The sequence below is a fragment of the Heteronotia binoei genome, chromosome 16, assembly GCF_032191835.1.
Source record: "Heteronotia binoei isolate CCM8104 ecotype False Entrance Well chromosome 16, APGP_CSIRO_Hbin_v1, whole genome shotgun sequence".
Taxonomy (NCBI): Eukaryota; Metazoa; Chordata; class Lepidosauria; order Squamata; family Gekkonidae; genus Heteronotia; species Heteronotia binoei.
This window is the reverse complement of record NC_083238.1, coordinates 48,403,391-48,626,775: the sequence shown is the minus strand read 5'-3', so window position 1 is coordinate 48,626,775 and position 223,385 is coordinate 48,403,391. Positions and strand designations below refer to the sequence as shown.

General features: G+C 46.4%; 2 protein-coding genes across 2 annotated transcripts; one reads left to right on the top strand and one right to left on the bottom strand.

Moving 5' to 3' along the window:
* Positions 1–438: 438 nt before the first annotated feature.
* Positions 439–99,849, bottom strand: ALS2 (alsin Rho guanine nucleotide exchange factor ALS2). The gene is made up of 34 exons (XM_060257038.1): positions 99,736–99,849; positions 92,221–92,364; positions 90,735–90,889; positions 88,312–89,231; positions 61,631–61,985; positions 61,056–61,224; positions 60,595–60,691; positions 58,507–58,584; positions 57,250–57,432; positions 56,714–56,885; positions 54,570–54,750; positions 52,719–52,784; positions 47,581–47,743; positions 46,374–46,505; positions 45,952–46,080; positions 44,814–44,884; positions 42,557–42,623; positions 41,480–41,682; positions 39,636–39,701; positions 38,806–38,904; positions 37,477–37,641; positions 25,096–25,207; positions 24,776–24,853; positions 24,186–24,319; positions 19,490–19,657; positions 17,223–17,340; positions 14,023–14,180; positions 13,220–13,342; positions 10,654–10,830; positions 10,024–10,069; positions 4,294–4,355; positions 3,426–3,575; positions 2,000–2,113; positions 439–553 (listed from the first exon to the last, which is right to left on the bottom strand). The coding sequence occupies exons 2-34, from the start codon at positions 92,238–92,240 to the stop codon at positions 439–441; spliced, it is 5,046 nt and encodes a 1,681-aa protein (XP_060113021.1). The 5' UTR covers positions 92,241–92,364; positions 99,736–99,849.
* On the top strand, positions 99,508–182,753 carry CDK15 (cyclin dependent kinase 15). Its single transcript, XM_060257037.1, has 13 exons — positions 99,508–99,513; positions 107,033–107,182; positions 112,239–112,336; positions 113,530–113,609; positions 117,511–117,605; positions 119,295–119,357; positions 123,947–124,070; positions 127,641–127,761; positions 129,395–129,488; positions 131,998–132,061; positions 157,245–157,293; positions 161,105–161,244; positions 182,580–182,753. Exons 1-13 carry the CDS (start codon positions 99,508–99,510, stop codon positions 182,687–182,689), a joined length of 1,194 nt encoding a protein of 397 aa, XP_060113020.1. The 3' UTR covers positions 182,690–182,753.
* The last annotated feature ends 40,632 nt before the right edge of the window (positions 182,754–223,385 follow it).

The following is a 223,385-nucleotide window of genomic DNA, read 5'->3' as shown; positions in this document are numbered from 1 at the left end:
GCTGCCTATAACCTTACTTACACACAAAAAAGAAATCCTGTCACCTTCTTGAGTGAGACGTGCGGCAGGGCTACTAAAGACAACTGTTTCTTTTTCTTTTAGCTTAGGCAGTTGGATGTAGAAAGACACTGAGCGGTTTTGTAGTGCATTACAATCCTTCGGCAGCACACGAGTCGAGGGCCTCTTTGAGCGTCCGCTGGCCCGGCTTTTCATGTGAACCCCACGTGGGATGGTATTGCCAAGTTGTTTAAACATCATTGCTACTCGGGGAAGAATAGGTCAACCTTGTCACTTTGAAGAATGCGGGTTTTTTCTTGTCCAGCAAAGCTTTCCTTGCCTTTTTTTTTTTTTTTGCGCTTTGCAGTTGATCTTAGGGCTTTTCTGTCTTTTTAGAAGATCTAGGAATAACATCCACAGTGGGATAACACTTCCTCTGTTTTACGTGTCGCTCCAAGCAATAAGGATGAAGCTCTTCTCAGGAGGGTCCTCCATTGAGTTGGGGTGAAGGAATGCCTTAAGTAAGCTTTTCATGTTGAATCTGGTAATAACAAGCCTGGATGCAAATTTTAAAAAAGTATTAGCTTAAAGCATTCATTTTCTGTGAAAATATAATGCAATTTGAACTTCTTTGCTCCTTTCCTTCACACAGAGTTACCTACTCAGTAAATGTAAGAATACAGTACGTAAGAAGAATCCAGAGTTTAAGAGTTAGATAAAGTCAAGGTGCGATCTAACCTGCTATCTCTGTAGAGCAGGGTTGGGGAACATTTGGCCTGAGGGCCGTTTATGGCCCTCGAGATCACTTGGTCTGGCCCTCGGGGATTGCTGGGCTGAGCTGAGCCACGTGGTGGCCTCCCTGGGGCCTGGCTAGCTGGTGAGGATCATGGGGTCCAGCCACGTTGTACAGTGGCCTCTCCAGGGCCTGGCTGGCCGGCAGGGATTTCGGGGCCCAGCCGTGCTGCACGGCAGCCTCCCTGGGGCCTGGCCGGCTGGCCAGGATTGCTGTGTGGCCTGGAAAAGTCACTGTCACATTTCAGGTAAGTTTCCCCCTCATTTATTTCCCTTTCCTTCTATTTCTTTGTTTCCCTTAATTCCCTTTTCAGGTAAGTTTCCCCCTCATTTATTTCCCTTTCCTTCTATTTCTTTGTTTCCCTTAATTCCCTTTTCTTCTCCCCCTTCTGCTGTAGAGGCAGAAAAAGAACTGAAGGGAGGGTCATTCCAGAGGCACCAACAGGAAGCTCACAACTTTAATGCCAGTAGCTCACAAAGTAAAAAATTTCCTCACAAGACTTCAAAGCTTAGAGGGAGCGTTGACCTGGACTTTTCAGATGTTAGTCCAACCCTCTAACCACTGCAGTACGCTGGGCTCTATACAGTGAGTATTTACTCACCTCTTCCCCAAAAGGTAAATTTCTTATAGCTCATATCCAGTGACAACCTTGATAATCTCAACCAGCAGCACTTTTCTTTGGGCAGGAAATGAATGAACATATGAAGCTGTTGTATACTGAATCTGACCCTCGGTCCATCAGAGTCAGTATTGTCTGCTCAGAATGGCAGCGGCTCTCCAGGGTCTCAAGCTGAGGTTTTTCACTCCTATTTGCCTGGACCCTTTTTAGCTGGAGATGCCAGGGATTGATTGTTGAACCTGGGGCCTTCTGCTTACCAAGCAGATGCTCTACCACCGAACCACCATCCCGCCCCTATGGAGAGGCATGACAAGAACACACAAGCCCTAGTGATTCTCGGTCTGGATAGTTTGTCTGCCTTTCTTCATAATGAACACTAGCATGTCACAAACTCTAGTGCTCTGAGGCACTTTTTCAGGGTGCCATCCTGTCAGCTGTACTGACTCACTCTGTTGTAAGCCGCCTTGAGTCCCAGTGAGAAAGGCAGACTACAAATAACGTAAATAAATAAAATAACCGAGCAGTTTGGGTGAGCATCTCTGGTCAATAAAACTGCACAGACAATAAAGGACAGGGCAATTAATAGATACGGTGATTCAAGGCTTGCCTTCAAAGTGGTGAACATGATGCCTTGTTCCCCATGCTGGAGGTAGGGATCCATCAGGTCCTCAATCAAATGGACTTCAGACCCCAAATTCCTTATCCTGCCATCAAAGGGAATGCACGCTCAATTTAATCATATGCTATTTCACAAGCTCTTGACCAGAACTACCTTCCCTCAAGTGAAAAGTCACATTTCATTACATGAATTAGGGTATGCCATATACTGAGGGCTCTTCTTTAGGGACGGGCATGAACCAACCACAGACCTAAGGACTGGGGCCCAGTTTGTGGTTCATAAGCATGGTCCGTGCCATTCTACTAACAAAGACTTCTCACGAGGTTTGTAAGGTCAATGTTGGTGGAGCTTGTAAAAGCCATTTAAAGGGAACACAATCTCTTTAAATGGCTTTTGCAAAGCTGTATGGCACATGAGTGATGGCTGAGTGACGACTTAACCCACCCAGAAGTGGATGAAGTCACAGCTCGCCTTCACTGATTTATTTTTGGGTTGCAGAAACAAGAGGAGCTGGTGTTGTAAAAATAAAACTGCTTCTTTACAGTCAGTAGCATTAGAACTAGGGATGGGCACGAAAGGGTCCACAAATCTGTGATTTGTGTACAAATTGGGCTGATTCGTGGTTCATTTCCAACCTGTTTGTTTGCTCGCACCATGACTGAACTGGAAAACAAACTGCCTTTTTTTCTTGGTGGTTTGTTTGGTTCATTTTTGACGTTCATTTTTCCAGGCAATCTGGCACCAATTCAATCAATTCCTAGGCAATGCTGGGGGTGCACTTCTGGGAGCTCTAGAAACACCCATAGCAGTTGTCTATAGTTTGATTGGCAGCTCTGGCAGCTAATCACGGCGCTCCCAATCTGCTCTATGGGAGAAGACACCCTGTTCAGCTGCTTTCACTTTGCAGCACAAAAAGAGAAGTGTTAGTTGTCTCGAGAGCTGAATCTGAGCTTTCCTGGGAGCACTTGCTTTGGGGCATATTCCACAGACATTCCACATCCAATCTTTGTCAAACTTGGAAGGCAGGTGGCGGAGCACCTGCTAAAGACTCCTGGTGAATTTTACACCTCCCGAACCAAAACAACAAACACTGGGAATTCTAACAAACCAGCATGAATCACTGGTTCAGGCAATCAAACGAACCAATGTGAACCACCATTTGCCCGTTCCATGCCCATCCCTAATTAAAACCATTAATTATTTTAGATTTGCATGAAAACCCTAAAGAATTGTTCATCTCTGCTTGAATATAGCCCAGTCCAAAGCTCTGTTTGGACTGGGCTATACTGAAGCAGAGATGAACAAAGCTCTGTTTGGACTGACCCTGGGATGGGGTAGTCATAATATATTCACTAATTACAGGGTTTCTCAGTGCTTTTCAAACCAAAGTTGCCTACCGGGCACGCAGCACCACATACAGAAACACAGGAAACAGATCATCCATGGACCAAAGGAAATCTTCATGGAGTGACTCCAGGACGCTCTGCGATATCTCCTCAAAGGTCTGCTGGATCACCTTCAGCTTGTCAGCAGGTGTGAAAGTTGTGCTGTTGCGGGGAGGGGAGAGCAAAATTAAGACATTTAAGCCATTTGCAAGGAAGCCAACTCCAACAGGAAAAACAATGAAATAATCACAAAATCATCCACTGGGTGAAATGAAAGGGGGTGAGTTAGCATCCAAGAACGGAAGCGTCTTTTGAGTTTCCTCTGGAAGACTTATACTGATGGCATCAGCCTCACTTCCTGGGGGAAAGTTCTTCAGCCTGGGGCAGCAACCAAAAAGGCCCTCCCACTCATTTAGTAAATGCAAGTTACTTGAAAAAGGCCACACTCAGTGACTTGACTTGAGAGCTTGGGCAGGTTGATACAGGAGAAGGTACACGAGGACCAAGCTACTCAGGGAATTGATGTTCGAGATTAGCAAATTAAATTGAGCCTTGAAGCTCAATATAGCAGCAGAATCGGTGACCCCTGGCCTATTTCTTTCAGCAAATATATTTTTCTTTTCTAGGCTTTGTTGCAGAACTACATTATTTAACCTCACATTTTTAATCTCATGCCTGTTGGCAAATTGGAGAAATCTGCAGTTATAAAAAAAATTGTTAAAACAAGCGGGACACTGAAGAGTGAAATTCCAAGCAACTTAACAATGCTGTTTGAGTACGACTTAACACTACATGCACAATTCTCAGTTTGGCAGGCCGAGGCAGTCCTCTTAACATCTATAAGGTCTGGAAAGCAGAGAAAGAACAAGTCCAACCGTACCTTATCTGTTGTAAGCACTCCACCGCTGAAGCAAAACAGGCATTTTTTGTATTTGGCAATACCTAAATGCAAGGAAGGGAGTCTGTGTTTACTGCCAGATTACCTATAAAAGCAGGCTGAAAACAGGCCAATTTAAGAAAAAAATATATATGAAAAACTGGATTAAGATAATCAGGAATCTCCACCTCTCCACCCATGATTGTACAACTTCTGAATTAATTCCAATTTTGACATAATACCCTGGAGAGGTCAAAAGGTGGGAATTTCAATTGGTTTTGATTAGAACTGAAAGCTTTAAAATTTAAGGTGGCAGATCAGCTAAACACCACAGGTGAACAATCAGCAGGATCATGTGCAAATTATCTTTTAAAAATATTTCACTTTAGTACATTCTAAGAAGGTTTAACAAAACACAAAAAAACAGGTAGTTTCTCCTAATTACAAGTTTACATTAAATGGCAGGGGTGGAATTCTAGCAGAAGCTCCTTTGCATATTAGGCCACCTCCCCACCCCCCGATGTAGCCAATCCTCCCAGAGTTTGCAAGGCTCTTTTTTGTAAGCTATTGGAGGATTGGCTCCATCAGGGGGGTGTGGCGTAATAGGCAAAGCAGCTCCTGCTAGAATCCCACCCCTGTTAAATGGCAAGCTGTATTTTCAATATGCCCAGAAGCCACAGACACTACAGTTTTGCCGGTGAGTAAATCAAGCAAATTAAAAGCAGAGGATTAAACCAATACTATTTAAGCACTGTGTGTCCGAGTTTTAAAAATCCCTGCCAAGTGTCAAAGAAAATCTAAGAAGACTAGGGAAGGTTAAAAATGGATCATTATATATATAAAACAGAACTGAGACCTCCAAGGAAGTCCAGGAATGATATGCAGAGGCAGGCAACCTATGAAGGTCCCTCGCCTCGAAAACCCTACAGGGTTGTCATGAGTCGGCTGTGACTTGACAGCGCTTTCCACCACTGCACACTACTTGCAGTGAGCTGCTTACATGCATTCTGCTGCACAGTACTGTGACACAATGTCAGAAATACTTCTGCCAGTTCTGGGTTGCTGCATGAGATCACTGCTCACTCAGGAGGAGGAGGAGGAAGAAGAAGCATGATGATGGTGATATTGGATTTATATCCCACCCTCCATTCCAAATCTCAGAGCGGCTCACAATCTCCTTTATCTTCCTCTCCCACAACAGACACCCTGTGAGGTGGGTGGGGTGGGTGGGGCTGCGAGGGCTCTCACAGCAGCTGCCCCTTCACGGACAACTCCTGCGATAGCTATGGCTGACCCAAGGCCATTCCAGCAGGTGCAAGTGGAGGAGTGGGGAATCAAACCTGGTTCTCCCAGATAAGAGTCTGCTCACTTAACCACTACACCAAACTGGCTCTCTAAGATCACTGCTTACTGAGCTATGCAATTGCAACTGCAGCCTAAAATGTGCATGGACGTCCAGTGTTTCTGGATGCTGGCTTCCAAATGGCAAACTGGGTTATCCAGGAGAAGGGCTTGTGCGTAGTGCAGAAACTAAGCAGTGTGTGTGTTTCGGGGAGCGCTAGATAGACTGAGGTCAGAGAATTAGATTCCCTTTTAGAAATGCTTTGGGTTGAAATAGAGGGCCCAAAAGGAAATTTAACTATGGGAGTTTGTTATCGCCCACCAAATCAAAAGAGAGAGGACGATTATAATATGATGGAGGGATTAAAGATAGCGGCTAAACGTAAAAACTGTGTCGTAATAGGTGATTTTAACTACCCGCAGATTGATTGGGTCAATATGTGTTCTGGTCGAGAGAAAGAGATTGAGTTTCTTGATGCTCTCAATGACTGTGCTATGGAGCAGATGGTCTCAGAACCTACCAGGGGTGGGGCGATCCTGGATCTGGTCCTAAGTAATGCCCAAGACTTGGTGAGAGACGTAAAAGTGATTGCGCCACTTGGGAACAGTGACCATAATGTTATTGATTTCACCATTTGTATAAATAGGGAGTTGCCCAAAAAGACCGCCACAACCACATTTAACTTTAAAAGGGGTAAATTCTCTGAGATGAGGAGGCATGTGAGGAGGAAACTGAAAGGAAAGGTAAATACGGTCAAAACCCTTGGGGAAGCTTGGAGACTATTTAAAACTATAATCCTAGAAGCTCAGATAAAATACATACCACAAGTTAGGAAAGGCACAAACAGGTATAAGAAGAGGCCAGCATGGTTAACAAACAAAGTAATGGAAGCTGTAAAAGGTAAGAAGGACTCCTTTAAGCGGTGGAAAACCAGTCCAAGTGAGATTAATAAAAGGGAACACAGGCAGTGGCAAATCAAATGCAAGACTGTGATCAGGCAGGCAAAAAGGGACTATGAGGAGCATATTGCAAAAAACATAAAGACCAACAATAAAAATTTCTTCAAATATATTAGAAGTAGGAAACCAGCCAGGGAAGCAGTGGGGCCCTTGGATGACAATGGGGTAAAAGGATTACTGAAGGAGGATGGGGAAATGGCTGAGAAGCTGAACGCATTTTTTGCCTCCGTCTTCACCGTGGAAGATGAGAAGTGTTTGCCCGCCCCAGAACCACTAATATTGGAAGGGGTGTTGAAAGACCTGAGTCAGATTGAGGTGACAAAAGAGGAGGTCCTACAACTGATAGACAAATTAAAAACTAATAAGTCACCGGGTCCGGATGGCATACATCTGAGAGTTCTGAAAGAACTCAAAGTTGAACTTGTGGATCTTCTAACAAAAATCTGTAATCTTTCATTGAAATCTGCCTCCGTTCCTGAGGACTGGAAGGTAGCAAATGTCACCCCCATCTTTAAAAAGGGTTCCAGAGGAGATCCGGGAAATTACAGGCCAGTCAGTCTGACTTCAATACCGGGAAAGTTGGTAGAAACCATTATCAAGGACAGAATGAGTAGGCACATTGATGAACACGGGTTATTGAGGAAGACTCAGCATGGGTTCTGCAAGGGAGGATCTTGCCTCACTAACCTGTTACATTTCTTTGAGGGGGTGAACAAACATGTGGACAAAGGAGACCCGATAGATGTTGTTTACCTTGACTTCCAGAAAGCTTTTGATAAAGTTCCTCATCAAAGGCTCCTTAGAAAGCTTGAGAGTCATGGAGTAAAAGGACAGGTCCTCTTGTGGATCAAAAACTGGCTGAGTAATAGGAAGCAGAGAGTGAGTATAAATGGGCAGTCTTCGCAGTGGAGGACGGTAAGCAGTGGGGTGCCGCAGGGCTCGGTACTGGGTCCCATCCTCTTTAACTTGTTCATAAATGATTTAGAGTTGGGAGTGAGCAGTGAAGTGGCCAAATTTGCGGATGACACTAAATTGTTCAGGGTGGTGAGAACCAGAGAGGATTGTGAGGAACTCCAAAGGGATCTGTTGAGGCTGGGTGAGTGGGCGTCAACGTGGCAGATGCGGTTCAATGTGGCCAAGTGCAAAGTAATGCACATTGGGGCCAAGAATCCCAGCTACAAATACAAGTTGATGGGGTGTGAACTGGCAGAGACAGACCAAGAGAGAGATCTTGGGGTCATGGTAGATAATTCACTGAAAATGTCAAGACAGTGTGCGTTTGCAATAAAAAAGGCCAACGCCATGCTGGGAATTATTAGGAAGGGAATTGAAAACAAATCAGCCAGTATCATAATGCCTCTGTATAAATCGATGGTGCGGTCTCATTTGGAGTACTGTGTGCAGTTCTGGTCGCCGCACCTCAAAAAGGATATTATAGCATTGGAGAAAGTTCAGAAAAGGGCAACTAAAATGATTAAAGGGCTGGAACACCTTCCCTATGAAGAAAGGTTGAAACGCTTAGGGCTCTTTAGCTTGGAGAAACGTCGACTGAGGGGTGACATGATAGAAGTTTACAAGATAATGCATGGGATGGAGAAAGTAGAGAAAGAAGTACTTTTCTCCCTTTCTCACAATACAAGAACTCGTGGGCATTCGATGAAATTGCTGAGCAGACAGGTTAAAACGGATAAAAGGAAGTACTTCTTCACCCAAAGGGTGATTAACATGTGGAATTCACTGCCACAGGAGGTGGTGGCGTCCACAAGCATAGCCACCTTCAAGAAGGGGTTAGATAAAAATATGGAGCAGAGGTCCATCAGTGGCTATTAGCCACAGTGTGTGTGTGTGTGTGTGTGTATATATATATATATATATATATATATATATATATATATATATATATATATTTGGCCGCTGTGTGACACAGAATGTTGGACTGGATGGGCCATTGGCCTGATCTAACATGGCTTCTCTTATGTTCTTATGTTCTTAATACATGTGTTCTGGCCTCTGCCAAACTGAGGGTGTCAATGGGCCCTGCAACCCAAATGTGCCCAATTTACAGATATCAGCACTGTGCAGCTGAGCCTTCTTTCCTCATCCTGCTTAGCAGGGCTTTTTTTTGTAGCAGGAACTCCTTTGCCTATTAGGCCACACCCCTCTGATGTAGCCAATCCTCCTGGAGCTTACAGGGCTCTAATTACAGGGCCTACTATAAGCTCCAGGAGGATTGGCTACATCAGAGGGGTGTGGCCTAATAGGCAAAGGAATTTCTGCTACCCCCCAAAAAAAGCCCTGCTGCTCAGTGATAATGCCGTAGACCAGATCTGACATGGAGATGGGGCCCTCATGGCATACCTGTACTTTCCAGCTTCCATAAATCTGGGCAAGGTCCTGGGCTTTTGAGAGAGGATGTAGCCCAGGGGTGTCAAACATGTGGCCTGGGGGCTGAATCGGGCCCTCAGAGGACTCCTATCAGGCCCCTGAGCAAATGGCTGTCATCTCTTTCCTTCTCTCTTGTTTCCTTCTGCATAACTGCTTGCTTTACTAGGCTTGCTCAATTGCACAGGAGCTACAGAGCAAAGCCTGTATTTTCTCCATTGGCTGAGGCTCCTCCCTTGGGGAGGAAGGGGGGAAGGCAGAGCTCGCTTTGCCAGGCTTTCGCAATCATACAGCAGAGCTACTGAGCCAAGCCTCTCTTCCTTCTATTGGCTGAGGCTCCTCCTTCTCCTGGTCCCCTGGGGAAGGATGGAAAGAGTCAGAGCTTCCTTTGCCCAGTTCCCTGGATCTCATGGGAGAAATACAAAGAAAACACCTCTAAGATCAACAAGTGCTAATATTTTAAGCATGTTTTAAGTTTTTTAAAAAAATCTTTCATTGTGTTTGTCTGTGTCCTTTATAAAGTTTGTATCTCTGCTACTTAATCTTAAATAGGTATGGGCCGGGCCTGACATGGCCCGGCCCAACAAGATCTCACTTACGTCAGATCCAGCCCCCATAACAAATGCGTATGACACCCCTAGCCCTTAATCAGTACTCAGAATGTTAAATGTTTAAAATGAAATGGCAAATACACACGCAAAGAGAGCATCTCCTTCACCAAAAGCAACTGTTTTTCAGATTGTATGATTAGGTAAAGCACAGAAATCTAAGGCTTATTTAACAATTACAGAAATGAGATTAAAAGCAGAAGGTAATTATAAATATTACATGTTTTTGGAGCCATGAATCTGGAAATATGAACTAAGTGTCACTGGAAGAACTGTATAATGTAAAAAAATGATTGACATACGATTAAAGAAACATCTTACACACTAACAGCAACAAAAGAACAACAAATAATAACTATACCTGCCCAGCCTGTATTTAGTTCAGCTTGCTGTATCAAAGGTAACACTCATGAAAGAAACCTGTAAATGAAACGTAACATACCTTTTTATTTTCACCAACGGTGGGCACAGCTGTTGGCCAAAATTTCCTAAAAGACAACATCGTAAGTATATTTATTTAGATTTATAATTTAAATCTATAGACTGCCCTACACAGGGCTGAGAGCAGTGAACAACAGTAAAAATGTTCATACATTAATACAACAATTCCAAAGTTAATAATCTGGGTAAAACATTCTCAGATAGTGCTGAAACGTCAAAATTACAGACTGTGTCACTGTCTAGTGGGAGAGGTAGAGAGAAACAGGATGGGGAAGAGCAGGGTTTTTTTTGGTAGCAAGAACTCCTTTGTATTTTAGGCTACACACCCCTGATGTAGCCAATCCTCTAAGAGCGTACAGGGCTCTTAGTACAGGGCCTACTGTAAGCTCCAGGAGGATTGGCTACATCAGGAGGGTGTGGCCTAATAGGCAAAGGAGTTCCTGCTACCAAAAAAAAGCCCTGGGAAAGGGAAGGGAGTGCCAGATAAGAAGATATTGGATTTATATCCCACCCTATACTTTAAATCTCAGAGCGATCACAATCTCCTTTTATCCTCCCCCCGCCCACAACAGACAACTGAAGAACTGAAATATGAATCAATATTTTCAGTGACATCTCAAGGAACGCTTACATCTGTACTCCCAGAAAGCTCAACAGAGCCATGTCTGGCTGCTTGTTCAGACGCAGAACACATTCCCAATATACATCTTCTTCTCGTTCATTGTCCAAGGCGTACAGCATAAACAGCGGAGGGTAGAGCCGGGGTAACAACACTGGAAGCAGCAACCCGGAGCTGGTGACCACATAGCTTAGAAAGAGAAAAACAGAATAAAATACGCTTTAGAATTTACACTAAATGTAACAGAAACCTGGGGAAAGTCACAGGAAGACTTCGGATATAGCCGCTCATTCCTATCAACAGTGCATGCGCAAAATGGGAGGGCAGAGAACACACATGAGAAAATGGAGGACATCAGATGTTCCCTGTCTTCTGCACCTCACCCCACCAAAGAGCAAATTACTCTTAGGTCACTGAAACTGTGCACTAACTTATTCCTGAACAGTTTGAATGTTCATGAGCTTTCCATGGCATCGCATAACCTAAGATGGTAAAGAGGAGGAGGATTTCAATAAACTTGTGTATCTCTGGGCACCTGAACTCCGCTTAGAAGAAGAAGACTGCAGATTTATACCCCGCCCTTCTCTCTGAATCAGCGATTCAAAGTGGCTTACAATCTCCTATATCTTCTCCCCCTACAACAGACACCCTGTGGGTGGGTGGGGCTGAGAGGGCTCTCACAGAAGCTGTCCTTTCAAGGACAACTCCTATGAGAACTATGGCTGTCCCAGGGCCATTCCAGCAGCTGCAAGTGGAGGAGTGGGGAATCAAACCCGGTTCTCCCAGATGAGAGTCCACACACTTAACCACTACACCAAACTGGCTCTCCTATTACTTCACAATAACCCAGTGGGTGGGCAAGGGAGGCTTGCCAAGTTTCAAGGAGCTTCCAATTCAGTCTGAGATTTTTTAAATGCAAACTGACAACTGTAAAATATAATGTTTGGAGATGCAGTTTCAGTACGTCAATAATACTTTGCAAGTGATTTAAATGGAATCGGCACTGCAATGTGTGGACATATGGGCTAGAGTCTGACTTGTCCAAGTTGACTGAGTTTGTAGCAGAGCAGGGATGTTAAACCTTTAATGCTTTGCATGACCCGGGGCTCAAATCTCTCAAGGACTATTTCTCTGTCTCCCTCTGTGTGCCAACACCAGAGCTACCCTGTAAAGAATCTATGACAGAGGCAACCCTTTCCAGGGCCTTCTTGGTGGCGGCCCAGAAGCTATGGGAAAGAGCTGCTTTTAGAATGTGAGGCTATCCCATTTCCCCCCCATGTTTAGAAAGCAGTGTTAGGCTTTCTTATTTGGTTAGTTAAACAGTAATATGATTTTATTCTGGTTCTATGTTACTGGATTTTAAAAGCTGTTTTTCGTTTTGGAAGCATTTGCTATTCTTTTTACTGATGGCTTCTGATCTACGTCTCTCTCTCTCTCGGCTTGGCTTCGCGAACGAAGATTTAAGAAGGGTGCAATAGTCCACGTTTGCTGCAGGCTCGCTGGTGGCTGACAAGACCAATGTGGGACAGGCAGGTCCGGCCACAGCGGCTGCAGGGAAAATCTGCATCTACGTAAACTCCCTTGAATCTGCAGTTGTTGCAGAGAAAGATAGGCTGGAATTCTGTAAAAAACCAAAGTATACCAATTTATTTCCTGACCTACATACTTATCTCTTTTTTAAAACTTTGTGTGTGTGTGTGTGTGCGCTTGTGAGCCTGGAAGTTCTGGTTGACTTCTGTGAACCCCTAGTGGGGCTAGGATGTCTTTCAGAGAGGTATTGCCTGCCTCTGCCTCCCGCTCCTGGTATTCCAAGCAGATCTCTCTTCCAAGTACTTGCCAGGGTTGTCCCTGCTTAGCTTCCCAGATCTGATGAGATCGGGCTTGTCTGGGCTATCCACATCAGGGCCGACATGCTTCTTTTAAAAGAGTCTGAACCTGTTTAGTGAGAACCAAGCTGAATGTGGAAGACCCGGCTAACCAAAACTCATGTGCAAGACTTGGATCCTGTGATAAAGGCCAGTTATAAGCATTTAAAATAAATAAATTTGGGTTTTAAACACAGCTAAGAGCCCATCTCCCATTGGCAAATGCTGGCAAGATCAGCTCCGTAAGCAAATGCCACTAACATAGAACAGCCTCTTCTCCGATTTGCATTCCACACTGGAGAATCCAGAATAAAAATGCATCGTCCCTTTACTTGGTTTCAGGGGTGGAATTCTAGCAGGAGCTCCTTTGCATATTGGGCCACCCCCCCCCCCCGATGTAGTCAATCCTCCAAGAGCTTACAAGGCTCTTTTTTGTATGCTCTTGGAGGATTGGCTACATCAGGGGGTGTGGCCTAATATGCAAAGGAGCTCTTGCTAGAATTCTACCCCTGCTTGGTTTATTCACTCGTGTACCTAATTAAAGCACACAGGAGGTGTGTGTGGGAGGGGGGGAGAGAGGATGACCCAGTTTTGTTTCCCAAATCAGTCTCATCAAACTCTTGCTCCAAAATAGCTCATTAAAATTAGGACCCAAACAATAAGCCCATGTCTGAACTAACAAAAATATTGATTTTTTAAAAAAATCTACAGACCCCGGTTCCGGAGACTCTGGCCTCGTGTCACTTTTTCCGCTGCAGAAGGATCGCCTTCCCTTGGTCTCGGTTACCAAAGGCGGAATCGTGCTGCCCTCTTCAGGGAGGTCAGGGAAAAGGAATCTTGAAATCAAAACATGCATAACAGTGACTATACGTTCTAAAGGAAATCAACCCTGACTGTTCCTTGGAAGGTCAGATGCTGAAGCTGAAGCGCAAATACTTTGGCCACCAAATGAGAAGGGAGCACTCACTGGAGAAGACCCTGACGCTGGGAAGGATTGAAGGTAAAAAAAGAAGGAGACGGCAAAAGATGAGAGGGCTGGACAGCGTGACCGATGCAAGGAACATGAATTAGAGTGAACTTAGGAGCAGTGTTCCCTCTAAGCTGAGTTTATATGAGCTAGCTCATAGTTTTTTAGCCTCATCTCACACACTTTCGTCTCAGCTCAGGAAAAATGGCCCCAGAGCAAACTAATGTATGCAGGAGCTCACAACTTTAATGCCAGTAGCTCACGAAGTAGAATTTTTGTTCACAAGACTCCACAGCTTAGAGAGAACATTGCTTAAGAGGATTAGTGGAAGATAGAAGGGCCTGGCATGATGTGGTCGCGAAGAGTCAGACTTGATTGCGCGACTGAACAACAACAACAATAATTATACATCCAAAATCAGAGTTACAAGAATTATCGAAGGGTTGATTCCCCACCCCCTCTGCATACCGTTTAACTCCCTGCAAGGGGTGGGGGCACCACAGCAAATTTAAAACTGCTGCATTCTAATCTCCCCCCATTGCTCCTTACCTGATCAACTGAAATATGCGTTTGAGGTAGGACTTAATTTCCCTGACTGCTTCTTGTAACAGCCGCCGATTGGCTCCAACTCCTACGTAGGTCATTCGGTATACAGCTACTAGGGTCTCCACAAGTTTCCCCAAAGAATGTAAAGGGGTATCGCATGCCTGAAAAAAGATTAGGTATATTAAAGACCCGACAACTATGCAGAGAAGAGAGGCTGCGATTGCAAACTGCACATTTAAGGTTCTTAAATACTGTACATTCAACAATTATTAAGATGGCCAGATACATCCCACATGCATGTCACATAAATCAGAGCCAGCTGTTCTAAATTATTTAATTTTTTTTTAAAAAAACAGCCTGCCTTCCTCACAGGGACTCATAAGAACATAAGAGAACATAAGAGAAGCCATGTTGGATCAGGCCAACGGCCCATCCAGTCCAACACTCTGTGTCACACAGTGGCAAAAAATTTGATATATACACACACTGTGGCTAATAGCCACTGATGGACCTGTGTTCCATATTTTTATCTCAACCCCTCTTGAAGGTGGCTATACTTGTGGCCGCCACCACCTCCTGTGGCAGTGAATTCCACATGTTAATCACCCTTTGGGTGAAGAAGTACTTCCTTTTATCCGTTTTAACCTGTCTGCTCAGCAATTTCATCGAATGCCCATGAGTTCTTGTATTGTGAGAAAGGGAGAAAAGTACCTCTTTCTCTACTTTCTCCATCCCATGCATTATCTTGTAAACCTCTATCATGTCACCCCGCAGTCGATGTTTCTCCAAGCTAAAGAGTCCCAAGCGTTTCAACCTTTCTTCATAAGGACTCATGGCAGATTACGAAGAGCAAGACACGGGTGGAATTCTAGCAGGAGCTCCTTTGCATATTAGGCCACACACCCCTGATGTAGCCAATCCTCCAAGAGCTTACAAGGCTCTTTTTGTAAGCTCTCAGAGGATTGGCTACATCAGGGGTGTGTGGTCTAATATGCAAAGGAGCTCCTGCTAGAATTCCACCCCTGGTGAGACAGTACAATCAACAAAATGGGACACTCAGGAACCAGGGCATTAAGTCACAGCGGTGTTGAACATAAGGCCCAGGGGTTGAAATCAGCATGTCCAGTGCAGCCCACAAGCAACTGATGCAAGTGCTGGGGGGGCGCAATGGGCCGAGCCACTCCATTGTGGCTTCAGCACAGCAGAACAACCTGATCTGCAGTGGTCAAGCATCATGGGAGCATCTGCCCAGCGCTGCACTGCTGCCTCTCCAGTCCACCTACGTGGGTTTCCTCTGCACACCCCCCCCCCCAAGCCCACAGGGCCTCACAGTGGAGATACACTTGACTCTGAGCTTACCAGCTGCTGTCCTTCATACAGTTTCTATCTCCAGTACCTGGCATTATGTTTTATGGCATACACAGCCCACCCGACAAAGTGGCATTTATGTAAGATCCAGCCCTCAAAACAACTGCATTTGACACCTCTACATTAGGATTTTAACATCTGGAACCACCAGAAAGAACTGAAGCATAGAATAAGTATTAACACAACATAGTAAGCGGTATAGAAATCACACAGTTTGATTATATTTACCATAAGCTATACATAAGAGTAGGGACTGCATTCTCAATCTTTTATCCAAGTACGGTAAGTTTGAGAACTGTTTTGTACAATGAAATCCTATTACCTGCATTAATGACCTATATTAAGTACCCATTATAATATATTGATATTAAATTAATGTTCTAGTTCAAGGGTGGCCATACTGCAGCTTGGGAGCCACACATGGCTCTTTCACACATATTGTGTGACTCTCGGAGCCCCCACAGTCCTGTTGGCTGGCTTGGAGAAGGCATTTGTCAGCTGGTGGCTTGGAGAATGCATTTAAAGTTGCCTTCTTTAAAGGGAGAGCCAGTATGGTATAGGGATTAAGTGTGCAGACTCTTATCTGGGAGAACCGGGTTTGATTCCCCACTCCTCCACTTGCACCAGCTAGCATGGCCTTGGGTCAGCCATAGCTATGGCAGAGGTTGTCCTTGAAAGGGCAGCTGCTGTGAGAGCCCTCCCACCTCACAGGGTGTCTGTTGTGGGGGAGGAAGGTAAAGGAGATTGTGAGCCGCTCTGAGACTCTTCAGAGTGGAGGGCGGGATATAAATCCAATATCATTTTCTTCTTCTTCTTCCCACCTCCACCTCTTCCATTCCTGTCTTGAGGCTCTCAAACATATGATGTTCATGTCTCAAACATCTGACGTTTATTCTGTGTGGCTCTTACATTAAGCAAGTTTGGCTACTCCTGTTTTAATTTTAAAAAATTCTTCTAATCTTTAAGAATTTGTAGCAGGGCTGGCGAAGAAGTGGATACGGTGCTTTTACAAACCTATTGGTATTGACAACCTCAAATAGGGATACTGGCTGTTTATCTCATTACATATACTAGTCCATCTTCCACTATATTTTAATGCATTCTTTTTTTCTAATGGCAAACTAGAGTTATGTTTATATGTGTGTTACATGCTTAAATTAAACTTTTGAGAAACCTATGCCCTCATTTTAACGCAGAGCTAACATTACAACAGACTCATTTATTGAACTTCACCCAGGATACTTAATGACATAGACATCAATCTGCTTTTCCGATTTACATTACCCTTCGTTGTTGTTTCAGCCCAGTCAACACCAACTAACAAAAACCAGACCCTAATTTGTGATTCTTTTAATCTGCTAAAAAACATTTCCATGACTTTGCATACTAATTCTCTGCCCACTTTCTCTATATTTAGGACTGCATGCCATTCCATCCTATTGTCTGATGAAGTGTGCACGAAAGCTTACATTCTGAATAAAACTTCGTTGGTCTTAAAGGCGCTACTTGACTCTTGGTTTGTTCTGTTGGTAGTATGTAATAGGTAGAAGTTGAAGGATTTCAGTAAGAATACATGGAACTGCACTTAATACATTTTCAGGTTTTTACAAATTCTCCTAGAAAAGAACTTGTGTACTTCTTCCACAGGCCCATGTTTCAGTTTGACAAGAATGGTTCAGAGGAAGATATTGGCAAAGAATTCAATAATCTAATGGAAAACAACTACTTATTGTACTTTGATTCTGACTGTGAGATCAGTTCAGTCTGTGAGCAGGGCAAAACATGAATGCTTACACAACAAATAAGACAGCAGTACTCATTCACGGTCAAGATACCTTGATCAGATACTTCTTAATGTTCTCGTATTTTTCCAGGGTGAAGGTACCAACATGCTGTGGAATAAATTCCAGACTTTCCAGGGTCTGAGTGTGTGATCGACTCAGAAGTTCTGGACTGTAGGGACAGAAAGGACAGATATGTCACTGAGTATCTAGAAAAGTTTCCCAAAAAAGCAAAACAAAATGAAAAACTTGAACAAGTACAGAATATAATTACAATCATACGAGTTGGAAGGGACCTCCAGGTTCACCTAGTCCAACCTCCCTGCACAATGCAGGAAACTCACAAACACCTCCCCCTAAATTCACAGGATCTGCATTGCTGCCAGATGGCCACTTAGCCTCTGTTTAAATTGCATGTCTTAAGAACTGAAAGATTTGGAGGCGGGGAAGTACCAGTGAAACTGATTTAATTCTAAACCCTAGACATACTGACCGATTTCCCACTAAACATACGCTGCTCTCACTCTCCTCTTCTCCGCGGGACTGCTGCTGGATTTCACACAAGCTGCCCTGGACCAGCAAGTTGCCCCACCTCTCTTCAAGTTCCCTCCGCAGTGGACAGGATCCTCTGAAAACCGGTTTCTGTCTGCTGCGGAGGGAACTTGAAAAGTGGTGGGGCAACTTGCTGACTCGGGGCAGCTTGTGTGAAATCCAGCAGCAGCCCCGCAGGGAAATGGCGCGACGAGACCGGAACAAGGTGAGTGGGAAATCGGTCACTGTTTCTCGGACATCTGCAGGACCAATGTGGTGTAGTGATTAAGTGTGTCAGACTTATATCTGGGAGACCCAGGTTCGAATCCCCACTTATGCCATGGAAGCTCGCTGGGTGACCTTGGGCCAGTCACACTCTCTCAGCCTAACCTACCTCACAGGGTTGCTGTGAAGATAAAATGGAGGAGAGAAGAACTACGTAAATAGCTTTGATTCTCCCCTGGAGAGAAAGGCAGGGTACGAATGAATAAAATAAATAATAATAGTCTCAGCTGCACAGCTTCCGTTGTGCTTGCTTCCCTCTGCCAACAATTTATAGTTTCTTTTTTAAAATCTGCAGATCAAGTTCATAAAACAAGGCCCCACCTTGATTGAACAGAAATTATTTCTGTGATATCCTTTGGCACAACTTTAGAGCAGAATACAGAAACTTGGCTGACCTCTCAGTGACAGTGACAGAAAAATCATTCAAGAGTCTATGGACCTTAAGTGCCTCAGAGCAGGCGATCATACAGGGTATAAATACATATAACATAGATCCGCATACAGATGGCAGTGCAGGAGAACATGAGAAATTGACTCAACACATTTTTATTTATAAGCGCAGTACTTAGCCGAATAGGCTATTTTATTGAATCTGCCATCAAGAATGACAGAAGGCATAGCATTGCAACTAGCAAGAGAAAACGCTCTGCGATGTTGTGGAACCTCTTCATATAAATGAAAAGAACCTGCACATATTCCAGTAAACGTCCTGAAGAAACTTGTAACAACCAAAGATTTTGCAAAACCACTACTGTGTTAAAACAAATGAATTCTATGGCCTTACAAAGGCTGTGGTCACACAGACTAAATAATGCACTTTCAATCCACTTTCCTACTGGATCTTGCCAGTTCACACAGTAAAATCCAATTGGAACGTGCGCTGAAAGTGTATTGAAAGTACATTATTTAGAGTGTGTGAAAGTGCATAAAATCATTGTCCTGAATTGGATGGCCCCGGCTAGCCCAAGCTCATCAGATGGGACCACCAAGGAAGTCCAGAATTGCTACAGAGAGGCAGGCAATGGCAAACCACCTCTGAACACCTTTTGCCCTGAAAACCTTACGGGGTCTCTGTAAGTCAGCTGTGGCTTGGCAGCAAAAATAAATAAATTACTGCGCACTGATTGAAGAACTTCTACCAGTTTGGTGTAGTGGTGAAGAGCTTTATCCCACAACTGTTAACTGATTCAGCTTTTGAAACTCTGGCCAATTTGGTGTCATGGTTAAGCGTGTGGACTCTTATCTGGGAGAACCGGGTTTGATTCCCCACTCCTCCACTTGCACCTGCTAGCATGGCCTTGGGTCAACTTTAGCTCTTGCAGGAGTTGTCCTTGAAAGGGCAGCTGCTGTGAGAGCCCTCTCAGCCCCACCCACCTCACAGTGTGTCTGTTGTGGGAGGAGAAGATATCTGAGACTCAAAGCTGCTCTGAGTCTCCGATTCAAAGAGAAGGGCGGGATATAAATCTGCAGTCTTCTTCTTCAGTCCTCTACCCTGCACTACTGACCTGTCTTTGTGTTGACGCCGATTGGTTGTCAAGGCAACAGCGATGTTGTCCCAAGCTTTCCACCGATCCCCTTGGCCAGGATGCTCACAGCCTAACTGGTGCCAGCATTCTTCAAACACCGCCTTCCACTTCTCATCTGCAGGCACGGCGAGGACTCCAAGCTTCCGCCTGAGAATAGTGAGCAGTAATGGCAGCATTATTACACAACACCCTTCCTCCAGAATGCTGCGTTTAGTAAGTAATACCAGTGTTTGCTTTGCCACCGTGCCAATGCATTATCCCCCTTTACAGAGTCACAGGCTTTGGGCTCTTTCCTGTATGTTTCTCAATTCTACTTTCCCAAGGCTACAATTTCTACACAGTGCAATTGTTGGAAAGAATGAGCACAGCACATTAGCTAGTACAAGGGTGGCCAAACTCTGGCTCGGGAGCCATATGTGGCTCTTTCGCACATATTGTGTGGCTCTCAAAGTCCCCACGACCCTGTCAGCCAGTTTAGAGAAGGCATTTGTCTCTTTAAATCACTTTGCCAAGCTAAGCCAGCAGGCAGCTGGGAGAATGCATTTAAAGTTCAAGTTGCTTTCTTTCCACCTCCCCCTCTCACCCATCAATTTGTCTTCCTTCCTTCCCACATATGATGTTCAAGTCTTGCGGCTCTCAAACATCTGATGGTTATTCTATGTGGCTCTTATGTTAAGCAAGTTTGGCCTTCCCTGAGGTAGTACTAGAGTTTGGTAATGCTTAATATAAAGTAGGTTAGTCTCCCTAAATATAGATTACTAATTGGTACTGAAGATGCGGTCTACTTCTGCTACTCCCAATGAGCCATAAACGTCAATGAATCCTCTGCATGTGTGTTGGAAAGTGGCATCAAGTAACAGCTGACTTATGGTGACCCTGAAGAGCTTTCAAGGCATGAGATGACCGGAGGTGGTTTGCCGTTGGCAGCCTCTGTGTCATGATCTGACACAGCTTGGTGGGTGCAGCAGCAAAAAGGCTGCCCTAGAAGGCTGAACCAACCACAAAATGATTGCCACAGCTTAACTTCAGCCACACAGTGTGGATCCTTGTGCTGTGGTGGCAGCTGCTGCCAAAGCAACATTTCTTAAAAAAAAAAAACCCTACACAGCCAGTCAAATCTCCAACAGCCAATCAGAAGCCTTGCTGGGGAAAAGCCCCTCCTTGCCCCACCCACTTCCTGAAAAATGTGGCAGGCACTAGAAAAGAAGTTGGTGGGCACCATGGAGCCCATGGGCAACAACGTTGGAGACCCCCTCCTCTATTTATAAATTGTCGAATCCCCCACAATTGTGGGGCTCTAGGCCAGGGGTGTCAAACATGAAGCCTGGGGGCTGAATCAGGCCCCCAGAGGGCTCCTATCAGGCCCCCAAGGAACTGGTTCTTGTCTGTTTCCTTCTCCCTCTCTCTTGGTTCCTTCTGCATCTCAGTTTGCTTTTCCAGGTTTGCTCAATTGCACAGGAGCTACAGAGCAAAACCTTGATTTTCTCCATTGGTTGAGGCTTCTCACCCTCCTGGTCCCCTGGAGAGAGCGGGAAAGAGCCAGAGCTTCCTTTGCCTAGGTCCCTGGATCCCATGGGAGAAATATAAAGAAAGTACTTTTAAGACCAATGTTTTAAGTTTTTTAAAAAAAATCTTTAGTCCTGTTTGTCTGTGTCCTTTAAAAAGTTTATATCTCTGCTCCCTAATCTTAAATAGGCAAACACATGGCCCTCCCTGGCTCAACAAGGTCTCATTTATGTCAGATCCGGCCCTTATAACAAAAGAGTTCAACACCCCTGCTCTAAGCGATGTACAGAATTACAAAAACAGTAAAAACTGTAAAAGGAAGACAAGTACGGCAATTACCCCTCCTGTCAATAAGCAAGGCAGCACTTGCACCTTGGGTGTAAGAGGAACTGGAAAGGATCAAACAAATTGACACCTAAATCCAACACCATCTTTCCCACAGTCCTGAAGTTAACTTCAATGTCCTAGATCAGGGGTGTCAAACTCATTTGATATGAGGGCTGAATCTGACATGAATGAGGCCTTGTTGGGCCAGGCCACGTCAGGCCAGGCAATGTGTGTATCTATTTAAGATTAGGTAGTAGAAATATAAACTTTATAAAGGACAAAAACACAATTAAAGATTTTTTAAAAAAACATTAGCACTCTTTGGTCTTAAAGGTGCTTTCTTTGTATCTCTTCCGTGCAATCCAGGGAACTGGGCAAAGGAAGCTCTGCCTCTTTCATTCCTTCCCCAGGGCATCAGGAGGGGAGGAGCCTCAGCCAATAGAAGAAAGAGAGGCTTGGCTCTGTAGCTCTGCTGTGCGATTGTACATGCCTGGTAAAGCGGGTTGTGAATTAGAAGGAAGCAGATGACAGCCAGTTGCTTGGGGGCCTGATAGGTGCCCTCCAGGGGCCTGATTTGGCTCCCGGGCTGCATGTTTGACATCCCTGCCCTAGACAGGTTAGCTGAACCCTTTCCTAAAGGGGGAAAAAAGTCAACAGCAAAAATAAAACTAAAAAAAAAAAAGATTCTGAACTTCTGGATGCTTAACTATTGCAAGCTTCACAGGCGCCTACATGCATTTATTTATGGACCCCCTAATGGTGTGAAAAGCAGCTCCTGTGAATTTGCGTTCAGTTCAGCAGGGAAGCCTGTTCCACATCGCAGCGTGGGGAGTCAGGGATGTCAAAATGCATTACTGTAATGGTAAATGTTTTTGAGATCATAAAGAGAAGTCAGGAGGAAAAGAAAAACCCCCGTAAGGGGTTGCGTGGCCCCTAAAAATATACATCGCCTGCTAAATAATAAAACAATCACAGAGATGACTTAAATTGACAGTCGCACCACAGCTGCTCTTCAGGAGTGACAAGTCATGCACAATGCATGGGCATGACAGGCCACCTATTCCCCAACAGTTGTTCCCCCAACGATTTACAGAAGTTCTGAAAATGCTTCTCAGCTACATTTTTATTAAAGGTAAAAGTAGTCCAACTCATGGGGTGACGTCACATCACAATGTTTTCTTGGCAGACTTTTTACGGGGTGGTTTGCCATTGCCTTCCCCAGTCATCTACACTTTACCTCCAGCAAGCTGGGTACTTTTACCAACCTCAGAAGGATGGAAGGCTGAGTCAACCTTGAGCCGGCTACCTGAACCCAGCTTCCACCGGGATTGAACTCAGGTAGTGAGCACAGCTTGGGCTGCAGTACTGCGGCTTTATCACTCTGCACCACAGGGCTCGACATTTTTATTGGAAATACGCATTTCCAGTTTTGCTTATACGCAGGGGTCGCTTTGTAGAAGAATATGTGGTGGAGCTTATCCAGGGATTGTTATGCAGCTGCACCTACTATTCAATGGACAAGGTGGGGAGGAAGAGGGAGAACCCTCAGAAAGGTTCAGGAGCTGTGCTCCTGTGAGCTCCTGCTGAATCCGAGCCCTGCTTATACGAGGTTCCCCCCCAATGCGGATTCTATCTATAACAGTACAGACCTCTCCACATTTTTAGAAGTGGTGATTGATCACAACTCAAGGACAGTATTGCTGCCTTCTCACTGTTATTAGTCATGACTCCCCATACTCATGCTGTGAAGATGAAAGAAATGCGGGGCGCTGCCAAGTATGGGAGTCGTGGGACTTGCAAAAGGGCCCAAATTGCTCTGAAACCCCTCTCTCATGGGCATTGTGAAGGACTGCTGCTGGGGTACCTGGGTGCCTTTAAAGGTCTGCTGGGAGCAGCTGAAGGAAGAGAGGGAGGGGTGGCAGGTGTGGGGGATGGAAGCCAGCTACCACCAGTTCAATTTGTATGCGATTATCTCAGATGGTGTGGCCTAATATGCTAATATTAGGGAATGTGATCTAATATGCCTGGACCAAGGCATTTGCCTAGGGCAGTGGGTAGGTGTCTGTGTGTGTGTGTGCTGAATTAGCCTCTCCCCACATGATTTCAAATAGAAAAACAATTATTTGCATTAATTTTGCCGTCCTGAATCGTTCTCCCTCAGTGGAGCACTGTTTTTTAAGTTAATAATTTTGTATGGCTCAGGAATGATGTTATAAATATCCAAATGGTCCTTGGCAGAATAAAGGTTCCCCACCCCTGCAATATACCCTCCTGAGGTCTCACCTCTTCCAAAACTCCACCCTTCCCAGACTCCACCCCCAGAATCTCCTTTCAACTATGGCTGCCAGGACAGAGACTTGCAGACCTAAACAGAAAGCCTATTTGCCTAGACCGTGAACTGGCATTTAACCCGGAAGTGATGTCATCACGTCTGAGATGCCGGGGTGATGTTCTGGTATTTGAGCAAAACTCTATAGTAAATTCAGTTTCTGCCACTGAGTTTTTGCCCAAATACCAGAGTGGCACTCCAATATCCTGGATATATCACATCACTTCCAGGTCACTTGTTTGCCTATTCAGTAAACTGGCATTTAACCTGGATATGTTCTAGTATTTGGGCAAAACTCTGGTAAACTCTGCTTCTACCCCAGAGTTTTTGGACAGGATATAAATCCAGTATCTTCTTTTTCTTCTTTTTGTTCACATAGCTTTAGACACATAACTATATATGGGCAAACGAAGCAACACAGACTGTCACACCTATCAGAGTCCATGGCAGTGTTCAACTGCTTTAACAAGTTCTATGCAGAGAGACAGTAGAAGCCAACTCTTATACACTCACAGCGTTTTGGGTCGGTCCTTCTCGTGATCGTACAGACTGGGTTTGAAGTAGGTTCCGGTAATCTTTATCCCAGAGCCCCATTCTCCACTGAAGGTACCTTCAATATAGTCTCCATTTGGCAAAGCCAGTGTTCCCTTGAAGGAAGACAAAAAACAAGTAAAAACAATGAACTCGCTCACTTTATATGCTTCTATTTATTTATGTAAGAGCCCCATGGTGAAGTGGTAAAGCAGCAGTCCTGTAGTTCTAAGCTCTGCTCACGACCTGAGTTCAATCCTGGCGGAAGCTGAGTTCAGGTAACCAACTCCAGGTTGACTCAGCCTTCCATCCTTCCGAGGTGGATAAAATGAGTACCCAGTTTGCTGGGTACGGGGGGAAGTGTAGATGACTGGGGAAGGCAATGGCAAACCACCCCATAAAAAGTCTGCTGTGAAAATGTTGTGAAAGCAACACCACCCCAGAGTTGGAAACGACTGGTGCTTGCACAGGGGACTACCTTTACCTTTATTTATTTATTTCGTTAGATTTGTATCCCGCCCTCCCCTTACGGGTTCAGGGAAACAAGTATTCCCAAAATACAAAATTACAACCTTCCCATTAAGGGTCCAGTTGTCTGAAAATTCTCCTTCGTACACTGTATCGTCTTCTGAAAGCAAGACTCCAGTCCCCTACAGTAAACAGATATAACAATCAGTACAAAGCATGTTAGGAGCAACTTTCATAAAAACATTGGCTGACAGTGAAGAAAAATGGCAAAACAGTGCACATTGTTACAGCGGGCACGACCCAAAGCTCCTGAACAGTCACTATACACAGTGATGTAATTGCATTTTACTTCAACACTGTGAATAACAAAGAAAAAGAAAAATAGACAAGAGTACTGCTTTCTGACAGCCTGGATGCAGCTTACCATCATTTTATTGTTGTTAAAGGCTCCCTCATAGTACAGTCCAAACTGGGTCACCACCACGCCATTGCCTTGGCAAAGGTCATCTTGCCACATCCCCATGTATTTTTCTCCCCTGGAGAGACAGAAAGGCATTAGTGTTCAGAGGCTCACTTCTCATCTTCTCTTTGGGCCCCTCATGAGTTCAGCAACAGATTTCTGTGTGTTGTCACATGCCATTATGCAAGCCTGTTTCAACAATTAAACATATGGAACAAAGGCCTATTCGTGTCTATCAGCCACAAGGTATAGAGGGAACACTCTGTCTGGGGCACTGATACTCTTTATTCGTGGTGCTTGGGGGGCAATGGAGGGAGGGCTTCTGGAGTTCTGGCCCTGCTGGTGGACCTCCTGATGGCCGGGGCCGGATCTAGGGGGGGCAGAGGGGGTGCTTGCCCCGAGCGCTGACGCGGGGGGGGGGGGCGTCAAATTGGGTATAAAGTCCATTGTATTCTATGGGTCCATAAGAGGACATCATTTTTTAATTTTGCCCCCCCCCCCCAAAAAAAAACAACAACAACGAAACAAAACATGTAGATCTGGTCCTGTTGATGGCACCTGGGTTTTGGCCACTGTGTGACACAGAGTGCTGGACTGGATGGGCCACTGGCCTGATCCAACAAGGCTTCTCTTACTTTCTTAAGAGCTGAGGTCCACAAAGTACAGAGGGAACACTCTGTCTGGGGCAGTGATGCTCCGTATTCTTGGTGCTTTTGGAGCAACAGTGGGAGAGCTTCTGGAGTTCTGGGTTTGGCCACTGTGTGACACAGAGCGTTGGACTGGCTTGGCCATTAGCCTGATCCAACATGGCTTTTCTTATGTTCTTAATTACCAGGATCATGTTTTTAAAAGCTTTCTTCTGCACAATGACCACAAACCACTGCATGTTCTAAATGTATGTAAATAAATAATTTTCTTGATGTTGGTAGATGACTGAACATAGTCCTCCATTAATTCTGAAATTCTTATCTTCAGGGTGAAAACATTGTCAAGTCAAGTCAAAGTCAGCCATTAAGAGCGGTGACAGGCTGGGCGCTGGAGCACCCAAGGCTGGTGATCCTGGGTGACTTCAACGTCCATGCTGATGACCTGGCCTCTAGTCAGGCAACAGACCTAGTGTCATCCATGGCGACACTAGGACTCTCTCAATTTGTCACAGCCCCCACTCATCAGGCTGGACACATGTTAGACCCGATCTTTGCGGCCGGGGTTATGGTGGACGATATAACCGCTGAAGTGGTGCCATGGTTGGACCACCTCGCCCTTAGGGCTCATGTAGATATGCCACCCCAAACCTGTTTAGGCGACGAGCCTATTATGGCTCGCCCGTGGAGCCAGATGGACCCAGAATGGTTCCAAACGGCTCTACGGGACCTCTGGCCCTCTGGAGTTACGTCAGCTGAAACAAGGCCCCAGACAGCTAGAGAGGCAATGGCGACGCACCCATGACGAAGTGACTAGAACATCTTATAGTGAGTTTATGAGGTCCTATGAGACGGCAGTCAAGGCCACAAAGAAAACATACTTTGCGGCCAAGACTGCGTCTGCAAATTCGCGCCCGGCACAATTATTTAGGATAATTCGGAATTTTACTACATTGCCACAAGGCAAGCCAAATGTTAAGAAATTGGAGATAGGCTGCGAGGCTTTTGCGAAATTTTTTGCAGACAAGGTCCAGTCACTCCGCCATGACTGCCCTGCCATATAGGATACAGTGAGTGAACTCGAGGCTCCATGCGTGTCTTCCAGTTTGATCCTGGACTGCTTCGACCCACTCAGCTTGGAGGAAGTTGACAGAATCCTTGTTACTGCACGTCCAACTACTTGTGATCTGGACCCATGCCCCTCCTGGTTAATTAAGGCCTTCCGGGAGAAGCTAAGATGTCCTATACGGGACATCATAAATAGATCTCTTTCAGAGGGCTTCTTTCCAACGCCCCTGAAGGAGGCAGTGGTCCGCCCTCTCCTGAAAAAGGTTACAGCAGATCTGGCTGAATTGGCTCATTATCGGCCAGTCTCAAACTTGCCTTTTTTGGGCAAAATTATTGAGAGGGCTGTGGCATTGCAGTGGCAGGGCTTCTTGGATGACGGGCCACGGGGCGGAGACAGTGTTGGTTGCCCTCATGGATGACCTCCGGCGACCAAAGCAGCTCGGCGGTATTGCTGCTGTTAGACCTATCGGCTGCGTTCGATATGGTCGATCATCGGCTGCTGACCCGCCGCCTCGCCGACGCAGGAATTCGGGGGCTAGCCTTACAGTGGCTTTCCTCCTTCCTTGAAGGTCGGGGACAAAGGGTGGCAGTTGGAGGAGAGCTGTCCCAGAGACACCTACTTAATTGTGGGGTGCCTCAGGGGGCAGTCCTCTCTCCGATGTTGTTTAATATCTTCATGCGCCCCCTTGCCCAGATCGCCCGGAGACATGGGCTGGGTTGCCATCAGTACGCTGATGACACCCAGCTCTATCTATTGATGGGCGCCCGGACTGGCGACGCCCCTATAAATTTAGACCGGGCGTTGCAAGCCGTGGCAGGTTGGATTAAGCTGAATGGGTTGAAGCTAAACCCAGCGAAGACAGAGGTCCTTTGCGTAGGTCGCGGCGGGCTGGGAGGGGAGATCTCCCTACCAGCCTTTGACGGTGCGTCACTGATACCAGTGCGCAGGGTTAAGAGCTTGGGAGTGCTACTGGAGCCTTCCCTGGCAATGGAGGCACAGATAGCAGCCACTGCTAAATCCGCCTTCTTCCATCTTAGAAGGGCGAGGCAGTTGGCCCCCTTCCTGGAACGTAGCAACCTGGCAACAGTGATCCATGCAACGATCACCTTGAGACTAGACTACTGTAATGCCCTCTACATGGGGCTGCCGCTGTGCCGAACTCGGAAATTGCAGCTAGTGCAGAATGCGGCGGCCAGGCTGTTAGTAGGACTAACTCGGTGGGAACACGTGCAGCCTGAGCTGAGGGAGCTGCACTGGCTTCCAATCGTGTTCCGAGTTCGCTACAAGATGCTGGTTATCACCTTTAAAGCCCTATATGGCTGAGGACCTGCCTACCTTAGGGACCGCCTCTCCCCATATGTTCCCCAGAGAGCGCTGAGATCTAGCTCCCAAAATCTCCTAAAAATACCTGGACCAAGGGAGGCCAAACTGAAAGCAACGAGGGAGCAGGCCTTCTTAATAATGACTCCCCACTGGTGGAATCAGCTACCGGAGGAAGTGCGAGCCCTGCGGGACTTTAACCAGTTCCGCAGGGTTTGCAAAACTGTCCTCTTTCAACAAGCCTATAAGGTGGAACTCTGAAAATGACATCGGGCCATCTGAATATATATATATTACTGTAATGTAGCACCTTTAATTATTGTGGTTTTTAAATATTTATTTAACTGTCTTTTAACTGTATTTATGAATTGTATTTTATTATATGAACTGTATTACTATAATCATGGTATACATGTCTTGTGAGCCGCCCTGAGCCTGCCTTGGCGGGGAGGGCGGGATATAAATAAAAGCTTATTATTATTATTGGTATAAAAGTCAAGTCAGCCTTTATTGGCAAAAACACTGAATTCAGCTCCTAAAGAATCCATGGATACATTTTTCTAAATGCATGGCTTTTGGACCTTTCAGTTACTTTCTGCACTTGTTCAGAGATAACCATGTTGGTCTGTAGTAGAACAGCTAGATTTGAATCCAGTAGAACCTATGGAAAATCTCATACCCTCCCCCCTCCCAATTTGTGTTGGTCTCTATGGTACTAATGGACTCAAATCTAGCTTTTCAACTCAGAAATTTTTGTTAAAACCCTTTTAAAATTGAAGCTACAATCCTAAATTGTAAGAAACTAAATGGCAGCAATCACCCGGACACAGTCATCTTCAAAAAATGAGTTTTTACCATTCATATATTTTACCTCAGCTTTCTGACCATTCCACCCTTTAAGGTGGCTTACAATAAAAGGAGATAAAACATGCAAAAATCTATAGTATAAAAAAAAAGATGAAGAAAAAAACAGGTAACATAATTAAATCTCAAATTAGCCTTTCTATGCATAAACAAATTAATTATTCAGATGACAGAAATATTCTCTCAGATGGAGCCTTTCCCTTTCAAGTTCAGAAGAATCTGCTTGTGCCATTTGAAATCCTTGGATCTGTAGTGAAAGGCCTAAGTAGTCCCCTTGTTTTTTCCCCCCTTGCCTCTCCAAGAAAGTCCATTGAACAACAATGGCCTGCAAGTCAGGAAATGGAGCTTTTAACTTGGCACTCCAGGTGTTCAGTCTTCCCCATCATACCCAACTGAGTTCCTACCCTCCGTTTCTCTGAGAAGGAAGCTGATTTAAATGGTCCGTTCACGTCTTTGTTAGAGGAGCGGCAGGTGGGATTCCTAAACAACTCTTGGGTGACGCCACCCATACCCAATGATTAGTTCATGTGGCTGTTAGGTCTACAGCTTCAGTTTCTTCTATTTTACAGAACTCTTTTGTTGGATCCATGACTGTCAATTATGGCCTCAATTGGGGGGGAATTAACATGTTTTCTAGCCCTTTCTTGTATATTATAAGAGGACCTTTGTGCCTTTCCCACCTGCCTGAATTCGCAGAAACTTGGGACAGATTGGTTGTTGTAGATTTTCTGGGCTGTGTGGCCGTGGTCCTGGCATTGTGAGACCTGACGTTTCGCCAGCAACTGTGACTGGCATCCTCAGAGGTGTAACCCAGAAAACTGGAGTTCTCTCTGGGTCAAATTGAGAAGAAGTTGGTAGGCAGGCAATTAATATTGATTTAGGCAGGTGGGGTAGGGATTAGTTATTGTCTTGAAGGAGCTTCCTGGGCTGTGACATCCTAATGGAGGAGCTTCCATGCGGGGGTTCTTTTGTACATGGATTGGCTATAGAAATACCATCTGCAGTGCTGTTGTAAGCTGTAGGACATTTTGTGTTTTTTGGACTGGAATGGCAAACCACTTGGGACGGAAATCTTTGAATAACGAAAAAAAACAGGTTACTCACCTGTAATTGATGATCTTCGAGTGGTCATCTGTGCAGTCACACACATGGGTTTTCCCGTCAGGACGAACCCTACCTCGGAGATTTTAAAAGCTAGCCTAGGCGTTATTTTTGGCGCGCACTCCCTTTCGCTCTGGGGAGCAGGCATCCACTGCGCATGCCTGGAGCGAGAGGGAGGCGCCCCACCCACTCAGTTTCTTTCCCCGCCGCTGACACCGTAGGTGAGCGGTTATATAGGACTAGTAGCCAGCAGCGGGGATGGCTGGGCGGGCGTGTGTGACTGCACAGATGACCACTCGAAGATCATCAATTACAGGTGAGTAACCTGTTTATCTTCTTCGTGGTCTCTGTGCAGTCCCACACATGGGTGACTGATAAGCTGACCTGCAAGGTGGTGGGTGCTGGCACTAGAGTTGAAGAAAAGAATAATGCAAAGGTTAGTGCAACACAGTCAGCACATAGCAGAGTACAAGGTAAGCAAGTACTCACCAAGACGAAACCGCATCATCAGTCAAAGATAGAGCGGAGTACTGCCTGTCCGAAGGACGCATCTCGCCTAGCACGAACGTCCAAGGCGTAGTGCATGGCGAAGGTCGAAGGGGAAGACCAGGCGGCAGCAGCGCAAATGTCTTCCATGGACACACCCCTGGCAAGGGCAGATGACGTTGACAAGGCTCTTGTGGAATGAGCTCGTACAGCAGACGGGACTGGTTGCTTTGCGAGTTTGTAGCAGAGCTCTATAGCAGCAACCAACCATTTTGACAGTCTCTGTGTAGATATCTTTCTTCCCTTATTATGGCGGCCGTAGGCCACAAAAAGTCTGGAGTCCGTACGGAACGATGCTGTTCTATCTATATAGTAAGCGAGTGCTCTTCTAACATCTAGGCAGTGTAGAGCTTCTTGACCTTTGTCCGTAGGACGTTGGAAAAAGGCAGGTAAGGTTGTGACTCTGTGCAAATGAAATGCGGAAACCACCTTGGGTAAGAAGGCAGGATCTGGTCGTAACACCACCCTATCGTGGTGAAAGATGGTGTAAGGTGTGTCTGCTCTGAACGCACAAATATCACTTGCTCTCTTAGCAGAGGTGAGTGCGACTAATAGTGCCGTTTTCCATGAGAGAAGGTGAAGCGGTATCGTAGCCATAGGTTCAAAGGGCGGTTTTACCAGCTGGCTCAGCACTAGTGATAAGCTCCAGCTAGGGTACATTTGCCGCAATGGTGGGTGCAAATGTAAGATTCCTTTTAAAAAGGATTTCGCAGCAGGGTGTGAAAAAACAGTTCGACCCTGTACATGCGGGTGAAAAGCTGAGATTGCTGCAAGGTGCACCTTCAAAGATGAGTAAGTGAGGCCCTTTTCCGACAAAGACAGCGTATATGCCAAGATTTGGGGTATGGATGCAGATAGGGGTCTGAAGTTGTGCTTGGTAGCGTAGATGGAAAATCTTTTCCACTTCATGGAGTATGACTTTCTCGTGGCTGGTTTCCGCGCGTTTAAGAGAACATGTCTTACTCCTTCAGGAAAGTCTGAGAACATATCCTCCAAGCTGTTAAGCGAAGCCTGTTCGGGTCGTGATGGAGAACCCTTCCGTTCTGCTGAGACAGGAGGTTCTGTGCCAGAGGGAAGTGATGGTAAGTATTTTTCGACAGAAAAAGGAGGGTTGTGAACCATGGCTGGCGTGGCCACCATGGTGTCACTAGAATGCAATCTGTATTGTCCAGTTGAATTTTCTGTATACATCGGGTTATCAGTGGGAAGGGTGGGAAGAGGAAGTGTAGTGGACCGGTCCATGTCTGTATGAAGGCATCCCCTGCAGACTGTCGTGAGGGCGGACCTCTCATAAAAAAGAGAGCACACTGTGCATTGTCTGGTGCAGCAAACGCATCTATTAAGGGGGTTCCGAATTTCCGGAATACTGGCAGAAGATAGGACCTGTGGAGTGACCACTCGTGGTCGTTGATGAGATGTCTGCTCAGCCTGTCCGCTTGAGCATTCTGGACGCCAGGAAGATGTACTGCAGTGAGATGGATCCGGTGAGCAATACTCCAGTGCCAAAGGTGCATTGCTCTTTTGCAAAGACGGGTGGATGCAGTCCCTCCTTGCCTGTTTATATAAAACACCGTCGCCACATTGTCTGAAGCGATCTGTACATGTCGGCCTTGAAGGGACGGGAGGAACGATTTTAAAGCTCTGTGAACAGCTAGAAGCTCTAAGCAATTGATGTGGAGCGACTGTTCGTAAGGTGTCCATTGCCCTTGGACAGTGAGTGTGTCGAGATGGGCTCCCCAACCCCACCTCGAGGCGTCTGTTGTGACCACTGCTGATGGGCTTGGCCTTAAAAATGGCATTCCTGCAAGCAGGTGAGCTCGTACTGTCCACCATTCGAGCGAGGGGAGGATGTGGTTTGGAACCGTGAGGACGGTTCGTTGAGACTGGCGTTGGGGACGAAATGCACGGACGAACCAGACTTGTAGGGTTCGCATGCGTAGTCTTGCGTGTGTTAAAACTGCAGTCGTGGCTGCCATAAGTCCTAACATGCGCTGAATGTTGAAGGCCGTTTGCTTGGGTTGTTGAATTATATGTGTGGCCAGCGTCTGAATGGAGGATATCCTGTCCACCGGAAGGTATGCCATGTGGTCCTTGGTGCATAAGCGAGCCCCTATAAAATGGATGTCCTGAGTTGGGGTCAAGCTTGACTTTTGTTGATTGACCTGGAGGCCCAGTTCTGCTAAGAGCGCAAGTGTTATTGAAATGTCCTTCATCAACTGTGCCCTCGAAGCTCCCACGAGGAGCCAATCGTCTATGTATGGGTAAGTTGCAATTCCGCGTTGCCTGAGGTATGCCGCAATTACCGCCATACATTTCGTGAATGTCCGTGGTGCTGTGGAGAGTCCGAAGGGTAGGGCTCGAAACTGGTAGTGGTTGTCGCCCACGGCGAAACGCAGGAACTTTCTGTGGCATTGGTGAATTGTCAGGTGGAAGTATGCGTCCTGTAAATCTACCAGTGCCATCCAAGAGTTCCGCGGGATTAAGGGCAGAATCGATTGTAAGGTGATCATTCTGAATTTTCTGTGACGGATGAATTTGTTTAGGGCTCTTAGATCCAAAATCGGGCGCTGTCCCCCATCCCTTTTGGGAACTAGAAAGTACCGGGAATAAAATCCCGTCCGATGGTACTGGTCTGGGACAGGCTCTATAGCCGCCTTGGCTGTTAAGGTGTCGATTTCTTCCTGAAGGGAAGGGGATGGGGGGGTTGAAACAAAGTGATGTTTCGTTGGTGGTGTTTGGAACTCTATGGAGTAGCCTCTCAGAATGATGTTTAAAACCCATTTGTCCGTGGTTATTCGTTGCCAATTGTCGTGAAATGGGAGAAGTCTGGAAATGTGTTGGATTGGTAGAAAGTCAAAGAGACTGCTTTGATGAAGACGCAGCCTTTTTAGGTGGTTGTGGCCTCTGCTGTCTCTGGTTAAAGGATTGCTTCGGAGGAGGAGCCTCACGTTTCCAGTATTCAGATTGTCGAGGAGATCTGGAACGTTTGAACGACGTTGGTTTCCATGATCTGGGCTTATAGCTCTGCTGTTGTTGTTGCGCTACCCCGAGCCTTTTTGCTCGTTTGCGGCTGTCGTCAACGGTGGTAAGTATATCGTCTGTTGTGGCATTAAAGAGACCTTGGCCGTCGAAGGGGAGGTCCTCTATTTTGAACTTAATATCGGGTTGCAGCGACGAGGACCGAAGCCAAGCGTGTCTTCTTAGGGCGATTGAGGCAGCCATCGCCTTTGAAGTGCAGCCCACGGAGTGACGAATAGTATTTATCTGTTGCTTTGAAACCCTGTTGAGCTCCTGTAGCAATTTGTAGGCTTGTTTTTGGGAAGGTTCAGGCAGGGCAGAGACTAGCATATTTAGTTGGGAGGAAATATTGTGGGAATACGCGGCAAAGTATGCTAAATAATTGTTGATTTTGGCATTTGCCGTAGAAACTGAATACATTTTCCTTCCTAGGGTGTCTAATTTCCTGCCTTCCTTCTCAGGAGGTACAGGGTGGCGGGTTTGCTTAGATTTAGAGGAAGAATGAACTATCAGAGAGTTCGGGGCCGGATGGCTGAATAAAAATTTCGACTCCGTTGCTTGGATCCTGTAAAGGGATTCAATTCGTTTTGAAGTTGGAGGAATAGATGCTGGGTTGTCCCAAGCTTCTTTGATGGCTTCTAAGTGTACCGGTAACATCGGCAGAAAGGAACCAGCAGGTAAATCTGAGTGCACCAAGTCGTGTACCACGTCTGTTACCTTGGGTGCATCGGAGGTAAGGGTAACGTTAAGCGCAGAGGCCATGTTGGCAATCAAGTCCAGGTATGTCTTGGCTCCTTCGGAGGGTGACAAATCCGTGGGTTTGGCAATATCCGAGGCAGGGGATCCAGGAGGAGACATTGAGTGTATCGACTCCGAGGATTCTGCTTCGGTTTCAGCGTCTGAGTTGTCCGGTGCGGGTAGCTCCGGGTCAGGTCTGATTGGGCTTTGTTGCTTCGGATCCGGCTTCGGCCCCGGCTTGGAAGTCGAAGCGGAGGGAGTCGGAGACGTTGGATCCGATGAGTGTTTAACCCGTTGAACAGGGGTTGTCTCCTTCGATCGGTCGGTATGGTGTTCTGAACGGTACCGAGAGTGATGGTATCCGCAACATTGGTGGTAGTCCATAGATGGAGATCTCGAACGATAGTAACGTCGTCTGGGGGACATAGATGGGGACCGAGATCTCGGGTCGTAACGGTAGCGATCCCTCCCCCTGCTTGGAGATCTCTCTGGAACTCTGGTACGATGGTATCGGCTGCTGATACTAGGAGACCTGTGTTGAAACCGACGAGGTTCGGAGTAACGGCGGTGCTGTAGATACTGCTGAGTCGGATTCGACATATCAGAAAAGAATCTGGGGTCGAGATGTTTTGGATTCGACATATCAGAGAAGAATCTGGGGTCGAGATGTTTTCGGGTCCACTGCATCGGGTCCCTGACTTCTTCAGTCAGTGGCTCTTGGTTGGAATCGTGGAGAGAAGGAGATCTGGAAGGGATCGGTATAACTTCTTCCTGCTGCCGAGGTGGTGTCGGATTCAGAGGCACCAGAACGGATTCATGGGCAATGGATCCATGCGCTATTGGATCAGATTGCTTGCCGTCGGGCTGGTGGACCTTCGCGTGTTGATCCGCAGGGTTGGTCGAGTCGGAAGTCTTCTTCGACTCCTTCGGATTCTTCGGGTCGGGGTGCTTTGTCGAGTCGGTAGTTTTCCTCGAGTCCTTCGGATCCTTCGAATCGGAATGCTTATGCTTCGGGTCATGGGACTTCTTAGTATGCTTCCCGCTCTTCATTTTAGTAGGAGCGGCTGTTGATTCTGACGATTTTGCGCCGTCGCCTGTCTTAGCGGCGTCGCCGGACTTATGCTTGCTAGGGACAACGGCCATTGAAGCTGCCGACGTTGCGCCGTCCCCTTGTGGAGACAGAAGGGGAGGCGACTTACTTGTAGAAGATGATTGCGACATCTCAGGGCGAAGCGCAGACGCAATGAGGTGGCTTTGTAGTCTAGCGGCCCTATTTTTCCGCGCCTGTTTGCCGAATTGAAGGCAATGCGCACAAGTGTCCACTCTGTGAGTATCTCCCAGGCAAAACAAACAAAGCGAGTGCCCGTCTGAAGTAGGAAATTTCGCTCTGCAGCGCGAACACCTTTTAAAGGTTATTTTACTGTTCCTTCCTTCCATACGCCCGGGGGAGGGGGGGGGAAGGAGAAAGGAGGTCTGAGGTAAAAAGAAGGGTAGAGCTATTTTTTTTTTTTTTAAGGAAAAATATAGTAAGAAGAAGAATTTGAGACGGAAGAGTGATATGAAAAGAGAAAAAAGCGAAGGCTAGATGTCTGAGGTAAACGAGGAGCGCAGCGAGGTAAGACTATCCCGGGCGGCGGTTGGAAAGAAACTGAGTGGGTGGGGCGCCTCCCTCTCGCTCCAGGCATGCGCAGTGGATGCCTGCTCCCCAGAGCGAAAGGGAGTGCGCGCCAAAAATAACGCCTAGGCTAGCTTTTAAAATCTCCGAGGTAGGGTTCGTCCTGACGGGAAAACCCATGTGTGGGACTGCACAGAGACCACGAAGAAGATCCTAACCTGCTCTGCCTTCTCCTTTTTGCATCGTTCTACCTTGTTGTTGCTAAGCAACTACACAACTGTCTTGGTCTGAGCAAGGTGACTCACTCCAAGGAGAGCCGACTGACCCACAAGTGCCTGCTTACAGCATTTACATCCATCATTTCCTTCTGCTCTGCACTGGGGAACGAGTCTTGCTTCAGGCAAGGGAGGATCCACTCGGTGGACCCAAGATCTGGGAGATCACTGCAGATTAAATGAGATCTGGAGGTCTGGCGTATCTTTGCTTCTTTCATTTATAGACTGCTACGAGGCAGATCTGAGCTCAAGTTTAAACAGAACAATGAACAAACAGAAAAATCCTACTTCTGTCATCTACTAAGAGAAACCGAGTAACGAACTTCTGTTTCTGAAAACACCTGGATATTTGGGGGTGGAGCCTGGGGAAGGCAGGGTTTGAAAAGGGGATGGATCTTGGCAAGGGTGGAATTCTAGCAGGAGCTTCTTTGCATATTAGGCCACACACCCCTGATGTAGCCAATCCTCCAAGAGCTTACTAAAAAGAGCCTTGTAAGCTCTTGGAGGATTGGCTACATCAGGATTGTGTGGCCTAATATTCAAAGGAGCTCCTGCTAGAATTCTACCCCTGGCTCTCAGTCAGAAACACTGCCAAGAGCCCACCCTCCCAAGCAGCTATTTGCTCCAGGAGTACTGATTCTCTGGAGATTGGAAACCCAAAACAGGAATGGTTCTCACAAACAAAAATCTGTGCCCTGACCTGGAAAGCCCAGGCAAATTCGATCTCATCAGATCTTGGAAGCCAAGGAGGTCTGGCTGACCCTGGCAAGTACTTGGACGGGAGACCTCCAAGGAATACCAGGGCTGGGACAAAGGGGTAGGCAATAGCAAGCCGCCTCTCCAAAATGTCCAAGCCCCACTAGGGGTCAGCCATGGCTTCCTGGCACTCATGCACATACAAAAAAAATACTCACCACCGTCCCCCCTCCAAAAAACCCCACTGTGATTTCATACCGACTTCATGAGAATTAGCATTTCATTGTTTTGTGATTTCTTTTTTTATACAGCTCTGTGATATCAGCTTTCTAGAAATCTTGTTTAGCAAATTCCTTATATGATGTCAGCCAAAGAATGCACAAAAATAAAAGCTTCTAACTAGTCCCTGTCCTTGGTCATTTGGTATACTTTAGTAGAGTATTAGTGGGTGCCATTTACCTTGTGATATCATCAAATACTCCATATCCGGTCTTCTTATCCATCACCCACTGGCCAATGAACATGCTAGGAGAGGTAGATGTCAGTTTCCCACTGCGCAGGAGACCGTGGCCGTGGCGCATGTTGTCTTGAAAGCTACCTTCGTATACTTCTCCAGTGGCATAGCTGCAAGAAAGAAGGTTTCGCTTTCTATATGCTGAATCAGATTTGGAAAGGGCAGGCAATACATTATTTTCCCACTTTCTTTAAAACTCTGCTTCCATACTTCAACCTGGAGTGAAAGAAGGGCGATGTGACTACTCACAATCTACCCTTTTTTCCCCTTTAAAAGATTCCTTTCCTTCTCGCTTTCATCCCCTTTGTGAAAGAAATATGGGATAAATTTCAAAGGAAGGCATCATAATTAAAGGAAGCAGCTATACAAAAGATATGGAGACACACTGTATGCAGATATGCACAGGTAAACTCACATATCTGGCAGGAATATAAATATGAAAATACTCCTAGATTTGTATTACTGTGTGGCGGAAGGATTATGGGTGCGATACAGCACAAAATTTCCTCCTGCATTAGAGCACTCGTGCAAGAGAAACCTAAAAAAAAGGTTGTGATAGCTGCTTGCAGCCTGATCTGGATGGCCCAGGCTAGTCTGATCTCATTAGCTCTCGGAAGCTAAGCAGGGTATGGGAGACCTCCAAGGAATACCAGGTTTGTGGTGTGGAGGTGGGCAATGGCAAACCACCTCTGAACATCTCTTGTCTTAAAAACCCTTTGGGGTCACCCTAAGTCAGTTGTGATTTGATGCACTTTCCACCACCAGCTGCTTCCACTAAGTCAAGATTACTGTAAGCCCCCTTGTGTTTCCGTTTGCGCAACATCTTGTGCAAACAGTTCCTGGACATTAGCTGGGTGTTGCGCAAGATCTCCTGTGAGCGGAACTGCGCTAAGTTTATGTTTCTAGATCACTTGATCCAACCCTATGTATTTCCCCCACACTGATAGCATGCCTGTGGAGGACAATTATGAATGCCTGTAGATTCCAGTCTAGTATGAAGACTGCATGTAGACAACACATGGGGCCAAATGTAGCTTCGGAAAGATGTACATATGAAGAAACTCCCAAGCAAGCAATGGTCCTATCTAAGCATAGACTTCATGCTGTTCGTCAGATGGAGGTGTCTTCCATGGAGGAACAAAAATAGTGTGGGAAGTGGCTTTTATAGATGTTTCGGCTGCAAGGTGATGAGATAAATGATTCAAACTAACAGCTAGTCTCTCTCTGACCATACATGATAGCCTTCCAAGTTATATCTGCAATATCTATTTTACCTGTAGACTCCTTGGCCGCACATTTTGCCCTCCTTCCAGTATCCAACATAGTGGTCACTCTTGTTCAACATTTTGTTTGGTACTTTGTATTCACCGTGCCTGTCAACATGAAGAGCGCAGAGGTGAACAACTAAGAGGGAAATATAGCTCGGCAATTAATACTTTTCCCTACAGCTACATCTATAAACTTAACAAGAGCTACTGAATTCAGTGGATCTCTTTTCTCTCTCCCTTTCTCTCTCTACACAGGGGGGTGGGGATAGCACTGAAAATCCAGTACAGGTCTTACTGTTGAAAAAACAAGACTGACAGAAAATAAAATATGCCAGTGACTTTCCTAGCCAAGAAGCTGAAAAGTAGTGGGTGTACTTTTACACTGGTTGCAAGTTAATCTGTTTCTGTAAATATTTTTTGCTTGTTTCACACTGGATTCAAGGAGTTTTGTATTTCTGACAACACTCCAAAATGCCATGTATATTTTGATGTATAAATAATCAGTTCTGGAAAGACAGCAAATATCCTCAACATTCAGGCTGAAGGCAACAAAGAACTTCCATCCACTGAACAATTGTTATGAAAATATGGGAGACACAAAAAGTTAAGCATCTCATTTTATGCAGCAACCTCAAATACATTTTCCAACCTGCACAAGATTTATTTCTGGTCCCCACCAGGCTAACTGTATAAAGTGATAAGTTTGTACTGCAAAGCATCTAGAATCAACACAGATTCTTCCCTCCACACAAGTAAAGATAGATCACGTAGCACCTTGTTTAACAGTAAACAGGCCCCCCCTTCCCCCTTCAACCGGTCCTGCTCTTTGTCCTTACCCATCTTCCAGGCCATTTCGGAACATGCCAGAATACATCCTTCCATCCGGCCATTTTAAGATTCCTCTGCAATATACAGAGCACAACAGATAAGATTATTTTGTCACTTGGAGCATCGTAACTCCATTTATGTATTTTATTTTTATTTATTTTATTTTAGATCATTTATATTCCGCCCTTTCTCAAATGGGCTCAGGGTGGATAACAACATTTTAAAAACAGTAAAACAGCAATTAAAACCAATAAAAGCAAACAATACAATTTAGTGGCTCTGTTGGGCAAATCATAATATATTGAAAGTCTCAAAACATCAGATAGCATAAAATCAGTATTTCAGCAGAGGTGGTATCGCAGCATAGGGCCAGCTAATGGGATAGGTCGCCCGCTGCCTCAACCAGATACCTGGTGGAATAGCTCCGTCTTACAGGCCCTACGAAAAGCAACAATTCAGTAAGGGCCCGGATCTCTAAGGGGAGTTGATTTCACCAGGCTGGGGCCAAGGCCGAAAAGGCCCTGGCCAAGGCTAGTCAGAAGTCCTTCGGGCCAGGGATGATCAGCAGATATTGCGTGCCAGATCATAGTGTTCTCCAGGGCATATGTGGAGACTAATATATAGGACTACTGCTGCTTTCAAAAACAAACGAACAGTCGTCATTTGGCTTTCAGACTTCAGGGTTAGAGAATGCTAAATATATTTTATCCAACTGCAGTTCTGGTCGCCGCACCTCAAAAAGGATATTATAGCATTGGAGAAAGTCCAGAGAAGGGCAACTAGAATGATTAAAGGGCTGGAGCACTTCCCTATGAAGAAAGGTTGAAACGCTTGGGACTCTTTAGCTTGGAGAAACATCGACTGCGGGGTGACATGATAGAGGTTTACAAGATAATGCATGGGATGGAGAAAGTAGAGAAAGAGGTACTTTTCTCCCTTTCTCACAATACAAGAACTCATGGGCATTCGATGAAATTGCTGAGCAGACAGGTTAAAACGGATAAAAGGAAGTACTTCTTCACCCAAAGGGTGATTAACATATGGAATTCACTGCCATAGGAGGTGGTGGCGGCCACAAGTATAGCCACCTTCAAGAGGGGTTTAGATAAAAATATGGAGCACAGGTCCATCAGTGGCTATTAGCCACAGTGTGTGTGTATATATAAAAATTTTTGCCACTGAGTGACACAGAGTGTTGGACTGGATGGGCCGTTGGCCTGATCCAACATGGCTTCTCTTATGTTCTTATGTTCTAACTTTTTTTTAAAAACTTTTTATTAATTTTTCAACCAAAACCAACATTCAAAATACACACTGAACAACAAATACTTACAATGATATACGTACATTATAGTCATGGCATAATTATCATTCATATTAAGTAGAGCGCCTCTAAACCCTTTTATTGTTTTCCACTGTTACACATTTCACCCATGTTTATAGTACATTATCATTCAATAAATAACCTATAATTTGTAATTTAAAAGAATCTTCAATAATATGAAAAATTAATATACTTTTTTGGAATATATTTTTCAAAATCTTCTTCTAAATTTATATAATTAAAGAAAGGAAACAATTTCTCAATAAAGTTATTGTTCTTCTGTTGTATGTCTAATACTCTTATTTGTATAGCTAATTTATCTAGAGCTGCTACTTCCCACACTTTGGTCAACCATTGCTGTTTGTTAGGGGACACATCTCGTTTCCAATATTGGGCAATCAAGAGCTTTGCTGCCATCAACAAAAGAGTTGCTAACTTTTAAAAATGCGCTTTTGTTTACTATCTGAGGTAAGTTTAGGCAATTTCCACTTATCAGGCACATACATACAAGAATTTGGACATTTTCACCTTCCATGTGGTTTTCCAGAAAGCCATCGTCCGTCGTATGTGGCATCCTTAAGCCGAGGATCCTTGTAAAAAGTGTATTTTGCGCTGCGGGAAATGGGGGGTTCTTGCCTCTGAAGATTTCCACCGCTCACGTAAGGCGGTAAGTCAGTTGTGCCTTTTAAGGCCTGGTCCACTGCTTGACTTATTGCTTTCAACCACTTTGTCTGAAACAATTGCAGTGAAAGTATTCAAGTACTGGTCTTCTCTTTGCATTACCTTGTTCCCCGCTCTTCCCCCACCCAGTTACTGTTATCGGAAGGCTTCAAGAACAGCACCAAGTTTGCCCAATAGACCTACACAAGACTAATCATGGATGCAACTGTAATAATAAAAAAACCCCACAGGACTAATCATGGATGCAACTGTAATAATAAAAAAACCCCACAGGACTTCAAAAGTCTCAAGACCATCAAATGCAATTTTATGTTATTTGCCATGCAGAGCCACCTTTTCTTTCCATCTTTCTCACCACTTAAAAATTCCTTGAACTTTTTCAAAAGAAGGAATTTGCAGTGAAACCACTGGGGTCAACAAGCACTTGGCTATCATCTTCAGACTACAGCGATCAGTTCCCCAGGAGAAAACGGATGCTTTGGAGGGTGGAATCTATGGCCCTCTCTCCCAGACTCCACCCTCAAATCTCCAGGTCTGGCAGCCCTGGTCACCAGCCATCACTTGAAGATGAACACTTCAGTCCTTTCCTTTTCCTATGGCAGGAGACCAGGCCACACCCCCATGATGTAACCAATCCTTCAAGAGCTTACAGGGCTCTTAGTGCAGGGTGTGGCCTAATATGCAAAGGAGTTCCTGCCAAAAAAAAGCCCTGCAGGAGACTGAATATTGATATCATCCATACTACACACTTGCCCCCCCTACCAATTAGCATAATTACAGTGAAAAAGAAGCAGAGATCAGATTATGTACCCATCCCGTAACTATTAAAGAATGGCTAAGGAAAATGACTGACGTTGGCTCAGGAAAGTAATCTATGGGAAACTAACCACCTAGCTAGCTTAACAAATTAGCCTCTTTGCCTACCTTTTCCTGTGGTGTTGATGAAATAAGAATGAACTGCTCCTCAGGAGCGGTGATTCTCAAACCGTTTCTGATAGGAAAACAGAAAATAATGTTCAGAACACTGCAAGCCAGAGAAATAAACTAACTTAGTTCTGCCTATGAAACAGAGACAAAGAGAAAGAAATAAGATTTTTAAAAAACTTAACAAATAAGCATTGCTAGTACAGGCAACAAAAATATAAACTAAAACAAATTTATGGGCCTCCTACAGCACTTTCCTACCTCTCTTTCTTCTTGCACCTGGCCAAGAGAAAAAGCGCCCATTAGATCAATGTCCAAAAGTTAATTTGCTTTCTATATTCCGGACAAAAGATTTTGCTTAAAGAATGCACAGGAAACAGAAAATCAATTGTAATAAAGTGCTCACAGAAACTATCAACATATGTTCTATCCTGGCCTCACCACATAATTTAGGGTGGACTTTGCAAATAAAATGGTATTGATGAAATTTAGCTAAAGCTTGGTGCATTTTATTTTACTTGTGTTACACCCCTAAATTCTTTTTAGGTCAGTGGCACATTTAAATCCAATGAAGTTTAATTTTGCGTATAAGCTTTTGTGTGCCTGCACACTTCTTCAGGTACATCTGCCACTGGGCACAAACTCTGTTCAACTGCTTCAGACCAACACGGCTACCCACCCCAACCTGCCCCCAGATTCTGTCATTCCCATTCAGCCACTCCTCATGCTTCTGAGAATTCATCACACTTTACTCATTTATTTCCAGACATTAACTTCCTACGTGCACGAGCTGTGAACTCATGCATTCTCAGGATGCTGAGTATGATACCCAATCTCATAGCTGCGATTTTGCTTCCAATGTCTATAAGTTATCGAAACCACCTTATTTCTGCCTGTCTAGACACAAGACACTCTTGCAAGGCTATTCTTTGTAGAAGTTATACTGAACTATAGAACAACCTGCAGTGGTTCAGAGCAGTGGTGTCAAACTCATTTGTTATGTGGGCCAGATCTGACATAAATGAGACCATGTTGGGCTGGGTCATGTGTGTCATAAATTGTAATGACAGGTAGCAGAGATATTAGCACTCGTTGGCCTTCAAGGTGCTTTCTTTGTATCGCTTCTGTGCAATCCAGGGAACTGGGCAAAGGAAGCTCTGGCTCTTGACTTCCTTCCCCAGGGGACCAGGAGGAGGAAGAGCCTCAGCCAATAGAAAGGAGAGAGGACTGACTCAGAAACTCTGCTGTACAATTAAGAGATACTATCCCGTCCCCCCCTCCCCAAGGGAGGAGCCTCAGTCAATGGAGAAAACAGAGGTTTTGCTCTGTAGCTTCTGTGTGATTGAGCAAGCCTTGCAAAACAAGCTGTGATGCAGAAGAAAGCAGATGACAGCCAGTTGCTTGGGGGCCTTCTATTGGCTGAGGCTCCTCCCCCTCCTGGTCCCCTAGAGAAGGAAGGAAACAGAGCTTCCTTTGAAGCAAGCTCTCCCCCTCACCTTCCTCCCCAAAGGAGGAGCCTCAGCCAATGGAGAAAATAGAAGCTTTGCTCTGTAGCTCCGCTGCAATTGAGCAAGCCTGGCAAAGCAAGCTGTGATGTAGAAGAAAGCAGGAGAGGGAGAAGAAAACAGATGACAGCCAGTTGCTCAGGGACCTGATAGGAGCCCTGATTCGGCCTCCAGGTTGCATGCTTGACACCCCTGCTTTAAAAGTACATGAGCATCCTCAACAAATACTTCTCTTTAAGAATTGCTGCACCAACCAATAAATGTTCTGAAAGGGCTAAATATGCTGCTGATAACAGTGTCACCTCACTTGCTAGAAGTGTTAGATTTTAATGTAACAAAGTCTGAGTCCAGTGGCACCTTTAAGACCAACAAAGTTTAATTCTAGGTATAAGCCTTTGTGTGCATGCAACACTTCTTCAGACAGAATTGAACATCTCCAATTAGAATAGAAATAATTCAGCTCTAAGTGCCAAGATCAAATCAATTAAACTTTGTTGGTCTTAAAGGTGCCACTGGACTCAGACTTTGTTCTCTTGCTTCAAACCAACATGACCACCTCCAGAATATATCTAAATATGTTATTCCGGTATCATTACACTGCTGTCAAATGATATTACTCTGACATCTCAAATGATACAAAAGCATCACAGCGCTGGAACGTCAAGGGGATTAGGATTTTATTTTAAAAAGAAAAAAAGTTCCACAAAAACGCTAATAACCTGTAACTTGAAAGAGGGCCCAGAAATACTTACATATTACCAGACTCTTCAGAAACAGGCTCCACCCAGAGTGTGGACAAGGAAAAAATGTGATGAGTTGAGAACTACAAAAAAAAGACACAAAAGGAAAAACTTTGTATTATTATTATTACGTATTATACTACACCAATTTGGTGTAGTGGTGAAGTGTGTGGACTCTTATCTGGGAGAACCGGGTTTGATTCCCCACTCCTCCACCTGCAGCTGCTGGAATGGCCTTGGGTCAGCCATAGCTCTGGCAGGGGTTGTCCTTGAAAGGGCAGCTGCTGTGAGAGCCCTCTTAGCCCCACCCACCTCACAGGGTGTCTGTTGTGGGGGGAGAAGATATAGGAGATTGGAAGCCGTTCTGAGTCTCTGATTCAGAGAGAAGGGCGGGGTATAACTGCAGTTTCAGTCTTCAGATTCGCTCATAATAACCATGCTTGTTCTGCTTAAGCACCAGATTATGGACTATCACTCATCAGAATTATTCAGAGATAAGCAGGCTTCTCCTTGCCTTCTCTTTGCATCCTGGTGTGAGCTGACTTTGTGCAGGTGCAGAGCAGAAGTTGACCACCCAGTAAAATGTCTAGTATTTCATGTTATCAGCCAGACAGAACAGAAATAATTCTAGTTCAGTGCCTGAACTCTCCCTCTAAGCTAAAATGACCAAACCACCATACTTTGGTCACATTATGAGAAGACAAGTCACTGGAAAAGACAATAATACTAGGAAAAGAAGATGATATTGGATTTATATCCCGTCCTATACCCTAAATCTCAGAGCGGTTTACAATCTCCTATATCTTCTCCACCCCCACAACAGACCCCCTGTGAGGTGGGCGGGGCTGAGAGAGCTCTACCAGAAGCTGCCCTTTCAAGGACAACTCCTACGAGAGCTATGGCTGACCCTAGGCCATTCCAGCATGTGCGTGTGGAGGAGAGGGGAATCAAACCCGGTTCTCCCAGAAGACATCAGGAAGAGGAAGACCCAACATGGGGTGGGTCGACTGAATTGAGGAAGCCATAGCTTGCTTATGAGATCTGAGCAAGGCTGAACAGCAGGGCATTTGGGTGAACGTTAACTCATAGAGCCCCCCATAAGTTGAAACAACTTGACAGCACTTCACACACACGCCAAGTGAGAGCTCACCTGGGCATGGACCAGAGCATCATTAAAGAGGATGAACCAGTTCACGGAGAACCTCCCAGCATGCTGCAGAGACATTCCTCGATTGCTGCTTTCACAGATCAACCGTCGCTCCGGCTTCCTCAAGGAGTCCTACCATTAAAGTGAAAGAGATCACCACAAATTGACTCGTCAATGGCAGACCGATACAAACCTGATATCATCAGTTCAAGGGATGCGTGCAGACTGTGGCTGAACTTGTATCCGTCACGATTATGCTCCAATGGGAGAAAACTGAGCTACAAAGGCTGAAGACAATCCTTTCTGAAACTGGGAGTGCTAACAGATGATAAGCAGATGTGGAAGGGGAAGGCGACTGCTGTGTTAAAACTAATGGAAGCATGAGGTGCTGGGCTTGTGGTAAGAGTCAGCGGCTGTCAACATACTGTCATTTTCCCTGGAAAGGTTTTCCAGAAGCTCAGGGTGTATTCGGCTTCTTTTCTTTTCCTGCCAAGATGGACAGCCAGGGATTCGTAACAAGAACTGGCATCCTGAAGGCTCTGGTATTCAGGAGAAGTCTATGGAGGGAGAGAAACAAAACAAGATTGGTTCTGGAGACTTAGCTCAACATTATATTACGAGTTCATACTGCCACTGTTGGAAAAGGGAGATATTGCAAGTCCAAAGAGGTCAATCTAGTCATAGTAAACGCAACCTGGGTAGCACAAGGTGACAGGTGAAGCGTCTCAACGCGAGAAAGGTGAATTGCTTGATGGTTTGCAGTAACTGATGCCACAGAGTTCACCTAGGGTAGAGTGAGAGTCTGGGATGAGCCCAAAATGTCCCATCCAACTTCCACAGCAGAGAGAGAATTTGAAGCTGGGCCTCCTAGATCCTAGTCTGACAGTGTAACCACTATAATGCACTGGCTTTCGAGGGTACTATGAAGATGACCAGCAGGAACTCATTTGCATATCAGGCCACACCCCCTGATGCCAAGCCAGCCGGAACTGCATTCCTGGGCGTCCCTGCTCAAAAAACCCCTGATGAGCGGAGAAGAAGAAGAGAAGAAGAAAAGGAGGAGGTGGACGAGGAGGATGATATTGGATTTATATCTCGCCCTATACTCTGAATCTCACAGAGTGGTCACAATCTCCTTTACCTTCCCCCCCCACACACACACACACAACAGACACCCTGTGAGGTGGGTGGGGCTGAGAGGGCTCTCCCAGCAGCTGCCCTTTCAAGGACAACTTCTGCGAGAGCCATGGCTAACCCAAGGCCATTCCTGCAGCTGCAAGTGGAGGAGCGGGAAATCAAACCCGGTTCTCCCAGGTAAGAGTCGGTGCACTTAACCACGACACCAAACTGGCTCTCAAGGACATGCTTTGTCAGCTCTCAACCTCCAGGTGGCACCTGGAGATCACATGCCATTACAATTGATCTCCAGAGGGCCAAGATCAGTTCCCGTGGCTGCTTTGGAGAGTGAACTCTATGGCATTATACTCAGCTAAGGTCCCTTCCCTCCCCAGACTCTGCCCATCCCAGACTCCACCCTAAAATCTCCAGGTATTTCCCAGCCCGGTTCTAGAAACTGTACCCTCAAGGAACCAAAGAACATTCCAACTGAAGGCTTTGTATCCGACAACTTACCACTTCAAAACAAGTAGCGAGCTTTAGCAAAACTCTGGCATAATTCTGAAGTCTTCTGATAGGCAAGAAAAATAAAGCGTTCAGCACCTCCACCAAGGGGTGAGCTTCCTCATTTGTCTCCGACAAATCCTGAAGCAAAGCTTGGTTTTTACTTAAGAAATCCCTGTAGATAAACAGACAGGTGTGTGTTAGAAGCCTTGCTTTCAGTGCTAAAATAGATACAATTATTGTTCAGTGGAATCATAAACCGCTGGAGAGAGATGCAAATCCAATGAGGGTGAAAAATTCGTTTTCTTGTCAAGTACAAAGAGAGGAAGAATTCAGCAGGGTTTTACGCTGGCAATGGAATCACTGTGAAGAATTATTTGTGCGCTTAGTTTCTACTCTGCCCTTCGTCCAAGGAGCTCAGAGTAGCTTATATATTATTCCTAGGCTGCTTCTCGTCCAGGTATGCTTAGCTTTAAGTAGAATAACTGCATCACGTTTCTTTAGAACAGTGGTCCCTAACCTTTTTAGCACCAGAGTCTGGATTTGTGGAAGACAATTTTTCAATGGACTAGGAAAGGAGTGGGGGGGTGATGGTTTCAGGATAATACAATTGTGCACTTTATTTTTATTAGTTTGGTGTCGTGGTTAAGTGTGCAGACTCTTATTTGGGAGAACCAGGTTTGATTCCCCACTCCTCCCCTTGCAGCTGCTGGAATGGCCTTGGGTCAGTCATAGCTCTCGCAGAGCTGTCCCTGCAATGGCAGCTGCTGTGAGAGCTCTCTCAGCCCCACCCACCTCACAGGGTGTCTGTTGTGGTGGAAGAAGGTAAAGGAGATTGTGAATTGCTCTGAGATTCTAAAATTCGGAGTGGAGGGCAGGATATAAATCCAATGTCATATTATTATTATTATTACTACATTGTAATATATAATGAAATAATTATACAACTCACAGCCCGGTTGCTAACAGGCCAGGACTGGTAATGGTCCATGGCCCGGGGATTGGGGACTCCTGCTTTAGAACACTGTTTAGGCCAGGATACAGGGGTGGGTAGCTTATCTCCTCTCCTTTTGAAACAACTTCCACAAAAGGAACAGGGGGAGAAGCAATATGCCATACTTTGATAACAAAAGCATAGCTCTAGCTGGAAAACGTGCTGAAGCTACCATTAAGCCAGTGTGTTGACAGTATGAGAGCCAGTGTGGTATAGTAGTTAAGAGTGGCGGACTCTAATCTGGAGAACTGGGTTTGATTCCCCACTCCTCCTCCACATGAAGCCAGCTGGGTGACCTTGGGTTAGTCACCATTCTCTCAAGAGCTCTCTCAGCCCCACCTACCTCACAGGGTGTCTGTTGTGGGGAGAGGAAGGGAAGGTGAGCGTGAAAATCAGGGTATAAAGTGAAAAGCAAGGCATAAAAGCCAACTCTTCGTAACTACACTTATTGCCACTTACATTGCTCATAGCTGAAATTTTAAGATCTCCAGGGGTTTTTTTGGTAGAAAAAGCCCAGCAGGAACTCATTTGCATATTAGGCCACACCCCAGATGTCACCATTGTTTCACACATGACTTTTTTGTAGGGAAAATCCCAGCAGGGATTTATTTGCATATTAGGCCACACCCTCTGATCCCAAGCCAGCTGGAACTGCGTCCCTGTGCGTTCCTACTCAAAAAAAGCCCTGAAGATTTCCCAACTGAACCATACTTCAAGTTCCATCCCCAGTGAATGCTACGTTGGCCTCCATTATATATGCACACTCTCTCTTGATCGCTCATTTGCTCTCTGCCCCAGAGATTTAGCTCCTGCTCTCTCATCAGTGGTTCTTTTGGCTCCCTCATATCATGGCCAATCTCTGAAGCCGCTGGCCCATTTTGCTCTTTTTGCTGGCATTCATTTTTGCCTATATTCATTTTAAATCTATGGGACTTTATGGCATTGTTCTGTACATGCACTGGAAAGGAAACTAGAAAACTTGCAATAAATAAATCAACGTCCAAGTATATTTACTGCATTGCTAAAGGAAGTTCTAGGAAGTTCCAATTAGGAAGCCATATTGTGTCCCTCCCGCCCCCCAACGGAACTTATTAACTTTTCAGTGAGATTTTTCAAGAGGCAGCGAGTTCAAAGTAGCGGGAAATATGTTCAAAGGACATTACGCCCGAATGCAAGGTTAAACATCGAATGTACTTTCCCCCCATTCCTCTCGGTTGTGCAACGATATATGTCCCGATCAATGTATTTATAACAGTGATGAAATAAGTTTTTGTAAAAAAAAAAATCTGGAAAGGAACAAGCAAAAGGCACAGAAGACGGGGGAAATCAAAGCTTTGGGAACAAAGGAGTAGCTTACCGAACTAAACAGCAGGGCCACTCTACATGATTAACGAGGTGCTGCCTTGGCAACATCAAAGGCAGGTACCTTGCCTAGTTCCTCGACTCCTCATTTTCTAACCAGCTTGAAGGGGGGGGGGAGGATCCTCTATCAGAGAATTCCTTTCTCTCAAATGCTAAGACTAACCATCTGGATGGCTTGCATTTTTAAAGTGCTTTGAGTGCAAACTTGGGAAGGCACAAGACTGGCATCAAGGAGGATCAGAAGTGCTGAACGCCCCGAGTCCCGGCTAATATCTCAAAAAAGGGAAATGGCGCCTGACAATGAGGGATCCTGGGGAGATTCTTCTTTTCTTTTAAGCTGAATGGTTTAAAAGGAGATCCTGAGGAATAGTCAGAGAAGACCGTCTGATAGCATTAACCGCCGGCATTTGTTATCTTGCCAAAAAGATCTCATTGTATGAATTGGGCATGCTAAATATAGAACCGTTACCCACAGAAATGTTTCCTGCGGGCTTTGATATCCGGAACGAACGTTTCAGTGGTTTTCGAAATACTAATAAAGAATGCAACTAGTACCTGGTAAGAGACGAGACATAGCTTATGACCAGTTTTTTGGGTAGAAAAAGTCCAGCAGGAAATCCTTTGTATATTAGGCCACACCCCCTGATGTCGCCATTGTTTCACACAGGGCTTTGCCCAGCAGGAACTCATTTGCATACTGGGGCACACACCCCTGATGTCACCATTGTTTCACATGGGGCTTTTCTGTGGAGAAAAAGCCCAGCAGGAACTCATTTCCTTATTAGACTATACCCCCTGATGTCACAATTGTTTCACTTGGGCTTTTTGTAGAAAAAGCCCAGCAGGAACTCATTTGCATAGTAGGCCACACACCCCTGATGCCAAGTCACCAGGAACTGTGTTGCTGTGTGTTCCTGCTCAAAAAAAGACCTGCTTATGGCACTAATTACTATATACAACAGCTGATATTAGATAGTTATTATATTTGTACAATACCCGATATTACTATAATGGCTAAGTATGGATTGCTAATTGTGGCAGAACTTTAGACTTCATATTAAATTTGCTTCCTTCCATCTCTAATAGAATAAGTTTTGTCAAGTTGCAACTGCCTCCATGTTGATTCTGCATGATGAGTGTGATGAGGCGGTGGTTTGCCGTTGCCTACCTCTGCAAAGCAACCCAGATCTTCCTATGGGGGGGAGAGTCACCCATCCAAAAACTAACAATGGTTGACCTTGCTTAGCTTCTCTGCTATTCAGGCTCCTTCCATCTATACACAGGTTTCAAAATACACTATCCTTTTGTAGGAGGGCACTTTACACCTAGCAGAGCACTGACGGTCTGCAAATATATCCATCTTGCAAATCCATCTATATATTCCTTTCCTCTCAAGACCATGTTAAGGATGAAAAACAGTATTTCTAGAAAGAAAGGATGTAACTTTCCAGAAATGTTGAAACCACATGGAAATAAGAATTTTCTGGGTCAGAGGAGGGAGGGAATTGAAATATATGCAGTGCTCCTTTTCCCACTAAACTTTAACCTTTTACTGTTGTCACATGAACTGTTTATTAATTTAACACATTTCTATCTTGCTGCATCTCCTCAAGAATCAAAATGGCAAGCAAGGCAGCAAGTAGGCTGTTGAGGACACACACTGTGATAGTCCAATCAACAAAATTAAAACACAGGTTAAAAATATGCAGCTCACAAATGTCACAGATGTCTACAGCACACATAAGAATTATGCTGAGGAACTACAGTCATTATAGGATCACTGTCAGAGGAAAGAAAGATCCTGCCTATACTGACATTGAACAGCACCATAAAATGTTTTTTAAATTGGACTTCGGAGGATGGTGGAAGACAGGAGGGCCTGGCGTGACTTTGTCCATGGGGTCGCAAAGAGTCGGACTCAACTGGGCGACTGAACAACAACAAAAATATTGTCTTTAAATTGTAATTGTAGATGTCAGAATTGATTGTTAGCCGCCCTGAGTCTGCTTGCGGAGAGGGCAGGATAAAAGACTAAATAAATAAATCTTACCACTGTAATAAATCAGGGACACTTTGCTTCACATATTACGGAACTTGGTATGGTATTCAAGAGAGATATTGGTGCTGAACTAAGGCACAATCTTATCTCCATTCACCCATTCTGCCATTATACATTATCACACACCACTCATGACCAGGGCTTTTTTTGGAGTAGGAACTCCTTTGCATATTAGGTCGCACCCCTCTGATGTAGCCAATCCTCCACGAGTTTACAGTAGGCCCTGTAAGAAGAGTCCTGTAAGTTCTTGGAAGGTTGATCAGAGGTGTGTGGCCTAATATGTAAATAAGTTCCTGCTACAAAAAAACCCGCCTTGACCATGACAACAGAGAGCAGAATGCCTAGAGGCACGCACTTTTTTTTATTTTATGTGCTCCAGAGTTTACAAGAGAGATCTGGTACAGGGGTGGGTGGGGGGAGGAAAGGGAAAAGATCTGGACAGCAGAAAGGAAAACAGTGCAAAGGCATCATCTCCTTTGTTGGTAAAGTGAACATCAAAGCCGGAACATTTAAGAAGCCTGCACAGAAACAATACTCTGACTCTATCACTTCACTCAAGAAGGAACCCTGGGAAGCCTAGGAAATTGCTGGCGACTGAGTCTGTGAAAGTCAGATTTTGTTTCCTCCTCTAGGTGACACTGTGCAGTGCTAACACAAACTGCTAGGGATTTGAATTAGGAGGCTTGCAGACATGACACACCAATCACCATCAACAGTGCTGAGCTTTTAACTTACATTGCTGGTTTGGACAGAAGTGCAAATCCTCCCATCACTATGAAGTTTGTCAAGGAAGTACAATACCTAAACCAAATAAGTGGAAGAAAAAGTGAGTATAAATTGACTTTCAAATTTAAAATACCCTTGTGAACTTGCTGGGTTGGGGCTGCCAACTGCCCGGATTGTCCTGAGCAAGTGAGAATCTTAGGGAAGAGTAATGGAGGAGAGGGTAGACAAAGACTGGAATGTTTTAAATATATGGCTGCCTTATTTAGAATATATGGAGAATGGGACATTATGAAGTAAACAATGGCCATGAAATTATCATATGATTTGTGTTCATAAATGAATACAACAAATGCTAAAAAGGTAAATGTAGTCCCCTGTGCAAGCACCACGTTGTTACCGACCCATGGGATGACATCATATCATGACATTTTCTTGGGAGACTTTTTTACAGCGTGGTTTGCCACGGCCTTCCCCAGTCATCTACACTTTCTCCCCAGCAAGCTGGGTACTCATTTTACCAATCTCGGAAGGATGGAAGGCTGAGTCAACCTTGAGCTGGCTACCTGAACCCAGCTTCTGCCAGGATCGAACTCAGGTCGTGACCAGAGCTTGGACTGCAGTACTGCAGCTTGCCGTTCTGCGCCACGGGGCTCCTAGAACAAATGGTAAGATCTCTATAAAAAGCATTTATGTACAATAGACCCAGTATTGAAATGTACCTTGACTGTACTACTGTGTTTAACCTACTGCTGTTGCATTTTTATTTTCTTCTTGTTGTTATAAGCTAAACTTAAAATAAAGAGTTATTTTTAAAAGGCTAGAATGTAACCTCCATAGGAAAGGCTGTGCATATCGGAATGCCACCTACTGGAGGTTCATAGTGGGGAAAGCTGTGCCCTTTGTGGAATATTTGTTGGTTTCTCAAAAACATCTGGTTAGCTACTATAGAACTGGAATGCTGGACTAGATGGGGTGCCAAGGCCACAGAGTATCTTGGGCCAGCCCTGAATGAGTCACCATACCAAGGAAATCTGGGTTTGAGGGTCACCACACTGAAAAGGTTAGGAGCTGCTGATCAAGATGAGCTGCAGCGAAATTAACAGAAATTTCTCACTGTGAGTGCTTTGGTGGGCTGCATCTTGAAGGAAGGAGCAGCAGTACGGTTGCCAGATGACTTCCCATGCCAGCAGGGGATGGGAAGCAGCTTTCCAGGAGTGCTGCGAGTGGGGCAATGCCAGAAACGCTCTAGCATTTGGGGCAAAACTCTATGGTAACCATAAAGTTTTAACCCAAAATGCTAGAGCATTGCCACGTGACATCCCCAGCATGATGACATCACTTCCGTGTGCTGCCATCATGTCAGCGATGTTGCTGCATGAGGAAGCTGTTTGGGGGTGGGGCTTCCCCTGGTGGCCAGTTGGTTGGCAGTGGGCTGAACCCCGAAAACTGGGGGGAACCCCCACCTGGACCAAGGGTCTGGGAACCCTAAGCAGCAGTGTTAACATTCCACTTTTCCACCCAGCGGTATGTTATCATTTATTTCTGAACATTCAAAATGTGCAATCGTTTAATTTCAGCGCTAACTTCGCCACAAACACAACCAGGCGCCTTTTCCTCTGAAGTGTGACATGAGGAAGGGCCACAAAAACTAAAATGTCACCCCTTCACTTGCAAGTCTGACCTTGCCATTTTGTGGAACGTGTCGTTTGGTTCCCAGGGTTCAGAACATGAGTCAGCAATTTAGATAATCAACACAAAGCTTCAAACAGCTTTTCTTATCTCATTTTCTCCTCTGTTATAACTTCTCTTCAGCTACGCAGTAATCCTCTAGATAATACAAGATCAGCATTAGATACTTGCTCAGTGTAACTTTCCAAGAGAAGGCTTGAGTGCTTCACAATAGCCAAATTCTTTGCCTCTTTTGATCCCTGGAGAAAGCTGGTCAAGGAGGCTCCGTGTTGGCCAGTCAGGTAGCACAGCTTGCTGAACGTGCTTGCTGTTTCCTGCAGGAGCTGGATGGTCGATACGGTGCCCAAGTTGTCTGCACGGGTTAAAAAAGATCTGTCATACTAGGTAATGGTGCATAAGTATATCAGCAGGCAGGAACCCTACCGCTTCAATTGTCCACCAAGATTAATTCCCGTTTCTATCAAACCAAAGGCTAATTTTAGGCGTGATTCCAAAAACGTTGTTTAACTAATGAACAGATTTTGATTCCCCGACCAGAACATGCACTCATACATCAGACAGAAGAATAACAGTCACCACACTATAGACTAGCAGCACAAAACAGTTTAGATGCCATGCAGTATGAAGAGATACGCTGTTTGACTGGATAAAAGAGGGAGAGTAGCAAGAGATTGAGATGCATGAGGATCTTGGGGGAGAATCTGGGTGCACAAAAAAGGGGGAGGGGGAGGAGGAGAAGATATTGGATTTATATCCGGCCCTATACTCTGAATCTCAGAGTCTCGGAGCAGTCACAATCTCCCTTACCTTCCCCCCTCCCCGCCACAACAGACACCCTGTAAGGTGGGTGGGGCTGAGAGAGCTCTTACAGCAGCTGACCTTTCAAGGACAACTCCTATGAGAGCTACTGCTGACCCAAAACCATCCCAGCAAGCTGGGTAGAAAAACCCAGCCTAAAACCCCACCTCAAAACCCAAATTAGGTACCACGAAGTCTGAGCAGAAACAACGTGAAAATGAATTAAACAAAACAAATTCAATTTATTGTACAGTGCATTTAAAATACAAATTAAAAACACAGGCCTTGTATTTAGCCTCTCAGGGGCAACCAAACTTGCTTAACTTAAGAGCCACATAGAATAAACATTGGATGTTTGAGAGCCACAAGACGGAAGGAAGGAAGGAAGGAAGGAAGGAAGGAAGGAAGGAAGGAAGGAAGGAAGGAAGGAAGGAAGGAAGGAAGGAAGGAAGGAAGGAAGGAAGGAAGGAAGGAAGGAAGGAAGGAAGGAAGGAAAATAAATGGAGAGAAGCAGAAAGCAACTTTAACTTTAAATGCAATCTCCAAGCTGCTAGCTGGCTTGACTTGGAGAAGGGACTTAAACAGAGAAATGCCTTCTCCAAGACAGCTGACAGGTGGGTAGGGGCTTCAAGAGCCACATTTGGCTCCTGAGCCACAATTTGGCCACTCCTGCTCTAGATTGAAACCACCAGACTAAGCAGTCTTCAATGTACATTACAAAAAACCAAATGACTATCCAAAAATTAGTGGCATCCAAAAAGATCACAGTCGCAGTAAAGCAGCCCAGAAATGTTTTGGAACCCTGCGCTTTCTTTGGTGGTCAAAAGGACACGAATATGCATATACACCAAGAACAACTGTTGATACAATAAGCCAAAAGAGGTGCCAATTGAGCCATATTTTATTCTATGTAGCCCAATAATGCCTGACATTACTAGGATCATGGATCTTATTTCATGATTTTCCTGCTGCCAAGTAAAAATGTACGGTTCTTAATTATACCTAATCTTGGCAGTTCCTTTCCTCGTGGTGCGTATGTATCTCTCAACAAGTGACTTGACAAAAAGGAGAATTTGGGTGGCCGTGAAGAAAGCAAGTGTGTAGCAAAGGGGGTCAGTCTATTGAATGAGCAAAAGAAGTCTGGAATTCTGCTGCTGCTGGTGCTTTTATAATGCAGCAATACCCTTCGAACCCAGCAGCCTGCCTGGCAGGGAAGCTTCTGGTATATTAAGCGCTACAGAAGCAGTGTTATGTCCTGAAACAGCAGGAGCTCTAACACAGTGCTAAAGGGAGACCAAAAGGAGCTTGCAGGTTTTTCTTTATCTGAACCTCTCAGCAGCTAGAATAGAGGGGGACACCTTGTTAGAGAGGTGACTTAGAGGGGAATCCCTGGTTAGAGAGGTTTTAGTCGGTGTTAAGACAGAAAACCATAAATGGTGATCTCTTTAGACAAAAAGGAACTTATCCTTTAAAAGCTGGTCAGGTACAGAAGAAGATGCTGTGAGGAAATGCCTTACCTAACCCCAAGAGAGGTCTAAGGACTTGTGATTTGATAGCACTCAGCTTCGTGTAGAATTGCCTTTCTGTCGAGGCCAACTCGTGCAGACTGGCGATGTAGCCCATAATGTTTTTGTCCACCAACGCCAAGCAGTTCGTTCCCCCTACTGCCATGCTGCTTATATACCCTAGCTGGAAGGAAGGCAAACTTTTTTTTTTTAAAGATCTAAGGGGAAAAAATTACAGTTAACGCTAATTTACACAGGCATCTTCTTAATTACAGTAAGTCAGGCCTTTTTTTTTTTGTAGGCCACCCGCCCCTGATCACCACTGTTTTCACACAGGGCTTCTTTTTGGTAGAAAAAGCCCAGCAAGATCTCATTTGCATAATAGGACACACCCTTGATGCCAAGTCAGCCGGATCTCCATTTCTGTGTCCCCCCCCCCCCCCCAAAAAAAATCCCTAGTTCCAGGGAAGAAGGAAGTTTCCATTTCCAAACACGATTACTAGACCACTAAATTTTCAACTGCTACCAAATAGAAAAATATTCCGTACCTTACTACAGGAGAGCAATAGTGTTGGACTCTTTGAGCAGCCATTCTCAAATGACACATCACCTTCCTTCCTTTCTCCTTGACCACTATAATATAATAAAGGCTGGAAATCTTCTCCATCTACCAGAAACAGGGAATAATCTGGACCTGCTACTGTATGCCAGACGTTTTTGTCACTATTTACCTGGAAGCCGCACACACAGAGACAAATTAATCACAGAATAGGAGAAACAAATAAGAATAAGACCCTACTAGAAAGATAAAGGAGCTTATTTGACCATATAAAGAAAGGGCTTAAAGAAGATTTAGTCCGAAACAGATTTATATTGTTGCACCTTGGAAACCGAAATCAAGGTTTGTGTTTAATCAAGGCAAAAAGCCTGCTTTATATTTTAAAAAAATTAGTATATCACCATCAATTGTATAAGATTCAGCTGTCAACATATAATATATGTAACCAGGGGTCACTTTGTAGAAAAATAGGTGGTGGAGCTCATTTAGCATATTCCCCCCTAGACAAAAGCAGCCTGATGCAAGAAAGGAGAGCCCTGGGCAAGCGAGGCCTGGTTGGTCTGGCTGGTCTCCCTCGCCTGGAGCTCTCCTGGGCCGTCCCCCCCTCCAGTCAAAAGGCCAGCAAGCCACCTGCCACCCAAAAGCACATAAGAAGTGAAGAAAGGGTGGTGTGGGCTTCTCCAGGGGTTAATGAGTGCTGCTGGGGGTGTGGCAAAACCCCTGGTGGTTGGCTGGCTGCCCGCTCTCTAAATCCAGGGATTGTTATGCAGCTGCACCTATTACTCAATGGACGAGGTAGGTGGGGAGGAAGAGGGGGAACCCTCAGCAAGGTTCAGGAGCTGTGCTCCTGTGAGCTCCTGTTGAATTTGAGGCCTGTATGTAATTCTGAATAACTGCCCTACCATGCAGACTGAAAAATCTGCAAAACAAGGCCATGTTCTGTTAGGTGGGAGATTTCTGCAAGCAGTAGGAAACCCTGAGGACTGCAGAAATATCATCTCACTTGTCATTCAGGAATCTGGAAATGTTTTTAGGCCACAATCTTCCATACAGGCTGCTTAAATAAAACTGACCATTTGAATTAATGCACCCTATATACACTATTGTAACCCTTTATGCTTATTTGGCAACATCTATGATGCAAAGAAGAAATGCATGTTAATTTTTAAAAAGGCAAAGATGACTCAAGCTTTCAAATTTAGCTAAATATCATTAGCAAACAGAAAAATTACATCGTAACAAGTACCTTTGCAAGACGAGGGACTGTGGTTGGAGAGTTTAAGTGACAAAGCTGTCCAAAAGTATTGCTGCCCCATGAATAAACCTGTGTCAAAAACATGGGAAGAAGGCGGAAAAGAACAGCTACTTTATATAGCCTGTCAATCAGGGCTCTTTTGTAGCAGGAACTCCTTTGCATACTAGGTCACACCCCCTTGATGTAGCCAATTCTTCTGGAGATTACAGTAGGCCCTGCACTAAAAGCCCTGTGAGCTCTTGGAGGATTAGCTACATCAGGGGTGCATGGTGTAATATGCAAGGGAGATCCTGCTATAAAAAAAGCCCTGCTGCCAATCAATGCCATTCAACTGCTACTCATATTTTTTCTAGGTTTTACAGACACTTCTTCAGCGATGACCACTTTCTGAAGCTCAGTTTGCCACCTCTGAGCTCAAAGTCATTTCACTTATATGCTCTGCAGCGCCAAGTACAAAATGCACAGACTGCCCTTCCCGGTGGCTCAGTGGTAGAGCATCTGCTTGGTAAGCAGAAGGTCCCAGGTTCAATCCCCGGCATCTCCAACTAAAAAGGGCTCAGGCAAATAGGTGTGAAAAATCTCAGCCTGAGACCCTGGAGGGCTGCTGCCAGTCTGAGTAGACAATACTGACTTTGATGGACCCAGGGCCTGATTCAGTATAAGGCAGCTTCATATGTCCCTTCCACTAGAGCCTCAGAAGGACTTCTTGGAAGGCCTCCTGGGACTTCTAATTTTTAAGAGCATTGGTCAGCATCTTGAGCACACCCACCCGCACCTTCCCCCCCCCCCCCCCCCCGTTTCTTGGGTCTGTACATCTTTGTTGTGTTTCTCCCCCTCCCCCAATTCCTTCCTACATTTTGGTCAATGTGCCAGCCTCACTATATCTGGCTTCCCCTGCTCTAATCAGCCCCCCCTCAACCAGCCTACGCTGTTTGCTATACTAATTTGTATTATAGGCTGGGAGCTGGACCTAATTATTACCTCGATTGCCCTCCTGAGTTACACTCAGTTATAGCCTTATTTAGAAGATGATGATATTGGATTTATATCCCGCCCTCCACTCCAAAGAGTCTCAGAGCGACTCACAATTCTTTTACCTTCCCTCCCCCACAAAAGACACCCTGTAAGGTGGGTGAGGCTGGAGAGGGCTCTCACAGCAGCTGCCTATTCAAGGACAACCTATGCCAGAGCTATGGCTGACCCAAGGCCATGCTAGCAGGTGCAAGTGGAGGAGTGGGGAATCAAACCTGGTTCTAAGGTTTAGGCACTACCATATCACCATCATGTAGGTTGAGTGGTTTTTAGAAGACTGTAGATTTATACCCCGCCCTTCTCTCTGAATCAGTCTCAGAGCAGCTCACAATCTCCTTTGCCTTTCTCCCCCGCAACAGACACCCTGTAAGGTGGGTGGGGCTGAGAGAACTCATAGAAGCTGCCCTTTCAAGGACAACTCTGTGAGATCTATGGCTGACATAAGGCCATTCCAGCAGATGCAAGCAAAGGAGTGGGGAATCAAACCTGGTTCTCCCAGATAAGAGCCCACGCACTTAACCACTACACCAAACTGGCTCTAACTTAATTAGATTTTAACTTAAAATTATATTAACAGTTTTAATGTGCTTTTTGGTGCACTGTACCCCGCCCTGAGCCCGCTTGTGAAGGAAGGCAGGATAAAAATCTCATGAATGAATGAGTGACATGGGGAATCTTGGGAATTATGGGCTTCTCATTATCCTCCTTGCACATTCAGCACTTCCTTTAACCCTTACCACTTTCCATACCTGGAAACTGTCCAGGTCTTGCCCACAAGCCATCATATTCACCACTCCCTGCTTTAAAAGCAGCAGCACACTTTCGACATTTTAAGTGAAAATGATCGCATAGATGTGCATTCTTTAGTTTAAAACCAAATGCAATCATTATACTTTTTGCAAAGATGTATCCATTTGTGCCAAAAGCTGTTAAACCTGTTGCTTGGGAACTTGCTTTCAACATGACAAATCCTGTCAGAGGTCATGTCAAAGAAGATCGGGCAACGCTCTGGAAACATGAGCGGAGAGCACTATTTTATCTGCATACCTGTGACTTGGCAGTGAGCGCCATGGAATGATGTCCACCAGCAGACAGATGAATTACTTCCTTACCATCAAGACTTTTCACACATAACGGTTGGAGCCTGCGAACCCAATAAAGTGAAATCAGGTTCCTCAACACAAACGTGAAGCACACAGTGTTGCATAGCGAAATACAGATTTTAACTGCTCTAAAATATCATTAGGGACACAGAGGAGAACGTCACAACAGTGTTGACACCAAGTTGTTCTTTTGTGGGTTTTCCCCCCATTACAGATGGGCCTAACATAGTGACTGAAGCTATGAACGGAATGGTAAAAATTCTGTAAATGAACTTACTGCTTCCCACCAGTGGATTTTAGCTAACATCTCCACAACAAAAGTTAACCAGCCAGCCACGGCTCTGTAAGTAACGCTGAAGACGGTTGGGTAGGGAAAAAAACTTGGTATGGAACTGCTGTCTTCACCTTGGTAATACATCACCATGTCCTAGCTGTCCAGCTTTTCCCTTTCCCCAGCTCCACACCTCAGTTCGTAAGGATGGGAGCAGTGCGTCCGCTTCACCACTGTAGGTTGGTGTGAGTGCCACCGTCCTCATTTTAGCCCGCCCTACTTTCCTCAAGAGCCTTGGAGAAACTTTTACAAAAGGAAACAAGGGGAAAAAAACCTCTTAGAGCACACAAACAAAGAAAGCAAATGATTTCTACAGCCAAATACGATACAATTAAATTTACTGTCTGTGGCCAAAGGCTTGGAGGGCCCCCAGTCTGTCCCCTTTGCTCACCGCTACTCTGAACAAGCAGTAGCATTGCTGCTGGTCTTTTCACTTTCTCCTTTCCCCTTTCCTAACACAGCAGAGGAAAGGGGGGTGGTGGTATAGCTTGTGGAACTCAAGGCTGCTTACAACGCTTACAAATCCTGCTGTGGGCCCCACCAAACATGAAACCCTGATGGGGTTGCCAGAAGTTGGCTATAATTTGACAGCACTTTCTACCACGACCAAACATACACCTGTCCAAAGAGCCATCTCCAAACACCTTACCTTGGGAAAGCAAGCCAGGTAAGGAAAGTCTTCGACAGATTCCTTCGGACTCCTCTTCCCGAATGTCCACCAGGCTGGAGCTTTTCTTGCCGTGCATCGACTCCAGCTTCACCTGCTCCTCTCGGCTCTCCTTCAGCCCGTCTGGGCCCGGAGAACCGCTGCTAGATGGAGATGCTGCGTCACCCGGAGTCGCGCCATAGAAGTTAATTACCTTCTTCAGAGACAAGGCTTCATAGGTAGCAGCTACTCTCACACCAACTGCTGATGCACAAGAGACAACCAGGCTGTTAAGGGCAGATGTACCAGGACCAGTCGGGCCAGGTAAGCAAGCGACGAGATCCTCTTCTTGAGATTGCTAGAAATACAGTAAAAGAAACTCAAGAAGTCTCTTGGACTGGGCAACCTGCAAGCAGGGAGTTTGAAACACAAGATCAGGTGACTTTCACCACTGCTTGATTTTACGATACCATCAAAACAATACCAAAAAAGTGAGCGGTGACTCACGAAAGCTCATCCACCCCCTGCCACACGTTTTGTTAGTCTTTAAGGTGCTACTGGACTCTTGGCTCTTTTCTCCTGAAGTGAGCAGTGACTTGCTGCCACAAATTTTGCCAGTCTTTAAGTTGCTACTGGATTCTTACTCTTTTCTACTGCTACAAACAGACTAACACAGCCACTCATTTTTGCGGGAAATATCAGAGCTGGTTCCATTATGAAAGCCACCTATGAAGGGTCTATGTCATTTTACATTGTTAGAAGCACTTGATAACTTATTTGATACCTATAAGCTTGAAGATTTAAAATATAGGTCAGAGAGAGAGAGAGAGAGAGAGTTCATTTCAGGAGAATTTAGAGTGGAAAAAAAAATTACTTTGACAGGGTAGATGTTTGTTAGATGGAGATGTGCCTAGCGTGAGATCTAAAGACAGATGGACAGTAGCCAGTATGGGTGACCATCTGTGTTTGCAGCTGGTGAGAAAAGTGTCAGAGTGACCTGGAAAGCGAGATATCCATCAGAAATAAGTAATAAGTTCTCAGGCTAGAATCTATATAAGCTTCAGAAATTTCCCATAGGCTGGCTGGCCTGGATCAGAAGGTTAAGATGCACCTCTGGGTAGGTTAAGCCACAAGCTTGGTTAGAGATCTCTAACAAAGATTGGGCTGACAGAATAAACAGGTTGCTTACCTGTAACTGATGATCTTCGAGTGGTCATCTGTGCAGTCACACACATGGGTCTTGCCGCAGGCAATGAATCCATTCCTCGGAGTTCCAATAGCTCGCCTATAGCGCTTTTGGCGCGCTCCCCTCCCGCCCTGGGGAGCAGGCAGCGACAGCGCATGCCTGGAGCGGGGGGGGAGCGCCCATTCCACTCAGTTTCTTCCAGCCGCCGCTGACATAAACACAGTACAGAGTTAGATAACCATCACAGGCAGCCAGCAGCGGGGAAGGCTGGGTGGGCGTGTGTGACTGCACAGATGACCACTCGAAGATCATCAGTTACAGGTAAGCAACCTGTTTATCTTCTTCGTGGTCTCTGTGCAGTCCCACACATGGGTGACTAGCCAGCTGAGTAACCTGGAGGAGGGTGCTGGTAAAAGAAGATAGTTAGTCACATAAGAAAACAGATCATAGTCGAAGACCTAGAAGCAGAAGCCAAAAACACTCACCATACTTCAGTGGAAGATGGATCGGAGGACTGCTTGGCCGAAGGAGGCGTCCCGTCTCGCACGAACGTCCAAAGCATAATGGGAGACGAACGTGGAAGGAGAGGACCACGATGCAGCCGCACAGATGTCCTCTAGAGAGACGCCCTGTAGAAAGGCCGAAGACGTCGAGACCGCTCTAGTAGAGTGGGCCTTAAGGCCTTCGGGAGGAGGCTGTTTAGCCAGTTCGTAACACAACCTGATGGCACTAACTACCCATTTAGAAAGTCTCTGGGTAGAGATTTTGTGTCCTTTGCGTGGTTTGCCGTAGGCCACAAACAGGTTAGGGTCCTTACGGAAAGGTTGTGTGCGATCCAGATAGAAGGCTAACGCCCTTCTGACGTCCAGTGAATGCAGCGATCGCTGTCCCTGGTCGGATGGGTTGGGGAAAAACGTTGGTAGCGAAGTGGAAGTAGATAGATGAAACTTGGAGACAACTTTAGGGAGGAATGTAGGATCTGGTCGTAAGACAACCTTGTCCCTATGAAAGATGGTGTAGGGAGGGTCAAATCGGAAGGCACATAAGTCACTTGCCCGCTTACCAGAGGTAAGGGCTATTAGCAATGCTGTCTTCCAGGAAAGAAGATTGAGCTGTATTGTCGCCATGGGTTCAAAGGGTGCCTTCATGAGACAGGAAAGAACAAGGGATAAACTCCACGTTGGGACGAACGGTTTAACAGGTGGATGCAGGTGCAGCATTCCCTTAAGGAAGGATTTAGATAAGGGGTGAGAGAAGACCGTCCTGCCATCGATAGTGTCATGGAATGCAGAGATGGCGGAGAGGTGTACTTTAAGTGAAGAGTAGCAGAGGCCTGATTTCTGCAGGGATAAGAGATAATCTAGGATCAGGTTTAGAGGTGTTACTTCAGGCGTTAGGTGATAGGGTGCAACGAAGGAACAAAAGCGCTTCCATTTGCGTTGGTACGAAAGTCTGGTGGAAAGCTTCCTTGCGTTGAGAAGGATATTGGTCACTTCTGTGGAGAAGCAGGGGAGTGTATTCTCCAAGCAGTGAGGGCCAGAACCCGAGGGTTGTGATGAAGTACCTGGCCGTTCGCCTGCGATAGGAGGTCTCCCACGACCGGGAGGCGCGGTAAGTGTGTTGTGACATTTGCAGTAGTCTGGTGAACCATGGTTGCCGTGGCCACCACGGTGCGATAAGGATGCAGTCCGTGCCATCCCGTGCGACCTTTGTCAAAACTCGTGTCAGTAGGGGGGTTGGCGGAAAAATGTAGTGGAGGGGACCCCTCCAGAGATGTAGGAAGGCATCGTTGCCCTTCCTGCAGTAGAAGCGACGACATTTGGCATTGTCCCTGGAGGCAAAGACGTCCACCTTGGGAGTACCGAAGCAGGTGAAGATCCGACGAAGGTATGTCAGATTGATGGACCATTCGTGGTCGTCTATGCGTAGCCTGCTTAGTGAGTCGGCCAGCACATTCTCCACACCTGGGAGGTGGATGGCGGTCAAGTGGATGGTGTGTTTGATACACCACTCCCAGAGCAGTATGGCTATGCGGCACAGTCGAAGAGATCTGGTGCCTCCCTGCTTGTTCACATAGAAGACTGTTGCCATATTGTCGGTGGAGATCTGGATATGGCGACCCCCGATGAGAGGGAGGAAGGATTGGAGGGCTCTGTGTACCGCAATTAGTTCTAAGCAGTTTATGTGGAGGGTCCTCTCCTGAGGAGTCCAGAGACCTCTGACAGTCTTGCCTTCTAAGTGGGCTCCCCATCCCCACATGGAGGCGTCTGTTGTCACGGTAGCCGTTGGAGTAGTTGGTAGGAACGGCATGCCCTCGAGGAGGTTCTCGAGGATAGTCCACCAGGTGAGAGAAGGAAGGACTCTCTCGGGGACGGTGAGCAGGGTGCTCTGAGGTTGCACATGAGGACGGTAGGCACGTACGAACCAGAGCTGAAGTGGTCTCATTCGTAGTCTGGCGAAGAGGAGAACTGCTGTAGTAGCGGCCATCAGACCCAGAAGGCGTTGAATAGTTAGGGCCGATTGGATGGGATGTAGCTGGACCAGCCTGGCAAGGCTGATGATTGTCATAGCACGGTCTTCTGGGAGGAAGGCACGGTGTATAGAGGTGCGGAGATGGGCCCCTATGAAGTTGAGATGTTGAGTGGGGGTGAAGTGAGATTTGGTGACATTCACCCTCAGGCCTAGAGACGCCAGGAGGAGAAGGGCTGCGTGGAGATTGGCCTCGAGCTGATTTGGAGTTGGTGCAATGAGGAGCCAATCGTCTATGTAAGGGAAGACTGTGATGTTGCGGAGTCGAAGAGCAGCTGCCACCACCGCCATGCACTTTGTAAACACCCTGGGTGCTGTGGAAAGGCCGAATGGTAGGGAGACGTACTGAAAATGATGTTGGCCCATCGCAAACCGGAGATATCTGCGATGCTGAGGTCGGATAGTCACATGGAAGTAAGCGTCCTGAAGATCTAGGGAAGCCATCCAGGAATTCTTTGGAATGAGGGGCAAGATGGACTGCAGCGAGATCATTCTGAATTTCCTGTACTCGATGAATTTGTTCAGCTTCCGAAGATCTAGAATAGGACGCTTGCCTCCATCCCTCTTGGGGACCAGGAAGTATCTTGAGTAGAACCCTGTTCCCCGATGTTGGGGGGGAACAGGTTCTATGGCTTTTTTCTGGAGCAAGTCCAGAATCTCCTGATGGAGGTGATGGGATGGGGGGGTAGCGACAAAGTAGTGGTGGCGAGGTAGCGAAGCGAACTCTATTGCGTACCCCAGGCGTACGATGGTGAGTACCCAGGAGTCGGTTGTAATTGAACTCCAAGTCTTGTAGAAAGGGGAGAGACGTGTGTGGTAAGGTGACTGTATGGGGAAGTCAAAGAGACTGCTTGGTAGGGGGGGACGATTTTTTAGACTGCTGAGAGCGCTGCCTTTGCTGGAAAGAAGGCTTTTGTTGCGCAGGTCTTCTCTTCCAATATTCGGCCTGCTTAGGAGAACGCTGGCGTCTTTGGAAAGATGGTTTCCAAGGTTGTTTGCGAGTGAAGGGTTGCGTAGGTGGTTGAGATACTCCCAGGCGCTTGGCCCTTTTACGACCATCGTCAACGGAAGACAAGACCTCATCAGTGGAAGCATGAAAGAGGCCCAGGCCGTCGAAGGGAAGATCCTCTATCTTCTGCTTGATGTCGGGTTGAAGATTTGTGGATCTTAGCCAAGCATGACGACGCAAGGCAACTGAGGAAGCGAAGACGCGGGAGGAACAGGAGACCGCATGGCGAATTGAATTAATCTGTTGTTTGGAGACCCTGGAGAGCTCAGAAACCAGGGCTGATGCTGTTCTCTGAGAGGAATCAGGAAGCGAAGGTATCAGTGGTGTGAATTGGTTCGCCAGATTAAAAGTATAAGCGGCGAAATAAGCTAGATAATTGTTAAGCTTCGAGTTGGTGGAAGCAAGTGTGAAGATTTTCCGTGCCAGGGTGTCTAATTTCCTCCCTTCACGATCTGGAGGCGTGGGATGTCTGGAGGGTTTGGTCTTCATGGCAGAATGAACAATAATAGAGTTCGGAGCCGGATGTGAGGCGAGGAACTTAGCGTCGGGGGCATGGACTCGATAGAGGGAGTCCAGCCTCTTTGAAGTGGGGGGTACGGAGGCAGGTTTGTCCCAAGTCTCCTGAAGACCCTCCAAGTGCACCGGTAACATCGGAAGCAAGGAACCGGGTGGAAAGTCCGACTGCACCAAGTCATGTACCATGTCCGACACTTTGGGGGAGTCCGCCTGGAGAGGTATTTTCAGTGCCTCCGCCATCGAAGTAATTAGGTTGAGGTACGCCTTGGATGCATCCGACGGAGAGAGCCGGAGCTGTTGTGCGGGGTCGGAAGGGATAGATGGAGAGTGGTCTTCCGAATCCGAAGAGGCTGGTGACTCCCTACCCGAGGAAGATCCCGCCGTGGAGGGAGAGGGTGGATGAACGATCGGTTCCGAGATGGGAGCTGCAGGCTCCGAGGTCTTGGGAGGAGACCGAAGTCGAGAATCCGGGGCCACGGATACAGTGGCAGAAGCGGTGCGGGGTTTGGCCACGTCTCGGTACCGAGGGTGCTCCCGTTGTTGACGCGAGGAGCCAGCCTCTTGCTCAGATGATAGAAGGCGGTTAAGGAGCCTGGGTGAGTACTCGAAATGGCTTCGAGGGTCACGAAGTCGAGAAGGGCGGTCGAAGTGGAGTTGAGGTGAGTCCTCGCGTCGGGTTGGGCGTGCGTAACGAGGCCGAGGCGAACCGCCATAACGGATCCGTGGAGTAGCGGGATCACGATGGTAGTAAGAGCCGGAGTCCTGATATCTGTGATGGACGTCCCAATCGGAGTGCGAACCGGAATGGTGACGAGACCGACCTTGTCGAGGTGAGGGCGATCTGGAGAGGGGAGAGTATTCATATCGCCTTCTGGAGTAGTAGTCTTGCTGTTCAAAGTAGACAGAGGAACCGGAGTCGTGGCGGCTGCGCGGAGAGCGTGATCGGATTCGAATCCGATGGGAGGAGACTTGAGTTGCCGATTCACGGTACAGCGGAGAGAGTGCAACGTCGTGGAAGGAGTCAGGACGCAAAGATGGGCGTAGATAGGTCTGTGTCGGGTCGGTGGTGCGGTCGGGTTCGAGGATCTCAGAAGGAACCACGCTATGTACTGAAGGTGATCGAGATCGAATCGGAATCACCTCCACGGCCGTGGAGGTGTGGGGTGTAAGCCGAGGCATGTCGGTGATGACGTCAACCGGGGTCGACAATTCGGACGGCAGAAGTGGTTGAGTCGAAGTGGATGGAGCAGTCGAGGCCATGGTGTTATGGGGCTTAATGGGCGCCGAGTCCGCCGATTCGGAATGGCGAGCCGATTCGGAATGGTGAGGTTTCTTCGGCGCCGAATCCGAGTGTCGAGGCTTCTTAGGCGCCGACTCCGATTCGGAATGACGCAGCTTTTTCGAAGATTTGTGGCCGGTTTCGGCGTGCTTCGAAGGTCGTTTCCCGGACTTGTGCGTCTTTTGAGACTGAGGCGCGGCCGGGGAAGCCGAATCTCCCGCTCGAGGTGGGGGAGGCGGCGAGTCGGAGGTGGGCATAGCCCGCAAGGAGCGTTCTAAGAGGAAAGCCTGTAGTCGTGCAGCGCGGTTTTTGCGTGCCTGCTTGCCGAAGTTCGCACAATGCGGGCAAGCGTCGACTCGATGGCCTTCCCCGAGGCAGAAAAGGCAGTGACTGTGGCCGTCTGTGGTGGGGATTTTAGCCCCACAGTGCCTACACTTTTTAAAGGTAACCTTCCCTTCCATACGCCCCGGACGGTGGGGGGGGGAGGGAGGGAGGGAACGGTTGGAAAAGGAAAAGAAAAGCGCAGAAACGGAGTATATTTTTTTTTTTTTCTTTTTTTCAGGACGAAAAAAGGGGAAAGAGAAACGATACCAGATAAAGCGGAGAGTGAAGTCCAAAAAGGAGATGAGCTGAGGAGAAGACGAGCTAAGGAAGAGCGCAGCGAGGAAGGTGTTGTCCGGGCGGCGGAAAGGAAGAAACTGAGTGGAATGGGCGCTCCCCCCCCGCTCCAGGCATGCGCTGTCGCTGCCTGCTCCCCAGGGCGGGAGGGGAGCGCGCCAAAAGCGCTATAGGCGAGCTATTGGAACTCCGAGGAATGGATTCATTGCCTGCGGCAAGACCCATGTGTGGGACTGCACAGAGACCACGAAGAAGATCATAGCTGTTATGATTAAGCAAACTTAGACTTTAGCAGGTATAAAATTGTATGAGATTTGCTACTGAGAAATAGAGTCTGTAAGCCTAATTACTAAAACTGGAGTTTAAGTGAATAAGAACGTATTAAGTGTTTTAACTGAGGGTATAATATGAGTTTGCTATCTGTTTTGCTTTTTCTATATATAGCTTAAGCGTGCTGTCCTGAGAGAAAACTGAAGTACAATAAAGCTTATCTGTTTTGAAAAAGTTTTCTGGATCTCATGTATTAGATCCTGAGAGCATCAGGTTGTTTGGGGGAACAGTGGTAAGAGAAAATACTTATGAATTATATAAAAAGAAAATTCCCCAACACCCATCTGTCTAAAATAATACCAAGATGCAGGTGTGTACTGTCCATAACACTTCCAGGTCAGAGCGGAGGATTAGTTATGCAGTTAAATTGCTTGCCCTCTGTTAATGTATGCATGTTGTTCTGATAAAAAGCTGCCCACAAATACCGTAACCAGACTCACAAGTGGAAGAGCAAAAGTGTAAGACAGCTTCATTTAAGCAAAAGGATCAGATATGATCACCATCTTCAAGTACTTGAAGGGCTGTCATATACAGGATGGTGTGGAATTGTTTTCTGTGGCCCCAGAAGGTAGGACCAGAATCAATGGGTTGAAATTAAATCAAAAGAGTTTCCGGCTCAACATTAGGAAGAACTTCCTGACCGTTAGTGCGATTCCTCAGTGGAACAGACTTCCTTGGGAGGTGGTTGGCTCTCCTTCCTTGGAGGTTTTTAAACAGAGGCTAGATGGACATCTGACAGCGATGAAGATCCTGTGAATTTGGGGTAGGTATTTGTGGGTTTCCTGCATTGTGCAGGGGGTTGGACTAGATGACCCTGGAGGTCCCTTCCAACTCTATGATTCTATGATTCTCCAACATGGTGCCCAGGCCTCATTTTGGGGAGGAGCTCACAGGAGCAGAGCTCCGAAACCTCTACATTTGATTGTGCTCTTTCTTCCTTACTGGCTTCTGGGCTCCTTTGTTCAAACCACTCGTGAGATTTTTTGCTAAACTCTCAGATTTGACAAACTTTCTAATATTTCCCCCTACAAAATAATGGGAATATAACCAAAACATATAAAGCAGACCAATGGAAATCTTCATCATGCCACTGTGGTTACACAGGAGAAAGTAATTTAAAAAGTATGTGAGTAAGGTTTTTATTATGACAATTCTAATTCAAGAAGCATTTTAAGTGGTAGCCAGTTGTTATATTTTTAACCCAACAGGAGATTCTACTGAGTAATGCAATGTATTGTTCTCTGACCTATTTCTAAGTTTTTTGCTTTTATAATCCATTTTTGCTTATTTAAATAACACCTGCTACTGAATTTTAGCTTATGTAATATAGGAGGCATGTCCAACTTCGAACAGGTTGTGATCTATTTTTTCCAGACAAAAGTGCTGGTGATCTACCACCATGAAAATTAAGTTTCAACTTAGTTTTTAACCCACCAAAGTTGGGTTCCACCGCGCCCCCCCCCCCACACACACTTTACAATGCACCTTCTGTCATTTACTGGTAAGCAAAATAAGCAACAACAAAACAGAGAGACGAAGATCCAGAAAGAACTGTGAACAGTTTTTCTTAAATTTTTATTGTTATAACTTTCTTTGACTGTCTTAATAACTTTCTTTAACATTTATTGAGTAATTTGTGTTAAATGTAGGTAAAGTATTGATCCAGGCTGATCTTGCACAATCTTTAAAACTTCGCTCTTCCTAATTAGTGAGACGTCTGAGCCTGCATTTCATCCACCAGCTTTTTGAAGTTGGGTGAATATTGCGTGAGGGCCAGTCTCAGGGAATCCTGGAGATATTCATCCGTCATGTTGGAATGCTGTGCACTCTTTGTCATTTTCAGATGGGAAAACACAGATTCTCACAAATAAGTTGAACCGAAACAGGAGTGTACAGCTTCACTGCATCTTCTCAAGTTGGGAAATTTGTCTCTAGGCACTAGCTTCCAAAACGATTCTCGCTCAGCATGGGTCTTGAAAAAAATGTCATTTTAAGGGTTACTATTTCATTTTCAAGAGATACCTTGTTCAATGAGTAATTTTTACTGATAGCAGCTGCAGTTTCCTTAATGTCCATATTTGCTTTGAATGGGTATGACAAGTACTCTACAACTTTTTTAATTCTTTGGAAGACACAGAATCTTTTTTTGAATTCCTGGATAACAGAGCAGATTTCTGTCACATACGTCTCATTCTGAAAAACAAAATTTGGATATTGTCCCAGATGGTCCTGCGTATTAGGAAAATGATCAAAAGTGTTGTTTGCAAGGTCAGTCATCATTAGCTCAGATTTGCTCTTGTAGGATGAAACTGTATTCATCATCTCGCCAATGCATTTGTTTTTACCTTGTAGTTCAATGTTCATATCTCTTAGTTTGCTTGTATAGTCAGCGAGAAATGCCAGATCACATAACCACTCCTCATCTTCCAACTCTGCTTTGTCATCTCTCCCCTCCTTCAAAAACCTTCTTATTTCATTCAGTAAATCACAAAATCTTTGCAGAAATTTGTGCCTACTTAGCCACCTTACATCTGTGTGCAAAATGACTTCCACCTCCCCTTCATCAAGAGTAAGATTGAAAAGCCGTCTTTGAAGTGATCTTCCACTAACTGAATTTACAATTTTGAAAGTGATGTCCATGGCAGTCTTTGTATTGAGTATCTTGCTTGCCAAAACTTGCTGGTGAATGATGCAGTGGTAGGAAAGGAAATCTGGAAAGTCATCAAGCTGTCTACAGAGGCCTATGAAATCATTAACCTCACCTGTCATTGCTCTTGCTCCATCAGTAGTGATAGAAACAAGTTTATGCAATGGAAGATTACACTTTGTCACAAAAGAATGGAAAGAGCTGAATATTTCCTGACCGGTAGTTCTCCCTCTTAAAGAAATCATTCCAAGTAGTTCTTCTTTAACACTAAAGTCTTCAAAAACCACCTGGATAAAGACTAGTAACTGGGCTATGTCTCTTATGTCTGTAGATTCATCCAGTTAGAGAAAGCAACACAAACATCCTCCAACAATTGTTCATTTGTGTCTCCACACATCTTTTCTATTCGCAGCACGACGGTGTTTCTTGACAATTGTACATCTTGAACAGCAGCTATAATCTCTTTCTTATTCTTAAATCCTTCAAAAAGATTGTTTGCTGCTTCAAGAAAACAATCTTTTACAAATTCTCCTTCATTGAAAGATTTGCATTTCTTTGCGATCAGGTTGCTGACCTTGAAGGATGCCATGGCTGCACTGACCGAATGTGACCTTGGCTTCGCCATCAACTGCTGCTGTGCAGCCAATTTAGATTTAAATTCTTTGAGCTTCAGTTTACGAATTTCACTTTTGGCTGGAAAATCAGCATCAAACTTATTGCTATGCAGAGCCTTATAATGACGCTCCAGATCACCCTTTTTTTTGGGCAAGGATACAGCGGCGTTACAAAGTAGACAACAATACTTGTCTTTCACCATGATGAAGAAGTAGTCCATTTCCCATTCATCATGAAAGTGATAGGTTTTGCTCTTCTTTGGAACACTCATCTTCGTTATACTGGGGTGGCTGGGGTGCTAAGTTAACACTGGCTGAATCTGTCACTGTCCCAAAGTATTAAAGATCAACAGGAACTGAAGACCTCTGGATGATGTCAAAACCACACATGCAGTTCTAAAAGTAAAAATAAGAATTCATCATACTGGCACCAATAATCAAATACCACCACACCAAACAATCATAAAAAAACCCCAAACACCTGTCCAGCAAACCATGCGACCAAGTGGGGCTGGTGATCTACCTCTGACCCCTCCGCGATCTACCTGTAATATAGTTATATTAATTTTCTGAGTAATTCCTTGTATATGTAAACAATTGCTGTTTTACCCACCATGTTCTGAAATACTGCTGTATGCAATACAAATATCAATAAAATTTAAATGGGGGGGGGGAGAAACATTTTAAGGAAGATGCTGAGCTGATATAATTTAGTCCACCTTCTGGTGATGTCAGGGGTGTGTGGCATATGCAAATGAGTTGTGCTAATGAGCTCCAGCACCTCTTTTTCTACTAAATGACTGCTGGTGGTACCTATGGGAGTCCCCTGATGTCTTTCCTGACACCCACAGAGTGCTTGAAGAAAGTAGGTGTGGCCAGGTGGGGCTTTTGTCCAACAAGGCTTCTGATTGGCTTTGCAGATTTTTTTAAAAAAAAAACACTGCATTGGCAGCATCCGACACCACTCCCCAAGTCACTTTGGAACTCAAAGTAAGCTGCAGCACCGATTTTGTGGCTGGCTCTGCATTCTGCGGCATCCATTTTGTGCTCAGAATTCCAAATCTGCCCACCAGCTCGACAAGGATGAGGACCCCTGATTTAAATTAAACAAAACCCACATACCCGACTTCTCCCAATGCAACACTTCTGCTGCTATAAGTAGCTGGTGCTACCACTAGCATTCCACCCAAGCGTGGGCAAACCTCACTTTGGAGTTACACACAAAACTGACTCTTGGGTAAATATCTGCCCAGAAATCAAAGCACTGGCACTTGACTGTTTGTTTATAACTTCCGTGCCAATGAAGGGCGCACCCTGCAGTTTGAGTGCTGTGGGTCTTGCTAACCTGGATACCGCCGACTGCTGCTGACAATGGGAAGGCTTAACTTGGAACACCTGAGTCAGCTGAGGAAGATCTGAGCTCAGCATCTGCCCTTCCTCTTTTGGCAGCTTTCTGGAGCCAGAGACTCCACAAGGGCCAAAGCGCTTGCTGCTTGTGACCCTGCATGAGTCAGGCTATCAGAAGCAGCCACAGGCAGCTCGTCACATGAAGCTGCCTTATACTGAATCAGATCCTTGGTCTATCAAAGCCCATATTGTCTACTTTGACCGGCAGCAGCTTTCCAGGGTTTCGGGCTGAGGTCTTTCCCATCACCTTCCTTTTAACTGGAGATTCCAGGGACTGAACCTGGGAACTTCTGCATGCCAAGCAGAGGCTCTGTCATTGAGCCATGGCCCCTCCACTTGGTTTAAATTTGCACTGAAGCCTTTTAGCTTATGTATGTTTTGTCTACATGTGTATTGTTTGTGTATTTTGCTCCATAAGCCCCTTTGAGCAGGAGAAAATCTGTACAATTAAAAAAAAATTCTCAGAGGCAGCCCCTATTAACCGTATTAATTCAGAAGATGTCTTAGTCTTAGTGGACATCTGCCTCCACAGATGTCTTAGTGGAGGCAGGCAGTGGCAAGCCACCTCTGAATGTCTCTTGCCTTGAAAACTCTACGTAGTCACCATAACTTGCCACTTTCCTCCACCACATAGCCACTTTCCCCCACCACGTAGCCACTTTCCCCCACCACATCTTGAAGTCATTCCAAGATCTGGCCTTCTGTGGATATGCAAATGCAGACAGTAGGCCAGTCATGGTTGAGAAACAGGATCCTGCAAATCTAGAAGAATTCCCAGGTTGGCAGTAATATCTTTGATATCGGGGGAGGGGATATATCCCTAAAAATGTGGAGTCCCAGCAGCATTATTGGTTGCCATAGCAACACAAAACAGCATACAAAAATGTAGCCAGAAGCAGTAGATTCTGGAACTGCCAGCCATACAGAGAGATGAAAACCCAAGCAGGCTGAGAGAGGTGAGTTAAAGCAGCAAAGAGTAGAGAGGAGACAAGCCAAAAAGCAATGGGGTGAGGAGGAAAAGGAAATTTCCCCTCCCTATGAGTTTCCCTGTTATTAAGAAAGATTATCTTCAATCTACCATCTTCAAGTCATCAGAACTGTCAGTACCATATTCTTCAGTTTGGTGTAGTGGTTATGTGTGTGGACTCTTATCTGGGAGAACCAAGTTTGATTCCCCACTCCTCCACTTGCAGCTGCTGGAATGGCCTTGGGTCAGCCATAGCTCTTGTAGGAGTTGTCCTTGAAAGGGCAGCTTCTGGGAGAGCTCTCTCAGCCCCACCCACCTCACAGGGTGTCTGTAGTGGGGGAGGAAGTAAAGGAGATTGTAATTGATTTAGAGAGAAGGGCAGGGTATAAATCTGCAGTCTTCCTTCTTTTTCAGTGGGGACCCAAAACACAGTGTATCCATCATAATATACAACAATACAAATAAAAGGAAGGTTCCAAGTTTTGATTCTACACTACAGTACCTGTTTATTTACACTTCAACCCACTTATTCTTTAAAAGTTTAGTTTTCAAGCAAATTGACATATCTTTTTTATTAGTGAGCCAGGCACTGTATTTATTAGCTCACTTGAGACACACAAAAATGAAAGACTGATGCCGTGACAGACACACAGTCAACATTTTCAGGTTTTCAAGCAAGATTCAAAGGGAATTAGAAAAATGCATCCTGCACATTGTTTCTGCAACCCCCCCCCCCCAAGATTACAACCATCCCTGAATTAAACTAATATCGAAGTATTTCTTATAATCTCCAAGGATTCTAATTTTTAATTTATTAAAACATTTACATCCCACCTTTCCTCATGGTTCAAGGCAGCTTAAGATAATACTTAAAATATTCCCAGCTAAAATAAAAAATAAAACAATGAACCCCAAGGGTCTCCCTCTCTCTCCTCCCCCCAAAGTGGTGCCTCACAGCAAAGTTCATATTTCCTTATCCCCACATGTCGAGCTTGCTTACCTCGACTGAGGGAGAAATCATGTGCATGTTGACATTAACATCTAGTATTACTAGTCAAGTGATGTTATAAACCTCATGTTTCTAGGAAACAGAGGCAATTTCCCAACAACATTCCAGGTGGAGGGTATTACAGAAAGACTATTTCCTTGTACTTATCTTGGAGAAAGCAAGCAACGAGCAACAATTATTCTTCAAGAGCACACACTCTCCAAAAGTTTCATAACCGCACACCTAGCAGTCCCTCAGGACTCTTCATTGGGGTTTCTGTAAAGCAGTCCCTAGTTAAGGTTGTGGGGTTCCTCCTAGCCACTGATGGGGGGGAGGCTACAGGCCTGGTGCTAGGAGTTCTGCCACCCCAGGTAAGAACCCCCACCACCACCCGTGGTGCGACCTTCCTCCCCCACCCCTGGCAGGTGAAAGCAGCCTGACATGTGGACAGAGAGGGTGCTTGGTGCTGAAGGCCAGGTGCTGCTCTAGGCAGCTGCCTAGCTGGCCTACTGACTCCTACATGCTGGCCATGGGGAGTGGGTTGCACAACACTCCAGGTTGGCAAACTGTTGGGAGATTTGGTGGTATAGCATAGGGAGGGGTACTATGCCATACAATTCACTCCTCAAAGCATCCATTTTCTCCAGGGGAACTGATGCCTGAAGTCTAGAGATTATCTGTAATTACAGGCAATTCCCAGGTCCCACCTGGAAGCTGGCATCCCTATGCCCAGCACATGACCATACACCTCAACCACAGCAGGACTCAACCATAGCTAGATGGTATCAGCAAGCCAAGGACCTGGTGGGAAGGCCTTTCACGTTACATAGGACGTATGTGTACAGTACACATACGTCCTATGTAACGTGAAAGGCCTTCCCACCAGATCCTGAAAGGTACTTCTTTTCCTGAAAGAGCTTCATTGAGAAATGCTTCTCATATATTTACAGGATTGGGGATACAGGGAAAAAATCCCAAGGAGGTAAGGATGATCAGCCCAATTAAATATAGAAAAGATAGTACTGTGCCAAAAGAATAAAATTCAGTGTCTCAGTACTATACTTTCGGGGATGCAAGCTGTGTAAAGAATAGGCAATATTATTAACTGATGTGAAAAAATTGCCAAAATGCATTGGGCTTTGAAGTCCCAATAGCAAGCCAAAGTGCAAAACAAGACCTGCAGGTGATTGAACTGCACCGCCCGACCCTGAACATCATGCATGGTGCATGTGGCTTGATTGCATGTACAACTGCAGCAAGGGAAATAAAACCCCTCTAATGACACGCAAATTGCAACACACAGCAGAAGCCCCTTTGCGGTTGAGAAACAAGACAGGTTAAACCGTAATAGTTTTTCCACCCAGCAAAACTGTTTCGAACACATCATTACGGACGAGGGTCAACCTAATTTCGGCACAGCCAGAGGCCTTCACGGCACATCACAGAAATAGATATTGTAAGGAGGCTGCTCTCTCCTCATTAGAGAAAAGCAGGCTTGACGCGGTTTCTAACAGGGCGACGGGAAAGTAGGCAGAATTACACAGATTTAGTGCTGTGAGACTAATGAATTCCAAGGTTTTTGTTTAAATCAGAAAGGAGAAAAGATCAAACGTTTTCTACCCTACCAACCAGACGCACTCAATGAAAGCGGGATACCTTTTCAGATATGCATGAAAGCATAAGATCCCCTCTGTTCCCTCCGACATCCTATACCACAACACTGTAACCATAGGCAATTAGGAATCCCGTAAAGATTACAAAGTGCTTAAATCTACTGTACCCGGGGCTTTTCTTCTGGGAAAAGAGGTGCCGGAACTCTCAAGGAAATGAAGGAGAAGCACATGAACGGTTTTTGAGAATGTTGTTTCCATGAAGAGGTTCTGGAACTCCATTCCACTGCATTCCCCCAGGGGAAAGGCCCTGGTTATACCTACAGATTTCCTGCAGCATCCCTATTTTTTTAAATTAAAGGCATACAGAAAGCACTACAACACATATTCCCCTGGTGTAAGCCTGGGATCAACAAATCTAAGGGTACCTAGGAGAGCCAGTTTGGTGTAGTAGTTAAGTGCGCAGACTCTTATTTGGGAGAACTGGGTTTGATTCCCCACTCCTCCACTTGCAGCTGCTAGAATGGCCTTGGGTCAGCCACAAGTTCTCTCAGGGCTGTTTTGCTCAAGAGCAGTGCTGGGAGAGCTCTCTCAGCCCCACCTACCTCAGGGTGTCTGTTGTGCAGAGGGGAAGGGAAAGGAGATTATAAGCTGCTTTGAGACTCCTTTGGCAAGCGAAGGGCAGGGTATACATCCAATCTCTTCTCTTCTTCATTGGGTGCCTAGTATTTTCAGTCATTTGCTCTAAGAGCCTCTTGGTGATTCTCAGTAGAAGCCATGGATCAGTAGCAGAGCATCTGCTTTGCACGCAGAAGGTCCCAGGTTCAATCCCTGGTATCACAAGTTTGAAAGGATCAATTAGTAGGCGAAGTAAAAGACTTCTACCTAACAAACTGGAGGGCTGCTGCCAGTCTGAGTAGACAATACTGACCTTGATGGACCAGATGGCCGGATTCAGCATAAGGCAAATTCACATGTTCAAGTGCAAAGCTTATTTAGAAGGAAGTTTTAGTCCAATGGCACCCTTAAGAAGCGTGCATGCACACAAAAGCTTATACCCAGAATTAAACTTTGTTGGTTTTAAAGGTGCCCCTGGACTCAAAGTTCGTTCTGTTGCTTCAGACCAACATGGCTATCCATCTGAACAAAGGTTATTTAGGTGAGGGACAGAGGTTAGCTTTGGGCTGTGATGACAACAAGGATTACCCCATATTTATGTATATGTTACAACACCTTTGTTACAGCTTTTAAAAAATGACAGGAACCGGTAAAGAGTTTAGAATTAGGTTTTGTGGCAGCAATAATTAGAAAGTATGGTCATTAAAATATAAGCCCCCTTAAGGATGGGGGAGGGGGGAGTCTGGCTCCTAAATTTTTGGAGCTTCTCATAAAACCAATGAAAACCTGTCAAGTCTTGGTATGAGCCAGGGGTGGCCAAACTTGTTTAACGTAAGAGCCACATAGAATAAACATCAGATGTTTGAGAGAAGGAAGGAAGATGGGGAGAAGGGAGTGAGGGAGGGAGAGGTGGAAAGAAATCAGCTTTAACTTTAAATGCATTCTCCAAGCTGCTACCTGGCTTGGCTCAGAAGTGTGGTGGGGGCTCCAATAGTCACACAATATGTGTGAAAGAACTCCCAAGTCACAGTTTGGCCCCCTCTGGTATAAGCCATCCACCAGAACAGACCCTCAGACTGAAAATTCTGCTTGAAAACCTAAAATGATTAATGTTTAACTTAGATTTACAGACCAATCTGCCATCTCCTGGCAGAGGCGAAGCACGTATTCAGCACACACAAAATTAATCGCATACTTTTGCATAATTTTAGCAACTTTCTAAAATGTGAAACAAGGGAGGTGGAAATCTATACCAAAATTAGTGCTCATTTGCTAAGAGGAATAGTCCTCTTAGAGGTGAGGCAAATACACAATATTACATCACATATCAGGCATACACAAGATTCATCGCATACCTTTGCATAATTTTAGCAACTGTTCAAACTGTGAAACCAGGAAAAATATCTCTACCAAAATCAGTGCTCACTTGCTAAGAGGAAATGATTCCTGTTAAGAGCTGAGTGAAATGCACTTAATATTACTTCACATATCCACAGAGTTCAGGCCTGGCACTAAAACAGGTTCTAGGGGGTAAGACCAAATTAAGCTATTAGTGTGCTCTGTTGCTTTCACACTTTATAACAAAGCAACCAAACATCAAAATAACATACACTCAGATATCCCAACCTTAAAGCAACTCTGACAGTAAAGAAGAAGACTCTGTTTTTATTGAACGTTAACGAGGAGGCTGCACCATGGCTGGTGCATGGGAGTAGACCAAGTAAGCGGCCGCCTCTCTCCACACACGTGTCTGTCTTCCCCAGTGGAAAGAAGGCTCCATGGAGTGAAGATGCTGCCCAACTGGTCTTTCGTTCCCCAGGTCTATTACAGACCCGGAAATGCAAAAGTGGATGGCGCCTGCACAGTGCGTTCCTTGGAGCCTGGCAGGGATAAATTAACCCATTGTAAAAGCTGAAGAAGAGCTAATTGCAGTTTCTAAAAATTGGCTCCTGTTGAAGTTGTATGCTGCCACTCATCCTTTCTGCTCCACTTTAACAGAGCCATGGGGTGGAAGCTATAGTTCAGTGGTAGAGCATCTTTCTCACAGGCACAAGGTCTTGTCACTGGCACCTCCAACTAAAAGGACCCAGTAGAAATGGTCATGTGAAGGTCTTGTCACTGGCACTTCCAGCTAAAAGGATCAAGCAGTGTTCTCACAATTTTTATTGCCTAATCTCAAATTTAAACAAAAAATAAATTAAAAACCCTATAAATTAAAAATGTAAATAGTTTCAAGTTTCTTCATTTCTCCTACAATTCTGGTTTAAAAACCCCCCAAAAACTGGGGGGGGGGCACTAGTGGGCAGCTCGTCTAGGGCACCAAAAATCCTAGCACCGGCCCTGGGCTGCACTCGTTAGCCACCTTGGTGAAAATAGATTGCATCCATCACATAAAGCAGTGCCTGCAAAACTGAACTATTTCGGCAGGCCTTTGACACTTAAGCTGGGAGAGGACTGGCACCCTATGCTGCTGAGGAATCACGATCATTATGGGATCACTGTTAGATAAGGAAGATCCCACCTATATTGTACTGAACAGCACCATAAAACGTTTTAAAACGTTTTAATTGTACTTTATTGCTTTTAAACTGTAATCATAGATGTCTGAACTGAACTGATTGTTAGCCGCCCTGAGTCCGTTTGTGGAGAGGGCAGAAAACAAGTAGAAAGTAATAAATAAATAAATAAATAGCACATCACCTGAAGCAGTGCTTTCGTAACATATTCCAAGAAACCTGGTTCCTCATAAGCTGATCAGCAGTTCATAGAGCCGAAGATCAGGTATGAAGGAAAGGTTTCCCTAGAAGACAACTATCCCCATTGCTACTGATCTTTCCCTGCAATGTACAAGTGCAGAAGCACGTATGCTAGATTGTATTAGCTGTTCAAAGCAGGCCAACAGCAAAGTCAACAGTCCTGACCTCAAGTGAACCATGTGGAGCTTGGAGCTGAACTCTCTGGAACATGCTGTCATTTTACAGCAGGTGGGCAAAGATTCACTCGCGAGCAAGCGGATGTGAAAACTGGTCTCAGAAGGCAGGGCATTCGAAAACGAGCAAAAAGGTGTCAGGAAAAGGCACTGTTCATTTCTTTTAAAAAATGCTTTTGGTAACCAGAACTGCTGCAATGAACTCTTCAAAGAAACTTGTGGGGAGGAAGGGATTAGGACTGTTTGCCCGTCACCACAAGGGGGCAAAACTCAAAGAGAAATGTGTCTGTGTGTACCCAGCGAAGACAAGCTATGAAAACAGGTTTCCACGGGGGTGGGGGGGGGGGTGGGGTGGTCACCCACCGTTAAGAAACGTTGTGCAGTGCCCATCTTCACCCTACGGCTGAATGGTCAAAGAAAGCCGGCCACACTGTAGCCATACTGATTTCAAAATCCCATGGCTGGCACCGTCTCCACTGCTTAATGTACAAATGTCCATTTCTATGCAATAAAATAATTTCTCATGAAAAAAAAAAGAAACTTTCAATGGAAGGCACAGTTCCCGTCTGTGTACACAACTTTAGATCATAAGCCTAAGAGCAAGACAGAAGCTATTTTATTATTTTTATTAGATTTTATTACAGCTGGGCTCAAAAGCTATGCTTTTGGGAGGCCCTAAAATTACATTCCCAAGAACTGGCTTAAAATTACATTCCTAAGAATCAAGTGTGAGTTCAGCGGCACCTTTAAGACCAACAAAGTTTTATTCAAGGTATAAGCTTTTGTGTGCAAGCACACTTGTTCACATACAGTGGAACAAGATGTCTGCAACCATAACAATTAACTCTTTCATTATCTGTATGCCAATTTGCTACTACGAACAGGTCTTACCAAATGCGTTATTCCAATCTTAGCTGTGTTTATTGCTCAGTTATCTTGACTCTGATTAGCCCTTTCTGGCAACTAACCTTCCCCACTATCTATATGTAACGTTTGACGAAATCTGTTTCAATGTATTGAAGAAGTGTGCATCTACACATGCTAAAGTCTCCCAGTTCTTGTTTATACCCAGAGCTGGACTCAGACCCAGTTCTCACATCTGTTTGTTAACCCTGTTCATGGATCTTACCAATTGCTTTAATCCAATCTCGGCTATAATCCTCCAGTTACTTATGCATCTTGGCTCTAACTAGCCCTTCCTAGCAACTAACCCAGCAGTAGTCAAACTGTGGCTTGGGAGCCACATGTGGCTCTTTCACACAATATTGTGTGGCTCTCAAAGCCCCCACCGCTTGTCAGCCAGCCTGGAGAAGGCATTAGTCTCTTTAAAAGTACTATGTTTTAATGTACTACGTCTGTCTCTGTTTTAAATTGATTTATGTATCATTTTATGGATACATAAGCTGCCCTGAGCCTGCTTTGGTGGGGAGGGTGGGATAGAAGAGGAATAAATCAAACGGCCCATTGGACTTACCGTGAGGGGTCCTTCTCCTCAGAGGTTCGGAGGACATCTCTGTGGGTTATTCCTACTATTCCTTCAGGGAGGCAGGAACACTTTTTTCAACTTCCTGTTGGCGCCTTCGGAATAACCCCGCCCTCAGTTGTGGGACTCCGAAAGCAGTGTCGTCTTCCCTCTAACTAGAAGGACTATAAACACAACTAACAACTCGTTTTAACATGTAAACTGTAAACTTGAACTCCGATAATACTGAAAGTAACACAGTACAAGGGAGATAGGCTATAGAAAGAAACCTAAGCGATGAAATGAATCTGGGAGTGGCGAGATGTCCTCCGAACCTCTGAGGAGAAGGACCCCTCACGGTAAGTCCAATGGGCCGTTCTCCCTCAGAGGTTGTCGGACATCTCTGTGGGACCTATCAGAGCAGTCCCCTTTAATCGGGTGGGTCTTCATCGCTGACCTCCCCCAGAACATGCAGTAATACCTTTCTCCCAAATGCTGCATCTGCTGATGCCATGGAATGGATCTTATAATGTCTTATGAATGTAGACGGAGAGGACCAAGTAGCAGCTCTACACACCTCTTCGACTGAAGCCCTATTCAGCAGTGCCGCGTTTGTGGAGGCACTCCTAAGAGAATGTGCCGTGATTCCTCCAGGTACCTGTAACCCTGATGCCCTATATGCTTCGCTGATACAGGCCTTCAGCACTGCACTGATGGATGAATTAGACATCTTGTCTCCCACTCTTGGAGGAGAGATGTTGATGAACATGGATTCAGTTTTTCTAATTGACTCAGATCGTAGAATGAAAATCTTCAAGGCCCTGCGCACATCTAACGTATGCCAGACTACCTCCTTTGGGTGTTTGGGTTCTGGACAAAAGGTGGGTAAGTAGATTTCTTGTGAGCGGTGGAACCTAGAAGCAGCCTTAGGAATGAAGGAGGGATCCGTGCGCAGAACCACCTTTTCTTTGTGGAACACGCAAAGACCCGCCTTCACTGATAAGGCCCCCAGTTCCGAGACTCGACGTGCAGATGTGATGGCTACTAAGAAGAGAGTTTTCATTCGCACCCATTTTAAGTCCACCTCTCGAAGGGGCTCAAATGGCTTCTTGGTAAGCGCTGATAAAACGGTATGGAGCCGCCAAGACGGAAAGCGATGGACTGTCGGAGGAGATTTCGATTTTGCCCCCTGCAAAAATAATTGGATGTGTGGATGTTGAGATAGCCTATACCCTCCAACGACCGGTAAGACAGTGGACAGGGCAGCTATCTGCCTTCTCAGCGTAGCTGGTTTTAACCTGGACTCCAGGCCCTCCTGTAAAAACGCTAGTATCTCCGCAATGGAAGGGGAAAGCGAAGGAACCTTTTTCCTACGACACCATCGGACAAAGGCCTTCCAGGTGGTGTTGTATATGCGAACTGTGGAGGGCCTTCTTGATGCTAGCATAGTGTCCGTCACCTCCGGAGAGTAACCTAGATTTCTGAATGTCTCCCGCTCAATCTCCACGCGGTCAGATGAAACCACCCCGGGTCGGGGTGCCACACCGGACCCTGATGAAGCATGTCGGGAGGAACTGGAAGTGACATTGGAAGGTCTATTGATAGCTCTGTCAACATTGAGAACCACGGACGCCGTGGCCAATAGGGAGCTACCATGATGATTTCCGCCTGTAGAGCTCTCACCCTCCGCAGTACTCGAGAAACTAGAGGGACCGGAGGAAATGCATACAAGAGACCTGGAGGCCATATGGCTGTCAAGGCATCTGTCTGTTCGGCTTCTGGATGGGAGAACCTTGTGAAGTACCTTGGTAGTTGCGCATTTGTGTTTGAAGCGAAAAGATCCACCTCTGGTAGACCCCAACGCTGGCATATGAGGTCGAATATGTCTGAGCTGAGGGCCCACTCGCCCTCGCAGATTTCCTGTCTGCTTAACCAATCTGCCTGTATGTTGTCCTGGCCTCTGATGTGTTCCGCCCTTAGAGAGGCCAGATGTTTTTTTTTGCCCATGTCAGAATTCTTGATGCTTCCCGGTGCAACTGAGAAGACCTGGAGCCCCCCTGGTTGTTCAGATACGCCTTGGCTGTGATATTGTCCGTTCTGACAAGCACATGCTTCTGTAACAATTGGGTCCTGAATGCAACCAGGGCTAGACGAATGGCTCTGATTTCTAGCAGGTTGATGGGAAGCAGACTCTCGGACTGAGACCACCTGCCTTGGACTGGCTTGTCCTGAAGAGAAGCTCCCCAGCCCCCCAGGCTGGCATCTGTGAATACCTCCAGGTATGAGGGAGGATGGAACAACTTGCCCTGGCGAAGATGAGACAAGTCCGTCCACCATCGCAAACTCCTCTTGACTGACAACGGAATTATCAGATTTATGGCCTTTCTCTCCATTATCTGAAGTTGAAATGGTCGTAGGAACAGTTGAAGAGGCCTGGAATGGAATCTGGCCCATTGAATCATGTCTATGGTCGATATCAAAAGTCCCATTAGTTTGGCAAGCAACATCAGAGGTGATGATTTGCTCTGGATGACCCTGGAAGCCAAATCCTTGATGGCCCTGGCCTTGGACAGAGGTAGAAATAGCGAATTGCAAGTGGAGTCGATCATTGCGCCTAGGTGCTCCAACCTCTGACTCGGCTGAAGTGAACTCTTTTCTTTGTTCACCAGGAATCCGTGAGACTGAAGACACTGAATGGCCAGAGTTGTCCCCCGAAGGGATTTCTCCTTGCTGTTGGATCTGACCAAGAGGTCGTCCAGATAGGGGTGAATGTGAATACCCTGCTTCCTCAGCTGGGCTATTGGGTGAATTAACATTTTGGAAAAAACTCTGGGCGCTGTTGACAGGCCAAAGGGTAAGGCCCTGTATTGGAAGTGCTGATTCAGTACCACGAACCTTAGAAAACGACGATGAGAAGGGTGGATAGGGATGTGGAGATAAGCTTCGGTCAGGTCTATGGAAGTGAGGTACTCCCTGACAATAGAGAGTCCATAATGAATCTCAAGGTTTCCATTCTGAAGTGACGTACTTTGACATAGCGATTTAGAAACTTGAGATCCAAGATGGCCCTCCAGTCGCCATTCTTCTTGGGTATGGTGAAAAGGATGGAGTATACGCCTTTCCCCTTCTCCAACCCTGGGACTAGTTCGACTGCTCGAATGTCGATAAGATGCTGAATTGCTTTTGAGGTGATGAGACGTTTGTGCTTCTGCTTGGGGGAAGGTGATCTGACAAATCTGTCTGGTGGAATGCGATGAAACTCTATTGAATACCCCTCTTTTACAATTTCTAAAGACCATTGGTCTGCCTGAGAGGCCTCCCAGGCTTCTGCAAAGTGGAGTAGTCGAGCTCCCACCGGCACGTGACCGTAGTCATGCCTGCTTGGACTTGCCCTCTCTGTCAGGCTTGTCCATTTTGGAGAAGTTATTACGATTGAATTTGGAGCCGAATGAGCCTCTTTTGAAGGAATTCTTTGGTGTTTCCCAATTAAACTTCTTTGATTCAGAACGATATCTGGCCAAGGAATGTTGGGTCCGAAAGGACTGAGGGCCCCTCTTTTCATTCCTCCGAATGGATTTGGGCATGGCCTTCTTTTTATCCCTAGTCTCTACTAGGATCTTGTCCAAAGCGTCCCCGAAGAGACGATCCCCTTGAAAGGGATAGGCTGCCACTGTGGATTTAGAGAGGAAGTCAGCTTGCCAAGCCCTAAGCCACAGGAGGCGTCTAGCCACAGTAGCGGAAGCCATTGTTTTAGAGGCAAAGGTCAGTATATCTAAGGTTGCGTCAGCTGTGAATGACGCTGCCTTAAGGATGCGTGAGGCGCCCTCTAACATGCGTCTGTTGTCCTCTGGTAACATCTGGAGTAACTTACGTACCCAAACAATGGACGCCCTGGAGACCAGGGAGGCCGCGGAGGACGCCTTAACTATCATGGCCACAGATTCGTACAATCTCTTCAAGGTTGCCTCAGCTTTTTTGTCCAGGGGATCTCTAAGAGAACCCTGGCCGTCCTCTGAAACCAGTCCCGAAGACTGTAGAGCTGCTACTGGGCCGTCCACAGTTGGAGCTTGTAACAACTCATTGGTATAGGCCGGCAGTGCATATAACTTCTTTACTAAGTGAGGAAACTGCTTAAGGGAAGCTGGCTTTTCCCATTCTGCTCTAACCTGCTTTTCAAAGTATTCTGGAAAAGGGAAGACTTGTTCAGAAGCTTCCCCCCTGGGCAAGAACTCAGAATTACCACTGGTTCTTGACTTAAACTTCTTAGATTTAGCTACCTTGATTTCCTCATCAATAGGGCCCTCCTCAATTTCTAAGGCTGAAAGCGTTTTGGCTAGAAGGAACTGGTAATCTTCCTGATGGAAGAAACGACTAGCCTGTTCAGGAATTTTAACCTCTTCCTGTTCCTCCTCAGAGAAACATTCCCCCTCTTCCCTGTCTTCCTGGTCAGAGTCAGATGCCATAGTCTCGAGCTCTAAGGATTGGGAAGACTGCACTGGGGCCTTACGCGCTGCCTTAGTGGGCCAGGAGAAAGAGCGGGGAGGGTCTGCAGGAAAGGTTGATCCTTGAGGGAGAAGCCCCAGCCGGGCGCAAAAGGAGCCCATTTCCTCCTGCATAGCTCTTCTAATAAAAAGCATAGCCTCTGGATTCAGAGGGTTGCCCATTTGTACATTACCCCCGTCCTGGAAGCCTTCGATGCGCGGTTGCAGGTAGTTCCGAGTCTCCGGAGTGCCTGCTCCTGGGGGTTGGAAGGTCTGAGAGCTACGCTCCGCACTTCCAAAATGGCCGCCGCTGCTTGCTGCCGCCCCGAGGGACGTAGCCTGGGCCTTCATTACGCGCCGTTTCTTGGCGCTGGCAGCTGGCTCGTCTGCGGCCGCGTCAGGAAGGGCGCGAACAAGCCGCAAAGGCAGGTCGGCTCCTTCGACGTGAGTCGGCGCTGCTAGAAGCGCGGCGCGCGACTCTCCCTCCTCGTCCGATAGGAAACCGTCCCTACTACAGGCCATTCTAAAACGACCCAGAACAAGTTTCCTCGGTAGTCTTTGATCAGCAAAGGCAGAAGGAAAAGGAGGGATAAGTAGATATGGAAAGGAAAGGATATGGAATGGAAATTGAGAAGAAGAAACAGAGAAAAAAGGCTGAGCCTAGCCTTGTGCTGCTGCTCCCTGTAGAGGCAGGAACAAAACTGGGGGCGGGGTTATTCCGAAGGCGCCAACAGGAAGTTGAAAAAAGTGTTCCTGCCTCCCTGAAGGAATAGTAGGAATAACCCACAGAGATGTCCGACAACCTCTGAGGGAGAACAATCACTTCTCCAAGCAAAGCTAGGCGGCGGCTTGGAGAATTAATTTAAAGTCAAGCTGCTTTTGTTTTACCTCTCTCCCCTCCATCTATTTTCCTTCCTTGCAGCTCTCAAACATCTGACGTTTATTCTATATGGCTCTTATGTTAAGCAAGTTTGGCCACCTGTGAACCCACCCCTCTACCTATAATGCAGAAGATGATACTGCCCTACACTCGGAGTCTCAGAGCTGTCAGTCTCCTTTACCTCCCCCCCTCCCACAACAGACACCCTGTGAGGTGGGTGGGGCTGAGAGAGCTCTTGCAGCAGCTGCCCTTTCAAGGACAACTCCTACCAGAGCTATGGCTGACCCGAGGACATTCCAGCAGCTGCAAGTGGAGGAGAGCTATGGCTGACCCAAGGCCATTTCAGCAGCTGCAAGTGGAGAAGTGGGTTGGGTAATGGTTGAAGATGTCTTGTTTCACTGTATCTGGAAAATCTGCATGCACCCGAAAGCTTATACCCAGAATCAAACTCTGTTGGTCTTAAAGGTGCCACTGAACTCAAACTTTGCTCTGCTGCTTCAAACCAACACGGCTGCCCACCTGAATCTCTATCCCTAAGAGCTGTAAGAGCCTAAGAGAGTCACAAGACCATAAAAACAGAAGTAAGGTAAATATAATCCAACACAAGAAAGTACCTGTTCAAATTCTGCACTGATTTGCTCCTCCCCATTTTCATTTAACAAAGGATCTGAAAGACCCACTGGGTGTTGCTTCAATGCCATTTTGTCCCCTGATACAGGCTGGCCTGGGCTGGAAATGCTGCTGTCTTCCTGACCACCGTTGTTGGAGCACACGCTTGACCCATCGTACTCTGCACCCACAAGGCCACGTTCTTCCACAGGGGCTTTTTGACAGTCCTCATCTTGGCTGCCCGTTACGCTCTTCTCATCAGGCGTTTCCAGCAAAGAGGGAGAGACATGGCTTTCAGTTTGGGAGTCAGCCAGGGCCACTCCCAGGGGGCAGCAGTGGTTATCCGAGATGATGACGTGGTCTTCTTTGTCCGTCATGGTAATCAGCAGTTGGCTGCAATGATTGCATCTCTCGGGGATGGGCTTCATGTCTTGGTTGGGGAGGCACTGGACAAGAGCCAGGCTGTGGGAGGCCCCGCAAGCGATCTGAAGCACGACCCGCCCGGCCAGGTGCTCGACCTTCTGCGGCTTGGTCACCGGGAAAGCGGTGGTCATGAGTCCCAACTGGCAGCCACTGCCCCAAGCCCATATCTCCCTGCTTAGGGAGAGTGCCAGGGTATGCTCTTCCCCACATGCCAGCTGTAAGATCTTGATTGGCAACAAAGGGCTGGTTTCAGAGTCGGAAATACTGACGGGGTTCGGTTCGGGGATGGCAGCCTGACTGGCCACCGCGCACTGGCCGGAGGAATTCCCCCCCCACATGTACACCGCACCATTTTCAGTCACTGCTCCGTTGTGGAAGCTGCCGGCGGCCACGCTGACGATGCGTTGCCCGCTCAAAGCCTTTTCCAAGATGGGACAGTCGATACGGGTGTCTTCTAGCCCAGCTTTCCAGGGAAGTTTGCCAAAGCTGTAAACCTCACCACCTGAAAGGAGGGAAAAAAACACCACAATGAAATTTCATAAGAGCCAGTTTGGTGCAGTGGTTAAGTGTGTGGACTCTTATCTGGGAGAACCAGTTTGATTCCCCGCTCCTCCACTTGCACCTGCTGGAATGGCCTTGGGTCAGCCATAGCTCTCGCAGAGATGTCCTTGAAAAGGGAAGCTTCTGGGAGAGCACTCTCAGCCCCACCTACCTCACAGGGTGTTTATTATGGTGGAGGGAGGTAAAGGAGATTGTGAGCTGCTCTGAGATTCAGAGTGGAGGGCAGGATATAAATCCAAATCCTCTTCATCAAATGAACATGATCATTTCCGACCCCCTCCTTGCTAATATGAAAATGCAACACCAAAGTACAATTATTATATGACTAAGTGACTAAATACAGTAATTATCACAACTTAACAGGCAAATGTACAGTGAACTCATTTGCCCAAAAGCACGGCCCTATGCTTCAAGTCCGTTGGGGCTTCAACCTACAAGATTTTGGGGGGTTTCATCAGTGAGCTTTGACTCTCAAAAGCTTGTACCCCCAAAATCTGGTTGGTCTCTAAGGTGTTACTGGACTCGAAACTATCTGTTCTACTGCATATCAACCTAGCTAGCTTCTGGTCTTACGGATGTTTCACTAGCAGAAGCAGATCTTCCTTTTACCTAACAGTCTTGTGGAAATCCCATCCCTTCCAAATGGGCACTGCCAGAGGTTGAGAGACCCTCACAGACCGAAAGCAACACAGAGAGGAAGGAAATATGGTAAACCGCCTGTTCTTCCTGTCTGCAAAACATATGTAGTTTACAACTGCAGTAAAGAGTTTCTCAGACAAAATCCCACGCAAAACTACAGCAAAACTTTGAAGAGTTCAGACCCTATGCTGCGCATTTCGTTAAAGGGATACACAGCACCATTCTTTTATCAAGTCCGTTTTCTTAAACTCTAGAAAAACTGAAACGTTGGCTGTTGATCCAAGTCCAGGGCCTATTTACATTTCTTAAGCCTCTGTTCACCGGTTTCATTTTGTGCTCCAAGACTGACTAATGGGGCTCTGTTGTGGGAAGCCGTCATATGGGAACCCGTAGAGAAACCTTCTTAGCAGCTCCTCTTAACCTTTGCAACCCCCTACCCAGAAGCCCTTGCCTCCTGTCAGCTTGTTTATCTGCGGGCTTTAATTCTCCTGATTGTACCCATTAGGAGCTGCCTTGGACATTTGTCATGGAAAGGCAGCAGAAAAATGGCTAGAAGAACCAATGCAGAAGAACCACTCTTGGCACTGTGAAGGTGTAAAGTGCTGTCAGGTCGCACCTGACTTATGGTGGTGGTGTTCAGAAGTGGTTTGCCAGTGCCTTCCTCTGCATAGCAACCATGGAATTCCTCGGTGGTGTCCTACCCAGAAGTATTTGTGAAGGATCTCTTCTGTTAGCACTTTTCACCCACATGCAAAACCCCTCAAATAACACTAATTATGATTTAAGGATAGTAATTATTCCATACCATCTGACAGAAGGACACCATGGTTCGTTCCAAGTGCTGCCTGCACTACTGTCTTTCCACTCCAACCAGGGAGGCTTTCTGGGGTCGGACAACAACTGCCAGCCTGCCAAGTATAGACCAGGCCCCTCTCTTTCGTTCCTTCTTGCTCAGATGAGCTATTGGGGAAGCAAAAATAAATGTACATAGCTAAAGTCTTCCACACATGCATATCAGTTGCACTGCTTGTTTTCTCTCTCTCTTTCTCTCTCTCACACACACACTCATTCTTAACACTTCACTGCTCATTATCCATAGCGAATGTCAAGTAATCAATCACAAAATGCCAGCTGTGGGACCATCCAAGGCTTTGTCTGCATGATCCCCACCAATGGTCAATGCACATCTGGGAAGCATCCAATATGCTTGGGCTGCCCCTTGCCTGGCTCTTTCCCACTTCAGAGGGAGCTGGGAAAAAGCCGCCTTCTTCTTTCTTCGCAGGGTCTGTGTGAGCAGGGATGGGGCGCCCGCCCCCACGGCAAGGTGGCGCCCCAAGTGGCCGCCTACCTTGTCAACTCCCATGCGGTGGCCCTGTAAAGACCAATACCAGCACCTTGAATTGAGCCCAGAAGTCACTGTATATGGAACAAGACTGGAGTGATATGGTCCCAGTGGCTATTGGAAAAGGCTGCTGCCTAGCTGATGCAGGGGTGGAAACTAGTGAAAGAGTCAAAATTACTTTTACTGAGCAATTTTTTTTTAAAAACACGAAACCTGGTCAAATCCTGACAAAAAACCTGATGAGTTACTGAACAATTTAATTTCAGCCTATCAATAAACTGAAGTAAAACTGGGACTTCGTTAAATAAATTATTATCTGGCCTCCACAATCTCCATAGCCAGCTATCGCTCACTTTTTATTTAATTTTTAAAATAAAAATAGGGCAATGTTTTCATTATTGTACAAAATTTAAGGCAGAAACGATTCTTTAAAAAAAAATTGCATACTGCAGATAATAAAATAGCAAAACATTAAAAATCATACATAAAATAATCATTATAAAACATAATTACCATACGGTAAGACTTGTATTTGCTTTTACTTTATCTTTTTTTGCTGAAAAATAAGTTATTAACTAACTCTTGAATTTTGCAACAGTTTTTTTGCAAAGTTTTCTGCAGGGTAGTATTTCCCCCAGAATGCAGTAACGACTCCCCCCACACACATACAAATTGCATTCACACAAAAAAAGAAATACTGACTTTGCTGACCAACTTTTTAAAAAACTGACAAATTAATGATCAAGATGGAAAAAACTGACTTTTATTGATCTTACTGACCATTTCCCACTCCCGTGATGGTTGGTTTCTGCTGCTGTTTCCTATTTTATCCACTACTACGCCACTGCTTGAATCTACAAGTGCCATATGTTAACTGATATTTACAAGCTCATTATTAGCTTCAAAACAATGCAAAAACTTAAACAAACCCAACATCATACAGGCTTACCTTTTCTCCTTCGAGTCCATTAGTCAGTGCAAATACTCCATCACAAAATCATTCCTCCGAGAATGGAATGGGATAGTTTGAATCACCATTAAGTCGGAAGCAAAACACAAACCGAGCGGCTGAATCTTCTGTGGTGCAGAATCACTGTAAAATACAAGGAAACAAAAGTCATCCCAGATACCTAACTGAACAAACATCCATACAACCATGGAATGTGCAAAAACATCCAAACTATTTTCTAACAAACCAGCACACAAAAGCTCAGCAGTAAGACTTCCTCTGCCCACAGGTCCTATGGTAGGCCTCTATACTGCTAGAACAAAAGCCATTTGAAACAGAACGTGCCTACTACAATGCTTTGGGATTTTTCTAGATGGTGCCACTCCTACTATTCACTGCTAAAAGGGCTGCGGATAAAGTTGCTAAAACACCCAGAAGAGAGTTCATTCAATGTTTTCTTCACAGAGGAGAGAAAAAACATTGTTTTGATACTTAATTTTTAGATTTATACCCCGTCCCATCCTGCAAGCGGGCTCAGGGCGGCTTACAATATTAAAAAATTTACAGCAAGATTAAATAAACTACATCCAAGCTAAACAATATCATAATTACAAAATTATCTAATTAGATCAAAACTATGATCCACATCATTGGCAAAAAGTCATAAAGCTGCATATAGGCTGGTAGTATTCAGCATAACTTGAGCGCCTAGGTAGTAAGGTGCTGGGGGAGGTGATGACTTCAGGGGACACCTGCTGGCTCAATTAAAAGCCTGGCGGAAGAGCTCTGTCTTACAGGCCCCGCGAAACTTGGATAAGTCCCACAGGGCTCGGATTTCCAGTGGGAGCTCATTCCACCAGGTAGGGGCCCAGACCGAAAAGGCCCTGGCCCTCATTGAAGCCAGTTGGGCGTCCTTAGCACCAGGGATCATGAGAAGATGTTGTGCAGCTGACCTCAAGGGGGGAGGGGTTTGTATGGGGAGAGGCGGTCCCGGAGATATACTTCTGCTATAAAAACAACAGATAGGGCTGGACCTTATAATTTCCATAAATAGGAGTCTACTTGCAAAGTAGAAAATATGAACTATAGATGTGTAAAAAAAAAAAAGAGAGCAAGATCCCAGTAGCACCTTAAAGACTAACAAAATTTGTGGCGGTGTTACGAGCTTTCACGAATCACTGCTCACTTCTTTAGATCTGAAGGAGTGAGCAGTGACTCACGAAAGCTCTTCCTCTGCCACAAATTTTGTTAGTCTTGAAGGTGGCTCCTGGACTCTTCGCTCTTTTCTACTGCTACAGACAGGCTAACACAGTTATCCATCTCGATCTACAGAGAAGAAAAGACAGAGTCACAATTAGGGAGGGGTTCTGTCTCAGTGGCAGAACATCTCCTTGGCATGCTGAAGGTCCCAGTTTCAATCCCTGGCATCTCCAGTTTAAAGCATGAGGCAGGAGACCTCTGCCAGACACCCTGGGGAGTCACTGCCAGTCTGAGTTCACAATACTGACCTTGATGGGCCACCAGTCTGTTTCAGTATAAGGTAGTTTCACATGTCCTCATCACAACACAAGCAGGAGAACTATCCAAGGGCCACTGCTGGACAGCCACAGACACTACAGGAGACAACGTGGCATGCCAACAATGCATGCGTGCAAGTTTCCTTACTCATATAAGGATGCTAAGGGCAACCACAGAATGAAAAGTGACTCTTGTACTGCAATGCTCTGTGGACTTTCCGTTAATTACCATTCATTTAATCTTCTACTAAGAGCCCCGTGGCGCAAAGTGTTAAAGCTGCAGTACTGCAGTCCTAAGCTCTGCTCACGACCTGAGTTCAATCCCCGGTGGAAGCTGGGTTTTCAGGTAGCTGGCTCAAGGTTGACTCAGCCTTCTGTCCCTTCGAGGTTGGTAAAATGAGTACCCAGCTTGCTGGGGGGAAAGTGTAGATGACTAGGGAAGGCAATGGCAAACCACCCCATAAAAAGTTTGCTGTGAAAATGTTATGAAAGCAACGTCACCCCAGAATCAGAAATGACTGGTGCTTGCACAGGGGACCTTTCCTTTCCTAATCTTCTACTGTCCAAAGATCACAGGCGTTCTAGATACCTCAACAACATTATCCAGAGTTATTCTATTCCTGATGATCTCCTAGGGGCCCAAAACGACAATTCTCAACTTAGGGACTGGATATATTTTTCAGATGCATTGCTTGATTGTGCTCTAATTGTAAAATCTAAAGTAGCCCCCTGGTTTTGACCAATCAAATCTGATCATCTGAGATCCCCATACTTGGTTAATAGCTCCAGATTTAACATCAGAACATCCCATTGCAATCGCACACTCTCTTGATGTAGCCAATCCTCCGAGCTTACAAAAAAGAGCCTTGTAAGCTCTTGGAGGATTGGCTACATCAGGAGGGTGTGCCCTAATATGCAAAGGAGCTCGTGTTAGGATTCCACCCCTGGGAATAACCCATAAAGATGCTCTCCGCCTCTGAGGGAGAACAGTATTCCATTCACAATCGTCAGTCTGGAGATACCAATTCATAACAGTGTTACTCAATAATTATGAAACATGCTAAATGAAAACATTGGGCATATATAATTCAATATTTTTAGATATTTAAAAGACTGAATTGTCATTGGAGATCTGGGAAGGGGGGGAAGAGAATGAAGATACAATACAACTGCGAGGCGACAAAACTTACCTACCCACCCAAAAAAATGAAAGGAAAGGGATGTCATGGACAGATAATTGCACAGGGAGGGCTACATGAAACCTTGCTGCCCATTTTGTCCCAGCATTAAAATGTTACTATAATATAATTTAAAAATCTGCATCATAATGCAATCAACATTATGCTTAAAAATAAATTAGGTAATAAGGTGGCTTCTGAAATGATTTTTTTTTACTACTTTTGGAAAAAAATGAATTGATGCAGCCAGGATACATCCAATGGTTACAACAAAATGTTCAGGCAAATTACAGAAAAAGAAGGCCCTGGGTGTTTTCCAAAATGCAATAACCATATCTGTGTAGCACCGTTCTGACATTAAAGATAGGCACCTTCAGCAATTTCCCATACACTTGGATTTTTAAAACGACAAGCAATGAAATGTAACACAAAGGATATTTCCTTCAGCATCAGCAGCACACAAACAAAGAATTAGAACAATTTGTGCAATTTTCATAGGGCACTTGAGGACATAATAAATTTTGCAGGGATTGAGGGGGCATTACACCCATTGCCAACTAAATCCAGTCAGCCTTTGCAACGGAGAGGACAGTAAATTGTCTCAGGAAATTCCTAACCCCATTCACCAGTACAAAATAAAAGCTGTGCCAAGAGTTGGCTGATTGATCTTTTGATGGTCTTTTGAACATCAAGGCTTCAGAAGTAAATAAACGAGAAGACAAAAAGTGGCACAGCACTTAAAGCAGGTGTGGTACTTGTATAGCAACATTTTTTCCTTAAAAAGATAGAGGCTAATGATATAAGCCTAGCTGAGGTGGGAAAGGTCAAAAAACACTATGGGATATATGACTCTTATCAGAAGGCCAATCAGAAACCAGATTTCAAATCCCAAGTCCATGTTTTTTATTTTGAAGAGCAGACTGCGCAATTATAACACCTGGGTTTAATACCCTCCAATGGCCTTTTGAGACACTGTGGTCATATTGCAAGGACTTGGTTTAGAAGGATTCTATCACCCCAGCCACATGCATATAATGTGTTTATTTAAAGACTCCAACAGGGAAAAAGTCCCCAAGGCAAGTCTACAAAATATTCAGTAACAGACATTCGTGAAAACCATTTCAAAACATCGCAACGCAAACAATTTTCAGCAGCACCAACAGCCTATTTTCCCCTATGGCAACGTTAATCCAACTCAAAGGCCCTTTAGACCCATCTGGAAGAGCTTTGGGGAAACAGTTCCTGTGGGATGGGGGTGAGGCAGGATACACAAGCAGAAAGGGAAACACAAAAACAAAAAATCCCTCCCTTGGATTCCTACCATCATGGAGAAACTAGCTTGTTTTTTCAATGCTTACAACAGTAGTTTTTCCAATAACGCCAGCAATTCTCTGCCATAGAAATTATTTGCTCCAGCACTGCTGAAAAGACAATGTGTGTACCATTTATTTATTTCATTAGATTTGTATCCCGCCCTCCCCTTACGGACTCAGCTGCTAAATCAACACTCTGTAGTTCGTGAGTCAGACGTGGCCCTTTGCCATGACACCTGTGGCTGTTGTCAGCACCATTCCCAACATGACACCTGCCCCATGTTTCAGGTAAGCAAGCAAGATGCTCAGGGCTGGCCCTAGACAAGGCTAACTTCTGGTGCCCTCCCCCCCACGATAACATCACTGAGTCCCGTCCCCCCCCCCCATAACATCACAGAAGGCTGGCACCCTAGGCAATCACCTAGTTTGCCTAGCGGCAGGGCCGGCCCTGAAAACACTTACCTGGCAGGCCTTGTGGTTGGCAGGTAGTTTCCGCCTTGAAACAGGTACTGTCAGACTAAAGGGTAAGCTGCGAACTTCCCTGATGCGCAGGACTGATACTACAGCTGGAAGTAAATGTAGCTCTTTTAAGTTGATGGACACTGTGATGTCCCCCTGAATCACAGAGCAAAGCACCACCATGCTATATGGCAGGGATGTCGAACTCATTTGTTATGAGGGCCGGATCTGACATAAATGAGACCTTGTTGGGCTGGGCTATGTTGGGCCAGGCCATGTGTTTACCTATTTAAGATTATGTAGCAGAGATATAAATCTAATAAAGAACACAGACAAACACAAATATATATTTAAAAAAAAATTAAACATGCTTAAAACGTTAGCACTTGTTGGTCTTAAAGATGCTTTCTTTGTATCTCTCCCATGGGAGATATGCAGAAGGAAGCAAGATGACAGCCAGTTGCTCGGGAGCCTGATAGGAGGCCTCCGGGGGTCTGATTCGGCCCCCAAACTGCATGTTTGACACCCCTGCTATATGGCATCCATGGTGTCACGGTCTAAAGACCCGGTCCCTGTTCAGTTACGCCATTTCAGATTCTGAATTTTGTACTACTTTCTCTTCGAATGCATTCTCTCTTTGGAAACTATATCTAGTATTTATCATCTGGAAGAGTTATATATAAAATATGTAACCAAGTTGATACAATGGATATGCAGACCAATTGGGCAATCCCCTTGAATACTAATATCTAGGTTTTCAATCCAGTCAGTCAGCTGAGGAGAATTCAAAGAGCTCCATCTATACCTAGTAGTCAGCCATGTAAATTATATATTGCACAGGTGGCCAATGGTAGCTCTCCAGATGTTTTTTGCCTACAACTCCCATCAGCTCCAGCCATCGGCCGTGCTGGCTGGGGCTGATGGGAGTTGTAGGCAAAAAACATATAGAGAGCTACCATTGGCCACCCCTGATATTATATTGGCAATGGGGTATCCCCTTGGCAGTAAGTCTGGCCTCACCTCATTTTATTAAGCGGGGGCAGAGAGATATCATCCATTCTTGTTACTCTCAGTAAAATAGCAAACAGTCCTAATGGAAAAATAAGTTCCAATTTGGAAAGGCCCTCAGGCACTGCTGGTAAAGGACCTGACCACACCTGTTGATACTTTGGCAGAATTCGTCCTTGCTGGGGAAGCCTACACCACACTGCCAAATATGTTTGACCTATGTACAGTTGCCAACAGGCCTGGAGAAAAATGTCCCATCCTTTTAATAAAAGCTTAGCATGTGAAAATGGGGCAGCTGAAGCTCTTCATCACAAAGGGATAATTAACATTGTCCAGGAAATAACATCTCATTAGCCCTCTATTAAAGGGGGAGAACATTTTTTTTTCTTCAGGCAGCTAGCAATCCTAGTCTGATGAGGGGTGGGGTGGGGAGACAAAAGCGACAAGTAATATGCAATTACTACTTTGCTTTCACCTACAGCTACGGCAGAGCCATAACTGGCACTGTCAGTGCTCACAAACAAGCATGCTGCTCAAAGCATGCATATCTATCTATATCTGACAAACAAGACTACCTTTGGAAACATACACCTGCTTCATAAATCAAGCTCATATCTGCAGTCAGTTGAAGCCTCGTCTCCAGCTTGACATACAACTGTTAGGGGACAGTGAAAAGAAACCAAGCAACATTTTCACGGCGCATGTGCATTCTCCTCCAACAAGAGGAATCAAATGACAAAATCCTTGCAGGGTAGGCATTTTTGTGACAGGTTAAAGGAAAATAAAGGAAGGTGGGAGAGCCTGACCATTGGGACTTGACACACACACACACACAACATCGTAAGAATGTTGGATCAGGCCAGTGGCCCATCCAACCCAACACAACAGCCAAAAAACCCTGGTGTCATCAGGAGGTCCACTAGTGGGGTCAGGACACTAGAAGCCCCCCCCCCCACTGTTGCCCCCACAAACACCAAGAATACAGAGTATCGCTTGCCTCAGACAGAGTTCCATCTATGTCCCGGAGTGCCTTAAAGACTAACAAAATGTGTGGCAAGCTATGACCTTTCAAGAGTCGCATGCTGACTTCTTTAGATTACTGGAAAATGAAGAAGTGAGCAGCAGCGACTCACAAAAGCTCCTAAAAAGGTAAAGGTAATCCCCTGTGTAAACACCAGTCATTTCCGACTCTGGGGTGATGTTGCTTTCACAATGTTTTCACGGCAGACTTTTTACGGGGTGGTGGGCCATTGCCTTCCCCAGTCATCTACACTTTCCTCCCAGCAAGCTGGATACTCATTTTACCCTGCTACAAATTTTGTTATTCTTTCAGGCGCTCCTGGACTCTCTTGCTCTTTTCTTACTAATACAGGCGGACTGACAGATTTTGATAATGTCGCTGAGGCAATGTTCCCTCTAAACTGAAGAGTCTTGTGAGCAAAAATTCTACTTTGTGAGCTACTGGCATTCAAGTTGTGAGCTACTGCATAAATTAGTGTGCTCTGGGGTCATCCTTCCTGAGCTAAGACAAAAATGTGTGAGCTGGAAGCTAAAAATTGGTGAGCTAGCTCATGCTAACTCAGCTTAGAGGGAACACTGTTTGTGAGCTATTGGCATTCAAGCTGTGAGTGACTGCATCAATGAGTGTGCTCTAGGGCCATCCTTCCTGAGCTAAGACAAAAATGTGTGAGCTGGAGGCTAAAAATCTGTGAGCTAAATCAGCTTAGAAACACTGGTAGTAGGGCTGGCTGAGGAGACAGAGAGAGCAGCCCTCAGAGTGCCAGCCAATATGCTGACAGCAGCGATGACGACATGCAGGTGAGGCTGTTCCATGGACGAGCCGCCCCCCCTCCCCGAGAGAAGCACGTGACTGAAGTTTCACTCTCCAGTTGGGGCTCCCTACTCGCTCCCCAACACCGCGCGGGAGGGGGGGGGACAGCGGAGGAGGCGATTGGCAGTTGGGACCGTTGGAAACCCAGAGCTCGTCCCGCTCTTCTGCGCTCCCCCCTCCTCTTTTCCCAGCCCTTCCCCCAGTCTCACCTGCAGCCCCGCGCGCCCTCGCTTTAACCGCCAAGCTCCTCCGCCGGCTTCTAAGGACGCTCAAATCAGCTGATTCACATAAGGAGGAAGGAAAAAGAGGCGGGCCCTATTGGTCTATGTGGGAGGGGCTACCCCGTCAGCCTCTGGCGGTGAAGAGGCCAGGGGAAAAAACATAGGGGGGAGGGGGAATAGGGAGAGTTGAGCGAGAAGACGGGTCCTCGAGTGGGACAAACTTATGGAAAGAGCGTTGAGGAAAAGCCCAATTTCTGTCAGTGCGGCGTGGCGGGAAAACGGTCGCTTCTCAGTTCGCGACGCGACTGGCTGGTTGTTGTCAGGCAGGGTGGCGGTTAGCTGTCAAGAACCCTGCCTGCCTTGGCGGGCCTGGTTTTGGGCCTCTGCCAGAGCTCGAGTGAGCTGAGACGGCTCCCAAGCGGTTGAAGCTAAGGAAACGGATGTCACTTTGAGGATGATTTAAAAGGGCTGCAGGAAAAACAAGAAGAACCTTTAGACCAGGGCTGGCCAAACTTGCTTAACATAAGAGCCAAATAGAATAAATGTCAAATGTTTGAGAGCCGCAAGACATGAGCATGGAAGGACACAAGTTATTGAGGAAGACTCAACATTATCAAGATCTGTAAGGGAAGATCTTGCCTCACTAACCTGCTACACAAAGCAGGAGTCAAGTGCACCTTTAAGGCCAACCGGTTTTTATTTAGAACGTAAGCTTTCGTGTACTCTTAAGCACACTTCATGAAGTGTGCTTAAGAGCACACGAAAGCTTACGTTCTAAATAAAAATTGGTTGGTCTTAAAGGTGAAACTTGACTCCTGCTTTGTTCAACTGCTTCAGACCAACACGGCTGCCTGCTTGGATCCAACCTGTTACAGGTCTTTGAGGGGGGTGAACAAACGTGGACAAAGGAGACCCAATAAATGTTGTTTACCTTGACTTCCAGAAAGCTTTTGATAAAGTTCCTCATCAAAGGCTCCTAAGAGTCATGGAGTAAAAGGACAGGTCCTCTTGTGGATCAAAAACTGGCTCAAGAATAGGAAACAGAGAGTGAGTATAAATGGGCAGTCTTCACAGTGGAGGATGGTAAGCAGTGGGGTGCCGCAAGGCTCAGTACTGGGTCCCATGCTCTTTAACTTGTTCATTAATGATTTGGAGTTCGGAGTAAGCAGTGAAGTGGCCAAGTTTGCAGATGACACTAAATTGTTCAGGGTGGTGAGAACCAGAGAGGATTGTGAGGCACTCCAAAGGGATCTGTTGAGGCTGGGTGAGTGGGCGTCAACGTGGCAGATGAAGTTTAATGTGGCCAAGTGCAAAGTAATGCACATTGGGGCCAAGAATCCCAGCTACAAATACAAGTTGATGGGGTGAGAACTGGCAGAGTGATCAAGAGAGAGACCTTGGGGTTGTGGTAGATAACTCACTGAAAATGTCAAGACAATGTGCGATTGCAATAAAAAAGGCCAACGCCATGCTGGGAATTATTAGGAAGGGAACTGAAAACAAATCAGCCAGTATCATAATGCCCCTGTATAAATCGATGGTGCGGTCTCATTTGGAATACTGTGTACAATTCTGGTCACCGCACCTCAAAAAGGATATTATAGCATTGGAAAAAGTCCAGAAAAGGGCTACTAGAATGATTAAAGGTTTGGAACACTTTCCCTATGAAGAAAGGTTAAAACTCTTCAGGCTCTTTAGCTTGGAGAAACGTCGACTGCGGGGTGACATAATAGAGGTTTACAAGATTATGCATGGGATGGAGAAAGTAGAGAAAGCAGTACTTCTCTTCCTTTCTCACAATACAAAAACTCGTGGGCATTCAATGAAATTGCTGAGCAGTCGGGTTAAAATGGATAAAAGGAAGTACTTCTTCACCCAAAGGGTGATTAACATGTGGAATTCACTGCCACAGGAGGTGGCGGCGGCTACAAGCATAGACAGTTTCAAGAGGGGGTTGGATAAAAATATGGAGCAGAGGTCCATCAGTGGCTATTAGCCACAGTATATTATTGGAACTGTCCAGGGCAGTTATGCTCTGTATTCTTGGTGCTTGGGTGGGAGGCAAAGTGGAAGGGCTTCTAGCCCTACTTGTGAACCTCCTGATGGCACTTGGGTTTTTTTTTTTTTTTTTTTTGGTCACTGTGTGACACAGAGTATTGGACTGGATGGGCCATTGGCCTGATCCAACATGGCTTCTCTTATGTAGGAAGGAAGGAAAATAGATGGAGGAGGGGGAGAGGTGGAAAGAAAGCAACTTTAACTTTCAATGCATTCTCCCAGCTGCTGGCTGGAGCAGTGATTTAAAAAGAAAAATGCCTTCCTCCAGCTGGTCAGTGGGGGCTTCAAGAGCCGCACAATATATGTGAAAGAGCCACATGTGTCTCCCAAGCCACAGTTTGGCCACCCCTGCTTTAGATGGATCCATGACAGGAGGCGTTTGGGAGGATGGAAGAAAGCCGAAAGGCATACAGTACAGAGGGTTGAGGAACACATCTTTGAGATGCCAAACTCCAGGTGGAACTTGGGGATCTCCTGGAATTACAGCTCATCTCCAGATTGCACAGATCAGCTCTCCTGAGAAAATGAATGCTTTGGAGGGTCAGCACCATGGCATTGTACCTCACTGAGGCCCCTGTCCTCCCCAGGCTGCACCCCCAAGTCTCCAGGTGTTTCCTAACCAGAAACTGGCAACCAATACTCCCTCTAAGCTGTGGAGTCTTGTGAGCAAAAATTCTGCTTTGTGAGCTATTTCATTAAAGTTGGGAACTTCTGAATACATTAGTTTGCTTTAGGGCCATTTTTCCTGAGTTGACAAAAATGTGTGAGCCAGAGGCAAAAAAGATGAGCAAGCTCACACTAACTCAATTCAGAGGGAACGCTGCTGGCAACACCCGCCCCCTGCTGGTTGTCAGAAAGAACCAGCTGGCAATGCTATCTCTGCTAGAGAATAAAAAAAGAGTACCTATCAGTCCTGCCCAGAAAAAGTGTTTTCCTTTCACCTGAAAAGGTGAGCTTTCTTCAGCTCACGAAAGCTTACGCCCTGGACAATTTTGTTGGTCTTTAACGTGCTACTGGACACAGATTTACGCATGGCTACTCACCAGATACTTCCTTTTTACCTGTACCTCATAGTTGGACTTCAGAAAGGAATGTTGCTGTTACGGTGACTAAAATGGCTGTAGAAAAACAAGAAGCACCTCCAGACCATTTCATGACAGGAGCCATTTTGGTAGATGGAAGATAGCTGCAAAGTATTGTGCCGCTATAGTTCACAGAGGTCAAGCACCACATCTTGTATTCATCTCTGCTGGGGAATAAAAAAAGAGTACCTATCAATCCTAGTCTGAAGAAGGAGCTTCCTTTCACCTGAAGAAGTGAGCTTTGGCTCACGAAAGCTTATGCCCTGTACAATTTTGTTGGTGTTTAAGGTGCTGCTGGATTCAGATTGATGCAAGGCTACTCACTCAATGCTTTCCATTTACCTGTGGCTTGAGGTTGGACTTCAGTACAAAACTTAAGCCACTTTCAAAGCAATGTGATTTTCACGCCTGCCAAATGAGCAACCACCCCACAACAGAATTTTGTGATGCAGCATGATGTAGACGAATCTCAGCATTTAACACCCCCACCTCCCCCGTTGCAGTCTCCATAGCTGCCCAGAGAAAGTCATAGCAGTTTTAAACTGGCTTAAGGTTGTGATGCAGAAAACCTGGTAGGTCTTCAGTCGGTGCTCATCTTTTCCTGTCAGCAAACAGTGAAGCCCTACACGGAATTGTACCCTTCTAGGTTCATTGACTTCAATTAATCAGTAAATCTGTTTAGGATTGTGGGCAATATTTTTATGGTATCATTGCTGTCATCTAGGATTGTTCATTATTGCTCCTTGTTATTTTGTGAAGCGAGAAATCATGGAAGGTGATAATCTGAGCAGGGTTTGTTGCATCTCCCTGCACTTCGACACGCTAGGATCAAAAGTATTTCATGTGTTCATATTCCATGTACATCATGTGCAAGGGAAAACATTATAGCACAACAAAAGGCAAAATATCAGTTTGTGCTAGGGTTGCCAGCCTCCAGATGGGGGCTGAAGGTCTCCAGGAATTACAGCTGATCTCCAGGTCACATAAATCGCTTATTTATATATTTTGTATTTATTTAAAAAAATTGTTCCACTTCTGCTGGAGAAGATGGTGGACTAAATGGCATTATACCCAACTGAGGTCTCTCCCCTTCTGAAACCCCACTCTCCCAAGCTCCACCCTCAAATTTCCAGGTAACTTGAAGCTGGCAACCCTAAAAAAGAAACACACTCAAATTTTATTTTGCATGGGTATAAAATGAAATATGAAAAATGAAAACTTAATTTTGAGCTCTGTGTCAACATGATGAATTATATAAACCAATGTACATAAGTTTGCTGACACCATCACAACAGCACAATCTCTCTCTCTCTCTCTCTCTCCCTATCACAGATGGACTCACACTCTATCTGTGTCTGAAGAAATGAGCAGTGACTCACAAAAGCTCATGCCCTACCACAAATTTTGTTACTCTTTAAAGTCCTTCTGGACTCTTGATTTACATTAGCACACCCAGGGCTTTTTTGCTATAAAAAGCCCAGCAGGAACTTATTTGCATATTAAGCCCTGCCCTCTGACATCATCGTTGTTTTGCACAGGGCTTTTTTGCCAGAAAAGGCCCAGCAGGAACTCATTTGCATATTAGGCCACACCCCTGACACCAAGCCAGTTAAAACTGTGTTCCTGTGCATTCCTGCTCAAAAAAAGCCCTGAGCGCACCTAAAAAGCTGGTGTAAGCTAGTAATGAAGGACAGAGTGACTCGAGAGGAAATGGAAGGTAGGAATAAGAAAGATGACAGAAGAAGACGTATGAATATGAATGTGGGCCAAGGATTATGGAAGGTCAGGAAACAAGGTAGCAAGCAGATGATGGGGGGGGGGATCTGTGGTTTCTTTGGCATCATGTGACTGAGTTGGGGATTGCTGATCCTTGAGAACTCATGAGGACCTTAATAAATGCCTTATAAGAAGCTTTCTGTATTTGGGTAAGTTTGAAACTGGGAATGTGGAGAAAAAAAGTCATGGGACTTGGGACAGAGACCTCATCCAAGTCATATGCACATTCATGCATTTCTAGTTTCTCTGGCAAACTGAGGAAACAGTCATAACAGGGAGGGAAAAGATCTGGCAGTAGGATTGCAGGACAATATGGGAGAAGTTCTCTGTAGAAATGCCTTCAGTCCTTGGTGCAGACTTTGCTGCAAAGAGACTGAAGATTCATCACTGCAAGGCACGATTCGGCCTAACGGAGCAGAGTCTTTTGGGAAGGTAGGTAATATACTCTACCCAGACGCTGAAATCTTGTGTTCTTTTGGGATAACATCCAAATTCTCCATAGAAGATAACAGAGATTTCCAGATTAGAGTCTCAGTAGCAATATTAGTTTCCCCAAATTAGAAATATTTGTGAAAGTAAGGTATCGCTGGAATTTTCTACTCTCAACCAACTTAGTTCCATTGAAGTTTTCCCACAAGTCCTTTCAGAAGGCGTTCATACAGCAAAGCCGTTATATTTTTAGACCAGTTCACTCCTAAGGTTGCTGACGTGTTATCCATGCATTTGTTTCTTAAGGATTAATTGTTATATGCTCTGGCACTGAAGACTGACTAGGTTAAAAGCTAGTCCCCTGTGCAAGCACCAGTCATTTCTGACTCTGGTGTGACATCGCATCATGACGTTTTCACAGCAGCCTTTTTAATGGGTGGTTTGCCATTGCCTTCCTCAGTCATCTACACTTCCCCCCCCCCCCACCCCAGCAAGCTGGGTACTCATTTTACTGACCTCGGAAGGATGAGTCAATCTTGAGCTGGCTACCTGAACGCAGCTTCCGCTGAGATCAAACTCAGGTTGTGAGCAGAGAGCTTGGACTGCAATACTGCAGCTTTTACCACTCTGTACCTTGGGGCTCCTTTGAATTGATTTAAGTATTGATAACAGGAGGGCTTTTTTTGAGCAGGAATGCACAGGAACACAGTTCTGGCTGGCTTGGTGTCAGGGGGTGTGGTCTAATGAGTTCGTGCTGAAACAATGGTAATGTCAAGGAGTGTGGCCTAACATGCAAATGAGTTCCTGCTGGGCTTTCTCTACCAAAAAAGCCCTGGATAACAGCATTTAATAAATAAGAGACTTATAGAAGAAAGAATTACCAGTATCATCATGGCTAGAACATTCTTGAATAAATGAAATGTCTTGCATTGCTTCTGGAAGGTACTTGGTGTTAGTGGGCCTCTGAAGGAAGGGGCTTTCATACACTAACAGACAATTTTTAATCAAATCTTTGGCCTTTCTGTGTTATTTTTGTCAGATGAGTGGGCAGAATGATATACTTCTGAAATTCACAAACCAATGCAGTATTGTTTTGGACTCCATATTAGCAGGGACAGGGTTCCTATCCATGTGAACAGGATCCTCGGAAGTGTGAGGCCTATCATCTGCATATATGATCCTTGCCATTCCTGGCTCTTGAATCTCCCATGTGCAGGGCTGCCAACTCTGGGTTGAGAAATTCCTAAAGATTTGGGAGTGGAGCTTGAAGGGAGGGGGACCTTAGCAGGGAAAATGGTATAGAGTCTGCCCTCCAGAGCATTCATTGTAACTACAGGTCTCCAGGCTCCACCTGGAGGTTGGCCACCCTAGGGAAGAACTGGTTTGAGAGGCAGTTAATGCTTCCTTGAGATAGTATGTTGTCACCCCCACCTTGAAACAGGCTGTGGTGCATCCACTTCTAAAGAAGTCCACCCTAAACCCAAGATGTCTCAATAATTATCAACCAGTCTCAAATGTTCTCTTCTTGAGCAAGGTGATTTGACAACTTCAAGGCACCATTTTGCAGTACTTCCAGTCCTGCCTTGGGTTTTAGCCAATATGCGGGTGACATGGCCAACGTTCCCTCTAAGCTGAGAAGTCTTGTGAGCAAAAATTCCACTTTGTGAGCTACTGGCATTAAAATTGTGAGCTACTGCATAAATTAGTATGTTCTGGGGCTACCTTCCTGAGCTGACAAAAACCGTGAGCTAGCTCACACTAACTCAGCTTAAAGGGAACACTGGAAATGTCTATCTTGCAGTTCCGGCTGATTCCAGGGAAGCTGCAGAAACCCCGAATGGACATCTGGAAACAGTTAATAAACTGAAGTCTGAATTTGAAGATGAGGTTATGACAATAGATATAATTGCCCTAAATTTGGATCCTTTTCTCCCCGCCAGTTAACAGAGCCACACAGAACATCATTGCCTAAGAATTCTTCAGATCCACAATGGTTCCATACGCTCCAGATTAAAAAAGGCAGAAGCATAAAGCAACGCCGTTTCAGCACCCCCTCCCAGGATCAGGATTTTGCTGAGAGATTCCAGTGGGTAAGTGACTGTGTCCCAGTCTTTAATGTCATTTCTGGATCTGAATGCATATCTAAGCCAATCCCAAAGGCTTGGAGCAGTTGGCAGTGGACTAAAATTAGATTATATGCAGGGCTTTTGTTGTCGAAAAAGCCCAGCAGGAACTGATTTACATATTAGGCCACACCTCCTGATATCACTATTTCACACGGCTTTTGTGCAGGAAAAGCTCAGCAGAAACGTATTTGCATATTAGGCCACACCCCCTGACACCAAGCCAGCCGGAACTGCCCCCCCTGTGCGTTCCTGCTCAAAGAAAGCCCTGATTATATGAATCACAGCATTTCATAGCCAACCGTGCTGAAATAGCAATATGGTATTGTGGAGAAACAGCCAAAATGCTGCATAGAAAATTATCAAGTGTATAAATGCAAATAACAATATGACATTCAGTACTGAGAAACTGTGAGGTTATATGGTAAACACGATTTTAGTTCTATGAAGGAACTCCAAAGGATCTTTGAAGTGGGAGAATGAATGCTAGGAAGCAAATCAGATATAAACTCAGTGTTCTTAACTATCTTCTGCTTTATTGAAATACACAGAACAATTTTCAAAGACTGTGTGTCATTCATAAATGTCAGCTTCAAAGCTAACAAAGCAGTCTCACAGTTAATATATCATCATTATGAATACAGCGCTTCAATGCTAAGTCTGCATTATACAAAGTGATCAGGGTCTTTTGAGGAGAGGCATTGGATGCTATGCTGCAGATTTGGTGCCTCTACCTCGAAAAACACCCCCCTCCCCTGAGCCCCAGATACCCGCAAATCAATTCTCCATTACTATGGTATAATGGAGTGCCCAGCAGACATTTCCCTCCCCCCACCCCCGCTTTCTGATGACCCTGAAGTGGGGGGAGGGCCTCCAAATCAGGGGGTCCCCTGCCCCCAATTGGCAACCCTAGCACAGTCCCTCTCATTATCATTGCCGTACCAGTTTGACATCCAGTCAGGAGAGAAACACCTGTTTACTGGAGTAGATTATTAATATCTTCTAGAGTAGTTTATAAAGTTCTGGCCAAACTGGACATCACCCAGTTACTGAGTCATCCCTAAATGTTTTCAGTTCTTGGCAAATTCCTCTTCTTACATAACTCAACGTCTGCTTTCAATCAACGGGTATCCTGCTTAGATTGCAGTATCTCAAGACTTGTTTACCAGTTGCAGGGGAGGAAGATCCTGCTACCCAGTCGTTAATAACTGATGAAGATCTGGCTGAGTTTGTTCCTCCTCTGTCACAGGTACTTAAGACCTAGGTGCGGCCAGGAACGTGAACCAAAGTGTTCTTGGCCCAAGAGTCATAGTTCCAAGCTGCCAAGAAGAACTGTTTGCAGACCAAGAGAAGAGAGCCTGCTGTGCTTCTAGAAGGACATTGTCCCCCCTTCCAAAATCTTGTTGAGCCAGTTTGGTGTAGTAGTTAAGAGCTGTGGACTCTAATCTGGAGAACTGGGTTGGATCCCCCACTCCTCCACATGCAGCTGCTGGGTGACCTTGGGTCAGTCACAAGTTCTTTCAGAGCTGTTCTCTGAAAGAGAAGCCAGTTCGGTGTAGTGGTTAAGTGTGAGGACTCTTATCTGGGAGAACCGGGTTTGATTCCCCACTCCTCCACTTGCAGCTGCTGGAATGGCCTTGGGTCAGCCATAGCTCTCACAGGAGTTGTTCTTGAAAGGGCAGCTGCTGTGAGAGCCCTCTCAGCTCCACCCACCTCACAGGGTATCTGTTGTGGCGGAGGAAGATAAAGGAGATTGTGAGCTGCTCTAAGACTCTGAGATTCGGAGTGGAGGGCAGGATATAAATCCAATATCATCATCATCATCATCTTCTTCTTCTTCTTCTTCAGGATGTCTGTTGTGGGGAGAGGAAGGGAAATAATAAGCTGCTCTGAGACTCTGAGTGAAGGGCGGGGTATAAATTCAATATCTTCCTCTTCCTTCTTCCAGAATAACCACAGGAAAACAGTAACCATTGCATATACAGAGCCACGAAAGCCTAGGCCCCTCATGATTGGTGGAAGCAAAGATCTATCAGCACAATTCTCTCCTGCTGCTACTTGATGGTTTTTTGACTTGATGATTAAGTTCCCTGCCATTCATTAGCTTCTAACTCTCCTGTTGTCCCTCTGACCTGTGGAACTCTGAACCAGTCCACAAGGCACAGTAATAACCGATAAACAAACATGAACTAAGTGGATGAATATTGTTGATTTCCCCATCAGTGTTTGCTGTAAGAAAATAAAAAACAAGTGGGACTTTTAAATAGTGTATTAATAAACAAATGCACATTCCTACTCTCAGGGCCGGCCCTACCACTTGGCAAACTAGGCGACTGCCTAGGGTGCCAGCCTTCTGGGACCAGTGAATCGGGCACCCCCCCATGTGACTTGGTGACATTATCAGTGGGGGGGGGGCACTAGAATTTAGTCTTGCCTAGGGTGCCAGACAGTCTAGGGCCTGCCCTGCCTACTCTTCATTCAGAATGAAAAGAAAATTTTTAATTTTCTGTATAAATCTATGATGCGGCCTCATTTGGAGTACTGTGTACAATTCTGGTCACTGCACCTCAAAAAGGATATTATAGCATTGGAAAAAGTCCAGAAAAGGGCAACTAGAATGATTAAAGGTTTGGAACACTTTCCCTATGAAGAAAGGTTAAAACGCTTGGGGCTCTTTAGCTTGAAGAAACGTCGACTGCGGGGTGACATGATAGAGGTTTACAAGATTATGCATGGGATGGAGAAAGTAGAGAAAGAAGTACTTTTCTCCCTTTCTCACAATGCAAGATCTCGTGGGCATTCAATGAAATTGCTGAGCAGTCGGGTTAGAACGGATAAAAGGAAGTCTTTCTTCACCCAAAGGGTGATTAACATGTGGAATTCACTGCCACAGGAGATGGTGGCGGCTACAAGCATAGACAGCTTCAAGAGGGGATTGGATAAGCATATGGAGCAGAGGTCCATCAGTGGCTATTAGCCACAGCATATTGTTGGAACTCTCTGTCTGGGGCAGTGATGCTCTGTATTCTTGGTGCTTGGGGGTGGGGTGCAAAGTGGAAGGGCTTCTAGCCCTACTTGTGAACCTCCTGATGGCACTTGGGGTTTTTTTTGGCCACTGTGTGACACAGGGTGCTGGACTGGATGGGCCATTGGCCTGATCCAAGATGGCTTCTCTTATGTTCTTAATTTCAAGTCTACAGAAAAGAATTTGTCACATTTGGATTCCTGCCTTTCAAGGCAGTGTTCAAAAAACTTTCTAACCTCAAAAACCATTTTCTAAAAAACCATTTTTTTCTGTAAGGCGTGTCCCCTTGAGCAAGCAAAGGGCTCTCCTCAGATTAGGTATGGATTTTACTTCTAGGAGGGACATCAAACATGCTTTCTGGGATGTTCCTACCTCTGTAAAAGCCTGCTATGGCGGCTCATCTAGCTGGCTGACCTTTAATAATGGCATGTGTTAAATACTGGGTTTGTTGCATGAGGAGGCTCGTTACATAGTGATCAAGCTCTTTATTAGTGATACAGCATCTTTACAAACAACTGGCAAGCACTCAGAGCATGTGGCAATATATAGAGTTGGGTCTGGGGAAACCCAGCCCGCAGGAAGCAGGAAACATCCCGTGATTGTACCCTTTTTGGATCCTTCATTAGAATATGCATCCTCATTGGCAGATCCTAAGATCCTCTGATACTGCCTCCCGATTGACCAGTTTGAATTATGCAGCCAATCGGGATGTAGGCCTTTGGGTCTTCTCAGTCTACTGTGTTGCGCCTCAAGCTCAGGACACAACAACCAACGTGTCCAGGCATGCCTTCACCTACATAACAGCATGTCTCTAGTGAAAACACAAACAAGACTGTGACACATGTTGTTGTCCTTGAAAACCAAATACAGGAATAGCCACTTAGCTCCGAGCTTCAGTGTTGCCCACCTGTGAAATAATAGCATGAATGTAGGGCTGCCAGCTCCAGGTTGGGAAATGCCTGAAGATTTTGGGGGTGGAGCTTGAGGAGGACAGGGTTTGGGGAGGGGAGAGCATCAAAGAGCAGGGATGGCCAACGGTAGCTCTCCAGATGTTTCTTGCCTACAACTCCCAATGGCCAACGGCTGGGGCTGATGGGAGTTGTAGGCAAAAAACATCTGGAGAGCTACCGTTGGCCACCCCTGCCATAGAGAATAATGCCACATACAGTCTGCCTTCCAATGTGGCCGTTTTCTCCAGGTGAACTGATTCTTGTCGCCTGGAGATCAGTTGTAATACCAGGAAAACTCCAGCCATCACCTGGAGGTTGACAGCCCTAATTGTCTGCTTGTGACCAGTTCTTTGAGTAGCATTTTCAGGACTGGATGTTGGAATCTCAGATATGAATGTGTATTCATACAGGCAGATACTTCCAGTCAGGGCTTTTTTGGTAGAAAAAGCCCACCAGGAACTCGTTTGTATATTAGGCCACACCTCCTGATGTCACCATTGATGCACACAGGGCTTTTTTTGCTGAAAAAGCCCAGCAGGGACTCATTTCCATATTAGGCCACACCCCCTGACATCAAGCCAGCCGGAACTGCGTTCCTGTGCGTCCCTGCTCACAAAAAGCCCTGCTTCCAGTGACTGCAGCAGATAATTGTGAATAACATCCCACTCCTCCACACCCTGCCTAGAGGCTGGCATTCCTACTTCAGTCACAAAAACTAATTCCAGTTATTGATCTCAGCCCTGGAACATGTGAAGTGTATGTAAATAGGAGAGTTCCTCCAAGCGTGGATTTTCCCCTTAGTGATAAATAAAGCCAATTTGGAAGATCAGATACAAGGAAGAAAGCATGTGTCCCTTTTGCCTTTTATTTGATAAACAAATAAATGAATGGCTAAATATCTTTCAATCTGGTGTGTGTTATCTGCCTCTTCGCTTTTCTAGATGAAGTGTTTCATATAACTTCAAAAGTTACTGCTGTATAAACTGAAAAAATGATTCAATAACAAATTCCTATTTCTTTATTTTGTGTTCCTCTCAACACATGTAAGCAAAGAAGGGCCCTCCCATTTGGAAATGCTGCATCCTACCTGAATCTTGAGAAGCTGAATGAAGGTTCTCACTCTACAGTATACAAGGGGATCAGCAGGTGAAACTTTTGTACAGGAAATAATTTAGAAGATATTGGATTTATATCCTGCCCTATACTCTGAATCTCAGAGCGGTCACAATCTCCTTTACCTCCCCCCCCCTCCCCCCAAACAAACACCCTGTGAGGTAGGTGAGACTGAGAGAGCTCTTAGAACAGCTGCCCTTTCAAGGACAACTCCTACGAGAGCTATGGCTGACCCGAGGCCATTCCAGCAGCTGCAAGTGGAGGAGTGGGGAATCAAACCTGGTTCTCCCAGATAATAGTCCATGCACTTAACCACTATACCAAATTGTACTGGTTGAGCCCATGGTGGTTATTCAGTGCATCACACAGTGATTGCCACAATTAATTGAAGGCTGATTCACAGACTATACAGGAGAGCAGGTGTGATGTAGTGGTTAGAGCATCCAACTAATATCTGGGAGACCAGGTTTGAACCCCCATTCTGCCATGGAAGCTCAGTGGGTGACCTTGGACCAGTCATGATCTCCCAGCCTAACCTACCTGACAGGGAAGGTGAGGATAAAAAGGGCAAGGGGATGATGTGAGCCTGCTTTAGGTCCGCATTGGGGAGAAAGGCAGGGCATGAATGAAACAAATAAATTAAGTATTTGTGGTAGCCATGTAGGGTTGCCAATCCCCAGGTGGGGGCAGGGGACCCCCGGTTTGGAGGCCTCTCCCTGCCGCAGGGTCATCAGAAAGCGGGCGGGGGGGGAAGGAAATGTCTTCTGGCCACTCCATTATTCCCTATGGAGATCGATTCCCATAGGGTATAATGGAGAATTGATCCACAAGTATCTGGGGCTCCAGAGGGGCTGTTTTTTTTTTTTTTAGATAGAGCCACCAAAATTTCAGCATAGCATTAAGAGCCTCTCCTCAAAACACTTCCCAAGTTTCAAAACGATTGGACCAGGGGGTCCAATTCTATGCACTCCCAAAGAAGATGCCCCTACCCTTCATTATTTCCTATGGAAGGAAGGCATTTAAAAGGAGCACAATCCCTTTAAATGTGATGGTCAGAACTCCTTTTGGAGTTCAGTCCTGCTTCGCACACCCTTGCTCCTGGTTCCACCCCCAAAAGTCTCCTGGCTCCAGCTCCGAAGTCCCCAGATATTTCTTGACTTGTCAACCCTATCTAGCCTTGGCAACTTTGGATCTCACATGCATCTCATTGTCCTCTGTCCCATTAGGATTTATGGCCAGTTGGTAGCTTTGAAAGTCATCCGACTGAAGACTGAGGAAGGAATGCCTTTTACAACTATAAGAGAAGGTAAGAAATGGAAAACGGATCCAGGGCAGAGGTGGCCAAACTGCAGCTGGGGAGCTACATGTGGCTCTTTCACACTCTCAAAGCCCCCATCAGACAGCTTGAGAAGGCATTTGTCTATTTAAATGGAGAATGGCTTGGAGTGGCTTGGAGAATGCATTTAAAGTTAAAGTTGCTTTCCTTCCATGCCCCCTCCCCTCATCTATTTGCCTTCCTTCCTTCCTTCCTTCCTTCCTTCCTTCCTTCCTTCCTTCCTTCCTTCCTTCCTTCCTTCCTTCCTTCCTTCCTTCCTTCCTTCCTTCCTTCCTTCCCTCCTTCCCTCCTTCCTTCCTTCCTTCCTTCCCTCCTTCCTTCCTTCCTTCCCTCCTCCCCTCCTTCCCTCCTTCCTTCCTTCCTTCCTTCTTGTGACTCTCAAACATCTGGCATTCATTTCTTGCAGCTCTTAAACCTCCAATGATTATTCTGTGTGACTCTTACGTTGATCAAGTTTGGTCACCCCTGATCCAGAGCTTAATCTGTGCCAGGGCCTCATTGTACAAATCAGCCTTTAGTACTGGGCAGGGTTGCCAACCTCCAGGTGGGGCCTGGCAGTCTTCCAGAATTGCAACTAATCTCCAGACTATGGCAATCAATTCCCGTGGAGAAGAAGGCAGCTGGACCCTATGGCCTTATACCCTGCCCTCCCCAAGCTCCACCCCCAAAACGTAATGTATCTCCAAACTCAGAGCTGGTAATTCGGGTACTTGTCCCCAGATCCTCTAGTATGGGATGCAAACATTAACTGCTCCTGGGAACGTAGAGTGCTCTTCTCTTCCCTTTTTCTCTTTTTCTGTCTTTTTAAAAATTAAGCACCCATGCACAATCAAGATGTGCACACTGTTTTAATCGGTAACTTTTGCAATTAAAATGTTTTCCCCTTTGACTTTGGAAAAATAACAGATTAATTCACGGAGACAGATCAAGATGGGCAGCCATGTCAGTCTGTCTGTCTCAGAGGAAAAGAGCCAGAGTTCAGGAACGCCTTAAAGACTAACACAATTTGGTGATGCAGCTAGAATGTGACCAATTTCGCATTAGGGTTTGTTCCAGGTGGAGAGCCCTTTTGCCCCTGGCATTTCTCTCGGTTTTCGCACAAGCTGCCCCAGAGCTGCGAGTTGGCGCACTGCTTTTCTGCAGCAAGCAGAAACCGCTTGTAAGAGGATCTCACTTGCTGTGGAAAAGCGGTGCACCAACTCGCAGCTCTGGGGCAAAAACCGAGAGAAACCCTGGGAGCAAAGGGGCTCTCCACCGGGAACAACCCTAGTGAGAAATTGGTCTCTGAATCCATCTGTCTTTATTACTGGAGAGTAGAGTTTCATTCGGCTTCTGAATGTGTCATTTGGCTTCTGAAATCACTTATGGATCTTTGGGAAAGCCTGGGCAGATCACATTTTGTGTACTGTGCTAAAAAATGTAACACTGTGCCAGCGGTCTTAGTATAGTAAGTCAATCTGCACATGTTTGCTGGGAGGTTTATGTCATCAAGTCACAGCTGACTTACAGTGACCCCATGGGGTTTTCCAGGGCTTTTTTGTAGAAAAAGCCTGTTAGGAACTCATTTGCTTATCAGGCCACACCCCAGACATCACCATGGTTTCACAGAGGACTTTTTTGTAGAAAAAGCCCAGCAGGAATCCATTTGCATATCAGGCCACACCCTCTGACATCACCATGGTTTCACAGATGACTTTTTTGTAGAAAAAGCCCAGCAGGAATCCATTTGCATATCAGGCCACACCCTCTGACATCACCATGGTTCACAGAGGACTTTTTTTGTAGAAAAAGCCCAGCAGGAATTCATTTGCATTTTAGGCCACACCCCAGACATCACCACATAGGATTTTTTTGTCTAAAAAGCCCAGCAGAAACTCATTTACATATTAGGCCACACCCAGATGCCAAGTCAGTCAGAACTGTGTTCCGGTGTGTTCCTGCTAACCCCCCCCCCCCCGGGGTTTTCAACGCCAGAGAGTTCAGAGGTGATTTGCTATTGCCTGCCTCCACGTAGCAGCCTTGGGCTTCCATGGTGGTCTCCCATCCAAGGAATAACCAGAGCTGACCCTGCTTTGCTCCTGAGATCTGACAAAATTGGCTAGCCTGGACTGAGCAAATCAGGGCTTGCTTGAGATGTTTCAATCAGGAGGTGCTAGAAGCTGCACATCAAAGTCCTGCTGGCCAACCACTGGACCGTTGCCTGTTATTTAAAAAAAGAAATAGGTCAAGGGTAAAGCCAACTTCTGCCAAGTGGAGGAATTCCAATGGGAGATAAAACTGCTTTGAGATATGGCAGGCATCATAGAGAGAATTTCCTCCATAGACTTTGAAGAAATTAGCCTTTCTAGGAGAACTGGAACACAGCATCTGAATAGCAGAACATTCCTTTTAAGGAATGAGTAAAGCTTCCAAATCTCCATTTGAACCTTTTATTAGTTTGTTTAAAGAAACATTCTATTTTCAGCACAGTATTATGTGCATTTATAAATGTGCGATAAAGTATCTAGCATGTACAAATTTGCCTGGGGTAAAGCAGGGCTTTTTTTGAGCAGGAGCGCAGTTCTCTCTGGAGGTGTGGCCTAATATGCAAATGAGTCCCTCCTGGGCTTTTTCTACCAAAAAAGTGTAGATGACTGGGGAAGGCCATGGCAAACCACCCCATGAAAAGCCTGCCAAGAAAACATTGTGATGTGATGTCACCCGATGGGTCGGTAACGACTCGGTCCTTACACAGGGGACTACCTTTACCTTCTTATGTATACGTTTCTTGGACGTGTGCCAGCATTTACAGGTTAGTGTATGTGGACGTCATTTGCACTTGAAGATATTTGCATTTTTCACTATTTGCTGGTTTGGAGGATAGTCTAGGGTTCATATTGGGAGGGGGGGATCTCACAGAATCACAGCTGACCTCTAGATAACAAAGATCAGATCCCTGGGAGAAAGTGGCTACTTGGAGGGGAAGGGGACTCTATGTCATTATACTCCACTGAGATCCCAGCCCAGCCCTTCCTTCCCTAGGCTCCACCCCCCCCCCCCCAAATCTCCAGGAATTTCCCAAAGAGTTTGCAATCTTAGAAGATGTTTTTTTCTTCCTTCTCCTCTGCTCCTTTTCGATCGCTAGGAGAAGTCACGGTACTGGACAACAAGTCTGACATTCTCTTGAAGTCTCTGATCTATTCATTTTCTTAACTGTTATTCCCATCAGACCTTGAGATGATCCAGACAAAAGTAATATCCAAAACAGCTTGCTTAATTTATTGCTAAGGCTGGTGCTTTAGTCTGCCTTGAGGTCCCAGTGGGCTACACTAATCTTTTCCCACACTAAGGTGAAAGGAGGGTGTGTGTGTGTGTGTGCATAACAACTGCCTGCCAGGCCAGCCAACAGTCTTAAATGCCCATTGTGTCTCCCCCACACCCCCGCCATTGCATTTCAAAGTGGTCCAGGGTGAAACGGAGACTCTACCAGGACAATGAGTTTAAGAATGGGATTGGATTCTAATATAAATTAGAGTTAGTCCGTTGAGGTCTTCTTTCATGCTGGCATCCCTGTACTGATCTTTGGCCTGTCCTAGAATCTATCAGGCGACTATTCATCCTCTCCAAGGGCATGACCTGCACTTTGTAACACCAATAAGAAAAGCAGACCATGTCTGAGGGGGGAGGGATGCACTCATAATTTTAACTTCCCTGTCACTTCTGTTGGGAAGAACACAAACCTTGCTGCCTCAGCTCCAAATTCCAAGCAAATTGTTGAATTGAACAAGCTTGTCTCAACACTGCCTCAGGATCCATGGCCGTAAAGTGCTTCCTTTCACAGGGATAGCAGGCCTTGCTTGGCCTGACTCTTCTTTCTGCCCTGTTTCTTTAGCTTCCCTCCTCAGGGGCCTAAAACACGCCAACATTGTGCTGCTACACGATATCATTCAGACGAAGGAGACCCTGACATTGGTTTTTGAGTACATGGTGAGTTGCTGTCTATGCTTTGTGAACATATATGCCGATGAGGATACCATCTATATTTCTGTAATGTTATGAAGTTTCTTTTAATATCATGGCTATGTAACGAGTAAGCACATCACCATGACTAGTGCTTCTTGCTGGTTTTCCCCTTCCCAGGCTTGGAGATCATTACAACTGATCTTCAGACAATAGCCCCTGGACAAAATTGGCTGCTTTGGTGGATGTACTCTATGGCATTATACCCTAGGGTTGCCAATCCCCAGTTGGAGGCAGGTGATCTCCTGGATTGGAGGCCCTCCTCCCCACTTCAGGGTTATCAGAAAGCGCAGGGGGGGGGGGAGGGAAATGTCTGCTGGGCCCTCCATTCCCTATGGATTCCCATAGGGTATAATGGAAAATTGATCTGTGGGTATCTGAGGGGGGCTGTTTTTTGAGGTAAAAAGGGTAAAGATAATCCCCTGTGCAAGCATCAGTCGTTTTCGACTCTGGGGTGACGTTGCTTTCACAACGCTTTCATAGACTTTTTACAGAGTGGTTTGCCATTGCCTTCTCCAGTCACCTACACTTTCCCCCCAGCAAGCTGGGTACTCATTTTACCGACCTCGGAAGGATGGAAGGCTGAGTCAACCTCGAGCCGGCTACCTAAACCAGCTTTTGCTGAGATCGAACTCAGGTCGTGAGCAGAGGGCTCTGACTGCAGTACTGCAGCTTTACCACTCTGCACCACGGGGCTCTTGTTTTTTGAGGTAGAGACACCACATCTTCAGCATAGCATTTAGTGACTCTCCTCAAAATATCCCCCAAGTTGCAAAACAGGACATGTCTTTCTGTGAATAGAGACAAACACCTTTGGATTCATTTATGAACTGTTATTAAGGACTTTCTGACATATTACCTGTTCCACCTTGTGGTTGTTCCATGGATTATTGTCATAAATTATTGTCACTGCCCGGACATCATGTTCCAGTGGTCATCAGATTGCAGCCTAGCATGTCACAATGCAGCCTGTATCAGAGACAAAAAACCTGTGATGTTGCACAGCTCAAGGTTGTGCTTCCCCTGCTAGCCAATCCCAGTGTGCGGTTGCCCATATAACCCTAACTTTTAAAGTAGTGAACGCCAGCAAGTACTGCCCCTTCCCTTATTCTGACAACTGGGCCCTACTCTTTTTGTAGCCTTTTGCACTGCTGCACACACCTGGCCAGACATTTTTATTTTTTGAATGGGAAGAGGCACACGATTTGATGTTTGACTTTTCCTATAAGAAGGCTATTTGATTTTTCCTGTAAGAAGGCTATTTCCCCATCTGTTGTAAGCAGGGGTGGAATTCTAGCAGGAGCTCCTTTGCATATTAGACCACACATCCCTGATGTAGCCAATCCTCCAAGAGCTTACAAAGGCTCTTTTTTGTAAGCTCTTGGAAGACTGGCTACACTAGGGAGGTGTGAACTAATATGCAAAGGAGCTCCTGCTAGAATTCCACCCCTGCTTGTAAGCAGACAGAATATTGTATTATTTAAATTTAAAACAAACTTATTGAGAATCTCATACAGGTTCTAAAATAGCTTCAGAGAATAGCCATGTTGGATTCTTAAGTTCTAAAATGTGGTTGGAGGTACTGGTCAGATTCTGCGGAAAAGCTCTCTGAGGACTAAATTTGCTGTCTGTCTTTCTCTCTTCCAAACTGTTCAGGACACAGACTTGGCACAGTACATGTCCCGGCATCCCGGGGGAATTCATCTTCATAATGCCATGGTAAGTTCTGAGAGGGCCAAATTCTTCCTCAGCAGGGCTTTTTTTGAACAGGAACACACAGGAAGGCAGTTCCGGCTGGCTTGGTGCCAGGCAGTGTTCCCTCTAAGCTGAGTTCGCGTGAGCTAGCTTACAGATTTTTAGCTGCCAGCTCACACCTTTTTGTCTTAGCTCAGGAAGGATGGCCCCAGAGCACAGTCATTTACGCAGCAGCTCACAGCTTTAACGTCAGTAGCTCACAAAGTAGAATTTTTGCTCACAAGACCCTGCAGCTTAGAAGGAACATCCAGGGGGTGTGGCTTAATATGCAAATGAATTCCTGCTGGGTGTTTTCTACCATTAAAAAAAAAAAGTCCTGTTCTTTAGTATGCAAAGATGAGGTTTCTTAGAGCCAGAATGTTGCAGTGGGTGGAAGGTTGGACTGAGGAAACCCGGGTTCAAATTTCTGTTCAAATAGCAGCCACTAAAATCAGCTAACAGAGCGATCCTAAGGAAAGGGTCCAAACTGGAATAGGGACCAGATTCCAGTTTGGACTGGAAATCGCATTTCCTATGCTGGCGTAACTCAGTGTTACATTGGTGAAAGGGCAGTTTACGTTGGCACAGGGTGCTAGTGCCACTGCAGCGCTGAGTCCCACCAGCACAGGAGCACCAGAAGCATACACCTGCAGAGCAATGGCACAAACCCTGCCGCTGGCATAGATGTGGGTGTTCCAGGGGGCGTGGTGGCAGTTAAGTGGCTTCCAAAGTGTTTTCAGCATGGGTATGTCTCTCACCCAAGCTTACCCCGCAGGGTTGTTGGAAGATAAAATGGTAGAAACCATGTCTGAGGCTCCCTGGCAGAAGAATCCGTTTGAATTACATTGTAACAGGGCTGTTACGCATCGGCTTTACTTACCTATAAGGAGCTGTAGGCCTAGTACAAAAAATTGCAGAGAGGAAAAAATGATGCAACTCTGTAATTGTACTTTTAAAAAATAAATTAATTATCTTCTAATTGTTCCTTGTGTTTTAAAAGAATGCTGTACCTTAACCAGTAAATGGCTTCACAAAGTCAGCTGACTGTAAATGCTGCCTTCAGATATTCTTATTCCCTCTCACTCCCATGTAGCTAGTCTCTGAATCCATAGTAGGGATGCCAGCCTCCAGGTGGGACCAGGGGATCCCCTGGAATTACAGCTCATCTCCAGCCAACAGAGATCATCAGTTCCCCTGGAGAAAATGGCTGCCTTAGAGGGGGGACTCTGCCCTTCCCAGCCCCCCCCTTCAAATCTTGAGGAGTTTCCCAACCTGGAGCTGCCAACCCTGCCTGGGGAGACCTGGTAATCCTAAGCGAATCTAACTGGGGGGGAGGGAAATGGGATGGGGACTTTTTTGACTATATAGGGGAAAGCCACTCACATTGTTCTGTATTTTTTAATGATCAATGTCAGATAGTGTAGTACTTTGGATAGTTCCCATAATGATTGAATCTCTCTCAGCCCCACCAGCCTCACAGGGTGTCTGTTGTGGGGGAGGAAGGAGATTGTGACTGCTCTGAGACTCTGAGATTCAGAGCGAAGGGCAGGTATAAATCCAATTTCCTCTTCCTCCTCCTCCTCCTCTTCTTCTTCTTTGAGTTCTGGTTTTCTACATGGGGCTGGCTGCTCCACACAGCCTTTCTTTTTCCCTTCTTTTTATGGGGGAGTATTTTGTGTGAGCTCATGCCTGGTAGTCATGGCTGACTTCTGGTGACCCCTAAGTGGGTCTTGGACATTCAGAGAGCTGTCTTGCCATTGCCTCCCCCTGCATCCTGGTCCTGGTATTCCTTGGAGAGCCAGTTTGGTGTAGTGGTTAAGTGTGCGGACTCTTATCTGGGAGAACTGGGTTTGATTCCCCACTCGTCCACTTGCACCTGCTAGCATGGCCTTGGGTCAGCCATAGCCCTGACAGAGGTTGTCCTTGAAAGGGCAGCTGCTGTGAGAGCCCTCTCCAGCTCCACCCACCTCACAGGGTGTCTGTTGTGGGGGAGGAAGGTAAAGGAGATTGTGAGCCGCTCTGAGACTCTTCGGACTGGAGGGCAGGATATAAATCCAATATCTTCTTCTTCTTAGAGGTCTCCCACCCAGGTACTTGCCAGGGTCAGCCTTAGTTTAGCTTCCAAAATCTGATGAGACTGGACTTGCCTGGGCTATCCAGGTCAGGGCCCCATAGCCTTTCTGAAGAGCATGGAGGCCTTGAAGTAAGATTGTCAATCCCCAGGTCCTGGCAGGTGTTCCCCCAGTTTTGGGGGCTTCTCCCCACTCCCAAATAGCAATGTCACTATGCAATGTCCCTGATGCAGTGACATCACCCAGAAGTGACATCATCATGTCAGGGGTGTCATGAGGTGCCTCTCTGGTTTGAGGACAAACTCTATGGTTTGAAGCCGGTTTTACCATAGAGTTCTGCAGAGCAGTGCCACGTGACATCCCTGATGTGATGACATCACTTCCAGATGATGTCATTGCATTGGGGGACATGCTAGAAATTGGAATGCCCCCCAAATTCCCCCGGCCACAGAGACGAGGGGACTTGGCAACCCTACCTTAAAGACTGAGGTTTTTTCACACCTTCCTTTTGGGCTGTTTTGTCTCTAGGGAGTGAGGGCTAAGTAGAGGCTCCTCAATTGGTTTCCAACTGAGGGGGACTTTCAGCTCAGGAGCCCCCAGCTTACTCAGCATTGGGGTAACACATCAGCCGTACCAGTGGTCCCCTACGCCCCCCCACTTGGGACTTTTTGGTGACTCCTGCTGAGTTAGTGTCCTGATCACTGTTCAAGATCTCTGTGGAAGTGATCCCTGCACACCTACAATCCCGTTATTGCCTTTGCTGGGGAGTTTTGGGGGGATATATTATTATTGTTGTTGTTGTTGTTGTAAGGCTTACAATGAAAGCCACTGTAAACCATGAGGAAAAGTAGAATATAAATAGTTTAATAATAGATAAAAGTGGTGGTTGCAGATGTTTTCCTTCTGAAAGCAGCCTTCCCTTAATACCTCAAGTCTCTCTTCTTTTTTGGGGGGGGAGAGGGGGAGGGTGGCTTATGAGAGGGCTGCCTTTGAAAGGTGGAAAAAGTCACAGGAGAATTAGTGGTAGAAGTATCCCTTTGAATCTTGGTCTTCAATTCCAGTTATTTCTGCAGCAAACGTCCCCGAGGCAGTCTGTATTCCTGAGAGAACCGAGTGCCTTCCTTTTACACGTGTCAACATAATCAGGCATTGTGGGAATTTGAAAAACCTTCTCTTTGAGAATCCTCTTTTCTTTTGACCTGCAGGTAGAAAACAGTTCTGGCAAACTCAGCAAATGGATATTTGTTCTGGGTATTTTTTTTTAAAATTGATTAGTATTCGTGTCAAGAGAGTGAACTCTGCTGAATTCATGTTTTGGAAAGTGTGTATCTACCACATCCAGAGGGGCTTAGAAGATGTGCTCCCCTCAGCTGAACGGAGGAGGCGGGTGTGTATTTGGGTGTCTGTGCAGAAAGGGCACTTCAGATTCCTAAGGAGAGAAGCAAACAGGCAGAGCTGTGAGTCTAGTTAAAAGGGTTTTGGGAACACAATCTTTCTCTGTGTGTGTGTGTCTCTCTGTCTGTCTCTGTCTCTCTCAGGGGACCTGACATGGGGGAGTAGATTGGCTGTCCTTGGGCATGGCCTCTCTGCCTCCACCCATGCTGTGCCCAAAATAAAGCAAGTGCTTCAAAGACCGCATAAAGCTCCATACGCTCTACTTTGCACTAGGTCCAGTGCTAGAGCTGCTAGTTGTAGGATTGCCTCCCAGTTGGAGGCAAGGGATCCCGTGTTTTGGAGGCCCTCCCCCACTTCAGGATTATCAGAAAGTGATGGGCGGGAGAGGAAATATCTGTTGGATACTCCATTATATCCCATGAAGACCGTTTCACATAGATATAATGAAGAATTGATCTGTAGGTACCTGGGGCTATTTTTTTGAGGCAGAGGCACCAAAGTTTCAGCGTAGCATCTGGTGCCTCTCCTCCAAAAAGAAACCAAACCGCGTTTCAAAAATATTGGCGCAGGGGGTCCAGTACTATGAGGCTCAAAAGAAGGTGCCCCCTTCCTCTATTGTTTCCAATGAAGGGAAAGCAGTTTAAAGGAATGTGGTCCCTTTAAATGTGACGGAGTTCAATCGTGCTTGTCCCAACCTTGTTCCTGTCTTCCCCTCAAAGTCTCCTGGCTCCACCCCCAAAGTCCCAGATATTTCCTGAGTCGGACCTGGCATCCCTAGCTAGTTGCTGAACATATGTGAGCATCGGTTGGCTTGTTTTTTTTTTAAAAAGGCAGGGTTCTGAAATGCTTTCGAGAAGCTGTAAGCAGCCAGCTCCCAGTGGAGCCAAACTTTAAATCCTCTGACTGATTCCAATGAAAAGCAGCTCAACAATAATTTCCTTCCCTGGCCTGCCTGTTGATTGTGAGGGAGTTTAAGGATCCCTCCTCTCCCGCCTACTTCCTTTCTCATTCACATCGAAGGCGCTTTTTTCCTGACGTAGGGGTAACTTATCTATCACTAATCCCAGCCGTCTGGTTTTTCCTTCTCTCCCCTACCCCCACCCCCAGCTCTTTATGTTTCAACTGCTGAGAGCCCTGGCTTACATCCATCAACACCACATCCTTCACCGGGACCTGAAACCTCCAAACTTGCTCCTCAGTTGCCTCGGAGAGCTCAAGTTAGCCGACTTTGGTGAGTCCCAGCCGGGCTTCTGGGTGCTCATGAATGGAAAGCCGCTGGCTTAATGTGCAGTGGGGGGGAAGGAGAAGTAACATTCCTGTATAGAATAATAGAATCTTAGAGTCAGAAGGAACCTCCAGGGTCCTCTAGTCCAGTCCCCTGCACAATGCAGGAAACTCACAAATACCTCCCCCTAAATTCACAGGATCTTCATTGCTGTCAGATGGCCATCTAGACTCCGTTTAAAAACCTCAAAGGAAGGAGAGCCCATCACCTCCCTAGGAAGCCTGTTCCACTGAGGAACCACTCTAACGGTCAGGAAGTTCTTCCTAATGTTGAGCCAGAAACTCTTTTGATATAATTTCAACCCATTGGTTCTGGTCCTACCTTCCGGGGCTACAGAAAACAATTCCACACCATCCTCTAGATGACAGCTCTTCAAGTACTTGAAGATGGTGATCGTATCACCTCTAAGCCGCCTCCTCTCTAGGCTAAACATGCCCAGCTCCTTCAACCTTTCTTCATAGGAGTTGGTCTCCAAACCCCTCACCATCTTCGTCAACCTCCTCTAGACCCATTCCATCTTGTCTGTAGCCCATCTTTGGAGTTCATATTTCTTTCTGTAAGGGGATATGCAGATAATTTCATTTAAATAACTGCAGATGCAGCAGGATGAAAACAGTTTGCTTAAAATGAGAATTTCCCTCTCTGCTGAGGACATTTTTTTAGACTTCCAAGGAGCGGCGGGCTGCTTTCACAGTTCTCCCATCCTATCCTCACAACAACCCTGTGAAGCAGTTTAGGAGGAGTGAATGCAGCTGACCCAGCAAACTTTAAGCTAGTGTGAGGATCTGAACGCAGGTCTCTCCAGTCCTCTTCCATCCCTCTTGCCTCCACACCACCCAGGTTCAAAGTGAATTTAAAGGTTTAGATCATTTAATATTTAGGTCTATTGTTTATTCACTTAATTATCATCCTGTCTTTCTTCCTATTTTATCCTTGCAAGAGCCCAGTGAGGTAGGTTAGGCTGAGAGTGAGTGAACTGGCCCAAGGTCACCCAGCAAGCATCCATGGCAGAGAGGGTATTCGAACCTGGGTCCCCAGAGCCTAGTGTGATATTCTTAACTTGGAGGTAGTCCAACTGTGGCTCGGGAGCCTCGTGGCTCTTTCACACACACTGTGTGGCTCTCAAAGCCCCCACTGCCAGGTGCAGAGAAGGCATTTGTCTCTTTAAATCACTTCTTCAAGCCAAGCCAGCCAGAGTCTCGGTGAATGCATTTAAAGTTTAACGTTGCTTTCTTTCCCCCTCCCCCACTTCCTTCCTTCCTTCTCTCAAACATCCGGTGTTCATGTCTTGTGGCTCTCAAACACCTGACATTCATTCTGTGTGGCTTTTACATTAAGCAAGTTTGGCAACCCCTGCTCTAACTGCTAGCCACCCCGGCTATCAGCAAAGGTACTGAGCAGCTGTCTGGGTTAGAAATGGCAATGAAATCACGTCTGCAGTCATGACAGAAAAGAAATGTTAAAGTTTGTTGCTGAAGGTTCAGAGTCACCAATGTCCCAAGAGAGGCAGAACCATCCATATCATTCATGGATGCTCTACATGTAGCTGTCCTCGGAGACCATCCAGAAGCCATCCAGATGCTGCAGCACAGTCCCTTTAAATGTGCTGCAGTTGCCTGGAATCTCTGGATTGGTCCCTGCAGTCTTGTTCTATCTGCACTGGTTTCCAGTCTCCTTCTGGGACCAACATACTTAAAAGACCAATTCGCTTAAAATATACAACCTTCTCTCATATGAACCTTTGCTCCCACTCCAGTCATCTTCAGGGGCCCTGCTTCAGTTGTCCCCGCCGCTCGAGGCTAGATGGGCAGCAGTCCAAGAAAGGGCCTTCTCTGTGGTGGCACTTTATGAAGACTTTTTTGTTTGTTTCATTTTGCATATCCCCAATAACAGTTACTGACCGCCCCCCCCCCCCCTTGTTCTGGTTTTGCTTATTTATGTATCTTTGTTGAATTATTTTAGCATTTGAAAGTTGTTTTTAATTGTTTAAATGTTTCTGTGTGCATTCCCTTGGGGACACTGATTGGGTGGAAAGGCAGCATAAAACAATGTTTTTAAGTAAACAAATAAAGGCTACAGAAAGTGACATAGAATTGTGAGACACAGCTTTAAGGCCACAAGTATCCTTAAGGGTTAAACCAGAGCCAGTTTGGTGTAGTGGTAAAGTGCGCCATCTGGGAGAACTGGGTTTGATTCCCCATGCCTCCAGTTACACCTGCTGGAATGGCCTTGGGTCAGCCATAGCTTTCATTGGAGTTGTCCTTGAAAGGGCAGCTGCTGTAAAAAGCTCTCTCAGCCCCACCTACCTCACAGGGTGTCTGTTGTGGGGGGGGGGAGGGTAGAAAAGATTGTGACCGCTCTGAAACCGCTCTGAGATATTCAGAGTATAGGGCAGGATATAAATCCGGTATCTTCTTCTTCTTCTAAAGACACAGCTAGGCCTGACTGAGAGGAAGATGGCAGAAGAGTTACCAACAGAAACATAACTTGAACTATGCCTTACTCCATTTCTACTGTGCTCCTAAGCAGCAAAAGAAGTAGGGGGGCTCTTAGGGCCCAAACTGGATTTATCTGGTCCAGGCGCTTGCGAAGTAGAATTTCTCTCTGCGACATAAACCCTGACCGGTGAACTGATGCCAGCTTGGCAAAGTGTGTAGCTGGCTCTTTGTGATGAAATTATGCTGGATGTTGCAGTATGTGTATGTGCCAGCATGTGCCAATGTGTCACCAAGGCTGTATAAAGTATTGCCCACCCTTAAAAAGGGGGAGAGCAGCTTGGTATTGCAGACTTTGGCCAAGCTCTGCTCTCTGTTTATTGCAATAAACTTCTTTTTCTTCCTCCTCCCCTGGACTTCAACTGCATGTCCTTTAATTGAATTTAATTGTTTATTTATACCTTGCACTGCACTATCCCGCAAGTGGGCTCAGGGCGGCTTACAGAAGTAAAAACATACATCAGAATTAAAACATCATAAAACAGTTTCAGTAGTCAAAACAGCATATTCAGAAGAGACAGACACTATTTCAGGCATAAGCGGCAAACATATAACAGCACGTATGGCCAACGACGGTCAGCTCTATATAAGCACCATGGGTGTAAAATGGTGGGGGGAAATGATGACATTCAAAGGGATGCCCACCAGATCAATTACAAGCCTGGTGGAAGAGCTCCATCTTGCAAGCCCTGCAGAACTTGGACGAGTCCCGTGGGGCTCGAATCTCCAAGGGGAGCTCATTCCACCAAGTAGGGGCCTGGACTGAAAAGGCCCTGGCGCTTGTTGGAACCAGTCGGGCATCCTTAGGTCCAGGGATTGCAAGAAGATGTTGTGAGGCAGACCTCGGAGCTCGTGAGGGGGGCTCATATGGGGAGAGGCGGTCCCGTAGATATGCAGGCCCCTGGCCATAAAGGGCTTTAAAGGTGAGAACCAAGGACATTCAGATTTGCAGATATGTGCAACAGCATGAAAGTGTCATGTGCAGTTTAAGGTTACAGATTTTCCTTCCCTCCTCTGGCAGGTCTTGCTCGTGCCAAGTCCATTCCCAGTCAGACCTGCTCTGCTGAGGTGGTGACGCTGGGCTATCGGCCTCCTGACATGCTACTGGGAGCCACGGAGTATTCTTCTGAGGTGGATATCTGGTGAGAGCCCACTTTGGCCAGTGGCGGTGTCAGTATGGTGAGCAGTAGAAAGGGCTTCTCCCTTCTGGCCATCTCACCAGGATCACTGTGACGCAGGAGGGCACTGTGGGGCAGTGGCAGCAGCTCCTTTGCAGCCATGGTCTGCATTTCTTATATAACCCCTAGGGGCAGAAGCCCTGACCTGGATGGCCCAGGCTAGCCCTATCTTGCCAGATCTCAGAAGCAGGCAGAGAGCCAGTTTGGTGTAGTGGTGAAGTGCGTGGACTCTTATCTGGGAGAACCCGGTTTGATTCCCCACTCCTCCACTTGCACCTGCAAGAATGGCCTTGGGTCAGCCATAGCTCTCTTATCTGGGAGAACCGGGTTTGATTCCCCACTCCTTCACCTGCAGCTGCTGGAATGGCCTTGGGTCAGCCATAGCTCTGGCAGAGTTGTCCTTCAAAGGGCAGCTGTTATAAAAGCTCTCTCAGCCCCACCTACCTCACAGGTTGTCTGTCTTTTGGGGGGAAGGTAAAGGAGATTGTGACCACTCAGACTCTGATATTCAGAGTACAGGGCAGGATATAAATCCAATATCCTTTTCTTCTTCTAAGGAGGGTGAGCCCTGGTTAGGACTTGGATGGGAGACCACCAAGGATGTCCAGGGTTGCTATGCAGAGGCAGGCAATGGCAAACCACCTCTGCTCGTCTCTGCCCTGCCATGATGGCCCAGGCTAGCCCCATATTGTAAGATCTTGGGATCTAAGCAGGGTCGGTCTGCATTAGGACCAATGTTCCCTCTAAGCTGCAGAGTCTTGTGAGCAAAAATTCTACTTTGTGAGTGGCTGGCGTTAAAGTTGTGAGCTCCTGCATCAATGAGCGTGCTCTGGGGTCATCCTTCCTGAGTTAAGACCAAAATGTGTAAGCTGGAGGCTAAAAATCTGTGAGCGGGCTCACGCCAGCTCAGGTTAGAGGGAACACTGGTTAGGACTTGATTGGGAGACCGCCAAGGAAGTTGAAGGTTGCTATGCAGAGGCAGGCAATGGGAAACCACCTCTCCTCATCTCTGCCCTGACCTGGATGGCCCAGGATAGCCCCACCCTGTTGGAAGTTAGGCAGGGTCAGTCCTGGTTAGGACTTGGATGGGAGACCACCAAGGAAGTCCAGGGTTGCCGCACAGAGGCATGCAGTGGTAAACTACCTCTGTTCATCTCTGCCCTGACCTGGATGGCCCAGCCTAGCCCAATCTTGTTAGAAGCTAAGCAGGGTCAGCCCTTGGCTAGGGCTTGGATGGGAGAAGTCAAAGGTTGCTATGCAGGAAGTTGAAGGTTGCTATGCAGAGGCAGACGATGACAAACCACCTCTGTTCATCTCTTGCCTACATAAATATGCTGCCGCTTTTATAGCTCTTTTCTTCCAGAAGGAATTCAGGTGACCACCAGCGGTGCCATAAATATGTGGGACGCTTTTAGCCAAGTGGGCACTTGTCACATGCCATCTTCTGAGGTTTCCATACACACTTTTGTTTTCAACTGAAAATATCTATGTCTTTTTCTTCTATCTCGATCTGTATGCATTGTACATATCTTGATATTTTAATAGCTGCATTGCATGAATTAGCAAATAAAGAGAATACCCCCCTTTTCTCCTCCAGGGGTGCAGGCTGCATATTCATCGAGATGCTTCAGGGTCAGCCGCTGTTTCCAGGGGTTCGCAACAATGTTGAACAGCTGGAGAACATCTGGGAGGCAAGTATAACGATGTGTCCTGAGCGTGAAATTAAAAATCATTTGCATCTTAAAGGGGCAGCCACCCCCACACATACTTTTTTGAGTAAGTTGGGATAATGGAGGTTGGATCCAGCAGGAAAAGAGTTCGACTGAAATCCTCCAACACAATGTCTTCGGTTTAAAGTTTTATCCAACAAGCTGATCTATATTTGGCAGCTTTCCTTTAAACACGAAGATCAATCAAAGGGACCTTGCTTTGATGTCTGCCTTGTCTCATCCAAAATTTAAAACCAGTTAGATTGACAGCAGATTGAAGGAGGGACAGAGAAGTTTCAAGTCTCGTTACTCCACTTTTGGGTGGAATCGTGGCCTCCCGTGAAGAGCAACGAATATTGTTCAGCCTTGCTGGTCAGCATATGCTTCCTTGAGAACAATCCCAGGAAACGTCCTTATTCTTCTCAGCAGTCAAATCTGCGTCTCTTAATGACCCATATTTTTTCCTACTATTTTACAATATATTTATTGCTTTCTCAGCACGCTTCCAATATGCAGCAGCACCTTAAGAAACACTGATAAAAGTAAATAAACCTACAATCCATCAAGCACTTATGAAAAAGATAAAATAACAGAGCAGATTATGATACACTGAGAAGCCCCTTTGAAAACTGGGTCCCTGGCTCTGACCTGGATAGCCCAGGCAAGCCCAACCTTGTCGGATCGTGGAAGCTAAGCAGGGTCAACTGTGATTAGTACTTGGATGGGGATGGACTGTCCTTGAAATACCCAGTCAAGAGGCAGGGGCAGGCTTTATTCAGCCACCTCCCTGAATATCCTTCTGTAGGGGTCAGTCACCAGAGGTCAACATGACTTCCAGGTGCAGACACAAACAAATACAAAAGTACCAAAAGAAAGAACACTGGATCCCTCCTGTTCCTTGAAACTTTGAGGGCCAAACTACCTATAATGTGGGTGATTCATAACAATATAATTTTGCCCTAATTCTTGCTTATCTACTATCTATTCTATTTTTCATCCCACCTTTTCCACCAATGAGAGCTGGGTAATTTCCCCCTCTTTTCTTTGTCCTCAGAACGATCTTGTGAGGTAGGTTAGGCATGAGAGAGTAAGCGACTGTCCTAAGGCCATAAGGAGATTTCTGAAAATACATTGTAGGGGAGCTATTTAGTATAATGGTACACAGCATGAAATAATACTTCCCTGATCCATTCCAAACACTTGACTTACACGGATGGTGCATTTGGGAATTATTTTTAGACTCCTAAATCATTCCCAAATTCATCCCTGTAAGTCAACTGTGATTTTACATGTACTGATTAAAAAGACTTGTCTCTCTTATATCCCATTTGAGTCAGTTAGGGTTGCTAACTCCAGGTTAGGTTAAGAAAGTTCTGCGATTTGGTTTGGGAGGGACCAAAGTGGGGTATAAACTGAATAACAGTATAGAAGAAGACTGTAGATTTGTACTCCACCCTTCGCTTTGAATCAAAGTCTCAGAGCGGCTCACCATCTCCTTTATCATCCTCCCCTACAACAAACACCCTGTGAGGTGGGTGGGGCTGAGAGGGCTCTCACAGCAGCTGCCCTTTCAAGGACAACTCCTGCGAGAGCTATGGCTGACCCAAGGCCATTCCAGCAGCTGCAAGTGGAGGAGTGGGGAATCAAACCCAGTTCTCCCAGATAAGAGTCTGCGCACTTCACCACGACACCAAACTGGCTCTCTACCATCCTATCCACCCTCCTAAGCAGACCAGAGGACTAATCTCTACAGTCTGAAGCTCAGTTGTAATTCCTGGAATCTCTAGGCCCCACCTAGAGGTTGGCAACACTAGCATCCATGCAGATCCACAGGACTGCAGTAAGAGTTTGCTGCTGAATTGTAGAGTTACACAAGAGCTGCAATTCTGGTGCCCAAGAGAAAAATGTCTTGCATTCAGCCCAGTGGCAAAACCCCCAAAATCTCGCTTTGGGGTATTCCATCTTCACCGACAAGCATTTGTTTGCTCGAGGGCAGAATCCTGGGGTGGATTCAGACCTCCTCATCTTGGCACAGCGTTGTGGAGGCCCAGGACAGCTTTGAATTGTGTCCTGAATTGTTTTCAGAACACCTGTCAGAAGATCCTCCGTTTACTATCTATTCCTTTTCATCTCCTAACAGCAGGGGCTTGGATCACAGCCGCAGCAGCACACGGCTTCAGAATGCCTATCATTAGGGCTGGGCGGGGGGGGGGGGGTTGCTGCCGCAGAGAATCACTCTTCATCGCAGTCCTAGTCTCGTAGGGAGCACCTCATCGGTAAATAAGAGTGCGAGATGGTTTGGGCAGCTCCAGATCTATTGGAAACGGCACCTGTCAGAGCTGCCAGTCAAGTGGATTTCTATTCCCAGCTACCCTGATATGAAAAGCTTTCAGAGTCTCTCTCCTGAAGTAAATCAGGACCAGAATAGAATGTGCATGCATGTTTTTAGAAGCAATATTGATTTCTCTCTTTCTCTCTTGGCTCTGTACAGATACTGGGAGTCCCAACGGAGGAAACTTGGCCCGGAGTTTCGAAGCTTCGCCACTACCGGCCAGGTAAGAGCAGACAGGCTGCTACTTCAAAGTGCAGACAGTCCGGGAATACTAATTGAGACTGCTTTTTGCGAGAGTAAATCCATCATTGCTTCCTAAAGTCGACAACACTTAAAGAGCTCTTGGGTTCCCCCTCTGAAAAAGTTCTAAACTGGTTTTCCCCAGAAGGGATGTTATGTCATGCTGTTGGCCCTATAACCGTTTTTTTTTCCTCTTCCCAAGGGGAGGCAGCAACCCTGGTTTCCCAAGTTCCTGCTTCCTACTCCACTGCCTGTCCAGCTTCCTTCCTGCCACAGCCCTTCCCCTGGAGGCCTTTTTCCCATAGTTCATACCTCCAATGGATTCTGTCTCTCCCGTTCCTTTTGGGAAAGGCTAGCCTTCAGTTGGAGTGCCACACATCACACACAGCAGCAGTGTGGGACTGCACAAGGGAGGGAGGCCAGGGTACACATTGGCAGGCTGGACACATTGCCTGCCCTTCCATAGGCTGTGCAGCTGTTTTATTAGGTTCTATCCAAGCACACACAGTAGGGTCACTATCCTCCAGGCGGGACGTGAAGTTCTCCCAGAATCCTGACTGATCCCCTGGTTACAAAAATTAGTCCCCCTGGAGGACAGGGCAGCTTGGGAGGACAGATTCCATGGCATCTCATCTAGGGTTGCCAGGTCTGAACTTAGGACAAGCTGGTGGGGGACTTTACTGGGGTGTTCCGGGAGAGTGACCGCCCCAAACGCAACATGCCCACCTCACTCAGAAGTGACGTGGCCACATCAGTGATGTCAGGGGCAACGCTCTGGTTTTTGGGCAAAACTCTATGGTTTAAAGTTAATTCTACCACAGAGTTTTGCCCCAAAACCAGAGCATCACCCCCCCCCCCCATATCACTGATGTGCCCACATCATTTCAAGGTGAGGTGGGCACATCGCATTTGGGGTGGTCATTCTCCCCTGCTGGCCTGCTGGCTTGTGCCAGGGGGAGAGTGCCAGAAACCAGGGGCTCCCCTGCACACTGGAGAGACCTTTCCTCCCCTGTGTAGACTGGGTGAGAATTCTGTGTCCCGGACTGCCCTTTTTAGACACGCCTATAATGATACGGACTGCTGAGTTGCAATGAACGAAGAACCGCCATCTCTAACACCATTTAAACTGGCAGATTCAGCGCCAGAACAGCTATTACTGCCAGATATATATATAATGTAATGTAAAATTAAGTATTTTAACTGAATTAACGGGTTTTTATATGTGTAATTTTAATTGCTAATCTAATGTTTTACTATTTATGTTAATATATTACTTACTGTTAGCCGCCCTGAGCCGCTTTGCGGGGAGGGCGGGGTAGAAATAAAATTTATTATTATTATTATTATTATTATTATTATTATTATTATTATTATTATTATTATTATTATTATTATTATTATTATTATTCAAAGGGACAGTTGCGTCTTGTTTTGACATGGTGGGCAGATTGAGAAGTATCCTCTGAAAAGCAGGCTTTCTTTCCCCCTTCCCTTCCTTTCCCCTTTGTTTGATATTTTCTCTTGGGATACCTTTCAGACATATCCCCGTGTCAGAGCGGACGGGGCAGCGGGAATGACAGGCACCATTTCTCAGCCTCTCAGCAGGCCCGTTCTCTGTGAAAGCAATATAAAGTGAAATATTAAAAACCCTGAAATGCGAAATCCATCCATCTGCCCGCCAGCCAATGTGCCTTGCTTTCGCTTGGAAAGATGGAGAGGGGATAAGATCTGTCTGAAAACCAGAAGAGACAAGAAAGGACATTTGGGCGGGGTGGGGTGGGGGGACATTTTTAGTCAGAGGCTTACAGATTTAACAGAGCATAGTAACGTCTTTTCAAAGAAGTGGGTGTTTCTCTCTGCCTTGCTCCGAACAGCCTTCTTTTGGCTCCAGGGCTTGAGCACTAAACATCTCCTATTTTCACATGCTGGCCGTGATTGGCTAAACAATCGCCCTGCGCTTGCATGGTAAAGGTCTGGCATCTTCCTCGCACAATTAGCTGAGACTCATTAATCAAACTGGTGTGAAGTGAGAACGTGCTGCTTTCTCCCTGCTCACAACCCATTTCCTGCCTTCCTCCCGTTTTAAACAGAATCAGGGAGATGTGCGCTATGGTGCCAGACAGAAGAGACAGCATAACCTTTAGGGAACTCAAATCACATTTTTTTAAAAAAATCATGCAATGTGGAGATATTGCTAGCAATATTCGCTCTAAGCGGTGGAGTCTTGTGAGCAAAAATTCTACTTTGTGCCCTGCTAGCGTTACAGTTGTGAACTGCTGACAAAATTAGTTTGCTCTGGGGCCATTTTTCCTGAGCTGAGACAAAAATGTGTGAGCTGGAGGCTAAAAAAATCTGTGAGCTGGCTCACACTAACTCAGCTTAGAGGGAACAATGATTGCTAGGGGGCGAAGAAGGATTTATCACCAACTTTTATTACAATCGAACAATCAACCGACAGCAGTTTACCAGCACGATTTGCATACAAATGTAAGATTACTATACAAAGATTAAAATTCGCAACCTGATAGGTGTGATTAATTTTATGTAAAAATTATTAAATGGTTTGGGATAGCTGCTGTTTTATGGGGCGAAGCCTCAGCACAGAATTTGGCCACTTTAGAGGTGGTCTCATTGGATCGATCTGCAGGGGGGAAGATATGTGCAGAATTTATCTGGTCTTCTTGGGAAGTTAGATAGAACCAGGCCTCAGATTCAGCAGGAGCTCACAGGAGCACAGCCCCTGAACCTTTCTGAGGGTTCCTCCTCCTCCTCCCCACCTACCTTGTCCATTGAATAGTAGGCGCAGCTGCATAACAATCCCTGGATTAGGAGAGCGAGCAGCCAGCCAGCCACCAGGAGCTTTGCCACGCCCCCAGCAGCCTCATTAACCCTGGAGAAGCCCACAGCACCCTTTCTCCACTTCTTATGTGATTTTGGTGGGTGGTGGGTGGCTAACTGGTGTTTTGACTGGGGGGGCAGTCCAGGAGAACCCCAGGTGAGTGAGGCCTTCTTGGGCTGGCTGGATCTCTAGCCAGCGCAAGCAGGCCTCACTCGCCCTGGGGTCTCCTTTCTTGCATCGGGTTGCTTTCAGCTGGGTGGGGGGGTGGCATATGCTACTGAGTTACGCTAATGAGCTCCACCACCTGTTTTTCTACAGAATGACTCCTGGATAGAACATGGGTGAGGTATAGGCTTCCCAATCCCCAGGTCCCAGTGGGGGATCCCCCCGGTTTTATAGGCTTCCCCCCTCCCCCAGCCAGCTGGCTGGCGGGGGAAGCCCCGCCCCCACAGTCATTATGCACCTCCATGAACAATTCCCATAGGGAATGATGGGGAATTGATCCACGGGTGTCGGGGGCTCTGGGGCGGCTGGTTTTTGAGGTAGAGGTGCCAAATTTTCAGTATAGCATCTAGTGCCTCTCCCCAAAATACCTCCCAAGTTTCAAAAGGATTGGACCAGAGGGTCCAATTCTATGAGCCCCAAAATAAGGCGCCCCTATCCTTCATTATTTCCTATGGAAGGAAGGCATTTTAAAAGGCGCACTGTCCCTTTAAATGTGATGGCCAGAACTCCCTTGGAGTTCAATTATGCTTGTCACATCCTTGTTCTTGCTCCACATTGCTCCACCCCCAATGTCTCCTGGCTCCACCCCCAAAGTCCCCAGATATTTCTGCAATTGGACTTGGCAACCCTAGTGAGGTATGTGGAACAAATGTCCTTGTAAAAAAAGGCAGTATAACAACACATGTTTCACTGTTTCGACTGCGTTCCAGTTGGCGGGGACACAGACGCTGAGAGTAGGGAATGTGTTGCTATCTCCCTTCCAGTAGCGCTGAGGGCAGGCGATTAAAGCAGGCCAAGATGAAAGCTCTGTGGTATTGGGGGAATTCTAGAGTGTAAAGATGGTTCACCTGCATGAAATTTTGGCTGTGATTCTCTGCTGTCGGACAGAGATGTGCCAGAGCTTGATCATCTTGAAGAGCTGCATTCCAGATTCATTGTTTAAGTATTTCCTTAGCTCCCAAGAACCCCAGATGGAATATTGCTAAGGGAAAGAATCCGTAAAGCCGTTATTTATTCCCAACTGCATCTACCCAACCTGAGTGGTAGCTATCCGAAAGAATTACGGTAATGGTGGTCAGTCCAGTTGGGTTGAAGAATCGCCAGTGACCTTTGCTGGCAGAAATTACGGCTGTATTTCATTATTTCTTTTGAAAGCCACCAATATACGCTACAGCAGGGGCAATCTTGATTTTATAAAAAAGATCGTTTCAGAGATTACCTGTGCTGTTCTGCAGTAGAAGGGTCCAGTTATCACCTTAGAGATCAACATTATTTTCTGGCTATAAGCTTTTGAGGAGGTTGGCAAACCTACCAACAGCTCTATAAAGTACTGGGTTTGATGCATCAGGAGACTCGTTACATAGTGATCAAAGCTCTTTATTAGTGATACAGCATGTTGTTCAGTCGCTCAGTCGATTCTGACTCTTTGCAACCCCATGGACCAAGTCATGCCAGGCCCTCCGGTCTTCCACCATCCTCTGAAGTCTGCTCAAATTCCTGTTAGTTACATCAGTAACGCTGTCCAGCCATCTCCTCTTTTGCCGTCCCCTTCTTCTTTTGCCTTCTGTCTTTCCCAGCATCAGGGTCTTCTCCAGTGAGTGCTCCCTTCTCATTTGGGGGCCAAAGTATCTGACCTTCCAGGGAACAGTCTGGGTTGATTTCCCTTGGGACTGACTGATTTGATCTTCTTGCAGTCGAAGGGACTCTCAAGAGTGTTCTCCAGCACTACAGCTCAAAAGCATCTAATCTTCTGAGCTCAGCCTTCCTTATGGTCCAACTCTCACAGCCATACATTAGTACTGGGAATACCATCGCTTTGGGTATATGGACTTTTGTTGGCAGGGTGATGTCTTTGCTTTTTAGTACACTGCCCAGGTTCACCATACGGGGCTGTGGAGAAACGCCATCTTAGTTGGGAGGGAACATGAAACTGCTAAGCAGGCTTTGGGGCCTAGCCCTCCTTTCATTCCCCCCTCCCTTCCAGAGCCAAACCAACAACTCTAGGGGGAAAGCCTCCTAGAGCAGCAGGAAGTTCTTTTGTTCTTGGTATGTGAGTTAGGCAGGAAGAGAAGCAGTCCTCAACTGGCGCTCAAAGGAGGAGGTTGTGAGCATGGGGGCTCCTGACTGTGGGATAGGCCTACAGAGGAAAAGGAGGCCCCCAGGCAGTCAGACCAAGTAAGTCACCCTCAAGGCAGGGCAACTTTAGACCAGGGACAGTAGGATGCGTTTATAACCACCTTTTCTTTGCCATGCTGTTTGCTGTGCAGGTGCTGTGCTGTGTTAACCTTTTACATGCAACTGTTTTCGTTGTGCTTTTCTTTTCTTTTCTTTTCTTTTTCTCTTTTAAATAAATATTTTTGCTGTTTTGAATGCTGGCAGTCAAACTCTGTACCACATAGATCCCGACCGTTTAGACCACGCTGCTTTATGAAGGGGGCCCCGGGGAAGGGGGAAGGCATGCAGTTGGATAAGGTGCCAATCCTCCAGGGGTTCCCCAAAGAAGTGCTGAGGTCTCTGTGATACCCAAGTACAGGGTGGCAGAGGACCTTGAGGCCTGGCCTCATAGCTGGAGAGGGGGATTGGGAGTCCTGTTCCTCTCAATCTGAACCCCTAGACTGAGCAGGTGGTGGCAGCGAGCCCAAGTGGCCGGAGGATAAATAGCTCCCTCCAGGAGTTGGCGAATCAATAGGGAGTTGACGGGACCGGGTCTGAAGGCAGAATCGGGCCGGTTCCGTCACAGGGGCCAACTATATACAACTCAGCTTCCCACACTAGAACATCATTGGACCATTTGAACCAGCAGGGGGCTTGCTATAGGTCCAGGAAGGTGAAGTGTAGACTCCTCCCTCCCATTGTTCCAGTGTCCCCAAGCTCAGTCCTAGAGGCTCCAATGAGCCAGGCAGGAACTAGCGACCTGCATCTATCCAATGAATCACATACACAACAAGCTCACTGAATGTTGTGGGCATGAGTGGGCATTTTGTGTTGCCATTTGCTAGCGGCGTCAAAGGCACTGTTCACAAACACATTCTGTGCATATCTTGGAACGGTCGTTACACCAACTCGCACGAGTTTGTTGGGTTTTTTAAAATCACATTTCCGCGGTCACAAAATATTTGGGGTTTTTTCCCAAGCAAACCCTGTGAAAATGCTATAACACTTTTGTCCTGGGTCCTGTTCGGATGCACCGAAGGTGTGGCAGATGCCCACTTATTGTTCTTTGAACTGGATGGCTGGGAAGGTCCTGAGTGCTTGCCAGGAAAGGAAGGCTGTAAAGATGTAGTGATGCTCCGTTTAAAGGTCAGACTGGAAATAAATTAATGTGAAGCAGCAGAAGAGATTAGGAAGGCTAATCTGGTCTCTAGGATCTAATCTTCTGTTCCTAATTGCATGGGGCATTTAGAATCATAGCATCATAGAGTTGGAAGGGAGCTCCAGAGTCATCTAGTCCAACCCCCTGCACAATGCAGGAAACCCACAAACAGGAATCCAAACAAATTAGCACGTGGCTACCTTAAAAAATTGGGAATATGTGGTCCAAAGTGGATATAAGGATGTAAGAAGAGCCATGCTGAATTGATCAAAGGCCCATCAAGTCCAGGACCGATTCTCCACTTGCAGTTGCTCCGTCCCAGGCTTCTGTTTTCCCCAGCTCAAGTGATCAATTTACCGCCATTTGGTACACAGGCACATTTTGATCTGCGGCTCCCTCCAATTTCCCTCATGGCTTCCTGCTCTTGTTTTTTGGAGATCTGGAAGCCGCGAGGGGAATCAAAGGGAGACGCGGATCAAAATGAGCCTGTGCAGCAACTAGTGGAGGATTCATCGCTTGAGCTGGGGAAAGCAGAAGCTTGGGGACGGAGCAACGGCTAGTGAGTCCATGCTTCTGCTCACACAGCAGCCAACCAGAACATTATCAGGGAACATGTGGCTGCCAGTGATCTGCCACCTCTAGGATAGACTACTGTAATTTGCTGTATGTGGGCCTACACTTGTGCCTGAGCTGGAAGCTCCAACTGATCCAGAATGCAGCTACGCAGGTCTGTATAGGGACCCCCCCCCCCAAGATGGCACACATTCAAACCTGCACAAGCTGCACTAGCTTCCAGTGGAGCACCAGGTCAGGTTCAAGGTTGGGGTATTAAGCCCTTAGTGGTCAGGGACCCACATAACCTTGGGGCCATCTTTCTCTAAACATCCCCGGAAGAGCACTGCACTCTAGTAATAAGAACCTCCTGGTGGTTCCTGACCTGAGAGAGATCCGACTGTCCTCAACTAGAGCCAGGGCCTTTTTGGTCCTGGCACCCTCCAGGTGGAATTCTCTGCAGGAGCTGTTACCTGGCATGTAAGAGCAGAGATGTTCCACCAGGCATATGGTTGAGGGCAGCAATGGGACAACACTAAATCTGGCACTCTCTTACACCCCCCTTCTGTAACCCTCCCCTGATTTTTCCATTAGCTGGAAGTATATGTTGCACTGTTAGGGTTGCCAAGTCCCCCGTGGCCTCTGGCAGGGGACTGTTTTATGGTACCATAAAGTTTTCCTCCCAAATTTCTAGAGCGTCCGGGAAAATCAGAATTTCCTGGACGCTCCTAGAGTGGCAGGCGCATGATGTTGCTGGTGCGATGACATCAGTTCTAAATGATGTCATTGCACCGGCGATGTTGGGGGAGGATTCCCCCACCAGCCCAATGTGGACCGGCGGGTTGGGAACCTCCAGAGCGGGAGAACCCCCGCCTAGCCTGGGAACTTGGTAGCCCTATGCACTGTTGATATTTTTAGGGTTTTATTGCTGGTTTTTATTTAATTAAAATTAATTATTATATCTCTTTTTGTTGTAAGCTGCCCTACTAAATAAAAAATTATAGGCATTTGTACACTTAGTTGAAGACAAGACTGCACTGACCTGGGCTGTAATAAAATATGATTGCACTTGTCTACTGCTCTGTTCCGTAGTTTTCCAAAGCCACTGGTTTTAGCAGCATTGCTGATGCAGAGCTACGCTTTTTGTCCACCCCAAACAGGGCAGCCGCTACCATGGGGAGCAGCAGCACGGCTGTCTGTCACCCAGATGAAGCCTACCAGGTTCCAGTCCAGAGCTTTTCTTTGAACTGTGATCAAAGCGTCCACATACAAACTACATTTCCCCAGTGGACTCAAACAGCCAACCGTGCCATCATCCATCACGGGCCCTTCAGATGTCCTCAGGTTGTTTTGGAAGCTGATAACTGGAGCCTAAGCAGCTTCCCCACCTCCCCCTTCCACTGCAGTCTTTTGTGCCCTTGAAGTGATGCTCCTGTGAGTCAGTGCCCCCTCCCAGGAACAGGGGAGGGCATAAGTTGGGGGTCCACAGTGGGAGATGGGAATAGGCAGGGGTGGAATTCTAGCAGGAGCTCCTTTGCATATTAGGCCACACCCTCCCGATATAGCCAATCCTCCAAGAGCTTACAAAAAAAAAGCCTTGTAAGCTCATGGAGGATTGGCTACATCAGGAGGGTGTGGCCTAATATGCAAAGGAGCTCCTGCTAGAATTCCGCCCCTGGGAATAGGTATAGGCAGAAACTGATGCTGGGCCAAATGGAACAACGAATAAGGAGCCAAGTCTTTGGCAACAGCCTGAAGTCTATTGTGAGATGTGCATCAAAGGTATGGTGGCAGCTTCAAAGAGTGTACTAATTCTGTGATGTATCTTAGCATATAGTTCTGGTGAATGCTGTGGTTACCTGATGCCAGGGCTTTATTTTGTAGCAGGAACTCCTTTGCATATCAGGCCACACACCCCTGATGTAGCCAGTCCTCCAAGAGCTTACAGTCCTCCAAGAGCCCTGTACGAAGAGTCCTGCAAGCTCTTGAAAGATTGGCTACATCAGGGGTGTGGGGCCTAATATGCAAAGGAGCTCCTGTTAAAAAAAAAGCCCTGGTGGTCTCCTTCCCAAATACTGACTAGGGCTCACTTTGCTTAGCTCCCAAGACTTGACAAGATTGTGCTGGCCTGGGCTATCATACAAATACCACCCTTTGGGGGTGAGCCAGGAGTAAGGTTGTGACAAGCATAATTGAAGTCCTGGCCATCACATGAAGAAGAAGAAGAAGAAGAAGAAGAAGAAGAAGAAGAAGAAGAAGAAGAAGAAGAAGAAGAAGAAGAAGAAGAAGAAGAAGAAGAAGAAGAAGAAGAAGAAGAAGATTTATACTCCGCCCTTCTCTTTGAATCAAAGCGGCTTACAATCTCCTATATCTTCTGCCCTCACAACAGACACCCTGTGAGGTGGGTGGGGCTGAGAGGGCTCTCACAGCAGCTGCCCTTTCAAGGACAACCTCTGCCAGAGCTACGGCTGACCCAAGGCCATTCCAGCAGGTGCAAGTGGAGGAGTGGGGAATCAAACCCGGTTCTCCCAGATAAGAGTCCATGCACTTAACCACTACACCAAACTGGTGTACACCTTTTAAATGCCTTCCTGCCACTGGAAATAATGAAGGATAGGGGAACCTTATTTTGGTGCTCATAGAATTGGACCCTCTGGTCCAATCCTTTTGAAATCTAGAAGGTGTTTTGAGGAGAGGCACTGGATGCTGTGGTGAAAATTTGGAGCCTCTAACATAAAAAACAGCCCCCTCCAGATCCCCAGATACCTGAGGATCTGTTCTCCATTATTCCCTATGGCAGGGGTGGCCAACGGTAGCTCTCCAGATGTTTTTTGCCTACAACTCCCATCAGCCCCAGCCATTGGCCATGCTGGCTGGGGCTACTGGGAGTTGTAGGCAAAAAAACATCTGGAGAGCTACTGTTGGCCACCCCTGCCCTATGGGAATCGGTCTCCATATGGAACAATGGAATGCCCGGCAGACATTTCCCTCCACCCCACCCCACCTTGCTTTCCGATGACCCTGAAGCAGGGGGAGGCGCTTCAAACCGGGGGATCCCCTGCCCCCACCTGGTCTGAAAATTTTGCTCCCAGTAAAGGAATTGGAATTTAAAATCAAGTTTTTTGTGAGAGCACTGTTTATTGAACTTCTGAAGATAAGAAATTGACAAGAGGCTTAGCATACAGGGAGCTGTTGCTCATTCCTTCCCACCTGGGGATCAGCAACTCTAGTGGAAGGGTCTTGTTCCAGGGAACTCTGCAGGGGGGGGGGGCTTTCTGATTACTTAGTAAATAAATCGATAATGGCAGACTAACTTTCCTGAAAGATGGTTCGCTCACCACTCAGTATCACACCCTCCAGTACACACAGCAGCCTGCTTGTAGCCCAGGATTCGTATTCCCCATCTGAGTTGATGCCAAGACTTAGGTGAAAACGGGGTGTGTGTTAAGCACTGTCAAGTCGCTCCTGTGAATAAATGTCCTCCAAAGCATCCTATCATCCACAGCCTTGCTCAGGTCTTGCAGTCTGAGGGCCGTGGCGGCCTTGGTTGAGTTGGTCCATCCCGTGTTGGGTCTTCCTCTTTTCCTGCTGCCTTCCACTTTTCCTAGCACTGAGGTGGCCAAACTTGCTTAACATAAGGCGGTGGCTGCGGGGAGACAGCGGAAGGTGGGGGTGGGTGCAGGGAGGCAGCCGTGGGTGCAAGGAGGTGGTGGCAGCCACTGGGAGGCATTGGACGGCGGAGGCAGCCACCAGAAGGCGTTAGAAGTCAGCGGCAGGTGCAGGGAGGTGGCAGTGGCGGCCACTGGGAGGCAGTGGCAGGTGGCAGCGGCAGCCACGGGGAGGCGACGGAAGTCGACGGTGGGTGCAGGGAGGTGCAGCAGCAGCCACTGGGAAGCAGCAGAAGGCAGCGGCCGCCAGGAGAGGGGGCTCCTCATGGTGCCCCTAGGCCGAGTTGCGCCTGAGGTGGCCGCCTACATGGCCTACTCCCATGCCCCGGCTCTGCATAAGAGACACATAGAATAAATGTCAGGTATTTGAGAGGCGCAAGACATGAACACCAGGTGTTTGAGAGCCGCAAGACAGGAAGGCAGGCAGACAGGCAAATAGATGGGAGGAGGGAGAGAGAAGTGGAAAGAAAGCAACTTTAACTTTACTAAGCTGCCAGCTGGCTTGGCTTGGAGAAGTGATTTAAAGAGAGAAATGCCTTCTCCAAGGTGGCTGACAGAGCAGTGGGGGCTTCAAGAGCCGCACAATATGTGTGAAAGAGCCACATGTGACTCCCAAGCCACAGGTTGGCCACCCCTGGCCTAGCATGATTGCCTCTTGCAGTGGCTCTTGTCATCTCATAATGTAACTAAAGATAGTCTCAGTTTATTCATTTTTGTTTCTAGGGTGAGCTCAGGCTTGATTTGCTCTAGAATTTATTTATCTTTTAGGCCAGGGATGTCAAACATGCGGTCCGGGGGTCAAATCAGGCTCCCGGAGGGCTTCTATCAGCCCCCCCCCCCGAGAAACTGGCTGTCATCTGCTTCCTTTTCCCTCCTCTTGCTTCCTTCTGCATCATAGCCTGCTTTGCCAGGCTTGCTCAATCGCACAGGAGCTACAGAGCAAAGTCTCTATTTTCTCCATTGGCTGAGGCTCCTCCCTTGGAGAGGAAGGAGGAAGAAATAGCTTGCTTTGCCAGGCTCTCTCCATTGCACAGCAGAGCTACTGAGCCAAGCCTCTCTTCCTTCTGTTGGCTGAGGCTCCTCCCTCTACTGGTCCCCTGGGGAAGGATGGAAAGAATCAGAGCTTCCTTTGCCCAATTCCCTGGATCACACAGAAGAGATACAAAGAAAAATCTTTAAGTTCAACGAGTGCTAACGTTTTAAGCATGTTTTATCTTAATAGTTTAAAAAATCTTTGTGTTTGTGTCTTTTATAAAATTTATATCTCTGCTACCCGGCATTACATTTTATGACACACACAGCCTGGACCGACAAGGTCTCATTTATGTCAGTTCTGGCCCTCATAACAAATGAGTTCGACACCCCTGTTTTAGGCAGTCCACAATCTCTGTAAAGCTCTCCCCCAACACTGCCTTATCTTGATCTTGGTTGCCAGTGACACTTCCTTACATTTAAGGATCTTTTCTAGTTCCTTGAAGGCACACAGCTGCTGCAGGGAATATCCTTCGAACTGCACAGTGGGGGAGTGGGCTGCTGCCCCTCCCTCATCTCCTCAAGCCAAAATGGAAGAGATCCAAGTCTTTAAAAGGCGTCATTTCTTGTTTGGCTCTCTGTAGGCCAGGCCAGTGCCTTTTAGGCCCCTGAGAATCCTGGGCGACGCACAGGAGTTTCTCTGCAGAGAAACGAAGAGGGAAAAAGTTATTTACGGGTAGCTGGAAAACCTCAAAGAAAAAAGCACACGAAGAAGGTCCCTTAGAAGAAAACAAATGCGCAGACTCTAAAGAGGAACTTTGAAGGCATCCTTATCAGCTTGTTCCCTGGCTGATGTAAATTAAACCTCTTTTGACGGTCCCTTCTGGGTTTTTTTATTTTCTGCCAGCAGATGGAAGCAACCAACAACAAGCGCAGCCTTGCCAACAACAGAAGGCAGTTGTGTTTTTAATAAAAAAAATGTCGCATAAGATTTTGAATTTGCTTCTCGGTACTAAAGCTTCATTTAGTACCGAATGTGAATTTAATATGAATTTATTTATTTAATATGAATTTATTGTTTTATTATTGTGTTGTTCACCTTAAATGTTGTTAGCCGCCCTGAGCCTGCTTCGGCGGGGGAGGGCGGGATACAAATAAAATTTTACATTACATTACATTACATTTCAAGAGAAATCTCTGTGGAGGAGAAAGAAATGGGATTCTGGAAGGAAGGAAATGGGGAGGGGGCTGTGGCTCACTTGGCATGCAGAAGGTCGCAGGTTCAATCCCCAGCATCTCCAGTTGAAAGGATCAGGAAGAAAATTGGGAGCTGCTGATAGGGTTGCCAATCCCCGGGTGGGGGCAGTGGATCCCCTGATTTGGAGGCCCTCCTCCCACTTCAGGATCATCAGCAGGAGGTGGGGCTGCAAGACAGGAAGGAAGGACGGAAGGAAGGAAAATAGATGGGGAAAGGGAAGAGGGAGGAAGATGTTGTGGAAAGAAAGCAACTTTAAATGCATTCTCCATGCCACCAAGCTGAAGAGACAAATGCCTTCTCCAAGCCAGCTGATGGGTCCATAAGGTCTCACAATATGTGTGAAAGAGCCAGATGTGGCTCCTGAGCTGCATTTTGGCCACCACTGTACTATAGCCTCCCCTCTCTCCCCCTCCCTCTGTGTGTGTGTGTAAAAGAGAGAGAGAACACATGAGGGGTGCTGTGGTCTAGGGCAGTGGTCCCCAGCCTTTTTGGCACCAGGGACCGGTTTTGTGGAAGGCAATTTTTCCATGGACCAGGGAGGGGGAGGGGGGCGATGGTTTGGGGATGATACAATTGTGCACTTTATTTTGGTGTGGTGGTTAAGTGTGCGGACTCTTATCTGGGAGAACCGGGTTTGATTCCCCACTCTTCCACTTGCACCTGCTGGAATGGCCTTGGGTCAGCCAGAGCTCTCTTATCTGGGAGAACCGGGTTGGATTCCCCACTCCTTCACTTGCAGCTGCTGGAATGGCCTTGGGTCAGCCAGAGCTCTCTTATCTGGGAGAACCGGATTTGATTCCCCACTCCTCCACTTGCAGCTGCTGGAATGGCCTTGGGTCAGCCACAGCTCTCTCAGAGTTGTCCTTGAAAGGGCAGCTTCTGGAGAGAGCTCGCTCAGCCCCACCCACCTCATAGGGTGTCTGTTGTGGGGAAAGAAGATAAAGGAGAGTGTGAGCTGCTCTGAGATTCAGAGTCGAGGGCAGGATATAAATCCAATGTCGTCTTATTATTATTATTACTACATTGTGGTAGCTAGTTCAGGTTGACTCAGCCTTCCATTCTTCCAAGGTTGGGAAAATGAGTCCCCAGCTTGCTGGGGGGAAAGTATAGATGACTGAGGAAGGCAATGGCAAACCACCCTGTAAAAAGTCTTCCGTGAAAACGTTGTGAAAGCAACATCACCCCAGAGTCGGAAATGACTGGTGCTTGCACAGGGGACTACCTTTACCTTTTTAACATATAATGAAATAATTATACAACTCACGGCCCGGTTGCTAAGAGGTACTGGTCCATGGCCCGGGGGTTGGGGACCCCTGGTCTAGGGAGAAGTCTGATTTGATGGACACAGAGTTATCATGCACACTGGCAAGCACAGAAGGCTTTCTGTCCCTTTTAGTTAAAACAATCAGTCTTCAGTGGTTTGGCTGTGGGAAGTTCCACATCAGTTGTTGACTTGTTGGAATCCAAAGCTCTTTCCACGCAACCATTTTATTTATTGAGTCACTTCATTTGTCCTTCCCAATGTAGAGCCAACATTCCCCTCCTCTTTTCCACTGTATCCCAATCTCCTTTCTTCCATTTTACCCATCAAGGTTCCGTGGCGGAGCAGAGATCTCTCAGATGAAAGACTGACAGGCACTTTGACACACACTCAATAATGCACTTCCAATCCCCATTCAATGCCCTTTTGCCGCTGGATTTTGCTGAGTTGAAAATGGCAAAATCCACTTGCAAATAATAATAATAATACCTTTTATTTATATCCCGCCCTCCCCGCACAAGCAGGCTCAGGGCGGCTCACAACATATAAGTGCAATACAATAAAATCATACATAGCAATAAAATCATCATAAATCAATTTACAAGTTACATTAAAATTAACATTAAGGTGCTAAAATAGATCTTTCATAAGTTAGTAGGAAAAGTTCAGTAGGAAAAAACATATACAGCGACACTATCTTAACTCGGTATGGGTGAAGGCTATTTTGAAGAGGTAGGTCTTACAGGCCCTGCGGAATTGGTCTAAACATCGCAGGGCCCGTACCTCCTCCGGGAGTTGATTCCACAGCAGTGGGGCCGCAATGGAGAAGGCCCGATCCCGGGTGGTCTTTAATCTGGCCTCCCTTGGCCCAGGGATATTCAGCTGGTGCTTTCCAGCTGACCTCAGCACTCTCTGGGGCTCATATGGGGAGAGACGGTCCCTCAGGTAGGCGGGGCCTCGGCCATATAGGGCTTTAAAGGTCATGACCAGCACCTTGTAATGGACTCGGTACACCACTGGCAGCCAGTGCAGTCCGCACAGCCCTGGCTGCATGTGCTCCCATCTTGGGAGCCCCAATAGCAACCTAGCCGCTGCGTTCTGCACCAGCTGCAACTGCCGAGTTCGGCACAAGGGCAGCCCCATGTAGAGGGCGTTGCAGTAATCCAGTCTCGAGGTGACCGTAGCATGAATACCGTTGCCAGGTCCTGGCACTCCAGGAAGGGGGCCAACTGCTTTGCCCGACGAAGATGAAAAAACGCGGACTTGGCAGTGGCCGCTATCTGTGCCTCCATTGATACTGAAGGCTCCAGAAGAACCCCCAAGCTCTTGACCCTGTGGGCCGCTTTCAGCGGTACACCGTCAAGAGCTGGCAAGGGAATTTCCCTTCCCGGGGCACCGCGACCCAAGCAAAGGACCTCCGTCTTCGCTGGATTCAACTTCAGCCCACTCAGCCTGAGCCAACCAGCCACGGCCTGCAATGCAAGGTCCAGGTTTTCTGGGATGCAGTCAGGTCGGCCATCCATTAATAGATAGAGCTGGGTGTCATCTGCATATTGATGGCACCCAAGCCCAAACCTCCGAGCGATCTGGGCAAGGGGGCTCATGTAGATGTTAAACAACATCGGAAAGAGAACTGCCTCTTGTGGCACTCCACACACTAGTGGGTGCCTCCGGGACAGCTCTCCCCCAATTGCCACCCTTTGTCCCCGACCATCAAGGAAGGAGGAGAGCCACTGTAAGGCCGACCCCCTAATCCCTGCATCGGCGAGCCGGCGGGCCAGTAACCAATGGTCGACCGTGTCGAATGCAGCCGACAGGTCTAACAGCATCAGCACCGCCACTCCGCCTCGATCCAGATGCCTCTGGAGGTCATCCACCAAAGCGACCAGCACTGTCTCCATCCCATGGCCTGGATGAAAGCCGGACTGGCAGGGGTCTAAGGCGGAAGTGTCATCCAAAAAACTCTGTAGCTGTAGCGCCACTGCCCTCTCAATAACTTTACCTAAAAATGGTAATTTCGAGACCGGTCGGTAATTCGCCAATTCGGCCGGCTCTGCTGGACTTTTTCTTAGGAGGGGGCGGACCATAGCCTCTTTCAATGATGTTGGAAATTGCCCTTCTAAGAGGGATCTATTTATGATATCCCGTACAGGATATCTAAGTTCCCTCTGGCAAGATTTAATTAGCCAGGAGGGACATGGGTCAAGATCGCAAGTTGTAGGGCGCACAGTAGAGAGAATTCCGTCGATTTCCCCTAGGCTAAGTGTGTCAAAGTGGTCCAAGGTAAGATCAGAGGACAGACACGGAGCCTCGGGTTCTTGTACTGCATCTAATGTGGCGGGAAGGTCCTGACGGAGCGACGAGATTTTATCTGTAAAAAATTTCGCAAAAGCCTCACAGCCTATTTCCAATTCCCTCATATTTGGTCTGCCTTGAGGCAGAGTGGTCAAATTCTCAACTATCTTAAATAATTGTGCCGGGCGCGAATTTGCAGACGCAATCCTAGCCGCAAAGTAGTCTTTCTTTGCGGCTTTGACTGCCATCTCATAAGACTTCATAAACGTTCTGTAGGATGTTCTCGTCGCTTCGTCACGAGTATGCCGCCACCGCCTCTCTAGTCATCTGAGTCCCTGTTTCAGCTGGCGTAACTCCGAGGTGTACCACGGAGCCAGCCTATTACGGGGGCGCAGAGGACGCCGGGGAGCGATTTTGTTGATGGCCCTGGATAGCCTGTCATGCCAGGCCTCTACCAGGTTATCAAGGGAATCACTAGTGGTCACCGAAGTGGATTGAAACTGCATTATTTCACCGGTATGAAAGCACCCGATGCTGATTATACTCTGCATTGCATTCCTTCCCTCTGTGATGTAGAGCAGGGGTGGCCAACGGTAGCTCTCCAGATGTTTTTTGCCTACAATTCCCATCAGCCCCAGCCAGCATGGCCAATAGCTAAGCTGAAGGGAGTTGTAGGCAAAAAACATCTGGAGAGCTACCGTTGGCCACCCCTGATGTTTAGGATGTTATCCCCTCACTGACCACTGGCTGTCTTCCCCCTATTTTGCTGTGAACTTTTCCAAATGTGATTTGGTTCAATCTTTTTTGATTGTATAGTGGTCAAATCCTTTGGATGCCATGAGAGTGGGAAGGTGGGTACTTACCAAGGTCCTGCCCCAATGGTTGTCATTTTCTTTGCCTCAGCCCCAGTGGTTGCCAGTCTCCCCATGCTTTGCAAACTGGAGGGTTTTAAAAGAAAAGCAGAGTGGCTACAGCATTAGAACACTCTATCAAGAGCCAGTTTGGTATGGTGGTTAAGTGCATGGACTCTAATCTGGGAGAACCGGGCTGATTCCCCACTTCTCCACATGCACCTGCTGAGTGACCTTGGGTCAGCCACAGTTCTTGAAAGGGCTGCTGTCTCAAGAGCAGTTCTTGAAAGAGCTCTCTCACAGAGTGTCTCTTGTGGGGAGAGGAAGGGAAAGGAGAGTGTAAGCTGCTCTGAGACTGCGAGTGAAGGGTGGGGTATAAATCCAATATCATCATCTGCTGCTGCTTCTGCTTCTTCTAATGCCACAATCTACTATTGCCCAGCTTCCTTTTAAAAAAGTAAATCTGAAGCCCTTTTGGTTGTGAAGTTATAAGGGGAAAGATGCAAGCAGCACATTTCCTCTTTTAACTCTGTAATGAAAATGGCCAGAAACTTGCTTTTTTTTTAAAAAAAAATGAAAGCTTACAACAGGTAGATCATGTCCATTGATTATTATAATCAGGGGTGGAATTCTAGCAGGAGCTCCTTTGCATATTAGGCCACACACCCCTGATGTAATCAATCCTCCAAGAGCTTACAAGGCTCTTTTTTGTAAGCTCTTGGAGGATCGCCTACATCAGGGGTGTGTGTCCTAATATGCAAAGGAGCTCCTGCTGGAATTCCACCCCTGATTATAATGCTAAATTGCTATAGTGATCAAGCAGTTCTCAATATTTAGAAATGGTGAAGTGGGAAATGGTAACTGCAGGAGTCTTGAGGAAAGGGAAGTCCAGGGAAGGTTACTGTGTGAATGCCTCTGCATTTGTAGCAGCAGTGAAAGCTACACAGGAAATTGTTTCCGTGTGGAAGCAGGCCAGATAAAACATTTTTTGATATATGTAGGGGCTAAGCATCATTTCATGTGGCTCAGTATCTGATCCCACACATATTCCACGATCCCATAACACAAACTCATGAGTCGGGGGTGGGGGGAATTGCCATTTTAATTCTGAAATTATCTTTTCTGTTTCTCTGATATTACACCATGGGCCACACCGGGGCTTTTCATACCATGCAGCGACACACCCTTTTTGCTATTTTTAATGCAAGCACAAAGCAAATGGGAAGTTTGCTGACTTTGTATAACATTTCAATTGGTTCTAAGGTATGATCCAGTCTTTTGGTGTAGCCAGTTTGGTGTAGTGGTTAAGTGTGCAGACTCTTATCTGGGAGAACTGGGTTTGATTCCCCACTCCTCCACTTGCACCTGCTGGGATGGCCTTGGGTCAGCCATAGCTCTGGCAGAGATTGTCTTTGAAAGGGCAGCTGCTGTGAGAGCCCTCTCAACCCCACCCACCTCACAGGGTGTCAGTTGTTGGGGAGGAAGGTAAAGGAGATTGTGAGCCGCTAGCAGATTCGGAGTGGAGGGCAGGATATAAATCCAATATCTTCTTCTTCTTCCTCTTCTCCTCCTCCTCCTCCTCCTCCTCCTCCTCCTCCTCCTCCTCCTCCTCCTTTTATTATTCTATTGGACTGATTCAGCAGCAAGTGTTTTATCAATAGACTAGTTGACTCCAAAATCTGTATTTTTGGGTCCTTTTCTCATGATCTCCCCAAAGCTAGTTTTCTCTTGCAGGTTGACTGACACTCGACAGACAAAATAGCTAGGTGGCTTATTGTTCTTGGCCCAGAGAGTCGAAAGCCTCCTATCAGAGTGATCCTGTAGAACTTGTTTCGGCTTCTGCCCCCACCACCGGCAGCTTGCCAGAAATCCAAAGGGCTGTGTGCTGCTGCTCCTCGCTGAAAATTAGTTGCAATTTTATTTAATGAGATGGGTGCAGATAACCCATCCTCTTTTCCAAAAGTTGCTTGGCAGCACAAGGCAAGGCAGAGTGACTCTAGTTGTTTTAGGCCGGAGTAACGCTGCTGAGAATTATGCTATTAGTATGCTGCCTAAAAAAGAGCCCCGTGGTGCAGAGTGTTAAAGCTGCAGTACTGCAGTCGGAGCCCTCTTCTCATGACCTGAGTTCAATCCCGGTGGAAGCTGGGTTCAGGTAGCTGGCTCGAGGTTGACTCAGCCATCCTTCTGAGGTCAGTCAAATGAGTCCCCAGCTTGCTGGGGGGAAAGTGTAGAGGACTGGGGAAGGCAACGGCAAACCACCCCGTAAAAAGTCTGCCGTGAAAACGTTGTGAAAGCAACGTCACCCCAGAGTCGGAACGACTGGTGCTTGCACAGGGGACTACCTTGACCTTTATGCTGCCTGAGCCCACTTGGCAGAAGGATTTGTTTTGCGTTTAACCTCCTTTCATTTATGGCTGTGCCTGGTTTGCATTTACAGCCTGATCTGGAAGTAGGGTCGGGGTGTATGTGTGTGAACTGAAAAACTTAAGAGTGGGAGTAACAAAAAGAAAAAAGCCTGGAAATTTGTTTTTGTTTTTGTTTTATTTATGCATTTATTTAGTTATACCACACAACATCATTAAGGGTCTTTGCACCTTCTTATCTTAAGATGTTATGGATATTAGACAGGCAGCGGACTTCCTCGCCAAACACTGGTCACCTCTGAAATATCCCATCCCCAAATCTACCAGCTCCCTTCTATCACTGGAATAGTGGATTCATCAGACATATTACCCCAGGTAAAGATTGCCCCCGGCATCACTAAGAATCCCCCCCGCCACAAGCACATTTAGCATTGTACCATCCATGGAGAAGCCGGTCTGGGTTGATGTTAGTGCTGACCAACAGGTATTGTGTGTGGTTGAAGGCGAATGATTGGTGTCTCTTTCCCTCTCATGTAGTAGTGGAACTTCTTCCAAACATTGTATGCAATGGCTACGCTATGGCAATGTGTCCTGAGTGAAGAGCTACAGACATCTGACCTTCTAGGTCAGGGGTCCCCAACCCCTTAGCAACCGGGCCGTGAGTTCTATAATTATGACATTATATATTGCAATGTAATAATAAAAATAAGAAGACATTGGATTTATATCCGGCCCTCCACTCCAAATCTCAGAGTGGCTCACAATCTCCTTTCCCTTCCTCCCCCACAACATACACCCTGTGAGTTGGGTGGGGCTGAGAGAGCTTTCCCAGAAGCTGCCCTTTCAAGGACAGCTCTGCAAGAGCTACAGCTGACCTTAGGCCATTCCAGCAGCTGCAAGTGGAGGAGTGGGGAATCAAACCCCAGTTCTCCCAGATATGAGTCTGCACACTTAACCACCACACCAAAATAAAGCACATAATTGTATCATTCCAAAACCATCGCCACTGTCCCCGCCCCCCTCCGCCAGTCCATGGAAAAATTTTCTTTCACAAAACCGCTCCCTGGTGCCAAAAAGGTTGGGGACCACTGTTCTAGGTGAACTATAATATACCTAATGAGAAAGACAGCAAATTCCTAGGAGTTGGCTTCTTTTCCCCTCCCCCATTCCCCTTTCTTTTGGCCCCATTTTCCTTCGTTATGCAGAGGCCTGGCTTTCTAGGCGGGCCACAGCATATCTAATGCGAAAGAAATGGCCTCCATAGTGACGCACTAGGAATTTTCCTGTGTCTCTGTGGTCTTCACCATGGATATTAGGGAATGTTCCCAGTGCATCACCCAGTAGTGACATCACATCCTCCTCAAACTCCATCCTCAAAATCTCTCAGCATTTGCTGAGGCAGTGCTGGTGACCCTACATAAGTAATTCTGAAGCATGAAAAAAAGCAGGGTGCACATAAAACACATGTAAATAAATAACTATAATGCTCTTGCAACCCAGTAAAGAAGGACAGGTGAAGGGGAGAAGAGGTAGGAAGGAGGCCAATAAATTCCACCACACATCTCAGGCAGATCAGCCTTCGTCCATGTTCTACAACACATCTGATCCTGACAAGTGGCAACATTCTCCTTACCATTTGGCATGACCATACAGATGTTTGAGCTCTCCTACAATCAGAGACCTTGCTCTAGGGCAGTCAGCTCATATGTTTAGGCTCTCTTACTCAGGACTTTTTTTGTAGCAGGAACTCCTTTGCATACTAGGCCACACACCCCTGATGTAGCCAATCCTCCTGGAGATTACAGTAGGCCCTGTACTAAGAGCCCTGTAAGCTCTTGGAGGATTGGCCACATCAGTTGGTTTGGTCCTAATATGCAAAGGAGTCCCTGCTACAAAAACCCCCCTGCTTACCAGGTTACTAGGTTCACCCTGACCTGGAAAGCCCAGGTAAGCCCAACCTTGTCAAGTCTTGGAAGCTAAGCAGGGTCGACTCCTTGGGAGACCTCCTTGGAATACCAGAGCTGGGAGACAGGAGCAGGCTTTACTCAACCACCTCCCTGAATAGCCTCCAGGCTCCCAGTAGGGGTCAATTACCAGAGGTTGCCGTGACTTCCAGGTACATACATACACACACATTTATAAAATGCTAGATTACTAGATTCCACATACATTTCTCTTCAAATCATGGGTCAGGAATTAACAGTAGCCTTGTTCACGAGTTACAGGGAATGCACATACCATCTGTGTACAGTGTGCACTTGATTCTTTTTCTTTATACACGCACTGAGTGATTCCTGCGTTCGATGCATGCACAGCCGAATGTGTTATTGCATGCACGCCCCACGCTAGCTGCATACCTTCACCCCATTCCTAGGATTATTTGCAGAGATGTGATTTGCTGCTTCTTTTTTTTTAATCAGACATTTTTAAATTCACAGATATAATTTATCTTATCTAGCCTGTCTGGTAACTTTTATTTAAGTCACTTATCTCTAATCAGTAGTCATAGTGTCTTGCAATTTGGCAGTTACAGAAGAGCATCTTCATTTACATCAGAGAGCTCCAGGGGAATTTTGAAGCAATTGTAACAATGGTGTGTGTATGCATACACTAAGCATATTTTAAATCAGGGCATATTTCTTTTGCAAAGCTTGCATATAGACGGGGATCCCAGTAGACTGTCACCATGCGTGGGTTCATCGCTCTCTGTTTTCCTTATTTGTGGTCCGTAGCCTGACCATGTGATGTGGCTAGCGCTGAGCTTATCTGGGGCAGGTGAGCTGCCACAAACCACCTGGCTCCACCACCTGCTTCCTACGATCTCCTCTACTGGAACCACCACAGCCAGTTGCCTGGCGGAACTCTCTGCCAGAGAACATCTGCGCCCTCTGGGATTTATTACCTTTCTGTAAGGCCTGCAAGGCAGAGATGTTCCACCAGGCATTCGGATGAGGAGTAGTCTCACGCTCCACCCCCCTTCCCCCTTTTCTCCCTCCCCATATCCCCTCCAAAGGGTGGAATTCTAGCAGGAGCTCCTTTTCATATTAAGCCACACACCCCTGATGTAGCCAATCCTCCAAGAGCTTACAAAAAAAGAGCCCTGTGAGCTCTTGAAGGATTGGTTACATCAGGGGCTTGTGGCCTAATATGCAAAAGAGCTCCTGCTAGGGTTGCCAAGTCCAATTTAAGAAATATCTGGGGACTTTGGGGGCGGAGCCAGGAGAAATTAGGGGTGGAGCCAAGATCAAGGCTGTGACAAGCATAATTGAACTCCAAAGGGAGTTCTGGCCATCACATTTAAAGGGAAGGCACACCTTTTCAATGCCTTCCTTCCATAGGAAATAATGGATAGGGGCACCTTCTTTTGGGGCTCATAGAAGTGGACCCCCGGTCCAATCGTTTTGAAACTTGGGGGATATTTTGGGGAGAGGCACTAGATGCTGTACTCTAAATTTGGTGCCTCTGCCTCAAAAAACAGCCCCCCCCCGAGTCCCAGATACCTGCAGATCAATTCTCCATTATTTTCTATGGGAATAAATCTCCATAGGGAATAATAGAGTTCCAGCAGACATTTCCCTCCCCTCCGCCCGCTTTCTGTTGACCCTGAAGCGGGGGGAGGGCCTCCAAACCGGGGGATCCCCTGCCCTCACCTGGGGATTGGCAACCCTAGCTCCTGCTAAAATTCCACTCATCTCCTCCACCTAGGGGGCTTGTGGATTCCGAAAGGACTGCCATCTTGAATATAGGATGCAGGGCTCTTTTTGTAGAAAAAGCTCAGCAGAGTCTCATTTGCATATTAAGCCACACACCCCTGATACCAAGCCAGCCAGAACCTCATTCCTGTGCATTCCTGCTCAAAAGAAAGCCGTGATAGGATGTGATATTGTTTTTTTGGAGGACTTATTTTAATTATTAAATTACTTGGAATTATTAGGAAGGGAATTGAAAACAAATCAGCCAGTATCATAATGCCCCTGTATAAATCGATGGTGCAGTCTCATTTGGAATACTGTCTGCAATTCTGGTCACCACACCTCAAAAAGGATACTATAGCATTTGAAAAAGTGCAGAAAAGGGCAACGAGAATGATTAAAGGTTTGGAACACTTTCCCTATGAAGAAAGGTTAAAGTGCTTGGGGCTCTTTAGCTTGAAGAAACGTCGACTGCGGGGTGACATGATAGAGGTTTACAAGATTATGCATGGGATGGAGAAAGTAGAGAGAGAAGTACTTTTCTTCCTTTCTCACAATACAAGAACTCCTGGGCATTCAATGAAATTGCTGAGCAACTTTGCTATTCTGGCTATATATATATCCAGCTATATATATATAGCCAGAATAGCGAAGGTAATAGTCAATACAACTGGAACCAGTGTGAAGATAAGCAATATAAGATAACCCCTGGAAGCAATAAAACTTTCACGCCAAGCGTGTAAATATGCATTGTTAGTGACGTTAAACAAAAAACAGAACTAAGGAAAGCTGCACGTTCTTGAAATTTTCCCCACAAAGTCTCTCAACAGCCACAAAGAATGATAGCCTCTTCAAATGGGACTTAATGAATACGTAGGTGAAGTCTTTTAATTTCTTCGTGTTCCACTCGTGATGGTGCATGCGAAGGAGAATCATTTTACATTGCCCACCCTGCCCTGAGGATAAAACTACGAATCCCAGATTTCTCTCCCAGGCTATCTGCTTTCCAAAAGCAGTGTGTTCTTTTCTGTGGGCATTTTGTAGTGAGGTTTATGATAGTACTAACTTAAACTGAAGTTGTGCTGATAGATTATTTTCTTGTAGTTTTTATAAGCCACCTTGAGCTGCCATAGTTGGAGGGAAAAGTGGCACACAATTTTTTTATTAAAATAAAAAATGTGAGGTGGGCATTTCCATGATATTGTTAGGTACCAGCAGGTGATGAGTGGATTAAAGATTAAGAACTACTGTGTACAGAATTTGCACAATCTGTTCCAATTTGGGTTGCCAGGTCTTACCTGGCTCCCGGCAGGGGACAGTTCCTTGTTCACCGAAGATGCCTGGTGAGATGATGTCACCTGGAAGTAACATCACTGCACCAAGCACATCATGTGGGGACGCTCTAGCAACTTGGGTGAAAACTCTATGGTGCCATAGAGTTTTTACCCGAATTGCTAGAGCACCCCCCCATGTGATGTGCCTGGTGCGATGACGTTACTTCTGGGTGACATAATTGCACCGGGCACATTGGGCATGATGGAGCCCTTTGGGGGCAGGGATCCCTCCCTGGCAGCCCGCTCTGTGCCAGCAGGTTGGAGCCCCCAAAACCAGGGGAAATGCCACCCCCAGTGGGTGGCTGGGAATCCTAGTTCCAGTGGCTGAATCTGGGAGAGCTGCTTGCAATATTGAATTCAAGCAATAACTCTACAGAATCATATTATCATCAGTGGTTTGCAATATCTATCTGTCATCTGTCTGTCTGTCTGCCTGTCTCTATAGTGACAGATGCTATAGGAAGATTTGAAATTTCAAGCATATGCTTTTTGGTTGTTTCCTTGGTTTTTTCATAATCTAGCGACTGCATATTAACTTTCCAGAGAGGTTCTTCGCCAGTAGACCTCGAAGGCTCCGAATTATCTCTGAAAGGTAAACTACAATTTGACAGCATTATCAAGGTCCCCCTAGGCTTTGCTTGTTTTTCTATGCATGCTGTTACCTCTATAAATGCTTCTTTTTGAGCTTAGTCTGAATAAGGTAAAAGGTAAAGGTAGTCCCCTGTGCAAGCACCAGTTGTTTCCAACTCTGGGGTGATGTCCCATCATGACGCTTTCATGGCAGACTTTTTACGGGGTGATTTGCAATTGCCTTCCCCGGTCATCTACACTTCCCCCCCAGCAAGCTGGGGACTCATTTTACTGACCTCGGGAGGATGGAAGGCTGAGTCAACCTGGAGCCGGCTACCTGAACCAGCTTCTGCCGGGATTGAACTCAGGTTGTGAGCGGAGAGCTTGGACTGCAATACTGCAGTTTACACTCTGCTCCACGGGGCTCTTAGTCTGAAGAAGGCACACTCTAAATTGCATAGTAATATTTAATATTGCCCCCCAATACAGATGCCGAGGAAGAAGTAGCCCACATATGGCTTCATTTGTATACTAGAATCACATTTAATGAAGAGCAATCGCAGTGAATCCTGATGTCCCTAAGTTAGTAACGATATAGAACAAAGTTGATCTCAAAGGTGCCACTGGACTCAAACTTTGTTCTGCTGCTTCAGACCAACATGTCTGCCCACCTGAATCTACCTTCTAAAGATGTGGTTGCTGTCCTCTAGAGAACAACTAGATAATCCTCTGTTTGCCTGTACTGACTCATCGTCTGGTGAGCTAGAGCAAAGGTAGTGGTTAGAATCATAGAGTTGGAAGGGGCCTTCAGGGTCGTCTAGTCCAACCTCCCTGTACAATGCAGGAAATTTGGAAAGTGGGGGGAGGGAAGTGTCTGCTGGGCACTCCATTGTTCCCTATGGAGACCGGTTCCCATAGGGTATAATGGAGAATTGATCTGTGGGTATCTGGGGCTCGGGGGGGGGCTGTTGTTTGAGGTTGAGGCACCAAAATTTCAGCATAGCATCCAGTGCCTCTCCTCAAAACACCCTCCAAGTTTCAAAAGGATTTGACCAGGGGGCCCAATTCTATGAGCCCTCAAAGAAGGTGCCCTTATCCTTCATTATTTCCAATGGAGGAAAGGCATTTAAAAGGTGTGTGGTCCCCTTAAACGTGATGGCCAGAACTCCCTTTGGAGTTCAATGATGCTTGTCACAATATTGCTCCTGGCTCCACCCCCAATGTCTCCTGGCTCCACCCCCAAAGTCCCCAGATATTTCTTGAATTGGACCTGGCAACTCTAAGGATGCCCTCAGCAACCTGTGCATATAATAAGCGGATCTTGTCACCTTTTTCTCACTTCCCACCTCCGCTGAAGAAGGAACAGGCAGCCAATGGGATCCGTTCTCCACTACCCAGGCCGAGTTTGGTGTATGTTGGCCTTGGAGACGGAGAATGAACACGAAGCAGATCCTGTCATTGGGGAAGGAAATGCCAGCTGTGGTGGGCGTGTGAACAGAAACACGCCAGGCTGGCTTCTAATGGGCCACCCGACACTTTGAACAAACAAGCAGATTAAAAGCTATAAAACTCAAGAGCTGCTGTTGTTGGTTTGTTTGTTTGCTAGCAGACCCCCCCCCTTCCCCAAAAGCCCACCACTTGGCATTGGGCCCTTGTTCGCCAGACGTTGTCAAGGGAGGGGAGGGGACATACACACACACACATTTGTGACATGAAAGCTGTCTACATCAATGGCCAGCCTCAGAGGTCCAGCAGGAACGGCAAATTATGTCCGGTTTGTAGAAGGGGTACTTTCAAAACAAACCCGTGTTGCTTCAACCCTGGCGAAGTGATGAAGGATTTTTTAAAAGCACATTAAAATATGGCGGTGATAAAATGAAGACAGCATGAATTGATTTTTTTTTTCCTGGTGAAGCAAATTGGCGGGTGGCCATCTTGAGAGGGATAAGAGCTTTCACCAGCTGACTCCCTATAGCCTCCTTTTTTAAAAAATCAACCTATGGTGACTTCCCACTAATTTGATTGCTCCTGGATCAACCCTCCCAATGTTCTGTCAGCAAGCTTTGGATGCGCCTTTGTAGGGTTGCCAAGTCCAATTCAAGAAATATCTGGGGACTTTGGGGGTGGAGCCAGGAGACTTTGGGGTGGAGCCAGGGTGTGACAAGCATAATTGAACTCCAAAGGGAGTTCTGGCCATCACATTTAAAGGGACCGCACACCTTTTACATGCCTTCCTTCCACAGGAAATAATGAAGGATGGGGCTCATAGAATTGGGCCTCCCAGTCCAATCTTTTTGAAACTTTAGCGGTAGTTTGTGGAGAGGTACTGGATGCTGTACTGAAAATTTGGTGCCTCTACCTCAAAAAACAGCCCCCCCAGAGCCCCAGATACCAGCGGATCAATTCTCCATTATTTCCTATTCGAATAAGTCTCCATAGGGAATAATAGAGTTCCCAGCAGACATTTCCCTCCCCTCCCCCCGCTTTCTGATGACCCTGAAACAGGGGGAGGGCCTCCAAACCGGGGGATTCCCTGCTCCCACCTGGGGATTGCCAACTGTACACCTTTGACAAATATGAGTTTATTCTCTCTCTCAGAGGAGCATTTGTAGCAGCCCCGTAGCTAGGGGCCACAGGGGGAGGGGGCCCTTTAAATTGTGCAGGTGGCTGGTGACTGCTCCTGCCACCCCTCCTGCATAAATTAGACCCCATCGATCAGCTGATTTCTGGGCCCTATAAATGGCATTGGAGCGGCGGTGGCAGCTGCTCCTGGTTGCCCCTCCAGTGAGAGAGCCAGTTGGGTGTAGCGGTCAAGTGTGAGGACTCAAGTGTGGGTTTGATTCCCCACTCCTTCACTTGCAGCTCCTGGAATGGTCCAGGGTCAGCCATAGCTCTGGCAGAGATTGTCCTTGAAAGGGCAGCTGCTGTGAGAGCCCTCTCAGCCCCACCCACCTCACAGGGTGTCTGTTGTGGGGGGAGAAGATATAGGAGATTGTAAACCGCTCTGAGTCTCTGATTCAGAGAGAAGGGCGAGGTATAAATCTGCAATTCTTCTTCTTCTTCTCCCATGTAATTTAAATCATGCAGGAGAGAGGCAGCAGCTGGGGGGCCACCCCCCCCCCAAAAAAAAAATCTGTCAAGGGGCCAGGCCCTGTGGGCTTCTGGTTAGCTACGGACCTGATTCGGAGGGACTTGCACTTTATGTGGGTTAGGTTTTACCCACTACTGAAGAATATCAGATGGTCTTACGGACAAAACGCCTAACCTCCAGGTAGTGGGTGGAGACCTCCTGGGATTACAACTGATCTCCAGGCGACAGAGGTCAGCTCCCTGGGGAAAAAATGGCTGCTTGGAAGGGCGTTGTACCATGCTGAGGCCCCTCCCCTCCCCAAACCCTGCCCTCTGCCAGATCCCCCCCAAAAGTCTTCGGTATTTTCCAACCCAGACCTGGCAACCCTACTTTGGAGCTCAGTTGTATTTGTCCCAACCTTGCTCCTGGTTCCAAGCCAAAGTCCCCAGATATTTCCTGAATTGGACCTGACAACCAAGTTAACATTGGGGTTGACAGGCCAAATGGAAACAGAGAATGCAATGAAGAAGCTTTGCATTTCCCCCTCTCCTCAAAATTCTCTAAAGGTGGAAGGTAGCAAAATGCTAGAGACTGATTTGGACCAGTTCCCAAGGAATGAGTTTCCAAAACAACCCCATTCTGAAGAGAAATTCACTGCTTTGCATGAAGTGTGTGTTTGTGTGTTTCTCTATTTGTCTGTCTCCTAACCTTGTGGCTCCACCAAGCTCTTGTTCCAGCGTTGGTTATTTCTCTTGTATTCTAGGCTGGGATGGGAACCTGGAGTTGAAGACCTGGCAACAAGAATGTTAAAAGTTTGCCCACGGGACAGGATCTCCGCCCAGGAGGCACTCATACATCACTTCTTCAGTTCTCTGCCTTCTCAGCTATACCAGCTTTCTGACAGTATGTAGTATCTTTTTTCCCCCGTTTTAAATGCAAGGGCATCTCAACTTCCTGTAAGTTGTTTTTTATTTTTTAAGTTTTCTTTAAAAAAACAAACAAACCTAAAACCAAACAGAAAAAAAAAGAACAAGGGCGGAAAACGTAAAATCCAAGAATGAAATAAAGTTTTTTGAAAAGGATACAAACACACACAAAATAGATACAAAAATACAGCAGTGGTGGCAGATCTACATGTAGATTACCACATTTCTGTGAGCAGTTTCCAACTATCTAAAGTCCACGCAAGATTGTTGTCCATATGCCATGCATTCAAATATTGACAGAGTTCTAGGGACCTCAGTCCATTGGTTTATTGGAGATGGGCTTTTATTTTTCCAGTGTTTCCAGAGTTCCACAAGTCTTTTAGCTGCAGTAAGGGCACAGAGTAGAGTTGCCAATCCCCAGGTGGAGGCAGGGGATCCCCCGGTTTGGAGGCCCTCCCCCTGCTTCAGGGTCATCAGAAAGCAGGGGGAGGGGACGGAAATGTCTGCTGGGAACTCTATTATTCCCTATGAAGATTTATTCCCATAGAAAATAATGGAGAATTGATCCATTGGTATCTGGGGCTCTGGGAGAGCTGTTTTTTGAGGTAGAGGCACCGAATTTTCAGTACAGCATCTAGTGCCTCTCCCTGAAATATCCCCCAAGTTTCAAAATGATTGGATCAGGGGGTCCAATTCTATGAGCCCCAAAAGAAGGTGCCCCTATCCTTCATAATTTACTATGGAAAGAAGGCATTGAAAAGGTGATGGCCCTTTCAATGTGATGGCCAGAACTCCCTTTGAAGTTCAATGATGCTTGTCACAGCCTTGATCTTGGCTCCACCCCTAATGTCTCCTGGCTCCAACACCAAAGTCTCCTGGCTCCACCCCCAAAGTCCCCAGATATTGCTTAAATTGGATTTGAAAGAGGACGTTTACGTCAGGTTTTTTTTAGAACACACAGAGGACAGACACATGTTGTCTAAAAACAGGACATCTGGTGACCCTAAGATGATTTAGAAGTACATAAGAATCCTCAAAAGTCAATAAACATTCTAATACAAATTAACATGAGTAATAACTTCTTCCCAGAAAAACGGAGTGACCAGACACACTCAAAGCATATGTTTAAGGGCCACGTCCTGTGAGTTACAACACCAACAACTTCCTGTAAGTTGTTTTGTTAAAACACTTTAAAGAAAACACCATAAACACACACACACACATTCTTATAAGCTACAAACATTGGCTATTTAATTATTTCCCATCCTTGTAACGTTTTTGCCACTATAAAGCTGGGTGGGGCAGGTATTAAATCATCTCATCATTAATTTAGGAATATACTGTCAAAGTAACAGCCTATTCAACTATGCAGACGGGCACATAATATAGTCTCCATATGGGGATAGACATGAACTGGAAAGATGTGATTCATCTCAATTTTTGTTTGTGTGTGTGGCCAAACCATGAATTAAATTGAACTGAACCAGTTCATGGTTCGTGGCCCTGCAAACCCCATTAAAGAGACTGCAGTCCCCATTAAAGAGACTGCAAACCCCATTAAAAGAGACTGCAGTCCCCATTAAAGAGACTGCAAACCCCATTAAAAGAGACTGCAGTCCCCATTAAAGAGACTGCAAACCCCATTAAAAGAGACTGCAGTCCCCATTAAAGAGACTGCAAACCCCATTAAAAGAGACTGCAGTCCCCATTAAAGAGACTGCAAACACCATTAAAAGAGACTGTTTTTTATGGCCAAACCATGAATTAAATTGAACTGAACCAGTTCATGGTTCGTGGCCCTGCAAACCCCATTAAAAGGGACTGCAGCCCCTTTTAACGGGGTTTGCAGAAAGCCTGAAAAAACACCAGAGTTTGGGCTTTCTTGTGCAATCTCTTTAAACTTTAAATTTTAAACTCAGCTGTTTTGGGGGCTTTCTTAGGTCTGTTTTTCAGCCTTGCAGGCCTTTAAAGGAACCGCACAAGTAATCCTGAAACAGCCAAGTGGTGGGGAACTTGCTCCTCCCTGCTGCTCAACTGTTTTTGCAGTTTTCATGGGGAACAGAAAGCTTTCTGCTGTATCCACAAACCACCAGAAACTGCTTAAAAAGTTTGTGGAAGTTTGTGATGGTAGATCCATCACTGACTTTGGTTCATGAAGCACGAACGGTGCAAAATTCATGATGAATTTTGCTCATGGTTCAGCTTGTGCCCATCCCTACTGAAAAATCTCTCCGCAGAACTAGCTAAGGTATTAGGTCAGAAAGGCAACATTAACTTAGCTTTCAGAACACTATTATTAAGAACTCCCTTCCTCACTTACAACACATCCTTCTGCAAGGTTGGGGCTACAACAAAAAGGGTTCAACCCTGGGGAGTGAGCGCTTCTAGAGAACAGCACAGTAAGCCAGAGCTGCTGAGTGGAATGTAGTGGTTAAGAGTGCCAGGAAGTTTTTATATATGAGCAGGAACTCATTTGCATATTAGTCCACATCCCCTGATGTCACCATTGTTTTCACAGGGCTTTTTTGTAGAAAAAGCCCAGCAGGAACTCATTTGCATATTAAGCCATGCCATCTGATGTCACCATTGTTTCAAACAGAGCTTTTTGTAGAAAAAGCCCAGCAGGAACTCATTTGCGTCCACACCCCCTGATGTCACCATTGTTTTCACAGGGCTTTTTTGTTGAAAAAGCCCAGCAGGAACTCATTTGCATCCACACCCCCTGATGTAACCATTGTTTTCACAGGGCTTTTTTTGTAGAAAAAGCCCAGCAGGAACTCTTGTGCATATTAAGCCACACCCTCTGAGGTCACCATTGTTTCACACAGAGCTTTTCTGCAGAAAAAAGCCCAGCAGGCACTTTTTTTGCATATTAGGCCACACCCCCTGACACCAAGCCATCCAGATCTGTGTTCCTGTGCCTTCCTGCTCAAATGAAGCTCTGGATCCCCTAAGTCTATCCAAGTCAATGAAATTTTTCTTTTTTGCCCTCAAGTCTGCTGATTTACGGTGACTCCTCGTGGGGTTTTCAAGGCAAGAGATGTTCAGAGGTGGTTTGCCATTGCCTGCCTCTGCCTCACAACCTTGGTGTTCTTTGGCGGTCTCCCTTCCAAGTATGACCCTGCTTAGCTCCCACGATCTGACAAGATCAGGCTAGCCTGGGCTATCCAGGTCAGGGCAGAAGGAACTTAGAAGGGGTACCTCTGCTTAGGAATGAACTTTTGGGCGCAGGCACACTTAGCTCTCTGAGGAAATGTGCCTGCACACAAAAGCTCATGCCTTGAATAAACTTTTGTTGGTCTTAAAGGAGCCACCGGACTCAAAAGGTGTTCTCCTGCTTCAGACCAACACGGCTGCCCGCCTAGGACCGAACTAGTTAGTTTAACTTGAGCTGGGCATCGCCAGAATATTGATGACACCCCATCCCAAAAATCCAGACCTTTTATTAAAATAATCTGACAAATATTAGAAGCACAGAGGGCAATAACTGAGTCTCTTTGGACATTGCTTTTCTCCTCAACCAAACTCCATTAACAGGAATGAGCTCAGCTTAGCATTGGGTTGGGAAATTCCTGGAGATTTTTTGGGGGGTGGGGGGGCGGAGCCTGGGGAGGATGGAGTTTGGGGAGGGGAGAGGCGTCAGCAGAGTGCAATGCCATAGAGCCCACCCTCCAAAGCAGCCATTTTCTCTGCCATCACCGAGGACATTAGATCTGTATGGACATCTTTCAAGACCATTGAATGCCGTCTATGTATTTAGGTACTATATTGTTTAATTGTATAGAAATTAGCACCCGATTGCCATTTTAATCTAATGTTTTTATATTGTTTTTATTATGAATTGTGAGCCTCCCTGAGCCTGCTTTTGGTGGGGAGGGTGGGATATAAATCAAATAAACCTTACATCTCTAGACTTGGTGGCCTGGAGATCAATTGTACTAGCGGGAGATCTCCAGGTGCTGCCTGGAGGTGGTCACCCCTAACTCCACCTGGAGGTTAGTGACCCTAGCTCAGTTTGAGAAATATGCTTTGGAAAGGCTGTAGAGAGGCAAACCGCAGAGAAGGGATCAAAGTGGACCAGCAATACTTGACCGGGGGCAGATCCAAAGCGCTAAACACGGTTTCTGCACTAGACCTTTAATCCTGGTCCAGTCCTGCCCCCAAACTGACATTCTACGCTTGAATCATAGAAACCAACTCTTATGAGGTTACGATTCCATGATTCTAGTGTAGAAAATCAGTCTGGGGACAGGACTGGATCAGGATTAAAGGTCTAGTGCGGAACTGGCCGCTGTGTTGTGTCTGGTTTGATTGTCCGTGGGAGCCCGTGGCACACGTGGGAAGGAAAAGACTGCACGATCCGCATTCCTTCCCTGTCCAGCCAGCCACAGCACACAAGATCGACTTTGACACTTTTTAGAAAATTGAAATGATTGAATCTCGGCAGAAGCCGGAGAGGGGGGGGGAGGACGGGGGGGGGGAGACAGGGAGGGAGCTGAGGAGGAGTGGGGAGAGGGGGAGGACTCACAGCAGGAGGGGAGTTGACTTTTCTTTATACATATAGGTTTTTTCTCCATGCAGAGTTTAAATTATGCCTGATAAAAGGAGCTTCCTGGATGTTTCAGTTCTTTCAAACCCTCCCGGCTTCCTCCCAATTAAAGGAGGTTTGTCAAAGCCACAGGGCTCTGCCGCTGCCGAAGAGGCAGAGAAGCACTTCCTCCTGCGGTGACATCTCCAATCCCCAAAGGGGGAGATGAAAGTGGCCATGCCAAAAAAGACAGAGAGGAGGGAGGGAGAGCGTGGAAAAATAAAACAGGTACAGAGAGACAGAGAGGCAGGAGGAGAAAGTGGGGGAGAGGGGAGGGAAGAAGGAAAGGAAGACACCAGATTGGCACACGTCTCTGTCACTCGGCAGGAGGAGACAGGTCATTTCCATTTGAAGAATTTATTCCCCATCCCCTGGGTTAGGATATTAGCACGGTGCTTCCCCCTCTCCCCCAAATGACAGTTGATATTTCACCCCTCTGCCAACCAGTGGGGCCTCTTGCACGGGCAGGGACATCGTGTTATCATGGCAACCGACCTTCTGCAAAACAAATCAAAGCCTTTTAGGCAGAAAGGGTTCCGATTCCTGATTCAGCAAGCTCATATTCATGAATGACTCATTAAGCTTTATAAAGGGGGGGCAGGGGGGGGAAGCTGGCAAGTTTCAAATAATTCCCAGCACATCTGACTCCACTTTTGAATCATGCAAGATGTTTGGTTTCCAGTGTTGCCTGATTTAATTTGATTCAATTGTATCAGTTTACACTTCTGGGTGATCCGGCTTTGATCTGGAGGGTGCTGGCAATGAACTTTTGCTTTCTCAAGAAAAGTTCTGGAGTGTTGCCAGCTGACCTGCGACACCCCCCCCCCCATTTGTTTGCAGCCAGTCTGGACAAGCACTGCCTGCACCTTTCCCATTAAATGTCCACAACAAAAAGGGCTAGAGACTGTGGCTGATTTCCCATTAGCCTTATGCCGCTCTAATGCCCCTCTTCTCCGTGGGGCTTCACACTATCTGCCCCGGGGCTTCAATTAGCTTTGCCCTTTTCATGCAGCAAACAGAAACTGGTTTTTAAAGGAACTTGTTTGCTGCGTGAAAGAGGCAGAGCGAGTTGCAGATAGTGTGAAATCCAACAGAAGCCCCACGGAGAAGAGGAGAGTGAGAGCGGCATAAGGCTAGTGGGAAATCGGTCTTAGTGTTTGTTTAAAAAAAAGAAGCTGAAGAATCCAAGGAACTAGATCATTGCACTAGATCATTATAACATGATTGCACTGTAGGACAATAGCAGTCACCAATGCTAAATGTCTGGCTTTATTGCAAGAAGAAAAGAGAAACGACAACATTAAAAGCATTTCTTTGGGGGGGGGGATGTCTCTGCATCCACTGTGGAATGTTCATAGTGGGAAACCTTGTTTCTTATACATTGTCATGGGCTCCGATATTGCCATTATTATTAATATTAATGCTGGTTAATATTATCACTAGACCCGACCATATTAGCAAATTACCGACCGCTGACAAATCTGCCTTTTGGTGGCAAGATCATCAAGAGAGCGGTGGCAATTCAGCTGCAGAGTTTTCTGGAGGACGCTTCCATATTAGATCCATAAAGGGCTCTTTTTGTAGCAGGAACTCCTTTGCATATTAGGCCACACCTCTCTTATGTAGCCAATTCTTCAAGAGCTTACAGTAGGCCCTGTAAGAAGAGCCCTGTAAGCTCCTGGAGGATTGGCTACATAAGAGGGGTGTGGCCTAATATGCAAAGGAGTTCCTGCTACAAAAAAAGCCCTGGATCCATGCCAATCCAGCTTTTGCCCAAACCACAGAACAGAGACAGTACTGGTCGCTCTCATGGATGACCTCCAGAGTGGTACTATTGTTGTTGGACCTGTCGGCTGTGTTCAACGTGGTTGACCATCAGTTACTGACCCACCGCCTTGCTGATGCTGGGATTCAGGGGACTGCCTTACAGTGGCTTTCCTCTTTTCTACAGGGTCGGGGACAAAGGGTGGCAACAGGGGAGAAGCTGTCCCAAAGACACCCGCATATATGCGGAGTGTCACAAGGCTGTCCTCTCCCCAATGTTATTTAACATCTACATGCACCCCCTTGCCCAGATTGTCAGGAGGTATGGGCTGGGACGCCATCAATATGTGGATGATATCTTGGTGGGCAGCTGATCTGGCTGCAGCCTGAAAAATCTGGATCTGGCGTTACAAGCTGCAGCAGGATAGCTCACGCTGAGTCGACTGAAATTGAATCTGATGAAGACCGAGATCCTATACCTAAGTCATGGCTGACCAGGAGTGGAGATTCCACTCCTGGCCCTTGATGGGGCATTTCTTGCGCTGGCACCAAGGGTTAAGAGTTTGGTGTAGTGGTTAAGTGTGTGGACTCTTATCTGGGAGAACCAGGTTTGATTCCCCACTTCTCCACTTGCAGCTGCTGGAATGGCCTTGGGTCAGCCATAGCTCTGGCAGAGTTGTCCTTGAAAAGGGGTAGTTTCTGTTAGAGCTCTCTCAGCCCCACTTACCTCACAGGGTATTTGTTGTGGAGGAAGATAAAGCAGATTGTGAGCTGATCTGAGACTGATTCGGAGAGAAGGATGTGGTATAAATCTACGTTCTTCTTCTTCAGAGCTCGGGAGTGCTTCTGGATTATGGATTCCTCCTTAACAATTACTTCTGGATTCCTCCTTAACAATTACCATCTTCGGCTAATTAGGCATTTGGTCCCCTTCCTCCAATGCAGCAACTTAGCAACAGTGATCCACACTGTGGTCACTCGAGATTAGATTGCTGTAATGCCCTCTACATGGGGCTATCCTTGTCTCAAATCTAGAAGCTTCAACTGCTGCAGAATGATGCAGCCAGGCTGCTATTGGGTCTCTCCTTGCAGGAACGCATTCAACCTATAGCAACCAAATTCATTTCAAACAGCTGGTTCTTACCTTTAAAGCCCTATGTGGCCAGAGCCCTGCGGGACTGCCTTTGCCAGTTTGGTGTAGTAATTAAGTGCACCGACTCTTATCTGGGAAAACAGGGTTTGATTCCCCACTCCTCCACCTGCAGCTACTGGAATGGTCTTGGGTCAGCCATAGCTCTCTTAGGAGTTGTCCTTGAAAGGGCAACTGCTGTAAGAGCTCTCTCAGCCCCACCTACCCCACAGAGTGTCTGTTGTGAGGTGGGGGAGGTAAAGGAGATTCTGACCACTCTGAGACTCTGCGATTCAAAGTGAAGGGCAGGATATAAATCCAATATCTTATTCTTCTTCACACGCAGAGCTTTTTTTGTAGCAGGAACTCCTTTGCATATCTAGCCACACCACTCTGATATAGCCAATCTACTGGGCATTTCATTATTCCCTGTGGAGACTGATTCCCATAGGGCAGGGGTGGCCAACGGTAGCTCTCCAGATGTTTTTTGCCTACAATTCCCATCAGCCCCAGCCAGCATGGCCAATGGCTGGGGTTGATGGGAGTTGTAGGCAAAAAAAAATCTGGAGAGCTACCGTTGACCAGGGTGCCATAGGGTATAATGGGGAATTGATCTGTGAGTTTTTTGAGGTTGAGGCACCAAATTTTCAGCATAGAATCCAGTGCCTCACCTCAAAGTACCCTCCAAGTTTCAAAAAGATTGGACTGGGGGGGTCCAATTCTACGAGCCCCAAAATGGCTTAGAAAGTAGTTCCTCCATTTATCACAAAATCCCTGTGAGGTAGGCCAGGCTCTGAGTTAGTGACAAGCCCAGGATCACCCAGTGAGCTTCCATGGTAGAAGTGGTGGGGATTCAAACCCAAGTTGCGCAGAATCCTAGTCCACCATTCTTTTCACCATTACATTGCACTGGTTTTATACATGATATTGCATATATAAAAACAAAGGTGAGAGCAAGGTAATACAGAAACAAAGTACAAAAAAAAAAAAGTGGGGGACTTAACCCAAAACGAATTGAAATAAGAATCAAAAGGGTAATTACAGCAAATCTAAGGGCCAAATTATAGCAGTTATAAACACACACCATAGATATGGTCAGATATACAAGAATACATGTATTTGTTACAAATCAGATAGAAGAAGAAGAAAACTGGATTTATATCCCGCCCGATACTCTGAATTTCAGAGTCTCAGAGTGGTCACACAATCTCCTTTACCTTCCTCCCCCACAACAGACACCCTGTGAGGTAGGTGGGGCTGAGAGGACTCTCACATCAGCTGCCCTTTCAAGGACAACTCCTGCGAGAGCTATGGCTGACCCAAGGCCATTCCAGCAGTTGCAAGTGGAGGCGTGGGGAATCAAACTTGGTTCTCCCAGATAAGAGTCCGCACACTTAACTACTACACCAAACAGATATAAGTCCAAAAAGTAATCTCAAATCAGAATAAAATTACACAACAGCATAAATCATATGTGACCAAACCATACACGTTTCAAGCCAATTTGGCCTTCCTCAATGGTCAAATGTATTTATTGCACTTTGGCTCCAGATAATACAATACTAAAATTAAAATCAACTGAAGGAGTAGAAAGGAAGAAAATGGGAAAATAATATTGATTTAATACATATAAAAAAGATACAATGGTAGGATGAGTTAAAGAGAGATTCTGAGTTACTTAATTATAATAAAACTCTGTGACTCAAGGCAGAGATATGACATCGAGGCCTCATTTAAAATACCTACCGCCATGGTCATGTACTCATCTTGAACGATACTTCAATTATGTGTTTGTAAAAGTATTCACGCCTTGACAAATAGAAGGAGAAGACATGGAAGTAGTGAAGACTTCACATTTCTGGGATCCAAGATCACTGCAGATGGTGACTGTAGCCATGAAATTAAAGTTTGCTCCTTGGGAGGACAGCTATGGCAAACCTGGGCAGTATAATAAGAAGTAGAGACATCACCCTGCCAACAAAAGTCCGAATAGTCAAAGTGATGGTATTTCCAGTAGTAATGTATGGCTGTGAGAGCTGGACTGTAAGGAAGGCCGAGCACAGAAGAATAGATGCTTTTGAGCTGTGGTGCTGGAGAAGAATCTTGAGAGCCCCTTGGACTGCAAGAAGATCAAATCAGTCAGTCCTAAGGGAAATCAACCATGACTTTCCTGGAAGGTCAGATGTTGAAGCTGAAGCTCAAATACTTTGGCCACCAAATGAGAAGGGAGCACTCCCTGGAGATGATACTGAGGCTGGGAAAGACAGAAGGCAAAAGAAGAAGGGGATGGCAAAAGAGGAGATGGCTGGACTGTGTTACTGATGTAACAAACATGAATTTGAGCAGACTTCGGAGGATGGTGGAAGACAGGAGGGCCTGGCGTGATTTTGTCCATGGGGTCACAAAGAGTCGGACTCGACTGCGACTGAACAACAAAAAAGTATTGGGGGGGGGGGATTGTATTTGTGTGTGTGTGCTCCTGGAGGTTATGGTGACCTTTGGTGACTGACCCTTACTGGGAACCTGGAGGATATTCAGAGAGGTGGCTGAATAAAGCCTGCCCCTGCCCTCCGACTGCTGGTATTCCACGGATGTCTCCCATACAAGTACTTGCCAGAGTCATCCCAGCTTAGCTTCTGAGATCTGATGAGATCAGGCTTGCCTGGGCTAGCCAGATCAGGGCAAGTATTCAAAAGTATCTTGATGTACACAATATATCTATTTTAAATGTTTTAATCGATATAGAAGGATTAAAATCAACTCATCTATAAATCGGGGGGGGGGTTACCTTTGTCACTTGGTCTGCAGAAAATATATTCTCAATGTAGTCTGGAGCCCATGTTAAGGCAAGGTCATAGATACAGCAGATAATAAATGCTATACACAGTGGTATAGCTCACAGTCTCGTTCCTTTTATAAAAGTGTTTTATTCCTAAACCGCTTTGTTATAAACTGCTGTGATTATCTTTATAAAACTGATCACCTGAGCAATTCTGTATTACATAGTTTGGAAATGACTGAAGTGCAGGAGCCTTTCCAACCATCTCTGGCAATCCGTGCCGTAAGGTGGGGACCTCTGCAGAGAATGCATGAATACAGGTGGTTGCTGATTTTTTTCATTTGCAGGGCGGTAGCCCTATGGAGCAAGGTGGTAAAGCTGCAGTACTGCAGTTGAAGCCCTCTGCTTACTACCTGAGTTCGATCCCAGCGGAAACTGGTTCAGGTAGCTGGCTCCAGGTTAACTCAGCCTTCCATCCTTCTGAGGTCGGTAAAATGAGTCCCCAGCTTGCTGGGGGGAAAGTGTAGATGACTGGGGAAGGCAATGGCAAACCACCCCATAAAAAGTCTGCTGTGAAAAAAGTCTGTTGTGAAAGCAACATCACCCCAGAGTTGGAAATGACTGCTGCTTGCACAGGGGACTACCTTTTTACCCCCAAAATTCCCCGAACAAATGAAGCTATCATGGTGGAGCAAATATGAAAGTCCAAGGCCATGTAGGGCTTTGCATTTGATAGCTGGTACCTGCCACTGAAAACATCATGATGTAACATAACCACATAGGTCAGTAATGACTCGGTGCTTGCACAGGGGGCAACTTTTATGTTTTAGCTGGCATTGAACTTGTTAATTGATGGGCAGCCAATGGAGTGATGGGCCACAATTTGTATAATATACATGCTCCGGCTACTCTCCCAATAATAGCTGAGCTGTGACATTTTGTACCATGAGTTTTGGAGTTGACTTCAAGGGCAGAACCATGTGGAATGCATTGTAGTAGTCTAGTCTCAATCTTAGCATGCCATGGGTGCAGGTAGACAGATTGGCCCACAGGTGGACAGATTGGCTGCTCATCTGGGCTAAAAATGTTGAAAGAAAGAGGTATTTACTGCTGAATGAAATATATACAGATGAGAAGTGGATTCCTTATCCAGTCAGAATTCAAGCTGACCTCAACTGGTCCGTTCACTGGAGAGTTTGACTTTGATGTGAGATTTCCTTGAGTAAAGACTGGGTAAAACGAAGTACCATAAATTGTGGCTGTAAGCTACAACGGTTGATAGCTCTTGCTTAAAAATCACACAGGAAGAAACTATCTGAGATACTTTCAACTCTGCTAATGCAGCAAGATCTTTGAACTTCATTCACAGTGTTTGCCCATCTCTTCCCCTTTGGAACTATGATTGGCTATGAAACAGCAACTTATACCTGATGCTCATGAAAAAAATTAGCATGCAATGCCAAAAAGAGTCACTTGCAATAAATTATTCAAAAACAAAGATTATGCGCTTCCATAAAAAATACAAAGAAATGAAATGGATAATGGATGGAGTCTGGGTAGATCAGGTTAAAAATTTTAAATATCTGGGATTAACCTTTACATTTAACGGCAGGGCTTCCAGTCATATTCAATATACAGCATGTTCAGCACAAAAGAGCGCAAATGCTATATTGCACTTCTTTAGGAATGAGGAAGCCCATTATGTGCCGGCTGCTCTTAAACTTTATTTGAGCAAAGTTCTCCCTCAGATGATTTATGGAACGCAAATATTGTCTGTGAGTAAAATTAAAGAATTGGAGTTAGTGCAATCAAAATTTCTTAGAGCACTTTTTTATACCCCGAAAGGTACGCCAAGTTTGATATTGAGACAGGAAGCTGGTTTATCTACAGTCACATTGAATGTCTGGATTCAGAGGTGTAACTATTGGGTTAAGACTCATCTGAACCCGTTGGGGCTTATCCCTGATTTTCTGACATCAACTCCTTATCCCCAATGGTCTCATAGAGTAGTTGATAAACTGAAATCAATTGGGTTAGATCCTGAAAATTTATTAGAGGGAGTGCAGAAGTATGCAAGGAGTTTGATTTCTCAAAGATTTAAGGATATCGAAGCACAAAATGATTATTATTTATTTATTTATTATGCAGCCCTACCTTGTTATTACAAGAAACTGAAACTTGGACCAAGCCTAAGATCTGCATCTTATTTTGGATTTATAAAAAATCCTAATTATAGATGGGCATTTACTAGAGCCCGTTTCGATGCGCTCCCATCAGCAGTCCTTTTTGGTAGATATACCCGGACTCCCATGCATCAGAGGATTTGTTGAATCAGGTGGAGTCAGCTGCCCATATATTTCTTCATTGTCCTATGTATGATGAAGAGAGACAGCAGCTGCTGATACCCCTTCTCTCACATTTTAAACCATTGGCAAATTATTGTAAATATGCTGAGGAACAAGTGATGAAGTTTTTATTGGCTGACAATTATGAATCCGTCTCACGCAAGGTTGCTAGGTATTGTTATCTGGTAATTAAAAAGCGTAGATCGTACTGTAAGTTGAGTTATTAGTGAAGGATTAGTTTGGTCCGGAATTTTAGGAATTGTGGCTGTAACTGTCTATTGCCATGTTCTTATACTGTATTGTCTTATATTATTTTGTATGCTGGTCTTATGACTGTTTTTAATAAACTTTGACTTTATACCTGATGCTCATCGTGTGAGTCTTAACCCTACATATTACATTCACTGTGAAGATTGGCCTTTCCTGGGGATGTGGTAGAGAGCATCTGCTTGGCTTGCGGAAGGTCCCCGGTTCAATCTCTGGCATCTCCACTTCTCATCATAGATGATGTGAAAGCTCTCATGCTGTGTAGCAGCCAAGGGCTACATCGTTAGCCCAGCTCTGAGACTGTCTCCTGTAAGGTGCTGCAGGCTCTTCCTAGGAAAAGCAAACATTCATTTCTGACTCTTCCCTTGTATTTCTTCATGCCGTTGTGTAAATATATGCCTTCTTCTGCCTCTCAAGCATAATAACATGGCGATGTCTGCCTTCTAACTTGGCCTGATGATTGATGACCACTTGAGAAAGCTTTTTAAAAAAAATTTATGGCCCGAGGTCCTTCCCTCGGGATCCATAACACAATTCCACACAGCCCCAGTATTACTTTGATCTGCCTTCTAGTTGGTAAGGTTCTGGTGGGAGTAAATGTTGTCTTTGGGCATTTTCACATGTGAAGTTCGAATCTACTTATGCTTAATGGGAAAGTGAAGACTATTGGAGCATTTGAGTTTTGTCTAGTCATAGAAGTGTGATACTTTGTGCAGTAAATAAATTTCCCAAGAAGTATGTTGCAAAAAAGCTAAACTTACATTTATTCAAGTAGATCCATTTCACATTCTGGTTGCAGTCAAAAGAAAAGAGAGAGAAGCTTAATTTTTTTATTTATTTAAAGTTTTTATTGAGTTCTCTATTCACAAATACAGAAAATAAAAGAACACGAATGACTTCAAAGGTATCTAAGCTTTGGAGTACAATTGGAGTATCTAAACAACAATCAATACCAATCAAGAATACTCAGATTACAAGAATAATAACTCTCTGCAATATTGATTTTTTGGTAGAATATCAAAGTTAGCAAGATATTCTGTTATGATGCTTGAAATTTTTATTGATAATACTCTATATTAGGTAGAATAGAACAGCTTGGAATTCTAATAAATACAAAGAAGTTTAATTTAAAGAGTATTTTCCCTATCACAGTTGGCCAGCTTCTCTAGCACCAAGTGTGTGAGTAGACCTGAAGAGACATGTCTCCATGGAAGGCCATGGAGGAATTAAGACAGAGGCAGGGCCGGCTCGCCCACTAGGCAAACTAGGCGATTGCCTAGGGTGCTGGGAGGAGAGCGCCAAATTGGACTCCCCCCCTCCTGGTGCCCAAGACAACCGCCTAGTTTGCCTCTCTCTCCCCCGCCGCCACCACTGCTGCCAGCCACAGACAGCCCCCCCTCCCTTCCGCCGTGCTCTGCCCTCGAAGCTCGCCGCGTGCTGCTGCCAGCCCCCACCAGCCCCCTCCCTTCCGTTCCGCTGCCCTCCGCCTGCTCCCCAAAGCTTAAAAAAGGGGGGAGGAGGGACGGGGTGGGCGACGGAGCACAGCGCAGCAGAGGGAGGTCAGGAGGCAGGAGGTTGTGGCAGGGGGGCACCGGGCAGGGAGCCTGCCTGGGGCTCCATGGACCCTAGGGCCGGCACTGGACAGAGGACAAAGTGTGAGAGAGGAGGTGGGTCAGAGGGCAGCTCCCAGGTTGACAAGAAGAGGCATCTCATTCAAGGAGATAACACCTATGCACGCTTAGAGTGATGTAGCAGCCTTCCCGCAATGTCCAGACCTGCTTTGTTTCTCCCTCCAACCAGGATTACATTGGCTGGCATGCAGATGGGACTTCTTTTCTTGTGTCGTGTAGTGCATTATCAACCTTCATGTGTCAGAATATTGCAAAGACAGATGCAAGGGTGATTTGTGGCCACGGCTGCAATCAATGCTCCCTCTAAGCTGTTGACTCTTGTGAGCAAAAATTCTACTTAGTGAGCTACAGGCATTAAAGTTGTGAGCTGCTGCATACATTAGTTTGCTCTGGGGCCATTTTTTCCTGAGTGAAGACGAAAATGTGTGAGCTGGAGGCTGAAAAACTGTGAGCTAGCTCACGCTAACTCAGCTTAGATGGAACACTGGTTGCAATCTTCGGGACATTTTCCTGGACTAAGCCCCACTGAATAAAATAGGTTTGCCTTCTGAGTAGGTTTCACATTTGGGGAAGACATAAAATATGAATCCCCCCTCCCACCCCAGGGGTGGAGAATCTCATTGCAACAGCATTTGAGATTCCCTCACCTTTAGTTTGGACAAGAGAGAAATTCTGAAGATCCTAAATACTCAAGCAAAAAGAGACATTATAATGATATGTGCTTGTTCCATCTCATTGAGCATATTTACTTAATAATATTTAGCAGGCCTTGAATTCATCAGGAGCTCACAGGAGCACAGCTCCTGAACCTTTCTGAAGGTTCCCCCTTCTCCTTCCCACCTTGTCCACTGAATAGTAGGTACAGCTGCATAACAATCCCTGGTTGAGCTCCACCACCTATTTTTCAACAAAACAACCCCTGATATTTAGTATTTACAGGGGTGTAATTCTAGCAGGAGCTCCTTTGCATATTAGGCCACACATTCCTGAGGTAGCCAATCCTCCTGGAGCTTACAAAAAAGAACCTTTTAAGCTCTTGGAGGATTGGCTACATCTAGGGGTGTGGCCTAATATGCAAAGGAGCTCCTGCTAGAATTACACCCCTGAGTATTTACACCACAGTTTAGAAGTCTGGTCCCTGACCTGGAGAGCCCAGGCTAGCCTGATCTCATCAGATCTCAGAAGCTAAGCAGGGTCAGCCCTGGCTAATATTTGGATGGGAGACCTCCAAGGAATACCAGAGTCATCACATGGAGGCAGGCAATGGCTCTGGACGTCTCTTGCCTTGAAAACCCCATGAGATCACCGTAAGTCCGCTGCAACTTGATGACACTTTCTACTTCCACTTAGAAGACCAGTGTGGTGTTGCAGTTAAGAGTAGGATTTGGAAGACCAAGGTTCGAATGCCAGCTTGGAGAGCCAGTTTGGTGTAGCGGTTAAGTGTGCGGACTCTTATCTGGGAGAACCGGGTTTGATTCCCCACTCCTCCACTTGCACCTGCTAGCATGGCCTTGGGTCAGCCATAGCTCTGGCAGAGGTTGTCCTTGAAAGGGCAGCTGCTGGGAGAGCCCTCTCCAGCCCCACCCACCTCACAGGGTGACTGTTGTGGGGGAGGAAGGTAAAGGAGATTGTGAGCCGCTCAGACTCTTCGGAGTGGAGGGCGGGATATAAATCCATTATCTTCTTCTTCTTCTTCTTGTATCATGGAAGCTCGCTGGGTGACCTTGGGTCAGTCACACCCTCTCATCCTAACCTACCTCACAGTGTTGTTATGAGAATAAAATGGAAGGGTGAGGAAGGATGTAAGATGCTTTTGATCTCCGTTGGGGAGAAATGAATGAGTTAAATAAATAGGTATTTCATAGACACTTTCTCAAATAATCCTCACAATCAGGGGTCTTTTTGTAGAACAATAGGTGGTGGAGCTCATTAGCATAATTCATTAGCATATGCTGGTCCCCCTCCCCAGCCAAAAGCAACCAAATGCAAGAAAAGAGCCCTGGGCAAGTGAGGCCTGCTTGGGCTGGCTAGAGATCCAGCCAACCCAAGCAAGCCTTGTTTGCCTGAGGTTCTCTTGGACCAACCCCCCCCCCAGTCAAAAGGCTAGCAAGTCAGCCGCAACCCAAAATCACATAAGAAGTGGAGAAAAGGTGGTGCGGGCTTCTCTGGCGGTTAAGGAGGGCTGTTGGGCTGCTGGGGGTGTGGCAAAGCCCCTGGTGGCTGGCTGGCTGCCTGCTCTCCTAATCCAGGGATTGTTATGCAGCTGCACCTACTATTCAATGTACAAGGTAGGTGGGAAGGAAGAGGGGGAACCGTCAGAAAGGTTCAGGAGCTGTGCTCCTGTGAGCTCTTGCTGAATCTGAGGCCTGCTCACAAGACATAAATTTATTTATTTATTATTTAATTTATATCCCGCCCTCCCCGCCAAAGGCAGGCTCAGGGCGGTTCACAGATTAAGGGTCACACAATCAAATTAGCATAACCAACAAGATAAAACAACAAGAAGAACATAAAAACATAAGAATAGTTATTAAAACATCAGCAGGTGCCAGTACAATAGTTTCAGACAACAGTTAAAATTCTAATGGTGGTAAGTAGCTGGATGGTCTGTGTGAGATGTTCTAAGAGGTCCCAGGATTGCCATAGTGTGATGAGATAGATTCGTTGGTAATATTTATGGGCCCGTCCCATTGCTGCAGGTGTTGCCATTATGAAAATGTGTGGCGGGAGAGTGTGGCGGAAGAGTGCCATTTTGCACTGTGAAAACTCTCACAGGGCCCTGACTTCCTCCGGCAACTCATTCCACCAGCTAGGGGCAGCAACGAAAAAGGACCTAGTTCTAGTTGATTTAAGTTTAGCTTCTCTGACGATGGGGACTGTCAGCAAGTTTTGAGACCCAGACCGAAGTGCTTGCTGGGGCATATGCAGGGAAAGGCGGTCCCTAAGGAATGCAGGACCCTGGCCATATAGGGCTTTAAAGGTAATGACCAGCACCTTGAAGCGAATCCGGTACGCTATCGGTAGCCAGTGCAGCGCTTTCAGCACAGACTGAATGTGTTCCCGTAAAGGAATTCCCATTAACAGCCTGGAGGCAGCATTCTGCACTAGCTGGAGTTGCCAGATTTGGGACAAGGGCAGCCCTATGTAGAGGGCATTACAGTAATCCAGTCTCGAGGTGTCTGTAGCATGGATCACTGTTGCCAAGTCGTTGCGTTCGAGAAAGGGGACCAACTGCCTTGCCATCCGCAGATGGTAAAAAGCTGTGCTCCATCAAAGGTCAGTAAATGGACCTCTGGTCCTGGGCCACGGTGACTCAGATACAGGACCTCCATCTTCATCGGATTTAATTTCAGTCTACTCAGCTTGAGCCACCCCGCCACAGCTTGCAATGCTGTGGACAGATCTTCAGGGGTGGAGTCGGACTGGCCACCCATCAACAGGTAGAGCTGGGTGTCATCTGCATATTGGTGACAACCCAGCTCATGCCTCTGAGCCACGTGGGCAAGGGGGTGCATGTAGATGTCAAATAACATCGGGGAGGGAACTGCTTCCTGCGGCACACCACGCCAGACATAAGTGGGTATCGTCGGGATACTTCGTCCCCTAATGCCACCCTCTGTCCCTGACCCCGGAGAAAGGAGGAAAGCCACTTCAAGGCCATCCCCTGGATCCCAGCGTCAGTGTAGCAACAGGTCAGTAGCTGATGGTCAACCATGTCGAATGCTGCTGGCAGGTCTAGTAGCATCAGCACTGCCGAGCCACCTCTGTCCAGGTGCCTCTGGAGGTCATCTGTGAGGGCAACTAGAACCGTCTCCGTCCCGTGACCCGGACGAAAACTGGAATGATGTGGGTTAAGCACGGAAGCGTCATCCAGAAAACTCCGAAGCTGCACTGCCACAGCCCTTTCAATAATCTTGCCTAAGAACGGGCAAGTTAGACACCGGCCGGTAATTTGCCAATTCGGCTGGGTCCAGAGATGGCTTTTTTAGAAGGGGGAAAACCACGGCCTCCTTAAGAGGCTGGGGGAAGGTTCCTTCAAGAAGGGACCTGTTGAAAATTTCCCTTTGTTACACCAGTAATAATGCAGAGAGGGGGGCTTGCCTGCAGTCAACAAATTAATTTGCGGCAGCAGGATCTTTGAACTGGGGCTTTCAAGCTTCACAGGTAAGTTCTTAGAACAAAGTTTGTGTCCAGTTTAAGACCGACAAAGTTTAATTCAAGCTGTAAGCTTTCATGCGCATACACACTTCTTCAGATGCAACCTTGAGTCACACTTTGAATTAAAGAAGCCACTGAACTCAAACTTTGTTCTGCTGCTTCAGACCAACAGGTCTACCTACCTGAAGGGAAGTTTTGAGCCGTTCTTGTACACTAGCTAAGACCATACAAAGCACACTGGCATTTCACGCGTCTCCTTTCTTGCAGGATTGGACTGATTGAGTCTTTGGCTGCCAGGGATGCTATTGCGGGTGGTGGGGGGGGGGGGCACAGGTCATGTAGCTGCCAGGCAGGAGCCCCCCCACCACATCCACCCATCCGCAGAGTGGCCTAAAATTGACAACGAGCAGATTTCCTGAGGAACACAAAAAGTCCCCCAGTTTAAAGCTGGAGACGGGTGACAGACAGGCCTCCTCAAATGGAGGGAACTCAATTAGGCTGAGAGACAACTATCTCACGCTCTTTCCCCCAAAACGCTCCGAATGCATTGGGGGGATATGAAATCTTTAAACAAACTCTCTCTTTTCTATTGACTGTCTGGATGATGGCGTTTTTCCTTCTCGGTTCCCCCCCCCCCACTTTAAACATCCACTTTCATATTTATTTATTCCCTGCGCAAAGCAGCTGCGATAATTAGCCTGTCAGATTCGGTAAGTTAATGAGGAGTCAGTGGAGTGGAAGCTTTTGCATTTGTTAAGATTTGCCGAAGAGAGGAGCCCCTTCCAGGCCTCGGTTCTCTCTCTGTCTTTTTTGTCTCTTTCCCCCGCCCTCCGCTGAGCAGGAAGAAGAGCGCTTGCTTGGCAGCACATAGAAAGATTTTTGAATCCTTTTGATTAGCAGGCTGCATTCCCACTACTGTTATGTCAAATTATTATTTTTCTTTTCCTAGGGCTCTTGGTGTTTTTGAAAAGAGAATTTCTCGATAAGAATTCTACAAGGACTGGAGCCAGTGTTAGAGAATCCTAACTTTCCCTCTGTTCTACATTCTGCATCCCTCCCAAAGTAATGGAGGAGGAAAACTTACGGGTGGAAGTTTTTGAAGCGCATTATAGTACAAAACTAGGGAAATACTAATATAAGAGCAGAGCAAAGCAACCAGAGGAGAATTCTGACAGGGCACTGGGAACAGCATATATATATGGCTACTGTAATCAAGTTCAAGTAAAGTTTATTACAATCCGAGATCAGAATTCATCAGCAAGCATTTACATTGGTTTCATATCTAGATAACACTAAGCATAGAATGCTATTTAAAAAGGTAAAGGAAGTCCCCTGTGCAAGCACCAGTCATTTTCGACTCTGGGATGACGTCGCATCACAATGTTTTCATGGCAGACTTTTTACGGGGTGGTTTGCCATTGCCTTCCTCAGTCATCTACATTTCCTCCCCAGCAAGCTGGGTACTCATTTTACCGACCTTGGAAGGTTGGAAGGCTAAGTCAACCTTGAGCTGGCTACCTGAACCCAGCTTCTGCTGGGATCTAACTCAGGTCGTGATCAGAGAGCTTGGACTGCAGTACTGCAGCTTTACCACTCTGTGCCATGGGGTTCCTAGTATATGATGTATAGGATAGTATAGAATGCTATACTGGGTTAAAATATTAAGATTGGGTCCTACGCTTCTGTCTAATTATATGTGCCTGAGTGCAAATCTGGCTACTTTAAGGGTCATTTCATTACAACAGTCACCAAGGAGAAGAGAGATGTAAAACTGATTGTAAAATTGGAGTAATATAAATGTTCCAAATATTCTGGTAAAATCAACACAGCACTAAAACTTGCTCAATCGTTTCTACCACATCTAAATAGCCTGGGCAGCGACGTTTCTCAAAGGGGCTGCCATAATCAGAATCCTCTTTCTGTGATTGCTTCATGTGATGGGAAGTATGAGAAAGTGTTATTGAAGCTTCTCAAAACACCCTCGCATCATCAGAGCCCTGAGAGGTTAAAATCGCATCTGCCAACCAGATGGATCTGGCTAACCAGGGAAGACTAGTCAGTAGGAACAGGCACAGGAGAGCCAGGAGGAGTCAATGAAAGTGGCCAGGCAAAAGAAAAACCACAGTGGAGGTCATGAGTTGCCAGGATCACAGCTCAGCTGATGTTCCAGAGAAGTAGAAAGCCGCTTGGTCGGCCATCCTCCAGGTAGGGCCCAGAGATCTCCTGGGACTACAACCGACGAGAGAGATCAGTTCCCCTGGAGAAAATGGCTGCTGTGGAGGATGGGCTGTATGGTATTAGACCTTGCTGAATCTCTCCTGTCCCCAAGCACTGCCTCCCCAGGCTCCACCCCCAGATTTCAAGGAATTTCCAAGCTATGAGCTGGCAACCCATGAAGCAGTGCAAGGCCACAGCTGAGCAGGACAGGGAGGGACCCAGGCTGAAAAGCCTCTTCCGGAGAGCCAGTTTGGTGTAGTGGTTGATATGTTTATACAGCCATATGCTTTTCTTTCCAAGCAAGCGAAGTCATTCATGATACTGAAGAATTTCCTTCTGGCACGTTTCATGTTAGTCACCGCCTTGGTTTCCTTCTATGTCGCCGCATGCCTAATGATACCCTACCTCTGGGCTTTGTTTGTTTGTACCCCTAGCGCAATCTGTGTTCGTGGTCTCCGGTGTGAAGTTGAAACCAGAAATATGTGACCTGTTTGCTCCGTACCAGAAGGATCATCACCCTATCAGCTCTAGCAAGTTTTGGTGAAAAGGACAAATGAGCGACTTCCTTTTTCCAAGCAGAGAATGAAAAGAACGCTGCTTATGATCCACGAATAAAACAGCAGCCAAAGTCTTCGGCATTCTAGGGCGTCTGGACTTCCTCAACCAATTTCATTATTCCATTCATGGGAGCAAGTCTGACCCCCTGTGTTAAATTGACAGCGAGTTTTGACATCGCCGATTTGAGATGGTTTTAGGGCTCTCGGTCAGGTTGTTGCATGTCATTTGCAGAAAGTTCAGAGCCAGCACCAATACCTGACCCAAGGCACCTGGCCAGGGGTACTTAAAGTCTTGGGCTCACCCTCCCTGTTTCAGGGCTCGGGAAACTGATGGGTAAGTGAAGAAGCAATGGTGGAACTGCTGGGGGAAGGCTTTTTGGCAGAGCGGAGCCACCGGAGGCCTTTGGCCTAGGGTAGAATTTTACTCACCCAGAAAGACTTGCAGCATAAACCATTTTGCAGCACTGTTTACGGCACGGGACATGATTGGGTTGCAAATTCATTCAGGTCAAACACCGATTCCCCACTCACCTTGTCCCGCTCTCGTTGCTCCTTTTCTGGCAGGGCTTCTGCTGAATTTCACACAAGCTGCCCCAGCACGGTGAGTTGCCCTGCCTCTTTTCAAGTTCCCCCTGCAGCAGGCAGGATCCTCTGAAAACCAGTTTCTGCCCGCCATAGAGGGAACTTGAAAAGAGGCGGGGCAACTCACTGTGCCGGGGCAGCTTGTGCAAAATCCAGCGGAAGCCCCACCGGAAAAGGAGCAACGAGACCAGAACAAGGTGAGTAGGGAATCGGTCTTATTTATATCATTCATGTATAACTGCCTCCCCAATAGGGACCCAAAGCACCTTATGTTGTTCTCCCCTCTTCCATTTAATCCCACAGCAACCCTGTGAGAAAGGTTATGTTAGGCTGAGAGAGTGTGCCTGACCCAAGATTTGATCCAAGCTTCCCTGGCATGAGTGGGAATTCGAACCTGGGTTTCCCAGGACCTAGTCCAATATGTTAACCCAGGAGCTCATTTGCATATTAGGCCACACCCCCTGATGCCAAGCCAGCTGGGACTGAGTTTCTGTGCGATCCTGCTCCAAAAAAGCCCGGCTTTAACCACTGCACCACACTGTAGTTAAAATGGGAGGGGGACCATTTTCTATCATGGATAAAATCAGGGCTTTTTTTGAGCAGGAACACAGTTCCGGCTGGCTTGGTGTCAGGGGGTGTGGCCTAATATGCAAATAGGTTCTGGCTGGACTTTTCTACAAAAAAGCCCTGTGCAAAACAATGGTGATATCAGGAGGTGTGGCCTAATATGATAATGAGTTCATGCTGGGCTTTTTCTACCAAAAAAGCCCTGGATAAAATTGAACTTGATGATCTAGACTAGCCTTTTAATTTACTCTTACAATTTCGGTTTTATTGGTAGTTAGTAAACCTTGGATATTTAAAGTGAATTATCTGTAACAGATTTAATTCAGTGGTAGTGTAATTTAGTAAAAAGGACACCATTTCCCGCCTTAAACATCCATCTCAATGGTAAAAAAGAAAATGCTTCCAGTGTCCTGGGTGGACTGTGATCTTCTTAGAAAGCAGGAAGATTGACTGGGCAACCAAGGTGTTAAGACTTCCATCCGATTATGGACCCTTAGGATAAAACTAGACATTTATAACTTAATCAAGAGATTGCTGGACCACAGAGTGAGTGGACAAACAGAGCAGGGGTGAGGGAGATTGTAATGTAAAGAATGTCGCAATTGATCCAAGGCTTAAAGAAGGACCTGCCATTCCTGTGGTTTGTTTCCAACGTTTCCAGACAAAAGAGCTCCTGGGGGAAGGAGCGAATTAATCTAAAGATGAGCAGAGTCTCCGGGGAAGATGCCTCCTTGGATAAAGTCAACAAAAGGAATGGTTTAATATTTGTTATCGTTTCCTAGAGGGACCTTCTGCCGTTGCTAATGGGATTACCGTTATACGAGTTCCATGCCAGCAGAGCGTTAGAAACGTGCATTGTGGGCCAACGACTTAGCTACATTTGACTGACTGCTTCTGCTCCGTCCCAAACGCGTCTGCTTTCGCAAAGAAAAAAGTAGCAAGGGAGCGCGTACAAATCCAAAGGAGGGTTTTGACAGAATCGACACGGGGCTGGCGATGCCACTAGTGAGTTAGAAGTGTGTTGTTATCTCCTTGATCTCTGCATTCCTGACAGGACATCAATAGGAAATGTGCTCTTGTGATTTCTGGTGAGGGAGCAAGGGTAATATTGTGAAGATAAGAGCATCTTTTGAGTTCTTTTATAGACAGCATCAGGGTGGAATTCTAGCAGGAGCTCCTTTGCGTATTAGGCCACACACCCCTGATGTAGCCAATCCACCAAGAGCTTACAAGGCTCATTTTTGTAAGCTCTTGGAGGATTGGCTACATCAGGGGTGTGTGGCCTAATATGCAAAGGAGCTCCTGCTAGAATTCCACCCCTGGACATCAGACTCTACAAGTAGGGTTCCCAGGTGCCATCAGGACTTCCCTTGGCCACTGGTGGGGGATGGGGGGTAGGGTTGGGAAACTACTGGAGATTTGGGGGTGGAGCCTGGGGAGGACAGAGATCTCAGTGGGGTACAATGCTGTAGAGTCCATTCTCCAAAGCTGCCATTTTCTCTGGGGGGAGGGGAATGATCTTTTTATTCTGGAGATGAGCTGTAATTACGGGGGATCCCCAGGTCCCACCTGGAGGCTGGCACCTCAACGAGCATTTCTTGCTAGGATTCACCCAGGCAGAACAAGAAAAACAATGCTTGTTCTCACTCAAACCATTTTTTTTCACTCATGGGGGAAACACATCTTCAGAAAATGACACATCTGCGTCAAAGGGGAAATTGTACAGAGCGAGGTACCAAACATTACTAGCAATCAAACAAAGTTTGAGTTCAGTGGCACCTTTAAGACCAGCAAAGTTTTATTCTGGATATAAGCTCTCGTGTGCATGCAGGCTTCTGCAGATTTTATCGTATTCCAGCTGTATCTGAATAAGTGACCCCTGTCACAAATGTTGTTAGTCGGAGGTGCTCCTGGATTCTGGCTCTTTTCTACAAGTCAGGGCTTTTTTTGAGCAGGAACGCACAGGAAAGCAGTTCCGGCTGGCTTGGCATTTGGACGGGTGGCCTAATATGCAAATGAGTTCCTGCTGGGCTTTTTCTACAAAACAAGCCCGCTACAAGTGATGTATGCCATGAGAGAGATACTGTTTCCAGGTTCAGTTCTTGGTTTCGAAAATACAAAACAGCAGTGGGAAGGGTAAAGCCAGCCATTACGTAGGGCTGCTTCATGACCCACTTTCAGAGGCTTTGCAACCCACTTTTGGCTCCTGATCCACAGGTTGGGAAATGCTGGTACTTGGATACGGATAAGCCCTGTTCACAGGACAGTCAAGCACATGAATAGCACCGTATCTGGGGATTTCTCTCCTTACTGGAATCTAGTGAGGCTGACCTTATGTCAGGGACCCCCACCAATATTTATTTTATTTTACTGGCTTTTTCAGCCACTCTCCTCCAGCAAGCCGGACTCAGAGCAGCATACAACATGGTCATAAAGAAGAAGAATTGCAGATTTATACCCTGCCCTTCTCTCTAAATCAGAGACAGAGTGGCTTACAATCTCCTCTATCTTCTCCCCCCACCACAGACACCCTGTGAGGTGGGTGGGGCTGAGAGGGCTCTCACAGCAGCTGCCCTTTCAAGGACAACTCCTGCGATAGCTCTGGCTGACCCAAGGCTATTCTAGCAGCTGCATGTGGAGGAGTGGGGAATCAAACCCAGTTCTCCCAAATAAGAGTCCGCACACTTCACGCCTATACCAAACTGGCTCTCAATTAAAAACAATTAAGAACATCAATTAAGAACAATTAAGGACATCAATTAAGAACATAAGTTAAAAACAGATTAAAACCAGTAAAAACAGTAGGCTTCCCAACCCTCCCGCCCTGGCGGGGGACCCCAGGATTTCCACCCTCTTCCCCCGCTCCCCAAAAAAATGGAAGCGGGGGGAGAGGGAGGAAACGGCACCGGGGAGCGGGCGAGGCCGCCGCACCGCTGCCGCCCCCTCTCCGCCCACCGCAGTTGCTCCTCCGAGATGGGCCCAGGCTGAGCCCATCTCGGAGGAACAGCCAAGAGGCGGCAGCAGCGCAGGGGAGGGCGAGGCAGGCCAGGAGCATGGCGAGCCGCGAATTCGGGCCCTTCTAGGACCTGGACTTGCGGCTCGCCACGCCCCCGGCCCGCCTCCACCCCCCCTCCGCTTCCACCCCATCTCAGAGGAGCCCATCTCAGAGGAGCAGCCACGGCGAGCTGAGAAGAGGCGGCAGCTGCGGGGCGGCTCGCCACGCTTCCCGGCGCCGTTTTCCCCCCCTCCCCCTAGCTCTACCCCAGTGTCTCCTGGCTCCACCCCCAAAGTCTCCTGGCTCCACCCCCAAAGTTCCCAGATATTTCTGGGGTTGGACTTGGCAACCCTAAAAAACAGAATGCAGGTAGTGATGGTGCAAGAAAAACCAGTAATGCCACCAGGCCTTGAATTCAGCAGGAGCTCACAGGAGTGCAGCTCCTGAACCTTTCTGACGACTCCTCCTCCTCCCCACCTACCTTGTGCATGGAATAGTAGGTGCAGTTGCATAACAAACCCTGGATTAGGAAACCGGCAGCCAGCCAGCCACCAGGGTCTTTGCCACCCGCCCAGCAGCCCTCATTAACCCCTGGAGAAGCTCACATCACCCTTTCTCCACTTCTGATGTGATTTGTGGTGGTGGGTGACTCGCTGGCATTTTGACTGTGTGGTGGGGGGGGGCAGCCCAGGAGAGCCCCAGGCGAGTGAGGCCTGCTTGGGCTGGCTGGATCTCTAGCCAGCCCAAGCAGGCCTTGCTCACCCAAGGCTCTCCTTTCTTGCATTGGGTTGCTTTGGGCTGGGGGGGGTGGCATATGCCAATGAGTTATGCTAATGAGTTCCGCCACCTATTTTTCTATAAAATGACCCCTGCTCGTAAATAATCTCATTACAATGACATCATCAACTCACAGTTTGAGAGCTTTCCTAAAATCATTGAAGAGCTGGGCTCAAGAACGTAAGAGAAGCCGTGCTGGATCAGTTCAATGGCCGGTCCAGTCCAACCCCCGGTGTCACACAGTGGCCAAAACCCAGGAGGTCCAAAAGCAGGGCAATCACCTTCCCTTCCTCTCCCCACAGAGGCTCTTTGTGAGGGAAATGGTGCTGAGAGAGCTCTCAGAGAACTGTGAGTGGCCCAAGGAAGCTTCATCTGGAAGAGAGGGGGAATCAACCCCAGTTCTCCAGATTAGAGTCTGCCACTCGTAACCACTACACCGCACTGGGCGGGGCTCCTGATGGCCATGGTAACAGGACTTCCAGCTGGGGTTGCCAAGTCCAATTCAAGAAATATCTGGGAACTTTGGGGCTGGAGCCAAGAGACATTGGGGGTAGAGCCAGGAGCAAGGGTGTGACAAGCATAATTGGACTCCAGAGGTAGTTCCAGCCATCACATTTAAAGGGACCACAAACGTCTTAAATGCTTTCCCTCCATTGGTAATAATGAAGGATGGGGGCACCTTATTTTGGGGCTCATAGAATTGAACCCCCTGGTCCAATCTTTTTGAAACTTTGGGGTTATTTTGGGGAGAGGCACTGGATGCTATACGGCAAATTTGGTGCCTCTACCTCAAAAGACAGCCCCCCCCTAGAGCCCCAGATACTTGTGGATCAATTCTCCATTATTTCCTATGGGAATAAGTCTCCATAGGAGTTCCCAGCTGACATTTCCCTCCCCTCCTCCCCCTGCTTTCTGATGACCCTCAAGTGAGGGGAGGGCCTCCAAACCGGGGGATCCCCTGCCCCCACCTGGGGATTAAGATATTAGGAAACTTGCAGTGTGGAGTTAGGAAAAACAAGAAAAACACTGCGTAACCATATGTTGCAATGTGAGCACATGCACACTCTTTACTCAAACAATATTATAGAAGAATTCTTATAAATCTCTCAAAGCAAAATTACAGTCTGTTGTTGAAACTCAAAATCTCACCTGTTGACTTACTCTACAAAGAGGAGCAGTCGGGTCTACCTGCGTTTTTTAACAAAAGGATGAGAAAGACAGCAGAATTTGCCTGACAACATTTGAAATTTTGAGTTTCAACAACAGACTGTAACTTTGCTTTAAGAGACTTATAGGAATTCTTCTATAATATTGTTTGAGTAAAGAGTGTGTATGCGCTCACATTGCAACATATGGTTACGCAGTTTTTCTTGTTTTTCTCACCTGGGAATTGGCAACCCTACTCCCAGCTGCCAGACCCTGGCTAGTGCAGTTGTGTATACAGGTGGTACAGGAAACTGAGCACGGGTGACAGACAGGCATACATACATGATCATATGAAGCTGCCTTCTACTGAATCAGACACTCGGTCCATCAAAGTCAGTATTGTCTACTCAGATTGGCAGCGGCTCTCCAGGACCTCAAGCTGAGGTATTTCACGCCTACTTGCCTGGATCCTTTTTAGTTGGAGATGCTGGGAATTGAACCTGGGAACTTCTGCTTACCAAGCAGATGCTCTACCACTGAGCCACCATTCCTCCTTTAGCATGCGAGCAAGAGGATGCATAGTCAGGCGGGGGGCATACATAGGCCCCCAGCAGGGGTTCCCTATTTTGGGGCCTGCAATCTGTCAACATGGAAATGTCCAGTCGAGGGAGCCCTGTTGCCGAAGAGCTTCATCTTCATCATCGCCCAGTGTGATGACATCACCCAGAAGTGATATCATGCTGGAGCATTGCGTGGTGGAGGGGCACTCTAGCATTTAGGTAAAAAACTATATGGTGCCATATGGCAACCCTAGGCATACAGGTGGGGGTGGAAAGTGAGGCATGAGAAGATACATGGCAGATGGGGACCCCTGGGCACTGTCTACCCAGGCCCCCTCAAAATCAGGAGCCAGCCCTGAGTATGGTTGCCAGCTTCTACATGGCACCTTGAGGTCTCCAGCTATTACAGTTGATCTCCCAATAACCAAGATCAGTTCCCCTGGAGAAAATTGCTGCTTTGAAGGATGGACTCCATCGCATTATACCCTGGTGAGGTCTCCTTACAGCTGGAGTATTGTATAGGTAGGGTTGTCAGCCTCTGGGTAATTACAACTGATCCCCAGACTGCAAAGATGGGTTCCTGTGGAGAAAATGGCTGCTTGGGAGGGTAGTCCTCTATGGCAGGGGTCAGACATGCGGCCCAGAGGCCGAATCAGGCCCTCAGAGGACTCCTATCAGGCCCCTGAACAACTGTCTGTCATCTGCTTCCTTCTCCCTCTCTTGCTTCCTTTTGCATCACAGCTTGCTTTGCAAGGTTTACTCTGTCACACTGCAGAGCTACTGATCCAAGCCTCTCTTCCTTCTATTGGCTGAGGCTCCTCCCCCTCTGGCCCCTGGGGAAGGAAGGAACGAGCCAGAGCTTCCTTTGGCCAGCTCTCTGGATCCCATAGGACAGATATAAAGAAAGCACCTTTAAGACCAAAGAGTACTAATGTTTTAAGCATCTTTTAAGTTTTTTTTTAAAAAAATCTTTAATTGTGTTTGTCTGTGTCCTTTATAAAGTTTATATCTTTGCTACCTAATCTTAAATAGGTACATATAGGGCCCAGTCCGACACGACCCGGCCCAACAAGGTCTCATTTATGTCAGATCCGACCCTCATAACAAATGAGTTTGACACCCCTGCTCTATGGCAGCATGGCTGTTATTGGGGCTCCCTCGATGGAAGCAGATTCAGCTAGTGCTGAAAGAACTGCATTGGCTACCTCTTTGTTCTGAGTCCGTTTCAAGGTGTTGGCACTGACCTTTATGATCGGAGGCCTGTCTATCTACATGACCTCCTTTCTCCGCATGTTCCCCAGAGCACTGTGTTCAGGGACACAGCATCTATTGTCCATCCCCAGACCAAGGGAGGCCAGGCTATGCTCTACACAGACCAGGGCCTTCTCAGTGGCAGCACCAGAAATGTGGAATGCCCTCCTGGAGGCCATAAGAGCCCTGCGGGATCTCTCTCAATTCCACAGGGCCTGCAAAACCGAGTTTATTTCCACAGGCCTTTGGCACCTAAACTGGGAGAGGACTGCCACCCTATACTACTGAGAAATTGCGATCACTACGGGCTCACTGTTAGTAAAGGACGATCCTGCCTAAGTTCTCAAATGCCATAATGTTGACACAGTCTTCAAGCCCACACAACAGATCCGCCACATGCTGCGCTCGGCCAAAGATATGAGAGATCCACTTTCAACCCCTGGAGTCTACAAAATACCCTGCTCCTGTGGTGCAGTCTACATTGGCACTACCCACTACATTGGCAGTATCAACACCCGTCTCACCGAACACAAGAGACACTGTTGCTTGTTTCAGCTTGTTTCAGCCAGAAAAATCAGCTGTAGCTGAACATGCTCTTCAAGAAGGAGACCACGTCATCCACTTTGAAAGAACTGAAGTCCTTTCTACGGTCTCACATTATCATACCCGCCTGAACAGAGAAGCTATTGAGATTTACAAACACCAGCACAATTTTAACACATAAGGAAGAAGGCATTTTCATCCACCAATCTTGGTACCCAGCTCTGCAAAACACCCTACAGACTATAAATTGCAGAAAGTCTCAGAACAACCAGCAAATGCCACAGAACAATCAGCACAGTCAACAACCATCTTCCTTATCTTCAAACCCCTTCCAACCCTCCCAGCAATTAACACAGAACAATGGTCACATTCAACAGCCAGTTTCCTTATCACTACCCTTCCAGGAAGCCCCACCAAACAATGGGCACATCCACAAACCAATTGCCCTTTCACCACACCCCTCCAGCCTAGAAATAGCAGCTCTCCAGCAGCCCTGGCCCCACTCAATGCACAGCAGCCAAGAAGGTCTGAGCGCCTGCTCCGGCTGCAACGCCACTGAGGATGTTCTCCGTAGCCGAGAATGAAACGTCTGGAAGGAAAACTTTCTCCAGTAGAACACGGCACTTGAGCCCGAAAGACTCTACAAACCCTAATCCTGCCTAGATTGTTGCTGAACAGCACCATAAAATGTTTTAAAATGCTTTAATTGTATTTATTGTTGAAGTCGTTTGAGCTGATTGTTAGCCACCCTGAGTCCGCTTGTGGAGAGGGAGGAATAAAAACTCGAGGTAATAAATAAATAAATAAATAAATAAATAAATAAATAAATAAATAAATAAAATGGCATTCTCCCCTGCTGTAGCCCCTCCCCTTCTCGAATGCCTCCCTCCCCAGGCTCCGCCCCCAAATCTCCAGGGATTTTCCAACATGGAGTCAGCAGTCCTAATTAGAAGCCGGAGTGTGCGGCTGTAAAAATGTTCTTCACACCCCAAGTTTCCCCCTCAAACTACAGTATGTGTCACCCTTCTTCTTTCTGCATCGCGTGCTATTTAGAAGCTCACAGTGAGAGTGCGCTGAAGAAACAAAGCCTTAAAACGTTCATACGCCGAGGCCCTTGTTACCGGAGGCATACAATAAAGGATGCTTCCCTCACCCACCCACCCATTTGCCATCCCGCATCCGAGTCAATCAACGACTTCGACACCACTCCATCACGTCCCCAATGCGAATGGTGGGCGCCAAACAAATAGAAAATTATTTCCCACTGGCAAACACGCTGTTTACTTTTCGGGGGGGGGGGGGAATTGCACTTTCCAGGTTGACAGCTGATCAAGGCCTCTCCCCGCCGCTGTCAGCAGGAAGAAGTGTTTAAACACAGGGATGGGAGTTAAAACATTTTCTCATTATCACAGAATAAAAAATAATAATAAAAAAAGATATAGAAACGCAGGTGCTGAGAGCCACAGGCCACCCGCTGGGAGAATAATGAAGCTGTGTCTCAGGACCAGCGTGAGGGGACTTTTATCTCTGCCCCCAGTATCATTACTGAGGTGACGCCTTCAAGTGATCCCAGGCAGGCCTTTTATCTGGCTTCCCCAAATGCTGTCACAGGCTGTCTGGGGGTGTGGGGGGGGGGGGACGAATACTGGCTATCTTGTGCCACAGTGGTTACAGATCTGTCAGCATTTATAGTCAAGATCTGTGAACCCCATGAATGATAAAGGGATGACAGGAATTATTTTGTAAAAAAAAAAAAAAATCTAAACAGGGTGAAAATCACCACTAACTTCTGATCAAGGAAATAGGAGTTTCCCTATAGGGAAAATCCATGAAATAGGCCTGATTCTTGAAGATCTTTTCAATGGCCTCCATCCTCAATATCCCCTGATCGATTTGTCCCATTCTAACCATGTGCAATCAAACCTTTGTTACCACTGAGGTATTTCCTTTCCTCATCTTCATATCTGACAGGGCTATTTTTGTAGGAAAACCCCAGCATGGACTCATTTGCTTATTAGGCCACACCCCCTGATGTCACCATTGTTTAGCACAGGACTTTTTTGTAGAAAAGTCCCAGCAGGAACTCATTTGCTTATTAGGCCACACCCTACAATGCCAAGTCAGCCAGAACTGTGTTCCTGCATTTTCCAGTTTGGTGTAGTGGTTAAATGCACACTCTTATCTGGGAGAGCTGGGTTTGATTCCCCACTCCTCCACTTGCAGCTGCTGGAATGGCCTTGGGTCAGCCATAGCTCTCCTGGGAGTTGTCCTTAAAAGGGCAGCTGCTGTGAGAGCCCTCTCAGCCCCACCCACCTCACAGGGTGTCTGCTGTGGGGGAGGAAGATATAGGAGATTGTAAGCCGCTTTTGAGTCTCTGATTCAGAGAGAAGGGCGGGGTATAAATCTGTAGTCTTCTTCCTGCTAAAAAAAAAAGAGCTGTATGTACCAATAGCACCTTTGTGCCATCATATTCTGGCAACCTTCTTCCCATCCTTTCATTTAGAGTAGGGGTGGCCAAACTTACTTAATATAAGACCTACATAGAGCCGCAAGATGTGAACATCAGATGTTGGAAGGAAGGAAAGGAAAGGAAAGGAAAGGAAAGGAAAGGAAAGGAAAGGAAAGGAAAGGAAAGGAAAGGAAAGGGAAGGGAAGGGAAGGGAAGGGAAGGGAAGGGAAGGGAAGGAAGGAAGGAAGGAAGGAAGGAAGGAAGGAAGGAAGGAAGGAAGGAAGGAAGGAAGGAAGGAAGGAAGGAAGGAAGGAAGGAAGGAAGGAAGGAAGGAAGGAAGGAAGGAAGGAAGGAAGGAAAATAGATGGGGAGGGAGATAGAGGTGGAAAGAAAGCAACTTTAACTTTAAATGTATTTAAAGGGGGACCCCTGAATAATTAATGAATGCTCCTATAATAATGAATAAAAGCATGCTTATGCCTTCAAAAAGGAAATGTCTGATGCAATGTTCGTTAGAGGCCACACAGCCCAAATGGGTGCGAATTCAAGGTTGTAAATTAGATTAGAGACAGTGACCTCATTGAGGCCTCTGGATGTGTATTAGATAACAAAGAGGCCTTAGAGAAGCTTCTTGCAAGAGCTGATAACGCATGGAGACAGAAGGTATAGAAAAATACTAGAAGTTACAGGAGGATGGGGAATGTTAGATAAGCCTGGGAGGCCTGCCTGCTTGTTTTGGGTGTGAATAAAACTGGCTGGATGGGGGATGATTTTAACTTAGGCATTTTAGAGGCTTATGGCCGGCTAAGTTCTGCTTATGGTGCCAAAGTAAATTCGTTTCATACCAGCAATGTGTGCGGATCTTGTTATTTCTCTGCTTCATATTCTCCAAGCTGCTGGCTGGCTAGCTTGGAGAAGCAATTTAAAGAGAGAAATGCCTTCTCCAAGCTGCCACATAATATGTGTGAAAGAGCCACATGCGGCTCATGAGCTACAGTTTGGCCACCCCTGCTTTAGAGCCTGACCCAGCTGCCACCACTGTGGCCTGCAGCACTTCCCCTTGCGATTTCTCTGGGAGTGTGATGCTGCCTTTGGTGACAGTTTCAGCAGCACCTCTTTTGACAAGGACCCAGTCAAAGAATGGAAGGAACTTCTTAAATGCCTGCCCCACCATGGCACCTGCTACGAGTGCTGCCTCTCTTGCCTCTCCTGCAGCGGTGGAATTCTAGCAGGATCTCCTTTGCATATTAGGCCACACACCCCTGATGTAGCCGATCCTCCAAGAGTTTACAAGGCTCTTTTTTTGTAAGCTCTTGGAGGATTGGCTACATCAGGGGTGTGTGCAGTGGCAGACAGGTAGGCTTCCCAACCCTCCCGCCCTGGCGGGGGACCCCAGGATTTCCACCCTCTTCCCCTGCTCCCCAAAAAAAACGGAAGCGGGGGGAGGGGGGAAACGGCGCCGGGGAGCATGACGAGCCGCCCGATCCTGGAGCGGGCGAGGCCGCTGCGCCGTGCTGCTGCCGTCCCCTCCCCGCCCACCGCAGCTGCTCCTTCGAGATGAGCCCAGGCTGAGCCCATCTCGGAGGAGCAGCCAAGAGGCGGCAGCAGCGCAGGGGAGGTTGAGGCAGGCCAGGAGCATGGCGAGCCGCGAATCTGGGCCCTTCTAGGACCCGGACTTGCGGCTCGCCACGACCCCGGTCCGCATCCACCCCCCCTCCGATTCTACCCCAGAGGCGGAGCAAAGCCAACGAGGCCGCCGCGCCGCTGCCGCCCCCCCCCCCCACCGCAGCTGCTTTTCCAAGATGGGCTCAGCCTGCTTTTCCGAGATGGGCTCGGAGGAGCAGCCACAGCGAGCGGAGAAGAGGCTGCAACCGCGCAGCGGCGTCGCCCGCTCCAAGACGGCCGTTTCCCCCCCCTCCCCCTAGCTCCACCCCAGTGTCTCCTGGCTCCACCCCCAAAGTCCCCAGATATTTCTGGGATTGGACTTGGCAACCCTACAGACAGGGCAGGGGGTCAGTTTGCCCGATGGCAAGTGGGCTCCTGATGAAATGGGCCCCCTTAAACATTAGACAACATGTTAAAAATGTTAATGTCCTTTTAGTAGCTGGAAAATATAATAGACGTTCCAATGTTATTACTGCAATGCAACTGATGTTGTATTTAGGGTTGCCAGCCTCCAGGTGGGGTCTGGGGATCTCCTGCTTTTACAACTGATCTCCAGCTGGCAGAGATCAGCTCCCCTGGAGAAAATGCAATCTCTATTTACATTTAATATCTACTGCATACTGCCAGCAAAATGTACTGTATATGTACACTGTAATTGCTAAAAATATATATACATTTATTTCGCAAAAGTTTTAATTGCACTCCCCCCCCCACTAATGTATTTTTTGAAAATTGTATTTAACAAATTAAATGTATAAGGATAGTTGTGGGTGGGCCCCCTTTGTACTCCTGGCAACCAATATTTTTAGACCTAGTCTGCCACGATGTGTGGCCTAATATGCAAAGGAGCTCCTGCTAGAATTCCACCCCTGCACTCCCGTCACACCCACCAGTGACCAACAGTAGGGTTGCCAAGTCCACTTTAAGAAATATCTGGGGACTTTGGGGGTTGGGCCAGGAGACTTTGGGGGTGGAGCCAGGAGACATTAAGGGTGGAGCCAAGATCAAGGCTGTGACAAGCATCATTGAACTCCAAAGGGAGTTCTGGCCATCACATTTAAAGGGACGGCACACCTTTTCAAAGCCTTCCTTCCATAGGAAATAATGAAGGATAGGGGCACCTTCTTTTGGGGCTCATAGAATTGGACCCCCTGGCCCAATCTTTTTGAAACTTGGGGGGTATTTTGGGGAGAGGCACTAGATGCGATACTGAAAATTTGGTGACTCTACCCCCCCCAAACAGCCCCCTCGAGCCCCACATACTCGCGGATCAATACTCCATGATTTTCTATGGGAATAAATCTCCATAGGGAATAACAGAGTTCCCAGCAGACATTTCCCCCCCCCCCTCTTTCTGACGACCCTGAAGCGGGGGAGGGCCTCCAAACCGGGGGATCCCCTGCCCCCACCTGGGGATTGGCAACCCTAACCAACAGGCCTAACACATGTGGGGAAAGGGGCCTCAGTCTGCAAGGAACGTTTTTATCTTGATGTTGTTGCAAGTGATCCTACGCACCCATTCTCTGGACACATGCCTGTGTGAATACAGTTCTTCAATCTCTGGAACGCAGCCCACATTCCCAGGCACTGACCTTCAGGACCCATTGGGAGAGTCTGCCGCTCACTGCCCTCTTCCCTGCAGAGCTGCCGGTTTTGGGTTTCTGCGTAATTAACCAAGGATTACAGCATGACATGCAATTAGAAGCCAACTGCTGTAACGGCCTCAAAATAAAATTATTCAAGAGTTCAAAGACTGCAGCTACTTTGCTAGCAGTGTATTTTGGATGCTGTCACATTACATTTCGGACTCGCAGCCATTGGACAATACAAAATTTGTGAAGCTATTGATTTTCTGGAAGGTAAAGGTAAAGGTAGTCCCCTGTGCAAGCACCAGTCCTTTCCGACTCTGGGGTGACGTCGCATCATGATGTTTTCAGGGCAGACGTTTTACGGGGTGGTTTGCCGTTGCCTTCCCCAGTCATCTACCCTTTCCCCCCAGCAAGCTGGGTCCTCATTTTACCGACCTCGGAAGGATGGAAAGCTGAGTCAACCTTGAGCCGCCTACCTGAACCCAGTTTCTGTCAGGATCAAAGTCAAGCCGTGAGCAGAGGGCTCCCACTGCAGTACTGCAGCTTTACCACTCTACACCACGGGGCTCTTGGATCATATTTACCATTAACTAAATTAAACAACCCAAGTTATTTTGTATCTATACAGGAATATTGTTCCCTCTGGCCCAACCACAAAGCAAAAGGATGTCAGTCCTGGGTACTTCTTGCCTTCCCGTCACATATTTATTTAGTTACTTCATTTATACCCTGCCTTTCTCCCCAGTAGGCACCAGGGTTGCCAAGCTTCCACTGGGGATGGAGGGTCCCCCAGTTTGGGGGGTCACAACCTGCCAGCACAGAGTGGACCACCAGGGGGATCTCTGCCACCAAAGGGCCCCATCATCGTGCGGCATGCCCTGCGTGGTAATGTCACCCATAAGAGACATCATTGCACCAGGCACATTGCACCAGGGATGCTCTAGGATTTGCGGTAAAACTCTATGGTACCATTGAGTTTTTACCAAGAATCCTAGATCATCATGCCGAGGGCGCTCTAGGATTCACTGTAAAACTCTATGGTATGATAGAGTTTTACCACAAATCCTAGGGCACCCCGGCACAATGTGCCCAGCACGATGACATCATTTCCGGGGTGATGTCATTGTGCCGCGCATGCTTCACGCATATGCGAGGGACTTGGCAACCCTAGTAGGCACCCAAAGTGACTTCCACTGCTCTCTCCTCCATTTCATCCTCCCACTAACTATATGGAATAGACTTTGTTCTATCCAGCGGTGGCCAACGGTAGCTCTCCAGATGTTTTTTGCCTACAACTCCCATCAGCCCCAGCCAGCATGGCCAAGGCTGAGTCCAGTGGCACCTTTCTCTCCTTCCAGTTTGGCGTAGTGGTTAAGTGCATGGACTCTTATCTGGGAGAACAGGGTTTGATTCCCCACTCCTCCACTCGCAGCTGCTGGAATGGCCTTGGGTTAGTCATAGCTCTGGTAGGAGTTGTCCTTGAAAGGGCAGCTGCTGGGAGAGCCCTCTCAGCCCCACCCACCTCACAGAGTGTCTGGTGTATGTGTGTGTGTGTGGGGGAAGGTAAACGTTTCATCGCTGCTATTTCAATTGCTGTTTTCCTGGTTAGTATTGGGTTTTTATAGCCTGTGACATGTTATTGATAGTTTTTAGTCTCATATGCTGTCTTGAAGACCTTCACTGTTACGAGGCCATATATAAATAAGGCAAATAAATAAATAATGTGTAAAAATGCTCCAAATCTATCAAGCTAAATTAAGCCCAAAGACCTAAAAAAAAGAGAGAGATTACTAAAATAAACTCCTCTGGGATGCCAATTTGAATAATATGTTTTCCTTCAAAGTGGATTTAAAAAGGTTAAATTATAAATCAGTGAAAAATGCAGAGTTTCCAAGAAGTAGGAGCAATGCAAATACATGAGAATCCATGCCGCGTTCAAATTAGGGCTGCAATCCTATGCAACCTTGTACACTGAGGTTTACTTGGATGACCTGACTTGGATGGCCTCGGAAGCTAAACAGGGTTGACCCTGGTTAGTATTTGGACGAGAGACGGAAGGAACTCTGTTACGGGCAGGGGTCATTTTGTAGAAAAAGAGATGCCGGAGCTTATTTGGACAACTCATTTGCATACGCCTCACACCCCTAACATCACCAGAAGGCGTACTAAATTCTATCAACTCAGCATCTACCTTAAAATGCTTCTGGAGTTATAATTGTCCTCATAAAACTTTACTCCCTCCAATGTGCCCTCTAAGCCATGGAGTCTTGTGAGCAAAAAATTCTACTTTAAAGTTGAGAGCTACTGCATCAATTAGTTTTCTCTGGGACCATTTTTCCTGAGCTAAGACAAAAATCCGTGAGCCAGAGGTCAAAAATCTGTGCGCTAGCCCATAATAACTCAGATTAGAGGGAACACTGCTCCCATCATACTTTTTAAATTACTTTCTCCTACGTTGCCACAGTGGCATGGTGAAGATTTCCTTCTGTCTTGCTTTGTATGTTTAGGTTATTCCCCCCCCTTTTTTTCTGGGGAAAAATATGAGAAAGTTTGTTAAATCTTAGAGTTCAGCAAAATTAGGGGGTTTAAACAATGGAGCCCAGAAGCAAGTGGGGTTTTTTTTGGGGGGGGGGTTAAGAAAGAAAGAGCACAATAAAATTTAGAGTTTCTGGAGCTCCGCTCCTGTGAGCTCCTGCCTAGAATGAAGCCTAGTCACGGGGCCGTTGGAGCTGAGAGTCTGAATCAGGCCTGTCGCGTGGTGTTCTGCCACCCAAGGCAGAACCCCAATGTGCACCCCCCAGAGTCAAGAGTGGAGAAGAGAGGTGACCGAGGGATTGTTCAAGAGGCATAGTCAGGCGGTCCAAAGGCTACTCATGAGCAGAGCTCAAAAACGAGAAATGAGGTCATTATTGGGTCTCGAGTTCAGGCAGTGGTTGGAGTGCCCGAGACCAACAAAGTTGAATTCTGGATATAACCTTTGGGGTGCGTGCACACTTCTTCAGATACATTGAAATGGAATTTACCAGTCCATACGTATAGGTAGAGAGCCCCAAGGCGCAGAGTGGTAAAGCTGCAGTACTGCAGTCCAAGCTCTGCTCACGACCTGATCCCAGCGGAAGCTGGGTTCAGCTAGCCAGCTCAAGGTTGACTCAGCCTTCCATCCTTCCAAGGTTGGTAAAATGAGTACCCAGCTTGCTGGGGGGAAGGTGTAGGTGACTGGGGAAGGCAATAGCAAACCAACCTGTAAAAGGCTGCCTTGAAAACATCATGATGTGACGTCACCCCAGAGTCGGAAATGACTGGTGCTTGCACAGGGGACTACCTTTATCTTTACCTTTACATATAGCTAGAGGTTAAACAGCAAGTTAGCCCACAACATAATGAAGATGTTTTAACAAATGCAAACAAGAAGAAGAAGAATTGCAGATTTATACCCAGCCCTCCTCTCTGAACCAGAGACTCAGAGCAGCTTACAATCTCCTATATCTTCTCTCTGAGAGGTGGGTGGGGCTGAGAGGGCTCTCACAGCAGCTGCCCTTTCAAGGACAACCTCTGCCAGAGCTATGGCTAACCCAAAGCCATTCCAGCAGGTGCAAGTGGAGGAGTGGGGAAATCAAACCTGGTTCTCCCAGATAAGAGACCACACACTTAACCACTACACTAAACTGGCTCTCTTAAGAACTGAGCTTATATGGTCATTATTTGGTTGGATCTGGGGGGAGGGGACAGTGAAGCAAATAAATACGTCAAAATTGGAGATGGATGTGTAAATGTATCCCTCTTAATTGTGGAGTGCTAAGAGTAAATCAACTGAGACAGATGGAGCGTAACAGCAGGGTCTCAGTTAGAAACTCTTAGCACTCTACAATTAAGAGGGATACATTTACACATATCTCCTGTTTTGACATATTTATATGCTTCACATTCTCCAGGGACTTAACTTCAAACTATAGATTTAGCTTGTTATTCTTGTTTGCATATGTTAAAACATCTTCATTATGTTGCATGCTAATTTATTGTTTAACCTCTACCTATATTTATGGACTGGTAACTTTCTTTTCATTGTATCTGAGGAAGTGTGCGTGCTCGTACCTTGAATAAAGCTTTAAGAACATAAGAGAAGCCATGTTGGATCAGGTCAATGGCCCATCCAGTCCAACACTCAGTGTCACACAGTGGCCAATGTGTGTGTGTGTGTATACACACACACACACACACACACACACACACATATATATATATATATATATATATATATATATATATATATATATATATATATATATATATATATATACATACTGTGGCTAATAGCCACTGATGGACCTCTGCTCCATATTTTTATCCAATCCCCTCTTAAAGCTGGCTATGCTTGTAGCCGCCATCTCCTGTGGCAGTGAATTCCACATGTTAATCACCCTTTGGGTGAAGAAGTACTTCCTTTTATCCGGTTTATCCTGAATAAGATATCCGTTTTAACCTGTATTGTTGGTCTTAAAGGTGCCACTTGTCTCAAATTCTGGACTGCAGTTATTGTCTATATCAGGGATGTCAAATATGTGGCCTGGGGGCCAAATCAGGCCCCCAAAGGGCTCCTATCAGGCCCCCGAGCAACTGGCTCTTGTCTGCTTCCTTCTCCCTCTCTCATACTTCCTTCTGCATCTCAGCTTGCTTTGCAAAGCTTGCTCAATCTCTCAGGAGCTACAGAGCAAAACCTCGATTTTCTCCATTGGCTGAGGCTCCTCCCCCTCCTGGTCCCCTGGGGAGGGAGGGAAAGAGCCAGAGCTTCCTTTGCCCAGTTCCCTGGATCCCATCGGAGAAATACAAAGAAAGCTCCTTTAAGACCAACAAGTCCTAATGTTTTAAGCATGTTTTAAGGTTTTCCTTTTTTAAAAAATATTTAGTTGTTTGTGTGTGTCCTTTAAAAAGTTTATATTTCTGCTACCTAATCTTAAATAGGTACGCACATGGACCAGCCCAGCAAGGTCTCATTTATGTCAGATCCAGCCCTCATAACAAATGAGTTCGACACCTCTGGTCTATTTTGAATTCTTGTTGGCTGCTTTGAGTCCCAGGCTGTAGCAGAAGATGGGATGGGTGTTTGCTAAATAAATGGTCCCTTTTGCCCAGATTGTTTCATCTCACGGAGGCTCCTTCAATGGGATTGCAGTGAATTCTTCCGACTCCCAAGGAATGTGAGAGAGGATTAGTTCTGTGAATCCAAATTACCACCTGCAGGGATCATTTAACCCTAATCAGCCTATGGAAAAGACAAGCCCAGCTGTGCAGGAGGGGGGGAAGGGTATCTGTTTTTTCCCCTGAAGGCCAAGAAAAAGGGGGAGGGTCACAGGTCCGGCTAATGCCATGATCAAATGTTCAAAAAAGATAATCAGTAACGAATAATGCTCCCCTCTGAGAGCCGGTTTGGTGTAGTGGTGAAGTGCGCAGACTCTTATCTAGGAGAACTGGGTTTAATTCCCCACTCCTCCACTTGCAGCTGCTGGAATGGCCTTGGGTCAGCCATAGCTCTCGCAGAGCTGTCCTTGAAAGGGCAGCTTCTGGAAGAACTCTCTCAGCCCCACCCACCTCACAGTGTGTCTGTTGTGGGGGAGGAAGGTAATGGAGACGGTAAGCCACTCCGAGACTCTGAGATTCAGAGTGAAGGGCGGGGCATAACTCCAATATCGTCATCATCGTCTTCGTCTTCTTCTATAAATAACATACATTAAATCAAACAAAGTCCAAGCTCAGTGGCATCTTTAAGACCAACAAAGTTTAATTCTGGGTGTAAGCTTTTGTGTGCGTGCCCACTTCAGGGAGTGCAATGCACCCAGAATAGATCTCTGTTGGTCTTAAAAGGGGCCACCAGACTCCAACTTTGTTCTGCTGCTTCAAACCAACGTGGCTGCCCCGCTGACTTCATTAAATAAAGAAGACAGGCCCAACGCAGAACTCTCTCTTCTATGTCCATCTTCAGGATTTCCATTTCACGGGAAAACCTGGTTTTTCTCATCCTGCAATCCCATCTTTGCCCTGTCTGAAATGGAATGTTTAAAAATGCACTGGAATGACAGACAAAGCCAAGGGAGAAATGGGCAGAGGTGAGATGCAGACTTTTTCCCCACCTTTTTTTGTAGCCCTGTAAGAAGATGAGGAGCCCAGCTGTGAGCCTCCTCCGATATGCATTCTGATAGTTCAGTGTGTGAAGTTTGATCCTGTTCCAGGCAGGCTTCACAGGGAATACTCTGCTCAAAGTAATTATCCCTCTTGAACAGCCTAAGTACTAATTTATGGGGAGGGGGAGGAGTTTTACTCTGGACGGTTGCTGGGAGTGGATCACAAAGCTAAATGAGCACAGCTCACATCATGCTGACAAAGTTCAGGAAGAGGGTGCTAAGCTGGAGTCCTTTCTGGAAGGAAGGAAGGAAGGAAGGAAGGAAGGAAGGAAGGAAGGAAGGAAGGAAGGAAGGAAGGAAGGAAGGAAGGAAGGAAGGAAGGAAGGAAGGAAGGAAGGAAGGAAGGAAGGAAGGAAGGAAGGAAGGAAATCCAAAAACGGGGAGGACGCAGAAAATGTATTTATAAAGCGTTGTTTTAGATGCTAATAGCAAGGATTTCAGCTTGGCCATTATCAGTGCCTTCGGTTCTGAACACAAACAATGGAAGAAAGTGGAACTGCTCAGGAGGAAAGCCCTGGTCATGTGGTAGTGAGTCTATAACTTGATTACATGAAAGTCATCTGTGCCTTCCATTCATGACTTCCAGATGCACACGCAAGCGTGCACACACACATAATTCACAGAGATAGATAGATAGATAGATAGATAGATAGATAGATAGATAGATAGATAGATAGATAGATAGATAGATGATAGATAGATAGATAGATAGATAGATAGATAGATAGATAGATAGATAGATGACAGACAGATAGATAATGATGATAGAGAGATGACAGACAGATGATAGACAGACAGATGACACAGATGACACAGATGATGATGATAGATAGATAGATAGATAGATAGATAGATAGATAGATAGATAGATAGATAGATAGATGACAGACAGACAGAAAGACAGACAGACAGATAGATAGATAGATAATGATGATAGAGAGATGACAGACAGATGATAGACAGACGGACAGACAGACAGATAGATAGATAGATAGATAGATAGATAGATAGATAGATAGATAGATAGATAGATAGATAGATAGATAATGACAGGCAGGCAGGCAGGCAGACAGACAGACAGACAGATAGACAGATAGACAGATAGATAGATGTTGACTCACATAGCTAAGCAGGAGATACAATTTCATATCCCACATTCATCCTATAGAGGCAAATCATATAAAAAACAAAAATCCAGTTACAGACTGTGGAAGCAGTAAGCACAAGGCCAAGATATTTAATACTGGTCAGTTAGGGCCAGTCAGCATAACCTAACAATGCCAACTTCAGAATATTTCTGATTTAAATCACCTTGAGCCAATTCTGACTTCTATAATATAACATTTTTAAAAATGAAATTATTTTACTCAGTGTGTAAATATGGGCATGAACATGTGCAGGAGACAGAGAGAAACAGAGAGATAGACAATGTAGTGTAACTTAAATCCTGCCGTACTGACATTCCCTGAAATATATGTACTGTATGCAAAAAATTATTCACTTTCTTGTACGCTTTTTCTGCCTCTATAATGTGCCTTAGCAATATATGACAGTTGCTCAACCTGTTCTCCATCATTTAAAGTCCACAAATGTACACATATGCCTTATGCTGAATCAGACACTGGTCCATCCACTGTCTACTCAGACTGACAGTGGCCAGAACTCCAGAAGCCTGCCCCACTGTTGCCCCCCAAGTGCCAAGAATACAGAGCATCACTGCCCCAGACAGAGTGTGCCATCTATACCTTGTGACTAATAGCCACTCACAGACCTGTGCTCTATATGTTTATCTAATCCCCTCTTGAAGCTACCTATGCCTGTAGCCACCACAACTTCTTGTGGCAGTGAAGTCAGAGTTCTCTGCAAATCTCTTAGAACAGAAGAACATAAGAGAAGCCATGTTGGATCAGGTCAATGGCCCATCCAGTCCATCACTCTGTGTCACACAGTGGCCAAAAAACCCCCAAGTGCCATCAGAAAGTTCAAAACTAGAAGCCCTTCCACTTTGTCCCCCCACAAGCACCAAGAATACAGAGCATCACTGCTCCAGACAGTTCCAATAATATGCAGTGGCTAACAGCCACTGATGGACCTCTGCTCCATATTTTTATCCAATCCCTTCTTGAAGCTGGCTATGCTTGTAGCTGCTACCACCTCCTGTGGCAGTGAATTCCACATGTTAATCACTCTTTGTTGTGTGTGCGCGCGCACAACTCCTGCTAGAGAGTCAGTTTGGTGTAGTGGTTAAGTGTGCGGACTCTTATCTGGGAGAACCAGTTTTGATTCCCCACTCCTCCACTTGCACTTGCTAGCATGGCCTTGGGTCAGCCATAGCTCTGGCAGAGGTTGTCCTTGAAAGGGCAGCTGCTGTGAGAGCCCTCTCAGCCCCACCCACCTCACAGGGTGTCTGTTGTGGGGGAAGGAGATAAAGGAGATTGTGAGCCGCTCTGAGACTCTTCGGAGTGGAGGGCAGGATATAAATCCAATATCTTCATCTACCTCACAGGGTGTCTGTTGTGGGGGAGGAAGGTAAAGGAGATTGTGAGCCGCTCTGAGACTCTTCGGAGTGGAGGGCGGGATATAAATCCAATATCTTCATCTATCTTCTATTTAATGTTGCCCTGGGTGAACACTTTCCTGGGCCAGGAAGTGATATAATAACATCAGTGTTGTGGGCAGAAAGGTAAGGTAAATAGATGGAAGTGAAACGTGAGAGATTACTGGTCGCATCCTGATATGCTGAGGACAAAGTCACACATTTGAACATCTAGTTGTTTAATTCTGTCACTGATATAAACTAGGATGGTATTTCCTGTTTGCTCTTTGACCGTCAACTGTTCCTCTGTCTCACTTTCTGTTTTATTGCGTAAATACTGGACAGCCCGGACTCCTCTTGGCTGCGGTTGTGTTATGAATCACCGGATCTGAATTTTGGCCTGAAACCCAGTGAATTGCTCAGAATTCTAAGAATACCATTTATCACTCTGAGTGAAAGTTCAAAGTTAGAAGTGAGGGAACTCTCAGCCTCTTTTTTGGAGTGGAAGAAAGAAGTTATACTTACATTATTTTCAAGGATAAATGAGTATATGAGAAGGGTATGAATGAATTCGGAACGTGTGGGTTCTCAAAAGGTTGAGTTTAGCAATTTAAAAGCATTACAGGCATTTATTACACTCTATGACAACTGAAAGTATAGAAAGTACATAAAGTAAAATGCAATTGTTCAACAATAATATTAGCTCATCAAAACTTAGCTACAGACAAAAGGCTTTTGTACATGAAACCAACTGGCCAAATGGGTTTCAGCTTCATGTGCCTTCTTCAGTGACCTACAGTCAGAGTTAAAGAGTCCACACTTGAAAGCATATAAAAACATAGGTAAAGGTAAAGGTAGTCCCCTGTGCAAGCATCAGTCATTTCTGACTCTGGGGTGATATCACATCATGACATTTTCACAGCAGACTTTTTATGTGGTGGTTTGTTATTGCCTTCCCCAGTCATCTACACTCCCCCCCCTGCCCAGCAAGCTGGGGACTCATTTGACCCACCTCGGAAGGATGGAAGGCTAAGTCAACCTGGTGCCGGCTACTTGAACCCAGCTTCTGCCGGGATCGAACTCAGGTCGTGAGCAGAGCTTAGGACTGCAGTACTGCAGCTTTACCACTCTGCAAAAGAGAGGCAGGTTCATAATATTTCAAATTTAGGTTGACTTCTCATAAAAAGCTATTGTTATAGTTCTGAGTCAATTCTCAAAAAGCACCGTTTCTCTCCACAATTGTTCTGCCTTAACCCCGGCGTTTAGCCTCTCTGTGTTTGCTCCCCTTTGGCTTGTTTGGTTTGAATTCAGAAAGTGACATTTTGTCTGCTGTTAAGATGATGTCCAAGCACTTATCCATATGGTTGCATTCAATGGAGCTTGCTACCCAATAAGTGCATAAGAGTGCAATCTTACTGCATATTTTGATAAAAGTTTGAGTCCAATAGCATTAAGACAAAAAAGTTTAATTCTGGGTATATGCTTTCACGTGCATGTGCACTTCATCAGATATTTGAAGAAGTGTGCATGCACATAAAATATCCAGAATTAAAGTTGTTTGTCTTAAAGGTGCCACTGGACCAGGGTTGCCAATCCCCAGTTGGGGGCAGAGAATCCCATGATTTGGAGGCCCTTCCCCCATTTCAGGGTTCTCAGAAAGCTGGAGGGGGGAGGGAAATGTCTGCTAGGCACTCCATTATACCCTATGGAGATCGGTTCCCATAAGGTATAATGGAAAATCAATCTGTTGGTATCTGGGGGGGGCTGGTTTCTGAGGTGTCAGTACCCAATTTTCAGCATTGCATCTGGTGCCTCTCCTCAAAATAACCCCCAAGTTTCAAAAAGATTGGACCAGGAAGTCCAATTCTATGAGCCCCAAAAGAAGGTGCCTCTATCCTCCAGTACTTCCAAATGGAGGGAAGGCTCCCCCAAAGTCCCCAGATATTTCTTGAGTTGGACCTCACAACTCTACACTGGACTCAAACCTTCTTCTGCTGTTTCAGCCCAACACAGCTACACACCTGAATGTACATCATGATGGTAGCAGTACTGAAGAATTCAATGCTATTAGAAATTGTTACCTGAATATCCAAATGTATTTGCTTCTCCTTAATTACATTGGCACAGAGTGGTAAAACTACAGTACTGCAGTCCTAAACTCTGCTCATGACCTGAGTTCGATCCTGGCAGAAGCTGGGTTCAGGTAGCCAGCTCCAGGTTGACTCAGCCTTTCAGCCTTCCGAGGTTGGTAAAATGAGTCCCCAGCTTGCTGAGGGGAAAGTGTAGATGACCAGGGAAGGCAATGGCAAACCAACCTGTAAAAAGGCTGCCGTGAAAACGTCATGATACGACGTCACCACAGAGTTGGAGACAACTGTGCTTGCACAGGGGACTGCTTTTACCTTCTTAATTACATTATGGAAATATTTATTGTCTGGATTTTCTGTCTACAAGCATGAGAATCTTGGTTTCCACATAATTCTGAAATTGTTATATTATTTCTAAGCCCCGATAAATCTTTCTTTCTGTTTCCAAGACCTCAAGAGCAACCAATTCCTAAGCTGGCACATATCATGTTGGTGCTCCTAGCTGGTACCCTGTGCCCATTCCACAGGAGGAGAGGATGTGACAGAAATATCCCTCAACAAGGTATAGAGAGCACAGCAGTTGCACCAGACCCTGTAACAGGGGTGGCCAAACCTGCTTAACGTAAGAGCAACATAGAATAAATGTTAGATGTTTGAGAGCTGCAAGACATGAATGTCAGATATTTGAGAGAGGGAGGAAGGAGGGAAGGAAGGAAGGAAGGAGGGAAGGAAGGAAGGAAGGAAGGAAGGAAGGAAGGAAGGAAGGAAGGAAGGAAGGAAGGAAGGAAGGAAGGAGGGAGGGAGGGAAGGAAGGAAGGAAGGAAGGAAGGAAGGAAGGAAGGAAGGAAGGAAGGAAGGAAGGAAGGAAGGAAGGAAGGAAGGAAGGAAGGAAGGAGACCGTAGATTTATACCGCACCCTTCTCTCTGAATCAGTCTCAGAGCTCCTTTATCTCCTTCCCCCACGACAGAAACCCTGCGAGGTGGGTGAGGCTGAGAGAGTTCTCACAGCAGCTGCCCTTTCAAGGACAATCTCTGCCAGAGCTCTGGCTGACCCAAGGCCATTCCATTTGCAGGTGGAGGAGTGGGGAATCAAACCTGGTACTCCCAAATAAGAGTCTGCGCACTTAACTACTACACCAAACTGGCTCTCAATGAAGGAAGGAAGGAAAACATCTGATGTTCGTGTCTTGCAGCTCTCAAACATCTGACATTTATTCTATGCGGCAAAAGCAAGTTTGGCCACCCCTGCTATATTACTTAGCTTCATGGCACAGATTCAAGCCATAATAACCAATAGAACACAGACAATCATAATCACGGAATAGCTTAATACGTTGACATTTTTTAATGAAAGCGAGAGCTTTTCGGCACTAGAATTCAGTGCCAGCGATCGGAGATCCCCTGTTGAATTTTGCAGGTTTGGAATCTCCGAAGGCCAAGGACCCTGTTTAACATATCTCGAAATGACAAAAGTATTTGCCAGCCGCTTCTTGATGGTTCAGACAGCCAAAGAAAAGGAAGTTCTACGCAAGCGACCTTCAGCAATGGCAGCACAGCAGGGAACTGATGTATTGATGTGTTCGTGTGTCAAGAGGCACCCTTTGCGTGCCCATTCCAGCTTGGAAAGAGGGCAACCCCCAAAGCAGAAATGTGGCTTACGCATATCACCATAAGAGCCATGAAGGGTTAACAGGATCCTGCTTCTCTTTCTGTTGAACTGGTTAATTCAGGCTCCCTCTTCCAATCTCTCTGAACCTGTTTCTTTGTTTTACTTTCTTCTTCTTTCTCTTCCAGCTGATTAAAAACTCTTTTGAGTTTGAAAGGGGAGGGGGGGAGAGTTGTATCAAAACAGCTCAGCTACCAGCTGGGTGCCTGGCAGTGAATATTCATGGTATTTAAATACAACAGGGGAGTGAAGCTGAGGAGGAGAAGGGCTGGACTGATTTGGGGAGTCTTTTTAGATGGAGATGAGCTGCCACTTGGCTTCTTCTGTTCTTAATCACCACGTCGAAATATTAGGAGGGCTAATGCCCCTAAATGAAGAACAGGCGCCCTTGAATCACATCAAACACGGAAATGGTCACTTCTCATTTCTGGTGACTGCCTCTCTTTCCCTTTGGGGAGGGTATCAGTAGGTTTTCATTTTTGAATTGGCACCGCCTGATTTCGTTTCAAAGCAAAGAGGAACACCAACAGCTGGGTGGGGGGAGCCTGGAACGAAGAACAGGTGCTCTGAGTTCTGGGTTCATAACACTCTGCTTTGAAATAGTAGCTTCAGAGTGTCCTGGGCACTTCGTGTTCAAAATGTCAGGAAATTCTTAACATTAACCCTGTAGGGTAGGTCAGAGTGAACATCTTTAGTGGTCTCCCATCCAGAAGGTCATTTCATATAACTCATTTGCATATGCCACACACCCATGACATCGCTGGAAGGTGTATTAAATTATATCAGCTCAGCTTTTTGAATTATAATTGTCATAATAAAACCTTGCTTCCATCATACTTTTTAAATTACTTTCTCTTACGTGGCCACAGTGGCATGACGAAGATTTCCACCTGTCTGCTTTAGATGTTTTGGTTATTTCCCCCATTTTTTGTGGGAAAAATAACCCTGGAGGTATGATGATGGTCACCCAGAAGTGACATCATCGTGCCGGCAACGCCACGCACTAGCCACTCTAGGTGGTTCCGGGAAAACTCTACGCTCTGGCAATTTTGGAGGGAAAACGCTATGGTACTGGGTTCCTGGGAATGCCTAGAGCGGCTGGCGTGTGGCATCACTGGCACAATGATGTCACTTCCGGGTGATGTCATCACACCAGGTGCACATTGTGTGCGCAAAATAAAGTCCCCCACCAGAGACCATGAGGGACCTACCAGTAGCTCACAACTTTAATACCAGTAGCTCACAAAGCAGAATTTTTGCTTAGGCCATGGCACTTTTTCTGTGACTAACACCAAATAATGTATAAGATGGCTCCTGGTTTCCTGTAGTGGGGCAGAGGAAGAACAGACGATTCCTAACTTGCTGGTTTTTCTTTTTCACAATGACTTTTTCCAACAGGCACCCACAGGCCGGCATTTGCCACATGAAGCCAGCGAGTCACCTGGATTGTCCTCTGCCCTTCTCGGCTAGAGGAGGAACGGTGTTCCCACCCCTGAAGCGAAAGGTTTCCTCAGCCTTGCCCCTTTTCCTGTCTCCTCAGCCGATGACACGAAGCCACCGCACAATTTTGTTTTCACCTCATTATTTCCCTTTCCCTAGCCAAGAGATCATCGTCTCATTAGGTTTCTCTTCATTATAACAATGCGTATTTGCATAATATCAGGGAGGGTTTTCCCCCCTTTTTTGTGGTGAGGCCATATCACCGCACCACAAATCTGTCAAAGGGCATTAAGTGAAGGGGAGGAAATTGGATTTGGGGCATTCTGGATGCTGCCACATCCTAATTTCCCCACGTGATGGGACATGTCCCTCCATGTCAACGTTTGCCTCCTAGACCCACACTGGAATTTAGCAGGGAGTTCAGGCTGAGAAATCCCTCAGTAGGGGAACAGTCCCACTTCAGGAATCTGAAGTCTGGAACAGGATTAATTACCCGGAAGGCAGCTTGTCGTAGCCAAGTTGGCAAGCCAACAAGGAGCACACTGAACAGAACCAGCCAATTAAGCAGCCCCGGGTGCTGAACTAAATACAACCTCATCATTAATTGTGGAAGCCATTTCTCAGCAGTTTTTCCATTGGGCAGAGGTTGGGGGGTGAGAAGGCAAGTGGAAAGAAGAGGGTCAGAGAGAGGGTTGCCAAGTCCGATACCAGAAATATCTGGAGACTTTGGGGGTGGAGCCAGGAGCAAGGGTGTGACAAGCATGTTTGAACTTCAAACGGAGTTCTGGCCATCACATTTCAAGGGACTGCACACCTTTTAAATGCCTGCCCTCCATTGGAAATAATGAAGGATAGGGGCACCTTCTTTGGGGGCTCATAGAATTGGACCCCCTGGTCCAATCCTTTTGGAAATTTGGGAGGGTGTTTTGAGGAGAGGCACCGGATGCTAACCCTAACCCTAAACACACACCCCCCCCGAGCCCCACATACCCACAGATCAATTCTCTATTATACCCCAAGGGAATTGGTCTCCATATGGAATAATGGAGTGCCCAGCAGACATTTCTCTCCCCCGGTGTGCTTTCTGATGACCCTGAAGTGTGGAGAGGGCCTCCAAACTGGGGGATCCGCTGCCCCCACCTGGGGATTAAAGCACTCTGGAAACCACAGTGTAAAGATTGATTAAAACTATGATGAAACACTGTGACTGCTACCTCTACACCAATCAAGCATTATGGTATACCTGAATCCATCAGAAAACAGGATTCAAGGACAGTAGGAAACATACCTAGTGATTACAGGACTGTATATGGACTATATTGGAACCAACAAAATTATCTATGTATTTGGAGCTCGGTTTGAGTCATATGAATTATGTTTAGAAGTCGGACTGGGTTGGAAAACACCTGGAGATTTTTGGAGCGGAGGGCAGGGTTTGGGGAAAGGAGGGTGTAATAACATAGAGCCCACCTAGGGTTCTCATTCCCTCACTCCCGGCTGGGGTCCCCCCAATTTTGGAGTCCCCAATCATCCGGCACAGAGATGCTAGCGGGGGAAGCCCCACCCCCCAAAAGCTCCATCATCACCCAATGTGCCCAGTGCAGTGATGTCACCTGGAAGTGACATCATCACACCAGGCATGTCATGCAGGGGACGCTCCACCATTTGGGTAAAAAACTCTGGTGCCATAGAGTTTTTATCCAAATGCTAGAGTGTCCCTCGCCAGCAGCCCTAAGCCAACCCTCCAAAGCCGCCATTTTCTCCAGGGAAAGTGGTCTCTGTGGTCTGGAGAATGAATAAAAGGAAGTACTTCTTCACCCAAAGGGAGATTAACACATGGAATTCACTGCCACGGGAAGTGGTGGCAGCTGCAAGCATAGACAGCTTCAAGAGGGGGTTGGATAAACAGATGGAGCAGAGGTCCATCAGTGGCTATTAGCCACGTATAGATGGAACTCTCTGTGTGGGGCAGTGATGCTTTGTATTCTTGGTGAATAGGGGGGCAACAGTGGGAAGGCTCCTAGTATCCTGATGGACTTCCTGATGGCACCTGTTGTTTTTTGCCTCTGTGTGACACAGAGTGTTTAATTGGATGGGCCATTGGCCTGATCCAACACGGCTTCCCATTTGTTCTTATGAGATCAATTGTAATAACTGATCTCCAGGCACCAGCTGCTGGGTGTCAACCACAAGGATCACTTATGTGCCCACTCCTATGTGGAATTCGATGGTGAGGAGCTGGATTGGTTCCACATTTGGGCTGTTTCCCCCCTCCCTCCCCAAGAGACCATATTTTCAGGATTCTCTCGGGAGCTCCTTCCAGCTCTCTGTTTACACAGCAGATTGGTGGTTTCATGTTTGAAGTCGGGATTTAAGATGTTCCTTCTAATTACAGAAAGCCTTTGAAACCAGAGAGTCCTCGGTTGTGGAAGAGCGAGCAATGAGGGCGAATATATGGGCAGAACAATGGCAGGATCTGAACCCGCACGTCCTCAGAAGATGGGGGGGGGGGGGGAGTAAGCTTCCCACAACAAAACGGGACAAATGTTCTTTTTCTTTCTGTAGCTCTTCAATCATTTTCTTCTTTCAACTCATACCATTGTTCAAAGGTTTCTCGCCTATTCAATTTACCCTGTTTACCTGAAAGGAAGACTACGGTTTTAGGGGCTGAAAGGACAGTTGCCAGTTTTCAGTTGGAGCCTGGAATTACAACCAGTCTCCAGACAACAGAGATCAGTTCCTTTGAAGACAGAGTTGCCAGGTTGTACCTGGCTGCCAGTGGGGGGAACATCCTTGTGCGCGCAAAGCATGCTGAGTGTGATGACGTCACCTGGAAGTGCTAGGGTTCCCAAGTCAAATTCAAGGAATATCTGGGGACTTTGGGGTGGAGCCAGGAGACATTGGGGGTGAAGCCAGGGCAACATTGGGGGCAACCCTATGGAAAAAATGGCTGTTTGGGAGGGTAGGCTCGATGACATTATATACCAATGAGCAGGGGTGGAATTCTAGCAGGAGCTCCTTTGTATATTAGGCCACACACCCCTGATGTAGCCAATCCTCCAAGAGCTTACAAGGCTCTTTTTTGTAAGCTCTTGGAGGATTGGCTACATCAGGGGTGTGTGGCCTAATATGCAAAGGAGCTCCTGCTAGAATTCCACCCCCAAAATCTCCAGATTACCAGATCCAGAGCTGGCAGGCAACCATATGTGGCAGCCATGTTGTGGCTTTGCCCATCACGCCGTGTCAGGATTCCAAAAGTGACCACAAGCCCAAAAAAGAGTGACCAGCCTCCAGGTGGGGCATGGAAACCTCCCAGAATTACAACTGATCTCAGGCTACAGGGATCATTTCCTCTGGAGAAAATGGCTGCTTGCGAGGGTGGACTCTGTGGCACTGTGTCCTGCTGAGGCCCTTCCTCTCCATAAACCCCACCCTCTCCTGGACCCTTGAAAAGGTTAGAGATTCCCAGTCTAAACAACTTGATCCATAGGTAGGGATGGCAGCCTCCAGGGGGGACCCAGGGATCCCCCGAAATTCCAGCTCATCTCCAGACTACAGAGATCAGTTCCCCTGGAGAAAATGGCTGCTTTGAAGGGTGGACTCTATGGCATTGTACCCCACTGGGGTCCCTGTCCCCCCCCCAGGCTTCACCCCTAAATCTCCAAGAGTTTCCCAACCTGGATTTGGCAACCCTACACTGGTAGCTAGGGGGAACCTGGAAACCCTACCTAGCCATATGAACTTATGGAAAGTACTGCAGGCAAGCCCAATCTCATCAGATCTCAGAAGCTAAGCAGGGTCAACCTTGGCAAGTGCGTGGATGGGAGATCTCCTTGGAATATCAGGAGTGGGAGGCAGAGGCAGGCTGTATCGAGTCACATCTCTGAATGTCCTCCGTGCCCCAGCAGGGGTTGCCAGCAGTCGCCGTGACTTCCAGGCATGCGGGTATGTTCACACACACGCACACACAACCCCCCCAACACAAATAATAATTTAAAGAAAACTACTCAAGGAAAGGGTTGCCCGCCACGCCATGTCGGGATTCCAGAAGTGACTGCAAGCCCGGAAAAGAGTTACCAACCTCCAAATGGGGCAGGGAGACGTCCCAGAATTACAACTGATCTCCAGGCTTGTTTAGGTAAGTCATACAGGGCACCTATGCTGATATAAACCTAATTAACATCAGACTTTTGAGCAATTGCACAGCAGATAGAGACAGAGCGGTCACCGAGCCAAAAGGAGGTGAGCAAAATCAACCTTTCTTCCTTCAATTCTTCCAGTCCAGAACAAAAAAAGATAGAAGAAAATATGTGCGAGTGTTGATCCACGTGCTTAAACGTTAAAGCTTTTGTAATCAGATTAAGGGCCTTCATCGGCAGCTGTGTTTGTGCGATCTCATTATTCCACTTGATAAATGTAAAGGATTGTCTTTTTCCAATTAAGTCGGCCTGCCCTTTTCCTCGCCTTCTGTTTTTCAGTTCTACGTCCCCTGAATAAATATGGCCCGGAATTTGCCTTGGTGTTTGAGCCGCACCGATCCAGGCAAACTCAGCAACCTTTATAATCTCCTCTCTGCAGATGACTGGAGGGAAGGGGGGGGGGGTGAGGTAGAAATCGCACCATGGCTCAACCATTCAGATGGAGATAGATATAGACAGAACAGTTGAACCCAATTAATTAGAAAACCAAACCGCCGGGCACCGAAAAGATGGGGGTGGATGGGAAGGGGCATTCCTAAAGAAGAGGAATCTCTTAGTTGCCAGGTCTGGGTTCAGAAACATCTGGAGATTTGGGGGCGGAGCCTGGGGAAGGCAGGGTTTGGGAAGGGGAGGGGCCTCAGCAGGGTACAATGCCATAGATCCCACCCTCCAATTAAAGTTGCCCGGTCTGTGTTGGAAAATACCTGGAGACTTTGGGGGTAGATCCGGGAAAGGGCGGGGTTTGGGGAGGGAAGGGGCCTCCGCATGGTCCAATGTCATAGACTCCACCCTTCCAAGCAGCCATTTTCTCCAGTGGTGATAAACACAACTGGAACCGGTGTACTCAATGGATAATAAAAGGAAATCACCGGAAACAATGTAACTTTCACAAAACAGTGTACAAATATATTTAGTGCACACTGAATTGAACAAAAAGAACAGAACACTGAGCATACAGTATGAATCATGTCCCCACAAAGTCTTTCCACAGCCTGAAAGTTGGCTTCTTCTGATAGACATGTAAGGAAAAGCCCCCTACTTTTCATACACATGGACATCGTGATCACCAGTATGGTTGCCAGGGTGCCTGGAGTTTTGACTCGCACACATCTGCTCTAAGAAGTGGACTTTGCCCACGGTTTCTAAGGCTTATGTGGATACTATAAGCCTCAGCTTTGCAGCAGCATTCTACATCTCTGGATGGGTGTTAGCCAGAACTACAGACGAGCTTCCAGCTGCTCCTTGTGTGCCCAGTCTTGGCCGCTGCAGTGGAAGAAGCCACACCACCATGAACTGTACAGGCAAACAGTTTCCAGCCTGTTTCCATGAACCAAAGGCTAACACCACCAGAATCCATCTTGTTTTCCTGACTCCATATCCAACAGCTGCTTCAACTTCTGCATAAGGCAATCAAGCATATCTTAGGCGTGGATCCTGCCAGACCACTCAAGCCTTTGTCCAACAGAACTCAAGACAAAGACTGGTGCCAAGAAGAAGACTGAAGAAGAGGAAGACCATCTTCAGCCAGAGCCAAGTTCCATTGTATGAGCTGGGTGCTACCTAGGCAATAATTTGATTCTCTATTGTCACCCTTTTAGATAAGTCCATTTAATCTTAAGTGTTCCCCGCCCAGTAGTCACTTCTATTCTTCTTTCCAACTGTCACTTTGGAGCCTCCCCCAGGTCCATTTCAACCTGAAAGTTTACTCAGGTACTCCTGGACCAAGCTTGTTCATTGGTCAGTCATAGGCACCCAATTAAGTGCCACCAATTAACTTGCTATTGGTTACTGCAGTAGTCCAGCCCTTATGGTCACTGCAGAGCCTCCCCTTTCTCCTCCCTCATACCTCCCAGCCCCTGAGGGTCTAAGGTAGTCTATTTAACCTCTGACCCAACTCCACTCATGTGTGCATCTAGCAGTACCCCAGTTCCGCTGTCTAGATCCATCCCCGATTCTGGCTACAGTTTTGGGTCCATTTCCCCCGTCCTCTTACATTGCCATTGGAGCCTTCTTGAAGACTACGATAGGTAAATATCACCCTGTTTGTCTACCCATGTGTTGTCTTTATATCTCTATATTTCCTAGGACTGTATGTATCATTGTATGAGTATTCTATCTTTTATGTATGCCTATATTGTCTAGAATAAATTGTAATTGTTTTACTTAATTAGAGTCCCTATATTATTTTGAGCATTACTCTCTGGATGGTTAATCTTGTATACATTGGGAAAAGATCCCTAGTGAGCCAGATGCCCACCTAACTAATTCCCCAAACTCGTTTTGAGGGCATTTTGGCTTACAGACACAGGGGTGGGCAAAATCCTTGGAACTCAGTGTTCAACTCCAATTGGCACGGAGAAAGTGAGGAGGAACTGCTTATTGCAGGACTCCTTGCAATTTCGACAGAATATACTTCATCAGCCTCCTTCTCTCGACGTTATACGGAGCCTTAACTAAATGTTCTTTACGCATGGATTTTTTTTTGATTAATAAAAAGCTTTATTAATATAAAGTTCAAGGTACAAGTATGAAAATGCATCGGCAGATGTGTAACATGTACCCATATACAACAGGAAGATGGATATAAACAAAGTTAGTTATTAAAATCCAGGTTACAACAACAGTTGACATGACATCAGTATAGCATGATATGGGTCATTAGGACTTTTGCTGTCTTTTGAGACCTTGTCAATAAAGGGACGCCATTTATACACAAAGTCCAGAGAAGCAGATTGGGAGGTGTTACGAGGATCTAAGTCATGAGTGAGCTTATCTAAGACAAAGTAGTCCCACAGCTTTAGCCACCATACCTGCCTTGATGGAGGATTTTGCTGTTTCCAAACCGAGGCGATTGCAAATTTGGCCGCCACAAACATATGTGAAATTAAATCCTCTGTTTGTGCAGGAATACGCGAAGTGCCTGTATGATTCAGGAGAGCATATTCCGGCGTGAATGGAGGAGAAAATGAGGTGAGGTCCTGTACTTCTTGATAGATTAGTCTCCAGAATTTTTTTATGACGGGGCATAGCCACCAGGAGTGAAAAAATGTGCCTCTCTGACCGCAGTTCTTAAAACAAAGGGGAGAAATTGAGCAAGAGTGTGATAACTGTACCGGGGACTTATACCAACGTGTGAGAACTTTAATGGCTTGAAGTTGTACATTCATTGCTTTTGTTTTATATATGGTGGAGTTCCAGATGGCCTGCCACTGCTCTTTGGCTAGTTCAATACCCAGATCTCGGTGCCAGGCCCCTTGATGGATTAACCAATGCTCTTCTACGGGTGCTGTGAGAGTATAACATCAAGAGAAGGAGGCTGATGAAGTATATTCTGTCAAAATCGCGAGGAGTCCTGCAATAAGTGGTTCCTCCTTACTCTCTCTGTGCCAATTGAAGTTGAACACTGAGTTCAAAGGATTTTGCCCACCCCTGTGTCTATCAGAAGTCAACTTTCAGGCTGTGGAAAGACTTTGTGGGGACATGATTCATACTGTATACTCAGTGTTCTGTTCTTTGAGTTCAATTCAGTTTGCAATAAATATATTTCTACACTGTTTTGTGAAAGTTACACTGTTTCCGGTGATTTCCATTTATTATCCATTTTCTCCAGTGAAGCTGATCTCTGCCAGTTGGAGATCAGTTGTAAAAGAGAGAGATCTCCAGGCCCCACCTGGAGACTGGCAACTCTACCTCCAATGCAGCCATGTTCTCCAAGGGAACTGATCTCTGTCGCCTGGAGATCAGCTGTAATTCTGGGAGATTTCCTGGAGGTTGGCAACCCTAATTCTCATCCACTCACTCTTGTCCACAGTCCTTGCCTTCCTCTCTCTCAGGAAGCTGTGTCTGAAACAGGTACTTCTGTGGAGGGAAAGGAGATAAAAAACAGGCAAAACTAATTCCCACCCAGGCACGTATGTAAAAGCCATGAGCCAGAGCTGGTAAAGGTCCTTCCTCTCCACAAATTCTGCCCTCTTTAGGCTCCACCCCCAATATCTCCCGAAATCTCATAACGCAAACTGGCCAACCTATGTTTCTACAACTCAAACAGCTATCCAGGAAAATCATCTCCACGGCTTCCACAAGTGATAATTTGGGAATGAAAAACATATGGAGGGAGGTGGTGCGTAGGGGACAATTACTTTTCCTTTGGCAGTGTTTATGCAAACTCCAAACAAGTCTTCGGGGCTAGTTCTTTCTTGTTTGATTTATGGAGAGTATAATTTATTTTAATATTGGTTGTTTTGTTTTAATCGGCTCTGAGCTACTTTGAACATTCTTTTGTGATAAGCTGGGATATAAACAAATGACCTTATCATTTGAGAACGGTTCTGTCCTATTGGTTAATGGTGTATGGGATTAGTGGGAGGAACTTCTTTCCTTTAATTATTCTGCTAAGAAACGTTGAGCCAAGGCTATTTTTGGCATTTTTTGGACAGTTGTACATTAAAAAGTGGAATTTAATTATTTTACCTTTGCCTTATTGTAGAAGTTTATAAACAGCCTCATTTTCTCCCTTATTTCTAATATTAAGCCTATTCCTTTTTAAAATCCAGGGCTTTTAAAAAGCAGGAATGCACAGGAATGCAGTCCCGGCTGGCTTGGTCTAAAAGGGTATGGCCTGATATACAAATAAGTTCCTGCTGGGCTTTTTCTACAAAAAAGCTCCATGTGAAACAATGATGATGTCAGAGGGTGTGGCCTAATATGCAAGTGAGTTCCTGGTGGGCTTTTTCTACAAAAAAAGCCCTGTTAAAATCAATATTTTTGTGTGTGTGCAAAGGCCAAGTGCAGAAGAATAGATGCTTTCAAGCTGTGGTGCTGGAGAAGAATCTTGAGAGTCCCTTGGACTGCAAGAAAATCCAGTCAGTCAGTCCTAAGGGAAATCAACCCAGACTGTTCCCTGGAAGGTCAGATGCAGAAGCTCAAATACTTTGGCCACCAAATGAGAAGGGAGCACTCCCTGGAGAAGATCCTGATGCTGGGGAAGACAGAAGGCAAAAGAAGATGGGGACGGTAAAAGATGAGATGGCTGGACAGCATTACTGACGTAACAAACATGAATTTGAGTGGACTTCGGAGGATGGTGGAAGACAGGAGGACCTGGCATGACTTGGTCCATGGGGTCGCAAAGAGTCGGACTCAACTGTGCAACTGAACAACAACAAATCAAGTCACAGCTGATTTATGGCAATCCCAGCGAGGGCTTTCAAGACAAGTGATGAAGAAGAGGTGGTTTGACATGGCCTTCCTCTGCAGATTCTCTGGATCAGGGGTCCCCAACCACCAATCCGTGGCCTGCTAGCAACCGGGCCGTGGAGCAAGGCAGAGCAGCCCCGCCTCCCCTTTTGCCTACAAAAGAGGCAGTGAAGCCTCACTCTGAGGCTGCCTCTCCTTGCAGGCTGGCGGAAGGGGTAGCGCTGCTGCAACCTTGGCCCACCCCTCATTTATAGACTGCCACCAATCAGGTGATTGGTGGGGGGTCTTTAAATGGGAGGGGGTGGCAGATTGGCCTTCTACTGCCTGGCCACCTAGTGGGGGTGTGGCAGAAACAGCCCCAGTCTTTCCCCCCACCATATAGAGACCTCCATGGGGGCAGGGATGGGCAAGGGGGACAGCCTGGGGCGGCAATACCCCCAGTACTGCCCCCCCCCACTGGTTCATGGAAAAATTGTTCTTCATGAAACTGGTCGCTGGTGCCAAAAAGATTGGAGGCCACTGCTCACTTCTCTAACCCTGAGATCTGAATAGCCTGGGCTATCCAGATAATACAAACCAAACCAAAAGGGTCAGAAGACTCTCCATATGTCTCCTGGTTCAGGCCCCGCTCGGTCCTGTTTTTGGCAAGAAGTTGGGCTGGATTTGTGCGGAGCACCAGGATTAGGGCTGCCAGGTCTGAATCAGGAAATATCTGGTGACTTTGGGGGTGGAGCCAGGAGACTTTGAGGTGGAGCCAGAAGACTTTGGGGTGGAGCCAGGAGCAAAGTTGGGACAAGCACAATTGAACTCCAGAGGGAGTTCTGGCCATCAAATTTACAGGGACTGCACTCCTTTTAAATGCCTTCTGTCCATTGGAAATAATAGAGGATGGGGACCATATCTTTGGGGCTCATAGAATTGGACCCCCTGGTCCAATCCTTTTGAAACTTGTTTTCTTTTTTTTTTGAGGAGAGGCACTAGATGCTATGCTGAAAATTTGGTGCCTCTGTCTCCAAAAACAGCTTCCCAGAGCCCCAGATACCCATATATCGATTCTCCATTATGCCCCACGGAGACCAATCCCCATAAGGTATAAAGGAATGTCCAGTGAATATTCAGATCCCCCCCACATTTTCTGATAACCCTGAAGCAGGGGGAGGGCCTCCAAAAGAGGGGATCCCTTGCCCCCAACTGGGGGTTGGCAACCTTAGGCGGGAGATTAAGAGACGAGACATCAGCCATTTGCAGAACACTGAGTTTTTTTGGATTTTGTAACTTGCCCAGATTGGGCTCCCCCAGGGCCAGCTGCTCCTCATCCACTCCTCCGCCTCAGGATGTATAAACAAACAGATATTCATCGCCTGGCCGGCTCCTTGCTGACCTTCCCACCACTTGAAGAAGAGAAAGCCAAACAAGAGGAGCGTATTATGAAAACAGTCCACAGGCCTTCCTCCTCAGCCACTGCGCCACCCACAGAGGATGCGTCCCCCTCGCTGGGCTAGAAGGAGAACCTTCTAAACGGAGAAGTTGCTCTCTACATTTCTCAGCAGGGGCAAGGAAATGCAACCTGCTAGAAAGAAGAAGACCGTAGATTTATATCCCACCCTTCTCTCTGAATCTCAGAGCGGCTTACAATCTCTCCTTTATCTTCCTCCCCCACAACAAACACCCTGTGAGGTGGGTGGGGCTGAGAGAGCTCTCTCAAGGACAACTTCTGCAAGAGCTATGGCTGACCCAAGGCCATTCCAGCAGTTGCAAGTGGAGGAGTAAAGAATAATACCCAGTTCTCCCAGATAAGAGTATGCACTCTTAACCACTACACCAAACTGGCTGGAGTTTGCTTCCAGTTCCTTAGCGTGGCTCAGCTTTCAGCCTGGACACTCTGGTGAGCTTGCCCTAAAGAACAGGAACTCACTGAGATTCACAGTTGGGCGTAGGGCTGCCCGGTTCCCCCCTCCAGCCCATCATTTGGCGGTAGGATTGCCAGCTCCAGGATTAGAATGGATAAAAGGAAGTATTTTTTCACCCAAAAGGGTGATTAAGGAACTCACTGCCACAGGAGGTGGTGGCAGCTACAAGCATAGCCAGCTTCAAGAGAGGATTGGATAAACATATGGAGCAGAGGTCCATCAGTGGCTATTAGCCACAACGTATTGTTGGAACTCTCTGTCTGGGGCAGTGATGCTCTGTATTCTTGGTGCTTGGTGGCAGGGGGGGAGGGGCACAGTGGGAGGGCTTCTAGTGTCCTGGCCCCACTGGTGGACTTTGTGATGGCACCTGGGGTTTTTTGGCCACTGTGTGACACAGAATGTTGGACTGGATGGGCCACTGGTATAGTGGTCCTGCAGACTCTTATCTGGGAGAACTGGGTTTAATTCCCCACTCCTCCACCTCCAGCTGCTGGACTGGCCTTGGGTCAGCCATAGCTCTCATAGGAGTTGTCCTTGTTGGTTAAAACAATTTTATTTGGTAACATATGGTAACAAATTATATTTCTTGCATCATTAATAACTTCTTTTATCTATCCCATATATTACTTTCTACTCACCCCTCCCCCCGTTACTTGACCCTCGCCGGTGTTATTTACTTAAAGTACTAATGTTTAAAGGTACCCTTAACTAATAAAAACAAAAATTAATATTCTTCTTTTTTCTAGGACTTAATCATTATAAAAAATTGTCCAATGTCCTTTTATTTTCCACTCTTTTTCTACATATCTTCTGAACTTTTTCCACTCCATCTTAAAAACTTCTAAATCATAGTCTCTTAAAATTCTTGTTAATTTGTCCATTTCACTCCATGTCATAACTTTTACAATCCAATCCCATTTATCTGGTATTTTTTCTTGCTTCCACAACTGCGCATATAATGTCCTAGCAGCTGAAAGCAAGTACCAAATTATAGTTCTATCTTCTTTTGGAAATTTTTCCATTTGTAATCCCAACAGAAAAGTCTCTGCAACTTTCTTAAATTCATATCCCATGATCCTAGAAATTTCTTGTTGAATCATCTGCCAATACTTTTTTGCTCTTTCACAAGTCCACCACATATGGTAGAAAGAACCTTCATGTTTTTTACATTTCCAACATCTGTCTGGCATCTTATTATTCATCTTTGCCAATTTTTTAGCAGTCATATACCATCTATAAATCATTTTAAAACAGTTCTCTTTAATACTATGACACGTCGAAAGCTTCATAGAGTTCTTCCACAAATATTACCAAGTTTCCATCTGTATTTCTTTATTTACATTAATTGC

Bases quoted from the DNA above. Each gene is read 5' to 3' on its own strand.
- ALS2 (XM_060257038.1), bottom strand. From the start codon at position 92,240: ATGGACTCGAAGGAGAAAAG. The intron at 46,081-46,373 runs GTATGTTGACAG...CTTTAATGGTAG, and splicing joins CCTTTCCAGGGAAAATGACA to GACTCCTTGAGGAAGCCGGA. The intron at 10,070-10,653 runs GTAAGCGTTCCT...GTTGTCTTTTAG, and splicing joins AGCTTTCTGGGAGTACAGAT to GAAATTTTGGCCAACAGCTG.
- CDK15 (XM_060257037.1), top strand. The intron at 107,183-112,238 runs GTAAGTGACTGT...AACACATGTAAG, and splicing joins TTGCTGAGAGATTCCAGTGG to CAAAGAAGGGCCCTCCCATT. The intron at 161,245-182,579 runs GTATGTAGTATC...TTGTACCCCTAG, and splicing joins GCTATACCAGCTTTCTGACA to CGCAATCTGTGTTCGTGGTC.